Source organism: Schistocerca serialis, chromosome 3 (genome assembly GCF_023864345.2).
Source record: "Schistocerca serialis cubense isolate TAMUIC-IGC-003099 chromosome 3, iqSchSeri2.2, whole genome shotgun sequence".
Classification (NCBI taxonomy): Eukaryota; Metazoa; Arthropoda; class Insecta; order Orthoptera; family Acrididae; genus Schistocerca; species Schistocerca serialis.
This window is the reverse complement of record NC_064640.1, coordinates 222,841,754-223,130,111: the sequence shown is the minus strand read 5'-3', so window position 1 is coordinate 223,130,111 and position 288,358 is coordinate 222,841,754. Positions and strand designations below refer to the sequence as shown.

The window sequence follows — 288,358 nt, the reverse complement described above, 5'->3', positions numbered from 1 at the left end:
TTTATTTTCACCCCATTCAGCTGCTTCACAACCCCAGGGATGTCTATCACTATGTCCTCCATACGGGAATCTGTACGAGACTCAAACGGCGGTATGTTTGTACGATCCTCCTGCGTGATAGATTTCTCAAATGCTAAATTTAAAATTTCAGCTTTCGTTTTGCTGTCTTCCGTTGCCAGGCCAGACTGATCAGTGAGTGACTGGATGGAAACCTTCGACCCGCTTACCGATTTTACGTAAGACCAGAATTTCCTTGGGTTTTCAGCGAGATATTTTGCTAAGGTATGACGGTGGTAGTGGTTGAATGCTTCACGCATCGCTCTTTTTACAGCAGCACGAATCTCTACTAACTTTTGCCTGTCCCCATTCTCACGATCGTTCTTGTATCGCGAGTGCAACTGCCTTTGCTTCCTGAGCATTCTCCGAATTGCGCTGTTAAACCACGGTGGGTCTTTTCCCTCCGTAACCCACTTTTTCGGCACATACTTGTGATTTACAATGTGTTTAAAATTTGCCCATAATTCTTCCACGACCATAGTACCGGAAGTAAATGAAGTCGATTCATTTACTAAGTGGAATGCTAACAACTGCTTATCTGCTCTTTCTAGTAAGAATACCCTCCTAGCCTTCTTGACCTACTTTTTAACTTTCGTAACCATAGTCGTAATGACAACATCATGAGCACTAATCCCTGTCTCGACACTGACACCGTCGATGGGGTCTGGTCTGTTCGTGGCTACCAGATCTAAATTACTTCCATTACGCATTGGCTGTCGATTTAGCTGCTCAAGACAGTTTTCGGATAATGTGTTCAAAAGTAATTCACACGACGGCTTGTCTGTACCACCTGTAATGAATCCATAGACATCCCAGTCTATACTAGGTGGGTTGAAGTCGCCTCCGACTAATATAGCATGATTTGGGTACTTCTGCAATACAGAATGTAGACTCCCTTCGAATGATGCTAGAACTGTCACGGTGGAACCTGGTGGCCGGTAATAACACCCCACAATTAACTTTATTTCCCCTATCCCTGTTAAACGTGTCCAGATAACTTCACAATCACACTCTACTTTGACCTCAGTAGACACAATATTTTTTCCAACTGCAGTGGAGACACCACCTCCTACGGTGTCTAATCTGTCTTTCCGATACACGTTCCAACCCTCACTGAATATTTCAGAACTTCCTATCTCAGGGTTCAGCCAGGTCTCAGTCCCGAGAATAATTTGCGAGCCACACGCTTCCTGGAGGGCAGTAAATTCAGGAACTTTATTCCGAACACTCTGAAAATTTACTGCTAGTACCTTGATAGCTGAAGTGTCTTTACACTGAGCGGTCTTGATTTCCCTGCACGCACGTCGACTGGTGAGTGTTCATCATGACACCTCGCACTACTGCCTAGCCTAAAAAAACCCACGTGCACGCCACAAGTACTCTGCTACCCAAGTAGCCGCTTCCTTTGTGTAGTGCGCCCCTGACCTATCTAGGGGCGTCCTACAATTCCCCACCCAATAGCGCAAGTCTAGAAATCTGCAGCCAAGACCGTCACAGAATCGACGAAGCCTGTGGTTGAGAGCCTCCACTCGGCTCCAAACCAAAGGACCCCGATCCGCTTTGGGAACAATGCTGCAAATAGAGAGCTCTGCTTGCACCCCACGTGCGAGGCCAGGGGTCTTCACCATATCCGCCAGCCGCCTGTACGCACTGAGGATCGCCTCAGAACCCAAGCGACAGGCATAATTGGTGCCGACGTGAGCAACTATTTGTAGACGACTGCACCCCGTACGCTCGATAGCTGCCTCCACATCGTGGATGAGGCTCCCCGTCAGACAAACCGAGTACACGTTGGATTTCTTTCCAGCCCTGTACACTATTTCCCTAAGGGGCTCCTTCACCCGCCTAACGTTGGAGCTCCCAATAACCAGCAAGCCCTTGCCCCTGTGTGCCTGCTCGGACCCACTGGGAGGATGAACGGGCGAGGCCAGCCGGCCAGCCTCCACATTGGCCCTCCGCCTCGAGTGACGCGAACGCGTTGCAGCCCGCCACTCACCCTGAGGTGAGTATCATCCAACGCGCCGGGTACACCAGACGGTGCCTCGGCGGCTGAGTCAGCGGACGCAGCAAGCGACACCTGTGGTGTCTCAAGCGACGCGCCAGACCCTCCGCCATCGCTGCACCTCGAGGCAGCAGCCTGAAGGCGGCTGACCGTGGCCAACAGCACGCTCAGCTGCTCGCGAACCGCGGAAAGTTCCCCTGCGCCCGCACACAGCACGCAGACACCCTATCCATCCTACTGCTAATATCTAACGACTCCGCGAATTTGTACTCTACGGCTGTCAATAAGCAATATTACTCCTCTCAAATACGGGGATACGCAAGGATTTTATGTAATTAAATATGCAAGCGCACAAACACTCGGAAAGAAATTAAGAATCAAACTACAAAACAAATATCAAAGCTAAACATGCGACTCGCTACTGCACTGCTGCAGCGCTAATGCTTCACCAGCAGCTGCTCAAGGCTCACTAACCTATGTCAAAAGCGCACTGGCTGTCCAAAACAAACATCTGCCCGAATTTATACTCTACGGCTATCAATAAAGGCAACGGCCTTGCCGCAGTGGATACGCCGGTTCCCGTGAGATCACCGAACTTAAGCGCTGTCGGGCGTGGCCGGCAGTTGGATGGGTGACCATCCTGCCGCCATGCGCTGTTGCCATTTTTCGGGATGCACTCAACCTCGTGATGCTAAATGAGAAGCTACTCGACCGAATAGTAGCGGCTCCGGTCAAAGAAAACCATCATAACGACTGGGAGAGCGGTGTGCTGACCGCATCCTCAACCGAAGATGACACGGCGGTCGGATGGTCCCGATGAGCCACTTGTGGCCTGAAGACGGAGTGCTTGCTTTGCTATCAATAAGCAATATTACTCCTCACAAATACGAGAATACGCAAGGATTTTATGTATTTAAATATGCAAGCGCACAAACATTCGGAAAGAAATTAAGAATCAAATTACAAAACAAATATGAAAGCTAAATATGCGCTACTGCACTGCTGCTGCACTGATACTTCACCAGCGGCTGCTCAAGGCTCACATATGCCCTATTCCGAATGATTTTCGAGACAAAACACATTTAATGTACACCGTTATTTATTTGCTGTATCCCTCAATAAATTGCCAGCTTCACATATGTACGCATGTACAACAGTTAGTTAAAATAACAATATTCGTTTAGCAAAGTATCAGTTTAAAAATATGTTTTTTAGCACATTCATCTCCAAGTACTATCGTACACGTCACATCACAGCTGATGTACGGTGCACAATCAGTGTTCGTGTATTCCAGCGCCAACTTCAATGCATTTGTTCACTCTTGGAGAACATGTTGTGTTGCCTGTCGGACTGCCTCAGCACGTTCCCTAATGAGGGCAGCAGTGTCCATTATGCGCCCACGCAATTTATCTCACGTATTCATCTTTTGCTTGTACATCTCAGACTTCATTCAACCTCAAAATCAAAATGGCGTAAGGTCTGGCTATCTTAGTGGCCAGTTAATTGCACTACCACGACCAAACCAGCGACTAGGGAAGTGCGGCTGAGAAGTTTTCTCATACGTCTGGTAAAATGTAGAGGGTCTCCATAATGCTGGAAGTACATTGCAGTCCGTGAGGGCAAGAGAACGCTCTCAAGCTTTTAACATGAAAATCATTCTGTCTTGTTATTCGCTCTTCTAAAATGCGTGAACCTATCAGCATGTTACCGATCGTGTCACACCAAACAGTGATTGTAAAAAGAATTTGTAAATTCTTTTCCACTGTAGCGTGCAGATTTTCCTGCGGCCACCGATAATTATTGAGTGTGTCGTTGATTACGTTCCGTATAAACGCGTCTACACGAGTAAAAAGTGTTAACGAAAGCAAATGACGATTGTCATGTAACCAGTTACAAAATTTAATTACGATGCTATTGTCGCTATTATGAAGATTGTGAAAAGGTAGTACGTAGAATGGGTAAAAGTAACCAGCGAGGGAGAGGCCAGAGGCACTTGCGACAGCGGCGCTTCCCAGGGGAGTGAAATGCCAGAAGGAGACCTGGCTGCTCTTTGCTCAGCGGTTGTGCGTGGGTCTCAACCCATGCCCCTCAGGCAGGCGACATACGGCGGCTGACGGTTTGACGCCGAGTTCCTCCCTGGGTCTCATCATTTGCGGCAGCAGACAGGAACAGCAAGCCAACAGGGCTATGACGCCAAGTCTCACAAAGGACCCAGTGTGCCCGCAGACACAGCCTGGTCTCGAACCATAGGCTGCTGCTGGCACTGCCCAGTCGTCTGATGGACCAGTGGTGCTCCAGCACTGTAGTGCGGCTACTCAGCAATTACCAAGTCCCTGACTCGAATAACGTCCTATCCTCATTTATACTCCATTACTGCCCATTTGTTCCTCTAAAACCTGGTGCCTAGTCACACTGCCCATAAGAGAGAGACCTGCTTCAGTGCAGTGGCAACGACCCAATTGCTACTTCATTATGAATTACCTCGAAGAAAACTGTCTATTGACACACAGTCAACATGGGTTTAGAAAAGATCGCTCCTGTGAAACACAACTAGCTCTTTATTCAAATGATGTGCTTAGTGCTATTGACAAGGGATTTCAGATCGATTACATATTTCTGGTTTTCCGGAAAGCTTTAGACACTGTACCGCACAAGCGGTTTGTTGTGAAATTGCGTGCTTATGGAATATCGTCTCAGTTACGTGACTGGATTTGAGATTTCCTGTCAGAGAGGTAACAGTTGGTTGAAATTTACGGAAAGTCATCGAGTAAAACAGATGTGATTTCTCGTGTTCCCCGAGGTAGTGTTATAGGCCCTTTGCTGTTCCTTATCTATATAAACGATTTGGCAGACAACCTGAGCAGCCATCTTACGTTGTTTGCAGATGACACTGTCGTTTATGGACTAATAAAGTCATCAGAAGATCAAAACAAATTGCAAAACGATTTAGAAAAAATATCTGAATGGAGCGAAAATAGGGAGTTAACCCTAAATAACGAAGAGTGTGAGGTCATCCATATGAGTGGTAAAAGGAATTCGTTAAACTTTGGTTTACAATAAACCTGTCTAATCTAAAAGCCGGAAATTCAACTAAAAGCCTAGGTATTACGATCACGAACAACTTAAACTGGAAGGAACACATAGAAAATGTTGTGGGGAAGGGTACCCAAAGACGGCGTTTTATTGGCAGGACACTTAGAAAATGTGGCAGAACTACTACGAATGTCCGTCGTCTTTTAGAATACTGCTGCGCGGTGTGGGATCCTTACCAGAAAGGACTGACGGAGTACATCGAAAAAGATCAAAGAAAGGCAATACGTTTTGTATTATCGCAAAATATGGGACATGTTCCACATCCACGAGGATCTCCTCAGCACGGATCTATCAAACGAAAAAATTATCTAATCTAATGAAAAGAGTGTCACAGTAATGATACAGAATTTTGGCTGGACAAAATTAAAAGAAACGCGTTTTTCGTAGCGACGGAATCCTCTCACGAAATTACAATCACCAACTTTTTCCTCCGAATGCGAAAATATTTTGTTGACACCGACCTACATAGGGACAAACGAACACCCCGATAAAATAAGGTAAATCAGAGCTCGTACGGTAAAATTTAGGTGTTTGTTCTTACCGCACGCTATACGAGATTGGAATAATAGAGAATTGTGATGGTGGTTAGATTAGCCCTCTGCCAGGCACATCAATGTGATTTGCAGAGTATCCTCATAGATGTAGATGTAGATTCATTGCTGCGTGGGGCAATTTACCATTGCGCTAAGCTATACTTGCTTCACAACTCACTTACGCATCTATTATTCTGCCTTATTTGTCGACGTAGCATGGCTGATGGCCAGCGCTGTCACTATAATACTCCGTGGTGGCCTCCATGCTACTTTCAGCGCTTACAATAAAGATTTATTACTTTTACCAGATTTCTGGGTAGTGTCACAACGCATTGTAGTAGGAGTAATACCACCTACATTATGTATATATGGGTTTCTCATTCAGAAAGTTGTTTGCTTGTGAGATGATCGTGTTACGCCTCACATACGAACAGAGACGTGTACCAGCACATGTCAGAATTTGAGAGTGGCAGCATCGTGAACAATCGAAACAGTGGTTTATTGTTCAGCGATGTCACTACTTGCGTTGGTTGGCGTCCCACGATTGTCACGTGATATGGAATTAATGCGATCATTAGATTCCTATTCAGCGACATGAGCGATCGCAACAATCACATATGTCTGGAGCCCGTGGGACATGCATATTCATTCAGCTGTGCAGGATCACAAAGTAAAGTTACATGCCAAGAACCTGGAAATGGGTTTGCTTACTACACAACAAGTATCGACGCAGAGAGTGAGGTGACGTCAGTGCAGAAACCATTGCTGCTGCAACCCTTGACACTGCAGCAGAGGGAGGCAAGGTGACAACCCTGGACACAGGAGTGGCGCCATGACACTCTTTCTGCGTATACCATCATGGTTTTTCAGCTTTCCCATCGCTGTCATACATGCTCCAATACCTGGTATCATGCTATTCAGGGCCAATGCGTACAGGAAATGTCTACTTCTGGTTCTCATAGCCGGTAACTTGGACAGCAGCCGTTACATTTCCGACTCCATAAGGCCAGTGATATTGCCTTATATTTGAGGTCTCCAAAACGTTATGTTTCAGCAACACGATGCAAGACCGCATGTACCCACACTGTCCAAATCTACCTCTATACAGAGGGTGTACAACTGTAGTCCTCGCCTCGCCAACACGTTCTCCAGATCACTCGTCCATTGAATACGTTTGGTCACGGGACTACGATGCTTGCACTTGACACTTCGATTGGCATGTGACTGAAGCAGCATAGCGTGCTGCACCCATACCTCTCATACAAACTCAGTTCAACTCAATGCTCAGCCAAACTGGGGCCATTGTTGCTGCCAGAACTGGCAATTCTGTGTACTGCTTGGGCCACTCTTATTAATGAGACCACCCGACAAAAGTCTGAATGACCACCTTTTGCAATGTGAGATGTGCAGAAGTAGTCAGTAAGGTTCTAGGGGTTCAGAGAGGGATGTGGAGTCATGCCAACCCCACCACTATTGCCAGCTGATCTACGTTTCTCGGTTGAGGCTCCATGGTGGGATCGAGCTAGTCTCACAGATTCTCAACTAGGTTCAATCGAGGGAGGTTGACAGCCAGGGGAGAACAGTGTAGTCATCCTGGTGCTCCTCGAAACACGCAACACATACATTGCAACCTATGTGACATTATGCTTTGTCCTGCCGGTCGGTGGCATCATGTCAAGGAAAAACCAAATTCATGTAGGGGACAGATGGATGTAAGTGTTTTGTTGAAATATTGTGCCTCCAGAATGACGAGATTACCCAGGGAATGCCACTGAAAACATTGCCCAGATCATAACGCTCCCTCCTGGTTGCAAGGTGTTTCCTTTCAGACATTCCTATGGAACAAAATACGTAATTCACCTGAAAAGGACAGCTGTCGAGACACTCAGTGGCCGTCAGTTGAAGTATTGGCGTGCTAATTACAGCCTTTGCCTCCGATGAATAGCAGTCAGCATGGGTGCATGAACCAAACACCTACTCCAGGGCTCATACACAACGAAGTTCGCTGAACAGTAGTTGAGGAGACACTTTTGCTACCTCCTTGGGTCGTACTTTAACCACAGTTGCACATAAACACTCTAAAAAAATAGCCGTTTCGGAAATACATCCTCCCTTGGCCCAAATGCCAATGATCATACCCTTTTCGGCATCATATAAATCACTCCATTTCCACATTGCGATAATAACTGCACTGTTTTCCGCACCCCCCCCCCCCCCCCCCCCCCCCCCGCTGCTGGCGGTGTCACATATCACCTCACCTCAAATCTTTGAGTGGTTATTGCATGTTGACGTCGAACATAGGCGGTGGCCACATTAATGTTACTGGACCGTGCAAAATTCGGAACCTCTATGCTTCCAAATCACTTACAATTTTATTCACGTATTTTTTCTACTACACTGTATAAGCACTACAAGTAAAATGTTATTATGTTCTATTGTTCTATCCGTCCTGGGGAGCAGTTTCATGGCCAGCAATATATTTTAGATCGTTCTTACAATGTGCTACAAGGATGTCATCAACTATTACCACTGGCGGATTCTGATTTCTATTCCAAAACAATGTTTGCATTTATCTCCACAGCTGTCAGGTGTTGCAAGTATGAAGTTACTAATGTTTTCCCACTAATTAGCATTTCAGCACGTAACGTGTCATCTAGCACTGCAGCTGTTACCTAGCTAGTGGATCTGGAGCTTTCTGGTTTTGCTCAGATGTTAATTACACAACGAAACTAATTTTCGTAGAGAGTAGAGCAGTAGAAAGAAAGGAGGAAAGTTCAATAGCCCACCATGCTGTTTTGCACAGCGTGATCACCAAAGATATTAACTAAACAACGAAACTAGTCTTCGTACAAGGAAGACGATGGAGACAAAACGGAATGTTGGGGCTCAAATCTTCAACGACGATGGTATGACTATGTACCGAATACTTCCTCTGTGGGAGAAGGATAAGGAAGAAATTCGTCTGCATCTCATTCAAAGAATCGTCCTGGAAATTGCTTCAATCGATTCAAGTGAACCATAGACAACCTTAATCTCTGTGACTAGATCATTCACTCAAAATCTGTTTCCACTGGAAGCAAATCTACTATCTTAGCAGAAATAAATTATTATTCATTTAATGCATCAGACTGAAGAGGTCAAATCTATTTTGGCACTTTGCACACCTATTATCAACATTAATAATTGTACATCAGCCTACTGCAACGTTACCCCATTTTACCATACTCAGGGAAACTAGCAATGAAGTAATTCCACAGGCCAAGAACAAACGGTTTTCTTATATCTAGGAATTTAGAATTGATTTTAGCCAAAGTTGGAGAGTAGAATCAAAAAGTGAAATCAGTCTTCCTCTATCCACTCTTATTTTTTGATCGTGGTTGTTTAACATGCACTTCAAGATGAAATGTGCATTTGTAACTCTGTTTTGTGCACTTCTAAATCACTTGTACGAGGATCGGTTCCTATAGGTTTGCCCTATTGCCGGTCTGCTTTCCAATTAGTTCCAGGAATATCCACCAGATGGAGTTAGAGGTTACTGTTTGAGCTTTGGCCATACAGGGCTGAGCTAGAATGACGTCACATGATAAATCAGTCAGGAAACATCTATGCTGAAGTTTTTGCACTAGTGTAGTTGAACAGAAATAATATAAGTAAATCACGTAGATGGTTTTTGCTACTTATTCAGAGATTAAACGCTGAAAGGAAACCAAAATTAGAATAAATCAGTAAAACCTGTACAGAACATTTACGATTGTGGACTACTGGGAAACGAAAACGTCTGAAAGAAAAGCCATTCCGATACGTGTTGTTTGTGAGGACTGGTGTTGCCCCTCTGATACTAATGACGATGACAGTGATTATGTGGGTATGGCATTAATTCCTCAGCGTTTAAACTGGGATGAGTTAATAACTCACCACAGATCTCAAGCCGTCAATAGAAGCTTCTGAATTACTGGCTTCCAACAAAAATATACTGGATCCAGAAACCATAGTTCACTTTTACCATACAACGTAAAAAGTATGCTACCCTTCTTGCTCTTGAAATGGTACATCTGAGGCAAACTATCCCTGATGAGCCATTCCAATTGAAATAAATCTCTACTGTAACTACGTAATGGTTTTAGTTCAACAGAACGCCATGAGAAAATGACTCTTTCAAGATGTGATTAAACAATTTATAGAATAAAGGTAAATACTAACCTTGCTTCAATGAGAAGCGGCAGCATTCGCCTAATTTGGGTATGAATAGGTTCTCAGATTGTTAACTAGCTTGTGAAGATACTATTTCTTAATATTTCTACTTGATTTATTTCACAATTAGTTCGTCACCCACAGTAAAACATGATACACTGTTTTTTCTTAGTGTCAACTTTTTTACCAATCAACAAGGCAAAAAAACGTAGTCTCATCACCAAAACCTCTCTTTAGACAGAAGGAGCTCATTTTCACATGATTGCTGATAACAAAAACATTACATACGATGTGTCACATACAAAATCTTAAAAGTCAACTCAGCTAACAACTATGCCCAATCTGATTTCGGATGCATACAGTTCTATGTAACACAAAATTTCTGTCCAAAATGTTCTAGAATTTCCTTTGTCAAAATAATTATTATAACGACATCTGTTTTTAGAAACAGTGGCGATTTATGCAAAATTTATACCTTGTTATGGTTACAAAAATGCGATTTGCAAAAGAAATTTTTCTATATTCCTGCAATAAAATTTAGAAATATAAAAATCCATCACGTCCCAAGATTTGTTTACATATTGCAGTATTAAATTATTATGCCAAGCAGAAATTTTCTGGTGAAGTTAACTGCGGTTTTTGAATACACTGAAGACTATTGTCTGATAAACAATCAACTACGTTTTCCTACAGCTCATATGACAATTGCAATTTTGGTGAGTAACGGTCATATACGGGAAAAACTGTATATATGAAATGAAATCCAATAAAAAACTTTAAGGTTAACAATGATTTTTAAATATAGACTTCTGTAAAGTGAAATCTGTAGGATGACCAGTTTTCATAATTTTATGTCTTCATGGTTTAACTCGCACTAAAATGGTAAATTTGAAAAAGAATACTATTTCGTAAATACTTCAAAGTATCCTGTACCTATATAATAGTCGTAAATCTCATACTTTACGATCTAAATCGGAATAAATGTTAAACAAATGGATGTGGACTCGTATCTTTCGGTTGTGCCCAGGCTGGTGTCATAACGACCTGTTGATCCAGGAAGCCCTTCATTTTTATTTTTTATACTCTCAAGAAGACAATCTCGTGTTCTGCACGAAATTAGTGAACACCTGAGGAAATGGGTCTTCCTGAATGTTTTCTAGTTGAATTTTTCGGTTCTGTGCACAGCTCAGGGCAAGTTTGAAATTTGTTTTAATACACAATGGTACCAAAATTAGTTCAATATCAGCTGCTCCCTTAAGGGAAATGAAAGAAGAACATAAAACCGTAGTTTTGCTCTTTGAGAAGATTAAGTCTCATAAACATCGATGGATGGTTTGTCTAGACTTATGAACGGTAAACTTTCTCCTTGGTTTGCAAAGTGCTTCTTGTGACTCTGGAATAGCAGACACAAAACAAATGACAGTGTTGGAAAAGAACGGCCAAAGAGAGAAAACATGTACGGAGGGAGGAAGAATGTCATTAACGACCCCTTAGTTGAACGAGAGGAAATCATTTGTCGTCTACTGTATATCAAGTTGGGCCTTCTGAAGCAGTTTGTAAAGGCTTTTGATAAGAACGGGTCACGCTTTGCCATATAAAGGGAAAAATGTCTGAGCTGAGAACGGAAAAATTCAAGCAGGAATATTTGACTACCCGCAAATAAGGCAACTCTTCATATTAAAACTGTCGAGGAACGCTACCAAGGAAGATCGGATATGCACGTGATGGCAGTTTACTGCTCGAATTTAAAAATGGACCGCTTCATAATACATTCAAGAATGTCATGGAAAAGAAGCTTCCTAAATGTTCAGGGACTGGATGTTATCATCAATGACCTTTTTATTTAGTATAGAATAATAGTTATATAATACAATAGTAAAATTATTGTTTCATTTTTTATCCATGGACTTATATTAAAACAGTATGACATATATTTCACTAAAATCTTGTATTTTAGAATTTTGAGCTCCTTGGCAAATATTAATGAGTTGTTTGAATTCAGGGCATGAAATGTTTAGCAAATCAGCTCAAAACACTCCGGTGTTACGCAAATAAATAGCACTTTACACGAATCTTAATGCTCATTGTTACACTAATAATAATCTACGTTTTTGCTCGTGAGTATTATCTTTCGCTATGTGCTCTGTGGTAACGAAGGTTAGAATGTAACGTACCTTGAATCAGAATTATTACAAAGGGGCACTGTCTTACTTGAAAAGGCAGTTTAGAAAATTGGTTATAACCTTGTTCAAGGAGCCGTAATATCAGTTGCATGAAATGAGTTAGAGGAACATGAGAACGAGAGTCCAGTGTTTCCATGGCTGCACCACATCGTACATAAAATACAATGTGGACTGCTGATGTGCTGCAATTATTTTTTATTATCTGTTGTTGGATTTACTGAAAGAACAAGTTTTGAAGTATTCGAACATGTTGGGTTGGCTACACCAAAAATAGCTACCTCACGTGAACTGGCCAATGCGAAGGCTGTCGTGATAAAATAAAACGTTATAAACTACACAAAGGGCATCCATCGCATTCACCAAATTTCTTTAATAAAACCCAGTGGGGTGACGAAGTGGGATGACCCAGAAGTCACAGTTAGGAGATCAGTGGTTTGTATCTCTATCAGTCCATCCACATTTAGGTTTCCTGCAGTTTTCCAAGCATAAGCTAGGATAGGAGACTGCTGAGAAAGAAATCTAAATGTGAATGGCCTGACAGAGATTCGAACCACTGGCCTCCTGACTGTGAGTCCTGTGTCTTCCCACTTCGCCACCTCGCTGGGTTTGTGCTTTTGTCTAAGGAAAGGAGTATACTCCTACATAGAAATATGGAAGCGATTGCGCATGCGCATGCCCGCGCGTCTGTGTGTGTAGCGCGTGTGCGTGTGTATGTGTGTGTGTGTGTGTGTGTGTGTGTGTGTGTGTGTGACTGTGAGCTCATGTGCTCGGCGGAAGGCGGGCTGGGGCGACGGTAGCAGACACGCGAAGGGTTACCTCCAGAGTCGTTACGACGCTTTCTCGTGTGTCGGATAGCCAGATGACGGATTTACTACCGTTCCTGTTCTCTTGAACAATCTTATAGCACACAGCCATCTCTGCAGAAGCAGAGAAAGAAGGAGGAACTTCGTAACTTGGTCATTTCTAGCACTACTCTATATCTACATCTACAGGGCGTGGACACAAATATGGAACAACGTAAAGTACAACAGGAACCATGTCTCCTTGGAACACAGCATCTACATCTACATGATTACTCTGCTGTTCACAAGAAAGTATCTGGCTGAAGGTTGAATGAACCACCTTCAAGCTGTCTCTCTACCGTTCCTCTCACGAACGGTGCGCGGGAAAACGAGCACTTAAGTTTTTTCTGTGCGATCCCTGATTTCTCTTATTTTATCGTGATGATCATTCCTCCCTATGTAGGTGGGTTCCAAGAGAATGTTTTCGCAAGCTGGTGATTGAAATATCATGAGAAGATCCCTTCGCAACGAAAAACGCTTTTGTCTTAATGATTGCCACACCAATTCACTTATCATGTCTGCGGCACTGTCTCCCCAACTTCGCGGTAATACAAAACGAGTTGCCCTCCTTTGTACTTTTTCGGTGTCATCCGCCAGTTCTATCTGATGCGGATCCCACACCCCACAAATACACCCGAGAATAGGGCGGACAAGCGTGGTGTAAGCAGTCTCTTTAATAGACGTGTCGCACCCTCTAAGTGTTCTGCCATTGAATCTCAGTCTTTGGTTGGCTGTGCCCACAACATTATCTATGTGATCGTTGCAATTCAGGGTATTTGTAATTGCAATTCTTAATTATTTAGTTGAATTTACAGTCTTCAGATTTATGTGACTTACCTTGAATCGAAATTTAGCTGTTTTCTTTCAGTACACAGGTGAATAACTTCAACGTCAATTGCCACTTTTTACACCATACAGATACCTTATCTAAATTATTTTGCAGTTCGTTTTGGTCATATGATTACTTTACAAGACGGTAAATAACAGCATCATCTGCAAGCAATCTAAGACGGCTACTGAGATTGTCTCCTTCCTGCTGAACTTGTTTCTGGCTTTAGCCAGCTATTTGATATTCACTGCTGGCTATTGGGGCTTGGAGCTCTGGTTCCTTCCCAACACAGCTACAACAATTATCAAGTAGAATACTGACCGTTTTTACAACTAACTGACTGTGTTTTACCTACCCCCTTTTAGACAGACGCCCTTTCTGTGGTTCCCTGAGGCCCACTAACCTAAACAACCTCCCAGTCCCTTCCACACATTCCCCACTACCTGTGTAGCACCTTACTGACCTATTAAGCTGAACCCGGAAACCCAGCACCTGATGGCGCAAGTCAAGGAATCTGCAACCTACACCGTCACAGAACCGCCTGAGCCTCTGATTCAGTCCCTCCACTCGGCTCTGGACCAAAGGACCACAGTCTGTTCTATCGACGATGCTGCAGGTCACTATTGGAGAACAAATATTGTACCATGAAATGGATCTGATCAGACAAAATTGACACACAATCCTTGGAAGTAATATGACCTTGTAGAGTTACCATGGGGTCCAAGGCATACCAGGGTATGGCTGACCAAATCTTCACCAAACCCTCGTATTGTTTCGCTCTTTGCAGCAAGCAGTCTGCAACATGGGCTTGGGACATGCACATGACAGACATTAACACGGGCAGCAGTTGGAAACAGTGTAAAACAAGACTCACTCAACCAATTGACTTTCTTCCATTGCTCCATATTTAAGGTTTTAGGCCTTCAGTACCACAATTTCCTGTTACATCCATTGCAGTCGCTAATGCTTGGTTTTGAAATTCCACATCGGCCTGCAATTCTCTGCTTATGAAGACCGCTTCCTGTTGTTTTGGTGCTTACAGGGTTCTCGAGTGCGACATTGAATTCTGCAGTGACTACTATATCTGTTGTCCTCTTATTTTTCGTCACAGTCCTCTTCAATGATCATCTGCGGTGGTTACTGAACACACACATTCGTTCGCATTGTGACTCAGAGGATGCGTTTCCGCTCTCATTGTATTCGGTACAAATCTTTGATGCGGTGCCTCATGAATCACGAACCACTTGAGCTACTTGGTAACAGAAGCAAATACCATAAAAACACCAAAAACTTGGCAATATATGAATTCACTTACCCCTGACATAACACACTTACAGCTACACAAAACACTCTTCTGACCACGACTGACACTTGCAACGAATTGAGGGCATCGAACAGGTGCCATTAGTGATCAAATACAACAGCTAATCCAGCAGGTTTGGCTAGCATCTGCATTTATGTTCAAGAATGCTTTGTATTTCTTGAAGTGATTCCATGTTTGTGTCCAACACCTGTATATCTACAGCCATTGTCGAAACCCTGTATATCTACAAACCCTGTATATCTGAAAACCACTATGAAATGTATGGCAGAGGGTACTTCCAGCTGAACTAAATACCGTTTCTTCGCCTTCCATTCACGTACGGATTTCGTGAAAAATGACCGTTTATACATCTTTATACGCGCTGCAGTTAACCTAATCCTGTCCTCTCGATCCCTGTAGGGTCGTTGTAGTATATTCCAAAATTCGTCTACTAAAACTGGTTCCTGACACTTTGTATGTAGGTGTCTGCCAGTCCAGTTTCTCCAGAATTTCCGTGACACTATCCTGCAGATCTGACAAACTTGTGATCATAGCTGTGTCTCTTCTCTGTATACGTTCACTACTCTTGTTCGTCCTATTTGGAACGGATCACACACACTAGTGCAATATTCTAGGAAGTGTCGTATGAGTGTTTCGTAAGCAGTCTCCTTTGAAGACTGAGTACATCCTAGTATTCCACTTATGAAACGAATTCTGTGATCTGCTTTGCATACGGATGAGCAAATGATATGGAATTATTCAGTTTACAGGGTACGTATATATGACGACTGTTTACGTTAGTGAACCCATTATTTTTTGTCCTACTCAAATGGTTCAAATGGCTCTGAGCACTATGGGACTCAACTGCTGAGGTCATTAGTCCCCTAGAACTTAGAACTAGTTAAACCTAACTAACCTAAGGACATCACAAACATCCATGCCCGAGGCAGGATTCGAACCTGCGACCGTAGTGGTCTTGCGGTTCCAGACTGCAGCGCCTTTAACCGCACGGCCACTTCGGCCGGCTTGTCCTACTCACTCAACTACATTTAAAAATATTTTCTTTCTCAGGCTACCTGCTTTTAAGGAGAATTTCGCCCATGAAGTAGAACTGGGTTGTCCAGGGAAAATGATTCTAATTTATATTTAAATCTTGCTACGCTACCTGTCAGACTTAGTACATTATTGTGCAAATAATCAAAAACTTTTTTGCAGCGTATTGAACTCATTTGTGAGTCACTGAAAGCTTTCATAATGGGTAATAAAGTTCACTTTTTTCCTCTACCGTTGCAGGTGAGTAAATCCCTATACTTCTCAAATTGTGGTGGATTATTTATGACGAATTTGTGACATCACAGTTAAAGTGCACAGCTCCTTTATGGATTTAACTGCTTCCAGTTGCTGACCTGCTATTTTGTAGCTAAATGATAAGGGATTTATCTTTTTATGTATTAGCAGCACATTACACTTGTCTAAATTGAGATTCAATTGTCAATCCCTGCACCATGCGTCAATTCGCTGCAGATCCTCCTGCATTTCAGTACAATTTTCCATTGTTACAACCTCTCGATACACCACAGCATCATCTGCAAAAATCCTCATTAAACTTCCGATGTCATCCACAAGGTCATTAATGTATATTGTGAATAGCAACGGTCCTATAACACTCCCCTGCGGCACACCTGAAATCACTCTTACTTCGGAAGACTTCTCTCCATTGAGAATGACATGCTGCGTTCTGTTATCTAGGAACTCTTCAATCCAATCACACAATTGGTCTGATAGTCCATATCCTCTTACTGTGTTTATTAAACACTGTGGGGAACTGTATCGAACGCCTTGCGGAAGTCTACCTGTGAACCTGTCTCTATGGCTCTCTGAGTCTCGAGGACGAATAGCGCGAGCTGGGTTTCACACGACCGTCTTTTTCGAAACCCATGCTGATTCCTACAGAGTTGATTTCTAGTCTCCAGAAAAGTCATTATACTCGTACATAATACGTGTACCAAAATTCTACAACTGATCGACGTTAGAGATATAGGTCTATAGTTCTGCACATCTGTTCGACGTCCCTTCTTGAAAACGGGGATGACCTGTGCCCTTTTCCAATCCTTTGGAACGCTACGCTCTTCTAGAGACCTACGGTACACCGCTGCAAGAATGGGGGCATGTTCAAATGGCTCTGAGCACTATGCGACTTATCTTCTGAGGTCATCAGTCGCTCAGAACTTAGAACTAATTAAACCTAACTAACCTAAGGACATCACACACATCCATGCCCGAGGCAGGATTCGAACCTGCGACCGTAGCGGTCGCTCGGCTCCAGACTGTAGCGCCTAGAACCGCACGGCCACTCCGGCCGGCGGGGCAAGTTCCTTCGCGTACTCTGTGTAAAATCGGACTGATATCCCATCAGGTCCAGCGGCCTTTTCTCGTTTGAGCGATTTTAATTGTTTCTCTATCCCTCTGTCGTCTATTTCGATATCTACCATTTTGTCATCTGTGCGACAATCTTGAGAAGGAACTAAAGTGCAGTCTTCCTCTGTGAAACAGCTTTGGAAAAAGACATTTAGTATTTCGGCCTTTAGTCTGTCATCCTCTGTTTCAGTACCATTTTGGTCACAGAGTGTCTGGACATTTTGTTTTGATCCACCTACCGCTTTGACATAAGACCAAAATTTCTTAGGATTTTCTGCCAAGTCAGTAAATTGAACTTTACTTTCGAATTCATTGAACGCCTCTCGCATAGCCCTCCTCACACTACATTTCGCTTCGCGTAATTTTTGTTTGTCTACAAGGCTTTGGCTATGTTTATGTTTGCGGTGAAGTTCCCTTTGCTTCCGCAGCAGTTTTCTAACTCGGTTGTTGTACCACGGTGGCTCTTTTCCATCTCTTACGATCTTGCTTGGCACATACTCATCTAACGCATATTGTAACATGGTTTTGAACTTTGTCCACTGATCCTCAACACTATCTGTACTTGAGACAAAACTTTTGTGTTGAGCCGTCAGGTACTCTGTCACTTTTGCTAAACAGAAAAATCGTCCTACCTTTTTTAATATTTCTATTTACAGCTGAAATCATCGATGCGTTAACCGCTTTATGATCGCTGATTCCCTGTTCTGTGTTAACTGTTTCAAATAGTTCGGGTCTGTTTGTCACCAGAAGATCTAATATGTTTTTGCCACGAGTCGGTTCTCTGTTTAACTGCTCAAGGTAGTTTTCAGATAAAGCACTTAAAAAAATTTCACTGGATTCTTTGTCCCTGCCACCTGTTATGAACGTTTGAGCCTCCCAGTCTATATCCGGCAAATTAAAATCTCCACCCAGAACTATAACATGGTGGGGAAATCTACTCGAAATATTTTCCAAATTATCCTTCAGGTGCTCAGCCACAACAAATGCTGAGCTAGGGGGCCTATAGAGACATCCAATTACTATGTCTGAGCCTGCTTTAACCGTGACCTTCGCCCAAATTATATCACATTTTGGATCTCCGTCAATTTCCTTCGATACTATTGCACTTCTTATCGCTATAAACACGCCTTCCCCTTCACTGTCCAGCCTGTCTCTGCGGTATACATTCCAATCTGAGTTTAGGATTTCGTTACTGTTTACGTCTGGTTTCAGCCAACTTTCTGTCCCTAGTACCATATGGGCTTTGTGACCGTTTATTAATGAGAGCAGTTCTGGGACCTTTCTATAGACGCTCCTGCAATTTACTATTAGCAGATTAATATTGTTATTCCCTGTTGCATTTTGCCTACTCCTACCTTGCCGCGTCTCAGGAGGCGTCTTGACGGGCCTAGGGAGGGAATTGTCAAACCTAAAAAAAACCACATGTGCACTCCACACGTACTCCGCTACCCTTGTAGTCGCTTCCGGCGTGTAGTGCACGCCTGACCTATTCAGGGGGACCCTACATTTCTCCACCCGATAGCGGAGGTCCAGAAATTTGCACCCCAGATCTCCGCAGAATCAATCGTCTGAGCCTCTGGTTTAAGCCTTCCACTCGGCTCCAAACCAGAGGACCGCGATCGGTTCTGGGAACTATACTACAAATAGTTAGCTCTGATTCCACCCCGCGAGTGAGGCTTTCCGCCTTCACCAATTCCGCCAACCGCCTGTACGAACTGAGGATGACCTCTGAACCCAGACGGCAGGAGTCATTGGTGCCGACATGAGCAACAATTTGCAGTCGGGTGCACCCAGTGCTCTCTTTCGCCGCCGGCAGGGCCTCCTCCACATCTCGGAACAGACCCTCCGGCAAGCAGACAGAGTGAAACACCTTTCCGCTATTTCCCTAAGCAGCTCCATCACCCGCCTAACGTTGGAGCTCCCAATAACTAATAAACCCCTCCCTCCGTGTGCCTGCTCGGACTTTGCTGAAGGAGCGGCCACATGTCCACTAACAGGTAGAGCGGGCGATGCCACACGGCCAGCCTCCACATTGACCCTCCGCCTCGTGCGCCGTGAACGCCGCTGAACCCGCCACTCCCCTTGGGGAGAGGGTGACCCAACCGCGCCCGGTACCCGCGAAGATGTCTCGACAGCAGAGACAGTGGGTGAAGCATGTAACACTGGGGTGTACCATGCGACGCACCAGACTACCCACTGCCGCTACCCTCCGAGGCAGCAGCCTGAAGACGGCTGACCGCGGCCATCAACACGTTCAGCTGTTCGCGAACAGTGGTCAGCTCATCCAGCGTCCGTACACAGCAGTCACACATCCTATCCATCCTAAGAAATTAATTTACTGTAGAGAGTTAATCAACTTTTAACTAGACTGCTAATTCACTAAAAGCGGCTGAATGTTGACTAAACTGTGGTTGCTAGCCACTTCTTGTAGAAAACAATAAAAATAGCACTACCTGTCTCTGGACTGCTTTCAAAAACAGTTAATATTTTCTGCAGTGTCATTAATATCCAACATGAACAGCAAGGGCCCCAACACACCTTCCTATGGAACATGGTGTCCCAGGAAGAATGGTCAATATTAAGGGAAATCCAGGAACGATCGTTTGAAGCAAAAAACTTCATACAGGCATGTTGTGTCGGTATCTGGGCCGACACCGTGAAGTTGAGATGGCTGAAAAGGCAAGCTAGACTAACGCAGACGGGCGTGAAGTACTGGAACAGGATACGTAATTAATGTTAGGAAGAAAAGTACGGAGCAGGTTTAATACTTAACTTTACTCAATCATTGAGGTACATCGATCTTGACGATACACAGGAGACTTTAAGTACAATCACTGTATGGCTAATGGCGCCTTGCTAGTTCGTAGCCATTAACTTAGCTGATGGCTATTCTGTCTCTCGGCTAACGAGAGAGAAAGGCTTCGTACATCTGGTCGGTAGCTAGGTTCTCGTACAACTGGGGCGAGTGCTCTCTCGTATCACGAGACCTGCCTTGGTGGTGGCGCTAGGTCTGCGATTACCCAGTGACGACACGCGGGTCCGACATGTACTAAATGGACCGCGGCCGATTTAAGCTACCACCTAGCAAGTGTGGTGTCTGGCGGTGACACCACATTCCTCCCCCGCAAATCGGCGAACGGTCGTGTGATAAGGCTTCCGCCCGCCGTGGGGAGGACCACATGTTGACGTATGCGATGAGGTGGGGAGCCTAACAACAGGCGAGGCTGTGCCACCCGCACCCGGCCATTCGGTCCGAGGGGAGCTAGGAAACGCCTGAAAAACTAGTCCAGGGTGCACGTCAACATGCGGTGTATGCGCCCGTAAAGAGACAGGAGGGACCGAAGGATCAACCTCCATTGCGTCGGGGTAGCCGACGCGCGATGACGTCATGTGGTCCGGAGCGGGCGGGAGTTCCATGGCGGAGGACAGCTGGTCACGGGAAGCGATCGGCGGCGCGTGACCCTGGGAGGCGCTTGGCGGCTGCAACGAAGCGTCGAATGCGGGCGGCGCCGGCGGGAGAACAAGCGGCGGCGGCGGCGGCTGCTGCTACTGCGGCGGCGGCGGCGCGTCGCCATGGGGCAAAATGGAAGGCATCGTCGGTAACACCTGGGGATGAGGCGAGCCAGTAGATGGGTCCCCAGGGCGCTGACCGGACGGCACCGTCGCTGAAAGCAGACGGGGAGCGGCAGAACCCGAGCGACGACAGAGGCGCAGCTGATTGAGATGCCGACGCACCTCACCAGAGGCCCCCAAAACCAAATACATCGCGCGGCCGAGGCAGCGAAGAATGCGCCCTGCGAGCCAACGCCGTGAACCTCGATAGTTGCGATAAAATACAACGTCGCCTGGAGCAAAAGCAGGAGTCTGCCGCTGCACAGGAACCTGATGCGGCGGATGCAGCAAAGACATCAAGGTGCGATGAGGACGACCGTGGAGCAACTCAGCCGGCGAGCGACCATCTCGGGGCTGAGAGCGATACGAAGACAAAAAGAGCAACAATGCGTCCTCCCGAGAATGCGACTCTTTCAATTTCAACATCTGTGACGTGAAAGTCCGGACCAATCGTTCAGCGGCACCGTTGGACTGAGGCGAAAACGGCGCGGATGTCAGATGTTGAATACCATTGGCCTGGCAGAATGACTGAAATTCTGCGGACATGAATTGTGGGCCATTGTCGGAAACAATAGTCTGCGGAAGACCTTCAATGCAAAAGATAGCAGACAACGCTTGGATGGTGGCGAAGGACGTCGTGGAAGACATCCGGACAACAAAAGGAAAATTACTGAAGGCGTCGACCAGAACCAACCATCGAGCATTCCAGAATGGACCAGCAAAATCAATGTGCAAGCGTTGCCAAGGGGAAGTGGCTTTTGGCCACGCAAAGACTTTCCGCGGCGGTGCGGACTGTTGTTCGGCACACGCCGGGCACGAAGAACACATATTCGTAATCGCAGCATCGATTCCGAACCAAGTACAGTGCTGACGAGCAAGTTGTTTCGTTCGCACTATACCCCAATGTCCTTGGTGAAGAAGCCGTAAAACAGAGGACTGTAACGAACGTGGGACCACGACTCTGGACTGATCATTATCAGAACGCAACAACAAAACACCACGTCGAACAAAAAGTCTCTCCTTGTGAGCAAAAAATCGGCGAACCAACGGATCCTCGATCCGAGACTTTGACAAAGGCTATTGCGTAGCAACAAAACGTAAAACAGTAGCAAGGACAGGGTCAGCAGCTGTGGCTGTAGCGACACGACGAAAATCAATCGGAAACGATTCGACCACTTCATCGGTTTCCGAATCAATGAACATGCAAGCAAGTTCGGAAGAATCGAATGCTTTATCCTCAGCAACAGGCAAACGGGACAACGCATCGGCGTTTCCGTGCTTAGCAGTGGACCGATACAAGATATCGTAGCGGTACTGCGAGAGGAAAATAGACCAGCGAATGAATTTCTGCGCTGTACGTGGAGGTACAGGCTTGGTCGGATGAAAAAGCGATGTCAAAGGTTTGTGGTCTGTGATGATGGTAAAGTGACGACCATACAAGAAATCATGGAACTTAGTAACACCAAACACGAGAGCCAAATTTTCTTTCTCTATCTGTGAATAATTTCTTTGCGCAGACGAGAGCAATTTGGACGCAAAGGCAATAGGGCGATCATGGGAGCCAACTTTGTGCGCAAGCACAGCACCGATCCCGAAATCCGATGCATCTACCATCAACAAAAGGGGTTTCTGGGGATCGAATGGCGTAAGGCAAGTATTAGAAAGCAACGCCGATTTCAACTGGCGAAAGGCGCGTTCACATTCCGTCGTCCAGACGAACGGAACACCTTTACGGCGTAAGCGATGAAGCGGAGCTGAAATGGAAGAGGCATTGCGCACATATTTATTGTAATAATTAATTTTACCCAACACACTCTGTAGCTGTTTCACATTTTGAGGGGAAGGCAATTCTTGTATGGCACGGAGGTGCTCTGGACTCGGATGTATGCCTTGGGCATTAATGACATGTCCCAGGTATGGTAAGTCACGAGCAAAAAACACACATTTGTCCTTCCTCAAGCGAAGACCATTTTGCCGCAAGACCTGAAATAATGTTCGTAAGTTCGCAAGATGATCTTCTTCTGTCTGTCTGGAGAGCACTATATCGTCCAGATAGTTTGCTGCAGTAGGGACCGACGCACAAATAGTTTGTAAATATTGCTGAAACAAGGCAGGGGCGGATGCACACCCGAATGGCAGTCTTTTGAAGCGGTACAATCCAAGATGCGTGTTAACCACCAATACGCGCTGGGATTCGTCGTCCACCGGTATTTGCAAGTACGCATCGGCTAGGTCCAACTTTGAAAAATATTTTCCCGGGCACAGTTTAGCAAAAAGATCTCCCGGGCGGGGCCAAGGAAAAGTAGCAGTCACTAGCTGTGGATTCACTGTGGCCTTGAAGTCCACGCAAAGTCTCAATTTTCCGGAAGGTTTTGGCAAAATTACGAAGGGTGAGGCCCAGAGAGAAGCTTGCACACGTTCAATTACACCCTGTGATTCGAGATCGTGTAACGTTCTTGCGACCTCATCACGCAATGCGTGGGGAACATTGCGCGCCCTGAAAAATTTCGGTTGCGCGTTTACCTTCAGTTCTAAATGTGCTTCATAGTTTTTAGCGCAACCTAAGCCCGGTGCAAAAATGTCTGCAAATTCGTCACACAGCCGAGAAACACTGTCTGTAGGCACAGTCTGATTCACTGATAGGACCTGATTTACAATAGACATGTTAAACAACTGAAATAAATCTAGACCAAACAAGTTCACTGCAGAAGAAGAACGAAGAACGTAAAATGACACAAGTTTTGTTTGTCCCTTGTATGTTGCAAGGAGGCTGCACTGTCCTAACACAGGAATTTTCTGTCCGGAATATGTAGTTAGCTTAACATTTGCGGAACGCAACGGAGGTTTGCCCAGTTGTTTGTACGTGTCGTGATTGAGCAATGAAACTGCAGCTCCGGTATCGAGCTGGAATGGTATCACTTTGCCTTCAAAGTCTAAGTCCACAAAAAGTTTATTGTTCTGCTGACGACAAGAGCGACTGTTTTGTGCAATTGGAACAGACACTGGTACAGAATCACTTGCTAATTGACGTGATTTCCGGCGACGTCGACGCACAGTTTTTGTGGGACGAACACAGTTACTGTTAGAGAAAGTGTCACTGGACGAAGTGGAATTAACGACATGAATGTCCATAGGCGAAGGTCCACGAGCCTGAGTGTCCTTGGTTCGATTCCGGCGCGAAGCAAAGGGCCTGGAATGATTTTGATTGTCTAATCTGAGCTTTTTCTGGCAAACACTTTGAACATGTCCTTTCTTATTGCAGAAAAAGCAAATAGCTTGGCGTGACGGGCAATGTTCACGCGAATGTCTAGTAGCACACCGCGGGCACGATTTCACTACATTTGTGGGCTGGCGCGGCACACGTGGCTGAGCGCGCGGCGGCAGCTGTGCGGACGTGCGCGAGGCCCGGTTACCGGGCCGCGCAGCGCGTCCAGCGGGCCGGTTAATGTTACACACGGCTGGCGAAGTTTCAAAAGATTCCTGAGCACAGTCAAGTGTGTCCTGTCTATCCAATATGTCTATCACTTGTTGAAGGGAGGGATTAACTAGTTTCAAAATTTGCTCCCGTATGCGAACATCAGAAACGTTCTGTGCAATTACATCACGCACCATTGTATCTGAATAAGAAAGACCACAGTCACATTCAAAGGCACAGTCCCTAGTAAGTCCTTGCAATGTTGCTACCCACTCCCTATTAGTTTGACCGGCCGTACGTTTTGTACGAAAGAACATATACCGTTTTGCAACCACATTAACTGTTTCTTTGAAATAGGCATCTAACGCAGACAAAATTTCCTCGTAGGACAGAGTTGCTACGTCGCGTCGGGGAAACAATTTCACTATCACACGGTATGTGGACACACCGACACAAGAAAGCAAAAACGGCTGCCGCTCTTTACCTTGAATTCTGTAGGCTGCTAGATGAAAGTTGAACTGGCGAGACCACTCGTGCCAGGTCTCATCGGCTGCCACGTATGGTCGAAAGGGAGGTGCAACAGCGTTTAGTGGCAGCGGTAGCGAAGAAGCGGCCGCATCGGTTTGAATGGTACGTTGACCCTGGACGAGCTGTCCAAGGGCATCCAGTAACGCCTGCGTCTGCTGATTCTGCAAGCGATAAAATTCGGACAGTACATCTGGAGAATGTGGCGAAGCCATGACACAATTAAATGTAAGCAATCAGAAAGAACTCTTTTCCCTCGTCGCCAATGTTGTGTCGGTATCTGGGCCGACACCGTGAAGTTGAGATGGCTGAAAAGGCAAGCTAGACTAACGCAGACAGGCGTGAAGTACTGGAACAGGATACGTAATTAATGTTAGGAAGAAAAGTACGGAGCAGGTTTAATACTTAACTTTACTCAATCATTGAGGTACATCGATCTTGACGATACACAGGAGACTTTAAGTACAATCACTGTATGGCTAATGGCGCCTTGCTAGTTCGTAGCCATTAACTTAGCTGATGGCTATTCTGTCTCTCAGCTAATGAGAGAGAAAGGCTTCGTACATCTGGTCGGTAGCTAGGTTCTCGTACAACTGGGGCGAGTGCTCTCTCGTATCACGAGACCTGCCTTGGTGGTGGCGCTAGGTCTGCGATTACCCAGTGGCGACACGCGGGTCCGACATGTACTAAATGGACCGCGGCCGATTTAAGCTACCACCTAGCAAGTGTGGTGTCTGGCGGTGACACCACAAGGCATATGCCGTAATCCGAATGACTTTCGAGCCAGAACACATTTAATGTACATCGTTATTTATTTTCTGTATTCTTCAATAAATTGCCAGATCCACTCTTTTACAACAGTTAGTAAATATAACATTATTAGTTTAACAAAGTATCACCTCAAAAATATGTTTTATGGCACATTAATCTCCAAGTATTATCGTACACGTCACATCACAGCTGATGTACGGTGTACCATCAGTGTTCGAGTATCCCAGCGCCAACTTCATTGCATTTGTTCACTTTTGGAGAACATGTTGTGTTAACTGTCACTGCCTCAGCATGTTCCCTAATGAGGGTCGCACTGTCCATGATGCGACCATGCGGTTCATCTCTCGTACATATCTTTCGCTTGTACATCTGAGACTTCATCCAACTTCAAAGTCAAAAATCTAATGATGTAATACCTGATGATCCTATGGGCCAGTTAACTGGAGTACTGCGACCAAACCAGCGACTGGGGAAGAGCGGCGGAGAAATTTTCTGATACGTCTGGTAAAATGAAGAGGGTCTACATAATGCTGGATGTACATTGCAGTTCCTTAGGCCAAGAGAACGCTCTCAAGAATTCAACACGCAAATCATTCTGTCTTGTTATTCCCTGTTCTAAACTGATTGAACCTATCAGCATTTTACCGATCGTGTCACACCAGACAGTGATCGTAAAAAGAACTCGTAAATTTGGTTCCACTGTAGCGTGCACTGGTGTCTAGTCACACTGCCCATAACAGAGAGACCTGCTTCAGTGCAGTGGCAACGACCCAGTTGCCACTTCATTATGAATTACCTCGAAGAAAACTGTCTATTGACACACAGTCAACATGGGTTTAGAAAACAGCGTTCCTGTGAAACACAACTGGCTCTTTATTCACATGAAGTGCTTAGTGCTATTGATAAGGGATTTCAGATCAATTCCATATTTCTGGTTTTCCGGAAAGTTTAAGACACTGTACCGCACAAGCGGCTTGTAGTGAAATTGCGTGTTTACGGAATATAGTCTCAGTTATGTGACTGGATTTGTGATTTCCTGTCAGAGAGGTCACAGTTCGTAGTCATTGACGGAAAGTCATCGAGTAAAACAAATGTGATTTCGTGCGTTCCCCAACGTAGTGTTATAGGCCCTTTGATGTTCCTTATCTATATAAACGATTTGGAAGACAACCTGAGCAGCCGTCTTAACTTCTTTGCAGATGACGCTGTCGTTTATTGAATAATAAAGACATCAGAAGATAAAAACAAATTGAAAAACGATTTAGAAAAAATATCTGAATGTTGCGAAAATTGACAGTTGACCCTAAATAACGAAAAGTGTGAGGTCCTCCACATGAGTGCTCAAAGGAATTCGTTAAACTTCGGTTACACTATAAATCTGTCTAATCTAAAAGACGGAAATTCAACTAAAAGCCTAGGTATTACAATTACGAACAACTTAACCTGGAAGGAACACATAGAAAATATTGTGGGGAAGGCTACCAAGAGACTGCGCCTTATTAGCAGGACACTTCGAAAACGTAACATAACTACTAAGGAGACTGCCTATACTACGCTTGTCCGTCGTCTCTTACAATACTGCTGCGCGGTGTGGGATCCTTAACAGATAGGACTGACGGAGTACATCGAAAAAGTTCAAAGAAGGGCAATACGTTTTGTACTATCGCAAAATATGGGAGAGAATGTCACAGAAATGATACGGAATTTTGGCTGGACGAAATTAATCGAAAGGCGTTGTTCGTAGCGACGGAATCTTCTCACGAAATTACAATCACCAACTTTTTCCTCCGATTTCGAAAATATTTTGTTGACACCGACCTACATAGGGACAAACGAACACCCCGATAAAATAAGGGAAATCAGAGCTCGTACGGTAAAATATAGGTGTTCGTTCTTACCGCACGCTGTACGAGATTAGAATAATAGAGAATTGTGATGGTGGTTAGATTAGCCCTCTGCCAGGCACATCAATGTGATTTGCAGAGTATCCTCATAGATGTAGATGTAGATTCATTGCTGCGTGGGGCAATTTACCATTGCGCTAAGCTATACTTGCTTCACAACTCACTTACGCATCTATTATTCTGCCTTATTTGTCGACGTAGCATGTCTGATGGCCAGCGCTGTCACTATAATACTCCGTGGTGGCCTCCATGCTACTTTCAGCGCTTACAATAAAGATTTATTACTTTTACCAGATTTCTGGGTAGTGTCACAACGCATTGTAGTAGGAGTAATACAACCTACATTATGTATATATGGGTTTCCCATTCAGAATATTGTTTGCTTGTGACATGATCGTGTTACGCCTCGCGTACAAACAGAAACGTCTACCAGCCCATGTCAGAATTCGACAATGGCAGCATCATGAACATTCGAAACTGTGGTTTATCGTTACCCGATATCACTACTTGCGTTGGTTGGCATCCACGATTGTCACGTGATATGGAATTAATGTGTTCAGTAGATTTTTATTCAGCGACATGAGGGATCGCAACAATCACATATGAGTGGAGCCCGTGGGACATGCATATTCATTCAGCTGTGCAGGATCACAAAGTAAAGTTACATGTCAAGTACCAGGAAATGGGTTTGCTTACTACACGACAAGTATCCACGCAGAGTGAGAGGTTACGTCTCGAGCACTACGGACTATCAGTGTAGAAACCATTGCAGCTGCAACCCTTGACACATCAGCAGAGGTAGGTAAGGTGACAACCCTGAACACAGGAGTGGCGCCATGACACTCTTTCTGCGTATACCATAATAGTTTTTCAGCATTCCCATCGCTGTCATACATGCTCCAATACCTGGTATCATGCCATTCAGGGCCAATGCGTACAGGAAATGTCAACTTCTGGTTCTCATAGCCGGTAACTTGGACAGCAGCCGTTACATTTCCGACTCCTTACGGCCAGTGATATTGCCTTATATTTGAGGTCTCCAACAGCTGTCAGGTGTCAGGTGTCAGGTGTTGCAAGTATAAAGCAAGTAATGGTTTCCCATGAATTAGCATTTTAGCACATAACCTGTCATCTAGCACTGCAGCTGTTTCCTAGCTAGTGGAAGTGGAGCGTTCTGGTTTTGCACAGATATTAATTATACAACGAAACTAATTTCGTTGAGAGACGAGCAGTAGAAAGAAAGAAAGAAAGTTCAATAGCCAATCATTCTGTTTTGCACAGCGTGGTCACCAAAGATATTAACTAAACAACGAAACTAGTCTTCGTACAACGAAGACGATGGAAACAAAACGGAACGTTTGGGCTCAAATCCTCAATGACGACAGTATGATTATGTACCGAATACTTCCTCAGTGGGAGAAGGATGGGGAAGAAATTCGTCTGCGTCTCATTCAAAGAATCGACCTGGAAATTGCTTGCATCGTTTCAAGTGAACCATAGACAACCTTAACCTGAATGGACAGATGATTTACTCGAACTCTATTTCTATTGGAAGGAGATCTACTATCTTAGCAAAATAAATTATTATTCATTTAATGCATCAGACAGAGGGAGTCAAATCTATATTGGCGCTTTGCACATCTATTATCAACATTAACAACTGATACGCCATTTTAAGATACTCAGGGAAACTAGCAATGAAGTAATTACACAGGCCAAGAACAAACTGGTTTTTTTATATCTAAGATTTTAGAATTGATTTTAGCCACAGTTGGGGCATTGAATCAAAAAGTGAAAACAGGCATCCTCTATCCGCTCTTATTTTTTTTTATCATAGTTGTTTAACATGCACTTCTACGTGAAATATGCATTTGTAACTCTGGTTTGTGCACTTCTAAATCACATGTATGAGGATTGGTTCCTGTAGGTTTGCCCTATTGCCGGTCTGCTTTCTAATTAGTTCCAGGAATATCCACCAGATGGAGTTGGAGGTTATTTTGTGAGCTCTGACCGTACAGGTCTGAGCGAGATTGATGTCGCATGATAAGTTAGTTAGGAAACATCTATGCTGTGGTTTTTTGCACTAGTGTTGTTGAACAGAAATAATATAAGATGAACTTGAAGAAGTTACGTGAATCACCTTGATGGTTTTTGCTACATATGCAGAGAATAAACGCTGAAACGAAACCGATAACCTATTATTGACTTTGTAAAAACTTTAGCAATAAATCTGTAAAACTTGTACAGAACATTTACGATTGTGGACTACCGGGAAATGAAAACGTCTGAAACAAAAGCCACTGCAATACATGTTGTTTCTGAGGACTGTTGTTCTCCCACTGATACTAATAATGATGAGAGTGATTATGCAGGTATGGCATTAATTTCTCAGGGTTTAAACCGGGATTAATTAATAACTCACCAGAGATCTCAAGGGAAACTAGAAATGACTTAATTACACAGGCCAAGAACAAACTGTTTTTTTATATCTAGGAGTTTAGAATTGATTTTAGCCACAGTTAGGGCATTGAATCAAAAAGCGAAATTAGTCTTCCTCTATCCACTCTTATTTTTTTGATCATTGTTGTTTAACATGCACTTCTACATGAAATGTGCACTTGTAACTCTGGTTTGTGCACTTCTAAATCACACGTACGAGGATTGGTTCCTGTAGGTTTACCCTACTGACGGTCTGCTCTCTATTTAGTTCCGAGAATATCCACCAGATGGAGTTGGAGGTTATTGTGTGAGCTCTGGCCATACAGGGCTGACCGAGGATGATGTCACATGACAGTTCACTTAGGAAACAAGTATGCTGTGAGTTACACTTGTGTTGTTGAACAGAAATAATATAAGTTAAAGTAGAAGAAGTTGCGTAAATCATCTTGATGGTTTTTGCTACATATGCAGAGATGAAACGCCGAAAGGAAACCAAAAACTTATAATTGACTTTGTAAAGACTTTTGCAGTAAATCTGTAAAACTTGTACAGAACATTTACAATTGTGGACTATAGGGAAACAAAAACGTCTGAAACAAAGGCCCCTAGGATGCCTGTTGGTTGGGAGGACTGGTGTTGTCCCTCTGATACTAATGATGATGACAGTGATTATGCAGTTATGGCATTAATTCCGTTGGGTTTAAATTGGGATGACTTAATAACCCACTAGAGATTTCAACCCGTCAAAAGAAGCTTCTGAATTACTGGCTTCCAACAAAAATGTACTGGATCAAGGAACCAAAGTTACCTTTCAGCATACAATAGAAAAAGTATGCTATCCTTCTTGCTCTTGAAATGGTTCATTAGATGCAAAATATCCATGATGATATTGAAATAATTGAAATAAATCTCTACTGTAACTACGTAATAGCTTTAGTACAACAGAACGTCAAGAGAAAATGTCTCTTCCAAGATGTGATTAAACAATTTGTGGAATAAAGGTAAATACTCATCTTGTTTCAATGAGAAGTGGCAGCATTCGCATAATTTGGGCATGAATAGGTTCTCACTTTTTTTACTAGCCTGTGATGATACTATTTCTTAATATTTCTTCTTGATTTATTTCACAATTAGTTTCTCACCCATAGTAAACCATAATACACAGTTTTTTTTAGTGTCAACTTTTTACTAATCAACATGATAAAAAAATGTAGTCTCATCACCAATACCTCTTTTTACACAGAAGGAGCCTATTTTCACATGATTGCTGATAACAACAACGTTATGTACGATGTGTCACACACAAAATCTTAAAAGTCAACTCAGCTAACAACTATGTCCAATCTGATTTGGGATGCATACAGTTCTATATAACACAAATTGTTGTCCAAAATGTTCTAGAATTTCTTTGTCAAAATAATTATTACAACGACATCTGTTTTTACAAACAGTGGTGATTTATGCAAAAATTATACCTTTTTACGGTTACAAAAATGCGATTTGCAAAAGAAATTTTATATATTCCTGAAATAAAATTTAGAAATTTAAAAATACACCACGTGCAATGATTTGTTTACATATTGCAGTATTAAATTATTATGTCAAGCAGAAATGTTTCTGGTGAAGGTAACTGCGGTTTTTGAATACACTGATGACTATGGTCTGATGAACAATCAATTACGATTTTCTACAGCTCATATAACATTTGGAATTTTGGTGAATACATGTGATATACGAAAAAAACTGTATATATGAAATGAAATCTAATAAAAAGCTTTAAAGTTAACAATACCTTTTAAATATAGACTTCTGTAAAGTGAAATCTGTAGGATGACCAGTTTTCATAACTTTATGTCTTCTTGGTTTAACTCGCACTAAAGAGGTAAATTTGGAAAAGAATACTATTACATAAATACTTGAAAGTATCGCCTACCTATATAAGGGTCGTAAATCTCATACTATACGATATAAATCGGTATAAATGTTAAACAAATGGATGTGGAATCGTATCTTTCGGTTTTGCCCAGGCTGGTGTCGTAACGACCTGTTGATCCAGGAAGCCCTTCATTTTTATTTTTTATACTCTCAAGAAGACAGTCTCGTGTTCTGCATGAAATTAGTGAACACCTGAGGAAATGGGTCTTCCTGAATGTGTTCTAGATGTTTTTTTTGTGTTTGTGCACAGCTCAAGGCAAGTTTGAAATTTGTACTAATACACAATGGTAACAAATTCAGTTCTATGTCAGCTGCTCCCTCAAGGGAAGTTAAAGAAGAACATAAAATCATAGTTTTGATCTTTGAGAAGATTAAGTCTCATAAACATCAATGGATGGTTTGTCTAGACTTATGAATGGTAAACTTTCTGCTTGGTTTGCAAAGTGCTTCTGGTGTCTTTGGAATAGCAGAGACAAAACACATTACTGTGTTAGAGAAAATAATGGTCTAAGAGAGAAAACATGCACGAAGGGAGAAAGAATATTATTAACGACCCCTCAGTTGGACGAGAGAAAATCATCTTTCCTCCACTGCATATCAAGTTGGACCTTTTGATGCGATTTGTAAAGGCTTTTGATAAGAACGGGTCACGTTTTGCATACATAGGGAAAAATATTTGAGGAGTTGAGTACGGAAAAATTAAAGCGGGAATATTTAACGTTCCACAAATAAAGCAACTATGCATATGAAAACTGCGGAGGTCCGCTACCAAGGAAGATCGGATAAGCACGTGGTGGCAGTTTACTGCTGGAATTTAAAAATCGACCACTCTATAATACACTCAAGAATGTCATAGAAAAGAAGCTTCCTAAATGTTGAGGGACTAGACGTTTTCATCAGTGACTTTTTTATTTAGTATAGAATAATATTTATATAATACAATAGTAAAACTATTGTTTCATATTTATCCATGGACTCATATTAAAACAGTATAACAAATAAATCACTAAAATATTGTATTTTAGAATTTTGAGCTCCTTGGTAAATATTAATGAAATGTTTGAATTTAAGGGATCAAATTCTCAGAAAATCAGCTCAGAACACTCCGGTGTTATGCAAATAAATAGCACTTTATACGAATATTAATGCTATCTTTTCCACTCAATGTTAGTTAATGCAATTATTGTAAGCAACATAAAAGTTGGAGCATTTTAAACATTTCATAGGATTTTTAGCCAGCTCATTGTTACACTGATAATAATGTATGTCTTTCCTCGTGAGTATTAACTTTTGCTCTGTGGTCTGTGGTAATGAAGGTTAGAATGTAACGAACCTTGAATCAGAATTATTACAAAGGGTCACTGTCTTACTTGAAAGGGCAGGGTAGAAGGAAAATGGTACCGCCCTAGGTGGCCGAGCGGTTCCAGGCGCTACAGTCTCGAACCGCGCGACCGCTACGGTCGCAAGTTCGAATCCTGCCTCGGTCATGGATGTGTGTGTTGTCCTTGGGTTAGTAAGGTTCAAGAAGTTCTGAGTTCTAGCGGACTGATGACCTCAGAAGTTAAGTCCCATAGTGCTCAGACCCATTTGGCTTAGACCCATTTGAAGCAAAGAAATTGGTCATATCCTTGTTCGAGGAGCCATAACATCCTTTGCATGAAATGAGTTAGAGATACATCAGGAAATGTTAATCTTCCTGAACGAGAGTCCAGCGTTTCCGTGCCTGTGCCACGACGCACATAAAATACAATTTGGACTCCAGATGTGCTGCAGATATTGTTTATTATCTGTTGTTTGATTCTGCTGAAAGAACAAGTTATGGGAAGCACTCGAACATGTTGGGTTGCCTACACCAAAATTGGCTACCTCACGTGAACCAGTCAATGCGAAGGCCCTCGTGATAAAATAAAACGTTATAAACTACACAGAGGGCATCCACCGCATTCACCAAATTTCATCACTAAAACCCAGCGAGGTGACGAAGTGGGATGACCCACAAGTCACAGTTAAGAGAACAGTGGTTTGTATCTCAGTCAGTCCATCCACGTGTAGGTTTCCTGCAGTCTTCCAAGCATAAGCATAGACTGGATAATGACGAGAAAGAATCCTAAATGTAAATGCAATTACTGAGATTCGAACCACTGCCCTCCTGACTGTGAGTCCTGGGTCTTCCCACTTCGCCACCTCGCTGGGTTTGTGCTTTTGTCTAAAGATAGGAGTATTCTCGTACACAGAAATATGGTAGTGATTGCGCATGCGCATGCGCGCGTGTCTGTGTGTGTGTGTGTGTGTGCGTGTATGCGCGTGTGTGTGTGTGTGTGTGTGCCTAATGCGGCAAAGGAAAAAACAGCTTCCAGTCATCGCAGAACGGCGAAATACAGGTTCTGTGCCGTTTTCAGGGGAATCTTATACCATTCTTCCTGAAAAATATTGGGAACGTCAGGTAGTGATGATGGAAGTGAGTAGTGATCACGTACACTTCATTCCCAATTTGACGGTGAAGGCTGAATAATGCTGAGATCTGTCACTGTGGTGGCCAGGGGAGATGCGACAACTCAATCTCTTGGTCACAAACCAGTCCTGGACTATGTGAGCTGTGCGAACAGGAACCATGTCTTCTTGGAACACAGCATCTACATCTACATGATTACTCTGCTGTTCACAAGAAAGTGCCTGGCAGAGGGTTCAATGAACCACCTTCAAGCTGTCTCTTTACCGTTCTACTCTCGAAAGGAGCGCGGGAAAACGAGCACTTAAATTTTTCTGTGCGATTTCTCTTAATTTATCGTGATGATCATTTTTCCCTATGTAGGTGGGTGCGAAGAGCATGTTTTCACAATCTGGTGATTGAAACTTCTTGAGAAGATCCCATCGCAACGAAAAGCGCCTTTGATTTAACAATTGCCACCCCAATTCACGTAGCATGTCTGCGGCACTATCTCCCCAACTTCGCGGTAATACAAAACGAGCTGCCCTCCTTTATACTTTTTCGATGTCATCCGCCAGTCCCATCTGATGCGGATCCCACACCGCACAGAAACATTCCAGAATAGGGCGTACAAGCGTGGTGTAAGCAGTCTGTTTAGTTGGGTGGCTTGCGGAGTATAAATGTAGATGTAGATGAAGACCTGTCGCACCTTCTAAGTGTTCTGCCATTGAAACTCAGGCTTTGGTTGGCTCTACCCACAACATTATCTATGTGATCGCTCCAATTTTTGGATATTTATAATTGCAATCCTTTACTATTTAGTTGAATTTACACCCTTCAAATTTGTGTGACTTAACGCGAATCGAAATTTAGCGGATTTCTTTTAGTACTCATGTGAATAACTTCACACTATACTTTACTCAGGATCAATTGCCACTTTTTACGCCATACAGATACCTTATCTAAATCTTTTTGTCGTTCGTTTTGGTCATCTGATGACTTTACAAGACGGTAAATCAGAGCATCATCTGCAAACAATCTAAGACGGCTACTGAGATTGTCTCCTACGTCGTTACCATAGATCAGGAACAATAGAAGGTCTGTAACACTTCCTTGGGATCGCCGAATATTATTTCTGTTTTACTAGATGACTTTCCGTCTATTACTACGAACTGTGACCTTTCTGACAGGGAATCATGAATCCGGCCGCATAACTGAGGCGACATTCCATAGGCACACAGTTGGTTAGAAGATGCTTGTGAGGAACAGTGTCAAAATCCTCCTGGAAATCTAAAAATATGGAATCAGTTTGATATCCCATGTCGATAACACTCATTACTTCATTAGTATAAAGAGCTAGTTGTGTTTCGAAAGAATGATATTTTCTGAATTCGTGCTGACTACGTGTCAATAAATCGTTTTCCTCGAGGTACTTCATAAAGTCAGAATACGGTATATGTTCCAAAATCTTATTGCAAATCGACGGTAGTGATATGGGCCTGTAATTCAATGGATTACTCCTACATCCCGTTTTGGGTATTGGTGTCACTTGAGTAATTTTCCAGTCTTTAGGTACGGATCTTTCTGGGAACGACGGGTTGTTTCTAATTGCTAAATATTGAGCTATTGTATCAGCATACTCTGAGAGAAACCTGACTGGTATACAATGCGGACCGGAAGCCTTGCTTTTATTAAGTGATTCTAGCTACTTTGCGACACCAAGGATATCTATTTCTATATTTCTCATCTTGGCAGTTGTTCTTGATAGGAATTCAGGAATATTAACTTCGTCTTCTTTGTTGAAGAAGTTTCTGAAAATTATGTTTAATATCTGTTCTTTAGTGGCAGTGTCATTAGTGACTTCAGCGTTGTTATCGCGCTATGAAGGTAGGGGAACTAGGGGCAGAACGGGATAGCGGGGCACAATGGGAAATTGCTCTTTTCTAGACTGCACAGTGTTGCAACCTGCTGTATGGCCATGTAACTATTTCTCCGAATGTAAGGGAAGTGAGGCAGCCATTCTGATTTAGTTTGAAGTGCGAGATCTAAGTGAATTGTTGACCGTCACGTTACCGCTTGCGTTGTTCTAACGTTTGGTGAGTTTCAACGCCAGGTAAGTTGTTAATTGGATACCCTAAAATGACACATTCCTTTGAAGTGCATGGTATTTGTTATACTTTAGTTATTTAATGCATTTAAATACGTTAGTTACTACACTCCATAAAAGTTGTTATCCTCAAAAGTGCTCTTGGGCCAGAACGGGACAGGGCAGAATGGGATAGTGTCCCGTTGTGCTCCGTCATATTTTGATGCAAGTAGAAAGCAAACCCAGCCTGGATGTTCGTGGATGCCAGACTCTCCCAACTAGCTATGTTCGCCGAAAAACTCAGTTTTCCAGATATCGCCCGAGGCTGTCATTCCAATCCCACTAATCTGTCAATATACTCAGCGGAGTACAAGACGAAAAGGAAAAACTGTCGTATTAACAGATTCTCCTCATAAGAAGGAAATGCAGAATGCTGTCGCATGTAAACTAGGCCTACAGAAAGGAGGAGGGTGCACAAATATAAACAATGTCAGGACAGAGACGTCAGGTGCAGTGCAACTTACAGCAAAAATATCAGACTGTACACCCAAAATACTGAAACAGAGAACATCAAAGACCTTAAGAAAAATAAATGAAAGAAGTGATGGAGAAGAGAGATCAGAGAGAGAGGATGCTGAGTGTCTCTACTGTGGGGACTTCTACTCCGTTTCTAATGAGGGCTGGGTAGCATGCCAGAGTGGGCACACAATTCATGTGCTGGCATAGACAGTGAATATGAAGAGGAAATACTGATTTGTGACTATTGTGGAAAGGGCTAGTAGCTGGTGGTTTGGTGGTTATTAAGCATTGTACATTTTTCAGAATGACATTAAAATATTTTCTTATTTTGAAGAATGACTGTTTAATTATTTAAATTACACATTCCTTAGTCTGAATTGCCTGTTATACAACATTTTGTCATAGTTTAATACGATATTCGTAATTCAAATTCAACGTGTATGCAATAAATTAACAAAAGTACCCTTACCCATTCTGCCCGTGGGTGGGGCAAGACTTTCTTCGAAAAATTGTAAAAAATGCAAAATGTATTGTTTTAATTGATTTGAAAATAAGGTACATTAGGTTACATTACAAGGTGTTTTTTTATCACTTTAAGAAGTTTTTCCTTGTGTTCCCTTATTTTATAGAAATTCTTAAACGTTAAGTATCCCGTTCCGTCCCGAGTTCCCCTATTAATTGCGTCTTGCCACTAGTGTGCTTTATGTATCACCTGAATCTCGTTGGGTTTTCTGCCAGATTTAGTGACAGAGTTTCGTTGTGGAAATTATTGAAAGCATCTCGCATTGAACCACGCGCTATATTTCGAACTTCTGCAAAACTTTTCCAGAATTGGTTATTTTGCGTTCTTTTAAATTTGGCGTGCATTTTTCGCTGTTTCTTCAACGGTGATCTGATCCGTTTTGTGTACCATGTGGGATCAGTACCATCATTTATTAATTTATGTGGTATGTATCTCTCAATTGCTGTCGATATTATCTTTTGGAAATCATTCCACAACTGGTAGACTGATGACCATAGATGTTAAGTCCCAAAGTGCTCAGAGCCATTTGAACCATTTGAATCATTCCACAACTTTTCTACACATACATGATCAGATCGGTAGGAGTGTAGACTGTCTTTTAAAAAGGCGTTAAGAGCATTTTTATCAGTTTTTTTAAATAGATATACTCTGCGTTTCTTTTTGATGATTGTAGGAGTTGTGGTATTCAAACAAACAACTACTGCCTTGTGGTCGGTAATCCTTGTATTCGTCACGATACTCACTATTTGTCCAGGATTATTTGTTGCTAAGAGGTCAAGTACGCTTTCGCACCCGCTTACGCTTCGAGTTGACTTATGAACTAACTGTTCAAAATAATTTTCTGAGAAAGCATTCGGTACAATTTCGAATGATGTTCTATGTCAGCTGCCTGCTGTAAACGTATAATTTTTCGAGCAAATCGAGTGTAGATCAAAGTCACCACCGACTATAATTTTATGAGTGGGGTACCTATTTGAAATGAGAATCAAGTTTTCTTTGAACTGTTCAGCAACTACATCATCTGAGTCGGAGGGTCGGTAAAATGACCCAGTTAATAGTTTAATCCGATTGTCAAGTATAACCTCTACCCATACTATTTCGCGGGAACTATCTATTTCAATTTCACTACAGTCAACTACTTCTGACAGCAGTAAATACTCCACCACCAATTGTATTTAATCTACCCTATCTGAAAACTGTTAGACCTTTAGAAAAAATTTATGCTGAACTTGCTTCCGGCTTTAGCCAGCTTTCTGTACCTGTAACTATTTGATCTTCAGTGCTTTCTATTAGGACTCGTAGCTCTGGTTCTTTTTCAATACTGCTACGCCAATTTACAACTATAATACCGATCGTTTCTACAACTAACTTACTATGTTTTACCTACCCCCTTTTAGACATACGCCCTTTCTGTGGTTCCCTGAGGCCCATTAACCTAAAAAACCGCCCAGTCCCTTCCACACAGTCCCCGCTACCCGTGTAGCAGCTTCCTGTGTGTAGTGGACTCCTGACCAATTAAGCAAAACCCAGAAACCCACCACCCGATGGCTCAAGTCAAGGAATCTGCAGCCTACACCGTCACAGAACCGCCTGAGCCTCTGATTCACACTCTCCACTCGGCTCTGCACTAAACGACCACAGTCCATTCTATCGACGATACTGCAGATCACTATTGGAGAACAAATATTGTACCATGAAATGTATCTGATCAGACAAAATTGACACACAATGCTAGGCAGTAATATGACCTTGCAGAGTAACCATGGGGACCAAGGAATACCAGGGTATGGCTTACCGAATCATCACCGAACCCTCGCCATGTTTCGCTCTTGGCAGCATGCTGTCTGTATCGAAGGCTTGGGACATGCATATACCAGACATTAACTCGCGGAGCAATTGGAAACAGTGTAAAACAAGACTCAGCCAACCAAATGACTTTTTTCCATTGTTCCACATTTAAGTTTTTATGGCTTCAGCACCACGTTTTCCTGTTACACCCATTCCAGTCGCTAAAACTTGGTTTCGAAATCACACATCAGCCTGCAGTTCTCTGCTTATGAAGATCCCTTCCTGTAGTTTTGGTGCTGACAGTGTACTCGAGTGCGAAATTGAGTTCTGCAGTGATTATTATAGCTTTTATCCTCTTATTTTTCATCACTGTCCTCTTCAATGATAATCTGCGGTGGTTACTCAATACACACTTTCGTTCGCATTGTGACTGAGTGTACGCGTTTCTGCTCTCATTGTATTCGGTATAAATCTTTGATACGGCGCCTCATGAAACACGAACCACTTCAGCTACTCGGTAACAGAAGCAAATACCATAAAAATACTGCGAATCTGGCCATTTATCAATTCACTTACCACTGACATAACACACTTACAGCTACACAGATCACGCATTGAGGGCATTGCACAGGTGCCGTTCGTGATCAAATACAACAGCGCACCCAGCAGGTTTGTCTAGCATCTGCATTTATGTTCAAGCATCCTTTGTATTTCTCGCAGTGCTTCCATGTTTTTGTCCAACACCTATATATCTGCATCCAATGTCGAAAACCCTGTATATCCACATCCATACTCTGCAAACCACTATGAAATGTATGGTAGAGGGCACTTCCAAACGAAATAATTACTGTTTCTTCTCCTTGCATTCGCGTACGGTTTTCATGAAGAATGACGTTTGTACGCTTCTATACGCGCTGCAGTTAAGCTAATCCTATCCTCTCGATCCCTGTAGGGGCGTTGTAGTATATTCCAAAATTCGTCTACTAAAACCGGTTACTTACACTTTGTATGTAGATGTCTGCCAGTCCAGTTTCTCCAGAATTTCCGTGACACTGCCCTGCAGATCAGACAAACCTGTGATCATTGCTGTGTCATTTCTCTGTATACGTTCAGTACTCTTGTTCATCCTATTTGGAAAGGATTACTTACACTAGTGCAATATTCTAGGAAGTGTCATATGAGTGTTTCGTAAGCAGTCTCCTTTGAAGACTGAGTACATCCAAGTATTCTACCACTGAAACGAATTCTGCGATCTGCTTTACTACGACTAGCAAATGATATGGAATTATTCTGTTTACAGGGTACGTATATATGACGACTGTTTACGTTAATGAACCCATTATTTTTTTTCCTACTCACTCAACTACATTTAAAAATATTTTCGTTCTCAGGCTTCCGGCTTTTAAAGAGAAGTTCGCCCATGAAGTAGAACTGGGTTCTCCAGGCAAAGTGATTAAATTTTGCTGCGCTACCTGTCAGACATAGTACGTTATGGTGCAAATGATCAAAAAAAATCTTTGCTGCGTATTGAACTCCTTTGTGAGTCATTGAAAGCTTTAATAATGCGTAATAAAGTTCACTTTTTCCACTATTGTGCAAATGATCAAAAAATTCTTTGCAGCGTATTGAACTTCTTTGTGAGTCACTGAAAGCTTTAATAATGGGTACTAAAGTTCACTTTTTCCTCTAGTGTTGCAGGTGAGTAAGTCACTATCATTCTCAAATTGTGGTAGATTATTTATGAGGAATTTGTGACATCACAGTTAAACTGCACAGCACCTTGAAGAAGTAACTACATGTCGACCGCGTGTGAACATCACTTATTTTTACTTATTATTCTTACTGCACGCTTTGGGCAATCAGTACCCTATTTCTAATTGCTAATGTCCCAAGAAAATTACTAGATGAGTCATTTTTCAGAGTAAATACGCAAAATATGTTAGTATGTTGTTTCCAAGACTAGCAATTATACGAAGAACAAAAGTAGCTGAACTTCACTGTTTGAGAAACTCAGCAACACGCTTCTTCCAGTTCAAGTTTTCATCAGTATGTAGACACAAAAATCTGAAGCATTCTACCCTGTTTACTGACTCCTGTTCTTGTGCCACGTCTATTGCTGATATTACTCTGTTTATTGTACAGAACTGAATATAGAGTATTTTCCCAAAAATTAAGGGGGAGTCCAATATCCGAGAACCAGTTAATAACCCCTTGAAAAACATCATTAACTATGTCTTCTGATGATTTCCCTGTAATGGCATTTTTTAAAACACAAGCATCATCTGCAAAAACGTACCAGTTTTGCGCTCAACTTTGATTGCGCAAGGAACTGTTGTGCACAGGGACCGTAGACTACGAGGAAGGAGACAAACACAGTATTCAGTCGCATTTCCATTACTTTTCTTACTCTTGCATATGCGAAGAGCCGGCCGCGGTGACCGAGCGGTTCTAGGCGTTTTAATGCGGTACCGCGCGACTGCTACAGCCGCAGGTTCGAATCCTGCCTCGGGCTTGGATATGTGTGATGTCCTTAGATTAGTTAGGTTTAAGTAGTTCTACGTTCTAGGGCACTGATGACCTCAGATGTTAAGTCCATTTGCTCAGAGCCATTTGAACCATATGTGAAGACGGCTACTTAGAACCGAAATCTAGATATGCATTAGTAGTAAAACTAATGGGATCCCTAATGATTGCCGTGTGTCTCTTCTTCGTTAAATTCTGCGAGCATTCCATTTCATTCCTTCAAAACCTGTTACATCCAAGTATTTGTATGTGTTGACAGATTCCAATTAAGACTCGTTGATACTGTAGTTATAAAATACTGCATTGTTTTATTTTTGCGAAGTATGTAATTTTGCATTCTTAGGATTTGAAGCAAGTGTCCAGGTGTTGCATCACTCTGAAATTCTATCAAGATTAGGCTGAGTATGTGTGGACCGTATTTCAGGCACATCGTAATTGTAAATAAGTACACCATCTACAAAAACTCTGAGGTTACTGTTAATATTTTCTGCACTGTCATTAATTTTCAACATGAACAGCAAGGGCCCCAACACACCTTCCTGGGGAACATGGTGTCCCAGGAGAAATTGTCAATATTCAGGCATTTCACAGGAACGATCGTTTGAAGCAAAAAACTTCATACAGGCATATGCCCTATTCCGAACGATTTTCGAAACAGAACACATTTAATGTACATCGTTATTTTCTGTTTTCTTCAATAAATTGACAGCTTCACTCATTTACAACAGTTAGTAAATGAACATTATTAGTTTAACAAAATATCAGCTCAAAAATATAGCACATTCATCTCCAAGTATTATCGTACACGTCACATCACAGCAGATGAACGGTACACAATCAGTGTTCGAGTATCCCAGCGCCAACTTCATTGCGTTTGGTCACTCCTGGAGAACATGTTGTGTTACCTGTCAGTGCCTCAGCGTGTTCCCTAATGAGGGTAGCAGTGTCCATGATGCGACCATGCGGTTCATCTCTCGTACATATCTTTCACTTGTACATCTGAAACTTCATCCAACTTCAAAGTCAAAAATTTAGTGATGTAATACCTGGCGATCTTAGTGGCCTGTTAATTGGACCACTTCGACCAAACCAGCGACTAGGGAAGAACGGCTGAGAAGTTTTCTCGTACGTCTGGTAAAATGAACAGGGTCTCCATAATGATGGAAGTACATTGCAGTTCCTGAGGCCAAGAGAACGCTCTAAAGCTTTCAGCATGAAAATAATTCTGTCTTGTTATTCGCTCTTCTAAACTGATTGAACCAATGAGCATTTTACTGACCGTGTCACACCAGTGATCGTAAAAAGAACTTGTAAATTGGGTTCCACTGTAGCATGCAGATTTTCCTGGGGCCACCGATAATTATTGAGTGTGTTGTTGATTACGTTCCATATAAACGTGTCTATATGAGAAAAAAGTTTTAATGGAATCAACTGACGATTGTCATATAACCAGTGACAAAATGTAATTACGGTGCTATTGTCGCTATTATGAAGATTGTGAAAAGGTAGTATGTAGAATGGGTAAAAGTAACCAGCGAGGGCGAGGACACAGGTTGTTGCGACAGCGGCCCTTCCCAGGGGAGTGACACGCCAGAAGACGACCTGGCTGCTCTTTGCTCTGCGGTTGCAGAGGCGGTTTTACGTTGGTCTGAACCCATACCCCTCAGACAGGCGACAGACGGCGGCTGACGTTGTGACGTCGAGTCCCTCCCTGGGTCTCATCATTTGCGGCAGCAGACAGGAGCAGCAAGCCAGCAGGGCTATGACACCAAGTCTCACAAAGGACCCAGTGTGGCGGCAGACACAGCCTGGTCTCGAACCATAGGCTGCTGCTGGCGCTGCCCAGTCGTCTGATTGGCCAGACTTTGAGTGATTATTGCATGTTGACGTAGAACATGGGTGGTGGCCACATTAAAGTTACGGGACCGTGCAAAATTCGGAACCTGTATGCTTCCAAATCACCTACAGATTTATTCACGTATTCTTTCCACTACACTGTATAAGCACTATGAAAAATGTCATTATTTTCTATCCTTCCTGGGGAGCAGTTTCAATGGCCAGCAATGTATTTTCGATCGTTCTTACAATGTTCTACAAAGGTGTCATCAACTATTACCACTGGCGGATTCTGATATCTATTCCAAAAGAATGTTTGCATATATCTCCACGGTTGCCCGGTGTTGCAAGTATGAAGCAAGTAATGGTTTCCCATGATTTAGCATTACAGCACATAACGTGTCATCTAGCACTGGAGCTGTTTCCTAGCTAGTGGAAGTGGAGCGTACTGCTTTTGCACATAAATTAGTTATACAACGAATCTAATTTTCGTTGAGCGAAGAGCAGTAGAAAGTAAGAAGGAAAGTTCAATAGCCCATCTTCTGTTTTGAACAGCGTGCTCACCAAAGATATTAACTAACAACGAAACTAGTCTTCGTACAACGAAGACGATGAAGACATAACGGAACGTTGGGGCTCAAATCCTCAACGACGACGATATGATTGTGTACAGAATACGTCCTCAGAGGCAAAAGGATGGGGAAGAAATTCGTCTGCGTCTCATTCAAAGAATCGACCTGGAAATTGTTTGCATCGATTCAAGTGAACAATAGACATCCTTAATCCGAATGGACTGAGCATTTACTCGAACTCTGTTTCTACTGGAAGCAAATCTACTATCTTATTAGAAATAAATTATTGTTCATTTAATGCATCAGAATGAAGAAGTCAAATCTAAATTGGCGCTTTGCACACCTATTATCAACATTAATAACTGTTACGCCATTTTAAGACAATCAAGGAATCTAGCAGTGAAGTAATTACACAGGCCAAAAACCGACTGTTTTTTATATCTAGGATTTTAGAATTGATTTTAGCGACAGTTGGGGCGTTGAATCAAAAAGTGAATTCAGTCTTCCTCTATCCGCTCTTCTTTTTTTTATCATTGTTGTTTAACATGCACTTCTACGTGAAATGTGCATTGGTAACACTGGTTTGTGCACTTCTAAATCACATGTACGAGGATTGGTTCCTGTAGGTTTGCCCTATTGCCGGTCTGCTTTCTAATTAGTTTCAGGAATATCCACCAGATGGAGTTGGAGGTTACTGTGTGAGCTCTGGCCGTACAGGGCTGAGCAAGAATGACGTCGCTTGAGCTATGCTGTAGTTTTTTGCACTAGTGCAGTTGAACAGAAATAATATCGGTTACAATAGAAGAAGTTTCGTAAATCAATTTGATGGTTTTTGCTACATATGCAGAGAATAAACACTGAAAGGAAACCGAATACCTATTATTGACTTCGTAAGACTTTTGCAATAAATTTGTAAAACGTGTACAGAACATTTACAATTGTGGACTACCGGGAAACGAAAACGTCTGTAACTTAAGTCACTCCGATACCTGTTGTTTGTGCGAACTGGTGTTGTCCCTCTAATACTAATGATGATGACAGTGATTAAGCTGGTACAGCATTAACTACTCAGGGTTTAAACTGGGATGAGTTAATAACACACCAGAGATCTCAAGGGAAACTAGTAATAAGGTAATAACACAGGCCAAGAACAAACTGTTTTTTTTTTTTTTATATCTAGGATTTTAGAATTGATTTTAGCCACAGTTGGGGCGTTGAATCAAAAAGTGAAATCAGTCTTCCTCTATCCGCTCTTATTTTTTTGATCGTTGTTGTTTAATATGCACTTCTACATGAAATGTGCATTTGTAACTCTGGTTTGTGCACTTGTAATTCACATGTATGAGAATTGGCTCCTGTAGGTTTGCACTATTGCGGGTCTGCTTTCTAATTAGTTCCAGGAATATCCACCAGATGGAGTTAGAGGTTACTGTGTGAGCTAGGCCGTACAGGGCTGAGCGAGCATGACGTCGCTTGATAATTCAGTTAGGAAACATCTATGTTGTAGTTTTTTACACTTGTGTTGTTGAACAGAAATAATATAAATTAAACTAGAAGATGTTGCGTAAATCACCTTGATGGCTTTTGCTACATATGCAAAGAATAAAACGCTGAAAGGAAACCGAAAACCTATTATTGACTTTGTAAAGCAATAAATCTGTAAAACTTGTACAGAACATTTACGATTGTGGACTACAGGGAAATGAAAACATCTAAAAAAAAAGCCACTCCAAAACCTGTTGTTTGTGAGGACTAGTATTGTCCCTCTGATACTAATGACAATGACAGTGATTATGCAGGTATGGCATTAATTCCTCTGGGTTTAAACTGGGATGAGTTAATAACCCACCAGAGATCTCAAGCCGTCAAAAGAAGCTTCTGAATTACTGGCTTCCAACAAAAATGTACCGGATCAAGGTACCAAGGTTACCTTTTACCATACAACACAAAAAGGCTGGTACCCTTCTTGCTATTGAAATGGACCACCTGAGGCAAAATATATCTGATGAGCCATTCCAGTTATAATAAATCTCTGCTGTAACTATGTAATAGGTTTAGTTCAACGGAACGTCATGAGAAAATGACTCTTTCAAGATATGATTAAACAATTTGTAGAATAAAGGTAAATACTCATCTAGTTTCAATGAGAAGAGGCAGTATTCGCCTAATTTGGCTATGAATAGGTTCTCAGATGGTTTACTAGCTTGTGAAGATACTATTTCTTAATATTTCTACTTGATTTATTTCACAATTAGTTTGTCACCCATAGTAAAACATAATACACAGTTTTTTCTTAGTGTCAACTTTTTTACCAATCAACAAGACAAAAAATACGTAGTCTCATTACCAAAACCTCTTTTCACTCAGAAGGAGCTCATTTTTAGATGACTGCTGATAACAAAAACATTACACACGATTTGTCACATACAAAATCTTGAAAGTCAATTCAGCTAACAACTATGCCCAATCTGATTTGGGATGCATACAGTTCTATGTAACACAAAATTTTTTTCCAAAATGTTCTAGAATTTCCTTTGTCAAAATAATTATTAGTACGACAACTGTTTTTACAAACAGTGGCGATTTATGCAAAAATTATACCTTTTTGTGGTTATATATTCCTGTAGCAAATTTTAGAAATACAAAAATCCACCATGTCCCAAGATTTGTTTACATATTGCAGGTTTAAATAATTAAGTCAAGTGGAAATTTTCTGGTGAAGTTAATTACAGTTTTTGAATACACTCAAGACTATTGTCTGATAAACAATCAATTACTTTTTTCTACAGCTCATACGACATCTGGAATTTTGGTGAGTAACTGTCATATACGGGAAAAACTGTATATATGAAATGAAATCCAATAAAAACCTTTAAGGTTAACAATATTTTTTAAATATAGACTGCTGTAAAGTGAAATCTGTAGGATAACCAGTTTTCATAATTTTATGTCTTCATGGTTTAACTCGCACTAAAGAGGTAAAATGCAAAAGAACAGGCTATTATTTTGTAAATACTTCAAAGTATCGTGTACCTATATAAGAGTCGTAAATCTCATACTATACGATCTGAATCGGTATAAATGTTAAACAAATGGATGTGGAATCGTATCTTTCGGTTGTGCCCAGGCTGGTGTCGTAACGACCTGTTGATCCAGGAAGCTCTTCATTTTTATTTTTTATACTCTCAAGAAGACAATCTCGTGTTCTGCATGAAATTAGTGAACACCTGAGGAAATGGGTCTTCCTGAATGTGTTCTAGATGATTTTCTTGTGTTTGTGCACAGCTCAAGGCAAATTTGAAATTTGTACTAATCCACAATGGTAACAAATTTAGTTCAATGCCAGCTGATCCCTAAAGGGAAATGAAATAAGAACGTAAAACCATAGTTTTGATCTTTGAGAAGATTAAGTCTCATAAACATCAATGAATGGTAAACTTTCTCTTCTTGTGACTCTGGAATACCAGAGAAAAAACACATCATAGTGTTGTAAAAGAACGGCCAAAGAGAGAAAACATGTTCAGAGGGAGGAATAATGTCATTAACGACCCCTTCGTTGAATCATATCAAGTTGTGCCTTTTGAAGCAGTTTGTAAAGGCTTTTGATAAGAACGAGCCACGGTTTGAATATATAGGGAAAAACATCTGAGCTGAGAACGAAAAAATTCAGGCACGAATATTTGACGATCCACAAATAATGCAACTCTGTATATGAAAACTGCCGAGGAAGATCGGATATGCACGTGATGGCAGTTTACTGCTGGAATTTAATAATGGACCGCTTCATAATACATTCAAGAATGTCATGGAAAAGAAGTTTCCTAAATGTTCGGGGACTGGATGTTACCATCTATGACTTTTTTATTTAGTATAGAATAATATTTATATAATACAATAGTAAAACGATTGTTTCATTTTTTATCCACGGACTTATAAGAAAACAGTATAACATGTATTTCACTAAAATCTTGTATTTTAGAATTTTGAGCTCCTTGGCAAATATTAACTAATTGTTTGAATTGAGGGCATCAAATTCTTAGAAAATCAACTCAAAACACTCCAGTGTTATGCAAATAAATAACATTTTACACGAATCTTAATGCTATCATTTTCAGTCAAGACTATTTAATGCAATTATAGTAAGAAACTTCAAAGTTGTAGCATTTTAAACATTTCATAGGATTGTTTGCCAGGTAATTGTTACACTGATAATAATCTATGTTTTTACTCGAGAGTATTAACTTTTGCTCTGTGGTAATGAAGGTTAGAATGTAACGTAACTTGAATCAGAATTATTACAAAGGGGCACTATCTTACTTGAAAGGACAGTTTAGAAAATTGGTCATAACCTTGTTCAAGGAGCTGTAATATCATTTGCATGAAATGAGTTAGAGAAACATGAGGAATTGTTAATCTTCCTGAACGAGAGTCCAGTGTTTCCATGGCTGCACCACATCGTACATAAAATACAATGTGGAATGCTGATGTGCTGCAATTATTTTTTATTATCTGTTGTTGGATTCTGCTGAAAGAACAAGTTTTGAAGTACTCGAACATGTTGGGTTGGCTACACCAAAAATAGCTACCTCACGTGAACCGGCAAATGCGAAGGCCCTTGTGATAAGATAAAACGTTATAAACTACACAGAGGGCATTCACCGCATTCACCAAATTTCATTAATAAAACGCAGTGGGGTGATGCAGTGGGATGACCCAGAAGTCACAGTTAGGACATCAGTCGTTTGTATCTCTATCACTCCATCCACATTTAGGTTTCCTGCAGTTTTCCAAGCATAAGCTTGGATAGGAGACTGCTGAGAAAGAAATCTAAATGTGGATGGCCTGACAGAGATTCGAACCACTGCCCTCCTGACTGTGAGCCCTGTGTCTTCCCACTGCACCACCTCGCTGGGTTTGTACTTTCGTCTAAGGAAAGCAGTATTCTCTTACACAGATATGTGGACGTGATTGCGCATGCGCGCGTGTCTGTGTGTGCGCGCGCGCGCGTGTTTGTGTGTGTGTGTGTGTGTGTGTGTGTGTGACTGTGAGCTCGTGGTCATGTGCTCGGCGGGAGGCAGGCTGGGGCGATGGCAGCAGACACGTGAACGCGTACCTCCAGGAACGTTACGACGCTTTCTCGTGTGTCAGATAGCCAGATGACGGATTTACTATCGTTCCTGTTCCCTTGAACAATCTTATAGTACACAGCCATCTCTGCAGAAGCAGAGAAAGAAGGAGGAACTTCGTAACTTGGTTATTTCTAGCACTAGTCTATATCTACATCTACAGGGCGTGGACACAAATATGGAACAACGTGAAATACAACATCTTACCACGCCTAACGCGGCGAAGGAAAAAACAGCTTCTAGTCATCACAGAACGGCGAAATACAGGTTCTGTGCCGTTTTCAGGGGAATCTTATACCATTGTTCCTGAAAAATATTGGGAACGTCAGGTAGTGATGATGGAAGTGAGTAGTGATCAAGTACACTTCATTCCCAATTTGACGATGAAGGCTGAATAATGCTGAGATCTGTCACTGTGGTGGCCAGGGAAGATGCGACAACTCAATCTCTTGGTCACAAACCAGTCCTGGACGACGTGAGCTGTGCGAACACGAACCATGTCTTCTTGGAACACAGCATCATCATCTACATGATTACTCTGCTGTTCACAAGAAAGTGCCTGGCAGAGGGTTCAATGAACCATCTTCAAGCTGTCTCTCTACCGTTCCACTCTCAAACGGTGCGTGGGAAAAACGAGCACTTAAATTTTTCTGTGCGAGCCCTGATTTCTCTTATTTTATCGTGATGATCCTTTCTCCCTATGTAGATGGGTTTTCGCAATCGGAGTAGCAAACTGGTGATTGAAATATCATGAGAATATCCCATCGCAATAAAAACCGCCTTTGCTTTAATGATTGCCACTCTAATTCACGTATCATGTCTACGGCACTATCTCCCCAACTTCGCGGTAATACGAAACGAGCTGCCCTCCTTTATACTATTTCGATGTCATCCGCCAGTCCCACCTGATGCGGATCCCACACCGCACAGAAACATTGCAGAACAGGGCGGACAAGCGTGGTGTAAGCAGTCTCTTTAGAAGACCTGTCGCACCTTCTAAGTGTTCTGCCATTGAATCTCAGGCTTTGGTTGGTTCTACCCACAACATTATCTATGTGATCGTTCCAATTTAGGGTATTTGTAATTGCAATCCTTAGTTATTTAGTTGAATATACACCCTTCAGATTTGTGTGACTTCCGTGAAACGAAATTCAGCGTATTTCTTTTAGTACTCATGTGAATAACTTCACATTTTACTTTATTCAGGGTCAATTGCTACTTTTCGTTCCATACAGATTCCTTATCAAAATCATTTTGTAGTTTGTTTTGGTCATCTGATGACTTTACAACACGGTAAATAACAGCATCACCTGCAAACAATCTAAGACAGCTACTGAGATTGTCTTTTATGTCGTTAATACAGATCAGGAAAAATAGAGGGTCTATAACCCTGCCTTGGGGAACGCCGGATGTTATTTCTATTTTATTTGATGTCTTTCCATCTGTGACTACGAACTGCGACCTTTCTGACAGGAAATCACGAATCCAGTTGCACAACTGATGTGATATTCCATAGCCACGCAGTTAGGTTAGTGACGATTGTGAGGAACGGTGTCGAAAGCCTTCTGGAAACTTAACAATATGGAATCAATTTGAAATCCCCTGTCGATAGCTCTCACTACTTCATGACTATAAAGAGCTAGTGTGTTTCAAAAGAACGATATTTTCTGAATCCGTGCTGACTACGTGTCAAAAATGGTTCAAATGGCAGTGAGCACTATGGGACTTAACAACTGAGATCATCAGTCCCCTGGAACTTAGAACTTCGTAAAACCTAAGTAATCTAAGGACATCACACACATGCATGCCCGAGGCAGGAGTCGAACCTGCGACCGTAGCGGCCGCGCGGTTCCAGACTGAAGGGCCTACAACCGCTTGGCCACACTGGAAGGCGTCTACGTGTCAATAAACGGTTTTCTTCGCGGTACCTCATAATGTTCGAATACAGTATATGTTCCAAAACCCTACTGCAAATCGACGTTAGTGATATGGGCCTGTAACGAACGGATTACTCCTGCTTCCTGTTTTGGGTATTGGTGTCACTTGAGTAATTTTCCAGTCTTTAGGTACGGATCATTGTGTGAGCGAGCGTGTGTATATAGTTGCTAAATATGGAGATATTGTATCAGCATACTCTGAGACGAACCTGACTGGTATACCATCTGGACTGGAAGCCTTGCTTTTATTAAGTGATTCTAGCTGCTTTGCGACTGCGAGGATATCTATTTCTATGTTTCTCATCTTGGCAGTTGTTATTGATTGGATTTCAGGAATATTTACTTTGTCTTCTTTGTTGAAGGACTTTCGGAAAATCGTGTTAAATAACAGTGCTTTAGTGGCACTGTCATCAGTGACTTCACCGTTGTTATCGTGCAATGAAGGTATTGACTACTTATTGCCACTGGTATGCTTTATGTATGACCGAATTTCTTTGGGTTTTCTGCCTCATTATTTGTCCAGGAATATTTAATGCTAAGAGGTCAAGTATGCTTTCACAAGCATTTACGCGTCGAGTGGGCTTATGAACTAATTGTTCAAAATAATTTTCTGAGAATGCCCCAGTACAATTTCGGATTACGTTTTATGCCTGCCGCCAGTTTTAACGTACAATTTTTCCAGCATATCGAGGGTAGATTAAGGTCACCACCGACTATTACTGTATGAATGGGGTACCTATTTTAAATGAGACTCAAGTTTTCTTTGAACTGTTCAGCAACTGTATGTTCTGAGTCGGTGGGTCGGCAAAACGACCAAATTAATAAATGGTTCTAATGGCTCTGAGCACTATGGGACTTAACATCTATGGTCATCAGTCCCCTAGAACTTAGAACTACTTAAACCTAACTAACCTAAGGACATCACACAACACCCAGTCATCACGAGGTAGAGAAAATCCCTGACCCCGCCGGGAATCGAACCCGGGAACCCGGGCGCGGGAAGCGAGAAAGCTACCGCACCACCACGAGCTGCAGACTAGGGCTTGTAGCTCTGGTTTTTTCCCAACATAGCTACGACAATTTACAACCACAATACCGATCGTTTCAACATCTAACTTACTGTGTTTTACCTGCCCCCTTTTAGACGGACGCCCTTTCTGTGGTTCCCTGAGTCCCACTAATCTAAAAACACCGCCCAGTCCCTTCCGCACAGCTCCTGCTACCCGTGTAGCAGATTGCCGTGTGTAGTGGACTGCTGACCTATTAAGCGTAACCCGGAAATCCACCACCTGATGGCGCAAGTCAAGGAATCTGCAGCCTACACCGTCACAGTACCGCCTGAGCCTCTGATTCAGACCGTCCACTCGGCTCTGCACCAAAGGACCACAGTGCGGTACATCGGCGATGTAGCAGATCACTATTGGAGAACAAATATTGTACCATGAAATGGATCTGATTAGACAAAATTGACACACAATGCTTGGCAGTAATATGACCTTGCAGAGTAACCATGGGGACCAAGGAATACCAGGGTATGGCTTACCGAATCATCACCGAACCCTCGCCATGTTTCGCTCTTGACAGCAAGCTGTCTGTATTGTAGGCTTGGGACATGCATATGCCAGACATTAACTCGAGCAGAAATTGGAAACAGTGTAAAACAAGACTTAGCCAACCAAATGACTTTCTTCCATCGCTCCATATTTAAGGTTTCATGGCTTCAGTACCACATTTTCCTGTTACACCCACTGCAGTCGCTAATGCTTGGTTTTGAAATTCCACATCGGCCTGCAGTTCTCTGCTTATGAAGACCCCTTCCTGGCTTTTGGTGCTGACAGGGTACTCTAGTGCGATATTGTCCTATTATAGCTTTTGTCCTCTTATTTTTCGTCACGGTCCTCTTTAATGATGATCTGCGATGGTTACTCAACACAGTTTTGTTCGCATTGTGACTAAGAGGGCGCGTTTCCGCTCTATCGGTATTCGGTATAAATCTTAGATACGGTGCCTCATGAAACACCAACCACTTCAGCTACTTGGTAACGGAAGCAAATACATAAAATCACCAACAATCTGGCCATGTATGAATTCACTTACCTCTGACGTAACATACTTACAGCTACACAAAACACTCTTCTGGCCACGACTGACACTTGCAACGTATTGAGGGCATTGCACAGGTGCCGTTCGTGATCAAATACAACAGCGCACCCAGCACGTTTGACCACCATCTGCGTTTATGTTCAAGAATGCTTTGTATTTCTCTCAGTGGTTCCATGTTTTTGTCCAACACCTGTATATCTACATCCATTGTCGAACCCCTGTATATCTACATCCATACTCTGCAAACCACTATAAAATGTATGGTAGAGTGTACTTCCACCCGGCCTGTGTGGCCGAGCGGTTCTAGGCGCTACAGTCTGGAACCGCGCGACCGCTACGGCTGCAGGTCCGAATCCTGCATTGGGCATGGATGTGTGTGATGTCCTTAGGTTAGTTAGGTTTATGTAGTTCTATGTTCTAGAGGACTGATGACCTCAGAAGTTAAGACCCATAGTGCTCAGAGCCATTTAAACCATTTGGTAGTTCCAACTGAACTAATTAGGGTTTCTTCTCCTTCCATTCACGTACAGATTTCGAGAAAAACGACTGTTTATACGCCTTTAAACTCTCCGTAGTTAACTTAATCTTGTCCTCTCGATCCCTGTAGGGCCGTTGTAGTATATTCCAAAATTCGTCTACTAAAACTGGTTTCTGACACTTTGTATGTAGGTGTCTGCCAGTTCAGTTTCTCCAGAATTTCCGTGACACTGTCCTGCAGATCAAACAAACATGTGATCATTGCTGTTGTCTTTCTCCGTATATGTTCAGTACTCTTTTCGTCCTATTTGGAAAGGATTTACATCACCATCTACATGGTTACTCTGCAATTCACACTTAAGTGCCTGGCAGAGGTTTCATCGAACCATTTTCCTACTACTTCTCTACTATTCCACTCTCGAATAGCACGTGGGAAAAAGAAACACCTAAATCTTTCCGATCGAGCTCTAATTTCTCTTATTTTATTATAATGACCATTTCTCCCTGCGTAGGTGGGTGTCAAAAAAAGATTTTCGCGTTCGGAAGAGAAAGTTGGTGATTGAAATTTCGTAAATAGCTTTCACCGCAAAGAGAACCGCCTTTGTTTCAATGACTGCCACCCCAACTCGCGTATCGTATCAGTGACACTCTAATCCCTATTGCGCGATAACACGAAACGAGCTGCCCTTCTTTGCGCTTTTTCGATGTCCTCATTCAATCCCAGCTAGTAAGGATCTCACACCACTCAGCAATATTCCAGCAGAGGACGGGCAAGTGTAATGTAGGCTGTCTCTTTAGTGGGTTTGTCACATCTTCTAAGTGTTCTGCCAACAAATCGCAGTCTTTGTTTCGCCCTCCCTACAATATTATCTATGTTGTCTTTCCAATTTAAGTTGCTCGTAGTATTTAGTCGATTCGACAGCCCTACGATTTGTGCGATTTATCGTATACCCAAAATTTATTGGATTTCTTTTAGTACCCATGTGGATGACCTCGCACTTTTCTCTGTTTAGTGCCAATTGCCACTTTTCGCGCCATACAGAAATTCTCTCTAGATCATTTTGTAATTAGAATTGACCGTTTGATGATTTTACTAGACGGCAAATTACAGCGTCATCTGCAAACAATCTAAGGGGGCTCAGATTATTACCTTGATAATTTATGTAAATCAGGAACAGCAGATGGCCTATAACACTGCCTTGGGGAACGCCAGATATCACTTCTGTAGTTCTCCATGATTGAACGTCTATCACTACGAACTGTGACACTAGAGCAATACTCGAGGAAGGGTCGTATGAGTGTTGTATTAGCAGTCTCATTTCAAGACTGAGTACTTCCTAGTATTCTACCAATGAAACGAATTCTGCGATCTGCTTTGCCTACAGCGCAGCAAATGATATGGAATTATTCAGTTTACAGGGTATGTATATTGTAAGTAGGCTGTTTAGGTTTTTTATTGGTAACGCCACCTCTGTATAAAAATCTCTGGCTGTGCTGTGTGCAGTCTGTGTCTAGTTTGCATTGTTGTCTGCCATTGTAGTGTTGGGCAGCGGCAGCTGGATGGGAACAGCGCGTAGCGTTGCGCAGTTGGAGGTGAGCCGCCAGCAGTGGTGGATGTGGGGAGAGAGATGGCGGAGTTTTGTAATTTGTCATGAACTGCTAGATATATGATGATATTAAGGTAAATACATTGTTTGTTCTCTATTAATATCTTTCATTTGCTTAACTATCCTTATCAGTAGTTAGTGCCTTCTCTAGTTTGAATCTTTTATTTAGCTGGCAGTAGATTTTTGTGAGGTAAGTGATTTGTGAAACATATTGGTTAGTGTTAGTCAGGGCCATTCTTTTGTAAGGATTACTGAAAGTCAGATTGCGTTGCGCTAAAAAAATATTGTGTGTCAGTTTAAGCACAGTCTTGTATAAATAGTTCAAAGGGGACGTTTCATATGGCGACCCTGCCAGGATGCAAAAGAATGGCCCTGACTAACATTAACCAATATGTTTCACAAATCACTTACCTCACAAAAATCTACTGCCAGCTAAATAAAAGATTCAAACTACGGAAGGCACTAACTACTGATAGGGATAGTTAGCAAATGAAAGATATTAATAGAGAACAAACAATGTATTTACCTTAATATCATCATATATCTAGCAGTTCATGACAAATTACAAAACTCCACCATCTCTCTCCCCACATCCACCACTGCTGGCGGCTCACCGCCAACTGCGCAACGCTACGCGCTGTTCCCATCCAGCTGCCGCTGCCCAACACTACAATGGCAGACAACAATGCAAACTAGACACAGACTGCACACAGCACAGCCAGTGATTTTTATACAGAGGTGGCGTTACCAATAAAAAACCTAAACAGCCTACTTACAATATGTGATGACTGTTTACATTAATGAACACATTTATTTTGTCATACTTACGCAACTATATTTAAAAGTACTTCCTTTCTCAGGCTACTGGCTTTTAAAGAGACGTTCGCCCATGAAGTAGAACTGGGCTGTATAGGGAAGATGACTATAATTTTTATTTAAATCTTGCAGCGCTACCTGTCAGATATTTTACGTTATTGTGCAAATGATGAAAAATTGTTTGCAGCGCATTGAACTCCTTTGTAACGCACTGACTGCTTTAGTAATGGGTAATGAAGTACACTTTTTCCTATAGTTTTGTAGGTGTGTAAATCACTATTTTTCTCAAATTGTGGTAGATTATTTATGACGAATTTGTGACGTCCCAGTTAAAATGCACAGCTCCTTGAAGAAGTACCTACATGACGACCGTGTGTGAACATCACTTATTATTACTTATTATTCTTACTGCTCGCTTTTGGGCAATCAGTACCTTATTTCAAACTGGTAATGTCCCAAGAAAATTACTACATGAGTCATTATTCAGAGTAAATACGCAAAATATGTTAGTATATTGTTTCCAAGACTAGCAATTATACGAAGAACAAAAGGAGTTGAACTTAACTGTTTGAGAAACTCAGCAACACGCTTCTTCCAGTTCAAGTTTTCATCAGTATGTAGACCCAAAATTCAGAAGCATTCTACCCTGTTTACTGACTCCTGTTCTTGTGCCACGTCTATTGTTGATATTACTCTGTTTATTGTGCAGAACTGAATATAGTGTATTTTCCCAAAAATTTTGGGAGAGTCAAGTTTCCGAGAATCAGTTAATAACCCTTTGAAAAACATCATTAACAACATCTACAGATGCTTTCCCTTTAATGGCATATCTTAAAAAACAAGCATCATCTGCAAAAACGTACCAGTTTTGCGATCAGCATTGATTCCACAAGGAACTGTTGTGCTCAAGGACCGTAGACTACAAGGAAGGAGACAACCACAACATTCAGTCGCATTTCCATTTCTTTTCTTACTCTTGCATATGTGAAGAGCCGGCCGTCGTGGCCGAGCGCTTCTAGTCGCTTCAGTCCGGAACCGCGCGACTGCTACGTTCGCAGGTTCGAATCCTGCCTCGGGCATGGATGTGTGTGATGTCCTTAGGTTAGTTAGGTTTAAGTAGTTCTACGTTCTAGAGGACTGATGACCTCAGATGTTAAGTCCCATAGTGCTCAGGGCCATTTGAACCATATGTGAAGACGGCTACATAGAGCCGAAATCTAGATATACGACAGTAGTAAAACTAATGGGTCGCGAATGATTGCCGTGTGTCTCTTCTTCCTTAAATTCTGCGATCATCCCGTTTCATTCCTACAAAACCTGTTACATCCAAGTTTTTGTATGTGATGACAGATTCTGTTGTGGTTGGCAGGAGAGCCAACACCGTGTTACTAGAGGAGGCCGAAAGGCACGCGTTTTAGCTCACGCAGGCTGGCGTGAGGTCTGGAACAGGACGAGGAAATTAGACTTTAGAAAAACGGACGTAGCTGGTGGAATACTTAACTTTAATCTGTCGCTCTTGACGGTACATGATTCACAATATCAATAGTAACTGAATATGGCGCCTGTCTAGGTCGTAGCAAATGACGTAGCTGAAGGCTATGCTAAACTATCGTCTCGGCAAATGAGAGCGTGTTTTGTCAGTGAACCATCGCTAGCAAAGTCGGTTGTACAACTGGGCGAGTGCTAGAAAGTCTGTCTAGACCTGCCGTGTGGCGGCGCTCGATCTGCAATCATTGATAGTGGCGACACGGGCGTCCGACGTATACTAGCGGACCGCGGCCGATTTAAAGGCTACCAAAATGGTTCAAATGGCTCTGAGCACTATGGGACTTAACATCTCAGGTCATCAGTCCCCTATAACTTAGAACTACTTAAACCTAACTAACCTACGGGCATCACACACATCCATGCCCGAGGCAGGATTCGAACCTGCGACCGTAGCGGTCGCGCGGTTCCAGACTGAAGCGCCTAGAACCACTCGACCACACAGGCCGGCTAAAAGGCTACCACCTAGCAAGTGTGGTGTCTGGCGGTGACACCACAGATTCCAATTAAGACTCGTTGATATTTTAGTTATAAAATACTACAGTGTTTTCTTTTTGCGAAGTGCATAATTTTGCATTCTTAGCACTTGAAGAAAATGTCCAGGTGTTGCATCACTCTGAAATTATATCAAGATTAGACTAAATATCTGTGCACCGTATTTCAGGCAGCTCTTATTGTAAATAACTACACCATCTACAAAAAATCTGAGGTTACCGTTAATATTTTCTGCACTGTCATTAATATTCAACATGAACAGCAAGGGCCCCAACACACCTTCCAGGGGGAACATGGTGTCCCAGGAGGAATCGTCAGTATTAAGGGACATCACAGGAACGATCATTTGAAGCAAAAAACTTCATACAGGCATATGCCCTATTCCGAATGATTTTCGAGACAGAACACATTCAATGTACATCGTTATTTATTTTCTGTATTCTTCGATAAATTGCCAGCTTCACGCATTTACAACAGTTAGTAAATATAACATTATTAGTTTAACAAAGTATCAGCTCAAAAATACGATTTTTAGCACATTCATAACCAAGTATTATCGTACACGTCACATCACAGCTGATGTACGGTGTACAATCAGTGTTGGAGTATCCCAGCGCCAACTTCAATGCGCCGGCCGCGGTGGCCGAGCGGTTCTAGGCCTTTCAATCCGGAACCATGCGACTGCTACGGTCGCAGGTTCGAATCCTGCCTCGGGCATGGATGTGTGTCATGTCCTTAGGTTAGTTAGGTTTAAGTAGTTCTAAGATCTAGGGGACTGATGACCTCAGATGTTAAGTCCCATGGTGCTCAGAGGCAACTTCAATGCATTTGTTCACTCTTGGAGAACATGTTGTGTTACCTGTCACTGCCTCAGCATGTTCCATGATGCGACCATGCGGTTCATCTCTCGTACATATCTTTCGCTTGTACATCTGAGACTTCATCCAACTTCAAAGACAAAAATCTAATCATGTAATACCTGGCGATCTTATTGGCCAGTTAATTGGAGTACTGCGACCAAACCAGCGACTAGGGAAGAACGGCTGAGGAGTTTTCCCGTACGTCTGGTAAAATGAAGAGGGTCTCCATAATACTGGAAGTACATTGCAGTTCCTGAGGCCAAGAGAACGCTGTCAAGCTTTCAACATGCAAATCATTCAGTCTTGTTATTCGCTCTTCTAAACTGCATTTTACCGATCGTGTGACACCAATGATCGTAAAAAGAACTTGTAAATTGAGTTTCACTGTAGCGTGCAGATTTACCTGCGGCCACCGATAATTATTGAGTGTGATGTTGATTACGTTCCATATAAACGTGTGTAATGAGCAAAAAGTATTAATGGAATCAACTGACGATTGTCATATAACCAGTGACAAAATGTAATTACGGTGCTATTGTCGCTACTATGAAGATTGTGAAAAGGTAGTATGTAGAATGGGTAAAAGTAACCAGCGAGGGCGAGGACACAGGTTGTTGCGACAGCGGCGCTTCCCAGGGGAGTGACACGCCAGAAGACGACTTGGCTGCTCTTTGCTCTGCGGTTACAGAGGCGGTTTTACGTTGGTCTGAACCCATACCCCTCAGACAGGCGACAGACGGCGGCTGACGTTGTGACGTCGAGTCCCTCCCTGGGTCTCTCAGAGTGGCGGCAGAGACAACCTGGTCTCGGACCATAGGCTGCTGCTGACGCTGCCCAGTCGTCTGATTGGCCGCTGGTGCTCCAGCATTGTAGTGCGGCTACTCAGCAATTACCAAGTCTCTGGCTCGAATAACGTCCTATCCTCAAATTCAGCCTCATTTATACTCCATTACTGCCCATTTGTTGCTCTAAAACCTGGTGTCTAGTCACAATGCCCGTAACAGAGAGACCTGCTTCAGTGCACTAGCAACGACCCAATTGCTACTTCATTATGAATTACCTCGAACAAAACTGTCTATTGACACACAGTCAACATGGGTTTAGAAATCATCGTTCCTGTGAAATACAACTGGCTCTTTATTCACTTGAAGTGCTTAGTGCTACTGATAAGGGATTTTAGATCGATTCCATACTTCTGGTTTTACCGGAAAGTTTTAGACACTGTACCGCACAAGCGGCTTGTAGTGAAATTGCGTGTTTAAGGAATATCGTCTCAGTTATGTGACTGGATCTGTGATTTCCTGTCAGAGAGGTCACAGTTCGTAGAAATTGAAGGAAAGTCATCGAGTAAAACAAATGTGATTTCTCGCGTTCCCCAACGTAGTGTTATAGGCCCTTTGACGTTCCTTATCTATATAAACGATTTGGAAGACAACCTGAACAGCCGTCTTAAGTTGTTTTCAGATGACGCTGTCGTTTATCGACTAATAAAGTCATCAGAAGATCAAAACAAATTGCAAAACGATTTAGAAAAAATATCTGAATGGTGCGAAAATTGGCAGTTGACACTAAATATCGAAAAGTGTGAGGTCATCCACACGAGTGTTAAAAGGAATTCGTTAAACTTCTGTCTAATCTAAAAGACGTAAATTCAACTAAAAGCCTAGGCCTTACAATTACGAGCAACTTAAACAGGAAGGAACAGATAGAAAATATTGTGGGGAAGGCTACCAAAAGACTGCGCCTCATTGGCGGGACACTTCGTAAACGTAACAGAACTACTAAGGAGACTGCCTATACTACGCTTGTCCGTCGTCTCTTACAATACTGGTGCCCGGTGTGGGATCCTTACCAGATAGGACTGACGGAGTACATCGAAAAAGTTCAAAGAAGGGCAACACGTTTTGTACTATCGCAAAATATGGGAGAGAGTGTCACAGAAATTATACAGAATTTTGGCTGGACATAATTAAAACAGAGGCGTTTTTCGTAGCGACGGAATCTTCTCACGAAATTACAATCACCAACTTTATCCTCCGAATGCGAAAATATTTAGTTGACATCGTCCTACACAGGGAGAAACGATCATCACGATAAAATAAAAGAAATCAGAGCTCGTACGGAATGATATAGGTGTTTGTATTTTCTGCGCACTATAAGAGATTGAAATACTAGAGAATTGTGATGGTGGTAGGATTAGCCCTCTGCCAGGAACTTAAATGTGATTTGCAGAGTATCCTTGTAGATGTAGATGTAGATTCTTTGCTGCGTGGGGCAAATTAACATTGCGCTACGCAATACTTGTTTCACAGCTCACTTACGCATCTATTATTCTGCTTTATTTGTCGACGTAGCATGGCTGATAGCCAGCGCTGTCACTATAATACTCGGTGGAGGCCTCCATCCTACTTTCAGCGCTTACAATAAAGATTTATTACTTTTAGCAGAATTATGGGTAGTGACACTACGCAGTGTAGTAGGAGTAATACCTCCTATATTTTGGATATATCGGTTTCTCATTCAGAATGTTGTGTGCTTGTGATATGATCGTGTTACGCCTCACGTACGAACAGAAACGTCTACCAGCCCATGTCAGAATTCGACACTGGCAGCATCGTGAACATTCGAAATTGTGGTTTATCTTTCCCTGATATCACTACTTGCGTTGGTTGGCATCCCACGATTGTCACGCAGATATGGAATTAATGTGTTCAGTAAATTTTTATTCAGCGACATGAGGGATTACAACAATCACATATGTCTCGAGTCCGTGGGACATGCATATTCATTCAGCTGTGCAGGATCACAAAGTAAAGTTACATGCGAAGAACCAGGATATGGGTTTGCTTACTACACGACAAGTATCCACGCGGAGAGTGACGTACGTCTCGAGCACTACAGACTATCAGTGCAGAAACCATAGCTGCTGTAACCCTTGACACAGCAGCAGAGAGAGCATTACCGAACTATCAGTTTAATAAGTCACAGCTGCAAAATACTAACGCGAATTCTTTACAGACGAATGGAAAAACTAGTAGAAGTCGACCTCGGGGAAGATCAGTTTGGATTCCGTGGAAATGTTGGAACACATGAGGCAATACTGACCCTATGACTTATTTTAGAAGCTAGATTAAGAAAAGACAAACCTACGTTTCTAGCATTTGTAGACTTGGAGAAAGCTTTTGACAATGTTGACTGGAATACTCTCTTTCAAATTCTGAAGGTGGCAGGGGTAAAATACAGGGAGCGAATGGCTATTTACAATTTGTACAGAAACCATTTATGGCACTTATAAGAGTCGAGGGACATGAAAGGGAATCAGTGGTTGGGAAGGGAAAGATACAGGGCTGTAGCCTCTCCCCGATGTTATTCAATCTGTATATTGAGCAAGCAGTGAAGGAAACAAAAGAAAAATTCCGAGTAGGTATTAAAATCCATGGAGAAGAAATAAAAACTTTGAGGTTCGCCGATGACATTGTAATTCTGTCAGAGACAGCAAAGGACTTGGAAGAGCAGTTGAACGGAATGGATAGTGTCTTGAACGGAAAGGATAGTGTCTTGAAAGGAGGATATAAGATGAACATCAACAAAAGTAAAACGAGGATAATGGAATGTAGTCGAATTAAGTTGGGTGATGCTGAGGGAATTAGATTAGGAAATGAGACACTTAAAGTAGTAAAGGAATTTTGCTATTTGGGGAGCAAAAAACTGATGATGGTCGAAGTATAGAGGATATCAAATGTAGACTGGCAATGGCAAGGAAAGCGTTTCTGAAGACGAGAAACTTGGTAAAATCGAGTATAGATTTAAGTGTCAGGAAGTCGTTTCTGAAAGTATTTGTATACAGTGTAGCCATCTATGGAAGTGAAACATGGACGATAAATAGTTTGGACAAGAAGGGAAAAGAAACTTTTGAAATGTGGTGCTACAGAAGAATGCTGAAAATTAGATGGGTAGATCACATAACTAATGAGGAGGTATTGAATAGGATTGGGGAGAAGAGAAATTTGTGGCACAACTTGACTAGAAGAAGGGATCGGTTGGTAGGACATGTTCTGAGGCATCAAGGGATCTTCAATTTAGTATTGGAGGGCAGCGTGGAGGGTAAAAATCGTAGAGGGAGACCAAGAGATGAATACACTAAGCAGATTCAGAAGGATGTAGGTTGCGGTAGGTACTGGGAGATGAAGAAGCTTGCACAGGATAGAGTAGCATGGAGAGCTGCATCGAACCAGTCTCAGGACTGAAGACCACTACAATAACAACAGTGTTAAGCACGCCCAGGCGTTTCTGCCTACAGCAGACCTGGCGTTCACCGTGCCTTGTTGACGTGACATCACCAACAAGCGCCGAGGCCTTCCTTTGAGTCGGTGTTGATCAGGGGCGCCGCTATTGGCCGCTGGAACCACGTGGCGCCCTCACTCTAAATGCAGGCCATCAGACGCGCGCCAGCACACGTTACGGTGCGATGGTGCCATGGTGAACAAAAGTAAGGGAACTTAACTGTTTGAGAAACTCAGCAATTCGCTTCTTCCAGTTCAAGTTTTCATCAGTATGGAGATCCAAAAATTTGAAGCATTCTACCCTGTTTACTGACTCCTGTTCTTGTGCCACGTCTATTGTTGATATTACTCTGTTTATTGTACAGTACTAAATATAGTGTATTTCCCCAAAAATTTAACGTGAGTCCAATTTCAGAGAACCAGTTAATAAGCCTTATAGAAACATCATTAACAATGTCTTCTATTGCTTTCCCTTTAATGGCATTTCTTAAAACACAAGCATCATCTGCAAAAACATACCAGTTTTGCGACCAACTTCGATTCCACAAGGAACTGATGTGCACAGGAACCGTAGACTACAAGGAAGGAGAGAATCACAGCACTCAGTCGCATTTCCGTTACTTTTATAACTCTTGCATATGTGGAGACGGCTACTTAGAGCCGAAATCTAGATAGGCAAGAGTAGTAAAACTAATGGGTCGTGAATGATTGCCGTGTGTCTCTTCTACCTTAAATTCTGCGATCATCCCGTTTGATACCGACAAAAACTGTTACATCGAAGTATTTTTATGTGTTTACAGATTCCAATTAAGACGCGTTGATATTGTAGTTCTAAAATTCTACATTGTTTTCTTTTTGCGAAGTGCGTAATTTTGCATTCTTACCATTTCAAGCAAGTGTCCAGGTGTTGCATCACTCTGAAATTCAATCAAGATAACACTGAATATCTGTGAACCCTATGTCAGGCAGCTCCTAATTGTAAATAACTACACCATCTACAAAAAGTCTGAGTTTACCGTTAATATATTCTACACTGTCATTAATATTCAACATGAACAGCAAGGGCCCCAACAGACTTCCCTGGGGCACAGGGTGTCCCAGGAGGAATGGTCTATATTGATGAAGGTCACAGCAACGATCGTTTGAAGCAAAAAACTTCATACAGACATATGTCCTATTCCGAATTACTTTCGAGACGGAACACATTTAATGTACATCGTTATTTATTTTCTGTATTCTTCAATAAATTGCCAACTTAACTCATTTACAACAGTTAGTAAATATAACATTATTAGTTTAACAAAGTATCAGCTAAAAATTTGTTTCTTAGCACATTCATCTCCAAATATTATCGTACACGTCACATCACAGCTGATGTACGGTGTACAGTCACTGTTCGAGTATCCCAGCGCCATCTTCAATGCATTTGTTCACTCTTGGAGAACATGTGTTAACTGTCACTGTGTCAGCATGTTCCCTAATGAGGGTAGCAATGCCCATGATGCAACCATACGGTTCATCTCACGTACATATCATTCGCTTGTACATCTGAGACTTCATCCAACCTCAAAGTCAAAAATCTAACGACGTAATACCTGGCGATCTTAGTGGCCAGTTAATTAGACTGCTACAACCAAACCAGCGACTAGGGAAGTGCGGCTGAGACGTTTTCTCATACGTCTGGTAAAATGTAGATGGTCTCCATAATGCTGGAAGCACATTGCAGTTCCTGAGCCTAAGAGAACTTTCTCAAACTTTCAACATGCAAATCATTCTGTCTTGTTATTCGCTCTTCTAAACTGATTGAACCTATCAGCACTTTACCGATCATGTCACACCAGTGATCGTAAAAAGAACTTGTAAATTGGTTTCCACTGTAGCGTGCAGATTTTCCTGCGGCCACCGATAATTGAGTGTGTTGTCGATTACGTTCCATGTAAATGAGTGTAATGAGCAAAAAGTATTAATGGAAGCAAATGACGATTGTCATGTAACCAGTGACAAAATTTAATTACGGTGCTATTGTCGCTATTATGAAGATTGTGAAAAGGTAGTATGTAGAATGGGTAAAAGTAACCAGCGAGGGCGAGGACACAGGCAGCTGCGACAGCGGCGCTTCCCAGGGGAGTGACACGCCAGAAGGCGACCTGGCTACTCCTTGCTCTGCGGTTGTGGAGGCGGTTGTGCGTGGGTCTGAACCTATGTCCCTCAGACAGACGACAGACGGCGGCTGACGGTGTGATGTCGAGTACCTCCAGGGTCTCATCATTTGCAGCAGCAGACAGGAGCAGCAAGCCAGCAGGACTATGACGCCAAGTCTCACAAAGGACCGAGTGTGGCGGCAGACACAGCCTGGGCTCGAACCATTGGCTGCTCCTGGCGCTGCCCAGTCGTCTGATTGGCCAGTGGTGCTCCAGCATTGTAGTGCGGCTACTCAGCAATTACCAAGTCCCTGACTCGAATAACGTCCTATCCTCAAATTCAGCCTCATTTATACTCCATTACTGCCCATTTGTTCCTCTAAAACCTGGTGTCTAGTCACACTGCCCAAAACCGAGAGACCTGCTTCAGTGCAGTGGAAACGACCCAATTGCTACATCATTATGAATTACCTCGAAGAAAACTGTCTATTGACACACGTTCAACATCGGTTTAGAAAAGGTCGTTCCTGTGAAACACAACTAGCTCTTTATTCACATGAAGTGATTAGAGCTATTGACAAGGGATTTCAGATCGATCCCATCTTTCTGGATTTCCGCAATGTTTTAAACACGGTACCGCACAAGTAGCCTGCAGTGAAATGGACTGGATTTGTGATTTTCTGTCAGAGAGGTCACAGTTCGTAGTAATTGACGGAAAGTCATCGAGTAAAACAGAAATGATTTCTCGCGTTCCCCAACGTAGTGTTATAGGCCGTTTGCTGTTCCTTATCTATCTAAACGAATTGGGAGAAAACCTGAGCAGCCGTCTTAAGTTGTTTTCAGATGACGCTGTCGTTTATCGACTAATAAAGTCATCAGAAGATCAAAACAAATTGCAAAACGATTTAGAAAAAATATCTGAATGGTGAGAAAATTGGCAGTTGACATTAAATAACGAAAAGTGTGAGGTCATCCACATGAGTGCTAAAAGGAATTCGTTAAACTTCGGTTACACATAAATCTGTCTACTCCAAAATCCATAAATTCAACTAAAAGCCTAGGTATTACAATTACGAACAACTTAAACTGGAAGGAACACACAGAAAATGTTGTGGGGAAGGGTACCCAAAGACTGCATTTTATTGACAGGACACATAAAAAATATAACAGAACTACTAACAAGACTGCCTATACTACGCTTGTCCGTCGTCTCTTACAATACTGCTGCACGGTGTGGGATCCTACCAGATAGGACTGACAGAGTACATCGAAAAAGTTCAAAGAAGGGCAGCACGTTTTGTATTATCGCAGAATATGGGAGAGAGTGTCACAGAAATGATACAGAATTTTGTGTGGATAAAATTAAAAGAAAGGCGTTTTTCGTAGCGACGGAATCTGCTCACGAAATTCCAAACACCATCTTTTTCCTCCGAATGCGAAAATATTTTGTTGACACTGACCTACATAGGGAGAAACGATCACCACGATAAAATAAGGGATATCAGAGCTCGTACGGAAAGATATAGATGTTTGTTCTTTGTGCACGCCATACGAGATTGGAATAGTAGAGAATTGTGATGGTGGTTCGATTAGCTCTCTGTCGGGCACTTAAATGTGATTTGCAGAGTATCCTTGTAGGCTATACTTGCTTCACAATTCACTTACGCATCTATTATTCTCCCTTATTTGTCGACATAGCATGGCTGATGGCCAGCGCTGTCACTATAATACTCGGTGGAGGCCTCCATGCTACTTTCAGCGCTTACAATAAAGATTTATTAGTTTTTGCAGAATTCTGGGTAGTGCCATTACGCAGTGTAGTAGGAGTAATACCACCTACATTCTGCATATATGGGTTTCTCATTCAGTATATAGTTTGCTTGTGAGATGATCGTGTTACGCCTCACGTACGAACAGAAACGTCTACCAGCACATGTCAGAATTCGACAGTGCCAGCATCCTGAACATTCGAAACAGTGGTTTATCGTTCCGCGATATCACTACTTGCGTTGGTTGGCATCCCACGATTGTCACGTGATATGGAGTTAATGCGTTTAGTGGATTCCTATTCAGCGACATGAGGCATCGCAACAATCACATATGTCTGGAGCCCATGGGACATGCATATTCATTCAGCTGTGCAGGATCACAAAGTAAAGTTACATTCCAAGAACCAGGAAATGGGTTTGCTTACTACACGACAAGTATCCACGCGGAGAGTGAGGTGACGTCTCGAGCACTACGCACTATCAGTGCAGAAACCATTGCTGCTGCAACCCTTGACACTGCAGCAGAGGGAGATGTTGTGACAACCTTGGACACAGGAGTGGCGCTGTGACACTCTTTCCGCTTATACCATAATGGTTTTTCAGCTTTCCAATCATTATCATACATGCTCCAATACATGGCATCACGCTATTCAGGGCCAATGCGTACAGGAAATGTCTACTTCTGGTTCTAACAGCCGGTAAGTTGGTCAGCAGCCGTTACATTTCCGACTCCTTAAGCCCAAAGATGTTGCCTTATATTTGAGGTCTCCAAAACGTTATGCTTCACCAACACGAAGCAAGACCGCATGTAACCACACTGTGCAAACCAATCTCTATACAGAGGGTGTACAACTGTAGTCCTGGCCAACACGTTCTCCAGATCTTTCGCCCATTGAATACATTTGGTCACGGGTTGCCAAGAGGCTAGGTTGCTTGTACTTGACACCACGATTGTCATGTAACTGAAACAGCATAGTGTGCTGCACCCATACCTCTCATACAAGCTCAGTTCAACTCAATGCTCAGACAAATTGGAGGCATCGTTGCTGCCAGAACTAACCACCTGACAAAAGCCTCAATTACCACCTTTTGCAGTGTGAGATATGCAGGAGAGTCAGTGAGGTTCTAGGGGTACAGAGAGGGGTGTGGAGTCGAGCCGACTCCATGGCCATTGCCAGCTGTGCTAAGTTTCTCGGTTGAGGCTGCCTGGTGGGATCGAGCCAGTATCACAGATTCTCAACTACGTTCAATACAGGGAGTTTGGCAGCCAGGGGAGAACATTATACTCATCCTGGTGCTACTCGAAACACGCACATACACTTCAAGCTATTTGACACAGTGCTTTGTCCTGTCGGCAGGTGGCATCAAGTCAAGAAAAAGAAAATTCATGTAGGGGACAGATGGATAAAAGTACTTTGTTGAAATATTCTGCCACAAGAATGATGAGATTATCCAGGGAATGCCACTAAAAACATTGCCTAGATCATAACGCTCCCTCCTGGTTGCAGGGTGTTTCCCTTCAGACGTTACTATGGAACCTAATACGTCATTCATCTAAAAAGGACAGCTGTCGAGACACTCAGTGGCCGCCAGTTGAAGTATTGGCGTGCAAATTACAGCCTTTGTCGCCGACGAATAGCAGTCAGAGACCTGCTCCAGGGCTCATATACAGTGAAGTACCCTGACGGGTCGTAGAGGAGACACTGTTGATACCTCCTTGGGTCATCTAGGTGATCAATTGGTTAACAGTTGCACGTCTATTCCCCCATACACATCTCCGCAGCCGTCGTTCACCTCTGTTATCTATGGCCCGAGGTGCACCACAGTTGCCTCAGTACTGGTTTTCAGTGCACAGTATACTACAACCACAGTGGCACATGAACAGTTTACAGAAATAGCCATTTCGGAAATACTTCCACCATTGTTCCGAAAGTCAATGATCATGTCCTTTTGGGCATAATATAAACCACTCCATTTCCGCATAACGATAACGACTGCATTGATTTCCGCATCCCCCCGACACTGCTGGTGGTGTCACCTGTCACCTCAAATCTTTGAGTGGTTATTGCATGTTGACGTCGAACATAGTCGGTGGCCACATTAATGTTACTGGACTGTGCAAAATTTCGGAACCTGTATGCTTCCAAATCACCTACAGATTCATTCACGTTGTCTTTCTACTACACTTTATTAGCACTATGAGTAAAATGTCATTATTTTCTATCCTTCCTGGTGAGCAGTTTCAATGGCCAGCAACGTATTTTCGATCGCTCCTCCAGTGTGCTACAAGGGTGTCATCAACTATTACCACTGGCGGATTCTGATTTCTATTTCAAAACAATGTTTGCATACATCTCCACAGCTGTCAGGTATTGCAAGTATGGAGCAAGTAATGGTTTCCCATGAATTAGTATTTCAGCACGTAACATGTCATCTAGCACTGCAGCTGTTTCCTAGCTAGTGGAAGTGGAGCGTTCTGGTTTTGCAAAGATATAAATTATACAACGAAACTAATTTTCGTTGAGAGAAGAGCAGTAGAAAGAAAGAAGGAAAGTTCAATAGTCCATCATTCTGTTTTGCACAGCGTCGTCACCAAAAATATTAACCAAACAACGAAACTAGTCTTTGTACAACGAAGACGATGGAGACAAAACGGAACGTTGGGCTCAAATCTTCAACGACGACGGTATGATTATGTACAGAATACTTCCTCAGTGGGAGAAGGATGGGGAAGACATTCGTCTGCGTCTCATTCAAAGAATCGACCTGGAAATTGCTTGCATCGATTCAAGTGAACCATAGACAACCTTAATCTGAGTGGAAAGATCATTTACTCGAACTCTATTTCTACAGGAAGCAAATCTACTATCTTAGTAGAAATAAATTATTGTTCATTTAATGCATCAGAATGAAGAAGTGAAATCTATATTGGCGCTTTGCACACCTATTATCAACGTTAATAACTGTTCCCGCCATTTTAAGATATTCAGGAAAACTAGCAATGAAATAATTACATAGGTCAAAATCAAACCGTTTTTTATAGCTAGGGTTTTAGAATTGATTTTAGCCACAGTTGGGGCGTTGAATCAAAAAGTGAAATCAGTCTTCCTCTATCCGCTCTTCTTTTTTTGATCATAGTTGTTTAACATGCACTTCTACATTAAATGTGCATTTGCAACTCTGGTTTGTCCACTCCTAAATCACATGTACGAGGATTGGTTCCTGTAGGTTTGCCCTATTGCCGGTCTGCTTTCTAATTAGTTTCAGGAATATCCACCAGATGGAGTTGGAGGTTACTGTGTGAGCTCTGGCCGTACAGGGCTGAGCGAGAATGACATCGCTTGATCTATGCTGCAGTTTTTTGCACTTGTGCTGTTGAACAGAAATAATATAAGTTAAAGTAGAAGAAGTTGCATAAATCACTTTGATGGTTTTTGCTACATATGCAGATAATAAACGCTGAAAGAAAACCAAAAACGTATTGTTGAGTTTGTAAACACTTTTGCAATAAATCTGTAAAACTTGTACAGAAAATTTACGATTGTGGACTACCGGGAAACGAAAACATGTGAAGCAATGGCCACGCCAATACCTGTTGTTTGTGAGGACTGGTGTTATCCCTCTGATACTAATGTTGATGACAGTGATTATGTGGGTATGGCATTAATCCCTCAAGGTTTAACCTGGGATACGTTAATAACCTACCAGGGATCTCAAGCTGTCAAAAGAAGCTTCTGAATTACTGGCTTCCAACAAAAATTTACTGGATCAAGGAACCAAAGTTACCTTTTACCATACAACAGAAAAAGTGTGCTACCCTTCTTGCTCTAGAAATGGTTCATCTGAGGCAAAATACATCTACGTCTACATCTACATCTATACTCCGCGAGCCACCTTACGGTGTGTGGCGGAGGGTACTTATTGTACCACTATTTGATCCCCCCTTCCCTGTTCCATTCACGAATTGTGCGTGGAAAGAACGACTGCTTGTAAGTCTCCGTATTTGCTCTAATTTCTCGGATCTTTTCGTTGTGATCATTACGCGAGATATATGTGGGCGGTAGTAATATGTTGCCCGTCTCTTCCCGGAATGTGCTCTCTCGTAATTTCGATAATAAACCTCTCCGTATTGCGTAACGCCTTTCTTGAAGTGTCCGCCACTGGAGCTTGTTCAGCATCTCCGTAACGCTCTCGCGCTGACTAAATGTCCCCATGACGAATCGCGCTGCTTTTCGCTGGATCATGTCTATCTCTTCTATTAATCCAACCTGGTAAGGGTCCCATACTGATGAGCAATACTCAAGAATCGGACGAACAAGCGTTTTGTAAGCTACTTCTTTCGTCGATGAGTCACATTTTCTTAGAATTCTTCCTATGAATCTCAACCTGGCGCCTGCTTTTCCCACTATTTGTTTTATGTGATCATTCCACTTCAGATCGCTCCGGATAGTAACTCCTAAGTATTTTACGGTCGTTACCGCTTCCAATGATTTACCACCTATGGCATAATCGTACTGGAATGGATTTCTGCCCCTATGTATGCGCATTATATTACATTTATCTACGTTTAGGGAAAGCTGCCAGCTGTCGCACCATGCATTAATCCTCTGCAGGTCCTCCTGGAGTACGTACGAGTCTTCTGATGTTGCTACTTTCTTGTAGACAACCGTGTCATCTGCAAATAGCCTCACGGAGCTACCGATGTTGTCAACTAAGTCATTTATGTATATTGTAAACAATAAAGGTCCTATCACGCTTCCCTGCGGTACTCCCGAAATTACCTCTACATCTGCAGATTTTGAACCGTTAAGAATGACATGTTGTGTTCTTTCTTCTAGGAAATCCTGAATCCAATCACAAACCTGGTCCGATATTCCGTAAGCTCGTATTTTTTTCACTAAACGTAAGTGCGGAACCGTATCAAATGCCTTCCTGAAGTCCAGGAATACGGCATCAATCTGCTCGCCAGTGTCTACGGCACTGTGAATTTCTTGGGCAAATAGGGCGAGCTGAGTTTCACATGATCTCTGTTTGCGGAATCCATGTTGGTTATGATGAAGGAGATTTGTATTATCTAAGAACGTCATAATACGAGAACACAAAACATGTTCCATTATTCTACAACAGATTGACGTAAGCGAAATAGGCCTATAATTATTCGCATCTGATTTATGACCCTTCTTGAAAATGGGAACGACCTGCGCTTTCTTCCAGTCGCTAGGTACTTTACGTTCTTCCAGCGATCTACGATAAATTGCTGATAGAAAGGGGGCAAGTTCTTTAGCATAATCACTGTAGAATCTTAAGGGTATCTCGTCTGGTCCGGATGCTTTTCCGCTACTAAGTGATAGCAGTTGTTTTTCAATTCCGATATCGTTTATTTCAATATTTTCCATTTTGGCGTCCGTGCGACGGCTGAAATATCCCAAACGAGCCATTCCAATTGAAATAAATCTCTACCGTAATTATGTAATAGTTTTAGTTCAACAGAACGTCATGAGAAGATGACTCTTTCAAGATATGATTAAACAATTTGTAGAATAAAAGTAAACACTCATTTTGTCTCAATGAGAAGCGACGGCATTCACCTAATTTGGGTATGAATAGGTTCTCAGATTGTTTACTAGCTTGTGAAGATACTATTTCTTAATATTTCTTCTTGATTTATTTCACAATTAGTTTGTCACCCATAGTAAAACATAATACACAGTTTTTTCTTAGTGTCAACTTTTTTACCCATCAACAAGACAAAAAAACGTAGTCTCATCACCAAAACCTCTTTTTATACAGAAGGAGCTCATTTTCAGTTGATTGCTGGTAACAAAAACGTTACACACGTGTCTTACATAAAAAAGCTTAAAAGTCAACTCAGCTAACAACTATGCCCAATCTGATTTGGTTCTATTTAACACAAAATTGTTGTCCAAAATGTTCTAGAATTTCCTTTGTCAAAATAATTATTAGAACGATATCTGGTATTCACTGAAGACTATTGTCTGATAAACAACCAATTACGTTTTTCTACAGCTCATATGACACTTGGAATTTTGTTGAGTATATGTCATATACGGGGAAAACTGTATATATGAAATTAAATCCAGTAAAAATCTTTAAGGTTAACAATACCTTTTAAATATAGAGTGAAATCTGTAGGATGACCAGTTTTCATAATTTTATGTCTTCATGGTTTAACTCACACTAAAGAGTGAAAATTGGAAAAGAATACTATTTCATAAATACGTCAAAGTATCGTGTACCTGTATAAGAGTCCTAAATCTCATACTTTACGATCAAAATCGGAATAAATGTTAAGCAAATGGATGTGGAATCGTATCTTTCGGTTTTGCCCAGGCTGGTGTCGTAACGACATGTTGATCCAGGAAGCCAATAATTTTTATATTTTCTACTCTCAAGAAGACAATCTCGTGTTTTGCATGAAATGAGTGGACTCCTGAGGAAATGGGTCTTCCTTAATGTTTTCTAGTGGATTATCTCGTTTCTGTGCACAGCTAAAGTCAAGTCTGAAATTTGTACTAATACACAATGGTACCAAATTTAGTTCAATATCAGCTGCTCCCTCAAGGGAAATGAAAGAAGAACATAAAACCTTAGTTTTGATCTTTGAGAAGATTAAGTCTCATAAACATCAATGGATGGTTTGTCTATACTTATGAACGGTAAACTTTCTCCTTGGTTTGCAATGTGCTTCTTGTGACTCTGGAATAGCACAGACAAACCGCATCACAGTGTTGGAAAAGAATGGCCAAAGAGAGAAAACATGTACAGAGGGTGGAAGAATGTCATTAACGACCCCTTAGTTGGACGAGAGAAAATCATTTGTCGTCCACTGCATATCAAGTTGGGCCTTTTGAAGCAGTTTGTAAAGGCTTTTGATAAGAACGGGTCGCGCTTTGCCATATACAGGGAAAAATGTCTGAGCTGAGAACGGAAAAATTCGAGCAGGAATATTTGACTATCCACAAATAAGCCAACTCTGCATATGAAAACTGTCGAGGAATGCTACCAAGGAAGATCGGATACGCACGTGATGGCAGTTTACTGCTCCAATTTAAAAATGGACCGCTCCATAATACATTCAAGAACGTCACGGAAAAGAAGCTTCCTAAATGTTCAGGGACCAGATGTTTACATCAATGACTTTTTTATTTAGTATAGAATAATATTTATATAATACAATAGTAAAACTATTGTTTCATATTTATCCATGGACTCATATTAAACATTATAACGTATATTTCACTAAAATCTTGTATTTTAGAATTTTGAGCTCCTTAGCAAATATTAATGAATTGTTTGAATTCAGGGCATCAAATTCTTAGAAAATCAGCTCAAACCACTCCTGTGTTATGCAAATAAATAGCACTTTACACGAATCTTAATGCTATCGTTTTCAGTCAACACTAGATAATGCAATTATAGTAAGAAACTTCAAAGTTGTAGCATTTTAAACATTTCAAAGGATTTCTTGCCAGCTAATTGTTACACTGATAATAATCTATGTTTTTACTCGTGAGTATTAACTTTTACTCTGTGGTCTGTGGTAATGAAGGTAAGAATGTAACGTACCTTGAATCAGAATTATTACAAAGGGGCACTATCTTACTTGAAAGGACAGTTTAGAAAATTGGTCATAACTTTGTTCAAGGAGCTGTAATATCATTTGCATGAAATGAGTTAGAGAAACATGAGGAATTGTTAATCTTCCTGAACGAGAGTCCAGTGGAATGCTGATGTGCTGCAATTATTTTTTATTATCTGTTGTTGGATTCTGCTGACAGAACAAGTTTTGAAGTACTCGAACATGTTGGGTTGGCTACCTCACGTGAACTGGCCAATGCGAAGCCTGTCTTGATAAAATAAAACCTTATAAACTACACAGAGGGCATCCAATGCATTCACTAAATTTTATTAATAAAACCCAGCGGGGTGACGAAGTGGGATGACCCAGAAGTCACAGTTAGGAGATCAGTGGTTTGTATCTCTATCAGTCCATCCACATTTAGGTTTCCTGCAGTTTTCCAAGCATAAGCTTGGATGGGAGACTGCTGAGAAAGAAACCTAAACGTGGATGGCCTGACAGAGATTCGAACCACTGCCCTCCTGACTGTGAGTCCTGAGTCTTCCCACTTCGCCACCTCGCTGGGTTTGTGCTTTTGTCTAAGGAAAGGAGTATTCTCCTACACAGAAATGTGGACTTGATTGCGCATGCGCATGCGCGCGAGTCTGTGTGTGCGCGCGTGCGTGCGTGTGTGTGTGTGTGTGTGTGTGTGTGTGTGTGTGTGTTTGTGTGTGACTGTGAGCTCGTGGTCATGTGCTTGGTGGCGACGGTAGCAGACACGCGAAGGCGTACCTCCAGGAACGTTACGACGCTTTCTCGTGTGTCGGATAGCCAGATGACGGATTTACTACCGTTCCTGTTCCCTTGAACAATCTTATACTACACAGCCATTTCTGCAGAAGCAGAGAATGAAGGAGGAACTTCGTAACTTGGTTATTTCTAGAACTAGTCTATATCAACATCCACAGGGCGTGGACACAAATATGGAACAACGTAAAGTACAACATCGTGCCACGCCTAACGCGGCGACGGAAAAAACAGCTTCTAGTCATCACAGAACGGCGAAATACATGTACTGTGCTGTTTTCAGGGGAATCTTATACCATGGTCCCTGAAAAATATTGGAAACTTCAGGTAGTGATGATGGAAGTGAGTAGTATTCACGTACACTTCATTCCCAATTTGACGATGAAGGCTCAAAAATGCTGAGATCTGTCACTGTGGTGGTCAGGGGAGATGCGACAATTCATTCTCTTGGTCACAAACCAGTCCTGGACTATGTGAGCTGTGCGAACAGGAACCATGTCTTCTTGGAACACAGCATCTACATCTACATCTACATGATTACTCTGCTGTTCATAAGAAAGTGCCTGGCAGAGGGTTCAATGAACCATCTTCAAGCTGTCTCTCTACCGTTCCACTCTCAAACGGTGCGCGGGAAAACGAGCACTTAAATTTTTCTGTGCGAGCCCAGGTTTGTCATATTTTATCGTGATGATCATTTCTCCCTATGGAGGTGGGTTCTCGCGATCGGAGTAGCAAACTGGTGATTGAAATATCATGAGAAGATCCCATCGTAAGAAAAACCGCGTTTGTTTTAGTGATTGCCACAATTCACGTATCATGTCTGCGGCACTATCTCCCCAACTTCGTGGTAATACAAAACGAGCTGCCCTCCTTTATACTATTTCGATGTCATCCGCCAGTCCCATTTGATGCGGATCCCACACCGCACAGAAACATTCCAGAACAGGGCGGACAAGCGTGGTGTAAGCAGTCTCTTTAGAAGACCTGTCGCACCTTCTAAGTCTCAGGCTTTGGTTGGCTGTACCCACCACATTATCTATGTGATCGTTCCAATTTAGTGTATTTGTAATTGCAATCCTTAATTATTTAGTTGAATTTACATCCTTCAGATTTGTGTGACTTCCGCGAAACGAAATTCAGCGTATTTCTATTAGTACTCATGTGAATAACTTCACATTTTACTTTACTCAGGGTCAATTGCTACCGTTCGCACCATACAGATTCCTTATCTAAATCATTTTGTAATTTGTTTTGGTCATCTGATGACTTTACAACACGGTAAATGACAGCATCATCTGCAAACAATCTAAGACGGCTACTGAGATTGTCTTTTATGTCGTTAATACAGATCAGGAAAAATAGAGGGCCTATAACACTGCCTAGGGGAACGCCGGATATTATTTCTGTTTTACTTGATGTCTTTCCGTCTATTACTACGAACTGTGACCTTTCTGACAGGAAATCACGAATCCAATTGCACAACTGATGCGATATTTCATAGCCTTGCAGTTACGTTAGAAGAGGATTGTGAGGAACGGTGTCGAAAGCCTTCTGGAAACTTAACAATATGGAATCAATTTGAAATCCCCTGTCGATAGCTCTCATTACTTCATGACTATAAAGAGCTAGTGTGTTTCAAAAGAACGATATTTTCTGAATCCGTGCTGAATACGTGTCAAAAATGGTTCAAATGACACTGAGCACTATGGGACTTAACAACTGAGATCATCAGTCCCTTAGAACTTAGAACTTCGTAAAACCTAACTAATCTAAGGACATCACACACATCCATGCCCGAGGCAGGATTCGAACCGGCGACCGCAGCGGCCGCGCAGTTCCAGACTGTAGGGCCTAGAACTGCTTGGCCACAGTGGAAGGCAGCTACGTGTCAATAAACGGTTTTCTTCGCGGTACTTCATAATGTTCGAATACAGTATATGTTCCAAAACCCTACTGCAAATCGACGTTAGTTATATGGGCCTGTAATTGAACGGATTACTCCTGCTTCCTGTTTTGGGTATTGGTGTCACTGAGTAATTTTCCAGTCTTTAGGTACGGATCTTTCTGTGAGCGAGCGGGTGTATATAATTGCTAGATATGGAGCTATTGTATGAGCATACTCTGAGACGAACCTGACTGGTCTACTATCAGGACTGGAAGCCTTGCTTTTATTAAGTGATTCTACCTGCTTTGCGACTGCGAGAATATCTATATCTATGTTTCTCATCTTGGCAGTTGTTATTGATTGGATTTCAGGAATATTTACTTTGTCTTCTTTGTTGAAGGAGTTTCGGAAAATTGTGTTTAATAACAGTGCTTTAGTGGCACTGTCATCAGTGACTTCACCGTTGTTATCGCGTAGTGGAGGTATTGATTGCGTCTTGCCACTGGTGTGCTTTATGTATGATCAGAATTTCTTTGGGATTTCTGCCTTATTATTTGTCCAGGATTATTTAATGCTAAGAGGTCAAGTATGCTTTCACAAACATTTACGCTTCGAGTGGGCTTATGAACTAATTGTTCAAAATAATTTTCTGAGAAAGCCCAGTACAATTTCGGATGACGTTTTATGCCTGCCGCCAGTTTTAACGTATAATTTTTTGAGCATATCGAGGGTAGAATAATGTCACCACCGACTATAACTGTTTGAATAGGGTACCTATTTTAAATGAGACTCAAGTTTTCTTTGAACTGTTCAGCAACTGTATGTTCTGAGTCGGTGGGTCTACTATCAGGACTGGAAGCCTTGCTTTTATTAAGTGATTCTACCTGCTTTGCGACTGCGAGAATATCTATTTCTATGTTTCTCATCTTGGCAGTTGTTATTGATTGGATTTCAGGAATATTTACTTTGTCTTCTTTGTTGAAGGAGTTTCGGAAAATTGTGTTTAATAACAGTGCTTTAGTGGCACTGTCATCAGTGACTTCACCGTTGTTATCGCGTAGTGGAGGTATTGATTGCGTCTTGCCACTGGTGTGCTTTATGTATGATCAGAATTTCTTTGGGATTTCTGCCTTATTATTTGTCCAGGATTATTTAATGCTAAGAGGTCAAGTATGCTTTCACAAACATTTACGCTTCGAGTGGGCTTATGAACTAATTGTTCAAAATAATTTTCTGAGAAAGCCCAGTACAATTTCGGATGACGTTTTATGCCTGCCGCCAGTTTTAACGTATAATTTTTTGAGCATATCGAGGGTAGAATAATGTCACCACCGACTATAACTGTTTGAATAGGGTACCTATTTTAAATGAGACTCAAGTTTTCTTTGAACTGTTCAGCAACTGTATGTTCTGAGTCGGTGGGTCGGCAAAACGACCAAATTAATAAATGGTTCTAATGGCTCTGAGCACTATGGGACCTAACATCTGAGGTCATCAGTCACCTAGAACTTAGAACTACTTAAACCTAACTAACCTGAGGACAGCACACACATCCATCCCCGAGGGAGGATTCGAACCTGCGACCGTAGCGGTCGCGCGGCTCCAGACAGAAGCGCCTAGAACCGCTCGGACACTACGGCCGGTCCCAATTGATAGTTTAGTCAAGTTGTCAAGTCTAACCTCTACCCATACTATTTCGCAGCAACTATGTATTTCTATTTCACTACAAGGCAAACTACTTCTCACAGCAATAAATACTCCACCACCAATTGTATTTAACTTATCTTTTCTGGAAACTACTAGATCGTTAGAAAAAATTTCTGCTGAACTTGTTTCCGGCTTTAGCCAGCTTTCTGTACCTAAAACTATTTGAGCTTCAGTGCTTTGTATTAGGGCTTGGAGCTCTGGTTCTTTCCCAACATAGCTACGACAATTTACGACCACAATACCGATCGTTTCAACAATTGACTTACTGTGTTTTACCTGCCCCATTTTTGACAGACGTCCTTTCTGTGGTTCCCTGAGTCCCCCTAATCTCAAAAAACCGCCCAGTCCCTTCCGCACAGCCTCCGCTACCCGTGTAGCAGCTTGCTGCGTGTAGTGGTCTGCTGACCTATTAAGCGGAACCCGGAAACCCACCACCCGAAGGTGCAAGTCAAGGAATCTGCAGCCTACACCGTCACAGAACCCCCTGAGCCTCTGATTCAGTCCCTCCACTCGGCTCTGCACCAAAGGACCACAGAGCGGTACATCGACGATGCTGCAGATCACTATTTGAGAACAAATATTGTACCATGAAATGGATCTGATCAGACAAAATTGACACACAATGCTTCACAGTAATGTGACCTTGCAGAGTAACCATGGGGTCCGAGGAATACCAGTGTGTGGCTGACCGAATTATCACCGTATCCTCGCCATGTTTCGCTCTTGACAGCAAGCTGTCTGTATTGTAGGCTTGGCACATGCATATGCCAGACATTAGCTCAGGCAGAAATTGGAAACAGCGTAAAACAAGACTCAGCCAACCAAATGACTTTCTTCCATTGCTCCATATTTAAGGTTTTATGCCTACAGTACCACATTTTCGTGTTGCACCCACTACAGTCGCTAATGCTTGGTTTTGAAATTCCACATCGGCCTGCAGTTCTCTGCTTATGAAGACCCCTGCCTGACTTTTGGTGCTGACAGGGTACTCGAGTGCGATATTGAGTTCTGCAGTGACTATTATAGCTTTTGTCCTCTTATTTTCCGTCACAGTCCTCTTTAATGATGATCTGCGATGGTTACTCAACACACACTTTCGTTCGCATTGTGACTAAAAGGGCGCGTTTCCACTCTATCGGTATTCGGTATAAATCTTAGATACGGTGCCTCATGAAACACCAACCACTTCAGCTACTTGGTAACGGAAGCAAATACATAAAATCACCAACAATCTGGCCATGTATGAATTCACTTACCTCTGACATAACACACCTATAGCTATACAAAACACTCTTCTGGCCACGACTGACACGTGCAACGTATTGAGGGCATTGCACGGGTGCCGTTCGTGATCAAATACAACAGCTAATCCAGCAGGTTTGGCTAGCATCTGAATTTCTGTTCAAGAATGCTTTGCATTTCTCGCAGTGCTTCCATGTTTTTGTCCAACACCCGTATATCTACATCCACTGTCTAACCCCTGTATATCTACATCCATGCTCTGCAAACCACTATGAAGTGTATGGTAGAGTGTACTTCCACCCGGCCTGTGTGGCCGAGCGGTTCTAGACGCTACAGTCTGGAACCGCGCGACCGCTACCGCAGCAGGTTCGAATCCTGCATCGGGCGTGGATGTGTGTGATGTCCTAAGGTTAGTTATGTCTAAGTAGTTGTATGTTCTACGGGATTGATGACCTCAGAAGTTAAGACCCATAGTGCTCAGAGCCATTTGAACCATTTGGTAGTTCCAACTGAGCTAATTAGGGTTTCTTCTCCTTCCATTCACGTACAGATTTCGAGAAAAATGACTGTTAATACGCCTTTATACTCTCTGTAGTTAATCTTGTCCACTCGATCTCTATAGGGGCATTGTAGTATATTCCAAAATTCGTCTACTAAAACTGGTTCCTGACACTTTGTATGTAGGTGTCTGCCAGTCCAGTTTCTCCAGAACTTCCGTTACCTGTCCTACATGGTTACTCTGCAATTCACACTTAAGTGCCTGGCAGAGGTTTCATCGAACCATTTTCATACTACTTCTCTACCATTCCACTCTCGAATGGCGCGGAGAAAAAGGAAAACCTAAATCTTTCCGATTGAGCTCTAATTTCTCTTATTTTATTATAATGATCATTTCTCCCTACGTAGGTGGGTGTCAAAAAAAGATTTACGCGTTCGGAAGAGAAAGTTGGTGATTGAAATTTCGTAAATACACTCCTGGAAATGGAAAAAAGAACACATTGACACGGGTGTGTCAGACCCACCATACTTGCTCCGGACACTGCGAGAGGGCTGTACAAGCAATGATCACACGCACGGCACAGCGGACACACCAGGAACCGCGGTGTTGGCCGTCGAATGGCGCTAGCTGCGCAGCATTTGTGCACCGCCGCCGTCAGTGTCAGCCAGTTTGCCGTGGCATACGGAGCTCCATCGCAGTCTTTAACACTGGTAGCATGCCGCGACAGCGTGGACGTGAACCGTATGTGCAGTTGACGAACTTTGAGCGAGGGCGTATAGTGGGCATGCGGGAGGCCGGGTGGAGATACGGCCGAATTGCTCAACACGTGGGGCGTGAGGTCTCCACAGTACATCGATGTTGTCGCCAGTGGTCGGCGGAAGGTGCACGTGCCCGTCGACCTGGGACCGGACCGCAGCGACGCACGGATGCACACCAAGACCGTAGGATCCTACGCAGTGCCGTAGGGGACCGCACCGCCACTTCCCAGCAAATTAGGGACACTGTTGCTCCTGGGGTATCGGCGAGGACCATTCGCAATCGTCTCCATGAAGCTGGGCTACGGTCCCGCACACCGTTAGGCCGTCTTCCGCTCACGCCCCAACATCGTGCAGCCCGCCTCCAGTGGTGTCGCGACAGGCGTGAATGGAGGGACGAATGGAGACGTGTCGCCTTCAGCGATGAGAGTCGCTTCTGCCTTGGTGCCAATGATGGTCGTATGCGTGTTTGGCGCCGTGCAGGTGAGCGCCACAATCAGGACTGCATACGACCGAGGCACACAGGGCCAACACCCGGCATCATGGTGTGGGGAGCGATCTCCTACACTGGCCGTACACCACTGGTGATCGTCGAGGGGACACTGAATAGTGCACGGTACATCCAAACCGTCATCGAACCCATCGTTCTACCATTCCTAGACCGGCAAGGGAACTTGCTGTTCCAACAGGACAATGCACGTCCGCATGTATCCCGTGCCACCCAACGTGCTCTAGAAGGTGTAAGTCAACTACCCTGGCCAGCAAGATCTCCGGATCTGTCCCCCATTGAGCATGTTTGGCACTGGATGAAGCGTCGTCTCACGCGGTCTTCACGTCCAGCACGAACGCTGGTCCAACTGAGGCGCCAGGTGGAAATGGCATGGCAAGCCGTTCCACAGGACTACATCCAGCATCTCTACGATCGTCTCCATGGGAGAATAGCAGCCTGCATTGCTGCGAAAGGTGGATATACACTGTACTAGTGCCGACACTGTGCATGCTCTGTTGCCTGTGTCTATGTGCCTGTGGTTCTGTCAGTGTGATCATGTGATGTATCTGACCCCAGGAATGTGTCAATAAAGTTTCCCCTTCCTGGGACAATGAATTCACGGTGTTCTTATTTCAATTTCCAGGAGTGTATTTACGAAATTTCAGTCACCAACTTTCTCTTCCGAATGCGAAAATATTTTGTTCAGCCCAACCTACATAGGTAGGAATGATCATCAAAATAAAATAAGATAAATCAGAGCTCGAACAGAAAAGTTTAGGTGTTCGTCTTTCCCGCGCGCTGTTCGGGAGTGGAATGGTAGAGAGATAGTATGATTGTGGTTTGATGAACCCTCTGCCAAGCACTTAAATGTGAATTGCAGAGCAATCATGTAGATGTAAATGTAGATGTAAAATGCACAGCTCCTTGAAGAAGTACCTACATGACGACCGTGTGTGAACATCACTTATTATTACTTATTATTCTTAATGCTCGCTTTTGGACAATCAGTACCTTATTTCTAACTGGTAATGTCCCAAGAAAATTACTACATGAGCCATTATTCAGAGCAAATACGCAAAATATGTTAGTATGTTGTTTCCAAGACTAGCAATTATACGAAGAACGAAAGTAGCTTAATTTAACCGTTTGAGAAACTGAGCAACACGCTTTTCCAGTTCAAGTTTTCATCAGTATGTAGACCGAAAAATCTGAAGCATTCTACCCCGTTTTCCGACTCCTGTTCTTGTGCCACGCCTATTGTTGATATTACTCTGTTTATTGTACAGAACTGAATATAGTGTATTTTCACAAAAATTTAGGGAGAGTCCAATTTCCGAGAATCAGTTAATAACCCTATGAAAAACATCATTAACAATGTCTTCTGATGCTTTCCCTTTAATGGCATTTCTTAAAACACAAGCATCTTCTGCAACAACGTACAAGTTTTGCGATCAACTTTCATTCCACAAGGAACTGTTGTGCACAGGGACCGTAGACTACAAGGAAGGAGACAAACACAGCACTCAGTCGCATTTCCATTTCTTTTCTTACTCTTGCATATGCGAAGAGCCGGCCGTGGTGACAGAGCGGTTCTAGACGCTTCAATCCGGAACCGCGCGACTGCTATGGTCGCAGGTTCGAATCCTGCCTCGGGCATTGATGTGTGTGATGTCCTTAGGTTAGTTAGGTTTAAATAGTTCTACGTTCTAGAGGACTGATGACCTCAGATGTTAAGTCCCATAGTGCTCAGGGCCATAAAATAAATAAATAAATACCAAAATGCTCAGAAAATATTCCGAAAATACTCCAAAAACATTCCTAAAGAACTCTGAAATTTTATCCCATGAATTCAGGTTCCCCATATATGTGAAGTGATTCCATATCCTGTATTTTATATAAATTACAGAAATACTTTAATCCTGTCCTGTGTGGGGGTGGGGGGGGGGGGGGGGGGGGGAAGGATGGACTGAAAAATACGTCTGTATCTTTAGGTGTATAAAATTTTTTAGCTGCATCTGTTACTATTCTGTGTTTCTTTTTGTGATTCGTACTATACATTTGATGAATGTGGCCTTATTGTTAGGTGGCTGTAATTGTAATTGTAATAAATCTTACCTGATAATTGTTAAGTGTGTTTCCTTTCATGTTTTTCAGCTATCTTTGATTGTGTAATGTTATTTGATGGTGTAATAGTTCAGAAAGACAGACTAAGTGATACCCCCTACGCTGATTACTGTTAAAGATAAGGGAACAGGCTTATATGAATTACTTTTTATGCATGGAAATGACACTCTGTGGCCCATACATACATGAAACATTGATGTACATCACACAAAAACAGAGGTATTTATATTGAAAGCACTTACGATCAAAAAACTTAAAAGCTGTAGAATTAGGTGTGCATCGTTATGTATTTAGTGTAGATAATACTACTTATATTAATGTACTCTTATTGAAGGTAGACACACTGTTCATGGAAATATGTAAAATTTTAAGAAGTTGGTAATACAACTTCAATATTTTCTTTGAGAAGTCTTGCAACAGACTCATTATGGGTTACCAGATTTATAAACTTTTGTTTATGCTATGTGTTGTTAGTAATCATTTTAAGTTGTGCTCAAAGGTAGCTAACTTTTGTATTTGCAATTTTTAGTGAGGTGTGCGATATATGCAGCTGCGTTGTTATTTGTACTACTTTTTATCGATAGTGTAATATTTTTATTTATTTTCTTGGAGAAGGTAACTGTGAGATTTACTGCGGTGTACATTTTTTTGTTTCAACATTTTTATATTTGTTTCTTGCATATTTTACTTGGTAGCAGTTAATTTCTTTGAGTTCAGACTCTATGCAGACTGTTAAATTTTGTTATAAAAAGATTAACGATATTTATGATGCCATTGGTTTCATACTACACAGTGAATGTATTGTCTTTGTGTAGATTATTAAATTAAATTCACTTTCATTGTTTATTTGTCCTTAGATCTTATGATGCTTGTATGTCTGGGAGTAAACAATCTAACCATACTTGATATAATTAACAATTTCAACAAACTTCTTCCCACCTGTAGGTCAGTAATTAGCAATGATAGTGCTTTTATATTTTTTGTAGAGGCATATGACAATGACTTGCTATGTTTAATGGAGCAGGATATATTCTGTTATCAAATTAGACATTGATAATATCGGACAGAAGCTCACTAATAAAATTAACATTTGAGGGAAAAGAATAGGGAAAAATTCTGAACACAGTCTCTGTCAGGTTTCATTTTCTTAGTTCATTTACATATCAATTTTTATACTAATTACTATATCATCAAGGCATACTGTAGGTATACTCTCATTTTTTCACTTGAGTTTATTTGCATTAACCGATTTTTAAAAAAAATTAATAGCAACATCATAGCCATTGTTAGTATTTTCATTTTCAGAATCTTCTCTGAAGCTTAGTGTTCGTTTTTTTTTTTTTTTAAGGTGTTTGGAATATTCTCCACAGGTTCACATTTATTGTATTATATTGAATTAGCATGTTGTAGTCAGCTTTCTTGGGTAATTTCATGACTTTTTTTATAAATTAGGTGTTCTAGCACTATTTGAAATTTGAACAGTTTTAGTTTTGTGTTTGGCTCTTTCCTGTGAAATGCAGTGTAGGCAAATAGATCTTGGGAGGTCTATATGGAAATGTCAAATATTTTATCTACAGACTAATGTTTAAACCAATTATTCAATTTTTCTCTTTTTACAAAAATACAAACGAAATCAAAAATATTGTTGTAATTATACTGTCTGCATTCTGGAGTTAAGTTCGCTGATGACAGTTCAGACTGAGGCAATATTGTAGGTATAATAAGGAACATATTTTCCAACATACCTACATTAATTACATTCAGAGAGCAGTTAAATTTTCTCTTTTGTTGAGACTGCTGGTGGTATGAGAATATACTTGAGACCAACATTAGTAAATATAAAGTTTACATGTGATATTATTTTGGTGAAAAACATTATGCTTAAGTTCAGATTAAATGAGTGCATTAGGTATACAGACTATTTTTTCAAGTATCATAGATGTGTTGTCATGAAGGTTGCAACTGAAGTCTTAGGATATATGTTATAGGTCTAACAAATGTTACTGCTGAAGGAATTGCAACAACCAGTCACTATTTATGTGAAAAAATGTATTTTATTGACCTTTATCAGTTTTGGGTGTCTGCACACACATACATGGAAGGTGCACAGTAATAGGTATAATCTTTGTTCTTTACATTTGTCTTTTGTGCTGCACACTCATATTTAAAAGACATGAAGTCTGTGTTAACAGTCCATTGTGCCCATATTTCTGTTTTTACACTTAGAAAAGGAAGAAGAAAATGTGTGTGGTAATAACAAATATTAGACCTAGTATTTGATTTATGTTAGGTGGGTCTGAGAACACCCAAAACTGGTAAAGGATAATAAAATAAATTTGTTATGAGAAATAGTGATTGGGTGCTGCAATTCCTTCCACAGGAATACATGACAGTCCAGGTGTTCCTTCATCCATTACGGAAAAATGAATATATTACAAAGATGATGAAATAGAGTAGTTCAGCCCATAATAATTCTATGTATTCCTCTGTACAAAACATTTATACAAAATATGAGGAATTCCTTCAATATCTTTCATGTATATATAAGTTCCTCCATTTGCCTTTAGTTTCTGCTTGGAAACTGTTTGATTAATTTGAAATTTGGTATAACAAGGCATGACAGTTATGTTTCTTTTACCAGTGTTTATTCACTAATGTACCACATGTGATGAGGATATCATAGCTATGATCTGTATTTCATTCACCTTATTGTTGAAGAAATGAACATAATAACACTGAATTGTTAAATATTGCTATTTTATGCACTTAATGGTGGTGTTAATGGAGAAACACAAATTTCTACTTACCTTGGAATCTTCTTATTTTTGTAGCCTGGCTGTAAGAAATCATTATCATGAACACCAGATGTTTGTCCTGGAAGATTTCTTTTCTGTATTGTCCGATAATTTGTTAGGGCTGAAGGAGATTTGATGACAGATGTCTCCACTTCTTTTGTGATTGTTTTGGTCCTTTTTCAGTACCTTTCTGTCTTTCCTTCTTACTAAGAAAAGTATTCTAATTTACCACTCCATTGGAGCTAGTTGTGGCTAAATAAGGATTAGTTTTGGGAGCAGTTGAAACTGTAGTTACTTGTGTTGACATTAAACATTTGACGTTAAAACATTAGACAGTGTTATGTATAATGACTCTGTCTAAGGCAGCAGATAGCTATATAAAGTAATTGTGCTATAAAATAAAATGTTTCTCATCCAAGGTTATATAATGCTCTGAATAACAGGTGATTATGTATACAGAGGGCAAAAAACCCTGATACTGCGACTGGAAGATCAGAGTTTCAGGGGGCAGTGTTACCCTCAAGCAGCAAGCACTGTTTGACAGTGCTCTGCATGTACCTTCAAAAGAGGCAACACAACAAGCATGTTGTGCCTGAGAAAGAACAGCTGGATGGTGACTGGCCCCTACCATTCGACTAATTGAAACATCAATAGCAAAGCTATTTTAACTGAAATATAGTCTTGATGATTATGTGCCTAAAGTCCCTGTTAATGTGGCAAGTGTCATTTGTACATGCCTAAACTGCACCACAGTTACTGTTGCCAAAACTTTCAATTTTGATTTGTGTATGGCTGAAATCATCTTTAAAAGCCACTTTATAGGTTATTGATGTACTAGTGTTTGTATATGATGTTCATTTTCTGTGCATTGAGCCTATTATGACTGTCAGTGAAAGCATTCCTTTCTTTAATTTTAAATTCGTGAATATGTTGTAGGTTTTTGCATTCACAGGGCTCACTTACACTTATGAGCCAAATCGTTAATATTTTGGTTCATCAGTGTATTTATTTGTCAATGTGTGTCATACATTCATATTTTTTAAAGTGGACTATTTAATTTCACTAATGTATGTTCATTTATCAGAGTAACTGTTGTAGGGCACATGTAATTGACTTTAATTAACTTTCATTTATTTTAACATCAATTTGCTAATAACATCTTGTGTAATAATTATAGTATAAAAGTTCCAGTTTATCGATCATTTAATATTTTGACACCTGTGCAGCCCTGGTTATCAGATTTGCACAGTGCGCACATCAGTTGTACATATAGCATTTTATTTGTGGCAAATATACCAATTTGTGCTTTGTAACTATGAAAGACTTTTCCATTCAAATATTGGTAGATAAATTAAACTTATGAAGCAGAGCAACTTCTTTATTTTGGGATACTGATATATTAAATTTAATCTATTTGTCTGTAGATATTCTTCAGTGAATAGTTTCCCTTAAACTAAGATTGGGGTCAGTTTTTGATTAATTCTACAGCCTAGGGGCTCTCCGCTATGTGCTGTTGACATACATGTGGAACCTGCTGTTTGTATTTTAAATTGCAGGTACTGGATGATGGGAGCCATGTAGTCAGATTTTGTAGTGCCAACCAAAAAACTAAAAATTAAATAGTGACTGACACAGTTAATCATTTTTATTCATGTAAAGAAACTCTTGATTTCTGTAGGCTGAGAGGAACCTGGTAACGGCTGTGCGTCTTCCTTTTTGCTCAAATGCTGATCTTTCATGTTAAAGATGTTAGAAAACCAAGAAATATATCTGTATAATAAAAATCATAATATGTGATATGAGATACCAGTTGACAAGAAAGAAAAGAAGGAAGGGAAGGGGGGAGGGGGGGGAGAGGGAGGGGGGAGAGAGAGAGAGAGAGAGAGAGAGAGAGAGAGAGAGAGAGAGAGAGAGAGAGAGAGAGAGAGTGTTTTCATGGAGTACAGTTCATGCCTCAACCTGTAATTTAAAAAAAAAAAAAATCATTTCGGTGTATTTATTTAATCTTAACTGTAACACTTTACGGCAGACATATGACTGGTTTGTCAAATATTTTGTAAAAATTGCTCTGTGTTGACACATGTGATACACACAGTAGGAAACCATGAGTACAGGTTTAAATCTAGTACTTTTCACTGTTGTGAAATAATGATTGCCCATATTTTCCATAGCAATTACATCTTTTATACTCACATATAGCAACTACTATTGATCATTGAACATACTTTCAATAGGATCTTGCTGTGTGTGTAACATGTAAAATAAAAGAAAATGTTACACTAAAGTTGTTGTTGTAAAGCTTATTTTGTTACATTTCCTGCCGTGACATCTTTTTTGTATTTATAAAGATATTGAGAGAAAAGGAAGTTTTGTGTTTTTATTTTAGTCTCTTTCATAGAATAAAGAGGTTAAGCCCAAGAAATAAATCACCAGGAAGAAAAGAACACTGTAAAACTCCAAGGGGCATACACAGAACAAGAAACAAAATGTATTTAATGCACACTGTTCTGTCATTTTATTATAATTATAATAGCAATTACAGGGATTTTTTAAGCATAATTCTCATCAGACCACTGTACTGTTGACAGAATCTGTGTTTTCCATTTCAGTGTGTCTCGTGACATCAGCATTGTATGTGCTCGATGATGAGGACAGTGTGTATCGCGGTCTGATGCTTGTCTGTTGTGTGATTGTGCCATGATGCAATCTGCTGCTTCTGAAACTGCTGCTCCTGTGTCTGGACAAATTTCTTCTGCAGCCAAGAGTCTCAAACTGTCTTTTCAGTGAACGGCGGAAGTTTTTAGACATGAAAGAGTATATTACTGGATTAAAGCAAGCATGAATGACTGGCAGGATGTTGAACACAACCCTCATTGTGTACTCAGTTGGAGTAAAACTTTGTAGACCAATTTTAGTAAGCATGTTCATTATTATTCTAGGTCCCCAACATAGGAGGAAAAGTACTACTACCAAAATCAGCATTTTGATAACCTGGAAAAAAAGAAAATTAACATTTTAAATCCATACATCAGTGAAACTTTTCTTTACACTTGGAACTGGCTGTGGGAAAATACAATTCATTTTACCTGTCTATATTGTAAACTAGTTGTTATCAACATATATGTAATTCAAACTGGAAGTTATCAGGTTAGGGGAAAATGGAATAACATGCACACTACGATATTTAAATTTCACACACACACACACACACACACACACACACACACACACACACACACACACACACACACACACAAACTGATGAGAATGATACCACAAAATGACAAAGGCAAAGCGTATAACACCTACAGCTCAGCATAGAAAAAAATATGTAAAGAGTGAACTTCTACTATAGCCAACTGAAGGCCAGGACAGAAAGGAATGAAAGTCAAAACACACTCTTACAAATATGGAGAAGATTCGACAGAGGGAATAGGAAAATACTTGAAAGCAAAACAATAAAAAAAAATGCTGTGTAATTGAAAAGGCCATAGTATGTCAAGGTGCATAACTTGCACTGAATTCTGGTTGAAGGTTTTACTATATTGTTTGGACAATACTTTTATTATGAGCATTACTTTGTAGACCAAGAAAGACTGCTAGAATTGCCTTATAGTGTTGTTTAATGACATTTGTTCCATCTTTGCCCCTCTTATGTAATAAAGACCAACAAAAACATATAGAAACCATGACGTGTGTCAAAACTGTTGTCAAATTAACGTTAAACATCAGGTTCCATTTTCAGAAGTTTCTTTCCCATTTCCAGCAATTTCTTTTTTACTTGTGAAGGAAGAGGAAGAAATCACAAGTTGCAGAAAAGTTATTGGAGTTGACTATGAGAAAAGGATGTGAAGTTACAAGAGAACAACAATCTAAACAAAAATAGAGCACACTTGTTGAAAATAGAGGAGGAAAATGAAAAGCATAGGGTGAAATTATAAATAAAAAATAAGAAGCCTGACACAGGTGGAAAGAGAGGTACCTATCAAAGGTAAAGGTGAAGGAAAGGAGCAGGCAAAGAGGAAATTGACATTATGGGAACAAGATGCAAAATAACAAACATATGGTACTCTCAGAACAGCAGATCTCACAAAGTAAGAGATGGACATGGCAGAAACACACATTGTACAATGGAGACAGCAGGCAGAATGTAAAAGATCATCACAAGTTAAATCAAAACAGAGTATGAGAGACGAGTGTGTAATTTTTAATGAGTTTATGTCTGTCGGTTGTAAATACTTGCTGCAAGAGGGGAAGAGTCACCTTCACTATGTACAGGATAAAATTGTTATATTTTATGGCCAATTTCATTGTTACTTTTTGCCTGTTGGTATTATTTTCTGTCAGTGTTTTTTTTTTGCCTTCTTTGGCTTGCAGTATGTTCTTATTTTTGTCTTATTTCATTGTTTTCCAGTGTTATGTTGAAGATGTAAATATAATTAGCAATTACATTATATTTACTGACCTAATTTTTATTTAAAGAGAAATCATTTATATTAAACCCATTAAATCTAATCAGTTAAAGAAAAAAATAGTTTTGTAACCAGACACCACTAAAAATATTAAGAGAAAGCATTGCCGTAACTTGAAAGTTCTCTTCTGAGACATTATGCCAGCGATATGTGAGTACTTCACTGTAGTGTGAAACAGCCCCCCGCCCCCCCCCCCCCCCCCCCGAGTCTAAACTCGAACATAGAAGACAGAAACTGACTTCAGCATAACACCAGACATTTTGCGATGTCCACAAATCTTGCTGGCATAAAAATTTGCTTTTCCACTACATTGTGAAGGATATTGTATCCCTTTAGAATATCTTACACAGATGAGATCTGCCATTCTAGGTACACATAACAGACTCTTTGCAAAGTCAGCATTACTAGAGTTAACTATCTTCCCATAGTTGAAACAAGAACATAGAGCTGTGAACACAGACTTAATGAATGGATCTGTAGCCATAAAAGAAATTAGACTAATTCGAAAGTGCAATACAGGGCATTTCAGTATTTCCTTCACCTCTTTCTGAAGTATGCTTATTTCTTTCTGAATTATGCATATTTCTCAAAAGCTTACTAGTTTAATAGCAAAAAGTTATTTTTTGTACATTAATGAAGCAATCTTCGTGTTTAACTTATTAATACAGTTAATGTTTTATCCAGCTGCTATCAGCCAATCACAGAAAAAGATACAATTTCATTCAAACATTTTTATGGCAGTAAAACACAACACTGATTATTTATTTCAATATTTATACACTATTATTTTTACTGTTGATTGAATGAAGATTGTGGTAACAACATGATCCGTTGTGTAGGCTAGAACGTAAGTTAGGTTGAAAAGTATCAGATGCTATGTTGACTTAAGTGTTTGTAAAGCTATACTGCAGAATTCTGTGTTTTTCATGTTTATACTAGCGTACCATCAAACGGGGTGATTTTGGACACCGGGGCGAATTCAGACAGTATGGCTTATTTGCTCTTTGCCACTGCGTAGAAACAAAGAGTTACTTATTTTAACGTCTGTGCACCAGTTATTTTAAGCGCAAGATAGCATTTATCACTTCCCACAACTTTTCTTTTGTGTCAATTTTTTCCATAGGGGAATAATTGATGAACAGTCTCAGTGTTAAAAATTCATGCATTATCGTAAAGTGGAAACTTTCTATTGTTGCACCGAGCAGGAAGTTATTGTAACCATAATTCTTGATGCGCTCAGTAGCTAACAGCATTGAGACAATTTCTGTACAAGTTTGTCGAGTTTCTTGTGCAAGGTTATAAAATAATGATGGTTTTTGTAAAACTGTGTACTGTGTGGGGTGATTTTGGACAATGCCAAGAACGTATAAGAGCAGGAGAGGTGCTACAGTATGGTGTAATTATGATCCAGAACTTTTAGATAAAGATGTTCGTGATATTCAGAGTGGTAAATTATCATACAGAAAAGCTTCAGATTTGTATGGTATACCTAAATCAACACTAAAAAATTAAGTGCAAAAAGCACATCCGAAAAAAATGGGAGGACAGCCAATGCTAAATAAAGAAGAAGAAGAAGAAGAAAAGAAGAAGAAGAAATGTTGAAGCAAGGTATCTTGAGGGCTGCACATTGCCGATTTCCCTTCACTAAATAAGATATTAGATATTTAGTTAAAGGCTACCTTGATAAATCTGGCTGAAAAGAGAAGAAATTTCGTAATAATTTGCCAGGAGAAGAATGGGTGCATTTATTCCTCAAATGACAGTCAGAAGATCTTTCTGTTCACTTAAGCAAAAATATTAAACGAGCTGGTCCAGAACTTATCTGTAATACATAAAATTCATTATATCATTCTATATCACTTATTTGTAACAAAGGGCTACCTTAAAATGTGTAAAATGTCACCCAAATCAAATAAAATGCATGTAGAATTTTTAAAAAAGGCAGTAACTGTCCGAATTAGCCCTCTATATTCTGTAACTTCGGACAGAGATTTAAAAAACACGTGTCTGAAATCACCCCAATCCATGGGGTGACTACTTTATTTAGCTGCCTCAGGTAAATATACCTACACATACACTTTCTGGTTCTGGGATATTTTATTCGTTACACTTATACCCTACCACTTCCATAACAATCAATTTAATCTAACAATATATACAAAAGTTACAATCAAAATAACGACAAAACTGTCCGAAATCACCCTGTTTGGCGGTACTACCAAAGTATCTAGTTTGATTGATGCATCAAATTAAAGAACTCTCAAAATATCACCTCAGCAACTAAAACTGCTACAGGAATATAGTCTGCATGACAACATATCTAGAGCGATAGTTCTTTATTTGGGAAATCAACTGTTGTTTTAAAATTATATGCAATTTTCAAATTTGAGAAGAAAGATAAAATCCAATTTCACCATTCAGTAATTATCATTTACCAATGTTCGTGAACTCCCATCCTCAGATTTACAACATTTTTATGTAGGAACAGGAAAAATGTCAAATTTAGTGACAATTTATAAAAACCACCACTTTTGCATTGCATTGTTAAAATTCAAAAAGTTCACATTATTTTCTTCTGCTTTGTCATTTCTGCAGGATTTTCATATCCCTAGACTAATCAGATGAAATCAACATTCCTTGCAGATGTATCAGCAAAAGACATCATTTAACGGGATACTGTATGTCGTTGGTACAGATAGTTGTTCTGCAGCTATTCATTATAAATCAGCCTGCAGAGAGACCTCTTTGATATTTAATATAACCTGCAACTACATTTCCTTCAGTATTCTCAAACAGTATTATAAAATAACAGACAACAATCAGCAATGATGACACTAAAGCTGCAAGCATGACACCAAATTGATTGTTTACAAAGCTGGAAAAACTTACACTGTTTACCTTAACACTGCTGACTTGGACTAATTCTGACCGAGGATGACCAGTCAAAATAAAAGTGAACAAATAGTACTGAGTATATGTTGTAGCCTTATAGTCTGCTGTGATTAGGTGACAGATTTGTCTGCATTATGTTTTGTATGAGCTGAATAAGGGATACGAATGCAAAGGATGAAATGAAATTATCATGGAGCATTTACATATCAGTTTTCAGAGTCGTTTAAAGCACTTTTGTGCTTAATGAACTGTAGAACCTATGGCTTTTCTACTGCAACAATAGAGCATATCTTATTCTTAATAATTAGGTGTAAATAGAACCTCTCAGTAGAGACAGGTTCGAGAGTTTTTGTTAGAGGCTGAGCAGCAGTGGCATAAATCAACAGTGTAAGTTATATATCTGTCGACATCCACAAATTGTCACAACTGCTGTGATCACATTGCTGAGATTTCTCCAAAAATGTACAAATTTTGTATCATTGTTCAATATTTAATCCTCAGTGGCTGATGTTGGAAAAGATACGCTAAAAAATATAGATAAGTAATAGTTCTACGGGGTGTGAAAAGATAAATTTTCAGCAGACACTTTGTGTATGAAAAGGAAAGGTAACCACGTGCCCTGAAGAAGTAACTGAAAAACAATGCTGTACTTGAGTATTTCCACTCCCTTATTTTTTTCCCATACCTGAGTTGTCAAACTCAACACAATAACACCTGATATAGCAATCTTACTGTGATAAAGAACATGAAATTAATGCATGAGTTATATGTCAAAATATCATGAGGCTAAGAGTTTGCTGTACAAGAATTAAATATTCCAACAACAACAGCCTTCATTCACCTGCAAACGATTTTGGCAGAATATGTATGCTTTAAGATCAGCTTTGAAGCTTCTCCAAGAAGGAAAAAGAATGGAGCACAAGCTGGATCTATAAAATGCTGAAAAGATCAGCCTATAAATCCTCCCCCCCTTTTTTTTTTACTAGCTTTGTGGGTGCTCTGAAGAACAACACTAGTTTGTAAGCTGTCTACATTATACAGTGAGCTGTTATCTCTGTTCATTCCACTGTTTGTATTCCACTCAGTATTTTCCAAGAAATATCAATGTTGACATGAGATTACCAATGTGCAATGTGCTTTACCAGCCATGACAAACTGTGAAAGCTGGATGAAGAGTGATCTGTCCCAAACTGTGATGGCATTACATTAAGAGAGTGTGCTTTATTTCAAATTTCCTCACCATTTACAATAATTTGAAAAACTCAAGAATATCCCATTTATCCAATAAACAACAAATGTTGTTACAAGAAAATGGGCCTTTATCTTCTCTAAAGTTTCATATATTTTAAATATGTAGGCAAAAGTAATGGTTTGTGATGGAATATGGAAAATACATTTTAGATGAGGACATTAAACTTGTTGAACCCATTAGTATTTGAGATTAGTAGGTGCTGTGTTGGTGGCAGATTTCACCCTCTTTCTTCTCTTACCATCTTCCAACACATATGTGACACCACACTACACTTACACCCATTACAGTCACCTATTCTATTCTTAACAATTACACTTAACAAACACACACTGCATGCAATTCGTGAAGGAAAGGTGCCTATGGGTGCAAAGGATAGAATATACTTTTCCAGTTCAGGTGGCTGAACCTAACCTTTGGGATTTCACAGCTAGTTGTATCATACAACTTTACTTTTGTTGCACAATGGTTTGACAGTGATGTAGTAAACATAACACTTCTTGAAACTGACCATTCAACCAAAAAGTTAATCATGAATCATATTGCACCTGGTGTTGGTATTCAGCAGCTATTCTTAATTGTTAGTGAGACACTATGAGAGCAATGTGACAACTTTTTGGCCTGGCAGTGTAATACAGTAGTTGTTAGATAAAAAATGCACTTATGTTTCAACATCGTCCTCTTATGGCAGTGCACTTTACTTTTCCAATTAGGAGAGTCCACCCCTGAAGATTTATTTTGGAGGGTGTGTAAAATAGCCACTAATGGTTCTCATAGTCTCTTCATTTGACTTGAAACATTTTTTCAGCCACAAATTTCCTTAAATGTGAAAATACAAGGGCTATTCAGAAAGTAACTTGGTTTTTAGAATTAAAAAAAAAAGAAAAAAGAAATGAAACTTATTTTATTACTTACATTTGAAATGCACATTGTTCAGTTATTTCTCAACATAATTTCCGTACAAATTAATGCACTTATCATAATGATACACCAACTTGTTAATACCATCATTGTAGAATGTTGCCACCTGAGACTTCAACTCTGTTTGGACACCTTTGTACAGTTTCTTGTCATCATCGAAGCCCTGTGTCGCAGGCCAGGTCTTCATGTGTGGAAACAAGTGGAAATTGTTCACAGTAAGTTCCAGAATGTGCAGTGGACGACTAAAATGCTCCCAACCAAAGCCATTCGAGATCCTTTGAGTCTAAATCACTGTGTGAGGTCATGTATTGTCATGAATGAAAAAAAACCTTGGAATGTAACTTTCCTTGATGTTTTGATTTATATCACTCTCCTCGATTTCTTTAATGTTTCACATGTGCAAATATTATCACTGATTTTCTCCACCAGTTCAGCACTGACAATTCTGGGCCACTTCACACTTTCTCCTGAAGATTAGTATGGCTGGCCATTGTTAAATGTGATGCACTATTGTCTCACTTCAGCTTCACTCAGTTCATCATTTCCATACATTATACAAACTTCCTGACAAATCTCAATTGGCCTCAGTTTTTTGGAGAACAAAAACGCGTGTGTGCGCGCGCGCAGTTCATGGACTGGTCTTTGTAAATCATCTTCTGACTATGTTGTGATTACTTGGTCATCTACAGCAAATAAGTCCACCTTTGGTACTGCTCTGTATTAGATTTCAGAGCCAAGACTTTCTTTACAGTTACAAATAACAATTTATATGTAAAACTTAAACAACAGTGCAGATGATAAAAGACATGTTTATCTGAAGTATTGGTTTACAATTATTTGCTTTTTTCCCACATTACCTCCGCTTTACTGTTTCTCTTGGGCCAGAGATTTCTAACAGCATTTAACATATGGGCTGGAACTCCTTTCTCTTTCATAATTTCCAATAGTTTTTGTCTACTGACTCCAAGAAAAGTTTTAGCATGCCATAATTTTTGACTGTTAGCAATGTAGGTTTGTTGAATTCTTTTTGTTTTCCAGTTAACTAGATTATGTTATAGACTCAATATGTATAGGCTCTTCCTCGTAAAAACTATGTTGGTTGTTTAATAGCATAAGGGAGGCTGTTTGATAATACTTCATATATCATCATCATGATGGACAAAATGCTATAATGGTGCCTTAATTGATATAACATGGTGTCTCCTTAGTCTTTAAAAATGTGGGGCTAAAATCATACCACTTGGTGTAGAGTAAAAGTTGTTAAAATATCTAGGGTATAGATTGATGATTTTGACTAGGAGAACTTCATTTGTACTGAGGCACAGTATCATGTATCAGATATTAAATTGCCAATTACTCTACTCATACCATCCCCATCATGTGTAGGACTTCAACAATGCAGAATTGCCTTCCAACTGCATTTCTGCTCTGCCACAATTTATTATTAAACATAATTATCTTCTTTTAAAGAACAGATTCAGCTGAGATGGGATTTTTAATTCCATAACTGATATGTTTGGACTTACTGTAATGTTTATAATGCACACTTCACAATATCAGCAGTACATGTTACTGAGTATCCGTGTGAGATTACTCTCTCACTGTGTAAATGGACCTTAATTCTTGCTACATAGATTAACATTTATGAAGTATCTTAACTTGTAGCAAAGTGTTCTTCCTGATCTTTTATAAGATGTCTCATTTTAACTGTGGCTGAAAATTTGGTTAATACACTAGTGCATAGTCCTAGATCGCTGGGCTTATTCCATGGATTCCTGCATTTTTGGTCATGTAAAATACCTCATGCACATGGCTCACATTACAACACTGGAAAATTGGGAATGTTGCTTTGAAGGATAAACTGATGGAAAACACAGGAGAGCAACAGAAGATTCACAGATTATTGCAGAGACATGCTATATAATATATGGACACAAGAACAGCATTCTGAACACTTTTTTCTGTAACATTGTGTTGATGAATTGATTACAAGTTTCTATGGAACTCAGAAATAGGTGTCACTATTTCAAAATTGGATAATTTGTGGAACCATTGTTTGTTTATGTGTCTCCTTTTCACTTTCCTATAATTAACAATTATTTATGAAGCAAATGCATGAAAATAGATTAAGGAAAGGCAAACCTACATTTCTAGCATTTGTAGACTTAGAGAAAGCTTTTGACAATGTTGACTGGAATACTCTCTTTCAAATTCTGAAGGTGGCAGGGGTAAAATACAAAGAGTGAAAGGCTATTTACAATTTGTATAGAAACCAGATGGCAGTTATAAGAGTTAAGGGGCATGAAAGGGAAGTAGTGGTTGGGAAGGGAGTGAGACAGGGTTGTAGCCTATCCCCGATGTTATTCAGTCTGTATATCGAGCAAGCAGTAAGGGAAACAAAAGAAAAATTCAGAGTAGGAATTAAAATCCATGGAGAAGAAATAAAAACTTTGAGGTTCGCCGATGACATTGTAATTCTGTCAGAGACAGCAAAGGACCTGGAAGAGCAGCTGAACGGGGTGGACATGGTCTTGAAAGGAGGATATAAGATGAACATCAACAAAAGCAAAACAAGAATAATGGAATGTAGTCAAATTAAATTGGGTGATACTGTGGGAATTAGATTAGGAAATGAGACACTTAAAGGAGTAAATGAGTATTGCTATTTGGAGAGCAAAATAACTGATGATGGTCGAAGTAGAGAGGATATAAAAAGTAGACTGGCAATGGCAAGGAAAACGTTTCTGAAGAAGAGAAATTTGTTAACATCGAGTATAGATTTAAGTGTCAGGAAGTCGGTTCTGAAAGTATTTGTATGGAGTGTAACCATGTATGGAAGGGAAATGTGGACAATAAATAGTTTAGGCAAGAAGAGAATAGAAGTTTTCGAAATGTGGTGCTACAGGAGAATGCTGAAGATTAGATGGGTAGACCACATAACTAATGAAGAGGTATTGAATAGAATTGTAGAGAAGAGAAATTTCTGGCACAACTTGACTAGAAGAAGGGATCGGTTGGTAGGGCATATTCTGAGGCATCGAGGGATCACCAATTTAGTATTAGAGGGCAGCATGGAGGGCAAAAATCGTAGAGGGAGACCAAGAGATGAATAGACTAAACAGATTCTTAAAGATGTAGGTTGCAGTAGTTACTGGGAGATGAAGAAGCTTGCACAGGATAGGTGGCATGGAGAGCTGCATCAAACCAGTCTCTGCACTGAAGACCACAACAACAACATGCTATAAGAATTGTTCTAAGAAGTGTCCTGATAGAAGTTTGACTTCTGATGACAAGGGCCAGAAGTGTTCAAAAAAGCTTGAACTATAATATTAAACTAATCTGGCATCTCAGTGTTTTCTAGTTTTAGTGTTTTGTAGATGTCTGTAACAGAGAGTTTTTTCATATGAATATGTCTTCATATTTCTATAACTGAGCGTCACTTACTTAATGTATCTTATATAATACATATCTCTAAAATTGAATTAAATCACATATCATATTTTCCTTTAACAACAAAGAAGGAAGTTTGTATCATAAGTAATTTTTATAAGTATTTTTCTTCCATTCAAGTTGCTGAAATATTTATTTTGGGCACAAACAAGAAACAATTGTGCATTGATGTACACATGTTGGGACAACCGTCAATTGCAGCCAGACTCACTGCCATCAGCTATTTTAAACCAGCAAACCTAAAGTGGCTCTAAATGTTTACTAAGTCATTAAAAGAGGTTGCAAGAACCAGTTTGCAGTGACAGAAAGACTTGCCAGCATAATAACTGTAGAGAGGATCTCCTGACCAATTATGCCATATGATCATCTCAATGTAAAATGAAAACTATTTTGTGGCAAAAATTTCCCTTGTGCTCAATTTGTGTTTGGAAGAAGTGTGTCAATGTCGTATAATATGAGGATAACTATTCCTTATACTGAAATCAAACTGAAGATTTGACGAGTGTTTTGTTTCAGTGCCATAAGATAGACCAACCATTACTTGTGTTATGTCTTTTATTGAGCATCATAATAGATTTTACACGAGGAGAAAAACTTAGTGTTGATTGTTTCGAAGTCATAATATGTTTAAATTCTTCAGAATTCACAATACACCATACTTATTTTGGTACTTAATTACTGCATGTACGAGGGCAGTTCAATAAGTAATGCAACACATTTTTTTTCTGAAACAGGGGTTGTTTTATTCAGCATTGAAATACACCAGGTTATTCCCCAATCTTTTAGCTACACAACACTATTTTTCAACATAATCTCCATTCAATGCTACGGCCTTACGCCACCTTGAAATGAGGGCCTGTATGCCTGCACGGTACCATTCCACTGGTCGATGTCGGAGCCAACGTCGTACTGCATCAATAACTTCTTCATCATCCGCATAGTGCCTCCCACGGATTGCGTCCTTCATTGGGCCAAACATATGGAAATCCGATGGTGCGAGATCGGGGCTGTAGGGTGCATGAGGAAGAACAGTCCACTGAAGTTTTGTGAGCTCCTCTCGGGTGCGAAGACTTGTGTGAGGTCTTGCGTTGTCATGAAGAAGGAGAAGTTCGTTCAGATTTTTGTGCCTACGAACACGCTGAAGTCGTTTCTTCAATTTCTGAAGAGTAGCACAATACACTTCAGAGTTGATCGTTTGACCATGGGGAAGGACATAGAACAGAATAACCCCTTCAGCGTCCCAGAAGACTGTAACCATGACTTTACCGGCTGAGGGTATGGCTTTAAACATTTTCTTGGTAGGGGAGTGGGTGTGGCGCCACTCCATTGATTGCCGTTTTGTTTCAGGTTCGAAGTGATGAACCCATGTTTCATCACCTGTAACAATCTTTGACAAGAAATTGTCACCCTCAGCCACATGACGAGCAAGCAATTCCGCACAGATGGTTCTCCTTTGCTCTTTACGGTGTTCGGTTAGACAACGAGGGACTCAGCGGGAACAAACCTTTGAATATCCCAACTGGTGAACAATTGTGACAGCACTACCAACAGAGATGTCAAGTTGAGCACTGAGTTGTTTGATGGTGATCCGTCGATCATCTCGAACGAGTGTGTTCGCACGCTCCGCCATTGCAGGAGTCACAGCTGTGCACGGCCGGCCCGCACGCGGGAGATCAGACAGTCTTGCTTGACCTTGCGGCGATGATGACACACGCTTTGCCCAACGACTCACCATGCTTTTGTCCACTGCCAGATCACCGTAGACATTCTGCAAGCGCCTATGAATATCTGAGATGCCCTAGTTTTCCGCCAAAAGAAACTCGATCACTGCCCGTTGTTTGCAACGCACATCCGTTACAGACGCCATTTTAACAGCTCTGTACAGCGCTGCCACCTGCCGGAAGTCAATGAAACTATACGAGATGAAGCAGGAATGTTTGAAAATATTCCACAAGAAATTTCCGGTTTTTTCAACCAAAATTGGTCGAGAAAAAAAGTGTGTTGCATTACTTATTGAACTGCCCTCGTACATATAATTATGCAGAGAAATAAATTATCTCCACTTATAAAATTAAGTAAATGTTTATAAACTGACTGGACAAGTCTATACATCAGAATTAGAGATCAGTAACTAAAAAATCTGTGTTCACCTGAATTAAGTTTCAATGTCTTCTACTTTTTAATGATGTTTAATTGCATATGTTGAATTTTATGCAATGTATCTCTTGCCTCCAAGCCATGCACTAGAGAATTTTGTGAGTACTCAATCAGTGGTAGCATTTAGTTGACTGATGTACCTGCTTCCTTGTGGCGCGTGCTGTGTCAGCCCTGTTTCGTCTTCTAGTCACTGTGTGTCTGCTGCTTTGTGAGGCTGTCAATGTGTTCTCTTGACGGCTGGAAATTCTGTTTGTGCTGAAAAGTACAATCTTTTATTGAGTATGTTTATAATAGTTTTTTAAATAGATGACCTCTACATATCATGCTCACAGAGTATAGATGAAAATAATTTAGAATAAAAAATAAAGACACACTGTTTTAACCCTAAATACAAGAGTGACACTTTAACTTAACATACTTTCATACTTTTCCTAAAAAACTGAGCAGAATGGTCTCCTGATTAAAAAAATTGCACCTTTAAACAAAGTTAACTCAACATACGCATCTATGATTGAAATGTAATTCTATTTATATTATGTGCAATGTCTTTGTTTCTTGTGGATTAAATGTTTTCAGTCATTTTACACAAACAAGTCACGATGAGACTGAACGGCTAGCCAGCACTTTCCATCAGGAGTTTAAATTAACCATATGGCTGTGGAGCATCAGTGATTGCAAGTTATTACAAAACCATTTCATTTTCAGTCATAATCCCAAGCATGTTCAACAGCTATTACCAATTTTTATGGTAATGTCATCTTCAAATAATCAGCTGTACTGAGGGGCATATTATCACTGCTATATGTTGAAATACTAAATAAACAAAGACCTGTAAGACAAGCATAGTGAAATCTGTCTGGCTACATTGTCCTCAGTAATGTTGCACAGCTTAACATGCAGCTGTTGGTCAGCTTCTGGTATGGCGAAACTTGGTGTGTATCTCCTTCCATAAAACTACACAGAATAGCTGCAGTTTTCTAGTGTTATTTTTATTTATACAATTATTTGCTTAACAACTACTTTTTAATGATAACGACATGAAAGAACTACACCACAACAGTCAATATCAGCAGTTTGCAACAGATCAGTGTTGGCAATCCAGAATTGGCATTGCTTGTACGTTGTTGATGATTCTAGGCTTTCACATTTTGGATTACTCTCAATTTGCCATTTCGGATGTGTGTACATTTTTTCCCATCATCCACTTGGTCCTTTTGGCCACTTGCCAGAAACTGACTCGTGGCATTCCCTCACCTGGGTAGTGTGTTACTAAAGTGGTGAAGAGGCTGATTCTTGCATGTGCATAAATTCATAACAATGGATCAAAAGTTTCTGGAGCCTTTGGCAGCATAAAACAATGCTACAGGCACAACAGCAGGAACATATGAAACTGCAACAGCTGTCAACTACTACAGCAGGAGCAGATGCAAGAGCTGTCAAGCGAGATGTAGAGCTGGTCCAAAATGCCAGCATGCAGCCAGTGGGGCGAACATCTGCAAGCAGCCATCACCCCTGTCTCCGCAGTTTTCTATGTCTCACGGCACTGTAGAGAGGTGGAAAAACTACTTGTGTAGATTTATGCTGTATTCGAGGTAAGAAACATGTCAGATCCCGCAGTCCTGAGTGCTTTGTTACTTAGCAGTAGTAACAGTTTGCACAAGATTGTGCAAAAGTATGGACCCTCCCTTTCTGTATCTACAGCAGATCACAAGATGCTACCCCACCTCAACATTGGATTCACTCCCATAGCCATTTAAGTCTTGTCCAAACTGTTGGCTTCATCATGGGCATTGCCAGTGTCCACTTTTCTTGCATGTCTCAAGTGAGGGCTCTTAGCAGCACTGTGCCAGGACAGGACAACGGAGTGATGAGTCAACATGCTGGTGTTTGCCACTACATTCTGGGTGCAGTACCTGACCAAGCATCAGTGCTTGCTTTAACCCTTGTGTTGGCAGAACCCGGCCGAGCACCTAATAACCTCTTGTTTGAATTAAATACCAGTGGTGTTACAACACAGTTCTAAGTTCACACAGAGGAAGTAATTCCTTTGGTTAACTGGGAAACCTATCAGAGTTTGGGCTCCATCTGTCTGCAGATGCCGCAGTGGCAGGTTATTTGATATAGCCAGCAAAAGATTCCTTTGAGAGGACAAACTGCTGTGTGGGCAGAATACTAGGATATGGAATGGCACATCACCTTGTTGATCATAACTTCACTGCCAGCTGTAAACATTTTTGGTTTAGATGCATTCACTGCATTCAGTTTTTGAGTACTGGATGATGTGAAGCTGGCATCAAGCTCAATACAATTCTAGATTTTAGAACCATTATCACAAAATTATCAGCAGTTATTCCGATCAACGTTGGGTATGGCTGAAGAGTTTAACGTTCATATGTCACTCATGCAGTCCACTGTACCTATGCTGGAAGCCATAAAGGCCAAATTATCCACATTACAGGTGTGTGGAGCAATTACACCAGTCTTCGATAGTTCTTGGTGACACTCATGGCCATTATAAAGAAAGAGAACAGGTTCATCAGAATTTTCAGTGATTTTAAGACCATGATTAATGCACAAAGTTGGATCGACATTTCCCCAGTTCCTTGACCAGGACCTTGTTAGAAAGTTAGCAGGGGCACAATATTTTACGTAGACTGATTTGAAGGATGCATACTTGCAGCTACCTCTAGATGCAGATACATGAGAAGCCTTGGTAAAAAAAAGCATTTTAGAATGTTTCATTACAAGAGACAACGTTTTGGGGGTTGCCTCAGCAACAGTAAGTTTCCGAAGATACACACAGCAACTAACTCAAGGTATTCCAAAGTGCATAAACTATTTAAATGACATTTAGGTGACTGGTGCTACCATGAATGAACTCACGTAAAACTTGTAAACATTGTTTTAGCAGCTGTTAGAGAACAGACTGAATTGTAACCTGGAGTAATGCAAGATCCTGTGCAGTATTGGGGCATATGTTAAGCAGCAAAGGGATCATGCTGATGACAGAGCATATCAATGCTATTGAGAAACTGGTGGGTCAAAAATCTGGAAGAAATTGCAGTCTTTTCTGGTGAAAGTGATCTGCTACACAAAGTTCATTCCCCAGGCAACTCACCTTACACATCCAGTGACCTTGTAAGGGTAGAGATGTAAATGTGGCATTTGACGGATTGAATCTACCCCTATACTTTATGCTACAGCACAGTGTACCTCTTTGCTACAGTGCAGTGGCATCACTGATAGGGTGCCCCATAGTTCTGGAAGGTACAAGCTCGTTCTAGAGAATGGCTGGCGGTAGGCAGTCAGTTGCACTCGAGCCATACTTGTAGCCTTCATGTGAGCAGGATGTGAATATGTATGAGAGCACCATAATGAGAACTGTGTTAAAAATATTAATTCGTCAATTATGAAATATTTAATTTGGAAAAGAAGACTGCACAGAAAAAGAATGTCAATGACTAACACATTTGATATTATGAATGAGGAGGATATGCAAGTGTAGTGCAAGTGCAGTTAGAAACCATGTGAAATTGATTTGCAATCAAGAAACAAATAAAATCAAGTGCTTCATACCAGTGTGTTATCTAATTGACAACATCAATCACTTTCCTAACTTTTTTATGGGATTGTTTCGCATTAGTTTGAATGAAGTAGATAGGACATGTGTTGTAATTTACACAGTAGAGACTCTAAATACAGTTGCATGTACTTTGAGAGTATGTTTGCCACTCAAAAAACTAGTTGTATAGATGTTTGATAGCCTTGAAAATGTCAAGCAGCCGGAGTGAAACATTGAAAGCAAACTGAGATACATATAGGGGGCAGCTTACATGTAACAACACATGACAACACGGACTGCATGATTCTCAGATGTGCTCATAAGAAGAACAAAGGAAGGAACAATTTTCTAAACATTTAGGATATGACAGAAGAGCTGCTACAAGAAAGAAGAAGAAGCCAGGCTACCTGATGATTAGCAGATCAAGCAGATGCCACATCACAAAAATCAGCAGCTAGCAGTACAGTGGCCAACAGCAGCAGCAGAAGTACAAAACAAGTTGCAAGTTGCTGTAAGCCATTAAGCAAAAAATGATGCAGTAGAAATTGATAAATAGTGTGACAAAAAGTAATCAGTGACAGGTGCTGTATAGGCTATGAAGTATGTGTGTGACAAAACAGCGAAATTTTAGAACAGTGAATATTGGTAAATTTGGGATCAGATACAGAAAAGTAGCAGTAAATTTCAAATAATGTAAAATGAGCCAACATTGCATGTAGAGGAAATCAAACAGGAGAGTGTTTCAGAGGAGGCAAATATCAGTCAAATGTAGAGCAACAGGAAAACTGGTTACGAGGGAGTGAAATGAAACAAGAAAATGAATCCGATGGGGAGGAAAATCTGTTAATTAACTCAAAAAAATTATTCTTTGAAGATAGCATGGAGTGGGAAAGTGCAGGAATTCAGGCCACACCCCAAGCAGTTGGCACAAAAGCCATGATCACACCCAAAATGGAAAATTGAGAAGCTATGGAGGCAAGCAAAGATAGTTAGTACAACATTTTCGAAGAAACCCCAGAGCTAAGGGGAGGAACTGGATTTGATTTACAACTAATGATGAAGGCAGTCAAGGAATTAGATGAAAAAATAGATAAGTGAGTAAAAGAAATGTAATGGTCACTAAACAGAAAAATAATTAAGCAAATAGAAGAAATTAAAAGTCAAACAAGGAAATTAAATCATTAATATTAAGCAAACTCAAATCAGACATTAAAGCACTTGAAGAAGATCAGGGAAAACAATTTGTGATTCACAAGTTTTGAGGCAAGATTTAAAGCATGGGAGGAAAAGATGGATAATGAATTAAAATGAAAGGGAAGGAAGAACATGAAAAAGTAAACAATGAAATAAAATCACAATTCAGAAAACAGGCAATAGTAGTTAAACAAATAAAAGAACAACAAAAACAGATGCAGGATAACATAACACTAGAGATAAACACAATAGGGGTTTTGGCAAATATGATCGCACAAGGATGAGAAGAAACTAATAAATGAGTAGAAGAGGTTGAGAAGATGGTGAAGGTCACAGTGGAGATGATAGCGGAAATGTAGAAAGTACAAAAAAATATTGAGCAAAAGATCAAGCCGGTTGTAACTGAGAAACTAATTAGTGAAATAAAACATTAAGTGCCTAAACTGCAGTAGTGACCGTCAAGTGGAGTTCATAAACAATTGTAAGTTCAGTAAATTCCACCACAAAGGCAAGTTACACCCTACTGCATTTATAAGGAATTTCCAGAGATCATTACCAAAATTACTGGATAAAGAACTAAAATTGCTTACATCAGAAATCAGATAGAGGGTGAAGCATATGACTGTGGCATATGGTTAGATATGGAACATTTAACCTATGCAGAATTTAAGAAGCTGCTCCTAAAAAAGTATTGGCCCAAGAACAAACAGGATGACATATTAATCTTTATATGGAAATTTCCATATTAAGAGAATGAGCAAGAACTTACAGTGAGTTCTTTGAAAAGGAATTAGAGAGGAATCAGATGAGAAAAATGTGGTGCAATTGGGGTGATACAAAGGCTGCCACGTGAAGTATGTAGTCATTTAATAGTAACCATTACTGACTCCGTGGGCCAGGCCAGGGTTATATTTGAGCAATTAGAGTGTGCAGATAGGCTGCCACAAGTGAACACAGACCATTCCAGTAGTGCAGCCCCACATCATGGGACATGCTACTAACAGTAGTGGCAGACTGAACAGAGTGTTGTATTCTGCCAGCTCGTCTAATATAGGGTGCCTAGGAAAGCTGATTTCTAGGATCACTAGATAACAATTCAAGCAAATCATATTAATGGACTTTATTACAAAAGGAAATGATTAAAATGATTACAATAATTAACTTTGTGAGATACTGACATGTTTTAAGCAAGGGGCAATAGAAAAACACAAGCAAGCTCTTCAGCAAATACAATTCCAATACAAGCAAAACAATACATTTCATAAGTCACTGCTGTAGCATTAATAGGATGGCTTGTCTTCAACTCAAGCTACAGCCAGACAGAGCGGTACTTATATTCTCTTGGCCTAGATGCCGCTTATGTCTTGCTGATGTCCTAGAGAGGGGTCTGTCAGTGTGCTATTGGCTGATGTCGTCTCACAGCCCTCTCTGCTCTTCCTTTCTTGATTGTTGTGTTGGCACTTGACATTACGCCGGAACACAGAGAAATGGTAGAGGCCAAGAACATGGTAGTTATGCTTTCAGATCTCATGATGATCAAAGGACAGGTAGAAGAGAGGAAGAAAGGTGCAGCTTGCACAAAGATAGCTGCAGTGGATGGGGGCAGGGAAGTGGAGCAGAACCTTCTGAGAATGGAGGAACGGAAAACATGTAGGTGTTTCAGGAGTGGCCCGACCTGAAGTATACATGGCAGGGCCTGTAAACGCAGACAATGAAGAAATAAATATTTATGCCATAAAGGCTGAACATCTAAATGATGAACTAGAAGACCCACTAGAGGAAACAGTAAAAGATAAGGTGATAATTACTCCAATAATTGAAGTTAAAATACATGGGTGTGCAACTAGGTCTGTAGTCAATTTGGGAAACCAGCTGCATGATATAGCTAACAACATATATAATGAGCTACTGAAATCAGGAAACAACATATGGAGTTTACAATAAAAGAAGCTGTTGATGGATACGGGAAAGTGGTGAATTGTCAAGTAATGGTGGAGGTTGAGACTGAAGGAGACATATAGAGAATGGATGTGGTAGTCATGCCTAATTTGCAAGAAGTCATTATAGAGTCAGACTGGTTGATGGAGCACAAAGTAGAAATAAGTAGAGAAAATAAGGCGAGACTTTATGATGGAGAAAAAGAGAAGATAAGTTTCAATGACAAAATTACACTAGATAGAGTACTAGATTTTTCCCACGTTGCTAAGTAGCAACCTGTGAAGATGTAATGGAAGAGGAAAATTTAGTAATCCGCATCTGTCAGTACAAATGATGCAAGTGAGCTCACATGGGAAGAAGTCAGCAAAAAAATACATGGAATTAAGAATATTGATAAAAGAGCAGCTGAACGGCTATCCAAATTAATCAGAAGATACAGAAAAGTTTTTGGAAACAGATCCTGAATAATAAAAGGCTCAGCATATCATATAAAATTAAAGCTGCATAAGCCATATTTTAAGCCATCTTATCCAATACTACATGCAAGAAAAGAAGTAGTAGAGAGGAAACTGCAGTAGATCCTAACAAATGAAGTAATAGAGAGATCTGAAAGTCAATACAACAGCCTATTAGTTACTGTGGCTAAGAAGAGGGAGTGTAAGGCTTGTGTTGGGTGCATGACAAGCAAACAAGGTATCTGAACCAGAAAAGAAACAATCAAAGAACATAGACAAACTGTTGCAGAAATTTAAACGAGCAAAGATGTTTACAAATCTGGATTTGATGTCTGAATACCATCAAATACTGCTAGACCCAGAGTCAAGGCCATTTACAGCATTTTCGTACAAGGGAAGATATTATCAATATAGAGTGCTGCGTTTTGGACTGAACATATCCCTGTCTGATTTTATTACAATGCTAGACCAAATGCTAGGAGAAGATTTGCTGAAGAAAATTATGATATATTTAGATGACATGTTTGTAGCCAGTGAAATGTGGGAGGAAGACTTAAGGACTCTGGAGGAAATGTTAGAAAGTTGTGAATGTGCAGGTGCCATCCTTAATTTTCAGAAGTCAGAATTCAGAAGACTGGAAATACCTTTCATGGGACATATTATTGGGCCAGAAGGAATAAATCCACGACCCAGAGAAGCTGACAGCAATAAGAAATTTTCAGATACCGATAAACAGGAAGCAGGTGATAAGTTTTATTGGTCTCTGTGGATTCTACTGTTGATTCATTGGTGAGCAAACATTAAATAGCAAAGCACTGCATAGATGGCTGAAGAAAAGCAATGCATTGTCATGGACAGAGGAGGGTACTGCGGATTTTGCAAAAATAAAACAAAAACTTTGTAATGCTCCAAAATAGCTCATCCAGATATGTCAAAGGCATTTTACTTGGGGTGTGATGCTTTGGATTATGGACTAGGGGTCCATTTATATAAAAAAGATGAGAAAAAAGGAAAGGAATAATTAGAACCATTGCTTTTGGTAGTCAGGTGTTGAATGAAAAAGAACAGAAGTAGTCAATAATGGAGAAGGAAGCATCAGAAGTAGTGTATCATTTTGCTAAATTTAGACATTATTTGAGAAGACGAAAATTTATTGTAGTAACAGATCACAAGGCTTTGTCATCTATGTTAACATGCAGACTGTGGCATAACAGATCAATGTGATGGATGCTTGCTCCATGAGAATCTAATTTCGATATTCACTGCATACCAAGAACTTCACAGACAGTGCCAGATGCGCTATCTCAAATGCATGTAGGATTAGAAGAACATTTTGCACCTCCTTTGCCAACAAAAAGCAAGATTTATCTGATAAAAGGGGTTATACAGGAAGGGGCAGCGTGCAGAGTAGTAAGGAACATCTAAGAGAGCAAAACGAGGGTGAAAAGTTAGTGCTACTTAAAAGTAAGTAGAATAGCACTGGGGAAGACAAGATCACGGCATATTACCTTTTGCATGATGGAGTGTTATGCCATAGAAACAATGTAAATGAGGAGGAATGGAGGGTGTGCATTCTGGAACAAAGTATAACGTTCATAATATGGTATACCAATCTCAGCTGTGGACATTTTGGTCTCAGGAAATATATGGAAAAATCATGGCAAGATTGCTAGTTTTTTGACATGACAAGATGGATAAAGAAACTGTTGAAGAATTATGAGACATGTCAGAAAACGAAGACTGTTACAATACAGCACAAAGGGTTTGTGCATGTAGTACTGCCAAAGGAACCCAAGGAAGCAATTGCTGTAAATCTCCTGGGCCCACTCCCGAAATCTAGTGGTGCAATGACATATGTATTTGTGGCAATTGAGTTAGTCTTTCAATACTTTGAGGAAAGCAACAGGAGGTGAAGTTGGAAAAAAAGTTGGCCAAAGTCTATTTTCATAATTCATGCCTACCAAAGTACATAATAATAAGTGACAATGGGAGTCAGTTCACTAGAAAGGCATGGACCAATGTGTTGAAGCAATATAGAGTAGACCCAACAGATAGAGCGGGTTTCACAATTCGCATTACACACTTCTAGAGGTTTTAGAGGGAACTTATCAAGTTTTTCATAGGAACCCATGTCCAGAAACATTTGTTTCCATTTTACGAGGAAACAACACAATCAGATTTCACTCCTATTAATTGCAGTGTTACAACAGCTGTTTGATATGATGACCACCATGTTCAAATGGTTCGAATGGCTCTGAGCACTATGGGACTTAACATCTGAGGTCATTAGTCCCCTAGAACTTAGAAGTACTTAAACCTAACTAATCTAGCGACATCACACACAGCCATGCCCGAGGCAGGATTCAAACCTGTGACCGTAGTGGTCTCGCGGTTCCAGACTGAAGTGCCTAGAACCTCTCGGCCACGCCAGCCGGCCACCATGTTCAGTGCACACAGTTTATCTGCACAGCAAGTTTGCACAAACTCTGTCCAAAATGTGTGATGTATGGATAATGACATCTGCTGCACCCATGATCCATACAATTAGATCTTCCTCTGACTGGACAGGGGTCTCATAAACAAGAATCTTCATGTGGCCCCACAAGAAAATGTCCAAAGGATTAAATCGGGGAATCTCGGTGGCCAAGCTTGTGGTCTACCTCGACTGATCCACCTATCCCTGTAGATTTTATTCAAATGATTTTGGATGAGAACTGTAAAATATACTGCCACACCATCATGCTGGAACCACAACTTGTTCTGAATCTCCAATGGCACATCTTCCAAAAACTCCACCAGCACCTGCTGCAGGAACATCAAGAACCTGGCACCCATTAGGTGGGGTGGAAGGATGTATGGCCCAATCACATGACCATCATAGATACTTGCCCAGGCACTGATGCCAAAGGAGTGTTGAAATCTTTGTGTACATGTGGCTTTGGGGTTTTCTTGATCCCGAATGTGGCTATTTCAAGTATTCAAAACACAGTCTTTGTTGAAATGTACTTCATCGGTGAACAAAATTTACCTTGGAAACTGAGGAAAATCCGCACAACAGTCTAAAAAAACAAGTACAGAAATTGACCTGTGGCACAGAATCCGCCAGGTCCTGACAAGGACCTGACATGGGAAGAAAAAACTGAAAAGGCCAAGTAAATTGTTATTAGGGGAGCTGAAGTACTAGGACAAATTGACTAGCTTGTGCATCTAGTAGTGTACAGCATTGCCCGCTGTGAATGCAACCAATGGTCAGCACCTCTTGGCGTCACTGGGAAGACAGCACTGTAGTGCTAAGTAGTAAGCGTGGTGTTGGTTCCTTGGTTACTTCTCGCACTGACCATTAATAGTTCTACTTTTTAACTCTGATAGTTTTAAAACAACTACTCTTCGAATTAGTCAAGCTGAAAGCGCTTCACACTAATATGATTAAAAAATAGAATATGACTGTACAAATTATGAGAACGTTCACAGACAGTTTTGCAGTTCCACGTAGTTGCGTATGTTTATCGATTAAAATAATTATCAGGATATCATAAACACCATTTTCACCATAGTAATGTTTCGCATCAAATTGTTGTTTTTGTTGTTGTGGGCTTCAGTCCTGAGACTGGCTTGATGCAGCTCTCCATGCTACTCTATCCTGTGCAAGCTTCTTCATCTCCCAGCACGTACTGCAGCCTACATCCTTCTGAATCTGCTTAATGTATTCATCCCTTGGTCTCCCTCTAAGATTTTTACCCTCCACGCTGCCCTCAAATACTAAATTGGTGATCCCTTGGTGCCTCAAAACATGTCCTACCAACCGATCCCTTCTTCTAATCAAGTTGTGCCACAAACTCCTCTTCCCCACAATCCTATTCAGTACCTCCTCATTAGTTATGTGGTCTACCCATCTAATCTTCAGCATTCTTCTGTAGCACCACATTTCGAAAGCTTCTATTCTCTTCTTGTCTGAACTATTTATCATCCATGTTTCACTTCCATACATGGTTACACTCCATACAAATACTTTCAGAAACGACTTCCTGACACTTAAATCTATACTCAATGTTAACAAATTTCTCTTCTTCAGAAATGTTTTCCTTGCCATTGCCAGTCTACATTTTATACCCCCTCTACTTCGACCATCATCAGTTATTTTGCTCCCCAAATAGCAATACTCATTTACTACTTCAAGTGTCTCATTTCCTAATCTAATTCCCTCAGCATCACCCGACTTAATTCGACTACATTCCATTATCCTTGTTTTGCTTTTGTTGATGTTCATCTTATATCCTCCTTTCAAGACACTGTCCATTCCGTTCAACTGCTCTTCCAAGTCCTTTGCTGTCTCTGACAGAATTACAATGTCGTCGGCGAACCTCAAAGTTTTTATTTCTTCTCCATGGATTTTAATTCCTAATCCGAATTTTTCTTTTGTTTCCTTTACCGCTTGCTCAATATGCAGATTGAATAACATCGGGGATAGACCACAACCATGTCTCACTCCCTTCCCAACCACTGCTTCCCTTTCATGTCCCTTCACTCATATAACTGCCATCTGTTCTCTGTACAAATTGTAAATAGCCTTTCGCTCCCTATATTTTACCCCTGCCACCTTCAGCATTTCAAAGAGAGTATTCTAGTCAACATTCTCAAAAGCTTTCTGTAAGTCTACAAATGCTAGAAACGTAGGTTTGTCTTTTCTTAATCTAGCTTCTAAAATAAGTCATAGGGTCAGTATTGCCTCATGTGTTCCAACATTTCCACGGAATCCAAACTGATCTTCCCCAAGGTCTGCTTCTACCAGTATTTCCTTTCGTCTGTAAAGAATTCGCGTTAGTATTTTGCATCTGTGACTTATTAAACTGTTAGTTCGGTAATTTTCACATCTGTCAACGCCTACTTTCTTTGGGATTGGAATTATTATATTCTTCTTAAAGTCTGAGGGTGTTTCGCCTGTCTCATACATTTTGCTCACCAGATGGTAGAGTCTTGTCAGGACTGGATCTCCCAAGGCCGTCAGTAGCTCTAATGGAATGTTGTCTACTCCCGGGGCCTTGTTTCGACACAGGTCTTTCAGTGCTCTGTCAAACTCTTCACGAAGTATCATATCTCCCTTTTCGTCTTCGTCTACATCCTCTTCCATTTCCATAATATTGTCCTCAAGTACATCGCCCTTGTATAGACCCTCTATATACTCCTTCCACCTTTTTGCTTTCCCTTCTTTGCTTAGAACTGGGTTTCCATCTGAGCTCTTGGCATTCAAACAAGTGGTCCTCTTTTCTTTAATTTTCCTGTAGGCGGTATCTATCTTACCTCTAGTGATATAAGCCTCTACATCTTTACATTTGTCCTCCAAACATCCCTGCTTAGCCATTCTGCACTTCCTATCGATCTCGTTTTTGAGACGTTTGTATTCCTTTTTGCCTGCTTCATTTACTGCATTTTTATATTTTCTCCTTTCATCAATTAAATTCAATATTTCTTCTATCACCCAAGGATTTCTACTAGCCCTCGTCTTTTTACCTACTTGATGCTCTGCTGCCTTCACTACTTCATCCCTCAAAGCTGCCCATTCTTCTTCTAATGTATTTCTTTCCCCCGGGATGGTTCCTTTGAAAGGGCACGGCCGATTTTCCTTCCCATCCTTCCCTCACCCGAGCTTGCGCTCCGTCTCTAATGACCTCGTTGTCGATGGGACGTTAAACACTAATCTCCTCCTCCTCCTCCTCCTTTCCCCCATTCTTGTCAATTGTTCCCTTATGCTCTCCCTGAAACTCTGTACAACCTCTGGTTTAGTCAGTTTATCCAGGTCCCATCTCCTTAAATTCCCACCTTTTTGCAGTTTTAATCTACAGTTCATAACCAATAGATTGTTTTCAGAGTCCACATCTGCCCCTGGAAATGTCTTACAATTTAAAACCTGGTTCCTAAATCTCTGTCTTACCATTATATAATCTATCTGAAACCTGTCAGTTTCTCCAGGCTTCTTCCATGTATACAACCTTCTTTTATGATTCTTGAACCAAGTGTTAGCTATGATTAAGTTGTGCTCTGTGCAAAATTCCACCAGGCGGCTTCCTCTTTCATTTCTTACCCCCAATCCATATTCATCTACTATGTTTCCTTCTCTTCATTTTCCTACTATCGAATTCCAGTCACTCATGACTATTAAATTTTCGTCTCCCTTCACTATCTGAATAATTTCTTTTATCTCATCATACATTTCTTCAATTTCTTCGTCATATGCAGAGCTAGTTGGCATATAAACTTGTACTACTGTAGTAGGCGTGGGCTTCATGTCTATCTTGGCCACAATAATGCATTCACTATGCTGTTTGTGGTAGCTTACCTGCGTTCCTATTGTTTTATTCATTATTAAACCTACTCCTGCATTACCCCTATTTGATTTTGTTTTTATAACCCTGTATTCACCTGATCAAAAATCTTGTTCCTCCTGCCACCGATCTTCACTAATTCCCACTATATCTAACTTTAACCTATCCATTTCACTTTTTAAATTTTCTAACCTACCTGCCCGATTAAGGGATCTGACATTCCACGCTCCGATCCGTAGAACACCAGTTTTCTTTCTCCTGATAACGACATCCTCCCGAGTAGTCCCTGCCCGGAGGTCCAAAAGGGGGACTATTTTATCTCCGGAATATTTTACCCGAGAGGACGCCATCGTCATTTATCCATACAGTAAAGCTCCATGCCCTCGGGAAAAATTACGGCCGTAGTTTCCCTTTACTTTCAGCCATTCGCATTACCAGCAAGGCCGTTTTGGTTAGTGTTCCAAGGCCAGATTAGTCAATCATCCAGACTGTTGCCCCTGCAACTACTGAAAAGGCTGCTGCCCCTCTTCAGGAACCATACGTTTGTCTGGCCTCTCAGCAAATACCTCTCAGTTGTGGTTGCACCTACGGTACCGCTATCTGTATCACTGAGGCACACAAGCCTCCCCACGGCAAGGTCTATGGTTTAAGGTGGGGGGGGGGGGTCACATCAGATACACAACGAAAAAAATCGTTTGGTTTAAACGATGTTAGCGCAATAGGTTGAATCTGTGAATGCTAAAAGAGACTTAGCTCCGAGCAGGTTTCTTCTTGCTGCATTCTTCTTAATAGCCACCCATTTAGCATTCATGTTTAGACACCTGATCCCAATCAAAGTCCTCGGTTTCACATACAAGGAAATGGCTTTTGTTAATTTTGTCAAAGTGTGACTATATGAGTATTTCCATAACCTATTTGTACTTCAAAATCCTTTCTCTGTGGAAAGCTGCGAAAATATGCTGGAACTCGAGTAATGTACCCGGCCACTCAGGTGATGGATATGAGATCTCGTTTAGAAATCACAGTCGCCTAGTCTTGATCCGCGATTTGTTTTTTAGCAGATTTGGCCTCCCAGTGAACTGTCCATGATCTTGCATTTGAAGGCACGGCTAGGTACTGTGTGCTGTATCTTCAGTGAGACATACTGAACTGTTGTTGTCAATATTTAGTTAGGAACCATTCTCTGGGCTTCTATTTTGAAGTTGTTACCAATTAAACTGGCACCTAGTTTGTAGCACTGGCAAGAAAATTTTCATAATATCCGTAGGAGCTTGTGCTACGTTCTTAGGTATTTGCTGGGTATGAGTGAGTAAAATTGAGACACCTGCCATGGCTAATACAAGAAGCTATGGGCTGGCCAGGTGAAGTTACATCAGGGGCAACTTGCTGATATGATAAGTACTGCCCCTGAGTCACAGAGCAGTTACTTCATAACCCAGCATGGCAGAGGGACCACGGTCATGACACTGTCAATGCAGCGAAAAAGAGAAGCCACTGGATGAGTTAGACTGCTTTACATCCGAGCCACAGTCCTGTTATGACTTACGTGATAGAAACCGATGCTTTAGCTAAACAAGGATGGCCCAAGCCTGTATAAGTAATCGTCATTTGTAGTCAGAGGTATTTCAGTCTACCAGCCACTAGCTCTGAGGAGGTTCTATGACAGTTCGCGAGTCTACAAGGAGCAAGAGGTCATCTCCTCTGGACTCTGCCACTGCTAGCTGCGGGACTACTGTTCACGTTAAGTCCAGTGCTGTGGACTTAACGCCCTCCAACCATAGTGCCTCCTGGGGGCCTACCTTAACCGCTGCCGGACTCGTACCCAGCAGGCAGCCTACTGTTCAAGCCTGGGGCTGTGCAGGCACCATCGCCTGTACGGGAAAACTCCTTAAAGCCGTCGGCACACGGACCGTGCATCCGAACGTTGAGCGTTGAGCGTGCCGAGTTTCTGATGCCATAGCGTGGAATAGCACGTTCGGGAGTCTTTCCGAACGTGCAGAGCAATATCTGGCATGTCAGATATTCTGAGCGAGCGTCTGAGCGTTGACCAATGAGATGGCACAACGCTACCGACGTCACACGCACGCCGTCCCTCTTCATTACAGAGTTGTGAGGCGCCATATTGGCATTCATTTCGAGCCTATATCTACATATGCCGTTTCTGAGCACCAGCAAATTGAGAATCACTGGGAAACCCGTTGTTAACTCTGTGATTCGTTCCAACAAAATAATGAGAAACATCATATTCGTGGCAAAAGAATGATTGTAACTTGCGTATTATGAGAGTAGGCTATTTGAAGGCAGCGACACACTGAAGATCCACCCAAAACGCTTTGTCCTTGGTACAATTTGTTATACTTAAATTTCAATTAGTAACATATCTACGATTATGGTTTTCAGCAAGGGTAACATACTATGATTAGGTGGAGAGGCTGTGTTGTTGGCTTAGCGTAATGAGAAGAATCCTTGTCTTGAAGTGCGTTGTTTGTTGGGGCAGTGGTTTGCGTCTTGTCCCATCTAAATTTTTATCCTAACATTCGCGTTTTTATTAGGTTCTGATACTTTATTATTAGTTTAATATAAGTATATAACTATAATATTTGATGTTATGCAAATATAAGTTCACCGTTTTTTTTTAGGGGTAACTTTGTTCGATTGGCGTAATCTACTAGACAGCTTGCGCTACCTGTATAAAGACAGCTTGCTCCTTTTTCTTTTACGCTTCGTAATTCACATGTTGGAAAGCTTCTGCTACTGGGTAGTAAAAGTGATAAAGTAAGACTGACCTTGGGGTTTTACTAAAATGTGGTAATGATGAAATAATAAACATTATTTATTATTCTTATGCGGAGAAGTATTCCAGATTTGTACTGCACTGTTTGTAATGGAACTTATATAAGCCTATGTCCTTATTGATTCGACATGGTACTTTCCTTTTCGTGGACAATGGAGGAAATGTGCCTTTTTATAGAGCTAACGTGGGAATTTTACGCGGGCCCGTTGAGCAAACAGTGTGATTTACGAATTAGAAATATCCCTCAACTGCCCCTGGAGTGCGTTGCGATTGCGTATACCACGTTGGGGCCCACGTACCGTATGCACAAGTCGCATCGTTCCTGAGCGTTCAGCAGCACATTGAACCTGGCACGCTCAACGTTAATGTTCGACAGCACGGTCCGTGTGCCGACGGCTTAAGCTGTCGGCACACGGACTCGTGCATCCGAACGTTGAGTGTTGAGAGTGCTGAGTTTCTGACGTCATAGCGTGGAACAGCACGTTCGGGAGTCTTTCCGATCGTGCAGAGCAGTATCTGGCATGTCAGATATTCTGAGCGAGCGTCTGAGCGTTGACCAATGAGATGACACAACGCCACCTACGTCACACGCACGCCGTCTCCCTTCAGTACAGAGTTGTGAGGCGCCATATTGGCATTCATTTCAAGCCTATATGTATATATGCCGTTTCTGAGCACCAGTAAACTGAGAATCACTGGAAAACTCGTTAACTGTGTGATTCGTTGCAATAAAATAATGAGAAACATCATATTCGTGGCAAAAGAACGATTGTAACTTGCGTATTATGAGAGTAGGCTATTTAAAGGCAGCGACACACAGAAGATCCATCGAAAACACATTGTTCTTGGTACAATTTGTTATAATTAAATTTCAATTAGTAACATATCTACGATTAAGGTTTTCAGCACGCCGTAAGAGAATGTGATTAGATTTAACAGGTGTGTTGTTGGATTAGCATAATAAGTAGCGTCACTCTCTGGTGATGAATTGTTTAATAGGGCCCTGGTTCGCGTATGGACACTTCCGAACTTTTTTTCCAAACATTCGCGTTTTTATTAGGTTCTGATACTTTATTATTAGTTTAATATAAGTATATACTATAATATTTGATGTTATGTAAATATAAATTCACCTTAGTTTGAGGGGTGACTTTGTTCGATTGGCTTAATCAACAGGACAGCTTGAGCTACCTGTGTAGACATATTTTGCGCCTTTTTTCTTTTACGCTTCGTAATTCACATGTTGCAAAGATTCTGCTGCTGTGTAGGAATAGTGATCAAGTAAGACTGACCGTGGGGTTTCACGAAAATGTGGGAATGATGAAATAATGTTTATCTTATGCGGAGAAGTATTCCAAATTTGTACCACACTGTTTGTAATGGATCTTTTATAAGCCTGTGTGCTTATTGATTGGACATGGTACTTTCCTTTTCGTGGACGATAGAGGAAACGTGCGTTTTAATAGAGCTAACGTGGGAATTTTACGCGAGTCCGTTGAGTAAACAGTGTGATTTGCGAACTAGAAACAACCCTCAACTACCGCTGGAGTGCGTTGCGATCGCGTATACCACGTTGGGGCCCACGTACCTTATGCGCAAGTCGCATCGATCCTGAGCGTTCAGCAGCACGTCGAACTTGGTACGCTCAACGTTAACGTTCGACAGCATGGTCCGTGTGCCGACGGCTTTACTCTGCTCGTGTGGGCAGACACTGCTGCTGCCGTGAGCCATCGTATCCATTCTGGATCCACGGCGTAATTCCACGCGCCCTTCCTGTGCTGGAAGGAAGTCTCTTGTCTGCACTGCGAGCCGCCGCCCGCTGCCGCGGTCAGTTTCCTTGCAGAATCGCTGCCGTCATCACCACCGGTCGCACGATACTGCCAGCCTTCCCACTGACTGCCGTGCCCCCTCGCAGACTGTGTACAGCTTATGTACTTCTCTGAGTATCATCACGATTTTGAAGTTGATGAAGAATAAATGAATGTTTTACTAATGATGTTTTCATGACAACACTTATGACGGCTTCCAGGAATCCTCAGCACTCCACTTTACCTCGCCAAAGTAGAGGTCATACCAATGTCTCTGCAGCAGTGGTCGTCAAACGTTTTTGCTCATGAGCCAATACTGGTGCTGTGGGGCGGCACCTAGGACCGCATATGTGGGGATGTTATTGTCAATTGATAACTTACATAAATTAGTATGTTACGAGCTCACAGTACTATACACGCAGACTAAGTTGACTCTCGGCGCGGTGGCTGATGGGAGCGATCGTAAAGGCTTTTCTCATTCATTGTCGCTCCATCTGCCACCGCGCTGAATGTCAACTTATTTGGCACTATCTATAGTTAGGGCAAGGTAAGTTGGCCACCGGACCCGAAATAGCTGCTGGTCGTTAAAAGTTGCCACCATTCGGAACACTTCGTGTCTGTTCTCTGTTTCTCTGTTTCTCTCCATTTCTCTCCATACTACGTCCACTACTGTTTCTTGTGTATATTAATGACCTGCATCTGTTACATTACCAGATGCCAAGTTTGTCTTATTTGCAGATGATACAAACATTGCAATAAATAATAAATCAAATATAAATTTAGAAAGAGCAGCTAATCAAATTTTTACTGATGTTAATAAGTGGTTCATAACCAATTCACTGTCATTAAACTTTGAAAAGACCTACTATGTGCAATTCAGAACTTCCAAGAGATTTCCTTCTGGTGTGTGTATAAAATATGACGACATGGAAACAGGAGAAGTTGAGAATGTAAAATTCTTGGGATTACAACTTGATAATAAATTCAGTTGGGAGCAACGTACTAACGAACTGCTAAAGCGCCTAAAGAAGTCTGTGTATGCAATGCGAATGATGTCAGACATAGGCGATATAAATATAAAAAACTGGCATATTTTGCTTATTTTCACTCCATTATGTCATATGGTATCATATTTTGGGGTAACTCCACAAACAGAGAAAAAAATTTTAGAGTACAGAAGCGTATAATAAGAGTAATGAGTAGTGTAAATCCAAGAACATCATGTCGAAACCTATTCAAAGAATTGGGCATATTAACCACAGCTTCTCAGTATATTTATTCCTTAATGAAGTTTGTTGTAAATAATGCATCTCTTTTTCCAACTAATTGCTTTGTATGCAGTATCAATACTAGGAATAAGAACAATATACATAAAGATTTAAAATCACTTACTCTTGCCCAGAAAGGAGTCCAGTATTCAGCAACGCATATTTTCAATAAGTTACTAGCAACCATTAAGAGTTTAGTTTCAAACAAGGCACAATTTAAACATAATCTGAAAGAATTTTTGGTGGGCAACTCCTATTCCATCCATGAGTTTCTCAACAAGTGCAGTAGACCATTTTAATGAAATTTTACTATACTTTAATTTTTGACAATACTTGGTTGTAACAGCCAAGTAACTACCTACTGTGTGAATGATGGATGTATGGAAAGCAGATGTAAGTCTTAAGTCTGTAAATAGTGAAAGTTTAATTCTAAATCTTGTCCATAATCTGACTGTTCTTAACTGAGGATCACTGAAATGAATAATTTACTTTAATTTTTGACAATACTTGGTTGTAATAGCCAAGAAACTAGCAAATGTCTGAATGATGAATTTAATGAAAGCAGATGCATGTATTAAACCTGTAAATATTAGAAGTTGAAATTTAATTAATGTATATAATTTTACTGTTTATTGACTGAGGATCATTAAAATTAATGAAACTCAAGTTTTTCTAATTACATTTTTGTAATGTGTTTATCTGACATGTTTGGGTCTATGGAATGAATAATTAATCTAAGCTAATCTAATCTTCGGATTGTTGCTGCCCTCAGAAATCCTAAAACTGTAACACCGCAACTGCCTGACGAAGTGTTGTTGCAGTTGTCTGTGAGAGTGAATGATTAATTGATTCGTAACAGTAACTTTACTTATCTTCAAATGCATTACGTAGTAGGAGACATGTTCACAAACGTTTACTAAATGTTTGGATGTCATTGACTCACTGCATTGTATTACAACAGCCTTAAATTAATTTCATATTGCTTGCTACGATCTGGGTGGCTAAATCGTTCGCCCGCATTGTCCAGAATGTTCCTCAAACCAGTCGCGAACAGTCATAATCTGGTGACATGGCGCATTGTAACCCATAAAAATTCCATCGTTGTTTTGGAACATTTAGTCCATGAATGGCTGCAAATGCTCCCCAGGTAGCCGAACGGAACCATTTCTAGTCAGTGATCGGTTCGGAGCTCACTCCATTCTATGCAACACAGCCTATACCATTGTGGATCCACAAATAGCTTTCACAGTGCCTTGTTCACAATTTGGGTCAATAGCTTCGAGGGGTCTGCGCCACTCCCGAACCCTACCATCAGCTCTTACCAACTGAACTCGGGACACATCTGACCAGGTCATGGTTTTCTAATCTTCGAGTCCAAACGATATGGTCACCAGCCCAGGAGTCCGCCCCAATAGCTGAATGATCAGCGTGACAGACTGCCGTCCTAAGGGACCCGGGTTCGATTGACGGCTGCGTCGGGGATTTTCTCCGCTCCGGGACTGGGTGTTGTGTTATCTTCATCATCATTTCATCCCCATCTGGCTTGCAGGTCGCCCAATGTGGAGTCGAATGTAATGAGACCTGCACCAAGACGGCCGGACCTGCCCCAAAGGGGCCTCCCGGCCCATGACGCCAAACACTCATTCCATTACCAGCCCAGGAGACGGCTGCAGGCGATGTCGTGGTGTTAGCAGAGGCACTCGCGTCGGTCGTCTCCTGCAATAGCCAGTTAACGGCATATGTCGCCGCACTGAACTACAGGTACGTTTGTCGCACGTCCCAATTTGATTTTTGCGGTTATTTCACGCAGCGTTGCTTGTGTGTTACCACAGACAACTCTACGCAAACGCCGCTGTTCTACATCTACACCCATACTCCGCAAGCCACCTGACCGTGTGTGGCGGAGGGTACTTTGAGTACCACTATCGGTTCTCCCTTCTATTCCAGTCTCGTATTGTTCGTGGAAAGAAAGATTGTCGGTATGCCTCTGTGTGGGCTCTAATCTCTCTGATTTTATCCTCATGGTCTCTTCGCGAGATACACGTAGGAGGGAGCAATATACTGCTTCACTCCTCGGTGAAGGTATGTTCTCGAAACTTCAACAAAAGCCCGTACCGAGCTACTGAGCGTCTCTCCTGCAGAGTCTTCCACTGGAGTTTATCTATCATCTCCGTAACGCTTTCGCGATTACTAAATGATCCTGTAACGAAGCGCGCTGCTCTCCGTTGGATCTTCTCTATCTCTTCTATCAACCCTATCTGGTACGGATCCCACACTGGTGAGCAATATTGAAGCAGTGGGTGAACAAGTGTACTGTAACCGACTTCCTTTGTTTTCGGACTGCATTTCCTTAGTATTCTTCCAATGAATCTCAGTCTGGCATCTGCTTTACCGACGATCAACTTTATATGATCATTCCATTTTAAATCACTCCTAATGCCTACTCCCAGATAATTTATGGAATTAACTGCTTCCAGTTGCTGAACTGCTATATTGTAGCTAAATGATAAAGGATCTTTCTTTCTATGTATTCGCACCACATTACACTTGTCTACATTGAGATTCAATTGCCATTCCCTGCATCATGCACATCTGTTCGACGTCCCTTCTTGAAAACGGGGATGACCCGTGCCCTTTTCCAATCCTTTGGAAGCTACGCTCTTCTAGAGTCCTACGGTACACCGCTGCAAGAAGGGAGGCAAGTTTCTTCGCGTACTCTGTGTAAAATCGAACTGGTATCCCATCACGTCCAGCGGCCTTTCCTCTTTTGGGCGATTTTGTTTTTCTATCCCTCTGTCATCTATTTCGACATCTACCAGTTTGTCATCTGTGCGAAAATCTAGAGAAGGAACTACAGTGCAGTCTTCCTCTGTGAAACAGCTTTGGAAAGAGACATTTAGTATTTCGGCCTTTAGTCTGTCATCCTCTGTTTCAATACCATTTTGCTCACAGAGTGTCTGGACATTTTGTTTTGATCCACCTACCGCTTTGACGTAAGACCAAAATTTCTTAGGATTTTCTTCTCTCGGTCATTACGTGAAAGCCCTCGGTCATTGCGTTGTCCGTGCTGAGAATAACGCCTGAAATTTGGTATTTTCGGCACACTCTTGACACTGTGAATCTCGGAATACTGAATTACCTATCGATTTTCGAAATGGAATGTCCCGCGCGCGTAGGTCCAACAACCATTCCATGAGCAACTGACATTGGTTATTTCTTAATTGTCACTTTACTGCTAATTCCTCTCAACTTTTCTGACATTTTAAGAAGTAACCAACGATGGGGATTAAAATTCTGACGGCAAAGAAAAAGGCAAGGAGCGGAAATAAGTAATAGAAGTGCGTGTTGTGTAGCCGGACACACAAGAATTTCAGTAGATGCGTACCTGATGCTGTTGGTGAGGACCTGCATGCTGCGCGTGCTCTTCCAGAGTTCGACAATGACGCAGCTGTAGCAGAAGAGCATGAGCACGCCCGGCGCCCCGAACAGCAACACCAGCTGGTAAACGGCCAGGCTGAGACCACCCACCGTGTCGGCGCAGTGGTGTATCGTCACATTCACTATCATGTTGGTGTACAGCATCGCGTAAGTACCCTGCAACAGCACCATTAAATGAAACACCACACTGCAAATAATGAACACGCGCGGCAATCATGAGAACTCTGGTCCGTCTATTACATCCAAATATGTTTCAGCACCTTGGGGGCTATCCTCAGTAGGTGCTTTATTACGGTCTTGTTCTCCAGACTGTTAGGCACTGCGTGACCATCTTTCTGCAATTTTACAGCTTGCCACAGCTATTTTCGTGGCATTTGTCCTCTGTCCTCATGCGCACGCTCGTCTGTTACAGGAAAAAAAAGAGGTACTGAATTACACTTTCAAGCTCAGACATGGATGTGTCTTTGTGAACCTGCGGAGTTTGTATTTCGGAATGTGATTCAGTAAAATTATGTGCCGTCTCTCTGCGTGTGTTTCAGATGAGCAAGCAGGCGGGGATCGGTGGCATGAACATAACTACGGCATAGAAATCTATACTGGGTATAAACGATAACTGTTTGTAACGTACCTTGGTGGTGTAGAGGAGGGGTTCCCAAACTTTGAGAATCCTGGTACTTTGATGGAACACCTTATTTATTTTTAAAAACGAGAAAAACTTGTTTTATTCAGTGATTACTTCAATTTGAAATCATAACTACAGAAATCATAATAAAATTAAAAAAAAACGTAATTAGTATCGTCAAAATGGCGAGACAAAAATCCTCCAAGTTGTTAATAGTTTTTCGCGGCGCACTTCTGCACTTCCCGTGGAGCACTGCTGTTCCGCGGAACACAATTTGGGAAACCCTGGTGTAGGGCAAGTCGAGACGAAGAATTTGATATGGGACGCTTGTGGTCTGTCAGTTCGGGAAACTACATCAAATGGGTCTACAAAGATCACCTAAGCGACAATACATAGGCATCGCGTGAGATTTTCATTGTTCTCTTGCTCTCTTCGCGAAAACTGTTAGTCCTAGAGAAAAAATGTTATGACCTTTTTGTAGTAAATTTGATTTAGTTTAATTTTGCACTGGTGAACGTTTCCGCCGAAGGCCTTTACTTTCGAGTTAGTCTAGGACCACTGCACAAAAAATTTGACTACGCAAATTATTTGCCATATTCGACCTTTTGATTACGCCACGAGCTTAGACGCGCACTTACAAATTGCTAAACTGACGTTTGTGTAAATTTTATATCAGAATTTTGTGAATTTTAGCAGATTCAAATTAGCAATTAAATCGTTTTGTCTAACCTTTCTAAGAAAGCGTTATGCTTGTAAGGGTTTGATTAGATCGAATTCTAAACGAAATTAGGTTTTGCGTAACGTTTACAAACGTCTTTTTTCTTTCATTGCCCTTACTGGAAAGTTTAAATTAATAACGAAATAGCCCACTAAGCCGGTGGCGTAATAGCCCAATCAATGAACATCAAAAACGTCAACCATAGAAAATAATTCACATAGTCGCAAATCTTTGTACAGTGGTAGGATGGAGTACCGTGAACAATATTCCAAAAGGACTAACGGTGAGAGGGTGAGTTGGCGTTTGAAGGTCACTTTTTATGTTTTTCTTGATAAACTCGATAAGTACGGCAATAGCGAAAACGTATCTCAGTTTAAAATTAAATTAAAGCTCCTACAGGAAAGGTCCTATTAATTTTTTCTCTAGGACTAATACTTTGCGTGAAGAGAGCGAGAGAATATTGAGAATCTCTCACTATGTGCATGGGCTGTAGCTTAAATGATTTTTGCTCGCCAATTTGAGATATTTTTCCGACTTGATAGACCGGAAGTGTTCTGTATCAAATTGTTTGTCTCGACTCCCTCTACACTACTGTGGTACGTTTTAAACAATTATCGTTTACATCTTGTAAATAAAGAAAAGATGGTCTTACAATAACTAACAATGTGGAGTATAAGACCGTACCGGTAATAAGAATATCCACTGAGGATGGTGCAAAATTGCTGAAACACGTTTGAGCTCGTAACTGAATAACCGTTGTTTGCATAATGTGTATCTACATCCACACTCTGCAAACCACAGTGAAGGCGTGGTAGAGGGTGTAATAGGAAGACCTGAATTGCTATAATTTAATCTGCAAACACGACTGCTGTAAGAATGTCAAAACCAAATAAATGATGACATGTCAGAGTATTTATGACTCCTTTTATTAGCCCAGTTATAAGGGAAATGACACGCAATACAAGACTGAGACTTGTAGTTTCATCTCACCACACGTAATCCACCAACATTTACTAGCAAAGAAGGCTCACAATGTTTTTTTTTATAATACTTCTACTCGCGCTGTCGAAATGTTAAGAAATCCTTCAAATAAACATTTGCTGAGGAACTGGATAGCATAATATTAAATGACCGCAAAATTCTAGATGACTCGATAGCCATGTGCTACTTTGAAAAATGCTTTAGGTTAGGTTAGGTAGAGGGCACACCGGATGAATCATCTAAAACAAGACAGAGTAATTTCGAAACGATACCTACAATTGAAGTATTTTTTTCAAAAAAGTGAAGTACAGTAAGGGGCTCACAAAGTTAACTTACACAGTAATTCGAGAAACGATGGAAATACGTTTACGAACATCACTTGTACATTTATTAAATGCAGCAACGCACATTTTTGACGAAACTGATAGTAGAGGCGACTTTATTCGATGTAGAGCTTACTGCGGTACTCAATAGCAAACAGTTCATGAGTTATATTTAATTTTCGCTTGTTCCTACTTCGAACAACATGGGGAATAATTCCTCACAGAATCGATAAAGCTTAGGGTGCCGTTCCCTGCAAACATTCTTGGTCCTTTACTAAAGAATGGTAAAGCAGTTGTTAGATTTCAGATAAGATTAACTGCAGTTAGCAATTTTAACATCTGTCCACAGAGCTGCAGACCAGGCGTAATTACCATTTTTTATTGGTTAAAGTTAAAGAAATTACAACTCAGAGCTGTAATTGCTTTAATTTGTAAATGGTCGCTGACTACGCAGTCATGTTTAAAAAATTGTAGTGGTTAATTCAACGACATTGTTTGTGTCTCAAAGGATACTGATTGCACAAACCTGTTGTAAACATGTTTTGTAACGAAAAATTTGTTTATTATTTCTGCATTTAGAAAGTAAGAAGTCATTCCTTTTTTATTTCTGCTATACTGTAAAGAAATATTGTTCAGTTATTTTAAAATCACATGTTCATTTACATGTTCTGTGAAAACAATTTTTGTAATTGTTGGTGGCTAAGTAGTGTAATCGTCGAAGGCTAAATAGTATAATTATGGATGGCTAAATAGTGTATTCATCCTGAAGGCCAAATAAAAAAAAAAGAGCTATGATAATTACACTCAACGAGTGTTATCCCTGCCATTGGAACCACTACTAGCAAGATACTTGAACCTTAACCTCGAGAGTATCAAGTAGGCATGTTGATACTTATGTTTCCATGGTCGCCGGCCGCGGTGGTTGAACGGTTCTAGGCACTTCAGACCGGAACCGCGTGACTGCTATAGTCGCAGGTTCGAATCCTGCCTCGGGCATGGATGTTTGTGGTGTCCGTAGGTTAGTTAGGTTTAGGTAGTTCTAAGTTCTAGGGGACTGATGACCTCCGATGTTAAGTCCCATAGTGCTCAGAGCCATTTGAACCATTTTCTTGTGCGGCTGGTCCCGGCGGAGGTTCGAATCCTCCCTCAAGCATGGGTGTGTGTGTTTGTCCTTGGGATAATTTAGGTTAAGTAGTGTGTAAGCTTAGGGACTGATGACCTTAGCAGTTAAGTCCCATAAGATTTCACACACATTTGAACATTTGAACCATTTTCCATGGTCTTGTGCTAGTGCACCACTGAAGTCAATTGTACGGAGCAAGTTAGATTTTTTGGTGTTTAGAACGGCTGAGAAAGTCGAAATGATCCTTATGTATGGAGAATATTACCTGCATAGACAACAACCACCAGGACAACAATTTACCAAGCTCCTACATGATTTAAGTGTCACACGGTACAAATAAGTTCACGAACTTGTTCGAAATAAACTCGTGGCCGGAATAAATGGCGAAGTTAATTTTCTAGCAGCCATAGCTATTGATCGACACATTTCCTTCTCATCTGTTACGAGAGAAAGTGACATCATTAGATCTAATGAACACTATATTATTCACCGACAAATACTCCATCTGTATCATATCAAAAATGGTTCAAATAGCTCTAAGCACTGTGGGACTTAACATCTGTGGTCATCAGTCCCCTAGACTTAGAACTACTTAAACCTAACTAACCTAATAGTCCAGTGAAACTGTCAGAAAAAAAGCCTGTACTTTGCAAAAGGTGGGGTAGAAGATTTTATTTTTTAACTCGTTCATATTGTTGGAAAGGTTAGAAAACCAAGTTTTTCCAACAAAATTTCTTTTGGGAAAACTTTCTGCAGTCAAAAATATTCGAAAATTTCGGACTTTTTTCAGTTTTTTTCAAAATATCTCAGTTTCATTTGCTCCTATCGCTTTGGCGTCTAATTTCTTTTTTAAAGAGCACAAAATTCTCTACAAATTTCATTTTTACCTTTTTTTCTACTCCAAATATCTATGGAGCTATAGCGCATCAAAAAATACCAATTTTTCAAATTTCGAGCAAAGTGGCGAATTACCTAATTTTTGAACACTGTTATTTCAGTTTCTATTTGTGTCGTATAAACATATTACTCGTAATGTTATTCATTGGAATTTACCATCTCACTCTGCTGCAGGGCCAGGACAAACAGCATCATATTCAGTAACTACGAACACATTCACGTCGGATTGCGTGAAGTTTATTTGTGTTACAATATGTAATACGATTGCACGCACGTGCTGTAAATTTTCTACAGTTGATTGACGTTAATGATCAGTTATAAGAAAAAGTATGTAGGAATTGTTCTTTAGCGGACAAAAGCGTATTTATTCTTTGGCGGGCGGAAGGCGATTATCTCTGGTGATTGTTCACAGCGCACTGACAGCTATTAGCACACAACAATAAGGGTCCTACAGTTTGGAGTCGCTTCCATTCAGTATATGTTGTGGTGCTGAAAATGAGTATGTCTGACATGAATTTGTGTTTCATTTGAGAAAAAACTGTGGTGAGTGGTGGATGCAATGTGAAAAAGAAAGGACTGAGCACACTTAACGATTGTAGTGCTAAACGCAGGGTGTCTGCTCACGCCCGTTTTTTGGAAACGTTCAGTGAAGTGATGGTGCATGAAACATGCTACAAGAAGTACATTAATGAGAGAATGATAGCAGCTAACCTTTGACATCCTCAGGAACCAACAGGCGTGCTACGTCGGTCGCAGGAAAAAGGTCAGTTCAGTTTCAAAGAGAAATGCTTCTTATGTTGAAAAGGGAATTCTGATGACTTGTTAACCAAGCAATCAAGACTGCCATATGCCAAACGAAATTTTGATGGATGGTACCTTATCCACAAAGTGACTTGGACTCGAAATGTTTGCTTCAAGTCAATAGCCCAAAGCTATGTTTCTTACCTACAACGTCAATTTGGACCTCAATTTGCTATTGTATTTGATGGGTATCCATGTGAGGGAGACAAATGTAGCACAAAGAGTGCTGAGAGGATTCGTAGGTCCAAAAAACATTCTTCGGTTGAGGTTGTGGTTGAATCAGAGATGGTGAACCAAGTCCCTCAGGACAAGTTCTTGTACAACGAACGAAACAAGATGCGTTTGATCACACATCTTAAAAAGGAATTTCTGGAGTGTAGCGTTGAAGTGCACCAGGCACAAGAAGATGCTGACGTAATGATTGTAACATCTGTCACTTCAAGAACCAAAGATTTTGGAAGTGTTGTCATTGTCAGAGAAGATGTTGACCTGCTTGTGCTCATGACCGGTTTGGGGCAAGGCATTGAAAACTTATTTTTCTTAAGGCCAGGAAGAGGAAATGCAGAGGACAAGTGGTTTTCCACTGCATCTTACAAGTTTGACAGTGAATATATTCTGTTCACTCACGCCTTTAGCGGATGTGATACAACATCCGCTTTTTTTGGTCAAGGAAAAATTAAGTGCTGCAATATTGTTGCGAAAAATGAACACCTAACCTCAGCGCTTTGCACGTTCAATAAACCACATGCTTCCCGTGAAGAAATAATAACAGCAACAGAACAGGTTACTATTGCATTGTATAGTGGAGATGGCAGCAGTTTCCATACACTAGACCATTTGCGGTACCAGCTATTCGCCAAGTCTGCCACAAAAAGCAAACTGAATCTTGCACGGTTGCCACCTACACTAGATGCTGTACATCATTCGTTGCGGACTTACGAACAAGTCCAAAGTTGGATGGGAAACTGGAAGCCTCCTGAGAAATGGGGCTGGAATCACAGTGACCACGGTCCAATACCCGTTATAATGAGCCAAGATCCAGCACCTGAACCACTTCTTCACATTGTTTCATGCTCATGCAAGCTGAACTGTGGCGGATCGTGCTCCTGCAGAAAATCGGGTTTGAAATGTTCTTCAATTTGCAAGAAATGTATTGGGGTCAAATGTGAAAACGTGCCAAAATTTTTATATGAAGACAGTGAAGAAGATGTTATGGAGGATGTTGAGGAAACCGCTGACGAAATCAACGAACTTGCTGAGGCTGACTCGCTGTTGAAAGAAGAGGTCAATTTGGGATCAACTCTAGGTACAGACCATGAATCCGTAACTCAAGGTATTTCTGGTGACACTGAGGAACCTGGCCCATCAAAACGATGGAAGTGATGCTCATATCTGTCTCAAGTGCGCTAATGTGCGATATTACAAGTATTACATACCCAGAACTGTCAACATTTTTTAGTAACTGACAATGAATTTTAATTGTAATAAAGCTACTTATTTTTAATACCAACTGTGTGGCTTTTATACACAAGAATAATTACCTACCTAATTAGGTTGCCTATTGCAGCTAATAATAGTTCAGTTTCCTGAGACAATTTATTTTGTGTGCGTGTGTATATGTATGTGTGTGTGTGTGTGTGTGTGTGTGTGTGTGTGTGTGTGTGTGTGTGTGTATCTAAGTCTCTTAATGATGTATTTTTATATTTATAGTTTTACAAATATCAGGGCTGAGGTGGCCCATAGTGAACTTCAGGTAGTGATGTAAGAATCACAATAGTTGTGTGCCCAGCAATCCTCATGTTGCATACAGAGAAATTGAATACTTGAAAGTGAGGTGGTAAATTCCAACATATAACATGATGTATAATGTATTTATACTACACAAACAGAAACTGAAAAAATACTGTTAAAAAATAAGGTATCTTGCCACTACGCTCAAAATTTGAAAAATTGGTATTTTTTGAGGCGTTGTAGCGCCTTAGATATTGGGAGTAGAAAAAAATGGCAAGAATTAAATTTGTAGAGAACTGTGTGCTCTTTAAAAAAGAAAATAGACGTTAAAGCGATTGGAGCAAATGAAACTGAGATATTTTGAAAAAAACTGAAAAAAGGCCGAAATTTTCCAAGTTTTTTGACTGCAGAAAGTTTTCCCAAGCGAAATTTTGTTGGCAAAACTCGGTTTTCTAATCTTTCCAACCATATGAACGAGTTGAAAAAATAAACTTTTCTACCCCACCTTCTCAAGGTATATCTGCAATTTGACTGGACTATAAGGACATCGCACCGAGCGAGGTGGCGCAGTGGTTAGACATTGGACTCGCATTCGGGAGGACGACGGTTCAATCCCGCGTCCAGCCATCCTGATTTAGGTTTTCCGTGATTTCCCTAAATCGCTCCAGGCAAATGCCGGGATGGTTCCTTTGAAAGGGCACGGCCGACTTCCTTCCCTAATCCGATTAGACCGATGACCTCGCTGTCTGGTCTCCTTCCCCAAAACAACCCAACCTAACCTAAGGACATCACACACATCCATACCCGAGGCAGGATTCGAACCTGCGACCGTAGCAGTAGTGCGGTCCCGGACTGAAGCACCTAGAACAGCTTGGCCACATGTATCGTATCCCTTTTCATCAAGAGCTACATGAAAACGATTTTGTTCAAATGGTTCAAATGGCTCTGAGCACTATGAGACTTAACTTCTGAGGTCATCAGTCCCCTAGAACTTAGAACTACTTAAACCTGACTAACCTAAGGAAATTACACACATCCATGCCCAAGGCAGGATTCGAACCTGCGACCGTAGCGGTCACGCGGTTCCAAACTGAAGCGCTTAGAACCGCACGGCCACGCCGGCCGGCCAACGATTTTGTTACCTTCTTATCCGTTTGAACAATGTTTCATACGCGACCAGCTACTTGGCACTTTGTCAGGTTTCATTAATGCTGGAGATGTCGTGTACCTTCACTAACCATAGAAAAGTTATACTGGAGAATATTCATATAGGTAGGTAAACATCTACTTCCAAGTGCAACGTCGGTGCCGTCAGTGGAGTGTAAGTGTGTAGTAGAAATAATGAGGCAATCATCTTACATACAATTTTTTATACGCTATTCACTGAGTGCCAACAAGCATGTCAACCTTCCAACACATCGTCTTCCACCAACTTTTGAAGGATCTTCCGTTACAGAAACTTCTCTACTCAAAACGCGTGTGGTGTGTTATCCCATGTGCCACCTCACTATGTACGTCACGCACCAACCAGTTTTTTTGTATCGTCACATACATTATGCATTTATTGGTCAAATTAACTGTAAATAAACAAATTCCCATTAAATAAGAGAAGTAAAACAATTTTTTCTGAAAATTACATAAACTGTGAGTCAGAGAAGTTCGTGATATTGGTACTCTCACAACGAACGATCCACCAAGAAATAGAGCACCACATACACCTGTGGGAGGGATACAGAGGGGACTTATTTTAACCCTTGTTACATAAAAATGACAGCAACGGGCTACATAGGGAGAGCAGCACGTGTTCAGATGTCCATCAGCTAGCAGTATTCCGGGAGATTGTACTTGGGCCGACGATGCTTACACACGGCTGTCTTGTCGGCATATACGAAGTCAGGTGGTCGGTACATCGTACAGCTCAGTGTGAGTGCTGTGACTACAATGTGACTAATGTACAGGGTGATTCAAAAAGAATACCACAACTTTAGGAATTTAAAACTCTGCAACGACAAAAGGCAGAGCTGAGCACTATCTGTCGGCGAATTAAGGGAGCTATAAAGTTTCATTTAGTTGTACATTTGTTCGCTTGAGGCGCTGTTGACTAGGCGTCAGTGTCAGTTGATGCTAAGATGGCGACCGCTCAACAGAAAGCTTTTTGTGTTATTGAGTACGGCAGAAGTGAATCGACGACAGTTGTTCAGCGTGCATTACGAACGAAGTATGGTGTTAAACCTCCTGATAGGTGGTGTATTAAACGTTGGTATAAACAATTTACAGAGAATGGGTGTTTGTGCAACGGGAAAAGTTCTGGACGGCCGAGAACGAGTGATGAAAATGTAGCACGCATCCAGCAAGCATTTGTTCGCAGCCCAGGAAAATCGACTTGCAGAGCTATTCAATTACAATTACAATTCATATTTCAGCAGGATGGAGCGCCACCACATTGGCACTTATCTGTCTGTAACTACCTGAACGTCAACTACCCGAGGCGATGGATCGGCCGCCAGGCAGCCCGTGACAGAGCACTTCATCACTGGCCTCCAAGAAGCCCTGATCTTACCCCCTGCGATTCTTTCTTATGGGGGTATGTTAAGGATATGGTGTTTCGGCCACCTCTCCCAGCCACCATTGATGATTTGAAACGAGAAATAACACCAGCTATCCAAACTGTTACACCTGATATGCTATAGAGAGTGTGGAACGAGTTAGAGTATCGGGTTGATATTGCTCGAATGTCTGGAGGGGGCCATATTGAACATCTCTGAACTTGTTTTTGAGTGAAAAAAACCTTTTAAATACTCTTTGTAATGATGTATAACAGAAGGTTATATTATGTTTCTTTCATTAAATACACATTTTTAAAGTTGTGGTATTCTTTTTGAATCACCCTGTATATGTCTGGCATGGCCGGCCGTTGTTGCTGAGCGGTTCTAGGTGCTTCAGTCCGGAACCGCGCTGCTGCTGCGGTCGCAGGTTCGAATCCTGCCTCGGGCATGGATGTGTGTGATGTCCTTAGGTTAGTTAGGTTTAGGTAGTTCTAATTCTATGGGACTGATGACCTCAGATGTTAAGTCCCATAGTGCTTGGAGCCATTTTTTTGTCTGGCATGAGTGCATATGAAGTGAAATATTGTATTTATTTCACTAATGACAAAGAGAGAGGATGAAACGCGGTGCCAGCACATAACCTACTCCGCCCAAGGAATGTCAAAGAGATTCCACGTGCAGACGGATCACCGGTACAGCATCACATGCGCTCGCTCGATGAGATTCGTTGGACAGATTTGGAATTTAATGAAATACATTTACACAAAGTCTGATAATCAGAAAATGTAGTTTGCTATCTCTCCTAACCTTGCCCTCCAATTAGTAATGATCTCCCACAGCCGTGTGTCAGATTGGTTGTCTCGTCGTTGACTTTCACCGCACTAGTGTCCAATAGTGGCCTCGGCTATAGAGTCATATCTGTATCCGATGCTTGGTAAGAGTACTGCAACGTCTGTTATCGTTTATAGAAGATGTTTGTAATCATTTGTAACAAACATTGGGAGTTACTTCCTTGGATCAAGATAATAAACATGTCGCACCAAGTGTTGTTTCTGAATTGCACGCTAAGCGCTACAAAACTTACAGTAGCCACATCATAGGGGACGTTCTGACAGGCATATCGGATAGGCCAGTGCCATGAACTTCAACGTTAGATTTACCTTCTTGGGAAGCAGTCGTCCAAAAGATGGCGTACTCACTAACTGATATATGTTAGGCCCCCATATATGAATCACGGGGCTCGGCGTTCTGCTAGGAGCACATTTTCCATTAGTGTAACCAGCGTGATTTGCAAGAAGTTCTAGGACGCTGGGTCATTCAGTCACCGTTGTTGCATGGATAATATCGCGTCACACACTGAGTCTGAAAATCAGTGTTTATGTTAACTGACCAGCATCCGTTGGGGATTAACACCTGCCTACAGCAAGAGACTATTGTACGCTCTAAGACAAAGAAAAACGACGTACCGCGAAGGAACTATCTGCATGTGACGGAAATAGGTGGATGTGATGTAAATATACAGACAAATAAATGACTACAGTTTCAGAAAAAAATGGATGATTTATTCAAGAGAAAGAGCTTCACAAATTGATCAAGTCAATAATAGACTGGTCCACCTCTGGCACTTATCTAAGCAGTTATTCGGCTTGGCATTGATCGATAAAGTTGTTGAACGTCCTCCTGAAGGATATCGAGCCAAATTCTGTCCAATTGGCGCATTAGATCGTCGAAATCCCGAGCTGGATGGAGGGCCCCGCCCATAATGCTCAAAATTTTCTCATTTGGGGAGAGATCCGGCGACCTTGCTGGGCAAGGTAGGGTTTGACAAGCACGAAGACTATAACAAAAGTTCCTATAACATACGTCTGGAAACCAACAGCTGTTGAGATATGGCTCACTGTACCTGTGATGAGTATTGTGTAGTATTCGAAGGCTCACAAGAAATAACATAGTAAATTACCACAACACACACGTGTGGGCAGCCATGGAAGTGAGGAACCACGATCGCTTCAGTATCGATATATGGGCAGGAATTGTCAATGACAGACTCATGGGACCATACACTTTGCCAACAGATTAACAGGTACTATGTATCACCGATTTCTGCGCGATGAATTACCAGCATTATAGGAGAACGTTACCTTTGCAGGAAGAGAACGACAGTGATTACGCACGACGGAGCATCACACCCTTTTCTACGGATCGTACGAAAGTACGTACGTTTCACGGGCGAAAGGTTGGTTAAGAAGGTCCGGTAGCATGGTCCGTCTGTTCAGTGGTCCTGAATTAGTTAGATTTCTGGTTATGGGGACATTTAAGGGCATTGGTGTATACCCAATTCGAAGTAAATGTGCCGACGTTATAGGAGCCTTTGACCAACGCGTGTGACTTAATCTGAATGGAGCCAGGTGTGTTTGAAAAAGTGCGTGATTTATTACGAAGAAGGGCTGAAGGATGTGTCAGGATTTGTGGTAATCACATTCAGGATTGCCTATAGTGTTTACTTCTACAAAACAGGCAGATGGGAGTGACAGGACAGATTGCCTGATATCTCAATAGCTACTGGTGTCCGAACATGTCGTTATAGGAAGTTTTCTTCTGGTTTTGACCAATATTACCTCTTGTAAAAATATGTGATACTTTTTTAAACACCCTATATTTTTTGAAGTTAAAATACGTAACTTCTTTACGAGGTACCTACAAGATGACTGCGGGAGAATACCACAAATTATACTTCCTGCTTGCTTTTACGCAATCAGTGCTTGCTTTCTAAGTCACGAATGACCCCAGAAAATTAGTCCATAAGACATTATTTATTGTAAATATCGAAAATATGTTAGGAGATTGATCTTTTGTTTCGAAGGCTACCACTTAGAAGAACAGAATTAGCTGAACTTAACTGTTGAGAAGCTCAGTAATAAGTTTCTCCCAGTTCAAGGTTTCATTAATAGAGGCAGTCAATAATTTTTAGCATTCTACCTTGCCTATAAAGGCGTGCAGCTTCACGCCAAGCGCTTTTTCGTTGTACCACCATACCTGAACAACATGTCACATTCTTATCCGTTTGAACAATGTATAAATGTTTCATATGCGACCAGCTACTTGCCTTGTTTCGCCGTTCACTACTCGCTGTGCTTGAGGGTGTTTCAGCCTTTGGTATACGCACATCCAGTTACCGTGTACGATAACAGGTACCATCTGTGTATTTCAGGCCTAGACACGTTTGTTTAGTACTACATATGGATGGTATAAGCGCCTTTACAACAAATGTGTCACAATAGAATGTATCGGTAGAAGGACACGGAATAACGTTTTTTGTAGCGTCTGTATCTCACTACAAATGCGCTGTAGAACATAATTATGTTGATAAGAAAATTTTGCCTTTCCTGATCGCGAAGCATTAACTCATCTTTCTTCTTTCTTTTGGGAGCAGAGATTTACAGACGCATTCTCTCTTTCCTTGAGTTAATACAACTGTACAGGGCCCGCTGTTTTCATGATTTCGCAGATTTATTTTAGCTTCGTGGCCAAATGTTGTTGTAGAAACACGTCTACCAACTTTCGTTTATGTCGCACAACCCCTTCTTCGTGTTGCGATGTTTTTATGTCAATGGATAACAACCTTAAAAACCCAGAATGCGTTTTTTATTAAAAAAAGCAATAAAATATCACAGAAACTGTAAATGAAGTGGGTTTGAAAAGATGTGACACACAACGACTCACCTAAACTTCGGGTTTAGAAATGCAGCTACGAATTCCACTTAAAAACCACAGTTACAGTTTCAAGGTAACGGTCTCGTCTCACAACCCACTACTTTACAAACTGAGAGGATTACGGGGAGTGGGTCGGGGAGGGCTCTCTCACCTTAAAGCAGTAAGCACATCTGTCATAGTGCTACGCTGCTCAGTTGACCCATATGGTAAAAATCATTTCCAGCCAGAAAGACCAGTGTTACCCTAAAAGAAAGATACTCATAGATCTGAGACGAAAGTAGACACACAAACGTCATTCCGTTGCAAGTACAGCTCGATTTGTGCTGTGACGCAAGATTTCTCCAAGTACTGAGAGGCCATCATCGCCTTCATGAAAGTTATTCTTCGCCACTAACTGTGACGTCTGTTAACTGTTTCCTGTACCATAAAGACCTACTCAACATAGATATAATGAAAGCTGGTTTGAACTATAAAACTATAAATTTCCCAACTATCTGAAAAGTGTTGGCCGCAAAGAGAGCGCATCCCATGGCAATGAAGAAACCTGGTCTCATCGAAATCGCTCAACTAGTTTCAAACTGTCGTCCACAGAGCAAAGGACAAACTGAAGAAATGGAACATCCCGGGGAAAGGACATATACGCTCTAACACAAGCAGAAATATGATTTACATGTAGAGACAAACAACTGATTACAATTTAAGAAAAATTGGATGCATTCAAGAAGAAGAGCTTCGCAAATTGAGCAAGTCAGTAATAGACTTATCCACCTCTGGCCCTTATCCAAGCAGTTATTCTGCTTGGCATTGATTGATAGAGTTGTTGTACGAGGCGTGTTTTTTTTTTTTTTTTTTTTTTTTTTAGTAAGATCCGTTTTGTTGTAGACACTTGTAGTGCAACGAGCCCGTGCGTCGTGCGCCGACATGCCTCGGGAACAACTGCGCTCAGTTTAAGGTCTGAAGCTAACCTGTACGGTTCTGTTCTGTGCTGTCAAAGTGTTTAAGACTATCAACTCGCCCGCCGCGTGTGAGGGTCGCTCAGTGATATGGTTTTTGTCTGGAAGGAACCTGTCTGCTGCAGAAATTCATGGACAGATTTGTGAAGTGTACGGTGATACTGTTATGAGTGAAAGCAAAGTGCGTAAGTGGGTACGAGAGTTCAAAGATGGCCGTGACAACGTTCATGATGAGGACAGCTCCAGTCGCCCTTCTTTGATTACAGACGATTTGGTGGCTTCAGTTGAAGCGAGGATTCGTGAGAACAGGCGCTTCACAATAACAGGTCTCTCAAACGAATTTACTGAAGCGTCAAGATCAGTGCTTTACAACACTGTTTCTGATCACCTAAAGTTTAGGAAACTGTGCTCCCGCTGGATCCCGAAACTCCTAACAGAGGACCACAAAAACCAAAGATTTGAGTGTGCGATGAAGTTCTTGACTCGTAATCACGAAGAAGGCGACGGCTTCTTGAGTCAGATCGTAACTGGAGACAAGACATTGGATTCGCATATCATGCCCGAATCGAAGCAACCAGCATGGAATGGAGACACACACACTCGCCTGTAAAGGTGAAGGAAAACAGACTGTCCCAGCGCAAAATCATGGCATGGGTGTTTTGGTATAGGAATGGTGTTTTGTTGGTCAACTTCATGCAACGAGGAACCACTATCAATGCAGAAGCATACTGCCAAACCCTGAGAAAGGTACACAGAGCGATTCGAAACAAAAGACGCGGCATGCTGACAAAGGAAATTGTCCTTCTTCATGACAATGCAAGACCTCACACTGCAGGTCAGACCCGCGATTTATTGGACAGTTTTGGCTGGGAAGCTTTAGACCACCCACCCTACAGTCCTGATCTTGCGCCGAGCGATTACCATCTGTTCCTCCACCTCAAACAACATCTCAGTGGCAGCCGTTACAATGATGACGACGTGAAAACGGCAATGAACTCTTGGTTATCGGAGCAGGCGGAAAGTTTTTATGAAGAGGGTATTTTAAAATTGGTTGAGAGGTATGATACGTGTTTCAACAAACTTGGCAACTATGTCGAAAAATAGAGTGAAGTATGTACTTTCTGAAAATAAATTTACTTTTTTGAAATAACCTTTCGTTGTGTATTTATGTTCAAACGGACCTTACTTAAAAAACACACCTCGTATGTCTTCCTGAGGGATATCGGACCAAATTCTGTCCAGCCACGATCTTCAAAATTACGAGCTAGTTGGAAGGCTCTACTCACAAATGCTCCAAACGTTCTCAGCTGGCGAGGGGTCCGGCGACCTTGCTAGCCAAAATAGGGTTTGGGAAACACGAGGACAAGCAGTACAAGCACCAACCGTGTGTGTGGATGGCCATTATATTGCTCAAATGTTAACCCAGGACGGCTTTCCATAAAGAGCAAATAAACGGTGCGTAGAATATCGTTAACATACCGCTGCGATGTAACAGTGCCGTAGATGACAACCAAAGCGATCCTGCTATGAAATGAAATGGCAATCCTGGCCCTCACTCCTGGCTGTCGGACCGTATGGAAGGCGGCAGTCAGGTTGTGTCTCACAGTTGCCCAGACACATCTTCGCTGGTCATCGGGGCTCAGTTCGAAGCGGAACTCATCACTGAAGACAATTCTACTCCAGCCAGTATCTGGAGACGCCCAGGACAACGGTGGGGTACCTACCTGACTGTCGCTAGGGACTGATGACCATCGCAGTCTGGTCCCTTCAATCTCACACACCAACCAACCTAACTGTCGCCCTCCATACGGCCCAACAGCCAGAAGCGATGATATGGGCTGCCCTTTCTTTTCAGAGGAGGACCGCTTTGAATGTCATCAGCGGCACCCTTACAGCACAGCGGTATATCGCCTATATTCTACGCCCCGTTTTGTTGCCTTTCATGGCAGGGTGGCCTGGACTTACATTTCAGTAAGACAATGCCCGCCTGTACATGACGAGAGTTTATACTACTTGTCTTTGTGCTTACCAAACCTTACATTGGCCAGCAAGGTCACCGGATCTCTTCCCAAATGAGAACGTTTGGGGCATTATAAACAGCGCCCTCCAACCACTTCGGGATTTTGACGACCTAACGCGCCTATTGGACATAATTTAGCACGATATCCCTCAGGACGACATGCAGAAACTCTGTCAATCAATACCAAGCCGAACAGCTGCTTGCATAGTGGCCAGAGGTGCACCACTGTATTATTGGCCTCCTCAGCTTGTGAAGCTCTTTTTCTTGACCAAATCATCCAATTTCTCTGAAACTGTAATCATTTGTTTATCTCTACATATACATCGTATATGCCGATTTCCATCGGCATCGGATAATTTCTTCGTGGTTCGCAGTTTTCTTTGTCTTAGTATGTGTCATGGATGAGCGAGAATAAAACAACCTTTTACATGATGAAGCACTAGACAGTGCTGCACCTCAAAAATTTTGGCGCGCGAATTGTAAGTTTTTAAAGTTTGATTCCAGCCACGGCGAGGCAGTAGAGGCCATATTGGCTGGTGTGCTAATCAAATAAGCCACTGGACAGTACTGTTGACATTACGTCAAAACACTCCAGTCATACGGGGCTTGTGACACTGGTCACATCCGAGATGCATAGGACTGTGGACGCCACAACACAGTGTGACGAAGAGTGAGGTAATATTTTGTAACTCAGAGCAAGTGCGTGCTGCAGAGAAACTCACGCGTCGCTAATTTAACCGGGTCTAACAACTCGTGCTCGAGGCTGAGCGAGCGAAGGAAAAGCTGACAGGACAAGAGTATGGCAAACCTACCCACTCCCCTTCACGCGATAGGTCTATGTCACGAGCTTAGATACAAGGGTATAAATAATCGAGCTAAGGCATTCACTCATGTTGCCATTATGTCTGCATCACGAACAGGAGAGAATGAAGGGCTTTTGTGTTCTAGAGAAACCAAAGCTAGTCCTGGACGATGAAGATATGTTGGCTCCCTGCTCGCTGATTAACACGAATTCCAATACAAGGCTCGAAGTACTTGTGCCAGGGCGACTGCGGGATTTGGCAAATTCTACCGATGCGGAGAGCTTGTGTCAGGCCAACCTTTGCCCTCTGAGGGACTTTGGCTGACGAACTGCAAGCTGTCTATGGTATGACTGGGGGAGGAACGACCTTGCGGCCTCCTAGGCACTCCCTCGCGGCCTTCTATGAAACTTCCCCTTTTGAACAATTACAAATGACTGTGCTTAAACTGACACACAATATTTTGTTAGCGCAACGCAATCTGACTTTCAATAATCCCTACAAAAGAATGGGCCCTGACTAACAGTAAACTATACCTTTCACAAATCACTTACCTCACAAAAATCTTCGCTGCTCAAGCTACTGCAATACAGCGAGCGCCACTACTGCCAGCTAAATAAAAGATTCAAACTACTGAAGGCACTAACTACTGATAGGGATAGTTAGCAAATGAAAGATATTAATAGAGAACAAACAATGTATTTACCTTGATATCATCATATATAAATATAGCAGTTCATGACAAATTTCAAAACTCCGCCATCTCTCTCCCCACATCCACCACTGCTGGCGGCTCACCTCCAACTGCGCAACGCTACGCGTTGTTCACAGCCAGCTGCCTCTGCCCAACACTACAATGGCAGACAACAATGCAAACTAGCCACAGACTGCACACAGGTGGCGTTACCAATAAAAAACCTAAACAGCCTACTTACACTTCTAGCCACCTAGACGTCACCGGCACTGTCCTGGTCTACCCCTGGGGGTTCCGGGGCATTGCTGTTTGTCATCAGGACATCTAGTGTCGGCTATTGCACCCATGAGCGCGACATGTGGACAAGGAGTACTCGTGGGGGTGCATAGCTGGCCAAATTTCGGAGGGCCTGGGCAGACAGCGCTTGTTCTTCGCTGGCTGGTAGCAGCCGCCTGCGACCCAGGACAGTGGACGTCACCGGCATAATAGGAGTGGCAGCACATTCCGCAGTCAACTGTGTTTGCATACACACATTACGATCCTGAGGCCGGCCGGAGTGCTGTATAAGGCTGCGTGAATAAACCACCTGTCAATACTATCACTGTACGCCCAGGCGTGGTTCTACCCTTTCCTTAAACATTTCTCTCGCCCATTCTGACTTGTAGCGACCCGGAGTAGGCTGGATCATTGGACTAGCTAGTTACAAACAGCTACAAACAGCACTATCCGTGCCACTGTCACTAATGCGGCCAAATTTTAGAATAACTATTTGTTTCTAAAATGTATCTTTCTGGGGACAATTTCACAGGTGATAATTTAGCTCTTCTCTCTTTTCTACGTAGTTTGTTACATTCAAAGTGAATCATTAAGTTATATAAGACGTAATTACCAAAGAGCACTGTCTCACTCGTCAATATTTGTAGATATTTTGCAATTATTAGAGCCTACTACTTTTTTTCACAGTATTCGTATTTATTTGCTACAGTTTTATTATTGAGAGATGTATCTGGATACTGTGCTAGGATAGCATTTAATGGAAAGAGAATATGTCAAACAATGGCTTAATGACAATGATAGAGAAATTCACCTTTCAAAGGCAAAGGTTATGGGTTTGACTTATTTTCTGGTACACAGTTTTAATGAAGGAGGAAGTACCAAATCTGCATACACGCCGCTGCTGGGCGAAGATACATTTTGGGGTGAAAAGATTATGTGAAGAACGAATCTTTCACTCTGTTTAGGAGCATGTGCAGAAATCAAGCTTCCTGACACATCGAAATTGGGTGCTAGTCCATAAATGTATGCAAGAGAAATGGAAGGTACAACAGAGGCATAGAAGAAACGTATAAACCTACGAGTACACTATCAACGAGTGACAGTTGGAATCGTTCAACTGATACAAATATCTGGGTGTAATATTTTGCAAGGATATGAAATGGAATTTTTCACAGAGGCTCAGTCGTAGGTCAGGCAGATGGCAGGCTTCAGTTCATAGGTAGAATACTTGGGAAATGCAATCTGTCTACAAAGGGGATTGTTTGCAAATCATTTGTGCGACCTATCCTAGAATGTCGCCCAAGTGTGTGGGACTCGTACGAAATAGAACCAACAGGTGATACTGAACATATACAGAGAAGAGCAGCACAAATGGTCACTGTTTGTTTGACACGTGGTAGAGTGTCACAGGGTTGCTGGAGAAACTGTACTGACAGGTACCCGAAGATAGATGCAAATTATCCCGAGAGAGTCTACTTGCAAATTTTCAAGAATCAGCTTTAAATAGTGAATCCAGCAATATGCTACAACCCTCTTCGTATTGCTTCCATGAGGCTTGTGAGGATAATATTAGATTATATAAATGCGTGGTGTCTGTTCTTTCGGACGAAAGAAGACACACGACACATTCATACAACTGAGTCGCCTCGATGGGCTATGAATCCGCCGTCTTCAGTGCGAGATGCACAGTCACGTTCGATCTACAGCAGGAATCTCAAAGTAGCGAGCATGGAGGACATCGGCGGGGTCTGTGGAGAGATGGTGATAGGTGGGAATGTGGGTCGGCCGAGAGGCGTATCGAGTGAGTTCGCGGGTGGCGCAGCGGTTAACGCAGGTGCCTACTAAGCAAGATATCCCCGTTTAGAATCCCGGTCTGACACACATTTTCATTCGACGCCACTGACTCTGCATAATGTTCCGATGAAGCTGACATCGTGAATTCCTTCTCTTTCCTTTCCTTTCTCCCACAACCACCTTAAATTTATACAAAATTAGATTAATTACAGCCTGCACAGAGGCATTTAAATAATCATTCTCCCTGCGCTCCATGCGTGAGTGGATTGAGAAGAAGTCCCAATAACTGGTACAATGTGAAGTACCTTCCGCCATGCACTTCACGGTGGTTTGCAGAGTATGGATGTAGATGTAAGACTGAAGTTTGAGCTGGACCTATAGGTGTGCTCGGATAGCTCAGTTTGACAGGAAGCTTCATGTGCTACAAATCACTGCATCCATCCCCCTCAACAATATTCCACATTTATACGGATCGGTATTTCCATAGCCTTGGCTCACTTAGGTGTAAATCAGAAGTATAGGGTACGAATACTGAATAAATTTTCATCTTGTAGGATCGCTAAAATCATAATACTACAGATAGCCCCCACGCTGACGATTCCAGAAGTGGATACAGGGTTTTACAAAAAGGTACGGCCAAACTTTCAGGAAACATTCCTCACACACAAAGAAAGAAAATATGTTATGTGGACATGTGTCTGGAAACGTTTACTTTCCATGTTACAGCTAATTTTATTACTTCTCTTGTTGTTGAGAAGCGTACGAACACTTCGACTGAAATGTGCAGGAGCTCCATCGTGCATGAACCACATGTTGTGTCGTAATTGTAAAGGCACATGTTCTAGTAGCACAGGTAGAGTATCCCGAATGAAATCATGATAACTTGCTCCATTGAGCGTAGATGGGAGAACATGGGGCCCAATCAAGACATCACCAACAATGCTTGCCCAAACGTTCACAGAAAATCTGTGTTGATGACGTGATTGCACAATTGCGTGCTGATTCTTGTCAGCCCACACATGTTGATTGTGAAAATTTACAATTTGATCACGTTCGAATGAAGTCTCATCCGTAAAGAGAACATTTGCACTGAAATGAGGATTAACACATTGTTGGATGAACCATTCGCAGAAGTGTACCCGTGGAGGCCAATCAGCTGCTGATAGTGCCTGCACACGCTGTACATGGTACGGAAACAACTGGTTCTCCCGTAGCACTCTCCATACAGTGACGTGGTCAACGTTACATTGTACAGCAGCAACGTCTCTGACGCTGACATTAGGGTTATCATCAACTGCACGAAGAATTGCCTCGTCCATTGCAGATGTCCTCGTCGTTCTAGGTCTTCCCCAGTCGCGAGTCATAGGCTGGAATGTTCCGTGCTCTCAAAGACTCCGATCAATTGCTTCGAACGTCTTCCTGTCGGGACACCTTCGTTCTGGAAATCTGTCTCGATACAAACGTACCGCGCCACGGCTATTGCCCCATACATCAAATGGGCATCGGCCAACCCCGCATTTGTAAACATTGCACTGACTGCAAAACCACGTTCGTGATGAACACTAACCTGTTGATGCTACGTACTGATGTGCTTGATGCTAGTACTATAGGGCAATGAGTCGCATGTCAACACAAGCACCGAAGTCAACATTACCTTCCTTCAATTGGGCCAACTGGCGGTGAATCGAGGAAGTACAGTACATACTGACGAAACTAAAATGAGCTCTAACATGGAAATTAAGCGTTTCTGGACACATGTCCACATAACATTTTTCTTTATTTGTGTATGAGGAATGTTTCCTGTAAGTTTGGCCGTACCTTTTTGTAACACCCTGTATAATACAGGGTATTCTTGAAACTGGAACTGGTTGTGCGTTTAGGTCCCGTGAAGTAAAGAGGAAAATCAGTAATTGTATGTTTTACGTTATTAACAATATCATTCTTGTATTTAATGTAACACGATTTAAACAATTACCTGTGGAGATAACAGCATAGATAATGTAATGGCAAAAAGCACTCCCATTTGATACAAAGGCAGTGGTTACTAGGACCATTATGGATGTTAATTATCCGTCTCCGTTATTACAGCCTACCATAAAAAAAGTTTTGCGTCGGGATGAAAATTTGCAGTTGTTAATAACTGTTTGAACATCTTTTTTTCCAGCATCTTTTTGCATCTCATTTTCCATATGATTCAATTCACCCAGGAAAACTATTTTGCAGTTACAATAGAGGATGTATCACAAGGGCATTAAGCTTTGTGAACGGATTCCTTCAACCAACATAGGGTATAGATATAGGTCCGAAAGTCTTTCGTTTTTAAGTTATATATGGAAGAGCGTGACACAAATTTCTCAACTCAGGAAAGCGTAAAAAATGTTTAAAATATCCTCAGCTCGCTTCCACACAAACACATGCGTTCATCGGCTCATTGACTGTTTTAAACACAGTATCCGGTCCGAGACGGGGAGTATGCCGGCCTTGATGGAAACCGCCCGGCGGATTAAAAATGAGGTTTCGGTGTGGTAGCCAGCCTGGATGTGGATTTTAGGCGGTTTTCTCATCCCACTAGGTGAATACTAGGGTGGTTCCCAGGTTCCATCTCAGATACACGCTACGCAAACATTTAGAGCAGTTTCTCATACTTGCACACTGAATTGACTATGTACACAGACAGACTGTATACGCTGTTTCCGGCCTGGGGGTGAGGGGGGGGGGGTGAATTGGAGACAGATGACCTTCGCTGGGTGGTCTTCTTAAACACTTACTCAGTATCAAGCATTGCTTGACGGTGTTGAATGGTTTCGCAGGCTTCTATGAACTGACAACGAAGTGCCTCCTCATTTTGAACATCTGCTGCATAATTCAGCTGTTTTAAAGGATGTAGCTGATAATCTGAAGGATTGTTATAGGCCATGAAACTGATCCTCTCCTACTTATCCATTCGTTATGACAGATATCATCCAATTTTGTTGCTGTGGTATTCAGTCTGAAGACCGACTGGTTTGATGCAGGTCTCCACACTAGTCCATCCTGTGCAAGCCTCTTCATCTTTGCATAACTATTGCATCCTACATCCACTTCAGCCTGCTTACTTTAGTCAAGAGTGGGTCTCCCTCTACAATTTTTACCCCCTGCACTCCCCTCCATTACCAAATTAACTATTCCCTCTTGCCTCAGGATATGTCGTAGAAACTGATCGTTTAGTCAAGTTGTGACATAAATTCCTTCTCGATTATTACCTCTTCATTAACTTTCCAGTCTGACCATCTAATCTACAACATTCTTCTGTAGTACATTTCAGAAGCCTCTATTCTCTATTCGCCTGTACTGTTCGTCGCCCACGTTTCACTTCCGTATAAGGTTGCACTCCAGATTAATACTGTTAACAAAACTTCCTTACTCTTTAATTTGTATTGGATGCTAAGTACAGGGCGTATCAAAAAGAATCATTCGATTTTGCACGTCTATATTTCTGAAACTAATAAACATATACAATGAATTTTGTTTTTAGATGAACGGGAAACTCTAAAACTTTTTTTTTCATGCCTTTTCGTAGGTGTTCAATATGCCCACCTTGAGATGCATGGCATATGTCAAAGCGGAATTCAAATTGTACCCTCACTGCAGCGAGCATGGCGGTGTCCCATACTGTTGGCGAATGAAGTCGTTCGAATCAGTCTCCTACTGAAGGAAAAGGAAGTTCTGAGGCATATCGAGATATGTGCTTCCTGTAACAGTGTTCTCGGCGAAGAAAAATGGACTATACATCTTTTAAAATGAAACTGCACAAAACAAATTAAATTTTGGAGAGTCCCTCTCACGTTGTACAACTTTAAGTGGTTGTTCCGTACGCCATATACTCAGATTATGAAGGTTCACCTTTCCATTTAATGGAATGTTGCCTCGTTACTTAACATTAAGCGTGGAAGAAAACTGTCACCCTCCATCTTGCCAAGAACGACATTACAGAACACCACGTTGTTGTCTGACATCTTCACGAAGAGCTTGCAGTAGCTGAATTTTGTATGGTTTCATGTGTAAACGTCGACGGAACATACGCCAGACGGACACCGGGGGCATGTTGAGCTGTCGAGCTGCACGGTGAACGAAATTCTGCGGACTCCTTGTGAAACTATGGCGCATGCGTTCGACGTCTGTGTCAGACACTCTGCGACGGCCCGGCGATTTGCCTTTACACAAACAATTTGTTTTTCGGAGTTGTTGATCCCGTCGTCTAATGCTCTGTGCTGTAGGAGGATGCACATCATACCTAGCACGAAAGTCACGCTGAACAGTTATTAATGACCCGCACATCACAAATCGTAGAACACAAAACGCTTTCTGTTGTCCTGACACCATTTTTACTAGAACTGAAGTGGGCGCACACTGTCGCTACCTAGCGGGAACCATGTAAGACTCGAGAGTTTGCTCTTTCCAACATTACGTTGTTCACGCACATGTCTCAAGTAACATAATAGTAACGATTTTTTTCAATCGTATCATTATTTTTGAGACACCCTGTACTCTGCCTGACAAAAAAATTAAGCACTCATACAGGTAGGAGGAAATGAAATGACCTTCATGGGTTGACGGGATATGTGACGTTATTTCAATGATTTTAAAATCGAGCCAGATTTACAAACTACATAGCAGTACGAGCCGACTTATCAATATGACGTTACACCCACTCTGACCTGAATGTATGCACTAATTTTGTTGGGAAGGGTGTCTTAAAGGTGTTGTATCCTCTCTCGTAGCAAACTGGCCCGCACCTGTTTTAACTGGTCCACAATATCCTGGAAACTGAACTCGAATGGAGTTGACATCCGAGCTGGTCTCACACATTATTCTATCGATGACAGATCTAGGGATATTGCTGGCCAAATCACACAGGTAGTTCATAAAAAAAAATCGTCCTGAAGAATGGCATCGCGAAACTTTTGCATGAGAGGTAAAAAGTAAATGTCGCGTGACTAGGGTCTTCCGTCGGGTAGACCGTTCGCCGGGTGCAAGTCTTTCGATTTTAATCCACTTCGGTGACTTGCGCGTCGATGGGGATAAAATGATGATGATGACAACACAACACCCAGTGCCTGAGCGGAGAAAATCTCCGACCCAACCGGCAATCGAACCCGGTCCCTTAGGATTGACATTCTGTCGCGCTGACCACTCAGCTACCGGGGCCGGACTGCATGAGATGTAACACGTGAAGACGCAGGATGTCTGTGACGTGTCGTTCTGCCTTCAGAGCTCCCTCCTCAATCACTACCAGCCGTTACCCGACGTCACAGACGAGGACTCCGCACGTTATGAGCCCGGAATGACACCGCTGTGCCTCTCCAAAGCACTGGAAGAATGAGACCCTCCAGGTCGCCCCCATACTCGCCAGTGATGGTCATCCATGGTAGTGCAGAACCGCAGTTCATTACTGAACGCCGGCCACTGTGGCCGAGCGGTTCTAGGCGCTTCAGTCCGGAACCGCGCTGCTGCTACGGTCGCAGGTTCGAATCCTGCCTCGGGCATGGATGCGTGTGATGTCCTTAGGTTAGTTAGGTTTAAGTAGGTCTAAGTCCAGGGGACTGATGACCTCAGATGTTAAGTCCCATAGTGCTTAGAGCCATTCGAACAATTGCTGAACACAGTGTGACACCATTCATCACTAGTCCATTCTTTCCTGTCACGGTACCACTCCAAACGCGGCCGTTTATGTTGTGGTGGTGACAGCAACCTATTCATCGGACTGTAATTCCCTAGGCCTGCTGCTGATAGTCTCTGACGTATGTTGTGGGATGACACAGAATGTTGTAGGGAGTCCATTACTTGTTCTCAGGATGGAGGGACAGATGTGAAGAGGTTACGCTGTGCTTTCTGTTCAATACCGTGATCATCCCTTTTTCTGATCAGACGTGGTTGCCCAGAATATTAACGACGAGTATGCCTGCCCTCGCGTTCTCAAGCAGTCCAGCATCGGACCACTGACATCTGAATACCACACAAATCTGAATATTGCACGACTGAAACAATTGGAAAATGGATACCCATTATGAGTCCCTTTACAAACTCTATCAGGTGCTGATAACGCTGTCTCTCAAGAGTGGTCACCATCTTTTTATCCCACACAGTGATCAATCAACATTTGGTGATGTCCACGTCCATTATGTACCCTATCAGGCCTGCTAACAGCATTAAACACGAACAATGTTAATGCATTCTGATGGTCGTTCTGTCAGTCACACAGACTTGTAGCACTAATAATTTACATGTCGATGGTGTGTACGTGTATGAAGCTACACTGACATCCGACCATGTCTTCTGGGTGCTTCACTCATTATTGTCAAGCGTTGTATATCCCTGCGAAAGCCTTTTGTCGCTATCGCGAGTCCGCGTTTCATATCCACTCTACTTCAATCATCATCAGTTATTTTGCTGCCCAAATATCAGAACTTCTCCACTTCTTTTAATATCTCATTTCCTCATCTGATTCCCTCAGAATCATCTGATATAATTAAACTACAGTCCATACCGTTTTGTTTATGATAATCTTAAAATCTCTTTTCAATACACAATCCGTTCCGTACAACTGCACTTCAATATCCTGTGTCGTCTCTGACAGAATCAGAATGCCATCGACAAGCTTCAATATTTTGTTTCTTCTTCCTGAACTTTAATCCCTTTCCATATTTCTCCTTGGTTTCCCTTACTGCGTGTTCACTGTACAGGTTGAGTAGCATCGAGGATACGCTACAACTCTGTCTCACTACCTTCTCAACAACTGCTTCCCTTTCATGTCCTTAGGTTCTTGTAAGTGTAGTTTGGTTTCTGTAAAAGTTGTAGATAACATATTGCTCACTGTATTTTATCTCTTCTACATTCAAAATTTTGAAGACTGTATTCCAGTCTACATTGTCAAAGTGTTTCTCAAAATCTACGAGAGCTATAAATGCAGGTTTGCTTTTCTTCAGCCTTCTAAGATAAGCCGTCGGGTCATCATTGCCTCGCGTGTTCCTACATTTCTCCGCAATCCAAATCGATCATCCCAAAGGTCAGCTTCTGCCAGTCCTTCCCTTTTTCAATAAATAATTTGTGTTAATATTTTGCTACGAAGATTTATTAAACTCATGGTTAGAAAATATTCACACCTGTCAGCATTTGTCTTTTTTGAAATTGAGATTGCTACATTGCTTTTGATGGCAGGTGATATTTCGACTGTCTTCTATATCTTGATTAGCAGGTGGAACGGATTTTTCATGGTTGGTTTTCCCAAGAATCTTATTAATTCTGTGGGTATGTCGTCTACTCCAGATGGTTGTTCTGACTTGGGTTTAGCGGACCACTGTCAAATTCTTCTCGCAGTATCGTATCCCTAATATGTCTTCATCTATTTCTTTTCTCTTTCATAACATTGTCATCATGTTTGTTTCCTTTGTATAGCCCTTTCATATATTCCTTTCACGTTACTTGACAGTCAGCTACAGTTCCGATCCACGCGCTAAGCATAAACTAGTGGTGTTGCCTAGCCTGATTTACACCATGAGGATTTTCATTTGACCGCAAAATTGGCTGTCTAAAGTTACTATTTAATCTCTTCCAGCTATTAACTATAAGCAAGACTAAAGATTGCGACAACTGATTGGTTATTTGTATAAGAAATCATAAGCAAAAATAAAAGTTCTCTGTGGTCGTTTATCGGCGGGCGAATTACCTTCGCTGTGGAGCTAGGAGCTGAGTAACATTTTACTGCGACGTTGTATGTAACGTTGTTAATCGAAGTCTGCCACTTAGTACACGTGTGTAGTAGGATGCTTCTTAATTGACAGTGCACATCAGCTCACGAATTTATCATTGTTACGCGCGTCTGGCAAGAAAGAAAAAAAATTTAGTCGGAAAAAAATGGTTGAAATGGTTCTAAGCACTATGGGACTTAACATCTGAGGTCATCAGTCCCCTAGACTTAGAACTACTTAAACCTAACTAACCTAAGGACATCACACACATCCATGTCCGAGGCAGGATTCGAACCTGCGATCGTAGTAGCCGCGCGGTCCCGGACTGAAGCGCCTAGAACCACTCAGCCACAGCGGCCAGCTAAGTCAGAAATTCCAAAATGAAATTATAACCATTTCGCAAAAGATGGTATTTATTTACTAAGACCTCACAAAATAACACAGATTTTCTTTTCCCAAAATACCATGACGAAATTGAATGTGTTGCCCCTTGAAGCACCAGTTTGATATTTATCAAATTTTTAGGAGATGTTCATCATGTAACTGGTGAAACATACCTTGATGGTTGGGCCTGCTGTGAAATAAGTGTCTTTAAAGGACATTGTAAGTAAGGTAGCAGTATCACTGCTGAAACCATTTATTAATTATTACGACAGCTGCTTCGGTAGGTTTCCATTTTCAAGTACCTGGGTATACAAAGTTTGAGAATTACAATGTGCTATTTCTATAGGAATCTTAGACTTAATTTTTTTTAAAAAAATGTTCAAATGTGTGTGAAACCTTATGGGACTTAACTGCTAAGGTCATCACTCCCTAAGATTACACACTACTTAACCTAAATTATCCTAAGGACAAACCCACACACCCATGCCCGAGGGAGCACTCGAGCCTCCGCCGGGACCAGCCGCACAGTCCATGACTGCAGCGCTTTTGACCGCTCGGCTAATCCCGCGCGGATTATTATTATTATTATTATTATTATTATTTTTAGTGAAGAATTTCGTAAGCTAAGATACACTGAACACAACTTTGAACTATACAGAAAGCCTACCACTACCGATTGTATCATAAATACCGATTCATGTCATCCGACTTCACATAAATTTGCATATTTAAACTCCGTGATAAACAGATTAATAAATTTACCACTAAATAAAGAAGCAATCCGTAATGAACTTGAAATACTACAATATATAGCTTACAAAAATAACTTTGACCGTAAAATTGTCACCAAATTATATAACAAACGAATAAAACCAAAACAAGACACACTACACGAAGACATCCACCTAGTTACAGAAAACAGGACACACACTAAATTTAAATAAATATCCACAGTATATTTAGGTAACATTCACAACAAAATTAACGAACTTTTCAAAAATACCATAATTAATGTCGTTTTTTGCACTAACAACAATTTAAGAACGAAACTACACTTAGCAACCTCCAGAAGTACTTACTACTCAGAACCAGGAGCCGGCCGGGGAGGCCGAGCGGTTCTAGGCGCTACAGTCTAAACCGCGCGACCGCTACGGTCGCAGGTTCGAATCCTGCCTCGGGCATGGATGTGTGTGATGTCCTTAGGTTAGTTAAGTTTAAATAGTTCTAAGTTCTAGGAGACTGATGACCTCAGAAGTTAAGTCCCATATTGCTCAGAGTAATTTGAGAGCCAGAACCGGGAATTTACAAAATCAAATGTGGAACTGCAAACACTTCTACATCTGTCAGGCAGGACGTAATTTCATCGCACGACTCCGTGAACACGTAAGAGTCAGTGAAAACGACCAATCAATTTTCTATCTACATCTAAAAACCGAAAACCACTTAGCACAAAACTTCGAAACAGCTCTAACATTACATAAAGCACGAAAACGATTACAAGTGGTAGGATCATCCCCAATAGCTAGAGAGGATTTTGACTGCAGAGGACAGATCCTTCCTCACACTGAGAACACTGGGTGGGAAGTTGCACACCATGTGGCCATGCGTCTGCGGATGCACTATCAAAAACACTTCATATACTGCCCAACTATGGACGTGAATTTTCTCATTATAGTGAAGAGAATAGCATTCGAACGGAACTGAAGCTTCAGCTGTGGGTTTTCTGAAAGATAGTCTTCACAGGTGTACAAGTGTTCAGATGCACAACTGATACCATTTTGAAGTGTACTGTCAAGGAATCTGTGAACCTCAGTATTTAATTTAGTTTTATTAGTCATATTCTGTTCCACTACGTGAGCCAGAGTCCTAGATTGTGCATTGAGTTTCTACGTCTGCGGCTACATACGTACTCCACAAGCCACCCTTGTGAGGTAACGGGCGAGTTCTGGAGCCCTGAAAATATTCGAAGTTCGAAGTTGGCGTGGCCGCACGGGCCGCTCGGCAACCACATGGTGCCAAACATTAGCTGAGCAAGAGGGGTAGCCCCCGTGCGTGGTCCAGCTGACGCGTGGTTGGGAATTCCATGGTGATGCTGTGTTGATGAAGGAGACACGCCGGAAGTGCCAAAGATGGCGGACTTTGTGAAACCTTAATGACAGACATTTCACAGTTCGTATAGAAATTGATAGTAGCCAGATGAATCATGATACCTCAAGAAGAAACATGTACGTTACCATTATTTGCACGACGATTCTGATGGTGTAATCAGATTTTCAATATCTTTATTAGTATAAAGTTTTGTATCTGACTGTAAATTATACAGGTAACACCCAGCAACGAATTTCCAAAATCTAAACGGTTCATCCGATTTTGTCGATCAACGTGTCTTTAGAAAGCTATTAGTGTAAACCTAAATTGGTATAAATTACGGGCATCTAACTTGAATAGCACATGAGTTATTTGAGGTCAAAGTTGCCGATTACTATCGAACGCGTCATACCATAAGTACTCCACAGTTAAACGAAAAAACGGTAGCAGCATGCTTATAAATATATTTATTCATCTATGCATCTATGTCTTTGTTTATATCAGATATATACTATTCATGGAGAAATTGGTCAATTATTTACTGTGTTTTAGAAAGCACAGGGACATTAGGCTACTGGCTTACCTCTGTTCTATTCCTTTGATATATGTTTATTTAATTTGTTTATGCATTTCATAATGTGTGTTAGAGCATGTTTATGGTCCAGTCGTAGGAATATTTATTTAATTTCAATGTATTTAAATGTAAATCCAGTATTTCGAATGTGTTTCAAAATCTTTGTGAGTGTGCGTTGGCTTGGAGACATTATGGGTGCGCTATCGCCAGTCACCGCGCTCGTTACTAAGGGAGGCGACTACCGAAGTGATTGGGGGGGGGGGGGGGGGGTTCTAAACAGGGTGGCGGGAGGGACAGTCGTACGGGACACGGAGAGTTCTGGACAGTACGGGAGAGGACACGGGAGTGTCCTGGACAGTACGACGCGACGGACGCACGGTCGCAGGAGAGACTTGGAGAATGTGGAGCGGTTTGCGCGTGTTCACGGGAGATAGAAATATTTCGTAGTGCCGACTTGTGCACTTGTGAGACTTTCGTGGCTTCTGCAGTGAAGACGTAGTATTTGTTTAGAAGTGAATATCTCGTGAGCTATGTTGTTGTTCATAACTAATTAAGTGAAGTAGGAATCTATTGACATGTGGAATAATCGGGTCTACCGCCGGATGTTTGTGTCGCTCTGGCACAATATTTCGGCCACGTAACTCGTTGCCTTCTTCAGGTGCGACCTGAGACAGTCTCAGTTCGCACCTGAAGAAGGCAACGAGTTACGTGGCCGAAATATTGTGCCAGAGCGACACAAACATCCGGCGGTAGACCCGATTACTCCACATGTCAAGATCTCGCAGGGGAAGCCTGGAGAATTAGGAATCTATTGTTTCCCTGTTATTCAACTTATATTTTATTTAATTGCTAGACCATCGACACCAATAAGTGTTTGCAGTAATAAAGGAAGTTCTTAAAGCTACTTCTGCTATCGTACTCATCATTTAAAGTCGTTAAAATAGTACTTGCAGATTTTATTTAATTGCAATCTTTGATTTATAAATTTCTATATAACATTTATAATTCGCAATTGCCGAGTGATAGGAACCTTCGACCATTCGATTCATGTGTATATTCATATTGTATACTGTAGACTCAGCAGTATTTGGCTTGTAATGCGGCAACTACGTATCCCAGGCCCTAGACAACGAAACCAGCCAAAACTTAATATTTCAACTCTGAGTCAGAGGGTAAGTAGTTGAGGGCCACACTCCATTTCATCATTTATTTTTGAAAGCCCGCACCCCGTACCATTACTTGTCATTTCCTTTCCTGTTTAACTCGCATATACAGCAAGGGAAGAAAGACTGCCTATATGCCTCCGTTCGAGTCCTACTTTCTCTTATGTTATCTTCGTGGTTCTTACGCGAAATATACGTTGGAAGCAGCAGAATCGTTCTGCAGTCAGCTTCCGATGCCGGCTCTCTAAATTTTCTCAATAGCGTTCGTTGAAAAGAACGTCGTCTTCCTTCCTGGCATTCCCATTTGAGGTCCCGAAGCATATCCGTTACACCTGCGTGTTGTTCGAACATACCGGTAAAAAATCTAGTAGCCCGCGTCTGAAGTGTTTCGATGTCTTCCTTTAAACCGACCAGTAGCGTCCTATATGCGGTCTCCTTTACAGATGAACAACACTTTCCTAAAATTCTCGCAATGAATCGAAGTCGACCATTCGCCTTGCCTACAACAATCCTCACATGCTAGTTCCACTTCATATAGCTCTGGAACGTTACTCCTACATATTTCATCGCCGTGATTGTGTCAAGCAGCACACATTGTAACATTATGGATTTGTTTTTCCCTCTCATTTGCATTTCTTCATTTAGAGAAACCAAATAAGAAGTTTAAAAGGCAAAAGGAAGACTATAGGAATAAAAGAAACAGAAATGGTTTAGTATAGTATATGCAATCAATAATATGTTGCAGTGCAAGGCTCTAAGCCACTGCATCGAAATTAGGTACAGGATAAAAAGGAGCGTGATATAAGTAACCTTATTTTTGAGTATCTGGCGATTATCACTCATTTTTATAGTTTCGCTGGAAGCCCATTGAAAGTAGAATGGTGCACACACCTCTCTGTACAATAGTTAAAAAATGCATATCCTTACTCCGTCTAGTGTTCTCTCAGCGAATGTGGCAGTTGATTTTGACTAAACGTTTTGACTAATTATTTTGACTAACTATTTTCACCAGACCATTAACCATAAATCACATAGGCAGTATACGTATAGGGAGGGCAAAGTTAGAATTCCGAGTCACTTCAACAGTGGTCTGTTCTTAGTTCGACTACTCTTTTCCGGACTGAGATTATGTTTTGTGAACGCACAGTGTTGCCCCAAAATATGATAGTATAGGCTATAGTAGAGAGAAAGTATGCAAAGTAAACAAACTTTCGTGCTTCATTGTCAGAGACAGTAGCAATTATAGCAAACACAGTGGCATTTAGTTTCTGAAAGTGGTACTACCAAATATTACCTTGTTGTTGTTGTTGTTGTCTTCAGTCTTATGACTGGTTTGATGTTCTCCGTGCTAGTCTATCCTGTTGCAAGCTTCGTCATCTCCATGTGACTGTTGCAACCTACATCCATATGAACCTGCTTACTGTACTCAACTCTTGGTCTCACTCTGTATAATTTTTGCTCTCCTTACTTCCTTCCATTACCAAACTGACTGTTCCTTGATGCCTCAGGATGATTCCCATCAACCGATTCCTTCTTTTAGCCTAGAGGTGCCGCAAATTTCTTTTTTTCTCCATTTAGATTCAGTGCCTCCTCCTTAGTTATTCGATAGATCCAAGAAATGAAATACCTCCAGAAGAGACTTCGTAACATTTAAATTTGTGTTCGATATTAACAAATTTCTGTTTCAGAAACACATTTCTTGCTATTGCCAGTCTACATATCCTCTCTCCTTCGGCTGTGGTCAGTTATTTTGCTGTCCAAAGAGCTAAACTCGTCAACTACTTTTCGGGTCCTATTTCCTGATTTTGTTCCAGCAGTACCACGTGATTTATTTCAGCTGCATTAGATTTTTATAGTTTTACTTTTGTTGATCATCATCTTATAATCTCTTTCCAAGACATTACCCATTCCATTCAGTTGGTGTTCCAAGTCTTTTGCCATCTCTGACAGAAATACAGAGTCATCGGCAAACATCTAACTTTTCATTTCTTCACCCTGAAATTTATCTGTTTCCAAATTTCGCATTGATTTCCTGTATTGCTTGCTCACTGTAAAGGTAAATAAGGAGGCACAGAAACCTATCTCACCCTCTTCTCAACAAGTGCTTCCCTTGCATTCCCCTCTACTCGTACAACTGCAGTCTTGCTTTCCTCTGTATTTTTTGTGTGAAGTCTCCTAAAGCTTTTTAAATAAAACAAACGTTGTTAACATGCTACATCTTTAATTTTCACATCTACATATTTGCAGCCACTGCTATTCGAGGTCTCCGAATTGTAGTGTGTAACATGGCGGTGTGTAACGAAATTACGTCGGTGCGTGTGAAACAGCGTGCTCTAATCGAATTTCAAATTCGAAGAATTCGTCCACTCATGGAGCACCCTCTCCTTCAGCATGGCAATTCCAGACGATAAACGAGCGCTGCGACGTCTGCAGCAATCCGACGCCTTGGGTTCATTATCATCTACGAGGGCTATTCGGAAAGTAAAGAACGATAGGTCGCGAAATGGATACCAAAGTGAAAATCAAAACTGTTTTATTTGAAACAGTTAGCTACAACTTCCAGCTACTTTTCTCCATAGTCGCCGATCCGACTTAGACGTTTGTCGTAGCGTTGTACTAACTTTCCAATACCCTCGTTATAGAAGGCAGCCGCCAGTGCTTTCCGTCAATTCTCTACGCTAGTCTACAGCTCGTTGTCTGTGCCAAAATGTTGTTTTCATAGCCAGCGGTTCGTGTGAGCAGAGATGAAACTTAGAGGGAGACAATTGCAACCTGTTTTGTCGGCAATCAAACATTTCCAACTGAAAACGATGCAGGAGCATCTTCATTGCCCCTGCAGAATGCGGATGAGAATTGGCTTGAAGAAAAAAACGCACGAAGTTATGTAATGTTGGCTGCATAGCTTCAGGCGAAATTTCTCACCAGGCCCTCGTACTTATCGGGAGACACTATTGCTCTAGGTATCTTTATGTGCTCGCTGTGTGCTCAGAGCTAAAAAGAACGACGTAACACGATCGACGGGCACACTAGAGACACAGCCCAACAGAGCTGTACAAAACTTCATCGTATTTCACTGTGGTTTCCATTTCGCTACCGATCGTTCCTTAATTTCCGAATAACCCTCGTATTGTCCTCCACACAGTTCCAACTTGGCCCCAGACGATTTTCATCTGTTTTCAAAAGTTAAAAAACACCTTCAAGAACTTCACTTTGATAGTGATGGAACGATGCAAGCACAGGGGAGATTATGGCTCCATCAATGAAGTCAAAGGTTCCACAGTGACGGTGAGAGAAATGTGCTCGTCACCAGGGTGACTACGTTAAGAAATAAATACGCAGACATGGAGAATAAAGATGTAGAATGCTACAAACGTTTGAGATATTTCAAAAGTTTTAAGAGTTTTCACATAAAAAATTCGGAGGCATTATTTTTCAACACGCCCTTGAGGATTACTTTTCGCTCTCTGTATTTTATATCTGCTGCCTTCGTTATTTCTAAAAGAGTGTTCCTTTCAAAATTGTCAAAACTTTTTCTAAATCTACAAATATTATAAATATAAAGTTGCCTTTCTTGAAGTTATTTTCGAAGATACATCGTAAGGTCAGTATTGCGTCACAGGTTCCTACATTTCTCCGAAACCCAAACTGATCATTCTAGAGGCCGGTTTCAACTCAGTTTTTCCATTCTTCCGTTTATGATTCGTGTCAGTATTTTGAAACTTGGCTTCTCACCTGTCAGCACATGCATTCTTTGGAATAGGAACTACGCTTTCTGAGTTCTTGATATTTGTACAGACGCTTCTTTTTTCTCTAAAGACCTCTTCACTTTTCCTATAGGCCGCATCTTTCTTTCCTTTAGCTATGCACGCTCCTACAGCCTTTGATTTTTCGTCCAGCCATTTCTGCTTTGGCGTTTTGAACTTCCTGTCAATCTCATTTTAGACCATTATATTCTCTTTTTCTAGCTTAATTTGCTGCATTTTAAAATTCTCTCCGTTCCTCAATTAGAATCAATACATCCTGGGGTATCCAAGAATGTCTGTTGGACGATGTCCTTTTACCTATTCGATCCTCTGCTAGCTTCAGTACTCCATCTCTCAAAGGTGCTCATTCTTCGACAAATGAGTACCTTTTCTCTGTTTCAGTCAGTCATTGCCTAACGGTATCTTAGAAACTCTCAACAGCCTCTTCTTCTTCCAGCTTATTTAGATTACATCTCCTTAATTTTCTACGTTTATGAAATACAGCCTTCTTTCATAGCTCTGAAACAAGATTACAGTAATGATTAAATTTCTCTCTGTGCAAAATTTTAATAGGAGCTTACCCTTTCATTCTTTTCCACCAGTCTATCTTCTCCTACTACTTACCTTCCTCTTACTTTTCTTACCATAGAATTGCAGTCCCCCATCACAATTAAATTTTCATCTTCTTTAACTGTTTGAATAATTCACACATTCTTTCAGTTTCCTCATCCTATGCGGAGCTTATAAGCACGCAAACTTGTGCTCCTGTAGCGGACGTTGGCTTTGTATGTGTCTGGGCTACCATAATGGGTTCACTATGCTGCTCAGAGTAGTTTACCCACATTCCTATATTCTTATCCATTTTTAGACCTACTCCTGCATTACCCCTATTTGATTTTGTGTTGATAATCGTATATGACATGGTCGGAAGTACTGTTCTTGCTGCCATCACATTTCACTAATTCTCTTCATGTTTAACTTATACCTATAGATTTCCCTTTTTAAAATCTCTAACCTAAGGGATCTAACATTCCACGCCCCGACCCAAAGAATAGCAGTTTTGTTTCTTCTGATGACAGCATCCTCCCGAGTAGTCCCCATCCGGATATCAGAATGCGGGCTGTTTCAGCTCCGGAATATTTTACCCAACAGGATGCCACAGTTAAGGCAAACAGTAGAGCAATAAAACGGCCGTGATTTCCCCGTTAATTCTGCTGGTGGCAGTACGAACATAGCAAGACCATGTTACTGAATGTTAAAAGACTAGATCAGTCAATCACCTAGTCTGCTGTCCCTGTAACTACTGTAAAGGCTGCTGCCCCTTTCCAGTAACCAAGTGTCTATATGGCCTCTCACAGATACCCCCATGATGTTGTTGCACCTACAGTACAATTATCTATCGGGTAGATTGATCTACCTAGGCAAGGTCCATGGCTCGTGGGAGGTCGTTTACTTAAGGTCTAAGAATTTGCAATTTTCGACTTCACTGCGTACATCGTCACCTTGTGAAAATAAAATTGCATTTCCACAAGAGTTCCGTGTCGTGTTGTTGCCGGTGAACATCAATCTAATTTCCGCAACCCACGAGCTAATGTTATTCATTACTGTAGTTACTAAATCATTTACATTATAGCCCACGTTTTTCCCAATGACTCTTGTTTCATATGCAAATAGAAATATATGTGAATCGCCTGCCATGTTATGTGGCAGATCATTGTCACATGTTAAGAAAAAGCAAGGGCCTCAGAATAGAGCCCTGTGCTGCCACCCCACTACCTCTCCACTACTTTACAGTATTCCAGTCAGATTCAAACCTGTTCACTGTTCTGTGAGATTGGAGGACATCAATCTGTTTCTTATGTCAAAGATGTGAAACGAATACTTATATAGTTTTTCTATTAATTCCGCTATGTTACAGCTCATACATGGTCCACACAATCGAAAGCTTTTGTTAAATCAAAGAAAATATCTACTCCCTCATCCTATCATTTAGCCCCGCAAGCGCTTCGCCAGGAGTAGCTCTCAAGCGTATTGTATTGACGTCCTTTTTAATCCTTGCTGAGGCCTTCCTTAGCAGCTCGAGTACATTGGTCAATGACAGAACGATCCAGTGTTGGTCTGTGGCGCAATGAAAGTTGTTTTTGTGGAATATAAATCACTGGATATCATGCGACGTTCATGTGGACGTATACGAATCTGGTCCGTGGCTATTGCATGATAATTTCTCATTGTGTTCTCGTAAAACTGAAACTATGTGGACGTTATGCTCTGCAGCTAGTTATCAGGGATTGGGTTCAGAATGTTGTTTTTGGTGGATTGTAGAATCAAAGCAGGTATTTAGGAAAACATGTCAGATAGTAACTTGATTCCATCATGTGGCAACAGTGGAGTATCAGACTTTTTCTACATTAGGTACATAATATTTCTTTTAAGAAAGGAAGAAGCATTAAATGATGGTTTGAAGAATATCTGGGTAAATTTATGGACTGGGCTCCCCGAAGTCCTGATTTGAACCTCATTCGAATATCTTTGAAATGAACTAGAGCGACGATATAACAGAACTCAGCGGAAAGCATTTTCCTACGGCAAAACGGTGTAATAGTATCAAAGGTTAGTCCTATATGATAGTAATTGGGGTGCTGAGAACCAGAAGGGCCCAGAGCACGTCATCGTCGATTTTGAGAGTGTAGCATTAATGCATGTTTCTGAAATCTGTTGATCTTAAGGTGAGTAAGATTTATGTGTGCTCTAGTCCACATTGTATATATGAACATTCAGGAGAAGGTGTCTGATCGATTTCTCTGATATTCACTTCAATGCGGAATCGACGACGGAGTGCTTTAGGATCTTGCGGTTCTCAGCGCCTCATTTATGTTACTTACATAATCAGTGTCTTTGCAACAAACACGAACGGGTGTCCACAAGACTATGGCTTAATAACACGGCTGTGTGATAATTGATTAGTGTCTCCTTTGGACTGACACTTTCGATTTCCCTTAGTAGCACTGGAAATAGGTGATCGTACACCGTTCCAGTTATAATTTTCCTGAAGGCCAAAAAATGAAGATTTACTGCATGGTTAATCTGATACAATGTTTCGAAGTGTCACAGCTATCACTGACAATGAAGATGCAAAATGGAGCGCAAACGGAGGAGAAATGTGGACAAGAAGTTAAATTTCAGACAGCGCGTGTCTGCTTTATGTGCGTGACGTATGTATACAGCGCGCGGTGCGGCTTCCGCTTGTAAATCACGCTTACTGCCGCTAGGACCTTGGCGCCTGTCATGCCTCACTCTCTGCCTAACGCCTTGTCACTCAGTGTAGCCCAGTTTCTCTACCTAGCAGGAGAAAAAAATATATTTCGAACTTTGCGAAAAAGCAGGAACGTTTTATCTCAAAATTGTCCAACAATATTAGATTGTAGTCGACAAGAGCAACAAGTCTTGCCGATCTACGCGTGCTCATTACAGTGCCTATAAGTTAATGCATCTCTTCGACGGACTTTGTTGTCGATGAGACAATAAACAAAATAATGAGGTTGTGAATAATTATGCATTACGGCAACTGTAAGTGGTTCCATGACACCATTGTTTAAAGATAAGGAAAAATTAGATAAAGATAGACTACCTAACAAAAAAAGTGAAGCACCGAAAAGAGGAGGAGGAAACGAAATGAAACTTTACTGTTTGAGAGAGTCTCTGATGATATTTTAGTGATGACAAAATCGAGTCAAATTATCAAAAAACTTTGCAGTATGAGTCACTTCTCAGAATGGCGTTATACCCCCTTTGGTCTTCATACATGCACTGATTAGGTTGGGAATCATGCCATAAATTCGTTGTAGTCTCTTGTGAGGCAATCTGGCCCACAACTCTTCTAACTGATTTTAGGTATCCTGAATAGTGGCGTTGGTACAGGGTTAATGCCCGAGCTGGTCTCACATATGTTCTATGGGGGACAATTTTGGGATCTTGCTGGCCACGGGAGTACACAATATTACGCAGACATTTCACAGAGACACATGCTTTGTGTGGACGAGCATTTTCAAAAATGGTTCAAATGGCTCTAAGCACTATGGGACTTAACATCTGAGGTCATCAGTCCCCTAGACTTAGAACTACTTAAACCTAACTAACCTAAGGACATCACATGCATCCAAGCCCGAGGCAGGATTCGAACCTGCGACCACAACAGCCTCGTGGTTCCGGGCTGAAGCGCCTAGAAACGCTCGGCTACCGCGGCCGGCAAAAACATTGAAAGAATGGCACCTCTTTCTAGGTCGCTGCCTTACACCCCGTTGATGGTCATCCATTGTACGAGGGCAGTTCAATAAGTAATGCAACACATTTTTTTTCTCGGCCAATTTTGGTTGAAAAAACCGGAAATTTCTTGTGGAATATTTTCAAACATTCCCGCTTCGTCTCGTACAGTTTCATTGACTTCCGACAGGTGGCAGCGCTGTACGGAGCTGTTAAAATGGCGTCTGTAACGGATGTGCGTTGCAAACAATGGGCAGTGATCGAGTTTCTTTTGGCGGAAAACCAGGGCATGTCAGATATTCATAGGCGCTTGCAGAATGTCTACGGTGATCTGGCAGTGGACAAAAGCACGGTGAGTCGTTGGGCAAAGCGTGTGTCATCATCGCCGCAAGGTCAAGCAAGACTGTCTGATCTCCCACGTGCGGGCCGGCCGTGCACAACTGTGACTCCTGCAATGGCGGAGCGTGCGAACACACTCGTTCGAGATGATCGACGGATCACCATCAAACAACTCAGTGCTCAACTTGACATCTCTGTTGGTAGTGCTGTCACAATTGTTCACCAGTTGGGATATTCAAAGGTTTGTTCCCGCTGGGTCCCTCGTTGTCTAACCGAACACCATAAAGAGCAAAGGAGAACCATCTGTGCGGAATTGCTTGCTCGTCATGTGGCTGAGGGTGACAATTTCTTGTCAAAGATTGTTACAGGCGATGAAACATGGGTTCATCACTTCGAAACTGAAACAAAACGACAATTAATGGAGTGGCGCCACACCCACTCCCCTACCACGAAAAAGTTTAAAGCCATACCCTCAGCCGGTAAAGTCATAGTTACAGTCTTCTGGGACGCTGAAGGGGTTATTCTGTTCGATGTCCTTCCCCATGGTCAAACGATCAACTCTGAAGTGTATTGTGCTACTCTTCAGAAATTGAAGAAACGACTTCAGCGTGTTCGTAGGCACAAAAATCTGAACGAACTTCTTCTTCATGACAACGCAAGACCTCACACAAGTCTTCGCACCTGAGAGGAGCTCACAAAACTTCAGTGGACTGTTCTTCCTCATGCACCCTACAGCCCCGATCTCGCACCGTCGGATTTCCATATGTTTGGCCCAATGAAGGACGCAATCCGTGGGAGGCACTACGCGGATGATGAAGAAGTTATTGATGCAGTACGACGTTGGCTCCGACATCGACCAGTGGAATGGTACCGTGCAGGCATACAGGCCCTCATTTCAAGGCGGCGTAAGGCCGTAGCATTGAATGGAGATTACGTTGAAAAATAGTGTTGTGTAGCTAAAAGATTGGGGAATAACCTGGTGTATTTCAATGCTGAATAAAACAACCCCTGTTTCAGAAAAAAAAGTGTTGCATTACTTATTGAACTGCCCTCGTAGTACTGAACCGCAATTCATCACTGAACACAGTGTGACGCCATTCATCAACAGTCCATATTTCCGTGTCACGGCACCACTCCAAATGCAGTTGTTTGTACTGTGTTAACGGCACCCTACACGTGGGACGGTAAGTTCTTAGTCCAGCTGTTGCTACACCCTGACCAGTGGCCCGGAATCACAAAGAAAGTTGCAGTTGGTGCTTTACTTGTTCTTGGGTGGCAGGCGCAGATGTGAAGGATTTACAATGAGCTTGATGTGCAATGTATTGATCCTTCCTTCCTTTCAGTGGTCAGATGCGAACGTTGATGACGAGTATGCATGCCCTCATATCTCCACGCAGTCCAAGATCGGGCCACTGACAGCCGACTGCACGAAAAATCTGGATATTGCACGATTAGACCAGCAGGACAAATGGAGACCCACAATGCGGCCCTTTCCAAACTCTGTCAGGTGCTGATAACGCGGTCTCAGACGACCTTCGTGTCCTTCGCAGTAGTCACTCACCACCTGATGCAGTTCACGCTCTTTATACGCTTTAACAGGCCTGGTAACAACACTAAACAGGAAAAACACTAACACACTCCGCTGGCCATTCTACCTGTTACAGAGAATTGCAGTTCAAATTATTTACGTACCCGTCGATGGTGTTCAAAGTGTAAGTAGGCTGTTTAGGTTTTCTTATTGGTAACGCCACGTAGCGCTCTGTATGAAAAATCACTGGCTGTGCTGTGTGCAATCTGTGGCTAGTTTGCATTGTTGTCTGCCATTGTAGTGTTGGGCAGCGGCAGCTGGATGTGAACAGCGCGTAGCGTTGCGCAGTTGGAGGTGAGCCGCCAGCAGTGGTGGATGTGGGGAGAGAAATGGCGGAGTTTTGAAATTTGTAAGACTGGATGTCATGAACTGCTATGTATATTATGATTTTTCAACACTATTAAGGTAAATACATTGTTTGTCCTCTATTAAAATCTTTCAGTAGTTAGTGCCTTCAGTAGTTTGAATCTTTTATTTAGCTGGCAGTAGTGGTGCTCGCTGTATTGCAGTAGTTCGAATAACGAAGATTTTTGATGAGGTAAGTCATTTGTGAAAGGTATAGGTTAATGTTAGTCAGGGCCATTCTTTTGTAGAGATTTTTGAAAGTCAGATTGCGTTGCGCTACAAAAAAAAAAAAAATAAAAAAAACATATTGTGTGTCAGTTTAAGCACAGTCATGTATAATTGTTCAAAGGGGACGTTTCAAAAGTTATATTGACATCCGACCAAGTCTTCTGGGTGCTTAACATTTTTGTCTGTCAGTGCAGATATTCTTTCATCTGGCGTGGGAATTCCTTCAAACCGCAGACGCTTTTGACGCCATATAATACATTATCGTTAGCAGTGTCTTCATCATATGCCTATTCTCTGTGGACATCTGTTTATGCATTTGTTACGACCGCGTTGGCCAGCGCGGTGTGGCCGCGCGGTCAGAAGCGCCATGTCACGGATTGCGCGGCCCCTCCCGCCGGAGGTTCGACTCCTCCCTCGGGCATGTGTTGTTCTTAGCATAAGTTAGATTTAAGTAGTGTGTAAGTCTAGGGACCGATGACCCAGCAGTTTGGTCCATTAGGAATACACACACATTTGAACATTTCGACCGTTGTGATTATTCACAGGCTACACAGGATAGAAAAAATGTCTTATGTAAAGAGCAGCCTACTGCCAAGATGGAATTTAAAGAAGACTGACTGGGGTGCATTCCAAGCATACGTATGTTACGCATCAATATAAATGGCTCTGAGCACTATGGGACTTAACATCTATGGTCATCAGTCCCCTAGAACTTAGAACTACTTAAACCTAACTATCCTAAGGACATCACACAACACCCAGTCATCACGAGGCAGAGAAAATCCCTGACCCCGCCGGGAATCGAACCCGGGAACACGCATCAAGATAGTAAGGGACCAGGAAAGAGAAAATTTTTCTAAGTCCTTATAGTCCGTCATAGCTCAGGCACACGGAAGAATCAACACGGGCCCACTGCTAAGCGTAAACATGGTTAATAGGTCACCAATAGTGTGAAATTAACACTTCTGTGTGTGATTGCGAACGAACTCAGCGGAAAATTGTTCAGACCATCTTGCTTCCATTACTCTAGTAACATGTAAGAAGCACTAGATAGGATGCAACAACAGCTATAAGGGGTTTGACAAGGCAGTTATGATACTGAAACAAATTGATTAAGCCAATACAGCAAAAATGAAGACCGAATCTTTTTTTCTTTGGCTTACCTCATAGTGCCGCAGCGATCGCAGGGTCGGCGTGGTTACAACGGATTTGGCAATGTTAGTGTCAGGGATGGCCGGATGCCCTTCCTGCCGCCACCCCGTACCCTCCAGGACGGAATCAGAGTACCCCAACTGTCTGTGTCTAGTGTAAATCGTGAAATAGTACGAACGTGTGTCAAATGTCTGCGACACGTGTAACTGGGGCGGAACGTGGGGACCAGACCGGTATTCACCTAGCGGGATATGGAAAACAAAATTGAAGACCGATGATGACTAATAATGAGCGAGACGGATTTGGTCATTATAAATGACATCATATAGTGAAGCTGCTCCTCAACAACATAAATACTCCACCCTGCTAGCCTAGAGAGAGGCGATCAATAGAATCTATGTCGTTTATGTCGTTTGCATTCGATTCTGTGATTATTACACTGCAACATTTTGTGTGAGATTGTTCCAGTATTGCTGTCTGATGTGATGACAACCGATCTGTAGCCACGGATGATTATGAACCAGCATCCAGTACTGAATCCGCCACTGAGTGATTGTCCATGAGTCTATCAACAACGTTCCAGTTCAGGGTACCAGCTGCTCTGAACCTTCAGCATCGTTCGGTTCAGATGGCTTACCAAATCGGTGGGCCAGGATCAGCATTCAGCACGACACCACGGTATCCTTTATCGCGGTACATTTGGTGGGACAACATGGGCAGTGATCTGAGGGAGACAGAGTACTCTCAGGGTGGTGTGTGAGTGAAACACAAACTCGACGCAGTCATAACCTCTTCCGTAGCAGACCAGCTAACAGGAAGAGCTTTCCGAACCAACGGGCGAGCAACTCGCCGCACTCCAAATCTCCGGCCTGCACTCGGCGCTGATGCAGCAATCTTTCCTGAGACTGCCTCTTGTTCAGCGGATTCCACTCCGGTTTACGATACTACCAGCTGGCGCAGAGGACACGGTGACAAGATGTGTTCTGAAGAATAAAAAAATTATATTTAATCTTGTTGTATAGCGTCTGTCGACGCCACACAGGTTCCTCGGCCTTCATCCTGACGAAACAGTAGGGGTTTCCACCTTGGTGTGGGCAACTCCTACACAAGAGAAAGGGAATGTGAACTGGACACAGTAGTGGCAAAAAATTATCGGAGGTTCCTCAAGATACTACACAAAACTGCATGCGAGACTCACAGAGGTAATACAGTGCTTACTGGACTACAGAGTGTGAGGCACCCATGGAGGAACATGTCCAGAGTCACGATCCCGAGGTCGTGCGTCAAGTATCCATAGCTATGAATAACGAACGAAAATAATGACTGCATAAGACGATGGAAAAGTTCGACTTTGCTCACTCTAGTGGTAGTAGTTGGGGATGTGTAAACTGAGAGGAGCTACTAGGAAAATGTATCACCTAACCAAGGACAATGAACCTGAAGCAGACCTTGGAAGTCCTATTGAAGATAGAGGAGAAGAAAAGTGGTTTCCATCTAAGCGAACAGTGGCTGCAGGAAACCCCCACCGAGGAAGACATAACGTCTCCAGCAGGAACAGAAGAAGAAGTACCTTCAGCTTGAAATTTATGAAACCTTGGAAAGCTGCAAGCAGAGTAGCAAATTTTCAGAGTATTTCAAGAACCTAAGCAGTCGTGGGAAAATCTGTCTAGAATGACTATACGGAGCATATTAAAACAAACAAAATCTATAAGATCTGTAAGGAATCCAATGTAACAGAAACACTGAAACCAGTTACGATATGCGACAATCGAAGCTCTTTATGATACACTTCTTACAAACTGTTTGAAAATATCGTAGTAAATACACTGTGCAACAAAATTAAAGGCTCACATCTTCGTGCATGAGTTTGAAATTTGGCAAAACAAAGAAAAAAAGGCCACAGCATAGAAGTTCATGTGAATTGGAATGAGGGTAAATGATTTCATATTGACACCAAATTTCACCACAATTTTGCCCAGCGCCACCATGCTCGTGTCATATGATGGGAAGGTCACCACACCCGACTCATGCACATTTCACTTCTTCTTTTAATACCTCAGCGGTGGAGGTCAAAATAAGGTCAACCAGTCTTGATATCACGTGTTTTCTTGACGGATGGTTGAGAAAAACATTTCAGAGATACCGACGCTATGGATCGACACGAAAGCGTCTCACGGAGTGGCATAAAGGATGTCAATGATATCATGCCTTCGCTTGGGGTATTGATTCTCATGCTTTGAGCGGTCGAAAACAACCGTTCACAGTGCAGTGAGAAGTAGGACGACGCTCTTGACAACGTTTGACACTGCTGCCATCCCCTGGGCGTTTCAACCCTACTCTAAAGACATCGTGGGTCTGCAACCCCACTGGACTTGATCTGACCCTACGGAGTATAGTCCGGCTGCAGTTTTTGCTCTGTTGTACAGCTTGGAATCACTAGCGACTGTTTACAAGAATTCGACGAAATCTGAATGTGGACCGAAGCAGCAAGTGTTCACATGGTTTTTCATGCCTCCGTTTTCGCGTCATCCTATAGCGTGGTCACGGCGGTAGGAGGAGGAGGGGGAGCAATATTAGGATGTGCGTGAATAAAACATCAAAGGGTCTCTGTAAGATTCCCCAGTTTGGCAACAGCTTCAGTGCCAACCACGCACGTTAGTTGAGTAAATTACAAATGCACCTGTCGGAAACCTCGGCATACATTCAGTGTACAGATTGCGTTAGCCCCTGAGAGTTAGGCAACTCCTTGGACGTCCGTCAGGTGATGTTTGCATTCTGGCGCTAGAGTATTGCAGAACTGTGGTGGTGGGGGGGGGGGCGCTTAGAGAGACCCTTCGCCATTTTATTCACGCACATATTAATGTTGCACCCCCCGCCCCCCCAGATCACACAATAGGAGAGCGAGACAAAAGAGGGATGCAAAAACATATGAACACTTTGCTGCTTCGGATCATGTTCAGACTTCGTCGAACTGTCGAACTGTTTTTAACAGTCCTTAGTCATTCCAAGCTGTACAGCAGAACTAAAATTGCGGTTACGCTACATTCTAAAGGGGTGAGATCACGTTCGATGGGGCTGTAGCCCCACGATGTCCTTACAGTAGGTTTGAAACGCCCAGGGGCTGGCAGACATTCTAAAGGGGTGAGATCACGTTCGATGGGGCTGTAGCCCCAAGATGTCCTCACAGTAGGCTTGAAACGCCCAGGGGATGGCAGCAGTGTCGAACGTTGTCAAGAACGTTGTACTGTTGCTTATCGCACAGTGAAATGTCATTTCAATCGAGAAATGTGTGGAAATAAAATCCCCAAGAGAAGGGGTGGTTTCATTGATGCTCTTTATACCGTCCCTTGAGGCGTTTTTGTGTCGATTCTGAGTAGTGCCACACCTGAAATGTTTTTCTCAGTCTTCCATAAGAAAACCGCATGATTTCAATGCTGGGCGTCTCAGTTTTGACCTCCACCATTGAGGCGTCAAAAGAAGGTATCAAATTTGGGTAAGAGGGAGGGGGTGTGTGGCGGCTTTCCCATCGTGTGAGGAGAGCATGGTGGCGTTGGGCAGAACTGTGGTGAAATTTGGTCCTTTTTTTGCATTTATCGACACTTGCTGTTTGAAGAGTCGCCGATACCGAAGGTTAAGTTGCAGGTCGCCACGATTTTGCACGATTACAGAGAAGCTTGTAGACATCTTTGAGCCAAATTTTAACCATAGGTGTCGCAATGGGAGACAATTACGGGGTTTAGAAAGAGTGATCCTTTAATTTTGTTGCGCAATATAGATCGAATCCATACATCAAGCTTAATCTTCCCTATAAACTAAGCAGGCTTGGCGGCTGGCGGAAATAGTGTGCATGTCTTGGCACTTACAACATAAGCCGAAAAAGGATACCATAATAAAGGTAAGGTTGTATTTATTAACCATTCCTCAGCCTATGTTACAGTATGAGTTGCAGGATTGTAGATCATTCAATCAAGGATCATCAAATGCACAGACATTTATGTTACTTATAAATATACTCACTGGAAGAAAATCCCGAATTATACTTAATGTTAAGTCCAATAAAATCTAAGCGTTGTAAAATGTCTTACCATAGGATTCTGCGTCGTTCTATCTCGTAAATTTGTATACTACACTGATTACCTGGCCATAGTGTGGAAAAGCGAAACCTTATAAGAAGTTCAAGTCAATAAAGACGCTGGTATCTAATCTAAACAACAATACAGACTTATTCAGCTGCCCCTATTGTTTTTTTTTTTTTTTTACAAAGTCTTCTAGTAACGCCACCGCAAAATTTTTATATTCTCTCGCTCGCTAAGCGCAAACTATCAGTCCTACAGAAAACATGAACAAGACCTTTTCGTGGTAAATTTGATGCAGTTAAATTTTGTAGTGGGATACGTTTTCGATAGAGGGTACTGTTTCCAAGTTATTCAAGAAAAATGCGCTTGAAGGTCACGTTTGCACGTTTTTCTTGAATAATTAGAAAATTACGGCCTGTAGCGAAAAAGGATCTCAGTAAAAAATTTTATTACATTAAATTTGCTACAAAAAAAAATTCAGTTCATTTCTTCTGTAGGACTAATGGTTTACGTGTAATGAGCGACAGAATATGAAAATCTAACATGTGGTATTTGGAAGTGTTGCGGCTTGCATAAAACCCAGAGGCAGGCGTAGCTGAATCATCCTATATAAAGACAAATCGTTGTTTAACGTTGTTACCAAAAATCTCGGAAAGTTCTTGACCGATTTACTTCAAATACTCTAATAAACATTCAGACGGATGTAGGCTACATATTTTATAAACAACAGCGTGCAGGTTTTCTGTTAAAACATACTGTGGGAAGAAATTTCTGTGCTCTGAAAATGTGCGGTATCGTTTTCTTTCTCATAGTCAGTTTTAACTACAAAAGCAGGTCTTTTAAAACATTAGACAAGTTGTCGCTCCAATGTACACTATAAGACAAAAAGAAAGCGCAGCACCACGAAGGAATTATTCAGGAAAATTGGATGATTTATTCAAGAGAAAGAGCTTCACAAATTGAGTATGTTAATAGTGAGTTGGTCCACCTCTGGCCATTATGCAAACAGTTATTCGTCTAATGTGGTTATCCAAGGAAGGGAGACTATGAGAATAAACTTAGAAGCAGATAGCCCTACACATCTTACACACATCGAACCTCCTGAAGTACCAGACTATGAAGATCATGTTCCGTCTTCCCATAAACCAGATTCACATATTTACTAAAAGCCTCAAATACAGGTCCCTGATACGCAGAGATTTCAAGCACTGCTGAATTTTGACGTACGAGGTGCTATCCAAAATTTTCGGGACTGGTGCTGCCATCTGTTGAAAAACTTACCTTTGGACTAATGGTCACCATCACCCTCGAAGTAGTTCCCATCCGCACGTACACACTGGTACCAGCGCTTCTGAAAGTCCTGTTCTTTGAGGGTATTTATCACCGCCAGTGATGCTTCTTGAAACCTCTCTAGAGTGTCGAAGCAACGGCCTTTCAACCTGAGTTTCAGTTTTGGGAATAGCGCGAAGTCGCAAGGTGCCAAATCTGGCGAGAACGGTCAGTGGGGTACAACCGCCATGTTGTTTTTTGCCAAAAAGCAAGGACGTGTGGCAGGGCGGGTTGTCGTGATGCAGCAGCCAGTTCCCTTGACGCCAAATTTCGGGCCGTCGTCGTCGCACAATTTCACGGAGCCGTCGCAAAACGTCACAGTAGTGTGCGGAATTCACTGTTTGGCTAGGTGGGACGAATTCTTTGTGCACAATTCCCTTGGTATCAAAGAAAACGATGATCATGCTCTTCATTTTGCTCTTCAGCTGTCTCGCGTTTTTGGGTATTGGAGAGCCTGGGCTCTTCCACTGGGACGATTGTTGCTTTGTCTCTGGGTCATAACCGTAAATCCAGCTATCGTCGCCGGTAATAACCCGTGACAAGAAGGCTGGATCATCAGATGCGCTGTTCTGTTAGCGGATCCATCGTAAAATCGCCACACACCAGACACAGAGTATTACGGAAGTCACTGTGGACATGCAACTCGCCCTCCCAGACGAATGCCACTCCGCACACTTGACTCATCAGATTTGCAGCTCTCGCCAGCTAGCGGTGCAAAGATCTACTACTACTTTCCAGACGGCAGCACCAGTCCCGATAATTTTGGATTCCACCTCTATACAGGTATGTAGGGCGATTAGGGACCCAATAAAATCTAGGAATTTTATTCTTATGACTGACTTAACTTGTAAGATGGAAGGCTTAAGCCTCACTAGAAAACAATGTGTGACGTTAGATCGAGTGATTAAGGGAGTGCACAGATGCAGCAACATGCAAACAGTGTGCGTAGAGCCGACAAGATAAGCCCTCATGCGACACTGGAATCCGACTTGTATGGGCTCTACACAGACCATGCACACACTTTTGCCAAGTGCAGCAATGGAACGGCTAGAGGAAATTAGTGCTGTAGTTTAAATTGGAGGGTATTCCTTGTTATTATACCTTTCAAATTATGTATTTCCGGTGAATTATACAGGGTGAGGGACATGTCCGAAAGAACAGACACCACTCATTCATGTAATTAAGTAAGCGTAGCTGGACAAAGGATCCACCTTCTTCTGTGCGGATGCATAAATACGTCCGACCTCCTGTGGGAATCGTAGAGTAGCGAGCTTGGAGGAAATGGACAGGAACTGCGGGTAGATGGCGCTCGATGGGAATGTGGATCGGCCATGAGGCGTACTGAGACAGTTCGCGCAATTGCGAGAACGCTGTGTCCGGATGGCGCAGTGTTTGGCGCACTTGCTTAATAAGCAGGAGATCCCGAATTCGGTACACATTTTCACCTATCGCCGCTGATTTGCGCAATGTCCCGGTGCAGCTGACAGTAGTGATCCTCTCTCTTTCCTTTCTCCCTTTATCATCCCTCAATTTACGCATAACCAACTATTTTGTTTCGAGCGCCTGAGTATGTTACATAGAATTTGTCGCTTCAGAAATCTCCTTTGTTTTCCTATTGAATTTCACTCATTCCTAATATATTTATAGACTTGTCGTCTCCCATTTTATGTTCTCCAGTTTACCAGCAACTCCCAGTGAACTGCATTGTCACTTTTTAATGCAATTTCTTTGCTTTATCTTTATTATTTCTTGGTTACTGTTATTAATCGCCTCTGAGACTTTCCCCATTCGGAGATACGACTGGGGATCTGTTTTACTGCCGAAAAATATAGATACATGATAGATTCAAATGGTTTGCTGCAGTGAGATTATTTATGTGGTAGTTACTCCTTGCTTTCCATGTGGTAGCTTCTCCTTGCTTTCCACATCGCAGTACGGCAGCCGTATTGATGGTTGCCATCTTCGCCTGTATGTTTCTGTTCTCTAACTGTACCGCCTTTGCTCCTGTCATGAATATTCCTCTCTCTGTCCAAGCTGGCTTCACAACTGGAATAGTACTCCAGTCATGGGACTTAGAGCCTACGCCGACAGAGAATACAAGAACAAAGCTGAAGTAGTTATTTACTGACATCCCGTCAGCCTATAATACGGTATGAGTTGTGAGATTCCTGAACACGTCATCAAATGCAGGCAGCCATATATTCCACTGAGACATACGTCAAGTGGAAGAAAAACCCAAGTTACACGTAACTGGAAGTCCAGTAAGTTTATAGGATTGAAAACTGTGTTAACACAAGGTTGAGCTTTGTCCTCTCTCTTGTTTAACTTATATTGACGCTGCTGTTGACTGGACCATAACTAGCCAGAGTAAAACCTTCGGAGAAATTCGTTTCTAACTCTACAAGGATTTTGAGACACTACATAAATATTTCAGGAAATAACGCTCGTATTCCCATCCAAACGAGTACGGTGATGAACCACAATAAAAGTTACAACTATATATAATTGGTTAGTGTACAAGGCGTGACGACAAACCCAAATATCTGGGATTACCGCTGGATCTAATGTTATCCTATACAGTCCACCTAGAAGAAGTAAAGCTGAAACTCAAGATTCGCAATTCAGTTTTGGCTACACTCGCAGGTACATTATCAGGCTGTCATGAAGACATTTTAGGAACCTTTGCTTGGTACTACTCACAAGAATCATAAACGTCTGCATGATCAAGAGCTACTACCCCACAGCATGGAAAACGAGCAAAGTAGTCCCAATACCGAAAAAAGGAAAAGACACCAGTAAACCCGAAAATCATTGACCTATCAGTCTCATTCCCAATATGTGCAAAGTAATGGAGAGGGTACTGGTACCTAGAATACGCCAGCCGCTGCTAGGCGGCAACATAATAAGACGGGAACAATTCGCGTATCAATCAACATTATCGGCAGAACTGTAACTGCTGCGGATAACAGAACAAGTAACCAAAACCATGAACTTATCTCGATACATGGCGGCCGTCCTATAGGACATAGAGAAAGCGTACGACAGAGTATGGGTGGACAACCTAATCGTCAAGCTATACGAAAACACAGATCTACCCAAATGCTACCTACGCCTAGTGGACAGCTGTCTTACCAACAGACAAAGCTACGTACAAATTGACGGCCAACGATCAGAAACGAAAACCCTGGAGGAAGGAATCCCCCAAGGTTCAGTCATCTCCCCAACACTCTTCACGGTCTACGTTAACGATCTGCCCACCACGCCACACACAGTACTCGCACAGTTCGCTGACGACACAGCACTATTGGTCAGCAACAGAAGGCTAGACACAACCATCAGACGCCTGCAAGAAAAAGTTACCAACACCGAAAAGTGGGCAAGACTTAACCATATCAAAATAAACGCAACAAAAACCGAAGCCATCCTCTTCACCAGGAGAAGACCCATCCTAGAAGAAAGGATAGAAATCAACGGACAACATATTCCGTGGAAGACGTCAGTGAGATATCTGGGGGTCCAACTAGATAACAAAATGCTCTTCAAACAACACGTAGAAGACAAGAAAGCAAAAACAATAAGAGCAATACACGCATTGTACCCACTTCTATCCAGCAAGGAAATGCTCCCGGCCACAAAACTACAAATCTATAAATCAATAATAGTACCAGCAATGCTCTACGGCTGCTCCTCATGGGGCATAACAAGCAAAACCAACGCCCAAACACTGCAAGTTCTCCAAAACCGCTGACTAAAGCTCATCCTAAACGTGCCACCCTGGACCAGCACGGACGTCATACACGAAGAACTCGAGATCCCAAGAATTGAGCAAGAAATCAAAGACGCAGCAACGAGACTGGCTGAAAAGGTGGCCCGACTCAGGCCCAGACTTTAACAACTGAACGAAATCGCAGCCTATGAACCAGCACCATGGCACAAAGTTCGAGTGCCATTAGCAATAATTAGACAGTAGCATGTAGGCTAGATGGAAACATCAAGACCGACAGGCTAAACGATCGGAACAAACCAGATAGATTTCCGCACTTCGAATCTCCTGAAGTTAGAAGAACCTTACGGTGACTAAGAAGTAGAAGACTATCAAGAACATGTCTGGTATTCCATATACCAGGAATCCATAGGCAGTAAACGTTTCGAATACAGGTCCCTGATACGGCGGGCGTTCAAAGCTTTGCAGAACTCTCACAAATACAGGAATGGAGAGAATATCGGGGACGTACTCAAACCTACGAATCTTGGCTTCTGACAACATACCTTGTAAGATGGGAGGCTACAACCTTACCAGAAACCAGGTGGCGTTAAATCGACTGAATACGGGAGTGGGCCCTACTTGACGAGCCTTGATGCCACTGTGGAGACCTGCAATCTGTCGGACACTTGGTGGAATGTGATTTATATGGGGTGGACAGAAATTTGTTAAATTTGGACCAATACCGCTGGAATGTCTAGAAAAAAAACAGCACTGGTGTGTAGAATATTAGATCTTCCCTGTAACTCTACTTGTTAAATTACGCAGGGTGTAACGGACATAAATACAGATATTTTTATATGTGGTACCTTAATATGTACACACATCAGTCTATTAGTTGTTTCTTCTCTGCCTCGAACAACCTTCCCACAAACACGTCATAAACTATACTACCCAAATGTTTTTGCACCACTAAGTGGACCACGACTGTCAGTGTAGAGTAACCATTTTTCATCCACGTGTCCATACCTTAACACCTGACCTTCTGCCCAGAGGGAAATACGCATTAGTGGCTAGCTCTTGCCACATGCACTTGGAGGTACTAACCAACCTAAAAACATACAACACCAATAGAAATATTTTCACTTATACCCGTTACGCTTGTTATAAACTGATGAAGAAATAAATTATGACCGTCTGCTTAATAGTGTGTTGGTCCACCTATGGAGTGAAGTACTGCAGCGATTCTGCGTTGGTATGTTTGTGGAGGTATGTGGCCACACAGTTCCCGTAAATTACGGGCCGGTGGTTTGTAGTCTCGGAACTTGCGCCCTATGGCGTCCGCAGTGCGTCCCATATGGTCCAGATCAGCCGGATACGGTAGCCAACACGTCAACTTGAGTTCACTGCCATTCTCTTCAAACCGCTGTACCACGATTTTGGCCTTCACAGCTATCACGGTGCCCTTGATTACACAGGTGAATATCGCCTACACCATTAATACTGCCCACACAGGCCTGCAATTGTGGCGCGGTCCAGGTTTCAAGCAGCCGTTTGCCTAGATAACGGAGAATCCGATGTAACAAGAAGCGTGATTCATTCGATCAGTGGCACCTCCTGCCGGGGGTTCGAGTCCTTCCTCGGGCATGAGTGTGTGTATTGTTCTTAGCACAAGTTAGTTTAAGTAGTGCGTAAGTCTAGGGACCGATGGCCTAAGCAGTTTGGTCCCTTAGGAATTCACACAAATTTGAACATTCGATCAGGCGAGAAGTTTCCAATGATCCACGGTCCAGTCTCTATAACCTCGTGTTCAATGAAACCTTAAGTGCTGATGTCGTTGTGTTAACATGGGAACACTAGGAGACGTCCCCGAAGTTCAACAATGTGCTCTTAAAAATGTACTCCGAAACACTTGTGCCTGTACCAGTACTGGAGTGTGTCGTCAGACGTGCCACGTATCACCGTCCATCGGGCCTTACAGCATGGACAAGCCTCTGACCTCCACGTTGTCTGATGAGGTGTGACGTCTACTGACGTGGCGAGAAGTCAGAGAATGTTTCATACACCTACTCATCCACTTGTGATTTAACTGCCCTTCAATCACCTGCCATAGATGCTGTTTCAGAGATGTTCGTTCCCAGACACAGAACCATAACGACATGCCCTTTGTCAAAATCGCTTATGGCAGTGTGCGGTTCGTATCGTCGCTAGAGTGATTCTCCATTCGACTCTTTTCCACTTATATACTTTCCTTTCCGCATTACGTACCCGGATCACCACCGGGCGGCATTAAGTCTCGCGGATTTGGCTCATCATTGTACTTTATAACACGTGACTTAACACAGGGCGAGGAAACAGTTCCAAAATAGATTTTCCCATATTCGTACGCCACGAAATGACATTCCAACTGAATTTCATAAAACTGAGAAATATGAAGGGAGGTTTTGAGCGTGTTTTTGGGTGCGTAAGCCAGGAGGAAAGGGCGTCAAGACTGCACAACTTGCGCGCACTGTAATAATCTGTGCCATAATTATAAGGCAAGGGATATAGTATAATGGGACGGTCTACGTGACCGAATACTATCAAAGAGAGCGGCCAGTTCTCTCTCCTTCTTCTTCTTCTTCTTCTTCTTCTTCTTTTTCTTCTTCAACTGGTAGTGTGCATCGCGGCTAGTCGACACGCGGTAAGGAAGTTATATAGGAACAGTATATACGAGGCGTGTTTTCTAAGTAAGGTACGTTTTGTTGTAGATACTAGTAGTTCTCGCGCGTGCCACAACGAGCGCATGCGTCGTGTACCCGCATGCCTCGGGAACCAGTGTACTCAGTTTCAGCTCTGTAGCTAACCTGTACGGTTCTGTTCTGTGCTTTCAAAATATTTAAGGCTATGGACTGGCCCGCCGCGTGTGAGGTTCGCTCAGTGATACGGTTTTTGCCACCAAGGAACCTGTCTGCTGCAAAAATTCATCGACAGATTTGCGAAGTGTACGGTGATACTGTTGTGAGTGAAAGCAAAGTGCGTACGTGGGTACGAGATTCAAAGATGGCCGTGACAACGTCCATGATGAGGACCGCTCCGGTCGCCCTTCTTTGATTACAGACGATTTGGTGGCTTCAGCTGAAACGAGGATTCATGAGAACAGGCGCTTCACAATAACAGGTCTCTCAAACGAATTTCCTGGCGTGTCGAGATCAGTGCTTTACAACATTGTTCCTGAACACCTAAAGTTTAAGAGATTGTGTTCCCATTGGATCCAAAAGCTCCTAACAGAGGACCACAAAAACCAAAGATTTGAGTGTACGTCGTCATCACGAAGAAGATGACGGCTTCTTGAGTCAGATCGTAATTGGAGACAAAACATGGATTTCGCATATCACGCCTGAGTCGAAGCAACAGATCATGGAATGGAGACACACACACTCGCCTGTAAAGGTGAAGGCCAAACAGACTCTGTCCCAGCGCAAAATCATGGCGTCGGTGTTTTGGGATAGGCATGGTGTTCTGTTGGTCGACTTCATGCGACGAGGAACCACTATCAATGCAACAGCATACTGCCAAACCCTGAGAAAGCTACGCAGAGCGATTCGAAACAAAAGATACGGCATGCTGACAAAGGGAATTGTCCTTCTCCATGACAATCCAAGACCTCACACTGCAGGTCAGACCCGCGATTTTTTGGACAGTTTTGGCTGAGAAGTTTTAGACCACCCATCCTACAGTCCTTATCTTGCGCCGAGCGATTAACGTCTGTTCCTCCACCTCACACAACATCTCAGTGGCAACCGTTACAGTAATGACGACGATGTGAAAACGGCAGTGAACTCTTGGTTATCGGAGCAGGCGGCAAGTTTTTATCAAGAGTGTATTTTAAAATTGGTTGAGAGGTATGATACGTGTTTCAACAAACTTGGCAACTATGTCGAAAAATAGAGTGAAGTATATACTTTTTGAAAATAAATTTACTTTTTTGAAATAACCTTTCATTGTGTGCTTACGTTCAAATGGACCTTACTTAAAAAACACGCCACGTACTTAATGTGACCACCGCCTATACTCGTCATCAATGTGCAATAACCACTCACAAATGGTTCAAATGGCTCTGAGCACTATGGGACTTAACTTCTAAGGTCATCAGTCGCCTAGAACGTAGAACTACTTAAACCTAACTAACCTAAGGACATCACACACATCCATGCCCTAGGCAGGATTCGAACCTGCGACCTTAGCAGTCGTGCCGATCCAGACTGTAGCGCCTAGAACCGCTCGGCCCCCCCGCCAGCTAACCAATCACAGACGCCAGGTGGCAGCACTAGCAGTGGAGCTATGTACAGCAAATGGAAGAGGGTAGGGGGGACCGGGAAACAGTGCAGCTGTTGACATAAAGCAGAAACGGAGCAGTTTATCTGACTTACAAAAGGACGTGATCATTGGCTTTTGGGCCAAGGGTGGAAGCATTTCCGAAATAGGTAAGTTTGTAAACTGTTCACATGCTGCCGTGGTTATAACATACCGTGGGTGGCAAAATGGCGTGTCCGTAATTGGCGCCGAGGCAACTGTGGTGCACCAGAAGTGAACAACGGATGTGGAGATGTGTACAGGTGAATAGACGTACTACTATTGACCCACTGACCGCCTATATGAACCAAGGGACTACTGACTGTGTCTCCTCAGCGACCGTACAGCCAACGTTGGTGCGTGTGAATCTCTGTAGCAGGCGTCTGTTTGATACATCCATGTCGAATACCATTTATCGGCGACGAAGGCTGGAATTTGCACGTCAATACCGCAACTGGACATCCACTGAATGGCGACAGGGTGGCCTTCTCATATGAATCACGTTTTACACTCCGTCGGACTGAAAGAAAACAACTTTTAACCATTGTCGGAAGGGTCCAGGCCGGAAGAGGGAGCGTTATGATCTGGGGAATGTTTTCGTGGCATTCTCTGTGTGATGTCATTCTGGAAGGCACAATGGATCAATACAAGTATATCTATCCTTAGGAACCATGTCCATCCCTACATGCTGTTTGTTTTTCCTCAGCACGATGTCATTTACCAGCAATGTGTGAAACAGCTCGCAGTGTATATGCGTGGATCGAAGGGCATCAGTAAGAGTTTACCGTAGTCTGCTGGCCACCAAACTCCCCAGACTAAAACCCGGTCGAGAATCTGTGGGACGACCTCGATCGGGCTGTTCGCGCCATGGATTCTCAGTCGACAACCCTAGCGCAGCTGGCCATGGCACAGGAGTCGGTATGACTCCACATCTTTGTCGGTGCCTTCTAGAACCTCCCTGACCATCTACCTGCACATCTCGCAGCAGTCTTCGCTGCAAAAAGTGGTTATTTCAGGCTTCTGATAGATGGTTACCCATTAATGTGAATGGACACTGTAGGTGTACGCCAGTTTTAGAGTTCGTGCTAAATAATGTTGCCAAAAAATCACAATGAAAAATACAAATACTATGCTATGTTTCTGTTGAACCAAAGGAGTAAAATACAAGGGTAAATTCGAAAATAACACAGAAATACAAGACCCGAAGCTGCAATGGTATTTTATAAGTATCGTTCGAAATGACTGCCACAGTGTGCACGGCAAACATAGAATACTTGGAAAAAAGATTGGTGAACACAGTCCATCCCTTCGTGCAGTGTCGTGGCGTGTTGTACTCTCCGTCCCAGATTAAGGTGAGCAACCTCTCCTCCATTAATTAAGGATTTCTGCTGGCCTCATAAAAAAAAGTGGATTTAAGTCGGGCGATCTGACCAGTCGTGCTACAGAACCTCCACTGCCACTCTACTTAGAAAGAAAGGAATGGTTCAGGTGGTGTCGCAGTGTGACGCAAATTTTGGTGGAATCTTCGTCATGCACGAACCACGTTTTCATAAGGTAGCCCATACTAACGACTTCCAATAATTCCGGTAAAGAAACATCCATGAAACCCAAGTATCGTTATGCTGTCATCCGTGTTGTTTCCATACGTGGCTCTGTGAGTTAGTTGTCTATAATACCACACCCAATAGTGGCATTGTACTTTTGTTAGTTCCCTCATACTTGCGTGCTGTGGAGAAATTCTTCTACAAGTCGTATATATTATGAGAATTTACTATATCCTATCTCGTGCAGCAGGTTTAGTCGGTGGAAAGGATTGTCCTTCAAAAATACTAGTCTTGCATCTGATGACCTTTGGCGAACTTGCTGGCAATGTAGTAGCAGCAACACTTGCATCTACTGCATGCAAAACCGGGTGGAACAGATTTCTCTGCAGTACTCGTAAAACGGCACATAGCAACATTCGTAAGTCAGAGCTGAGACAACTGGCTTGGCTGCTTATTTATCGCTACAACACAACAATTTCTAAGAAACTCTCTTTGTCCTACTTTCTGTACGTAGACGGTCGGCCCCGGTCACTAAATGCTAGGTGTGCCAACAGTGCACTACAGTCCCTCAAAGGGCTGTAAGTGGAATATGAACTAGTGGTGCTGCCCCAACCGCCAGAATTTTTGTGATAGCTAACCTGAAAAAATACAATTTTATAGTAATTTCCATGTTTAAAGCCTATAATACAGCATTTAAGATTTATTATTTAACTATATGAAATTTTATTATACAATTTATGATTTAATAAACTGATGAGAATGAAAAATGAAATGTATTTAAATTATTAATATATTAATTATGGTATATGAACAAACATATTTTAAAGTACATTGAGTTACATGTTCTTCTAAAAATCGGTATTTCAATTTTAAAAATAATTTACTGTGACTAAAAGCAATCATATTTGTTAGGCAAATGCAAGATAAGGAAATGAATGTAACATTCAGGCAAATTTTGCCTAAATGTAATACAAATGCAAAATTTCCCGAACAAACAGCATTAAAATTAGAGTGTCAAATTGTCTTAATGGGCAATTAGTTTGAGGCTACTCTTCACACTGCCGAAATTACTTTTTCTTCATAACTTAGTTGCCTTGAAGTACCACTTTCAATAGTGAGTGAAGCCGAAATACTGAGTCTGTCTTCTAATACAGAGATTCGAAGCCTATTTTTTTTATCAACTTCAATTTAGAAAATGACCTTCCTCCATTGCTGTTTGTAACCATAAGTGATAGGTACATTCTTAGTAATGACCACAACATTAGTACAACAAACACTGACGACTTTTTACAAGGATTAGAATGCACACACACTTATTCTGACTAATGACCCTTTTATTTACATCATCATTAAATTACATTGTATTACATCAATAATTGTTCCATAGATCACGAATACGACATTTCGTAATGATGTAGAACGTGTCAGTTTAACATAAGTTTTCTTTACACGATTTTTTTTTACAATTACTTCTTCACATGCAAAAATTTATTTATTGAGTAGAAGGAGTTGTCATACAGAAATTCTTTTAATGTGTTTTAAATGCTGGTTTACTGCTTGTCAAGCTTTCAATGCTATTTGGTAAACTGCCAAAGATATTTGTGACAGCGTAATTTCATCCCTTTCAGTGCCAAAGTCAGATTTAATCCGGAATAGCGGAGATCATCCTTTCCTCGAGTGTTGTAGCTATGCACTTTGCTATTATTTTTGGACTGGGATGGGTTATTAATAACAGATTTCATAAGTGAATATATGTATTGCGAAGTTACTGTGAATGTCCAGGGTTCCTTAAATAAATATCTGCAAGATGATCTTGGGTGGGCTCCAGTTATTATTCTGATTAAACGCTTTTGTGCAATGAATACTTTTTCTCTTGATGATGACTTACCCCGAAATATGATGCCATATGAAAACAATGAATGAGAACAGGCATAGTAGGCTAATTTACTAGTCTGTTTATCACCAAAATTTGCAATAACCCTGACACCAAATGTAGCTGAACATAAACGTTTCAGCATGTCATCAATTCAATTTCTCATCAATGCATGCATCAAAAAATTTTGAATATTCTGCCTTAGCAATAGATTTCTGGTAAAAGTCTATGTTTATCAATGATGTTATGCAGTTTACTGTACGAAACTATGTATGCTGCGTTTTCTCGAAATTGAGTGAGAGTCAGTTTGCAGAGAACCACTTAATAATTGTCTGAAAGATATTATTTACAATTTCCTCAGATAGTTCTTGTTTGTTGTGTGTGATTACTATACTAGTATCATCAGCAAAAGAACTAGCTTTGCATCTTCATGAATATAGAGTGGAAAGTCACATTATTTATTTATTGTTGGCGAATTTTCCCTAAAAGGAAATCGTTAAGCTTATGACTTTGAAGGCTTGTTCTTCTTGTTCTTCCAGTACTCCTTCATTCTCTTGGAGAGGGCCTCTTTTCTCTCCTCAGACCATTCTTGTTTGGTCCGCTGTTTTAGCGCTTCTGACTTTACTTCCCAATTGTCTATGTGTTTTCGGAAGGTGCTTCTGTCTGTGGTGTTTGTGGTGCCAATTGCTTGTAGGTCTTTTCGGACTCCTTCCATCCAGGGTGTCGAGACTTTAAGTGTCTTGATGTGTTCTAGAATTTTCTTGGTGAGTCTTGTTTCAGGGAGTCTATCTAAATGTCCGTAGAATTTAAGGCGCCTTTTTCTCATATCGTTCTCAATGTTCGAATATGCTTCTACTGTTGAGTTCTTCTGTAGTCTGTAGCCATCTGGTGTGGGTCTTCCTCCTAAAATTTTCCTCATGATTTTGCGTTCTTCTTTTTTGATTTCTTCATTTTTGATTTTCCTGTTGAGTGCTAGTGTTTCGCTGGCATACAGTACGGCGGGTTTGATCACTGTGTTATGGTGTCTGATCTTGGTGTTTCTGGAAATGCATTGTTTGTTGTAGACGTTTCGTACCATGCCTAGTGATTTCCGTGTCTTCTGTTGTCTGTCTTCGTAAGCCAGTTTCTCTGTTCCGGTCGGTTCGATGATTTCGCCTAGGTATCTGAAGTGTGTGACCCCTTTAATTTTGCCGTACTTGGTTGTGATGTCGTCGCCTTCTCTTGTTAGGACTTGCGTTTTTTCAAAAGAGATTTGTAGGCCGACTTTCTCGGCGCATTCTTTCAGGATTTCGATCTGTGTTTTTGCTGATGTTGGGTCATAGGTCAGTATCGCTAGGTCGTCTGCGAATGCTAGGTAAGGGATTTCCAGTCTTTTCCTTCCTAATGTGACTGGTCTCCAGGTATTTTGTCTCCTGACTTCAGCTTCCCATTCGCTCATTACTTTGTCCAGGACGATGTTGAACAATAGCGGGGATAGTCCATCTCCTTGTCTTAGGCCAGTGTGGATTTCAAAGGGGTCCGAGATTTCGCCCATGAATTTGACTTTGGATTTTGTATTGGTTAGTGTCTGTTCGATTAGTCTTCGGGTCTTTTGGTCTAGGCCTTTTTCTCTGAGGATTTGGATGAGGGACTTACTGTCGATCGAGTCGTAAGCCTTTTTGAAGTCGACGAAAGTGCTGATGAGTTTTTTGGGGCTTGTCATGTGGGATTTTATCATTGATTTCAGGTTGAAGATTTGTTCGGGGCAGGCTCTATTGGGTCTGAAACCCGCTTGGTATTCCGAGATGGCGGGTTCCAGTTGTCCTTGCGTTCTGGTGAGAAGGCAGGTTGATAGAATTTTGTAGATGACCGGTAGCAGGGAAATTCCTCTATAATTGTTTGTGTCTGTCCTGTCACCTTTCTTGTGTAGCGGGTGAATGAGTGCGGTCTTCCAGTCGTCAGGTATGATTTCGGTTGTCCAGGTGTTCTGTATGATTTGTGTGATTTCGTTTAGCGAGTTTGGTCCTAGGTTCTTCAGCAGTTCTACCGTTATTCCGTCTTCACCGGCTGCCTTGTTGTTTTTCAGTTTCTTTATGCAGTGGAGGATTTCTTCTTTTGTTGGTGATGGTGAGTCTTCCGGTGCGTTGGCCGGTTCTCGGGGTTCGAAGGTTGAGTTAGGTTCCGGGCAATTTAGTAATTTTGAAAAGTACTTCGCGAGCTCTTCACAGTTTTCTTTGTTGGTAAGTGCCAGTTTTCCGTCTTCTTTTCTGAAGCAGAGGTTCTGTGGTGAGTATCCTTTGACTTGGTTGGCGAACGTCCTGTAGAAATCCCGTGTGTTGAAATTTCTGAAATCTTCTTCGATGGAGTTTAGCTGATCGTTTATGTATTTGCGTTTCTCTTGTCTTATTGTTTTCGATGTTTGTCTTCGAATTTCATAGAAGTTCTCCTGTGTTTCTTGTGTTTTGTTGCTGTTGTGGTTTGTGAAAGCTGTTCTTCGATTTTGTAGGGCGATTTCGCAGGTAGTGTTCCACCAAGGGTGCCTGGGTTTTCTAGTCAGCGGGATCAGTTCTTTGGCTGTGTTCACAATTTTTTATATATTAAGAACAATAAGAGACCCAAGACTGAGCCCTGTAGGATACCATTCTTGATACCTCCCAAATCAGAGGACTCTGCCGATTTTTGCAGTCTATTTATACTGTTAATTTCAACCTTCTGCATTCTTCCACTTAAATACGAATTAAAACATTTTTGCACTGTCCACTCATACCACAATAATTAAGCTTATCTAGTTGAATTTCATGATTCACACAGTCAAAAGCCTATGAGAGTTAAAAAAAATTCCAATCGGTGATATTCGGTTATTCAGATCATTTAATATTTGATCAGTGAAAGCATATATAGCATCTTCTATTGAAAAGCCTTTCTGAAAATTAGTTTGACATTATGTCAGTACTTCATTTTTGCAAATGTGTGAGTCTACTTTTGAATACATTACTTTTTCAAGAATTTTGGATAAAGCTGTCAGAAGTAAGATTGGGCGGTAGTTGTCAGCACCAGACCTATCCCCTTTTTATGCAATGGTTAACAATAGCTTATTTCAGTTTGTCGGGAAGAAGAGCTGTTTCAGTGAGCTACAACATATGTGGCTGAAAATCCTACTTATATGTTGGGAACAAGCTTTCAGTATTCTGTAGGAAGTTCTATTAATTCCATGCGAGCTTTCACCTTGACTGAACGTATAATTTTCCTAATTTCAGTGGGAGAGGTATCTCGAATTTCAGTTTTATCAAGTTGCGTAGGTATTACCTCTTCCATATACAGCCTTGAATTTTCTAATGAACAACCGGATCCTAAATTTCTCTACAACACTTAAAAATGATTATTAAAAATATTTTCTAGTTCTGACTTCTTGTTAACAAACTTTTCATTGACTTTGATAGAAATACAGTCCTCCTGTGCTCTCGGTTGCCCTGTTTCCCTTTTAAGAACATTCCAAATTGTTTTAAACAATGGTGCTAATCTCAGACATAATTCATATACTAATAACTTTTCTTAATACAGTGCAGTAGTTTTTATAATGTTATACTGTTTATGGATCATTACTCCTAGCTATGAGATACATTTCCCTTTTCTGTTTACACAATATTTTTATTCCTTTAGTAAGCCTAGCTTTTTCGATGGTTTCTTAAGATTGTGTCTCACTGTTTTCTTAGGGAATCTGTTTTGAAATATACTCATAAAGATACCATGAAATAGATTAAGTTTTAAATTAGCATAAGGTTCTCTGTACACCTCATCCTAGTCTAACTGTTGCAAGCTTTCTTCTTGAAACACGTAGTCAAAAGCCTTGAATTGAAACATGTAATTTAATTTCGTAGTTGACCATCTAAGCCACTGTTACACATCTCAACTAAATTGTGAGCTACATTAACTGCACTCTGGTGCATGTCCCTAGGCTACCTCGTAGATAGCCTATGTGTGTAAATAAGCCCCTGCTCCCTCAAGAGTCTGTCTACTGAGTAAAATGTTTCTGCTAACGTGAGAAACATGATGGTAAATACTTGAATTCTAGTACCAAGAAGGCTAGTAAATAATGACATTTTATTTATTTTGCGTATACAGTATAGTACAAATGAATCAATCTGTAGCTAATGATGGAACCTGAAGAAATGAATTAAAATTTGTGCCACGACCGGAACATGAATCAGGGACTCTTGTAGATGATTTTTGCTTATATAGGCAACAGTGGCTCTAACCCGATTTGGTTTTTGATAATATGCACACATCACAAATAGTTCTTCATCACCTCGGTTTCGAGAGTTCCGGAACCTGTACAGAAAATTGGATGGAGATCAACATAAACATCATTTCCGCCTTTTTTATTGCTCATGAAAACCACACATTGCATGTTGTACCACCATACAGCGAAACCTTCAGAGGCGATGGTTCAGATTGCTGTACACACCGGTACCTCTAATACCCAGTAGCACGTCGTCTTGCATTGATGCATGCCTGTATTCGTCATGACATACTATCCACTAGTTCATCAAGGCACCGTTGGTCCAGATTGTCCCACTCTCCAACGGCGATTCGGCGTAGATCCCTCAGAGTGATTGGTGAGTCACATCGTCCATAAACAGCCATTTTCAATCCATCCCAGTCATGTTTGATAGGGTTAGAGTCCGGAGAACATGCTGGCCATTCTAGACGAGCGATGTTGTTATCCAGAAGGAAGTCATTCACAAGTTTTGCACGATGGTGGCGCGAATTGTCGTCCATGAAGACGAATTCCTCGTTAATATGCTGCCGATATGGTTGCACTATCGGTCGGAGGATGGTATTCACGTACCATACAGCCGTTACGGCGTCTTCCATGACCACCAATGGCATACGTCGGCCACACGTAATGCAACCCCAAAGCAGCAGGGAGCCTCCACCTTGCTGCACTCGCTGAACAGTGTGTCTAAGGCGTTCAGCCTCACCGGGTTGCCTCCAAACACGTCTCCTACGACTGTCTGGTTGAAGGCATATGCGACACTCATCGGTGAAGAGAACGTGATGCCAATCTTGAGCGGTCCATTCGGCATGCTGTTGGGACCATCTGTACCGTGCTGCATGGTGTCGTGGCTGCAAAGATGGTCCACGCCATGGACGTCGGAAGTGAAGTTGCACATCATGCAGTCTATTGTGTACTGTTTGAGTCGTAACACGATGTCCTGTGGCTGCACGAAAAGCATTATTCAACATTGTGGGGTTGCTGTCAGGGTTCCTCCTAGCCATAATCTGTAGGTAGCGGTCATCCACTGCAGTAGTATCCCTTGGGCGGCCTGAGCGAGGCATGTCATCGACAGTTCCTGCCTCTCTGTATCTCCTCCATGTCCGAAAAACATCGCTTTGGTTCACTCCGAGACGCCTGGACACTTCCCTTTTTGAGAACCCTTCCTGGCACAAAGTAACAATGCGGAAGCTATCGAACCGCGATATTGACGCCTCGGCATGGTTGAACTACAGTTAACACGAGCTGTGTACCTCCTTCCTGGTGGAATGACTGGAACTGATCGGCTGTTGGACCCCCTCCGTCTAATAGGCTGTGGGGCGGCGGATAGAATTAATGTTGCTGTTTGAATGTTGAAACACTTCCCAGCCGATGCACCGTATGTGGGGCGGCGGATAGGATTATGTTAATTTTATAAATATAACACAGCATTTCCCGGCCGATTAACCATATGTGCGGCGGCGGGTGGAATTATTGTTGTTAAATGTGTTCCTATTAGTTTTGCTGTTGTTTGCCGTTCTCAACACTGGCTCTCTAACTATAATATTGGTTACCAGAAAGTGATTAGCAAAACGTGAAGCCTGTAATTAGAATTCCTAGTGCCCACTTCATCTGAGAATACACTTATAGTTACAGCTTATAGCTCTGAGGAATTAGGAGATTGTCTGGGATTTCTAATTAAAAACGGTCGTGAAAAAAAAAAAAACGTTCTGTATTCTGAAAGTCACAGATGAAAACAAAATAATCCACACAACCTAACTAACAGAGCAGTTCAGAGTCTAATGCGCTGATGCAACTATAATTGTCCAAATTGAATATTTAAATGAATGCTCGCCATAATTTGATGATTAGGTTCATCAAACGCCACGCTAAATAATGGTAGAATGTCTGTCCCGCGGCGGCACGTGAAATTACGACAATACGCAAACTGAAGATCGATAATTAAAGTCAACCCAGAATTAACACTTCACTCGAAAATGATTTCCTGGTTACGCGTATCCTGAGTAACTTAATACGGCATCCGAGACTGTTTGTAGCAATGATACCGACGCGACGCTACTTTCGACACAGGTGGTGTGCTATTCCACGTCTGGTGAGAACTGGGGCACTCCTTCCTCGCGCAGCGTTCTTATATATAAAGCCGCGGTGCGGACGGCTAAGGGAACGCCTGATCAAATCGGCTCTCCTGACTAGCCGCTGGGCTGGTAATGCACCACATTAAGATACCGAATAAATCATAGCTTATTTTGCTGATGGCCGATGAAGCTCTTAACTTAAATGTGCATTCAACACACAGGTAAATATTGATAATAAAATTTTGACGTGGCTAAATATTTTGGGCGAGAGAATTAATTTAATTACACTGCACGCAGTAGACTAGCTCTGAACTGGCCCTTTGGAGATACGCTATCGCTATAGTTTTATAGGTATTCAAATGAAACTTCTCACATCTTCATAATTATAGCGGATCTCGAACCTACTTAAATATAAATATCCTAGCCTTATTTATTAGCCTACTTAATCTATCTTGCTTCCTTAAGTTTTAAGACAAAAACCAGAAAATATTGAATTTCAACTAAAATCTTAATTTGTGAAACCCAAAGTACTGTTTTTATTCAATTATTATGAAAGATGAATCTAATTATAAAATTTTAACTTTCTAGCTCTTTTCTATTACGCCAATGATTTTTACAGAAAAACGTCAAAATTTCGAAAATGGCTAAAGTTATCGACCTGATATTCAACACACATTAATTTAGTATTATTCCTGACCTGCTAGAAACATTTTAGGTTATTTATTTGATTTTTAAAGTATTGCGCAACATTTATGACATCAGAGCTAGTTACAGCAGACTGGCTGACACACAATGGAAAGACTGTTGTGAATTTACTACAGCGTGAGTAGGCTGCTTCCCTACAAGGCGCTGCTGATTCATGGTTGCTTACATCTTTGGGCGGATTTAGTGACATCTCTGAAATGTCAAAAGGACTGTGTCTGTGATACAATATCCACAGTCAACGTCTATCTTCAGTACTTCTGGTAACCGTCATAATGCAAAACTTTTTTTGATATGTGTATATGGGCAGAATAATCCATGCTGTTTCAACTCTACGTCAAAGTTGATAAATCGAAATGGCAGTGTTTTGGTGATCAGTGACCATATGTTTCAAATGCGTGAAATCCTATTGTACTCGCCAGTGCAATAGTCGAACATCCCACATATTGAGGTAGGTCAGGACAGCACGGAAAAAAGACGTTCTTTGTTTATTATTTGATAGATAACGTCACGAAGACATTAAATAGGTATATTAAATATAGGGCACAGCCAGTAGCCTCAACAAGTCAGAACTGTAATACCTTCTGTGGTATAAATTACTGGCTATCCGAACCAGAAGTGATTATGTTTTGTTGTAAGGTGACCTTGTCTTCGGAAACCTTCGCTGTCACCTCATATTTTTATTCATTGAGAAATAATTAAAGCCTTTGTATAGGTAAATAAGTATTTAAATTTTCCTGAACTTATCCCCCTTTTCACAGTTTCCAGTCTCATTAATGTGACCACCTGCCGAAAGCCTGAATAAACCACCTTTTGCAGCGCGGACCGCTGCGAGATTTGCAGGAAGAGAGACGATGAGCTTTTGGCAGATACTGACTGCAGTGCCGTGACCAACTGCGCTAGGTTTCTCCATAGCGCGAACAGCCTGATCGAGGTGGTCCCACAGATTCTCCATTGGGTTTAAATCCAAGGAGTTTTGAGGTCAGGCGGCTCCGGTAAACTCATCCCGGTGCCCTTCGAACCGTGCACGTACACTGCAACCAGCGTGACACGTTGCATTGTACTGCTGGTAGATGCCATCGTACCGTGGAAAATCAAACTGCGTATAGTGGTGGACATGGTTCCAAAGGATGGATGCATGCTTGTGTTGATCCATTTTGGATTCCTGAATGACGAGATCACCCACGGAATACCACAAAAACCTGGACCCTTTCAACGACTGTTGCATGGCTGTACATGCCAATGGCCATCAATCCTATGGAGCATAAAACTTGATTCATATGAAAAGGCCATCTGTCGCTACTCAGTGGACCTCCAGTTGTGATACTGGCGAGCAAATTCCATACCGACGAACAGCAGTCAGTTTGAGTGCATGAAGCATGTGGCAGATGCAGAGGCCAATAAACATCACAGTTCAAAGAACAGCCGTTGAGGAGCCACTGTTGGTAGCCCCTTGGTTTATCTGGGCGGTCAGTTGTTCATCAGTTGCACGTCTGCTTGCCTGTACACATCTCCGCTGCCGTCGTTCACCCCCACCATGTATGGCCCGTGGTGCACCACAGCTGCCTCGGCGCCGGTTTTGGATAACGCCCTTTTGCCATACATGGTACACTTTAATCATGTCGGCACGCGAACAGTTTACAGACTTAGCCGTTTAGGAAATGCTTCCACCCTTGGCCCGCAAGCCAATGATCAGGCTCTTTTGTACGTCAGACAAATCGCCCCGTTTCCGCTTTATGACAACAACTGCATTGCTCGAACAGTCCACTGGTGTACTGCGGGTCCGTAGTGTCCAACGGGCACAATATTTCGGCAATCAGACATGTCGCCATCGTCAGGCGCACTGACGAACTGAGCTCCTGAGAGCGGGCGGCCGTATTAAATCCCCTCCCCTCGCGAGGAATGGCAGATCAGACGCGCTCTCCACCCCACCTTTACAGTACAGCGTGTGGAGACGGAAGAAGTCACGGTGAAAGAGAAAGCCACTGCCTATATACCGTATACTGGCGCACTATCGGGGAAAATAGGACGAATATTGAGATAACACCGGGTAGGAATTGTCGTTTTCCCACCAAATAAAATACGAGCATTATTGGAAAGTGTCAAAGACGATCTCGGTTTGCGGAAGGCCGGCGTATACTAGATTCCGTGTCAATGTGGGAAGACTTATATTGGACAGACAGTGCGCACAATCGAAGACCGTTGCCGAGAACATCAGAGGCACACTCGACTTGGGTACCCCAACAAGTCGGCGGTCGCAGAGCAATGTTTGTCCGAAAATCACGAAATGGACCACCAACATACCAGGGTCTTGGCACAGACATCTAAATACTGGGACAACGTCGTTAGAGAGGTTATCCAAAATCGTACCAGGGACGGACTCATCAACCGAGATTGCGGCTACAACCTCAGCAGGGCATGGGAACCAGCATCAAGTCTAATTAAAAAGACGCTCAGCAAAGGAAACGAATGGGCGACTAGGGCGGACGAGGCAATTACACCGACACCACCACAGACGCCGACGACACGGTCTCAGTGACCGCTGACGCGCGGGTGCGGACCGTGGACAGAACGCCACGCGAGGGGAGGGGATTTAATACGGCCGCCCGCCCACAGGAGCTGACACTGCGCTCTACTCACGAAGTATGAGCGCGGACACACTTCGCCAGAGGTTGCAGCACGCTGTCGACACCCTAGCCGATTGGGCCGTCAAGTGGAAACTGCAGTTCAACGGGGCCAAGGCGCAATTTTTCATTGCAACCCGTCGTGTCATCCCAGCCGCTCTGCCCCCACTTGTCGTTGGAGGCAGTCCTGTCAACTGGCGACCGACAGCGCAGTATCTTGGGGTCACCATAGATCGCCGCCTCACCTGGGGCCCACACGTGAAGGGCGTCGTAAACAAAGCAAGGGGTCGACTTCTCCAGCTCTACCCCCTGCTCAACCCGACGTCGACTCTTCCTCCGCGACTGGGCGTCACGTTGTACAGGGCGCTAATCCGCCCTGTCTTCGATTACGCGGCTGTCGTCTGGGGGAATGCGGCAGACGACCACCTGAAGAAACTACAATCTCTGCAGAACAGGGCTCTCCGCCTCGCGCTGCACCTGCCGCGGGACTTCCCATCTGGACCACTGCACGACCTTGCTGAGGTCCGCAAAGTCAAGGACCACGTCCGTACGGTTGCCCGCCGCTTCTACGAAAAGGCGCGGCAATCCGAGAACCGGTACATACGCTCTCTGGGGCAGAAGATACGGCGCAATGCCAACACACGCTGGCCCCAGCTCCTTACGGCATAGGCTGTCACTGAAGAAGTAAAAAGAGTGGAAACAACCAGAAGCCAATCACCTCTAGAAGACGCACCACCAGAATTAATAGGAGGCAAAACATGTATATGTTGTGAACTCCGCTTTACTCGAAGACTGAAGTTTCTTCGCGAAGAAGCCACGCAGCTGACAGGAGCTGAGTTCGTCAGCACACCTGACGATGGCGACATGTCTGATTGCCGAAATATTGTGCCCGTTGGACACGATGCACCGGCAGTACACCCGTGGACTGCTCGAACAAGAAATACGCTGGGAGAAACTGAAGAATCACAACAACTGCATTGTTCTCCGGTCCCTCCCCCCTCTCCGGCACGCTTGACCCGAGAGTCAATGATCATGCCCTTTTGTACGTGAGATAAATCGCTCCGTTTTCGCTTTATAACACCAAGTGCACTGTTTTCTGGTTCCCTCCCCACCTGCCATCTCCGACACGCTTTATATAGCTCTGCCGCCTTTGCTGCCACCTGGCCTCTGTGAGTGCTTATTGGGCGTTGATGTCGAGCATAGGCAGTGATACATTAGTACGAGTGGACTGTGTATGTAGCAGTTTGATGATAAAGAACACATATAAGAAGTGGTAATTGTTTGGAAGAGTATTGCAGTCATCGGCAATTCACGTGAAACAATGTGGTGCAGTCGGTGAAAAAGCATAACCTGCGATGTAGGGACGCTAAACCGCTGGAGCGGACGCCGAGGTAGCTTTACAATACTGCAGAGCGACCTACGACGTCGAGTAGAGGGCGCAAGCGTAAACGACGGATGGTACGGGAGTGCCGTAGGCATATTGAAATACTTAGCAATTTTTGAAAGAATACTCAGGACTCAAGATGTGTCGACTATTGAATAAGAAAATTATCGAACATGTTTTATTTTTAACAGTGTCGAACATAGTGAAAAAGTGATGCAGTCAATGGTAATATTATATTGCAACAGTTGGTGCCATAAAACAAAGTGGAAATATAACGCAAAAGGAATGAGTGTAGAAGTCTTACTTCATTTAACCATTTATCTACGAATCAACGACAAGAAAAGCAGAACTTACCATAATTTCTAAGTTCACACACAGCATATTATGCGCATTTGCAGTAGAATACTTATTCAGAGTAGAATATACATGAGAACACTATTTAAAGATAAAGAATTTCAGTGATCGCCATTAAAGTTTGCATGTCGCGGATTCTGTAACTAATATTTCATTACAGTCAACGACATCATACAGACAGATATAAAAATCCATTGCGCAAATAAGTATTTTAACACTAATACTTAAAAGTTCAAAACATGGAAAATTTCAGCAGACGGGACATTGTAGTATACTCAATGGCACCCCCATACCATAACGCCAGGTACTGAGCCGTTACGAAGATGACAAATGGAGTCTGGCAACGCTTGTTCTTTTCGGAGCCTTCCCACATGGATACAGTCATCACAATGCTGTACACAGAACTAGGAGTCGTCTGAACAGACAACGTGAAATCTCTCCTGCGTCCAGTGTTGTCGCTGGGAGCACCACTGACAGCGCGGCTCCTCTTCCTGCTGCCAGGTCAACGGAAGCTGCAACAATGGTCGCCGTGCTGGCAGTCTCTGCTGCTTCAGACGTATTCTCACTGCCCGTCTGGATACTTGTCTCGCTTTCTGACTCAATGCACGTCACTTGGTTGTACGATCATGCAATATGTCTATCCTTTCGGGCGCTAGTCGAGGACGAGCCGTTGATATACTGCATGGTGTTGAGTATGGCCGTTGTGAAGTCGTCAATTCCATATTCTCATGACCGCCTTGGAATCCCGACCAACGGGAGCAGCAGTATCGCTGAACCACGATCCGCATTCTCTATGGGCCACGATCTGCCGCTGTCGAATTGCGACACGTACTGGTACATATTTCACCTTCTTATAACAGGCGTAACACGATTTTTTCACAAATAACTAACACCCGTATGCGGTTTCTGAACGAGGACCCGCTGCATAGTGCTTCCTTACGTACAGAATGTAACAGCTGATGGTATTACTCCTGCCTATGTTGTGCGGTTATGCTGAAATCCTGATAATCTCCATATCGAAGCATGTCAGTTTGATATTTATTATATGCTTCATGGTGTTGCATTTTTAGTGGACAGCAACGCAAATTAGAATCTTAGTGCTTTTAGCATGTCACATTTGTTTAGTTTTCAGATAGTTTTATCTTCTTCTTGCACTGACACTACATCCCAGGATGGGACTTGGCCCCGCCGATAATTTTCCGCAATTCCTCTCTGGACTTCGCTGTAGATCTTTAGTTACGGCAACCAACTTGGGCAGTGTCTTCTCCAATCTCATCACTTCATCCAAAACTCGATCGTCCTCTTACTCTTCTTCCTCCTAGTTCACTGCAGCAGCCTTTCCTTCCAGGATCTGTCTTATCGACCCGTAACACAGTACATGTCTAAGACATCTCAACCTACACAACTTTATGAATTTGACCACTTCATCCTCATTATAGCAATCAAGAAGCTCGTCATTCCTTCGCCTTCTCCAAATCCCATTTTCATACACAGGTCCAAAGATTCTCCTCAATATAATTCTTTCGTGTGATCTCAGTCTACTTTCACCCTTCTTTACAATCGTCCATGTTTCTGAACAATATGTACGTACTGGGCGTATCAGCGTTTTATCAAGTCAGTACTTAGTCTCTCGAGATAGCAGCTTGGATTTAAAATGTCGCAGCATTCCGAAATAGCCTCGATTAGGAGCACTTATGCGGGCCATAATTTCAGTGTAAGTGCTGTCATTTGCTTCTATCTTTGGGCCCAGCTAAGTGAAACATTTCACTCACTCAAAAGTCGTTCCATCAAGGGCTACTGTGGGCTGTAAAGGCTGATTTGTACCGTTATACTTGGTCTTTCCGTCATTAATTTTCAGTACCATCTTCTTTGCCCTCAATTTCAGAGCTGAGAAAGCACTTTGTAGTCCTCTAAATGTTCTAGTCATTAGGTTCAAATCATCTGCATATTCCAACAATTGTACGGACTTGTAGTAGATAGTACCTCTTGTCTGGATACCCGATTCTCGCACCACTTTTTCGAGTGCCAAATTGAAGAGTAGGCAGGAGAGCCTATTCCCTTTTCTTAGCCCAGTTCGTATTGGAAACTGAGGTGATAGCCTCGACTGCACTCGCACAGTACACTGAGGGTGCCTTTGGGTAACCTCTATCAAATGCACCAACTTCTCAGGCACCCGAAATTCCCGCATTGCCTCATAAAGTTTAGCCCGATTTATTGTGTCATATGGAGATTTGAAATCAATGAAAAGATGGTGCATGAAATTCATTGGTCTTTTCTACTGTTTGCCGGAGAGAAAATGTCTGGTTCACAGTTGTCTTTCCTGGTCTGAATCCACACTGATAACTTCCAATAATGTTTTCTGCTATAGATGAAAGTCTACTATACAAGATTTTTGATAATACTTTATATGTAGTATTTAAGAGTGTTGTGCTTCTGTAGTTGCTGCATTTAAATATGTCTCCTTTCTTGTATATCAAATACACTATCCCTACATTCCATTCTTCTGGAAACTCTTCCTTTTCCCAGATAAGGCACAAAATCTTGTATACCCTGTGATTTAACTCAACTCCCTCGGCTTTCTATAGTTCTGATGTTACATTACAGTCGCTGGAGCTTTATTGTTCTTCAGTCGGACTATTCCTTTCTCTACTTCTCCTTCAGAGAGGGGAGGGGAGACTATGACCTCATCATCATCTTCTGGAAGGATTAGGATTTCTTCATTTTTCTACCCTACGTTGCAGTATCTCTTGGTCATAAGTTAATAATTCCCCATTTTTACTTTTACATATATTAGTACGCGGCTTAAATGTTCTACTTTCACTATTAACTTTCTGATTGAATTTTCTGGCATCATTTGTATTTCCATTTGTCTCCACTTCTTCAATCTGCTTTCTTTCAAATTCCCTTTTCTTCTTCCGATGCTGTTCCTTCTCTTCTTTCCTTTTATCTTGATAATTTCTTACATCTAAACGTGTATACAATGTCTCAAGCATTTTCCTATAAGCCACGTTTTTCTCATGACTCAGTGTCTTACAGTCTTCATCAAACCAGGAAATCCTTGGTTGTTTTCCTTCTTTCCCTAGCATTTCTTCTGCTGCCTTAATGACTGCATCCCTGCAAGCACTCCATTCCTAATACAGAGTATCACTTACACTAAGAGTGTATAGTGCAAGATTCTCAGTAGCTTTCTCAGAGTACGTTTTAGTGATCTCTTCATTTTTTAGCTTTGATACCATATACTTTCTTTAAGATGTTCTTTTTACGTTCCTTGAGATAGATGCTCGAGCTCTGAATTTCGAAATTACAAGGTGGTGGTCTGAATCGATATCAACTCCTATGTAGGTACGTACATCTAGTAAGTTTGAGAAATGCCTGCCGTCAACAATTACATGATAGTTTTTGTTGAAGGTATGCTGACCAGGGCTACACCATGTTGCTTTGTGGATTTTTTTGTGTAGGAACATAGTGCTACCTACAGCCATGTCATGTGACAGTGCGAACTGAACAACTATGTGTCCATTATCATTTGTGTATTCATGAAAGCTACGCTTTCCTATTGCTGGACGATAATGATCTTTTCCTAACTGTGCATTGAGGTCTCCAATAATTATTTTAACATCATGCCCAGGGCATCCGTCATAGGCTCCCTCGAGGTTCTCATAGAAGGCGTCATTTATCCTAGTCATCTACTACATCCGTAGATGCATGCGCATTGATCAATGAATGAATAGTTTGCGAATCGAGCCTTCAATATCATTTGTGAGATTATAGATGTTATTCCAGTAAACCCACCCTCTATATGTTTAAATTTTTGTCTTATTGCGAACCTTGTACCAAATTCATGGTTGTTCTCTGGACCATGGTAGAAAATTATCCAGATTCCCATATCAAGCATTCCGTGTCCATTCCATCGCATTTCCTGTAGTGTAACTAGCCTCCCTGGGTTTTATCGATTTGTTCTAGCAGTGACCTCAGGGCCCCCGCCTTGTATAATGATCTTTCATTCCAGATTCCAAAAGACACATCATTTTCCCTTTTTCATCTGCCTTTGCCTTCCCTTTAACACTGCTGTGTCATTGTCCATGTATCAGTCCGGTTTCTTTACGTTGAGGTTTCTGAACAGGGTTGGAGCCCCAAATTCGTTTCGGGCTTACTCGTTTAGGGAAGTTGGTTTCACTACGCCTCTAGAACCCTCCGAGCCCTATGTTATGGGACACACTTTGTCTGGCTCCTCCGTCAAGGCCACTCGGGCTTGGGTGACCCTGCTAGTAGGTACACTACCGCCGGTACAGCTCTTGACTTCGATGGAACACACAAGCCCTCCCACCCGGCAATCTTCATATCGAAGCATGTCAGTTTGATATTTTTTATACGGTGTCTTCATGGTGTTACAGTTTTGATAGCCAGCAGCGTAAATCAGAATCTTAGCACTTTTAGCATTTCACATTTTTTACTCGTAATTTTCAGATCGTTTAATGATTCCTCAATTCTTCATTCATACATTCAGGTTCCATTACTATTACTTCCATTTTTCCTTCTTCTTCTATTTCTTTTAATTATGCTGGCTCATGGCACAACTCTTTAGCGTGTTTTTATTTTCGTTTTCTGTAAATGTCTTTCATTTCTTGGAGCGGATCGATTTCGCTGTGTTGCTTGCATTTTGCAAACTGTTTCCTTATCTTGTTGTTGGCTTTTCTGTGATTCCTCTTGTACAGTTTTTATTAATTTCGTGACATTTTGCTTCTAGCCATTTTTCTATTGCTTTTTTCCTCTTCGTCAAGTGCTTGTTTTGTATTTTCTTCATTATGTTAATGAAATTATGTGCTCTTTACACACGGATCCCTCGGTTCATTTTTGAACGATCAATTGCGCCCGCTGCTGTAGTTACTGTTACCTATTTTAGATCTTCTCAGCGGTCGATTGTTCGACATTTGTTGTTTTTCAGCAACACTTTCACTGCATTTTTATAATTTATCTGCTACTCATTGTGTTTAATTCAGTTATAGCTCATCTCTCAGATCCCAGGTTGAATTTAAAACTTCTTTTGTATAGTTTGTACTGCATGAAGACTACGTTATGGTCACTGCATAACATATTATCTCCAGGATGGGTTTTACTTTGATTTGATTTCTACGTTTTTTTGCTGACCTTCAAATTTTCTGTCATACAACAGTCGAAGAGTCTTTACTCTCTTCAATTTCTAGCTCTGCTTTATTTTAATTTATTTATTTAACCATTTAACCTGATGTCTTATATTCTCTTCAATTTCTAGTTTCTATTTTATTGTACTTTGTTAAATTATATATTTAACCTGATCTCTTATATCGTACCAGGGTTTCACATAAACAGTACCTTTTTTACATAATAGTTACCTAAGAAATAACAATTTTAATACGACAAATAATATTAAAATACTCTGATTGTCTGTAAAGACAATGTGAGTAAGCCTTACTGACTATGAACTAATAATGTTAATAGCGGCAGTAATTCTACTGCTGCTGCTTCCACTAATAAAGATACGAGGCGTGTTTTTTAAAGTAAGTACCGCTTTGAAATTAAAAAAAGACGTGCTAACATATCTCAATAATTTTATTTTTACATGAAAGCCTGTACCTTAATCTACGCACTGGCGCCATTACAGTCTGATTCTTCCTTGTTTACGTTGTGTACTGAGTGTTTAAGATGCCTCCGATAATCGTGGGTCCCGCCGACTGTGAAGTACGGGCTGTTATAAGATTTCTTAGTGCTAAAGACCTAAAAGCGATCGATATTCATCGTGAGATCTGTGCAGTTTACGGAGAAAACATTATGAGTGATGGAATGGTAAGAAAGTGGGTGAGAGCATTTAAAGATGGCCGTACAAATGTGCATGATGAACAACGGAGTGGGCGTCCTTCGGTCGTAAATGAAAGTTTGGTGCAGGAAGTGGACAATAAGGTGAGAGAAAACAGACGCTTTACGATTTCCTCCTTGCGGAATGACTTTCCTAATGTTTCTCGTAGTGTTTTGCATGGATTGTGACCGAGCACTTGCATTACCGAAAATTGTGCGCACGATGGGTACCGAAAATGTTGACGGATGTGCACAAAACCAAACATTTAGACAATGCATTGACTTTCCTTGAGCGGTACCACAACGACGGTGATGATTTCTTAAGCCAAATTGTTACGGGCGATGAAACATGGGTGGCCTACGTCACACCAGAATCAAAGCAAAGTCCATGGAAATTGAGCAAGGGCATCGTTTTGCTGCAAGACAATGCCCGTCCGCATGTGGCGAATCGGATCAAAGATCTCATCACATCTTTTCGATGGGAAACTCTAGATCATCCTCCGTACAGCCCCGATCTTGCGCCCAGTGACTACCATCTGTTCCTGCACTTGAAGAAACACCTGGGCGGTCACCGTCTTTAAGACGATGACGAAGTCTAAACAGTGGTGATGCAGTGGTTAACAAGTCAGGCGGCAGACTTCTATGAGGAAGGTATTCAAAAACTGGTACAACGTTATGACAAGTGCCTCAATAATGACGGAAATTATGTAGAAAAGTAGATTAAGGTACAGGCTTTCATGCAAAAATAAAGTTATTGAGATATCTTAGCATGTCTTTTTTTAATTTAAAAACGGTACTTACTTAAAAACACGCCTCGTAATAATAATAACAATAATATTAATAACGATAATAATAACAATGACGATAGTGGGAGATCTTGTTCCTGCCCTTGAGAAGGACTTCTAGAAAGTTACTGAACGATGGACTAGTACAGAAAGGATTTTGCTCTGATGGGAACGTGTGTTTCTGCCATGTTGTTCGGACAAGAGCGTTATGATCAAAGAGGGATGTAGGGGACAGTGTACGTTGATAAGACAGTGGAGAGGACAGAGAGTATGCAAATCTGTGCGCTTGTCTGCACGCATCCAGGGTAGTTGTGCACATGATGGTGAAATATGGTCAAAAAGACGAACATCACAGATATGAGGAACACATGTACTCCAGGCGCTGTGAGCTCTCTTAAGGAAGGCCTTGCAGGATAATACCGCTGTAATCAATAATTGGAAGTATAAGGGTTTGTGCAAGTTTCTTTTTCAGCTCAAGATGGAAGAGCTTTTTATGTTTTTGGGCAGCATGGAAAGATGCTGAAGCCTTCTTGCACACTGCACATTCATTCTCAGTTCAATTTAGAATTTCAACTACACTCCTGGAAATGGAAAAAAGAACACATTGACACCGGTGTGTCAGACCCACCATACTTGCTCCGGACACTGCGAGAGGGCTGTACAAGCAATGATCACACGCACGGCACAGCGGACACACCAGGAACCGCGGTGTTGGCCGTCGAATGGCGCTAGCTACACAGCATTTGTGCACCGCCGCCGTCAGTGTCAGCCAGTTTGCCGTGGCATACGGAGCTCCATCGCAGTCTTTAACACTGGTAGCATGCCGCGACAGCGTGGACGTGAACCGTATGTGCAGTTGACGGACTTTGAGCGAGGGCGTATAGTGGGCATGCGGGAGGCTGGGTGGACGTACCGCCGAATTGCTCAACACGTGGGGCGTGAGGTCTCCACAGTACATCGATGTTGTCGCCAGTGGTCGGCGGAAGGTGCACGTGCCCGTCGACCTGGGACCGGACCGCAGCGACGCACGGATGCACGCCAAGACCGTAGGATCCTACGCAGTGCCGTAGGGGACCGCACCGCCACTTCCCAGCAAATTAGGGACACTGTTGCTCCTGGGGTATCGGCGAGGACCATTCGCAACCGTCTCCATGAAGCTGGGCTACGGTCCCGCACACCGTTAGGCCGTCTTCCGCTCATGCCCCAACATCGTGCAGCCCGCCTCCAGTGGTGTCGCGACAGGCGTGAATGGAGGGACGAATGGAGACGTGTCGTCTTCAGCGATGAGAGTCGCTTCTGCTTTGGTGCCAATGATGGTCGTATGCGTGTTTGGCGCCGTGCAGGTGAGCGCCACAATCAGGACTGCATACGGCCGAGGCACACAGGGCCAACACCCGGCATCATGGTGTGGGGAGCGATCTCCTACACTGGCCGTACACCACTGGTGATCGTCGAGGGGACACTGAATAGTGCACGGTACATCCAAACCGTCATCGAACCCATCGTTCTACCATTCCTAGACCGGCAAGGGAAGTTGCTGTTCCAACAGGACAATGCACGTCCGCATGTATCCCGTGCCACCCAACGTGCTCTAGAAGGTGTACGTCAACTACCCTGGCCAGCAAGATCTCCGGATCTGTCCCCCATTGAGCATGTTTGGGACTGGATGAAGCGTCGTCTCACGCGGTCTGCACGTCCAGCACGAACGCTGGTCCAACTGAGGCGCCAGGTGGAAATGGTATGGCAAGCCGTTCCACAGGACTACATCCAGCATCTCTACGATCGTCTCCATGGGAGAATAGCAGCCTGCATTGCTGTGAAAGGTGGATATACACTGTACTAGTGCCGACATTGTGCATGCTCTGTTGCCTGTGTCTATGTGCATGTGGTTCTGTCAGTGTGATCATGTGATGTATCTGACCCCAGGAATGTGTCAATAAAGTTTCCCCTTCCTGGGACAATGAATTCACGGTGTTCTTATTTCAATTTCCAGGAGTGTATTATCAGTTCTAGATTCTTTGCTGAAGGAGAGAAGTTGATATATGTTCCATTTACGGTTCAAGATGGTAAGGATTCCCGATAATTCGCGCTAATTAGCCTAGAATTACCAACCAGTACCGTTTTGGTTTTGGAGGGGTTGAACTTTAACACTCTATTCTGCGCCCATTTTGATAGTGCACACAGACGGGTATTGAGATTCTCAATAGCCGTCTTCAGGTTTATTGGCTTTGCACCTAGATACAAATGAAGGGCATCAGCGTACATTCGGTATTTGTAGTAGGACAACAAACCTACAACGAAAAGAGTATATAACATGAAAAGAATATAGAACCTAATACCAAACCATGGGGGACGCCTGATACACTACAGTGCTGGCGAGACATCATGATTGATCGAAACCATTACGCAGCACTTGGCGAGAAATTTAGGCTGTTGAGTTTAACAAGTGAAATGTCAAAGGCTTTGATGAAGTCTAAGAAGCACATGATAATCGCCTCTTGTGTATCCATGGCAAGTTTCAGGTCATCTGTTACCTTTATTAACGCAGATGTTGTGCTGCGATGTTTACGGAAACCTGATTGGTATTCGTATAGGAACTTTTGGTTGTTAGGTAGTTTGTTACCCTCGAGTCGAGTTTCCGCTGCTGCTCAACGGGGCTCATTTCGAAGCGGGACTCATCACGAAAGACAATTCTACACTAGTCAGTGAGATACCGGGCCGAAGACGTGTCTGAAGACGCCCCAAACCGCGTTGGGATATCAACCCGACTGTCGCCTCTCGGACGGCCGGAATACCAGGACTGATGGTCTGGGGTGTCATTTCTTTTCATAGGTCTGAGGCGCCTTGTCACGGTCCGTGCGGCTCCCTCCGTCGGAGGTTCGAGACCTCCCTCGGGCATGGGTGTGTGTGTTGTCCTTAGCGCAAGTTAGTTTAATTTAGATTAAGTAGAGTGTAAGTTTAGGGACCGGTGACCTCAGCAGTTTGGTTCAATACGATCTTACCACAAATTTCCAAAAAAATTTCTTTTCATAGCAGGACCCATTTTGTTGTCATCCCCGGCACCCTTACAGCGCAGTCATACATCGCCGATATTCTACGTCCCGTTTTGTTACCCTTCATGGTAAGTCATCCCGGTCTTACGTTTCAGCAAAATAAAACTCGCCCGCACAGGACGAGAGTTTCTACTGCTTGTCTTAGTGCTTTCCAAATCCTACCTTTACCAGCAAAGTCGCCATACCTCTTCCAAATTGAGAACGTTTGGAGCATTATGGGCGAAGCCTTCCAAACATCTTGGGAGTCTGACGACGTAAAGGGCCAGTTGGATAGAATTTGGCTCGATATCCCTCAGGAGGACATCTGACAATTCTGTCAGTCAATGTCAAGCGGAATGACAGCTTGCATATGGGCCAGAGGTGGACCAACGAGTTAATGAGTTGCTCAGTTTGTGAAGCTCTTCCTCTTCAATCACATCTACTGATTTCCGTCCCGTTCGGATAATTCGGCGTTTTCTTCCCTTTGTCTTAGAGTGTATAACATTCATCTGCATAGAAAGAAATTTATGTAGTTCATTGCAAGAACACATCTAAAACAAATCTTCAATGTTATCACCAAGGCGTCTAGATTTGGTGCATGGCGTTTCAACAACCACTAAACTCAGGTTTTCTTTTAATCATTTTTGTGTCAGAATAAACTTTTCAACCTCTGGATCACGGGGTCCCGGGTTCGATTCCCGGCCAGGTTGGGGATTTTCTCTGCCCGGGGGCTGGGTGTTTGTGTTGTCCTCATCATTTCATCATCATCATCATTTGTGACTGTGGCTAGATTGGATTGTGTAAAAAAATTGGACTGTGTAAAAACTGGGACTTTGTACGGGCGCTGATGACCGCGCAGTCGAGCGCCCCCCAAACCAAACATCATCAATAAATTTTTCCCAAAACTAAATGACGTTAAAATAATGATGATGCTAACTCCGATGCTGTTTCTTACGATGCGCACTATAACTGGCGAGCGGTCCGCAACAGTTAAGCGAATAGCACGGTAACAAAGGGGAACGAATCTGACGTCACTTCCGCTAAAGCTCATCAGCCTCGCAACGTTTACTGGAATGAGCGTCAGCATCACTGCTCACCCAACTGGCCGTGGAAAACTACAACGACCGTCGCCGCGTCATTTCTGAATCGTAGTGGTGTTGTGGATTGCGTTCACTGCCCAGATAAACATTTGTGCAGCTACGAAAGTAAAGTATTGCAGCGCCGTTGTCTGGGAAACCGCGCTGAATAGAGCACTCTCTGTAAATGGAATGCTTTCTCCTGAGGCGCTTTAAATTCCTCTGTTGCATGTTCATTGTTTTCGAATCAAAGCTGCTCATTATACATGGTTCCTCAAACCTTAGGCGATAATGGGCCCACAACCGATTACATTGAGGTACGGAACCAATAGTCGGAAGTTGATATTTATTGTGTTATAGTCATACAATGTGTACACCGCATAACAACAACGTAGCTCGTAGTAATTATTCAGAGTGACAAGAGCCAGTATCAGTGTATGCATGGCAGTGGTGCATGAATTTCTTCCACATTCTCTCAAAGATCCCTAATGTCGGTTGTACCAGGAGACAGGCAGCTTGGACCCTAGCAAGCAAGTCTTCATTCGTTTCTAATGGGATTTCATACACCAAAGTCTTGACGATCGCGGTGGCCATGGGATAGGACATCCCCTTCCAATGCAACGATGAGGTTCAGGTGCTCATGGATACTGACATGAAGTGGGCTGGCGCACTATCATGTTGAAATTACATCCTATCGCGGACAGCAAGGGGTACAATCTCCAAGAACTGCGTGCGCGATTGCAATACATGCATTGAAATTGATGGTCGTCGCGTTAAATAATTCCTATGAGCTACATTGTTGTTATACGGTGTACGCTGTGTAACACAGTAAATATGTATTTCCTGCCATTGGTTCACTATTACCTGGACCAGTTTGACGCATAAGGTTTCGGATTCCCTGAAAAAGAGTGAGATTAATACCTGCGAGTGTAATATTACATTTGTGTTGCCATGAAAGTATAAGAAACCTGATGACAACAAGTAAATTATGTTGTGTTGGCTGAAGAGCCAACACCGTTTTACGAGGGGAGGCCGAAATGCACGCGTTTTAGCTCACGCAGGCTGGCGTGAGGAGGGAAGAACTATACTGACGCGAGGTCTGGAACATGACAAGGAATGAGAATTCAGAAAGCGGACGTAATTAGTTTCACACTTAACTTTAATCCATTAATGATGATGTCGCTCTTGACGGTACATGATTCACAATATCATCTGTTCAGAATAGTAACTGAATATGGCGCTTTACTAGGTCGTAGCAAATGACGTAGCTGAAGGCTAGGCTAAACTGTCGTCTCTGCAAATGAGAGCGTATGTAGGCAGTGAACCATCGCTAGCAAAGTCAGCTGTACAACTGGGGCGAGTGCTAGTGAGTCTCGACTAGACCTGCCGTGTGGCGGCGCTCGGTCTGCAATCACTGATAGTGGCGACACGCGGGTTGGACCGCTGCCGATTTAAAGGCTACCACCTAGCAAGTGTGGTGTCTGGCAGTGACACCACAAATTGGGGTTTATGGGCGCTCAACATCGAGGTCATCAGCGTACACCACAAATTATCCCTTTATGAAAGCATTTAGGGCCACTAAGTGGTCTGGCAGACGCACTATAGTGTCACATGCCCTCACTTTATAAGCCACTGAGGAGATATCTGCATTTTAATGTGGTGCACAGGTGTACAGTATTTCGTTCCTGAAATGTACGCCGCTACCTCGCCACCTCTTGGCCGTCAAATTCCCCAGATGAACGTCCTTTAGAATGAGAGAAAAATGGTTCAAATGGCTCTGAGCACTATGGGACTTAACATCTATGGTCATCAGTCCCCTAGAACTTAGAACTACTTAAACCTAACTAACCTAAGGACAGCACACAACACCGAGCCGTCACGAGGCAGAGAAAATCCCTGACCCCGCCGGGAATCGAACCCGGGAACCCGGGTGTGGGAAGCAAGAACGCTACCGCACGACCACGAGATGCGGGCTTTAGAATGAGCATTTGATTTATCTATATCGGTATAAAACTTCTTGGTGCACTGATACCTGCAAATCAAGGAAAAGTGACAAAAATACCAGTGACCAATAATACAGAAATGCAAACTTCGAATGACGGTATTCATATCCTCGGCGATGTTGGTTTTATGGGTCTGAAACATATTTCTGTCCTAATGTTTCGTCTTCCACTGCGGGAAACATCCTCAGCAACTATAAAGACGTAGTTAATTAAATTACAAACGTAAACTTATTTAGATAGCCGGAACTTGCAACTCTTTATGGGTAACCGCGCAACTCTCGAGTTGTGACGTCAGCCGACCGCTCCAAATGTGGCGGAGTGGTGCCGACGTGAGCGATGGAGCTTGTACCGCAGAAGAGTTGGCACTGTTTGCTTTATTTAGCACTGAGACCCACAGTGTACCTAATTTCAATCCTTCTGTTCTGTTAAAGTTGAAGAAATTAAAAAAAACACATTAACAACTTAAAAAAGAAGCTGTAATCTTCTGTACCACTACTGACAAGGGAACCTCCCCATCGTGCCCCCTCAGATTTAGTTATAAGTTGGCACAGTGGATAGGCCTTGAAAAACTGAACACAGGTCAATCGAGAAAACAAGTAGAAGTTGTGTGGAACTATGAAAAAAATAAACAAAATATACAAACTGAGTAGTCCATGCGCAACATAGGCAACATCAAGGATAGGGAGAGCTTAGGAGCGCCGTGGTCCCGTGGTTCGCGTGAGCAGCAGGAACGTATCCATCGAGTGAAAAGTTTAATTTTTTATTTTCAGAAAATTATTATCTGTACGTCCGTCCGTCCGATGCGAGGTAAACTGCGCCGTAGTATCGGGCAAGGTAGAAGAATCTTTTTACCCATTCGCCAAGTGTATAAGTTAGGTGGGTCGACAACATATTACTGTCATGTGACGCACATGGCGTCACCAGTGTCGTATAGAATATATCAGACGTGTTTTCCTGTTGAGGAATCGGTTGACCTATGACCTTGCAATCAAATGTTTTCGGTTCCCATTGGAGAGGCACGTCCTTTCTTCTACTAACCGTACGGTTTTGCGGTGCGGTCGCATAACACAGACACAGATCATAAATTAGCGAAAATAAAGAAAGTAAATTTTTCACTCGAGGGAAGACTTTAACCAAGGACCTCTCGTTCCGCAGCTGCTCACGCTAACCTCGGGACCACGGCGCTCCTGAGCTCGTACTCTTCTTGATGTTGCCTATGTTGCACATGGTCTACTCAGTTTGTATATTTTGCTTATTTTTTCATAATTCCACAGAACTTCTTCCTGTTTTCTCGATTGATCTGTGTTCAGTTTTTCAAGGCCTATCCACTATGCCAACTTATAACTAAATCTGAGGGGGGTTCGATGGGGAGGTTCCCTTGTGAGCAACTACCATGCCAACTGTTGCATGGTCTTCAAAATTATCACTAATCTTCTGAATTTTTCCCAACTTACGGAAAACAGCAAATATAGACACTTAGAAGTAACAATCGGATTTGGCTTATAAAAAAGATGAGAGGTCGATGAAATATGAGGGTTGTCCATAAAGTAAGTTCCACTCAGTCGCTAAATGGAAATCACAGTGAAAATCAGAAACATTTTATTGGCAAGAGTTAGCTAAACTTTTCAGATACGTCTTTACAAAGTCACCACTCCGACGTAGACCTTTTTCGGAGCGTTATACCAAATTTCCAACACCATCGTCATAGAAGGCAGCCGCCTATGCTTTCCGATAATTCTCTACGCTGGTCTACAGAGGGTAGCCTGCTCCCAAGTGTTATCTTCGTATCCAACGTTTCATGTGAACAGAGATGATACTCAGGACGAGACAATTAGGGTGTGTTGTGGGTGATCGAACACTTCCCATTGAAAAGGCTGCAGGAGCATCTTCACTGCCCCTGCAGATTGCGGCTGAGAATTGCCGTGAAGAAGGAAGTGCGTGGCAGTTGTATTAGGTGGGCTGCATTCATTAAGGCGAAGCCTCTCAGCGGCCCCTCCTACTTGGCTGGAGACATCGTTGTTCTAGGCACCTTTACTCGCTCACAGTGCGCTCACAACTGAAAAGAGCGTCTTGATGTGATCGACGGTCATACTATAGACACTACGCAAGACATCTGTGCAAAGCTTCATCGGGTTTTCACTGTGGTGTCCATTTCGCGACCGATCGGAACTTACTTTCTGGAGAACCCTCGTATATAGGGTGTTTAAAAAAAGTGTCACATTTTCCTACAGGTGTTGGTCAAAACTAACAGTAAAGCTCCTGTAATGACATATCTGGAAACCAAAATCAGCTGAGATGTGGGCCAGTCTCTCTTGTCGTTCTCATCTGTCTGCTACGTAGAAGTAGACACTATAGGCAGTGCTGCATGTAGTTCTCACGCATCCTGATACAAGCTTCAGTCCTTCTTCGCAGTGAATCTCGCACTCTTCTGAAAAGACCTGGCTCCATTCGAATTCCGTTACATGCATTTTTCACACACTGCTGTAACGTCTGCACGTGGGGTGGGCATGCAACAGTGCCTTTAAATGTCCCCATAGCCAGAAATCCAACGGATTCAAGACTGGTGAACGAGGAGCCTACGCTACCGGGCCCACTTGACCAGTCCATCGTCCATGAAATCCCCTCGTGAATAAACCACAATCGTTGCCTTTTTACAAGGGTTACGTTCGCTAATAGTGGTGGTAATTTATCCCACAGGAGTCGGCGATACACAGTACCTGTTAATCTGTTCGATAAAGTTTATGCTCCTATGAGTCTCTCACCGACAACTCTTACTCATATACTGATACCGAATCGATCCTGATGTCTCACCTCCATGATTACTCGAGCGGTTGTATCTTTCCGCACGTGCGTATTGAGATAATTTACTGTGATGTGTTCACCCCCAAATACTACACATCACTCGTTACAAGTAAACTGCCCCAGATCTCAAGAAGTACAAAATTAGGCATTTACTTACGTAAATTTTTCTTCTAGGTTTGATCATTACTACCTCCTGTATGCACATGTGACATTTTTTAAACACCCTGTATGGACAACGTACACTAGTGAGCGAAAATATTATGACCACTGCCCACCGCATGGTTGAATGCCTCCTGGTGGTGTTGGAGGCACGTGCCGCAGTAAGGAAAAAATGTAAGCAGAAGAGAGACGAACAGGCAGTCATTATAGAGAAGAAACGGGCCGCAAATGCAGAAGTCCACTGAAATAAGCGGTTTTGACAAAGGGCACATGTTGTGGCAGTGCGGTTGGACACGAGAATTTCTGAAATTGTGAAGCTGGTCACCTGCTGGTGTACTACTGTCGTGAGCGCCTATGAAAAGTGGTTGAAGAACGGTGAAATAATGAATATGGCGTAGGGTATTGGACGACCACATCTCATCACAAAACGGAGATGTCGGTGAACCCCCCCCCCCCCACTACGTAATCCAGTATAGGCAGCGACCAGTGGCAGATCTGATGACAGAGTGCAATGCTGGTGCAGGCACAAGAGCTTCGGAGCTCACCGTTCAAAGGCCATTGTTGAACATGGAGCTCCACGTCACACGATCCCTACGTGTTTACCAAACGACATCATCAGTTATGACTGCAGTGAGCACAGCATCACTAAGTTTTCAACGTATCAATAGGAATAGGTCGTCTGTTGAACGAATCGCATTTCTTGTTACACCACGTAGATAGTCGATATGCAACAGGATTTTGGAACATATATTGTGTTCAAACATTATGAATTACCTCGAAGAAAGCTGTTTATTGACACACAGTCAAAATGGGTTTAGAAAACATCGTTCCTGTGAAACACAACTAGCTCTTTATTCACATGAAGTGTTGAGTGCTATTGACAAGGGATTTCAGATCGATTCCGTATTTCTGGATTTCCGGAAATCTTTTGACACTGTACCACACAAGCAGCTTGTAGTGAAATTGCGTGATTGTGGAATATCGTCTCAGTTATGTGACTGGATTTGTGATTTCCTGTCAGAGAGGTCACAGTTCGTAGTAATTGACGGAAAGTCATCGAGTAAAACAGAAGTGATTTCTGGCGTTCCCCAAGGTAGTGTTATAGGCCCTTTGCTGTTTCTTATCTATATAAACGATTTGGGAGACAATCTGAGCAGCCGTCTTCGGTTGTTTGCAGATGACGCTGTAGTTTAGCGACTAATAAAGTCATCAGAAGATCAAAACAAATTGCAAAATGATTTAGAAAAGATATCCGAATGGTGCGAAAATTGGCAGTTGACCCTAAATAACGAAAAGTGTGAAGTCATCGACATGATTGCTAAAAGGAATTCGTTAAACTTCAGTTACACGATAAATCAGTGTAATCGAAAAGCCGTAAATTCAACTAAATACCTAGGTATTACAATTACGAATAACTTAAATTGGAAGGAACACGTAGAAAATGTTGTGGGGGAAGGCTAACCATAGACTGTGTATTATTGGCAGAACACTTAGAAAATGTAACAGATCTACTAAAGAGACTGCCTACCCTACGCTTGTCCGTCCTCTTTTAGAATACTGCTGCGTGGTGTGGGATCGTTACCAGATAGGACTGACGGACTGCATCGAAAAAGTTCAAAGAAGGGCAGCACGTTTTGTATTATCGCGAAATATGGGAGAGAGTGTCACAGAAATGATACAGGATTTGGGCTGGACACAAGTAAAAGAAAGGCGTTTTTCGTTGATACGGAATATTCTCACGAAATTCCAATCACCAACTTTCTCCTCCGAATGCGAAAATATTTTGTTGACACTGACCTACATGGGGAGAAACAATCACCACGATAAAATAAGGGAAATCAGAGCTCGTAAAGAAAGATATAGATGTTCGCTCTTTCCGCGCGCTATACGAGATCGGAATAATAGAGCATTGTGAAGGTGGTTCCATGAACCGTATGCCAGGCACTTAAATGTGATTTGCAGAGTGACCATGTAGATGTAGATGATTGGGTCCTTACACGCCGTCATCCAGGTGAATGGCTGCACGAAACATGCACCACACCACAGATGCTGGCCGGCGAGGGCAGAATCATGCTATAGAGTACAGTGAGTTGGGCTTCCATGGTATCTGTGGTGGTAATCGAAGGCATCATGACAGCAGTGAACCACATGAGTATTACTGCGGACCACCTGCATCTCTTCATGCTTGAAGTCCGCCTTACAGCAATGACATCTTCCAGCAGGATAACTAGCCGTGTGGCGGTGCCAGAGTTTAGTATCTGATTCAGCGTATCGCAGAATCGATGCTGACTCCACAAAAAGTGTTGAGAGAAAGACCAACAGCCTCCTGAAAAGAAGTGGCTTGTCGCAGGACACTATCAAGAGTCTTAACACCTATAGTGCTTTCCCCCTAGGTTATATGGCCTTCCGAAGGTTCACAAGGAAGGGGGTCCCTTTCCGTCCTATAGTGAGTAATATCGGCGTTCCGACATGTCGTGCAGCCAAGCATCTTGCTTCTCTGTTGAGTCCACAAGTAGGTCGGTGTGAACATGATATCAGGAACTCAGACGATTTTTTTACGTCGTTTGGAGGGACTGCGGTTGAATGACTCTGATATTTTAGTGAGTTTTGATGTGGCCTCTCTCTTCACTCGTGTTCCTCTGTCTGATTCGTTGCGGTTAATTGAGGCTAGGTTTGGTGCTGAATTAACTAATCTCTTTCGCCATGTGTTGACTTCCACTTACTTTTTTTCAATGACCAGTATTACGAGCTGGCAGATGGAGTTGCGATGGGTAGTCCGTTGTCTTCTGTGATTGCCAATTTGTTTGTGGAAGACTTCGAGGAACGTGCATTGGAGTCGGCGCCTTTGAAACCCGCCTGTTTCTTTAGATATGTTGATGATACCTTTGTTGTTTGGCCTCATGGTAAGGAATGCCTTTCAAGGACATCTGAACTCGATCCTCCCGAACATTCGTTTTACTATGGAGGGGGAAGAGGATGGTTGCCTTCCCTTTCTTGACGTGTTGGCTAGGAGGAAGGATGATGGATCATTGGGACATGCAGTCCACAGGAAACGTACTCACACAGACTTGTACTTACAGGCTAATAGTTGTCACCATCCGGCTCAGCGTGAATGGATACTTTGTACCTTGGTACACAGGGCACATGTCGTTTCTGACGCTGAGACTTTTCCAGCTGAGCTGTCCCATCTTGAAGTTACAGTTCATCAAAATGGTTATAGTGATAGAGAGATTGGACGTGCGTTGCGCTATCGACCAACTGTACATCGGGTGACTGATGATAATTCTGAGTCGACACCTAAGTCTGCTGCCTTTTTGCCTTACGTAGGAAACACTTCCAACAAGATCGGTCGTATTTTGCGGAAATACGATGTGAAATGTGTTTTCCGACCTCCATCTAAAATTAGAGTGCTTTTGAGTTCTGTTAAGGATGAACTTGGTCTGCGTAAGGCGCGTGTATATCGAATTCCTTGTAGCTGCGGCATGGCATATATTGGTCAAACTATCAGGACCGTGGACGACCGATGTACTGAGCATAAACGACGCACACGGTTACAGCAGCCAAGTAGATCTACTATTGCCGAACATTGCTTGGATACTGATCACCCCATGTTATATAATAACACCGAGATATTGGCATGCACGTCCAGTTATTGGACAGTGTTATTAAGGAGGCAGTTGAGATTACATTAGCGAGCAACCTCGTTAGCAGGGATGGAGGTTTTTGTTTAATCTCTGTTTGGAATCCGGCTCTCTTCCTTGTCAAAAAACAGAGGGACAGAGTCAATGCTACCTCACCTGCGAGTTCGTAGTCTCACTATCGACATCTCTGACTTTGGTCATCTTTGGTGGCACTAGTGTTCAGTGTGTGCGTTATCTTTCCTGCATCAGTCCGAGAACCGAAGTTTAAAATTTGCATGTACGCCGCCTGTCCGTTGCAGTTTGCCTTGAAAATGGCGGGGTGTTATCCCGCCGAAATATCGGCGGTCGCTGAAAGTGTTACCTGGCTGATTTCCTGGAAGTTATTTGAACGCCAAAGTCGTTCTACAGTGTTTGAGGGGAATTATAATGAACTCACATTGATGTCTTTGCCAGCAGATGTGCCAGATCTGTACCCAACAGAAATCATGTCGGGTGCCAGCTGCGTGCCCGTGAATACCATCCCATAATTTGTGGGAATTGCTTGACCTGTGTATAGACATCTGGTGCTACACACTTCTGCCAAGCAGAATCTCTATTGTAATGTGTTTGAAACATGGAACAACACGTTATTAAACAGGTGGTCATAATCTTTTTGCTAGATTTCAGCTTGGCGGCTAATGGAAGATTAGTGTTTTACACCACTAAAGCCTTGCAATACGAATATCGTGATGTGACAGTAAGGTAGGCATGTGAGGTGCCAGAGTGGAGATGAGCTTACCTTGGTTAGCAGCACAGGAACGGTGAGCAGAGGCGCCAGCAGCCAAATGGCGAGCACTGCGCGTCGGCAGTTGTGCAGCGTGCAGTAGGAGCGCGACTTCATCGGGAACACGATCACCAGGAACCTGCGCACGCCCACGGTAGCGTTACACATCTGCACTTCTGAGAGTTGCCTGGGGCCCTCGTTTGGAACACGCATTGAAGAAGTACGACTAAGGATTAATAGGTCGTCGCTGGTGAGGAACAAAAACTCGGATTGGGAAAGGTCAGGGAGGAAAATCGGCCTTATCGTTTCCAAAGGAACTACTCCAGCATTTGCCTTCAGCAACTGAGGCAAACCACAAAAATACTCTGGAATAGTCTATCATAAAATTATACTCATGTTCAGAAAAAATAGAACACCTTGAACGACAAGAGCTGTGACGTTCATATTCACAGGACATGTACATTAGTATGTTCTGCAGAAATGATTAGCATTGCAGTCACCTCGGTTCAGCATGTGTCCTGCTGCTTAGTAGGCACAGGGTCCGCCATGGCCACTGATAACTTGTTCCATGCCTCTGCAGCTCGTGATCTAGTGGCTAGCGTTGCTGGCTTTGGATCACGAGGTCTGGGGTTCGATTCCCGGGCGGTTCGGGGGTTTTCTCCACCCTGGGACTGAGTGTTCGTGTTATCCTTATCATTTCATCATCATTCGGGGAAGTTGTGCGACAGAACAGTGAAAAGATTGGAAATTTGTACGGACACTGTTAACTACGCAGTTGAGCGCCCCACAAGCCAATCATCATCATCATCATTGTTCCATGCGCGATGGCATCGACGAGTGTAGGGTGCGAATGGCGACCCGTGGTATAGCCATCTATGCTGCATTCACCTGGTTCAGAAGTTCATCTGTGGTGGTTGGCATTGCGTCACAGCACTGCACCTGTCGTTTCACCATATCCCACACATTGGCGACAAGTGTGGTGATCTGGCGGGCCGAAGCAAAAGGTTGACATCTTGTGACACCAAGAAGGTATGTACTCGTACAGCAACGAGCAGTTGTGCATTGTCTTGCTTAAAAATGGCATCTGGGGTGGTGTGCAGAAAGGGTATGACTACGGTTCGCAGGGTGTCATTAACGTACGTCACACTGGTCACAGTGCCGTGGACACGCACGAACTGTGATTTGTGGTTGTACCCAAGAGCACCCCCCACCATAAGGCTCTGAGTTGGCGCTGTATGTCTTGTGCGAATGCAGTCACTATGATGCCGCTCTCCCGGTCTGTGGCGAGCCAAAATGCGGCCATCATTTTCAAACAAACAGAACGTGGATTCGTCCGAAAACAATACCTGATGCCATTCCTGTCCCCAGCGACGTCGTTCCATACACCATACGCCATTGCCGTCTAGCTTGTTTCTGCACATTCGTCACAGGTACACGGAGAAGTGGACGACATGCATGTAACCCGTGCTGTAATAAACGGCGACGGACTGACACCCATGAAGTGAACGATGTGTTCCACTGTTCCACTGTTACGCCAGATCTAGAATGGTTCAAATGACTCTAAGCACTATGGGACTTAACATCTGAGGTCATCAGTCCCCTAGACTTAGAACTGCTTAAACCTAACTAACCTAAGGGCATCACACACAACCATGCCCGAGGCAGGATTCGAACCTGCCGTCGTAGCAGCAGTGCGGTTCTACATCTACATCTACATCCATACTCCGCAAGCCACCTGACGGTGTGTGGCGGAGGGTACCTTGAGTACCTCTATCGGTTCTCCCTTCTATTCCAGTCTCGTATTGTTCGTGGAAAGAAGGATTGTCGGTATGCCTCTGTGTGGGCTTTAATCTCTCTGATTTTATCCTCATGGTCTCTTCGCGAGATATACGTAGGAGGGAGCAATATACTGCTTGACTCTTCGGTGAAGGTATGTTCTCGAAACTTTGACAAAAGCTCGTACCGAGCTACTGAGCGTCTCTCCTGCAGAGTCTTCCACTGGAGTTTATCTATCATCTCCGTAACGCTTTCGCGATTACTAAATGATCCTGTAACGAAGCGCGCTGCTCTCCGTTGGATCTTCTCTATATCTTCTATCAACCCTATCTGGTACGGATCCCACACTGCTGAGCAGTATTCAAGCAGTGGGCGAACAAGCGTACTGTAACCTACTTCCTTTGTTTTCGGATTGCATTTCCTTAGGATTCTTCCAATGAATCTCAGTCTGGCATCTGCTTTACCGACGATCAACATTATATGATCATTCCATTTTAAATCACTCCTAATGCGTACTCCCAGATAATTTATGGTATTAACTGCTTCCAGTTGCTGACCTGCTATTTTGTAGCTAAATGAGAAAGGATCTATCTTTCTGTGTATTCGCAGCACATTACACTTGTCTACATTGAGATTCAATTGCCATTCCCTGCACCATGTGTCAATTCGCTGCAGATCCTCCTGCATTTCAGTACAATTTTCCATTGTTACAACCTCTCGATACACCACAGCATCATCTGCAAAAAGCCTCAGTGAACTTCCGATGTCATCCACAAGGTCATTTATGTATATTGTGAATAGCAACGGTCCTATGACACTCCCCTGCGGCACACCTGAAATCACTCTTACTTCGGAAGACTTCTCTCCATTGAGAATGACATGCTGCGTCCTGTTATCTAGGAACTCCTCAATCCAATCGCACAATTGGTCTGATAGTCCATACGCTCTTACTTTGTTCATTAAACGACTGTGGGGAACTGTATCGAACGTCTTGCGGAAGTCAAGAAACACGGCGTCTACCTGTGAACCCGTGTCTATGGCCCTCTGAGTCTCGTGGACGAATAGCGCCTAGAGCCGCTCGGTCACAGTGGCCGGCGCGCCAGATCCGACGAGGACGCAGATCTGTCCTGCAATGCAATTCGGATGAGGTGTCGATCGTCTTGCGGGGGAGCGTGGGAGGGGGGGAGGGGGAGATGGTTTGGGTGGTGCGACATGACTCCTCTTGTTGTGTTCTATGGCCTTCCATGAACCATTCTGGACACACCCGTTGCACTGCCGAAACACTTCATCCCACACAAGCAGCAGTTTCCCGGATGGATCCATCACGTTCTCTCATGACAATAATGCGCCCTGTTTCAAACTCACTGATTTGACGGTACGATTCGCGCATGCATCTGCGAGGCACTCTGCGCATCTGCTCAAGTCACTCTGATCAATTAGGTTCCGTACTTTATAGCAACAACGAGAGCCGCAGGCACATTTTACCGGTAGGTTGTGTTGCGCCGCGATATAGATGTTGGCCTTGAACCCGCGGGCCGACGTGGCTCAAATGCTAATCTTTCTGCAGACCATACTAATGTAGATGTCCTGTGAATATGAACGTCCTCTCTTTAGTCTTTCAAGGTGTTCTGGTTTTTCTATCTGAAGGTGAGTGTACTTGCAGGAGGCGGTATGGTAATATTCTTAATGTGGCGTCAACAAAAATAACGTAAAAAACACCTTGTGTCACTGTTGTCAAACATAAAATGCTTTAATACTATTAAATAATCTTAGCACAATGTCTACACTCATGTTACATGCTGCTATATTTAGTGCACGCTGTACGCACTCCACATAGCAGCGTGGAACCTGAATACAGACAGTGAACTAAGATTATTTAACTGCTTTAATACATTTTACTTTTGACAACAGTGACATAAATTGGGTCTTTATTTTCTTTTTATTGATGGAATGGTAAAAATAATACCATAAAAGTTGCAGAAAATAATTTTGTGTTGTCTGATGATCATCTTTTCGATCCAGCCTTGTGGCGGTGACAGATTTATTTTATCAGTAGCGCTTGGTGGTTCATAACTATGCCTTTCTTCAAATATTCACAAGTTATGGAGAACTGATTGTACAAAATCTCGCAATTTAGCGCAATTCAGCAACTTAACATTACATAGGGGTTTCAAGTACGATGTTATTTTCATATTAAATACGAATTAGACATAGTAACACTGGACAAACACAATTGTCGTAAGGAGCTAGACATCATAACTCAAATAGTAGAAAATAATGGATACCAAGAATCTGTAGTTACAAAACTGAATAAGAAAATCTAGAAAGACATGAACACAAAAAAATCTGAACCAGAAGTAAAGCATAACACAACACAAATCCAGTGACACACAGCGCTCACCAAAACATGCACACCAACAGCACCGCTACTCACAACAAGGACACGACACAAGCTCGGAATACAAGCTGGTACACACCTACATATGAAAACAAACTGGTACACGAAGTTGGCAACATACTTAAGAAACAAATGAACAAAACTAACCTACCAAAGTAATAGCTCCATACAGACGTGTTTAAAGAAGAAAAATGACACTGCATATATAAAAAAATTCTGGTATTTACCAACTTCAGGATAAAGAGCTGTGATGTCACTTACTTATAAAATATTAGCAGAACATTTGAAATAATTTTTGAAGAACATAAAAGAGCATGGAAATACCACACCAGCTTTCAACATTTGCAGAACACCTCCGACAAGAAAACCACCACCCTTTCACAACAGAAAAATATATTAAAACAATAAGATTCTGTAACAAGAAACATCTCTTAACACTATAAGAAAGCTGTTAAATTCAAACTTCAGTCACAGAAAAGAAACACATAATAAACGACAAGACAAACATTAGCAACCAAACGTTATTTAATGTAATAAAACATTTAGTAGATAAACAGCAACCCCTCTTTTCAGTTGTGAGCGCACTGTGAGCGAGTAAAGGTGCCTAGAACAACGATGTCTCCCGCCAAGTAGGAGGGGCCGCTGAGAGGCTTCGCCTTAATGAATGCAGCCCACCTAACACGACTGCCACGCACTTCCTTCTTCACGGCAATTCTCAGCCGTACTCTGCAGGGGCAGTGAAGACGCTCCTGCAGTCTCTTCGATGGGAAGTGTTCGATCACCCACAACACAGCCCTAATTGGCTCGTCCTGAGTATCATCTCTGTTCACATGAAACGCTGGATACGAAGACAACACTTGAGCGCAAGCTACGCGCTATAGACCAGCATAGAGAATTATCAGAAAGCACAGGCGGCTGCCTTCTATGACGATGGTGTTGGAAATTTGGTATAACGCTACGACAAACGTCTAAGTCGGAGCGGCGACTGTGTAGAGAAGTATCTGGAAAGTGTAGCTAAGTCTTGCAAATAAAATGTTTCTGATTTTCACTGTGGTTTCCATTTAGCGACCGATCGGAACTTACTTTCTGGACAACCCTCGTATCGAGTTGCAATTTTAGTCGGCATCGCAGGTGCTTTAGATAAAATTTGGTGACCTGAGTTGTTCGCTTTGTTGAGGGAGATGCAACTACCAGCTGTCCTGTATAACAGCTTAATAGATGACTGCAAAAATAAGACAGCAGAGTGGGAAGTAGGACACCAGAAAGTAGTCAAGACAATGTCTACTGAGCCACACCCAAACAATTTGAATGCGGGTGACAGGGCAAACGGAGTAATCACTTACGTGAATGAGTTATTAGTCGTATCAGCGAACTTATGAGTACATTTAGAAAAAAAAACTACACAACTTCTCGTAAGCATAAGTAACTCACAATAACGGCAAACAGAACAGTATGTCTATTACTCAAAGGGCCATTAAAACGGAACACAATTATTGAACTGGATGACATTAACATCAAGAAGAAAAAAGCAACACGACATTTCGGAATACATATTGACTAACGACTTATTTTCAATGTAGATATCAGACTGACAATTGATAAAGCGACAAAAGTGATGCACGATCTTGCAAGGCTAAACACCACACATTACAGACTACATTCAGGACGCTACGAAAGTTTTACAAAACTGTCTTTGAAACGGTAGCATACTGTGCAGCAAATGCATGGGTGTACCGCCTGTGTCTAGTGACCTATAGAAACATAGTGAGTCGAGGACAGAGCAGCATACTGCTCAGAATGTCGAGCGATTTTGGCACCACACCAGCAGGAGCCTTGTGTGTGGTTCTGCGGACTTGGTCCAATGACGTCACTATCAGCCAGAGAGCAGCGGCATACTGGCTTACGACGGCCAGACGCGTAATGCCTAAAATACATAAATATGGTGATTATAAGAAATGCAGACATAGCACGTGATATGTCACGTTTCTAAACTGCGCTTTAAACATGATACCTAAACAGTGTAAAGGGTAATGACTAACGTAAACAATGAGGCAATCATTGCATATAAAGAATGCGCTATAAGGGGAGGCGAGGCTCGAATTTTAAGTTCCGAGGCTCCCCTGCCAACTATGGCATCGGTAGACCATGCTCACAAACATACAACATAACAGCACACATGCAACATGCAGATTTGAGTCTAGATACAGTAACACAAAACAGTGCAATGAATATGCCCTATATAATAACTTAAAATATGTAACAAGTAGTACTAATTCACAGAGAATAGAAACAAATACACACATAATCTCTCATGATGTATTTCATTTAGTAATACACTGCACAAAAAGGTACCACTTTTTCGAAGTCCTGTAACTGTCCGCCATTGTGACGGATGAATTTCATGTGGGGTGTAAGGTGGATTTGTGATATATTAGCACCAAATTTCACCACGATTCTGCCCAACACCACATGATGAGAAAATCGTCACACCACCTCTCATCCACATTTTACCTCTTCTTTTGACGCCTCTGCGAGGGACGTCAGAACCGCGACGCCCAGCGTTGACATCAGGGTTTTCTTATGGGAGTCTGGAACCGTCCTGCTGCTCGGTCGCAGGTTCGAATCCTGCCACGGGCATGGATGTGTGTAATGTCCTTAGGTTAGTTAAGTTTAAGTATTTCTAAGTGTAGGAGACTGATGACCTCAGCAGTTAAGTCCCATAGTGCTTAGAGCCATTTGAACCATTTTCTTATGGGTGGCTGAGGAAAACTTTTCAGACATACCGTCGCTGAGAATCGACACAAAAGCCCTCAGGAGATAGCATAAAAGGCATCAATAAAACCATCCCTTCCCTGGGGCGCTGATTCCCGGCGAAAACGACAGTTCGCAGTGCGACGAGTATCACGACGCCATTCTTGACAACAGTGGACACTGCTGACACTCCGCGGCCGATTCAGCGCTCGTCTAAGGTCATCGTGGGGCTGCAGCCGCACTGAACTTGATCTGAACCCTTTTGACTGTGGTATAACCGCACTTTTTGCTCTGATATACAGGGTGGAAACACTAGGAATCGATCAAAACCATTCGACGGAATTTGAAAGTGATCCGAAGCAGCAAAGGGTGTTTATGCTTTTCCAGCACTCCTGTTTCGCGCCCTCCTGTGGCGATATCAGGGAGGGGTGCAACATTGACGTGTGCGTGAGTAAAATGGCAAAGGGTTCCTCTAACACCCGCCAGTTCGGCGACATTCTCTGTGCCACGGAAGCACTTTTGTTGAGAACGTTAAAAATGTACCTGTCACAGACATTGACACCCGTTCAGCTAAATGGCGCTGTCTGCTGTTCTCCCACCTGATGGTAGGCAACCCCTCTGACACCCCTTAGGTGTCCCTAGTAGTTCCAACCTGTATGTCAGAGCAAAAACTGCGGTCGCACTACACCCCAAAGGGGTCAGAAAACGTTCAAAGGGGTTGCAGCCCCACTGTATCCTTAGAGTTGGGTCGAGTCGTACGCAGTGGGGGGGGGGGGGGGGGGGGAGGAGGATGTGTCAGCATGGTCGAGCGTTGTTAAGAACGTCGTTCTGTTGCTAATTGCACTGACTCACTTAAGAAACGCAAGGTTTCCGGTCCAGATGGTATACCAGTCAGGTTCCTTTCAGAGTATGCAGACACAATAGCGCCTTTCTTAGCAATCACATACAACCGCTCACTTGACGAAAGGTCTCTTCCTAAAGACTGGCAAGTAGCACACGTCACACCAATATTCAAGAAAGAAAATAGGAGTAACCCACTGAATTACAGACCCATATCACTGACCTCAATTTGCAGTAGGCAGTAGGATTTTGGAGCATATACTGTATTCGAACATTATGACTCACCTTTAACAAAATGACTTACTGATACATAACCAACGCGGATTCAGAAAATATCGTTCTTGTGCATCACAGCCAGCTCTTTATTCCCATGAAGTAATGAGTGTTGTCGACAAGGGATCTCAAATCGATTCCATATTCCTAGATTTCCAGAAGGCTTTTGATACCGTTCCTCACAAGCGACTATCAATCAAATTGCGTGCATATGGAGTATCGTCTCAGTTGTGTGACTGGATTCGTGATTTCCTCTCAGAGAGGTCACAGTTCGTAGTGATGGACGGTAAATCATCGAGCAGAACAGAAGTGATTCCTGGCGTTCCGCAAGGTAGTGGCATAGGCCCTCTGCTGTTCATGATTTGCATAAATGATCTAGGTGATAATCTGAGCAGCCCCTTTAGATTGTTTGCAGATGACGCTGTAATTTACCGTCTAGTAAAATCATCGGACGATCAATTCCAATTACAAAATGATCTACAGAGAATTTCTGTACAGTGCGAAAAGTAGCAATTGGCAATAAACAAAGAAAAGTGCAAGGTCATCCACATGGGTACTAAAAGAAATCCGATAAATTTTGGGTATACGATAAATCGCACAAATCTAAGGGCTGTCAATTCGACTAAATAGCTAGGGATTACAATTACGAGCAACTTAAATTGGAAAGACCAAATAGATAATATTGTGGGGAAGGCGAAACAAAGATTGCGCTTTATTGGCAGAACACTTAGAAGATGCGACAAACCCGTTAAAGAGACAGCCTACATTACACTTGTCCGTCCTCTGCTGGAATATTGCTGCGCGGTGTGGGCTGGTTACTAGGTAGGATTGACGGAGGACATCGAAAAAGTGCAAAGAAGGGCAGCTCGTTACGTGTTATCGCGCAATAGGGGTGAGAGTGTCACTGGTATGATACGCGATTTGCGGGTGGCAGTCACTGAAACAAAGGCGGTTTTCTTTGCGGCGAGATCTATTTACGAAATTTAAATCACCAACTTTCTCTTATGAATGCGAAAATATTTTGTTGACACCCACCTACGTAGGGAGAAGTGATCATCACAATGAAATAAGGGAAATCAGAGCTCGAACGGAAAGATGTAGGTGTTCCTTTTTCCCACGCGCCATTCGAGAGTGGAATGGTAGAGAAGTAGTATGAAAATGGTTCGATGAACCCTCTACCAGGCACTTAAGTGTGAATTGCAGAGTAACCATGTAGCTGTAGATGTACATGTAGATGTGAACTGTTGTTTTCGACCGCGGGAAACTACTCTCCAAGGAGTGGTTTCATTGACACCGTTTATGTGACCTCCTGAGGGCTTCTTTTAGTCTCGAGTCTGTGCGGCGGCGTGTCCTAAACGTATTCCTTAGCCACTAATAAGAAAATCGCGTAATTTCAACGCTGGGCGCCGAGGTTCTGATCTCCATCGCGGAGGCGTCAAAAGAAGGGGTATGACGACCTTCCAATCGTGCGACACGTCCACGATGGCGTCGGGCAACATTGTGGTGAAATTTGATCACTAACATACCTTACACTTCACCTGAACTTCAGAGCTGTGGCCTTTTCTTCGCAAGTGTCGACCCTTGTTGTTTGAACCGTCGCCGAGCCCGAGAGTGACGTCACAGATAGCCCACGCTTTTGCTCCATTACAGAGGAAGGTTGTAGGCACCTTTCAGACAAATTTCAAACTTGCGTGGCAATGGGAGACAATTACGGAATTTCAAAAAAGTGATACTTTTCAGCGCAGTGCATAAGAGTATATAATTTTATGCAGTACTTCAGGTGAGATAGGCTCGATATTTCTATCGAGGCCCTCTCAGCTGCACCGGTCGGGGTGGCCGAGCGGTTCTAGGTGCTACAGTCTGCAACCGCGCGACCGCTACGGTCGCAGGTTCGAATCCTACCTCGGGCATGGGTGTGTGTGATGTCCTTAGGTTAGTTAGGTTTAAGTAGGTCTAAGTTCTAGGGGACTAATGAAATGGCTCTGAGCACTATGCGACTGAACTTCTGAGGTCATCAGTCGCCTAGAACGTAGAACTAATTAAACCTAACCTAACCTAAGGACATCACACACATCCATGCCCGAGGCAGGATACGAACCTGCGACCGCAGCGGTCGCTCGGTTCCAGACTGTAGCGCCTAGAACCGCACGGCCACTCCGGCCGGCTAGGGGACTAATGACCTCAGAAGTTAAATTCCATAGTGCTCAGAGCCATTTGAAACATTTGAACCTCTTATCTGCAAATCAACAACAGGAACCATAATTTATATGATATATTTTGTTTTAACAGTAAAAGAAAGTTTCCAGATCGTCCCTTTCCTGTCTTTCTATTATTTTCTTCCAAATTACTACTATTTATTATCTTATTGCTTAAACTAATTTAATTTTCTTTGCAAGTCATTGTTATTACCCTCATTTTTATTGGTCTACACAATTATTGCAAGTAATGTATAACAATGTATTATTGCATGTAAAACTGTAAAATGTACGGCCTGCTTTTAAAATATTAGGTAGCAGGCTTTTTAATGTGCAATAAATAAAATGAATTTGAAACGATGCTTTCGCTCAATTTCTTGATGGCAGAGGCGCTAGTAGCAAGTGCCCTGATTTACGTGCGAAAGTGGGAGCACTCTAGCCATTGCAGGTGTTTTCTGATGGCATCAATTAAATCCGTCTAGCAGAAACTTGAAAAAGTGGAATTCTAACCGCGGTAGCGGGAACCCTCGTTTCCGTAATCCGTGTGCTATTAACTGACAGACCACAACTCTCTGCGATGACCATACTTCTAAGGCCAAAACAAATCGTAGGAACTTGATGTTTAGGGGAACTTTTAGTGATATTGAATAAACGAATGTTAATCAACTTTTATGACATTTCTCCCCTCTATGAATTATCTCCTTTGGCTAATTTTTCGTAAAGTATGGGCAAAGTAAAACTAGCCCGAAAAATCTTTCGTGCACCTTAAGGTAGGCAACCCAGCTTACAAGATCTGATATAAGTTCGGATGCCTATCTTAAGGTATATGAAATACTTTCCAGTTTTGTTTTGCCGATGTTGAATTAGGGACGCGACCGGCGTTAACGATCTCCTGCCGGTGTCTGGTAGGCAGCAGCAGCAGCCCAGTTCACTTGCCTGTTCGGTAAGTTTTTAACTGGCTGCTCTTTCTCACATATTTACGCCTTCGATTTACGGAATACGAAACCTAACATCTAACTTTCTCATAACGGAACAATGCAGTTCCTGATACTCAAGAGCAAATATAAATTATGTATAGGCGATTTACACCCGAAGATGATCGTACGGGGTACGGAATGCATCGTTCAACTTAATACAACACGAAAAACTTTGTAACTGAAGGCGTTTTTATTCAAATTGTCTCTGTGAAAGTCTTCTTCACAACTTACATTGAATGATAAAACTTTCATTCTATACGGAATTGATGTCCATTATCAAAATTGATATGATGTGTGGAGCATACGAGCACGAAGACACTCTTGTGTTCATCATTTTAGTTAGAACTGACAATGTCGGAACACTGTCTCAGATTGTAAGATCCTACTCCCGAATAGTCGGATCTTGTCCCTACTAAGGTTGCACAACATTGCCTCCTATGATTTCATCACTAATGCTAATTGTTAAATGTACATGTAGCCTGGCTGCTACTGAGCATTCTCGATCGCATAAATGTGCGTAATACTTGGCTTAAACACGTGAAGGGAATGCATATATGTCTTACAGGCTTACAGTGCATAGCGCAGTGGACAGATAGTTACGAACGTAGAATTCGACCTGTTACAACAATGGCTTGGAAAAAAATGTGTCACATTACAAAAAAAAAAAAAAATGGCTCTGAGCACTATGGGACTTAACTTCTGAGGTCATCAGTCCCCTAGAACTTAGAACTACTTAAACCTAACCAACCTAAGGACATCACACACATCCATGCCCGAGACAGGATTCGAACCTGCGAACGTAGCGGTCACGCGGTTCCAGACTGTAGCGCCTAGAACCGTCCGGCCACCCCGGCCGGCCATTACAAAAATGCTTAGAAACACAGAGTGACAGTGTAGAAAACTAACAGAAGCATTATAAATTGTCAATAAAATTATTTCAACATGGTAAATTGTGTATAACGCTTTTTTGTATGAAATATGGAAACTTACTTATTGGATGTCCCTCGTATTAACGCACTAGACATAACGCCTTGGGAAATCAGAGTGTGCGCCTTATTGTTATTATTTTATAATTTCGAGTAACCCTTTTGAGGGTACGACAAATCAGCATTGTTTCTGCTTCTTTATTTTTAACTGTCGTCTTTTTAGACCACACTTCTTTCATACTTCCCTAATGTTTCTCCTTCTCTTTTTGTGTCCACTTTCGTCCAGTTCTTACTTTTTTTCCTGCCTCGAAAGCCTACCTTTTTTACTGCTTCTTTACAGTGTTCTGTTTTTTATTGCGTCCATGTCGACTGCCCCATTTGCGGTATCTCTTTCAACTTCTCTCAGCCACATGGTTTTGGATTTGTAATTATTTAGTAAGTCGAAGATTTGTTTACTTCTTCCGTTATTATTCATCCCGTATATTCCCTTAGTATTTATGGCCTTCCTCTATTTTCTAACCACTTTTTCTAATGCACACTTAAAAAACAGGGGCGACAAGCCGTCTCCTTAGCTCTCTCTTGCTTTTATTTCAAAATTTTGTAACGGTTCTCTCTTAATTTTTGCTTTTGATATCTTTCGTTAAAGTTTTCTTTAATTACTACTGTTGTTTGTCATCTAGTCCCAACTCTTTTAATAAGTTGAATAACATATTTCTATCAAGAGAACCGAAAAACTGTTTTTTTGCATCGTGTTAACCGATTCTTCTGTCCCTTCTTCTGTGAACAACCTCATAATTAGAAATTAAAAGCACAGAATTGTCAATTTTCTGCAGTATGCCACTCTCTTAAACTTCACTTAAGCCTCACATTTCTCCAGTTCTTCCCACGCTATCTGTTCCATTCTATGCCTCCATTATCCGTGAGTATATTTATTTTATTGAGATTATCTGTTTACTCCGCATATTCTGTTGTTTAATTCTACGTTTGTCTTGCTTTCAGTAACACAAAATCTCCAAAGCACTGCAATATAATTTAGTTTATGTTTTTCCTCTTAAAATTGTATTACGCACATTTATGCGATCGAGAATGCTCAGTAGCAGCCAGGCTACATGTACATTTAACAATTAAGCGTCAGCAAGAGCATTAGTGACAAAATCATAGGAGGCAATGTTGTGCAACCTTAGTAGGGACAAGATCCGACTATTCGGGAGTAGGATCTTACAATCTGAGACAGTGTTCCGACACAAACTTCCGTCACAATGTCCGCAAACGTGCGTCAGATACGCCTAGCAACAGCGATCTGAACGGCCATTGGCTGAAGGTTTGGAGATATATATATATATATATATATATATATATATATATATATACTCCTGGAAATGGGAAAAAGAACACAATGACACCGGTGTGTCAGACCCACCATACTTGCTCCGGACACTGCGAGAGGGCTGTACAAGCAATGATCACACGCACGGCACAGCGGACACACCAGGAACCGCGGTGTTGGCCGTCGAATGGCGCTAGCTGCGCAGCATTTGTGCACCGCCGCCGTCAGTGTCAGCCAGTTTGCCGTGGCATACGGAGCTCCATCGCAGTCTTTAACACTGGTAGCATGCCGCGACAGCGTGGACGTGAACCGTATGTGCAGTTGACGGACCTTGAGCGAGGGCGTATAGTGGGCATGCGGGAGGCCGGGTGGACGTACCGCCGAATTGCTCTACACGTGGGGCGTGAGGTCTCCACAGTACATCGATGTTGTCGCCAGTGGTCGGCGGAAGGTGCACGTGCCCGTCGACCTGGGACCGGACCGCAGCGACGCACGGATGCACGCCAAGACCGTAGGATCCTACGCAGTGCCGTAGGGGACCGCACCGCCACTTCCCAGCAAATTAGGGACACTGTTGCTCCTGGGGTATCGGCGAGGACCATTCGCAACCGTCTCCATGAAGCTGGGCTACGGTCCCGCACACCGTTAGGCCGTCTTCCGCTCACGCCCCAACATCGTGCAGCCCGCCTCCAGTGGTGTCGCGACAGGCGTGAATGGAGGGACGAATGGAGACGTGTCGTCTTCAGCGATGAGAGTCGCTTCTGCCTTGGTGCCAATGATGGTCGTATGCGTGTTTGGCGCCGTGCAGGTGAGCGCCACAATCAGGACTGCATACGACCGAGGCACACAGGGCCAACACCCGGCATCATGGTGTGGGGAGCGATCTCCTACACTGGCCGTACACCACTGGTGATCGTCGAGGGGACACTGAATAGTGCACGGTACATCCAAACCGTCATCGAACCCATCGTTCTACCATTCCTAGACCGGCAAGGGAACTTGCTGTTCCAACAGGACAATGCACGTCCGCATGTATCCCGTGCCACCCAACGTGCTCTAGAAGGTGTAAGTCAACTACCCTGGCCAGCAAGATCTCCGGATCTGTCCCCCATTGAGCATGTTTGGGACTGGATGAAGCGTCGTCTCACGCGGTCTGCACGTCCAGCACGAACGCTGGTCCAACTGAGGCGCCAGGTGGAAATGGCATGGCAAGCCGTTCCACAGGACTACATCCAGCATCTCTACGATCGTCTCCATGGGAGAATAGCAGCCTGCATTGCTGCGAGAGGTGGATATACACTGTACTAGTGCCGACATTGTGCATGCTCTGTTGCCTGTGTCTATGTGCCTGTGGTTCTGTCAGTGTGATCATGTGATGTATCTGACCCCAGGAATGTGTCTATAAAGTTTCCCCTTCCTGGGACAATGAATTCACGGTGTTCTTATTTCAATTTCCAGGAGTATATATATATATATATATATATATATATATATATATATATATATATATATATATATAAAACGAGAGAAGTGTCCTCATTGGCTGAGAGAGAAAGGTGGGGTGGTCTCTCTTGTCCTTCGGGAAGACAGGGTGAGTTAGTCGCGATAAGCCACGCAAAACGGAAGGTCGAGTAACCGGGGTGGCTCTAAAAGAACGGTCGCGAGTACATATTTCAGATGTTAAACAAGATATAAAGTGAAGTTATTAGTTATCAGAACGCCACGTGTCGTGGGCAGTGTCTATCATTATGTAAAGTCAGAAAACGGTGCTAATGTGTGTAAAGGGTCGAATATAAAGGCGTAGTCCAGAGCCGCCATATTGCAAATTCTGACTCTGTGATGTGTGTGACAAAGCAATTTATGTATTAAAACAAGTATAATACCAACGTTGTTGACAAATAACAAAAAAAAATGGTTCAAATGGCTCTGAGCACTATGGGACTTAACATCTGTGGTCATCAGTCCCCTAGAACTTAGAACTACTTAAACCTAACTAACCTAAGGACATCACACAAAGCCATGCCCGAGGCAGGATTCGAACCTGCGACCGTAGCAGTCGCGCGGTTCCGGACTGCGCGCCTAGAACCGCTAGACCACCGCGGCCGGCGACAAATAACAACTGGCATCCCTAAACACTCCACTTCAGCAGGATTACCACCTACACGGAGGCTTTCCGGCAGTCGTTCTTCCCGCGAACCATACGAGACTAGAACAGAAATGGGACGTAATGACAGTGGCACGTTAAGTGCCCTCTACCACACACCGTTGGGTGGCTTGCGGAGTATAAATGTAGATGCAGATGTAGATGTAGACATATAAGAAGGGTATAAGGACGGATCCTCAAAACTACAGACCAATATCCTTAACGTCGGTTTGTTGCAGGATTCTCGAACATATTCTCAGTTTGAATATAATGAATTTCCTTGAGACAGAGAAATAGCTGTCCATGCACCAGCACGGCTTTAGAAAAGCATCGCTCCTGCGAAACGCAACTCGCTCTTTTTTCACATGATACATTGCGAACCATGGATGAAGCGTATCAGACGGATGCCGTATTCTTTGACTTCCGGAAAGCGTTTCACTTGGTGCCCCACTGAAGACTCCTAACTAAGGTACGAGCATATGGGATTGGTTCCCAAATATGTGAGTGTCTCGAAGACTTCTTAAGTAATAGAACCCAGTACGTTGTCCTCGGTGGTGAGTGTTCATCGGAGGTGAGGGTATCATCTGGAGTGCCCCAGGGAAGTGTGGTAGGTCCGCTGTTGTTTTCTATCTACATAAATGATCTTTTGGATAGGGTGGATAGCAATGTGGTTGCTGGTGATGCTGTGGTGTTCGGGAAGGTGTCGTCGTTGAGTGACTGTAGGAGAATACGAGATGACTTGGACAGGATTTGTGACTGGTGTAAAGAATGGCAGCTAACTCTAAATATAGATAAACGTAAATTAATGCAGATGAATAGGAAAAAGAATCCTGTAATGTTTGAATACTCCATTAGTAGTGTAGCGCTTGTCAGAGTCAAGTCGATTAAATATTTGGGTGTAACATTGCAGACCGATATGAAGTGGGACAAGCATGTAATAGCAGTTGTGGGGAAGGCGGATAGTCGTCTTCGGTTCATTGGTAGAATTTTGGGAAGATGTGGTCCATCTGTAAAGAAGACCGATTATAAAACACTAATACGACCTATTCTTGAGCATTTGGGATCCCTATCAGGTCGGATTGAGGGAGGACATCGAAGTAATTCAGAGGCGGGCTGCTAGATTTGTTACTGGTAGGTTTTATCATCACGCGAGTATTACGGAAATGCTTCAGGAACTCGGGTGGGAGTCTCTGGAGGAAAGGAGGCGTTCTTTTCGTGAATCGCTACTGAGGAAATTTAGAGAACCAGCATTTGAGGCTGACTGCAGTACAATTTTACTTCCGCCAACTTATATTTCGCGGAAAGACCACAAAGATAAGATAAGAGAGATTAGGGCTCGTACAGATGCATATAGGCAGTCATTTTTCCCTAGTTCTGTTTGGGAGTGGAGCAGGCAGAGAAGATGCTAGTTGTGGTACGATGTAACCTCCGCCACGCACCGTATGGTGGATTGCGGAGTATGTATGTATGTAGATGTAGATGTACAAGGAACCTGGTTCAAAAATGGTTCAAATGGCTCTGAGCGCTATGGGACTTAACTCCTGAGGTCATCAGTCCCCTAGAATTTAGAACTACTTAAACCAAACTAACCTAAGGACATCACACACATCGATGCCCGAGGCAGAATTCGAACCTGCGACCGTAGCGTTCGCGCGGTTCCAGACCGTAGCGCCTAGAACCGCTCGTCCACTCCGGCTGGCGGAACCTGGCGACTGAGTGCTACTTCTGTGCTACGAGGGACTTACCGAAGCAGCAAGACACCAGGTTTGTGATACCGTCCAGAGAAGCACTTCCTTCTCGCTTCAATGCCACTGAGGGTGTCGTAAGCCGATGTGAGCGTTGTCAACACCGACTCAAAGGAAGGCCTCGGCGCATGTTGGTGACGTCACGTCAGCTAGGCACGGCGAACGTCAGGTCTGTTGCAGGCATAGTCATAACGGTGGTGTCTCCCTCTCTGACACAGGAAAATGTGAAACTATTGGCGGGAGGTGACCAACACACATTGTTCTGAGAGATTTCTGCAATCAATTAATTGTGCAGTTCATTACACTTCTTAACAAATAGTGTACTCCTGAACTTAAATTTCCACCTGGTTTGAGGATTGACATACAAAAACAACTTCATGGTCCAGCACCAACAGAATTCGTGCTTCTTTACCTTATTTGTAAATCTGAGGAAGTTACGTTTGTACTGGGTTGGTTTTACAAGAAACTGTGAATATATTGGTGCTCTTCTTTAGGTATCTTGGTTGACTATGGGGTGAGGAGCACTGAATGTTAATAAAATACCTTGCGATTGTACACGTTGGGAGAGGGGGTGGGGGACAGAAGAAGATGCAAAAGAGAGATACTTGTTTTATCAAATAATTTTTTTTTTTATCTTATAAAGTTTCTCCTTGCAGTTGCAAGAGGGTAATATTTATATTTTCTAATGTACATTTTTAAAAAAGTTTACGCTCAGCAGTATTTTCGATGTATGAAGCTATTTTGTTTCCTGTTCAGAATTCCTTTCGTTAAAAACGAGTGTAATCTAATGACTGGCAACAGTTGGATATTTGCACATGTAAATCAGTTCACATTTCCAGTGACGAGGTCAAATGAAAATAAATAAATAGATAAATAAATAAAAGAAACGAGTTCATTGTAAGGGGGTTGGGGTAAGTTTCGATAACAAAATGGATCAAGTAAATATAGTTATTTGAATGTAAAATTTCTGAAGCTTGCAACGGGGCAAAGCATCTTCTCATATTGATCTACGTTTATTTCGACAGGATTCAGTAATACAGAACTATGGACTTCATTTGTAGCTTTACGATAGTAAGAAAATCTTTCATGTAGATAAAAGTGCAGAATCCAAACAAAACCAAACATTTTGTCCAAAAATAAGAGATTTATAGTGATAAGCACGCCCAGGCGTTTCTGCCTGCAACAGACCTGGCGTTCGCCGTGCCCAGGTGACGTGACGTCACCAACAAACGCCGAGGCCTTCCTCTGAGTCGGTGTTGGCGTTGTCGACCGATACCAGTCGAAATCGGCGACCCTCACACGTTACGGGCACAGTTTATTTTGCAGATAAATTTAGTTATTGGACGACCCGGTAGTTTTTATTCTCGTGTAGCGGGCAGACAACAGCGTTTGAGCGTCGAACAGAAATTGTGCGGAGCGAGGTGCAGGGACTGGCCTTTCGATGGTGACGGCGGCGAGGTTGAGCACGGAGGCGGCGGCGGACAGCGAGGCGGCGTACTCGGCGGCGCGGCAGACGGCGCCCGCCGCGTCCCAGCTGGCCACGAAGTACTGCAGCAGGTCGAGCGGCGCGTGCAGCAGCAGCAGCAGCAGGTCGGCCGCCGCCAGCGACGCCAGGAACAGCGACGTGGCGCTGCGCCGCGACGCCGCCAGCACGAGCGCGTTGCCCGCCACGCCGCACACCAGCGCCGCCGCGTGCCAGCCCACGATGTGGAAGAACAGCGAGTTCAGCTTCCACGGCTTGAGCATCTCGGCTGGGTCCGCCATGCACACGGTGGCCGCCGGCTTGCCGGGGCAGGACGCGTTCCACGCGCCCATCTGCCCCGCTCACGGCTGCGCCGCTCTGCACACATCCGCACCCGCACCACATTACTCACATCTAGCGACTTTCCGATGTTACTCGTATGACCGACTATCGACACTAAAGTTTCGATACAAGTAGTGTCGGTACCGATACCTCGTATTCCTTGATTTCGTAGTATGGAAAGAAATACACTGACAGAAAAAAATTGCAACACCAATATATATTTAAAGTAAAGTAACGAAATTTCGGGAATGCATTTGTCTAGGTAACATTAAGTGATTAACATTGCAACATCACAGTTTGACAAGCTATTACAAATACGAAATGCTGGTACATTAATAATCGGTGTAATCGCCAGAATATTGAATGCAAGCATGCAAACCTAAATCTACATCTACATCTACATGGATACTCTGCAAAACACATTTAAGTGCCTGGCAGAGGGTTCATCGAACCACCTCCACAGTTCTCTATTATTCCAATCTCGTATAGCGCGCGCAAAGAACGAATATCTATATCTTTCCGTACGAGCTCTGCGTGCATTTTGCATGCATTTTGTTGTACAGGTGCCGGATGTCAGTTTGTGGGGTGGAGTTTCATGCCTGTTACACTTTGTCGGTCAATACAGGGACGGTTAACGCGGTTGTGGATGACAATGGAGTTGGCGCCCGATGATGTCTCACATGTGCTCGATTGGAGACAGATCTCGTGATCCAGCAGGCCAATGCAACATTTCGACTAGAGCTCTGCATTACGATGAAAACAACCGCTCGAGCATTTCCCATTTCGTGCCGCTGCTCGACGGCTGGGAAAGGCCCACGGTGCGATACGGCTGTGGCCGTCTAATGCACCATGTGGTCGGTTGTTCTCCACCTCTCGGTTTTCGGTTGGACCGTCGAGCACTGCCGGGCGCTCGAGGGTACTCACAATCTCGGCCGGTGACAGTACAACCGCCGCGCGCTCTACAGTGCCGAATCGCATTAGAAACCGTGTGTAAACGCAGTTGACGACCTGGCTTTAAGCAGAGTAGACAGCGTTATGGATAAACCAAGTATAGGTCGTAAACGTTCCATTCATGAAACGAAGAGAAGTATTATGGAGAGAATTAGGAGCGGCTCATTACTCCTGAAGAAGAAAGACATGTCGGAAGAGGAGGCGCAAAGTGAAGCTTGGAAATCGTTTGCACTTGTAGTGGATCCTGTCACGCAGGCTTCTGCTGGTTTCGTGCAATGTACCACATGTTCGTACCAGTCAAGCACAACAGGTATGCTTCGGCACTGCAAAAGTAAATGCGGAGCAGAAGTCCACCGGCCACTTGCAGCACCAAGTAGCATAAGGAAAGTTGTTGTTGATAGGTTGGTCGATACGAGTGGAATAGATTTGCTACCGTTAAATACTTGTAGTAAGATTGGCTTCAAGAATTATTCGCAGGAGCTCATCAATGTTGGCGCCCTTACGGCAAAGTCAGTATAGAAGATGTTCTTCCGCACCCTACCACTGTATCGCGGCATTTTAAAGAAAAGGCAGACAAAATAGAGTGACAATGGTGCCCAAGCTAATATGTGCCTTAAAGAACAAAATGTGCGCTTTAGACGCTGATCTGTGGTCTGATAACTACAAGAAGAGAAATTTTTTGACTGTGACGTCGCATTATGTGAATGATGAGTGGCGGCTAGAAACGCTTGTTTTGATAACAACAGAGTTTCCGGACGTACCTAAGACAGGAGAGAACATACGGCATGAAATCGAAGAGCGGATACTTGAGTTAGGAATTAACAAGAATGATCTTACGAAATGTTACTTTGTCACCGACCAAGGAGCTAATATGAAGAAGGCACTTGAATCATACGACCGTTTGTCTTGCTTTGATAACTGCTTGATGGCTGCGCTTCGTCACACTTTTCAAGAGACGTTTTTAGAAGACGAAGCCCCTGAAATCCTGTCGTGTCTACTATCAGCAAGAGCTATAGTAGGCTATTTGAAGAGATCGGATCACTCTGGGCGTCTGCGGAACTCTGAAGCAAGAAGCTGTAACTCGGTGGAACAGTATACTGTTAATGCTCAATTCCGTCATAAGTCGATTCGACGATATTCGAGATCTACTAGAATCCTGGGGGCAATCGACACTCTTAGAAACCTTCCAAGAAGGGTGCGTACGAGACGTTGTCGCTTTTCTAACCCCCTTTAAAGAAGTGAGTTTGAATTTGGAAACTGCAAACATAACAACGCTGGAACGTGTGCTGCCGTGGAACAAGAGTCTGTTACATCATCGTGAACCAATAGACAGTGACAACGAGGTAAGAACACTTTATATAGGTTACGATCCTTTATACAACTGTTGAATTATCAGAGTGCAGTTATGTATATTGGAATTCCTTTTCAGTTCATGGTAAAAATAAAAAGGAGAGCAGCATACTTCATCACAGAGAAGTGCAAAATTGAAGCTATCCATTACGTTGCCACGGCTCTATGGCCATCACGGCGTCATTTGAAGAAACTCACAGCAGACGGAAAGCAAGTCGCGTATGCTGAAGTTCGACGATTGTACTCGGAACTGCCCGTAAATGGTAAGGTTCATTCACTGAAACCAATTAGTAAACGAATGGTTGTCTAATCTGCCATCTTTCGTTAGATCAACATTTATTACGTCTACAATGTGATATTTGGGAAAGGTTTCGCAGCTTAAACATCACACAATGCGTTTTGATGTAATTTGTGCGATATATATAAAATGTCACCGTAAATATAGTCGTTTAGTAACCAGTAATTCTAACTACGGTGTATACAAATTTGAAGCTGACAGGAATATCTTACGGATGTTTTCATTCATGTTTAGAGTCCATTCAAGCAAACAGTGACGAAGTTCTTCCCATGAAAAAGGCCAGTATGGACTGGAGTTCGGATGAGGACGACGAAGATGGACACACAGTTACTACCAATGAACTCGACAGGTACCTTTCGCTCTCCAAATTCGACTGTAGCTGTGCCGAAGGACAAATTTTGTAGTGGTGGAAAACGCACGCGCGGTTATTTCCAAGGCTGTCGGGAGTAGCCAGAAGAGTTCTCTGTATTCCTGCCACTAGTGCTGCCAGCGAGAGAAATTTTTGCCAGGCCGGTCACCTGCTGTCCAGCAAAAGATCTTGCTTGGAATCAGACAAGGTGGATGATCTCTTATTGGTCCATCACAATTACGTAAGTATTCACAACATACCACGTAATCACAAGGAAGGAAACATTCCTCAAACTCTATAAATGAATGATTCCACTTTCATTGACTTCACAGGAAGAAGTTCAAACCGCCAGCTGTAGTAATAGCTCCAGGAACACAAATGACGCCTGTGTATCAGGGAGCACCAATGACGAAAAACGAATTGTATAGTCACGATTCACCTGTAACGTTATTTACAGGTCATAATTTGTTCAGAAATTAACATTTGTGCAACAAAATTTCGTGAGTATTACTTTTAACTCCGTCATTCCTTCCCAATCCTGCATTCAATATTAGTACAACATATACGTGGCCGAGTTTGGAGATAGGCTACACATACTCCATGAGTAGACTACTGTGTTCCCGTTTGTCTACCGAACGGAACAAAATACTAAATACAGAAATTACAGTTTTAACGTTACAATTACTGGAATACATGATAACCTCAAAGGCGAAACTCCAGCACTCTGCAACATATTAACAAACATCAAATGTAACATATACAAGTGTATTATTTAGGCCATAGAACTGGTAGTAAACAACGAAAGACATTTGTAAAAGAAAAAAGTGAGTGGTTAATGTGAAGCGGTGGCCTCTGATCAGAAGGACTGTGACGACTCGGGCATGGGCGTGTGTGATGTTCTTAGGTTAGTTAGGTCTAAGTAGTTCTAAGTTCTAGGGGACTGATGACCTCAGAAGTTAAGTCCCATAGTACTCAGAGAGAGAGAGAGAGAGAGAGAGAGACGAATCGCCGCTCGCTGGCACTGAGTCCACCGATTACCGGCCGAGCGTTTGGCGCACTCGGCCGAGCGCTGGCGATCGGCTGCCCACAGCCGGCGAAAGAGGACGCTCGGCCGCATACTCCCGTGAGCCAGAGGGGGGAGCGGGACTCGCCGGTAAAATTCGGAGATAATGCAGGCCTCTAATTTCGACACTCTGTGCAGCATGTTGGATTACAACAGCGGTATGTGGACAACAGTTATCCTCTTGGAAAACACCCCCTTGAATGTTGTTGCCGACTGCTGTGGCCGAGCGGTTCTAGGTGCTTCAGTCTGCAACCGCGTGACCGCTACGGTCGCAGGTTCGAATCCTGCTTGGGGCATGGATGTGTGTGATGTCCTTAGGTTAGTTAGGTTTAAGTAGTTCTAAGTTCTAGGCAACTGATGACCTCAGAAGTTAAGTCCCATAGTGCTCAGAGCCATTTGAGCCAACTACTGGCCATTAAAATTGCTACACCACGAAGATGACGTGATAGAGACGCTAAATTTAACCGACAGGAAGAAGATGCTGTGATATGCAAATGATTAGCTTTTCAGAGCATTCACACGAGGTTGGCGCCGGTGGCGACACCTACAACGTGCTGACATGAGGAAAGTTTCCAACCGATTTTTCATACACAAACAGCAGTTGACCGGCATTTCTGGTGAAACGTTGTTGTGATGGCTCGTGTAAGGAGGAGAAATGCGTACCATCACGTTTCCGACTCTGATAAACGTCGGATTGTAGCCTATCGCGATTGCGATTTATCGTATCGCGACATTGCTGCTCGCGTTGGTCGAGATCCAATGACTGTTAGCAGAATATTGAATCACTGGGTACAGGAGGGTAATACGGAACGCCGTGCTGGATCCCAACGGCCTCGTGTATCATTAGCAGTCGAGACGCCAGGCATCTTATCTGCATGGCTGTAACGGATCGTGCAGCCACGTCTTGATCCCTGAGTCAGCAGATGGGGACGTTTGCAAGACAACAACCATCTGCACGAACAGTTCGACGACGTTTGCAGCAGCACGGACTATCAGCTCGGAGACCATGGCTGTGGTTACCCTTGACGCTGCATCACAGACAGGAGCGCTTGCGATGGTGTACTCAACGACGAACCTGGGTGCACGAATGGCAAAACGTCATTCTTTCGGATGAATACAGGTTCTGTTTACAACATCATGATGGTCGCATCCATGTTTGGCGAAATCGCGGTGAACGCACATTGGGAGCGTGTATTCCTCATCGCCATACTGGCGTATCACCCGGCGTGATGGGATGGGGTGCCGTTGGTTACACGTCTCGGTCACCTCTTGTTCGCATTGACGGCACTTTGAACAGTCGACGTTACATTTCAGATGTGTTACGACCCGTGGCTCTATCCTTCATTCGATCCCTGCGAAACCCTACATTTCAGCAGGATAATGCACGACCGCATGTTGCAGGTCCTGTATGGGCCTTTCTGGGTACAGAAAATGTTCGACTGCTGCCCTGGCCAGCACATTCTCCAGATTTCTCACCAACTGAAAACGTCTGGTCAATGGTGGCCGAGCAACTGGTTCGTCGCAATACGCCAGTCACTACTCTTGATGAACTGTGGTATCGTGTTGAGCTGCATGGGCAGCTGTACCTGTACACGCCATCCAAGCTCTGTTTGACTCAATGCCCAGGCGTATCAAGGCCTGATTTCTGAGGATCGATGCACCCAAATTGCGTGAAAATGTAATCACATGTCAGTTCTAGTATAATATATTTGGCCAATGAATACCCGTTTATCATCTGCATTTCTTCTTGGTGTAGCAATTTTAATGGCCAGTAGTGTAAGTCCCATAGCGCTCACAGCCATTTGATCCATTTTGAATGTTGTTCATGAAGGGCAGCAAAAAATGTCGAATCACCAGATTGACGAACAAATTTGCAATCAGACTGCATAATATAAATACAAGAATGCTTCTGCTGTTATACGAAATCGCACCCTGCACCACAACTCCCGGTGTAGGCTCGGTGTGTCCATTACGCAGACAGGCGTGTTGCAGGCCCTCAACTGGCCTCCTCCTAACCAACACACGGCCATCACTGGCACCGAGGCAGAACCAGCTTTCACCAGAACACACAACAGACCTCCTTCCTGCCCTCCAATGAGATCTCGCTTGACACCACTGAAGTCGCCATGGCAGTGGTCCGGGGTAAGTGGTTCAAATGGCTCTGAGCACAATGGCACTTATCATCTGAGGTCATCAGTCCCCTAGAACTTAGAACTACTTAAACCTAACTAACCTAAGGACATCACACACATCCATGCCCGAGGCAGAATTCGAACCTGCGACCGTAGCGGTCGCACGGTTCCAGACTGAAGCGCCTAGAACCGCTCGGTCACACCTGCCGGCCCGGGGTCAGTGAATGGGACGTACAAGTCATCTGGCTAAGGGCTGTCCTTGAAGTAACCGATTTGTAATGTCAATGTGGAGTCAACTGCTGCTCAAATTGTAGCTGCACATGCAGTGCGATGTACCAAAGTGATACGTCGAAGAATGGTCTTCCCTCTCGGTAGTGCCACGTGGCCGCCCAGAATTCTGTCTTCTTGCGACCCTGACATATACAGTGGCTACATCCCTGCGAAGTCTTTCTGCAATATCGCAGAAGGTACACACAGCTTCTCGTAGCTCTGTTACACGACCTCGTTCAAAGTCAGTGAGGTGCTGATAATGGCGTCTTTGTCGTCTTAAAGGCATTCTTGACTAACATCAACTCATCACGTCCAGTCTCAAAGTTAACTGACGCTCACGATTGTTACAACATGTATTTAATGTAAACCTGACTGGCGTCCTCATAGTGGCGCTACTACCGCCGCCCTAATGGAACTGGCGCGAAATTTGAATAGACGGCGTCTTTTAGATGTAGAAACACGCCTGCCAACTTTCGTTCACATCGCACAACTCCTTCTTGGTGTTGCAATTTTTTTGCGGCGATGTATTAGAATATGTCTGAAGTATCGAATAGAGCGGAGGGAATATAGTAACCTTAATTACTACATCAACTAGAATTACAGTGTGTGCAGTATTTATGAAGTTTACAGGAAGAACAATTGCAGTATTAACAGTGTCTGAAGAAACAGACACTGGTGACGATCTTTCAGCTGTACTAAGTTTATGAAATTTGTTCGCAGGTGCGGAATCTTTCTGATATTAGCTGCGTTAGGTATGAAGTTATTACCTGTTGGTGATGCACGAAAATTAGTGCCAGAGTGTCGTAGACAGTATGACATATGGAAGTTTGAGTTGGTATTGGAATCGTGCTTGGGTAGCTGAAGTGCTTATGTCGACCGCTCGTGACATGTAGGAAATCCGAGTTCGACTCCCAGTCTGCCACAAATATTCATGTGTCATTAATAGGTAATATCTTCATACTAATGCAGCTAATGTCAGACAGAATTCGAAGTTGCGAATAAATTTCATAAATTTACTACAGCTGCTAGATCATCTGCAATGTCTGTTTCTTCAGACACTATTAAAAATAGGTATTACAAGCCTCGACAGTCCGATATTGCAGTGCCTGTGTCGTTCACAAATACGATGCAAAGTTCCTTCGGACATACGACTACAGCCGTTATAAAATACATGACATATATTCGCAGTTGCGAATTTGGACGACCATCAGCTGTGTAATGGAATGACGAGAATGATAATTTGTGCCAGACCGAGCCTCGAACACGGACGTCCAGCTTATTGCGGGCGGTCGCCGTTTCTGGTGCACAAAGGGAGGGTTGGGGGCAACGAAGGCAGGGGTCGCAAACCGATTCCTGGCCACCATGTCCCGTTCTCTCCCCCAGAAACCAAGCAAAGTTCAGGGAACCTGGAATAGAAGTATATAGAACATCAACGATTTATTTATTTATTTAGTAATTTCCTTTGTTTTTTTTTTAAATTAATGTATGTTTCTTTTTTCTTTTTTGTGAAAATTCCGATGATCCGAGAATAAGTTCCAAGAGTGGGCCGCGCGGGATTAGCCGAGCGGTCTTAGGCGCTGCAGTCATGGACTGCGCGGCTGGTCCCGGCGGAGGTTCGAGTCCTCCATCTGGCATGGGTGTGTGTGTTTGTCCTTAGGATAACTTAGGTTAAGTAATGTGTAAGCTTAGGGACTGATGACCTTAGCAGTTAAGTCCCATAAGATTTCACACACATTTGAACATTTTTTCTAAGAGTGGGAATGGTGTCTATCAACTCCTCATTGCAGTAACACCCCAAATGTGTAATGGGTTAAGAAAGACGTTACAAAGGAAATTCGAGAAAATTGTCTGTATTTGGGATTACGGACAACAGCACAATGGCGATCATTAAGGAAGTGCCGAAATTCAAGGATATTTTTATCGCCGTCAGCAAACAAGTAGTAAATTGCGTGTCCACATATCCAATTCATAGAATTCGTTTTAGTTTGCGGGAAGTATCCTGAGTCTGGAAAGAGGAGCAGGCGAGGATTTATCTGATGAAGAGTAGTACGGGTAATGAGGACCAGCATCTGTCGTACTAAAAACCACACACCTGTCGTCAGTCCATACACCAGACACTGCTTGTCCGTGTTCAGAACATCACAGGCGACACACAACGGGGCGTCTGGAAGGTGAATCCCACGGAGGCGTGACCGGGATATTTGCCTCCCAATTACCGCAATGTACCATGCAGACTAAGGAGAACACACCGATCGCCAGGCCGCACGCCAGTCGACGTGAGGATGCTTTCCCCTCAACCACACTCGGTGAACTGCGCTGCTGAAGAAAGCCATAGATAGCCTTCGTGGGTGTCAAGCGCGTTGGCAGTATCGCAGTACGAACGTAGCTCAGTTCGAGGAAAAATTGGTTGAAGTAAAAGAATGGCGGCGGGTCATCCGAAACCTGAGCAAGTGCTGAGAGAGAGTGTGGTGCAAAGGCCACCAGCAACAGCCTGGTAAGTCTCGTACGACAAAGGCGTCACAGCGCCATATGAGAGCCAACGAAAAGGGCTATCGCCCTGCCAGGGACATGGTACAGGCCTAAACCGCCCCTGCACTGCGGGAGGGTGAGGGTCTCGTACCGAATCTTGAACAGCAAGCCATGGCAACACACGAACCCATTGCGGCTAGCATGCGGCGGGCCATGAACGGAGGAACGTGGGGGTTACATGACGCCAAATATACATTTAAAAATTGTGACCGCTGTAGAAGATCGAGGGCCCGTAAACGATGACATAGAAGCCCAACTCGTAGTTGGGACAGTAGGCGCCCACAGATGACGGCAATTGTGCGCAGCATATCACTTGCGATATCGACTCCTAAGTATCGGATAGTAGCACCTACACGCGATGGAACAGCGCTGTCTGCAGGAAGCCCCGGACCTATAGCCACGGAGCTCGGTTTTCTGACGTTAAGGCAGCTACCAGAAACTTGGCCGTAGGTGGTAACCCATGCCAGTGACTCTCTGACCTCACCACCGCTAGGAAGAACGATGACGAGAACGTCCGCATAAGCAGTCCAGCTATATTCATGGCGACCGAGATACATCACAGACGGGCATTGACGGAGGCCGCAGAGCATTGGTTCCATGGCGAAAGCGTACAACAGTGCAGAGATTGGGCAGCCTTGACTTTTTCTTTTCTCTTTTTTTTTCGTGATACGGTACACTACAGCATCACCAGCCTTCCGCGGTCTAACTGTGTTGGTGAGCCAGTAAATATAAACCATAGGGCAGTGACACTGCGTTACTGAAATACACTTGGAGGTGTGGCGGTGGGACTTGGAGCCCCGTACCACCCTCCAACGGTGACAGTACTCTTCTGTCCGGCATAAAAACGTAGTCCGACATGGGCAGGTAGGATTGGAAAGTCGTGGACGTGGAATGGAAGGCTAGTCATGGCAAAGGAGGCAGCCGTGGTGGGCGTGCCAGGCCCAGCGCTAGTCCTATTCGGAAGTCGATTCCTCTAGGACGGTCAGCGGAACCGGATGGCGATGTCAGCGACGTGGATGTGTAGCCCCAACGTGGCGTAGCCCATGGACAGTGTCCCGTAGGGCAGTCACTTTCTCATAGTGCCGCCGCGCGTTGTTGCGTATGGTCTCCTTGAGGGGAACGATAACTGCTTCCTCATGGAGAGTCACAATCCGCGCGAGTGGCGGGGCGTGCAGGCTCCACCTGAGAACCTTGTTATGCAGGCGCTGCAACGTCCGCATCCTGGTGACACTAATCGTGGCCCATGCAGTGGAGCCAACCGTGAGGGCAGGCAGGATAACGGCCCGGTAGATGCGGTGCTTGGTAGGCAGGTTAAGTTCCCTACTGCGGAAGAGGGGGCACAAGGCCCTCGTCAGCTTTTGCCCCTTGTTGGCGACATACTCTGCATGACAGTGGAACAGCAGCTTGTGGTCCATCCGGACCCAGCCTTGACGTACCGAATGCCGGATGATAATGGGACGAGTGACACGGCCATTGCAGAGAACACTGTACGTAGCTCCACGAAGGAGACGCATTAAGACGTCGACGATAGTATCAGGGTATCCCATATCGCGGAACACCCCTTACATATAGTCGTAATCTACCCGATCGAATGTCTGACTGAAGTCAAGAGCTGCCAAAAGTCCATGCACACGACGAGCGTGAGCAAGAGCGATTATGTCCCGATAGTAAGAGAGGGCAGTGTGGATGTTATTGGCACCTCCCAGAGAAGTTTGATCAGGGGAAACCACGTACTTGGCCGTCCGTTTTAGCCATGCAGCCAACAGGTGGTTAAAGATCTTTGTGTCGCTGTTGAACAACGTCAAGGGACGATAATTGCGTACCCGTGAGGTACCCAAGGTTTATGGATGGGAATGATGAGACCATCGAGGAAACCGTCTAGGATTTGTACGAGAGACGACATAAGGTTCCAACAAATTTCCGGCCACACCGACGCCATTAGGTGACGTCCGATGAAACTCCAGTGGGAGGCCATCATGGCCAGGCGACTTGTTGGTAAAATCCGCCTGGACAGCATCATGGGCTTCATCCTCCATGACGCTGGCAAGCAGATCCATCGTAGCATCCCTAGAAAACGAGCCAAAGCAGAATCGGGAGACCGCAGTAATGTTGGCAGGATAGCGACGTTGCGCAGGGTACAGCATAACATAATGTGCATGGAGGGCAGACCCTATATCGCGACTGATGACCTCAGAAGTTAAGTCCCATAATGCTCAGAGCCCTATATCGCGTAGGGTATCTATGTGCCGCCCATCAACAGTCGTAAGAAGATTAATCAAAGTCTTCCAACGCTGTCACTTGATACATAGATGGACGCTCCTGTGCTAACCTGTTGTGTGTGCGCACCCTGACCATAGCTCCTTCGAGGTGATAGCGGCAGAGGGATGTGAGCTGTGCCTTGGCACGATTCACGATTGTCTGGCGCTCTAGCGATTAAGGCATCGTAGTACATTCCCTGTACCCCATAGACAATATCGTGGGAGATATAAGCGTGGTGTCGAACGTTAGCCAGAGCAAGAGGGGTAGCCCTAGCGCGTGGTCCAGGTCGACCGTGTGGCTGGGAATTCCATGTTGATGCTGTGTCGAGGACTGTGCTTTGTGTCGATGAAGGAGATTTGTATGCCGGGAGTGCCAAAGATGGTGGAATTTGTGAAACCATAATGGCAGACATTTCTCTGTTCATGTAGAACTTAATAATAGCCAGAGGAATCGTGATACCTTAAAAAGAAACATGTACATTACCATTATTTGCACGAAGATTCTGAAGGTGTAATCAGATTTTCAATATCTTTATTAGTTTAAAGTTTAGCATCTGACTGTAAATTATATAAGTAACACCCAGCAACGAATTTCCAAAATCTAAACGGTTCATCCGATTTTGTCGACCGACATGTCTTTAGAAAGCTATTAGTGTAAACCGAAATTGGTATGAATTACAGGCATGTAACTTGAATAGTACATGAGTTATTGGAGGTCAAAATGGTCAATTACTATCGATCGCGTCAGGCCGTAAGTACTCCACAGTTACACGAAAAAACGGTAGCAGAATGCTCATAAATACACTGCTGGCCACCGTAAATGCAACACCAAGAAAGACAAGAGGTAGCACAAGAAAATTTATTTTGTAGATAACATGTTGACCAAGTATCAAATGATTACGTTTACAGACATCTGTGACATGTGGTTCCTGCCAGAATCAGTAGCCAGAGTAGCCGCCATTGTTGGAGATCACCGCTGCCACACGTCTCGGCATTGAGTCAAAGAGACGTTGGATGTGTTCCTGGGGTACAGCAGCCCAAGCAGCTTCCACACGTTGCCAAAGATCATCTGGTGTGGCAGCTGGGGATGTAATCTGGGTCACTCGCTAAGCAACCATGGACCACATGTTTTCTATCGGCGAAAGATCCGGAGAGCGAGCCGGCCAGGGAAGCAATTCAATCTGGTTATTCACGAAGAACCTTTGGACAATGCGTACCACGTGTGGTCGCGCATTATCCTGTTGAAATATGGCTGTGGCCGAGCCCTGAACGTAAGGAAGGACAACTGGCTCCAGCACCTCGGATATGTAGCGCCGGGTATTTAAAGTACCGGCAATGCGTACTAAAGGCGTGCGAGAGTAATATCCAATACCGCCCCATACCATAATACCCGGTGCAAGACCAGTGTGGCGGTGCATAATGCAGCTGTCCAGCATCCTCTCTCCACGGTGACTCCACACTCGAATCCGACCATCGTGGTGCTGCAGACAGAAGCGTGCCTCGTCAGTAAAGACAACCTCATTCCATTCTGCCGTCCACATCCGTCTGTCATCACACCATTGGCGCCGGAGACGTCTATGATTCTGCGTCAATGGTAGACGAAGCAATGGACGTCTTGCGGACAGACCACTCTGCTGTAAACGGCGTCGAATGGTACGCGCAGACACTGGATGATGCGTTACAGACGCAATGTGCTGTGCTATAGTTCGGGATGTCACTGAGCGATCCGTCACTGCCATGCGCACAATTTGCCTATCAGCACGTGCAGTGGTGCACCGAGGTGAATGCGATCGACCACGTCGGTCCGTCGTACCCTCCTGCATCCAACGGTCACATATCCGCATTACAGTTGTTTGGTTTCGTCCAATACGACTAGCGATTTCTCTGTATGATAATCCACAATATCGGTAAGCCTCCATCCTTCCTCTGTCGAACTCGGATACTTGATCAAACGATGTTCGCTGTTGTCTACGAGGCATAACTGATCGTCTTGTGAAACAACCACAAGGTAAACACACGTGCCGAACGTACACTCGTCGAAATCGCCAAGCCTTAAATGGCGCTATGAGGTGGCGCCACAGGCGCGCGTGATGTGCGTCTGCGCTGAAATTCTAATCAGTTGCATATCTCATCGCTGCAAACCCATGGTGTAAATTTCACTTGATTCGGATGCTTCCTTCAGGGTGTTGCATTTACGGTGGCCAGCAGTGTACATTTATTCGTCTATGTCTTTGTTTATATCCGATATATACTATTCATGAGGAAATTGGTCAAATATTTACTGTGTTTTAGAAAGAACAGAGACATTAGGCTACTGGTATGCTTTTGTTTCTGTTCCTTTGATATATGTTTATTTGATTTGTTTATGTATTTAATAATGTATGTTAGAGCGTGTTTATGGTCCACAGTAGGAATATTTATTTAATTGCAAGTTATTTAAATGTAAATCCAGTGTTTAGTATGTGTTACAATATGTTAGTGAGTGTGCATTGGCTTGGAGACATGGCGGGAGCCGGCCGCGGTGACCGAGCGGTTCTAGGCGCTTCAGTCCGGAACCGCGCGACTGCTACGGTCGCAGGTTCGAATCCTGCCTCGGGCATGGATGTGTGTGATGTCCTTAGGTTAGTTAGGTTTAAGTAGCTCTAAGTTCTAGAGGACTGATGACCTCAGATGTTAAGTCCCATAGTGCTCAGAGCCATTTGAACCATTTGAACATGGCGGGAGCACTCTAGCCAATCACAGCGCTCGTTACTACGGTAGGCGACTTCCGAAGTGAATGGAGAGAGTGTATTGGAGTGGGGGGGGGGAGGGGAACATCGGGTGGCACTGGACACAGATGGGTGCTGGAAGGGAAGGCGCAACGGACGGTAGCAGGAAATACTTGGAGAGTATTGCGCAGTTTGCGCGTGGTCGCCGGAAATAGAAATATTTCGTAGTGCCGACTTGTGCACTTGTGAGTTTTCCGTGGCTTCTGCAGTGAAGATTTAGTAAGTAATAAACGTTATTCTTAAAGGTTCTTCTGCTATCCTACTCATCATTTAAAGTCATTAAGTATAGTACCTGCAGATTTTATTTAATTGCAATCTTTCATTTATAAATTTCTATGTTACATTCAAAGTTCGCAACTGCTACGTGGTAGGAACCTTCAACCATTCGATTCATGTGTATATTCATATTGTATACTGTAGACTCAGCAGTATTTGGCTTGTAATGTGGCAACTACGTATCCCAGCCAAAACTGTTAATGTTTCAACTCTGAGTCTGAGTGTACGTAGTTGAGGGCCACCATTAATTTTTTTGAAAGCGCGCAAGGTGCTGGAGAACTGCCAATAGCATCGCGTACGGAGAGTGATGCGGCAGTTGGTCTTTGGGCACCTGGGTGGAGTAGAAATCGCCTCCCATGATCGATGCACCCTGCTGACCCGGGAAAGAGACGTGACTGCCCCGGAGAAGAAAGTGGAAGGTTCGCGGCGACGACCTGAACCAGACGGCACACAGACGTTGATGATCCTAACACCATTAAACATGAGACACATACCTCTGGCATCAGGCAGATATGCAACTGTATCACCGAGGGTACCATCACACAGGAGAATCGCCACCCCGCTACCAATGGGGAAGCATGGGAGACAGGTGCTGTAAAACCATGGGTAGCACAAAAGATTGCAACATATACCTCCTGAAGGAGGACAACGTCAATGTCCGCAGCATACAGCATTTCATGGAATAAAGCCAGTTTGTAGCGTATGCAAATGGTACTGACATTGACTGTGGCTATGCAAGAAGTCTGAAAAGCTGCCATCGCCAAGAGGAAAGGTTATTCGAAGAAGGGGGAAGCACAGGGAGCTCCCTGCTAGGCCCTGTGGAAAGGTACATCACTGTGACGGGGAGGGAGCCAATTCCACCAAGGGGGTCCATCGCTGTACACCTCCAGAACACCCATCCTCAGCATCGACGTCGCCTGCCCGGAGACAGATCTCTCACTGGGCTGGTTCAGTGAAAAACTATCAGAGGTGCGCCCACAGGTAGCGTCAGACACAGAAAGTGAAGGAACCGGATCAGATGCAGGTGGGAGAAATTCGGTGTCCATAAGTGGATGCTGACTGGAGACTGAGGCGGGGAAAGACGTCGCGTCGTCAGGTGCCAGGGCGTCAGACGATAGCGCATAATTAGTTGGAGGGTAGTTATCCCGTGCACAAATCCGATGGAGGCAGTCATAAGAAGGGGTACAGCGTTGTCTCTTCCGTTTCCTCTGCGACCGTTACTTTCAAACGTGATGATGCGTACCTGATGGTCAAACGGCAGGAAAGTAGAGGTCGGTATAGCTCCATGATCAACAACTATGGGGCCGGGACAGACGGCTTGCGTCTGCTGACAGCCAACGGCGGTTGTTACGGCCTCCGTTTGCATTGTAGGAGAGATAGGCAAAACCTCCATCCCGTCGTGTATAAGAGTCGATGCCGGTGCCGACTGATTCAGAGTGGGCGCAGCAGGCAGCCACGCCGCAGATGCATAAGACGGAGGTAACACAGTGGGCGCCGCAGGGAGAACGACATCTCCGATCGGCGTCTGAACCGCTCTATGTTGGAGACATTCAGAACGCACATGGTGTTCCTGGCCAAAACCTGAACAAGTGCGCGGCTGGCCATCGTACAAGACGACTGCCCTGCAGCCGGCAGTTACCAAATAGAAAGGCACGTGTTTCTTCAGTTCAATTTTTATCTTACAGACACCATTCAGGGCACGGAGTGTTTCGAATGTCTTCCACGTTTCAGCAACGTGACTGACGACGTTGCCGTAAGGTTTAAAGGCGGCCACCACAACGTCCATCGGTGCCTCAAACAGGAGATAGAAAACCCGCAACGTCGGAGGCCGAAACCATTGTGGTCAGCCCCAATATGTCCGTCGGAGTATCGGAACTTGAAGTTGTTAGCATGGCGCCGCACAACGTCTGCGCACAGCTCTTCGTTTGGCAGCCTTAGGTACACAGTGGTACTACGGATCGAAAAATGAATTCCGAAAACTTCTTGCGGTGAGAGACGCGTTTCGACCCTTATAAACTGTTCATCTTCGTACCCTTTCGCAAGTTCGTGATCCAAAGGAAACTTAAATTTAATCGTTACTTGGCGATAGGAAAACGCCCTGACGGTAGGTGGTTTCTGACACGAAGACAAGCCGCTATGGCCGGCCGCGGTGGCCGAGCGGTTCTAGGCGCTTCACTTCGGAACCGCGCGACTGCTACGGTCGCAGGTTCGAATCCTGCCTCGGGTATGGATGTGTTTGATGTCCTTAGGTTAGTTAGGTTTAAGTAGTTCTAAGTTCTAGGGGACTGATGACCTCTGATGTTAAGTCCCATAGTGCTCAGAGCCATTTGAACCAAGCCGCTATGCGGAAGTAAACAAACGCGCGCTTGCTCGCAAGCAGCACAACAGGCGAGAAGCGAAAAAGGCGTGCTCGCCTCACCCCTGCGAAAGCAGACTAACCATTAGGTTATCTGAGCACGCTTCACGATCAAACCCCAACTTCCAAATGTCGTTAACCGAGTGTCAACAACCTGCACTCGTCCATTTTTTACGTGCATTTCCGTACAAGGAAGATATTTAAACTGAAAGTATCTTGCCAGGTGTAGTCGGATAAATACGAATTTGTTGTCATTTCATTACACAGTTCTTGGTTGTTCATATTTGCAACTGCAAATACATTTTATGTATTCCATAAGGGCTGTAGTCATCGCAGTGCCTGTTCCTTCAAAAATGTTCAAATGTGTATGAAATCTTATGGGACTTAGCTGCTAAGGTCATCAGTCCCTAAGCTTACACACTACTTAACCTAAATTATCCTAACGACACACACACACACACACACACACACACACACACACACCCATGCACCCATGCCCGAGGGAGGACTCGAACCCCCGCACAGTCCACGACTGCAGCGCCCTAGACCGCTCGTCTAATCCCGCGCGGCCCTGTTCCTTCGAACAAGCACGCATGTCTGAAGGAACTTTGTATCGTATTTCTACAAATACAAGCACGGCAATATAGTATTTACACCCGACACCGGGCAAGTGACTTTCAGTTACAATGTCTTCCCTGTGCGGGGATATATACACATATCAAAAAAAGTTTTGCATCACCCAGGTGCCCAGAACTCCTGAAGATAGACGTTGACTGTGGATATTGTATCATAGACACAGTCTCTTTGACTGTTAAGAAAAGTCACTAAACCCACCCTAAGATATAAAAAACGATGCATGAACAGCGCCTATTAGACGGAAGGGGTCCGACAGCCGATCAGTTCCAGTCATTCTACCAGGAAGGAGATACACGGCTAGTGTTGTCTGTAGTTCAACCATCCCTAGACGGTCAATACCGGGGTTCGATCGCGTCCACATTGTGACTATGTGTCAGGAAGGGCTCGCAATAAGGGAAGTGTCCAGGCGTCTCCGATTGAACCAAAGCGATGTTGTTCGGACATGGAGGAGATACAGAGAGACAGGAACTGTCGATGAAATGCCTCGCTCTGGCCGCCCAAGGGCTACCACTGCAGTGGACGACCGTTACCTAGGGTACCTAGGGATTATGGCTCGCAGGAACCCTGGCAGCAACTCCACCATGTTGAATAATGCTTTTCGTGAAACCACAGGACGTCGTGTTACGGCTCAAACTGTGCGAAATAAGCTGTATGATGCGAAACTTCATTCCCGACGTCAATGGCGAGGTCTATCTTTGCAACCACGACACCATGCAGCGCGGTACAGATGGCCCAACAACATGCCGAATGGACCGCTCAGGACTGGCATCACGTTCTCTTCTCCAATGGGTGTCGCATATGTCTTCAACCAGACAGTCGTCGGAGACGTGTTTGGAGGGAACCCGGTCAAGCTGAACGCCTTAGACACACTGTCCAGAGAATGCAGCAAGGTGGAGGTTCCCAGCTGTTTTGGGGTGGCATTATGGGGGGCCGACGTACGCCGCTGGTGGTCATGGAAGGCGATGTAACGGCTGTACGATACATGAATGTCATCCTCCGACCGATAGTGCAACCATATCGGCAGCAAATTGATGAGACATTCGTCTTCATGGACGACGATTCGCGCTCCCACAGTGCCTTGTGAAAGACTTCCTTCAGGATAACCACATCGCTCGACTAGAGTGGCCAACATGTTCTCCGGACATGAAACCTATCGAACATGCCTGGTATAGACTGAAAAGGGCTGTTTATGGACGACGTGACCCACCAACCAGTCTGAGGGATCTACGCCGAATCGCCGTTGAGGAGTGGGACAACCTGGACCAACAGCGCCTTGATGAACTTGTGGTTAGTATGCTAGTATGCTACGACGAATACAGGCATGCGTCAATGCAAGAGGACGTGCTACTGGGTATTTGGGGTACCGATGTGTACAGCAACCTGACTACCACCTCTGAAGGTTAGATTAGGTTAGTGTTGTTTTAACGTCCCGTCGACAACGAGGTCATTAGAGACGGAGCGCAAGCTCGGGTTAGTGAAGGATGGGGAAGGAAATCGGCCGTGCCTTTCAAAGGAACCATCCCGGCATTTGCCTGAAACGATTTAGGGAAATCACGGAAAACCTAAATGAGGATGGCTGGAGACAGGATTGAACCGTCGTCCTCCCGAATGCGAGTCCAGTGTGCTAACCACTGCGCCACCTCGCTCGGTGACTACCACCTCTGAAGGTCTCGCTGTATGGTGGTACAACGAGCAATGTGTGGTTTTCACGAGCAATAAAAAGGGCGGAAATGATGTTTATGTTGATTTCTGTCCAATTTTCTGTATAGGTTCCGGTCCTCTCGGAACCGAGGTGATGCAAAACTTTTTTTGGTGTGTATATAATGGATGTACGGGTGCAGATTGTAGACAAGTGGCTGACGAGATACGAAAGTTTGTGTCTGGTCGTGCCATGGTAGCTCAGCGTGTTCAGTCAAAGGGCTGGTTGCTTTCTGTAATAATAATAAAAAAACGAGTTCAAAGATCGACGATGAAATTGAACGGATGTCAGGTGACGTCCGCCACGATCAAATGATACGAACAACGACGAAGAAAAAAAATGATAAGGCGACTGCTCCTGATAGTCGGAAATCCGTGTTCGAGTTCCGGTCTGACACATTATCCATTATATAGCTGATTGTTGTCCATATTCGGAACTGCGAATACATTTTACCTAAAAGACGTTCGTGATACTAACATTGAATACGTTTGTCTTCTTGAAACCTTGTGGCGGGAATCCAAGTGAAGTTGCGAACTATGGAGTCGTACACAGCATGACATAGCTAGCCGAAGTGGTTAAGGTGGCCACTCGCGACAAGTGGGAAACCCGCCTTCGAGTCCCGATCCAGCACAAAGTACCGTGTGCTACCAATACGTAATATCTTCATTCCTGACATGGATAATGTCAGCAAATTCCACAATTGCAAATAAATTTCATAAAATCTACACTCCTGGAAATTGAAATAAGAACACCGTGAATTCATTGTCCCAGGAAGGGGAAACTTTATTGACACATTCCTGGGGTCAGATACATCACATGATCACACTGACAGAACCACAGGCACATAGACACAGGCAACAGAGCATGCACAATGTCGGCACTAGTACAGTGTATATCCACCTTTCGCAGCAATGCAGGCTGCTATTCTCCCATGGAGACGATCGTAGAGATGCTGGATGTAGTCCTGTGGAACGGCTTGCCATGCCATTTCCACCTGGCGCCTCAGTTGGACCAGCGTTCGTGCTGGACGTGCAGACCGCGTGAGACGACGCTTCATCCAGTCCCAAACATGCTCAATGGGGGACAGATCCGGAGATCTTGCTGGCCAGGGTAGTTGACTTACACCTTCTAGAGCACGTTGGGTGGCACGGGATACATGCGGACGTGCATTGTCCTGTTGGAACAGCAAGTTCCCTTGCCGGTCTAGGAAAGGTAGAACGATGGGTTCGATGACGGTTTGGATGTACCGTGCACTATTCAGTGTCCCCTCGACGATCACCAGTGGTGTACGGCTAGTGTAGGAGATCGATCCCCACACCATGATGCCGGGTGTTGGCCCTGTGTGCCTCGGTCGTATGCAGTCCTGATTGTGGCGCTCACCTGCACGGTGCCAAACACGCATACGACCATCATTGGCACGAAGGCAGAAGCGACTCTCATCGCTGAAGACGACACGTCTCCATTCGTCCCTCCATTCACGCCTGTCGCGACACCACTGGAGGCGGGCTGCACGATGTTGGGGCGTGAGCGGAAGACGGCCTAACGGTGTGCGGGACCGTAGCCCAGCTTCATGGAGACGGTTGCGAATGGTCCTCGCCGATACCCCAGGAGCAACAGTGTCCCTAATTTGCTGGGAAGTGGCGGTGCGGTCCCCTACGGCACTGCGTAGGATCCTACGGTCTTGGCGTGCATCCGTGCGTCGCTGCGGTCCGGTCCCAGGTCGACGGGCACGTGCACCTTCCGCTGACCACTGGCGACAACATCGATGTACTGTGGAGACCTCACGCCCCACGTGTTGAGCAATTCAGCGGTACGTCCACCCGTCCTCCCGCATGCCCACTATACGCCCTCGCTCAAAGTCCGTCAACTGCACATACGGTTCACGTCCACGCTGTCGCGGCATGCTACCAGTGTTAAAGACTGCGATGGAGCTCCGTATGCCACGGCAAACTGGCTGACACTGACGGCGGCGGTGCACAAATGCTGCGCAGCTAGCGCCATTCGACGGCCAACACCGCGGTTCCTGGTGTGTCCGCTGTGCCGTGCGTGTGATCATTGCTTGTACAGCCCTCTCGCAGTGTCCGGAGCAAGTATGGTGGGTCTGACACACCGGTGTCAATGTGTCCTTTTTCCATTTCCAGGAGTGTATTTACCTTCCGCAGTCTGTAATAAATGGTTCAAATGGCTCTGAGCACTATGGGACTTATCATTTTAGGTCATCAGTCCCCTAGAACTTAGAACTACTTAAACCTAACTAACCTAAGGACATCACACACATCCATAAGAAGAATGTAAGAAGATTTCGTATTTCAGCAACATGTACTACGTGTAACGTAACAGCGCTACATTTAACTATTTGTTGCATGTTTTCCCATCATATTTTAATACTGATTATGTTTTGTATACATTGTCTGAGAAAGCACTGATTAACTGTTGATACTTCCGTAATATGTGCTTAATAATTTTCTTTATCTAAAAGTAAAGTTCGCATAGTAAATGGTGGTACCCCAAAGGGATCTGTTTTGGCCACACTTCTTTTTAGTCTGAATACATGGGACCATCTAGTAACAAAGACAAGGAAATTTATTTATACTGAAGATATTTCTTTGATCGTTCAGGGTCAAAGCTGAAGAAACACTAATATTAGACCTGAAGATACTGAATCAATACCGCAAACACAATTCTATCCGACCGAATCCTCAGAAGACTGTTTTATCAACTTTACAACTACAGAATAAACAAGAAAACTACGAACCTATCACCGCCTTAAGAAATCGGTCTTTGCGGTATCGCAAAACTCCAAAATACCAAGCATGATCTAGACAGATCAATAACAATATCCACCTCGGGAATATGGCAGCAAAAATCAATACCTAGATCAATATGTTTCAGAACTGAACAGGTACAACCTGGGTTCCATTGTGAGAGTCCTCAGATTATCAGTTTTAGCTTTTTGGTACTCAGGCGCAGAATACTGCTATCCTGCCTGGCTAAACAGTACTCACATTAAAATAATTGATACACAGCTCAGTTCGGTAATGCCCCTTATTACGGGGTGTATTCGTCCAATAAATAGGCACTGGCTAAGGATTCTTAGTAATTTTTCACCACCATCCATAAGAAATCGCAGTACTTGCTGAACTGTGGACAAGAATAAAAAAAATCCAGAATTACGCATTCATTCAGAAATTTCATTATCTAGACCCCAGCAATTGAGATATAGAAAACTATCGTGGCACGCGGCTGTTAGTGTGCAGAACAGCTATTTCAACATGAAAGATACCTGGAACAGTCACCGGCAGTAACAAACTTCCTTGGTGCATCACCAACTAATCAAAACTCCTTGGGAACGACCAGCAGGTTTTCACCTACTCCGTCGACTCGGGTGCATATATGTAGATTCGGATCAGAACTGATCGGGCAGATGTGGAGTATTGCTGCACCAATGGGAAGGGAAGTCCTCACCTCAGTGTGGCTATGGCGAAGAGCAGCAAACAGTACATCACATAACATTTGAATGTAGATCAGAACTTCGAAGGGAAAACGGAAGTCCTCCATAGTATGTTGAAAGGAGCTTCTGACGGGATTTCAAACCTGAACACAGGGCTATGAACCCATTATGAAGTTGAGATCGTGCATATTTATGTATAAATGTATATATTTGTTTTAAAAAGTTGTCTAGTATTTTCCCCTGACATACGATAAATAAGTAAATCGGAGCAATATTGTAAATCAAATTGCTTACGTTATTAATATTTGAGAATATGTCTGTAAGTAACTGATACCTCCCTGAGGGAATGATATACCAAATTTCTGAACGTGGTCTTCAGCCACAAAAGTAAGAATGTACTACATCTCTTAGTTTGGTGCCTTTTCCTCGTGTTGAAGCGCAACGCCCGAAGAGACTTGCAATCAGTCATAGCCAGACAGCAGTGCAGTGCAGTCGACGGCTGGTGTGCATAACGAGCACTAATTTTGGTGCAGTAAACGTTATTTCACCATGATGGATGGAGACGTTGGTTTGGTATATTTGCTGTAATAAGTCTCTTAGTTATATAATCGTTTCGGATGCAAGATTTTTTTTTGAGGCTAAATAAATGCTGAAGTTGCCCGCATCACAAGTCCAGCAAGCGCTGTGGTCAAGAAATGCTGTATGGCGAATAGTAGCTACACCACTAATACGAGACGTGAAGATACTAAAATGCACTAAATGCTCACTGCTTACACGTTTTTGCTTCAGTCCAACGTTTTCTTTACTTCATTAGCAATGTAACAGGATTATCAATTTTATTGATGAAAGTTGTCACTATTTGTTTATGAACAATACACGAGCATGTTTAATAATAATTAATTCTAAAATCGTATTGTTAAGTGGAGAATAATCATGTGCAGTTCAGACATTTGTGCAGTAACGTTTATGTTAAATAACAGACATCTTAATCCAGTGGCTTCACCATGTAGTAAAGACGGTTAGTTAATTCCATATTGCAAATGGTTGTTACTGTTACTACTAGTGTAACAGAAAAAGTCGCAGTTTAGAGTCAAGTAAAAGTTTTAGTTTTTCTTCTTCTTCTTGTAAATTAGTCGTGCTTCGTAGTAGGGTCGGCATGGTTATTTATTACGGATTTGTTATGGTTATTTACAGATTATTTGGCATGGTTCATTTAACGCGTCGCCAGATGGCCTTCCTGTCCCCACCCTGTTACCCCCGTAACTTTCTGCGTGTAGTGTTATTCATGAGCGGAAGATTTTCTAAATGTTTGCGAATCGTGTAACTGAGGCGGGACTAGGGTACCAGCGCGGTGTTCACCTAGCAAGATTTGGAAAACCGCATGAAACCAACATCCAGTATGGCCGTCACACCGACCCTCGTCGTTAATCTGCTGATTCTATGCGGGGCCGGCGCATCTCTCCGTCCCGGAAGCGGCGCTTTAACACGCACATATACCCGGGCGGGTCGCAAGTAGAAGTTTTATTTATGGCTTGAGTGGTCGCTTTGCTAAAGTTGGTGGTTAATTCACTATTAGGGTTTTGAAAGATTAACATAAAACAATCAAATTTACTATAGCTCACATTCCTCTTTGAATAATGTAGTCATATACGTTGAAAACATGATTAAAAAAATTGGGCGTGACTCATTTTTTTCACAAAGTCAAGTAGCAGAACTTCATGATGGATTCTGTTAATGAACTTAAGTAAAAATGCAAAGATAAGTCTCAATTTTCTCTCTTCACGATTGGCGGCCGAATTCTTTAGCAAATGGAAAAAGCACAAAGTAAGGTTGTATTGATTTTCGTCCCAGTATTGAATACAAGTAGTGTGGTCACTGTGGTTTAGTGTATGAATTAGTATAATCTGAATAATGACTAATAAGGAAAACTCCCCATCGCAACCCCCTCAGATTTAGTGGTAAGGTGGCCCAGCAGATAACCCGTCAGAAACTGAATGTAGATCAAGCATGAAAATAGAAAGAAGAAGCAAAATAGAAACAATGATCGGTCCAGGCTCAAGATATGCGTCACGAGCGACGGAAAAGAACTACGCCGTCGTGGTTGTGTGATCACGTCAGTGCACAACGAAATGGGATCCCCATGTTAAAATCTCTCGCGTGCCCCATTACTTTTCTGTTTCACAAAATTGTGAACTTCTCGTCCGGTCATTGACGTGTCTGTTGTCCTTCTGCAGTCTTGGCAGTTGCCATACTCTACATTGGTTATAGAATATGAGTCATGTGGTAAGAATATAATATCGTCGCAAGTAAATGTGATGAATAGTGAGACCAGGCGAAATACTGTATAGACCTCTCACAGAAACGAAAACAACAAGTAAACTGTGAATTATGTGACAACATAGGAATTCAAGAGACAAAACTTCCAAAAATGGAACGCAACCGTCAGACTTGTGTACTTGTGTAGAATAAATAGGTATTTACGTCCGGAGGTCCATTCCTTACGCCTTGCTGTTGCAAACGAACGTTACATCACGACACAGGCATATGTTTTAATACAGGGAACAGACACGTCAATGACCATAGGGACAGTTCATAATTTTGTGAAAAAAAAAAAAAGGATGAGGCATGTGGGGGGTTTGACACAGGGATCTCCCCACTCGCCGTCCAACACCGTGACCACAGAACCATGATGTCGAGACTATTGGAGTTGGCTCGATGTTGCACATCGTAACCTACGACCGTTCACTGTGCCTATTTTCTTCTTTTTCCACAGTTCAGTACACCTTCTTAATGTTTACATGCTTGGTCTGTGTCCAGTGTTTGACAGACCATCTTACCACTAAATCTGAGGCGTGTGCGATGAGGAGTTTCCCTTGTAAGGTAACGAGTGCGTTGTTTATTCTTAAACATAACCCATTTTTTAAAGAGCTAACACGTGGTGTGGGGTTACGTGAGTGAAGCTAGATCACGCTGGTGCAAAGACCGGACGCGACACTCGGCTGTTATGGTTTCGGTCTACAACCAGTACAATTAATAAACGTAAAGCTGAAACTAAATTAATATAAATTAAAATGGGTCGCATCACATATTCCCCCCTTAACAGAGCACACTGGTTGCTTTGGTTTGCTGTAGATAATGTGGAGCTCGTACCAGTCAGTCATGTCACATTTCACCGCTTACGTAAGTCAGATGATGACCTTGTGCTAAGCGGTTGTATGGAAACAACGCACTAAAATGGGTCGACGTGGAGAGGTGAAGGAGAAAAAGCTATTGGTTTTGGACGTGAAAATCACACCATGAATGAAGTTGCCCGATTTGTTGGTATATCAACATGGACCCTCCAATGTGTTTACAACAAATGGTGTGCGACTCACAGCCATGTAACAATGCGTAAGAACAGTGGCCGTAAAAAAATCGTAAACGTCAGGGATGGGAGACAGCTACTGCTGCTAAAAGTGAATGCAGATTCATCTCAACCAGTTTCCGAGCGAAATTTGCGAAAAGAACTGCATTCAATGAACATTTCGAGTTGGTTACTTCGTGAAAGCCCTTTGTTCATAGCGAGAAGTAAAGTTTCGGTTCTTCACTACGCCAAACGACACAGAAACTGACAGCAATATGTAGTGTGGTCCGAAGAGTCACGATTTTGCTGCTTTTCAAATGATGCAATGCGTCGAGTGCATCGGCGGCCCATTGAGGCGTTTAACCTGCAGTATGAGGAGGGTGTTCACAGGGCAGAATGCATGGTTCGTGGTTTGACTAATACTCACGCAGTCTATTGCACCTCGACTGGCTCCCTAAATTATCCGATCTTAACTCCATGGAAAATGTCTGGGACTATTTGTAACAGGGGGTGAAACGTAGTAATCAACATCCCCGAAATTTGGTAATTATACGGAGTCTAATTACCAATGTGTGGTTTCAGCTGCATTTGACATACACGAAGAAAATTGTGGACTCTCTTCCTCGCCGAATTCAAGCATTTGTCAAGGCCTGAGGCTCTATTACACAGTATTAACGTGATTCAGCTGGGGGTAACTAATTTCTTGTACTGAATATAATGTTCTCGGGTTTCCAACCGCGTCAATTGCTTAAAACTACACAGGCGGCTTATCTTGCCCGACACAGAGCCACAGAATGGCAGCAAAGCAAGTTTCTTTTCCTGCTCTTCGTCGGTGGGCTTGTAAAGACACAAGATCAAATCAATCTTCAGGCCTCCAACGAAAATCCGTCAATTACTGAGACCAGTTAAAGACGTAGTAGGTCTCAGAACACCTGGAGTCTACGAAATACCTGGTGAGTGTGGCCAGAAGTACATTGGACAAACAGTGCGCACTGTGGAACATCGCAGGAAAGAACATGAGAGGTATTATCGCCTACGCTATCCAGAGAAATCTGCGTTAGCTGAGCATGCGTTAGAAAACGACCACCACATAAAATTTTACGATACCTCTGTCGTGGCTCGCACTAACGGCTTCTGGAACAGTTTAATAAAGGAAGCTATTGAAATACAAATTACGGCACGCACCCTGAATAGAGACGGTGGCTTGCAGCTCAGCGCTGAGTGGGATCCAGCGATCGCGCGGTTGAAGAGGACACATCCAACGCCGACTCAAAACATGCCCATATATGGCAACGTCACGGGCACCAGCGACGTCACAGCCGGCAGCTAGCGTATATAATGGCGCACCAACAGCCCACTGGCAGTCATACCACTTGACAATGGCCAAGGAGTGCTTGGCCGAAAGCTCGTGTAGTTTTAAGCAATTGACAGGGTTGGAAACCTGAGAACATTTTATTGAATGTTATCGCCGCGAGACTCTGCATTCATAAATTTCTTGTACTGTTTGCTTAAGCCCTTTCTACTTTGGAAAAGCAGTTCGAGTATCGAAATATTTTCTGATGAGCCAAATCATTACGACCACCTGCTTCATGGCGTGTTGGTCCAACTTTTGAACGCAGTACGCCAGCGATTCTGCGAGACATGGATTGAAGAAGTCCTTGGTGGGTTTTCGGAGGTATGTGGCGCCAGAAGTCTACGTACAGTTCATGCAATTCTCATAAAGTGTTGGCTGTTGGCTTGTGGCGCGGAGTTGGCGTTTAATAGCGTCCCTGATACGTTCCATCGGGATCAGATCAGGAGAGTTTTGTGGCCAAGAAATCAGTGTGAATAGTTCACTATCCTGCTCGTCAATTCACTGTGACACGCTTATGACCCAGTGACACGGACAGTTATCCTGCTGGAAGATGTCATCAAGCATGAAGAGATGTATATGGTCTACAATAATGTATACGTAGTCCACAGCTGTCGTGATATCTTAGATTCATTCGACAGGTCCCAAGAAAGCCCAGATGAATGTCCACCATAGCACAATACTGCCGCAACGGCCTGCCTCCGTGACACAGTGCATGTTTTAAGCAGCCATTCGCCTGGATGACGGCTATTTGGACACAACCATCGGCCTGCTGTAACAACAAACGTGATTCTTCCAACCAGGCGATATGTTTCCACTGCTTCACGGCCCAATCGCGATTATCTCGTACATCGTAACTGACAGTGTCGTTTGGTTTACATGGGAACACGTAGAAAACGTCTGCTGAATAGTGTGCTCCGAAATACTTACGCCTGCCTCACCATTGCACTGTATCGTCAGATCTACCACAGAACGCCACCTGTCATGATTTACAGAGTGGGCAAGCCTGCAACCTCTACATTCAGTTAAGACACGTGGACGTCGAGCACCTTGTCACCTACTCCTAGTTTCATTGTCCATCAACCACTTTCCATAGCATTTCACGAGAGTAGCACGCGAACAACCAATCAGCCTCATCGCTTCCGAATTGCTCTTTCCCAGGCTCTGGGCAATAGCAATCTTACAATCTTAACCTTTTCAATGTCGCATATGTCAGTGGGTTTCCCATTCACAATCTATATCATTCATCTCTGATCTGTAATGCACTCTCCTTACCAAAACGCCACCAGCTGGCATTCAATATTGCGGTGAGTTGTGGTGATAACGTTTTGGTTCATCAGTGTATATGAAACAGCCGGCGGCTAGTGGCCGAGCGGATCTAGGCGCTTCAGTCTGGAACCGCGCGACCGCTGCGGTCGCAGGTTCGAATCCTGCCTCGGGCATGGATGTGTGTGATGTCCTTAGGTTAGTTAGGTTTAAGTCGTTCTAAGTTCTAGGGGACTGATGACCTCAGATGTTAAGTCCCATAGTGCTCAGAGCCATTTTTTATATGAAATAATCGTAGGTTGAGGAAGACGTTAATAATTCAATAGAACTATATTTTTCAAGAACTGATTCTTAGTGTTCATTACTAAAGGACTGGGAATCTAAGACCCCGCCTTTTACGTACAAAAGCTGTAGGGAATATCATCACTACAGGTGTCACGGACCACTCAGCTCGAACGAAGTCCTAATACTTGACATTTCTCACGAGCTGTGGACGGAGTACACGGTCTAAGCTGAGCACAAGTGAATTCGTTTTTGTTCAGTGCATATAATGAGTGTTTATTTCAGTGTGTATCCCACAAGCTATTGTTTACTTCTCCAGTATTTGTGGGCTTCAGGGTAATATCAAGTGTTAACTTATAATTTGTCTCAATATGTAGTTGGAATTTTTTTGTTAATGACAAGGTTAAAATACGTAAACTTCTTGCGGTACTGTAAGAATCGATACTTTTGTTCAGGTATTATGATGGCATCGATTAAATTTTTTATATTGTTTTCGATAGCAAATATCGCACTGAATCTGGTACTGGAATATCCCCTAGGTCCAGGCATACTCGTCGTAAAGTGTAGGGCATGCTTCTACATCTACATCTACATACATACTCCGCAATCCACCATACGATGCGTGGCGGAGGGTACCTCGTACCACAACTAGCATCTTCTCTCCCTGTTCCACTCCCAAACAGAACGAGGGAAAAATGACTGCCTATATGCCTCTGAACGAGCCCTAATCTCTCTTATCTTATCTTTGTAGTCTTTCCGCGAAATATAAGTTGGCGGCAGTAAAATTGTACTGCAGTGAGCCTCAAATGCAGGTTCTCTAAATTTCCTCAGTAGCGATTCACGAAAAGAACGCCTCCTTTCCTCCAGAGACTACCACCCGAGTTCCTGAAGCATTTCCGTAACACTCACGTGATGATAAAACCTACCAGTAACAAATCTAGCAGCCCGCCTCTGAATTACTTCGATGTCCTCCCTCAATCCGACCTGATAGGAATCCCAAATGCTCGAGCAGTACTCAAGAATAGGTTGTATTAGTGTTTTATAAGCGGTCTCCTTTACAGATGGACCACATCTTCCCAAAATTCTACCAATGAACCGAAGACGACTATCCGCCTTCCCCACAACTACTATTACATGCTTGTCCCACTTCATATCGCTCTGCAATGTTACGCCCAAATATTTAATCGACTTGACTCTGACAAGCGCTACACTGCTAATGGAGTATTCAAACATTACAGGATTCTTTTTCTTATTCATCTGCATTAATTTACATTTATCTATATTTAGAGTTAGCTGCCATTCTTTACACCAATCACAAATCCTGTCCAAGTCATCTTGTATCCTCCTACAGTCACTCAACGACGACACCTTCCCGTACACCACAGCATCACCAGCAACCACATTGCTATCCACCCTATCCAAAACATCATTTATGTTGATAGAAAACAACAACGGACCTACCACACTTCCCTGGGGCACTCCAGATGATACCCTCACCTCCGATGAACACTCACCATCGAGGACAACGTACTGAGTTCTATTACTTAAGAAGTCTTCGAGCCACTCACATATTTGGGAACCAATCCCAAATGCTCGCACCTTAGTTAGGAGTCTGCAGTGGGGCACAGAGTCAAACGCTTTCCGGAAGTCAAGGAATATGGCATCCGTCTGATACCCTTCATCCATGGTTCGCAAGATGTCATGTGAAAAAAAGGCGATTTGCGTTTCGCAGGAGCGATGCTTTCTAAAGCCGTGCTGATGCATGGACAGCAACTTCTCTGTCTCAAGGAAATTCATTGTATTCGAGCTGAGAATATGTTCGAGAATCCTGCAACAAACCGATGTTAAGGATATTGGTCTATCATTTTAAGGATCAGTCCTTCTACCCTTCTTATATACAGGCGTCACCTGCGCTTTTTTCCAGTCGATCGGGACTTTACGTTGGGCAAGAGATTCGCGATAAATGCAAGCTAAGTAAGGAGTCAATGCAGTAGAGTACTCTCTGTAAAACCGAATTGAAATCCCATCAGGACCTGGTGATGCATGAATGCAGACTTTGTCAATGAACAACGAGCAGGGGTTCAGTAATGCTGGACGATTGTTTTTACGTATGCTGCAATGGTGTCTGATATCATGGTGACAATGAAGCGTAAATACCTTTTGCATCCGTTGGTCATTATCAGAGGATCTAGAATTTGTTACAAATAAGGTTCAAAAATGGTTCAAATGGCTCTGAGCACTATGGGACTTAACATCTATGGTCATCAGTCCCCTAGAACTTAGAACTACTTAAACCTAACTAACCTAAGGACATCACACAACGCCCAGTCATCGCGAGGCAGAGAAAATCCCTGACCCCGCCGGGAATCGAACCCGGGAACCCGGGTGCGGGAAGCGAGAACGCTACCGCACGACCACGAGCTTTTATTATACTTATTATCATTATTTAGTTGTAAACATTTTATGTGGTTGTACACTGTGCAAACCGTGTGTTACTTCAAAATGGCTCTGAGCACTATGGGACTTAACATCTGAGGTCATCAGCCCCTAGACTTAACTAACCTAAGGACATCACACACATCAATGCCCGAGGCAGGATTCGAACCTGCATCTGTAGTAGTAGCGCGGTTCCGGACTGAAGCGCCTAGAGCCGGCCGAAGTGGCCGTGCGGTTAAAGGCGCTGCAGCCTGGAACCGCAAGACCGCTACGGTCGCAGGTTCGAATCCTGCCTCGGGCATGGATGTTTGTGATGACCTTAGGTTAGTTAGGTTTAACTAGTTCTAAGTTCTAGGGGACTAATGACCTCAGCAGTTGAGTCCCATAGTGCTCAGAGCCATTTTTTTGAAGCGCCTAGAACCGCTCAGCCACAGCGGCAAACTCCATGTGTTACTGTTTTATTAATTACACTGTCTGATTAAAATTATCCGGACACTTATCAGTGGACAACTGTATGGGGTGTGTCCACCCTTCGCCTTTATAGCGACTTGAACTTTGCTGGGGACAATTTCAACGAGGTGTCTGAATGTCTATGGGGGAGTGGCAGCACTTTGTTCATCAACAACCGAAATGGGGTGTGGAATGAGGGCGACGTTCTAACTTACCCCAGACGTGTTCCACTGAGTTCAGCCATTTCAGGTATGTTATTGTCCACAACCACTGCCTCACGGATGCCACTTTATGGATGGTTGCATTGTCATGCTGATACAAACAGTCGTTTCCGAAACTTTCCTCTGCTGTACGCAGTACATAATGCTGTAACATGTGTTTATAGTCATCAGCAAATGGTTCAAATGGCTCTGAGCACTATGGGACTCAACTGCTGTGGTCATAAGTCCCCTAGAACTTAGAACTACTTAAACCTAACTAACCTAAGGACAGCACACAACACCCAGCCATCACGAGGCAGAGAAAATCCCTGACCCCGCCGGGAATCGAACCCGGGAACCCGGGCGTGGGAAGCGAGAACGCTACCGCACGACCACGAGATGCGGGCAGTCATCAGCATATAACTTTATAAGTGCACCACACCCTAGCAACAAAACGCTCTCATGTCATAGCACCACCTTATCTGTACTTCACTGTTGGTACTACACATGTTACAGATAATGTTCTCGAAGCATTCGCCAGTGTATAGCGATGATGATGATGTTTTGTTTGTAGGGCGCTCAGCTGCGCGTTCGTCAGTGACCGTACAAAGTCCCAATTTTTACACAGTCCAATTTTTTTACACTGTCCAATCTAGCGACAGTTACGGATGATGATGATGATGAAACGATGAGGACAACACAAACACGCAGTCAGTGTATAGCGAGATGCATCACTCTAAATCATCCATTTCGAGCCATCCACTGCCCAGCAGCGTCGCCCCCTACATCACCTCAACCGCCGCTTACCATTGATTAGATAAATGTGTGGCTTATGAGGAGCTGCTCGACCACTGTACCCAGTCTTAACTCCGTACACAGATTACCTTGTGGAACGTTGGAACTCACGAGTGATACTTTCTGCTGATTTCATGCAATTTTTTGCAATCACCCTTCGCAGTGTTCGACAGTCCCTTGCCGTCAGTACATGAGGTCTACATGGACCTGGTTCAGATGTGGTCCTTCCTTCGCGTTTCCACTTCATAATCACCTCATCAGCAGTCGACCTGTCAGCTTTAGATGGGTTGAAATGTCGCTGAGGAACTTATTACTCAGGTGACATCCAATGACTAGTCCACATTCGAAGTCACTGAGCATTCCTGACCGACCCATTTTGCTGTTACTGCTTCTATGCTGACAACATAATAATCCCCGCCTCCTTTTACTGGCTGGTACGCCTCTCGTGGCATCTTGCGGTCATTCTACGTTGCAGAGGGGTATCCGGATACTTTTGATCATACTGTATACATTTGAATGGGCTGTATCTATACTGTAAAAGAATTAGTGTGAAAGTTGAAACTTGAAACTTCCTGGCAGATTAAAACTGTGTGCCCGACCGAGACTCGAACTCGGGACCTTTGCCTTTCGCGGGAAGTGCTCTACCATCTTTTTTTTTTTTTTCTTTTCATTTTGTTCGTTATTGATCGTTGTGTTTGGTCGTTGCGGACGTCGAAAGACATCCTGTTCAAGTTCGGTGGTTGATCCTTCCACTCAGTTTTTTATTGCAGAGGCCAACCGGCTCTCTGACCGAACACGCTGAGCTACCGTGCCGGCATAAGATATCCTCAACAGCACCATTACGTTGATAAAATTTAAGGAACGACTGGGAATCGAACCCCGGACCTTAACATTAGTAATCCTGCACTTATACACTACGCCACGATGCTACACCAAAATTTAGGCAGTGGCGGGGATCGAAGCTATCTGAGCTACCGAAGCACGACTCACGCCCGGTCCTCACGGCTTTACTTCTGCCAGTATCTCATTCTGGAAACAGTGTGAAAGTTGTTATGAAAGTGTACCTTAACTATGTAATTATTATAATTCTTTAGAAACTGAAATGCAGGATCGTTTACCGTTCCTTTTCGTTTTGTAAAAGTATAGCTATCTTTTTCGTTCGCTCCTCATATTCGAAAAATGCATTACATGTATGTGAAACTTCCTAGCAGATTAAAGCTGTATGTTGAACCAGGACTCTGACCTGTGACCTATCCCTTTCGTTAGCACGTATTGTACAGACTGAGCTATCCAGGAATGCCTCAGGAACCAACCTCACAGTTTCACTTCCGCCAGTACCTCTCTCCTGCTTTTCAAACTTCACAGAGGTTCTTCTGCGTACCTTGCGTGACTAGTACTCCCGTAAGAAACGATATAGTTATATGGATAGGATTTAAAATTTGCCTGCCTTTGACTGATCAGGTGAAACCATTATCTTCAGCTAGTGTAATTAGTAACTGCGCTCTTTAGCACACACGTATTAACTAGGGAAGATTAGTATAAATGTACACATTTTCTTCCGTCCGTCTCTGATTGGCTGCCATTTATGGTTGTAGCTTCGCAACGGTCCATTTCTGATCTATGATTATTTGCAAAATTTTCTCAATTCAACGATACGTACTCAATTCCGATTGCATTATCAGGTTGTTTTTACCTACTCCCTAGAAACTGAGGGATTCCGTCTTCCGGATCTAGGAATTTCTCGTTAGTTTCATTGGGGAGGCCATCTTGCTATGCGGGAACATTTTAGAGATATCAGTTATATATTTATCATTTATAAACAGTCGTTTTTCTTTTCCTGTCTCCAGTGACATCGACTACAAGGGCTCTTAAGAAGCAGTACTAATATTCGCGATAGCGTCTTATAGGCTCTCCTTTGGCCAAGGGGTGTAGGAAGAACCGTCGCCAATAGAACGCATGTGACGGGTATCAACTTTCAGCCTGAGACGACAGTTTAAAAATTTCTTCGAATCTTTTACTTGGTGTTTACAGAAGTTTCTTTCTGTCTAAGATATGGCTCTTGTAACAATACACTTAAGCATCAAAGAAACTGGTATAGGCATGCGTATTCAAATACAGAGTTATGTAAACAGGCAGAATACGACGCTAGGGTCGGCAACTCCTATATAAGGGCCGGCCGAAGTGGCCGTGCGGTTAAAGGCGCTGCAGTCTGGAACCGCGAGACAGCTACGGTCGCAGGTTCGAATCCTGCCTCGGGCATGGATGTTTGTGATGTCCTTAGGTTAGTTAAGTTTAACTAGTTCTAAGTTCTAGGGGACTAATGACCTCAGCAGTTGAGTCCCATAGTGCTCAGAACCATTTGAACCATCCTATATAAGGCAAAAAGTGTCTGGCGCAGTTTTTAGATCGGTTGCTGCTCCTAGAATGGCAGGTTATCAAGATTTAAGTGATTTATTATAGTCGACGCACGAGCGATGGGACACAACATCTCCGAGGTAGAGATGAAATGGGGAATTTCCCGTACAATCATTTCACGAGTGTACCGCGAATGTCAGAAATCCGGTAAAACATCAGATCTCCGACATCACTGCGGCCGGAAAAAAATCCTGCAAGAACGGGTTCAACGACGACTGAAAAGAATCGTTCAGCGTGACAGAAGTGCCTTCCGCAGATTGCTGCATATTTCAATGCCGGGCCATTAACAAGTGTCAGCGGGCGAACCATTCAACGAAACATAATGGATACGGGCTTTCGGAGCCGAAGGCCCACTAGTGTACCCTTGATGACTGCACGACACAAAGCTTTTTCGCCTCGCCTGGGCCCGCCAACACCGACATTGGACTGTTCATGACTGCATATATGTTGCCTGGTTGGACGAGTCTCGTTTCAAATTGTATCGAGCGGATGGATGTGTACGGGTATGGACGCAACTCATGAATCCATGGGCACAGCATGTCAGCAGGGGAATGTTCAAGTTGGTGGAGGCTCTGTAATGGTGTGGGGCGTGTGCAGTTTGAGTGATACGGGACCGCTTATACATCTAGATACGACTCTGACAAATGACACGTACGTAAGCATCCTGTCTGATCACCTGGATCCATCCATGTCCCTAGGCGCTCAGTCCGGAACTGCGCGACTGCTACGGTCGCAGGTTCGAATCCTGCCTCGGGCATGGATGTGTGTGATGTCCTTAGGTTAGTTAGGTTTAAGTAGTTCTAAGTTCTAGGGGACTGATGACCACAGATGTTAAGTCCCATAGTGCTCAGAGCCATTTGAACCATCCATGTCCTGCGTGCATTCCCACGGACTTGGGCAATTCCAGCAGGACAATGTGACACCCCACACGTCCAGAATTGCTACAGCTTATGCCCGATACATCTCAACTGCGAATATTTTCGGATTGGTTGCATCTACTACGAGGGGCAGTCAAATGAAAAACGAACACCCTTCACAATATATCTATGGAATGTTTCTATTCAGAAGTAAGCCGGCCAGGGTGACCCGAGGGGTTCTAGGCGCTACAGTCTGGAACCGCGCGACCGCTACGGTCGCAGGTTCGAATCCTGTCTCGGGCATGGATGTGTGTGATGTTTTTAGATTAGTTAGGTTTAAGTAGTTCTAGGGGACTGATGACCTCAGAAGTTAAGTCCCATAGTGCTCAGAGCCATTTGAACCATTTATTCAGAAGTAAACACCATACGTGGTAAGACATTCATCCCACTGGGAGACGACACGATCAATTCCTGATTCGTAGAAGGATCTGGGATGTACGGAGGATGTTGCAGTGTTTCTCAAACAAGTCACTGTATCGCAGTCTTCGACCGATTGACAATGTGGGGCGAGCGTTGTCGCGCAACAGGATGATTCGTCCGACAGAATTCTTTTGACATTATGGCACGTCACAGTTTCTGCAAAGTGCCTTCGTAGCGCTGTACGTTGATTGTAATTCCATGTTCGAGGAACTTGACGAGTAGAGAGCCCTGAAGTCGAAGAAGAGGGTCACCATGACCTTATCGGAACTTGTGTGAAGAGTTTTGGATTTCTTTAGCGGGGAAGATGTGGGATGTTTCCGCTGTTGGCACTGCCGTTTGCTCTCGGACTATCGGAATACGGTCAAACTGAATTATTCTGTTGCATGATAACGACCGTCCTCACACTGCCAATCGGACGAAGGCTACGGTTGAGTCATTTGGTTGGAAAATACTGCAACATCCTCTGTATAATCTGTATCTTTCACCGTGTGATTTTCACAACTTTGGCGACCTGCCAATCGGACGAAGGCTACGGTTGAGTCATTTGGTTGGGAAATACTGCAACATCCTCTGTATAATCTGTATCTTTCACCGTGTGATTTTCACAACTTTGGCGACCTGAAGAAAGACATGCGTGTACGTCGGTTTCAGTTGAACGAGGAAGTGCAAAAGTGGGTGCGATTGTGGATCCGTTAGTGACCGGCCGTCTTCAGGAGAACAGGAATTGATCGTCTCGTCTCGCAGTGGGATAAATGTCTTAACGCGTGTGGTGATTACTTTTGAATGGAACCATTCCACGGTCGTGCCGTCCGGGGTGACCGAGCGGTTCTAGGCGCTACAGTCTGGAACCACGAGACCGCTACGGTCGCAGGTTCGAATCCTGCCTCGGGCGTGGATGTGTGTGATGCCCTTAGGTTAGTTAGGTTTAAGTAGTTCTAAGTTCTAGGGGACTGATGACCTCAGAAGTTAAGTCCCATAGTGCTCAGAGCCATTTGAACCATTCCATGTCCCGTTGTGGCGGCTGTTCCATTTTCATTTGACTGCCCATTATATTGTCTTAGGCAAATGAATGGGAACAGGAGGAAGATGAAGGACTAACGTTCAGTCAACAACGTGTCATTGCTGAGTGAGCAGAAGCTTGTATTGGTTAATGATGGGGAACTAAATCGGATGTGGCGCTTTTAAAGGAACCATTCCGGCATTCACCTTAACTGTTTGAGGGAAGGCATAGAAAACCTGAGTCTGGGGGGCTAGACTGGGATTTTGTCTTCGCTCCCCCGCGATACAAGTCCAGTATGCTAATATTTTCCGTCAGTTAGAGGGGTGGATAGCGTATCCCGCTAAGCATACATCTTGTCATCTGGTTGAGTGCCCAGAGATAATGTATCGATACTCAGAATATTAGAACGAGTGAATTATCAACACGAGTAGAATTGTAACGACATGCACGTACCCAGGTCTGGCAGTGATCTTGTTCTCGTCCTACAGTAAACGTAGTCGCTCAACTCTCTTCTTTATGATTCTGCCACAGACTCTGGAAAAGAAACGAAACAAAGCATTAGTTTATATGTCACAATCATTTTGAACGAAATTTTAAGTTGAATGTTAGATGACTTGTTACATGCTTATTTACAGACTGCTGTCACTCCTACTGACCTTCTCATTTATGTATTTAATTTGAAAAGGGTACCCTTTATGACGTGACAACAAATGACACCTTCTGTTGATTCTAGGACAGTACACACATATCATTTACTTCAATATTTGTGTACTCCTAACTTTCTGTCGAGTACACAAACTTTCTGGATGGTGGAAGAAGCGCAAGCATGATGCTTTACATGTAAGTCTCATTTCTATGGATTGAAATAACGACCAATCGTGTCATCTCCTATAATTGGGTTGAACAACTTTAACTGCTACGCTATCAAATGATACGTGTGACTGGAATATGTGATACAGTGAGTGTTTGTCATAGAGTGGACATGGATATGTGACTGTGAAAAGCAAAGTTAATAAAAAAAGAATTTGGAATGACTGCAGACTCAACATAGTCCATCATTTTAGTATCGTAATTTGACATCAGAGACAGCGAGAATACATTGTAGTTTTGCTTAAAGTAAGCTCAAGTTTTCAGTTCCACAATCCTAGAGCAGGGGGTATTCAAGTAGATAACTCCAGCTACTTAAATCCGACTGCTTCGGTGCTACCAAGGGAGGGAATAACTCTAGAAAAATAGCAAGTGACGAGAGAATTTTGCTGGCGATTTCAAGCCGGATCCATCAGAATACAGCTGTGGAGAAGGAAGTAGAACCTTCTGTATAGCTTCAAACCGGATCACTGAAACAATGGAAGTAGTAAGTCTCATACACAAACACGGAACTATTTTTGAGTTGAGGTATTACTATGGATCCGACTCACCAAGGACTGCCTATTTGGGCACATAAAATAGTAATTTATGTAGGTTACCAATTACTAACAGCCTCACAACAATTAATAGTCATATCGGTACATACGCGGTCCGAGATGCCGCCACACAATGTCAGTATTGCCTCTTGAGCAAAAACGTTTAACGACTGTTTGATTAGAGGGTCTCAGAAAAGTACAAACTGAGGTTCAGTCTCAACGGGTGCAGGTCAAACGCGGGACGAGGGTAGACAACAGCGGAATTATAGTTGTAAATTGTCGCAGCTATGTTGAGAGAAGCAGAGCTCAAAGCGCTCATAGAAGGCACTGAATCAGAAATCGTTATAGATACTGAAAGCTAACTAAAGCCGGAAACAAGTTCACCCGAAGTATTCAACAAGAACCTAATAGTGATCAGAAAGAATAGAATAATTACATTTGGTGGTTGCATGTTTGTTGCTGTTAGAAGTAGTTTATCTAATAGTAAAATTGATATAGATATTTCCTTTGAGTATGGGTAGAGGTTATACTCGACAACCTGAATAAATTAATAACTGATTCCTCTTACTGACCCCAGACTCAGCTGATAAAATTGCTGAAACGTTGAAGAAAAATTTAATCTTCATTTCGAACAGGTACGTGGCTCATATATTTATAGTTGGTGGTGACTTCAGTCAAACCTCGACATGTTGGTGAAAATGCAGATGTAACGGGTATAAGTGCAGATATTTCTATTGGTGACAGAGCGGTGTACTGAACAGCATTACATTAGTATTTACTTCATTTGCAAACTAATAACGATTAGTACCTCCAAGAGCAAGCCGTTAATGCTTATTTTTCCCTGGGCAGCAGGTCCGGTGTTGAAGTGTGGACGGCTGGACGCAAAACGGGTAGTCTATACTGACAGGCGTAATCCACTTCGTGGTGCAATTAAAGCCATTCAGAAAACATCAGGTAGTAAAGTTTGTGAGGTGTTTGTGAGAAAACTGTTTGCTGCAGAGCAAAAACAACCAACATACTGATGTGTGTACATATTAAGGTACCACACAAAAAATATCTGCACTTTTACCTGTTAAAATCTGTATATGTATAAAGTCATTGGTAGGCATAAAACATCGTCCGAAATGGTACAAAACGCTTTCCTCAAAAATTATTTTGATAAATTATTACAGGAACCTACATGAAGTGTAAATGGTTGTGATAAAATACTAAACTTCTGGGCAACAACTAACCGCTAAGAAATATGGGGTGTTATGATGGATACAGGGATTAGTGACAAGGTTTTCGTATCGAAACTGAATACTGTAACATCCTTCACCCACCAAAAATAAAGGAAAAAATGGGTATGTAAAGAAAATCAGATAAAAATTTGCTTCGTGCCTTCCTAAGATAAAGTCTCCATTCCTTCAAAAATAACTATGTAAGTGTAAATCAGGTGTGGCCTAAATTCAAAGATTGATGGTAATGGAGAGTTTCATACCAGGTAAGTTAACAAGATACGGAACAGGTCCTCCTTTGTGCACAAAATAGGTCAGAACGCTGTTGTAGAAGCAAGGAAAAAAGCATGCCAGCGGCTGTGGCATCCGACGATGGAACATAGCCATACGCAGAAGAGTGCCGGGCTGCCTAGCACTCAGCTGCAACTGAATTACAGCTAGCCCCCAGCAGAGGGTGCACAAGACACCATTTATTTGATGCTTCCACCTTACGTCACACAAATAATTCCCAGGAGGACACACATCTACCAAACGCGAACACTGCTCTACTCGGCCAATAACAACAATACCTCAAGACGAGATCAGGGCAGGCTCTACAGTCACAGTCAAGAAGAATAAAAATGTACATTCTGCAAGTGATCGTAGTTCACGTTTATAGGATTCGGAACCGGACTACAGTTACAGGTAGGTCAGTGCAAGTTAACACTGAACCACTGCCACCTACGTTTTCGTGTTATAGTTAAGTATTTGCGAACTGTCCGCCTGCTTAGCTGAGTCGTAACGTGGTTGCCTCCTATGCAGTGTGCCCGTATTCGATTCCCGGCCGGGTTGGAGATTTTCTCCGCTCCTGGAGTGGGTGTTGTGTTATCAAAAATGGTTCAAATGGCTCTGAGCACTATGGGACTTAACATCTGCGGTCATCAGTCCCCTAGAACTTAGAACTACTTAAACCTAACTAACCTAAGGACATCACACACATCCATGCCCGAGGCAGGATTCGAACCTGCGACCGCAGCAGTCGCGCGGTTCCGGACTGAGCACCTAGAACCGCTAGACCACCGCGGCCGGCCGTTGTGTTATCCTCATCATCATTTCATCCTTATCACCGGTACGCAAGTCACTCAATGTGGCGTCGACTGAAATAAGAGTCGCACTCGGAGGCCGAACTTCCCCGGATGGGTCCTCCCGGCCAACAATGCCACACGATCATTTCATTTCATTTGCAAAGTTTATGTTAGTAAAAGTGGTTCAAATGGTTCTGAGCACTATGGGACTTAACATCTCAGGTCATCAGTCCCCTAGAACTTAGAACTACTTAAACCTAACTAACCTAAGGACATCACACACATCCATGCCCGAGGCAGGATTCGAACCTGCGACCGTAGCGATCGCGCGGTTCCAGAGTGAAGCGCCTAGAAACGCTCGCCCACACCGGCCGGCTTCTGTTAGTAAATTATTGTAAATACGTGTTGCCATCCTTCTGCTTTTAAGTTGCCTAACCCTGTTTTGCCGTGTGACGAGGCTGAGTAGTTGCTGCGTGCGAGCTGCCAACTCGTAACAGTAACTACTTTCGGTGGTAGGGGATCATCTTCCTGTCACATTTGTATGCTAACACCAAGAGCATTTGGTGAATACAACCTAAAACCAGATTTAAAGAAACACTAAATCTCCAATACTGGCGAAGTTATACAAAAGCTTGAATTTTAACGTGGTCTTCAATGCGAGATGCTTTTAATAGTTTCCACAACGAAACTCTCTCTCTAAATCTGGCAGGAAATGCAACGATATTAAACGTATACCGGTATATAAAGTATACCAGTGGCAAGACTCAACAATCCATGCCTTCACTGTGCGATAGCAATGGTAATGTTACCCATGACAGGGCGTTTACAGCGGAGTCACCAAACACGGTCTTCTGAAATTCCTTAATGAAAGATTCGGTAAATATTCCGGGATTAGAATCAAGAACAGCTGTCAACACGTGCAGCTGAGAGGTAGTGAGGCAACTTAAGTCACTCGATCGAGGTAAATTTTTTTCTGGTCCAAACCGTATACCAATTATCTTCCTTTCTGAGTATGCTGATGAAATAGCTCCACTTTTAACAGACATATACAACCCCAGCTCGACAAAAGATTCGTACCAAATTACCGGAAAATAGCAAAGGTTACGCCAATACTAAAAAAAAGAAAAAAAGTATCCGCTGAAATGTAGACTGATATCACTAATATCGATTTGTAATAGGATTTTGGAACATATACTGTGTCCGAGCACCAGACTCCCCGGATTAAAACCCAATCGAGAATCTGTGGACCCACCGCGAAAAGGCTGTTCAAAAATTTCTCAGATGGCTCTGAGCACTATGGGACTTAAAATCTGAGGTCATCAGTCCCCTAGATTAGAACTACTTAAATCTAACTAACCTAAGGACATCACACACATCCATGCCCGAGGCAGGATTCGAACCTCCGACCGTAGCAGCAGCGCGGTTCCGGACTGAAGCGCCTAGAAACGCTCGGCCACAACGGCCGGCAGGGCTGTTCGTGCCATGGGCCCTTAACCGAGAAACCTAGCGCATCTGGCCCCGGTACCTTCCAGAACCTCACTGACTCCGTTCCTGCACATCTCGCAGCAGTCCCGCTGCAAAAGGTGGTTGTTAAGGCTTGTGACAGGAGGACACATTAATATGACTTGGCAGTGTAAAAGGGATCCGTTCAATTTGGTTCCACAACGAGTCACACAATTTTAAAGTTGTAGATTCAAATAAATGCTTAGGGATTACAATCATGAAAGACTTAAAATGGAACCATCACACAAAAAATCGAAAATTTATTTGAGTGCTTAACTGCATTCATTATCAGGCTGTGCACGGCGATAGGTTGACGTGAAGAGACTCATCATACACGTCTGAGTCGATAGACAGCGTTTCTGGGCTGTGGCAGCTGTGTGTGTGGCAACGTGAGCGAGCAATGACTTTGCTTGATGCTCATCACTTATGCCTGTGAACAAAGTCTTGAACATTAGGGCTATTAGTATAGTGTCACCCAGTAAGGATATCACACTCCTTCACTATTTTGCAAAATTTTCTCTGTGTGAATCCTTACGCGTGATTTGCGAGCAACGAGTTTTCATTTCACCCATCGAATTACTTGTTAGCAACTTTCACTACTGTTGCGCAATGTCAACCTTTCACATGCTAAAAGAAATATTAATGTTTAGTTGTGTGGTATCTGTCTCAGAATATGCAAACTCCATTTTCCATGAAATACTAAACCTTATAAATCTTATAAGATCCTCAAACCAACATCTGCACTGTTCAGATATCACTGACCCTACAGGCAAACAACATGGTGTTCATTGGGAATACAATGTTGCGTATGGGGACTTGCAGCAGATGGCATTGTCAGTGAGTCCCAACACACTGTTTGTGTCTTGGGGTGATTTGGTGTCGCCTGATACAGACAAAACTAAAACGCCTTAAACGTTTTTCACTGCTCCATAGATCAGGGGTGAAATTATTTGCTACACTCTCAATGATGTTGAGCCATATTTGTTGTGATCTGTGGCTTATGTGCAGCAGTATGGCCGAGAAAATCGGTTCTGACCGACTCTGCCATTAATCTGTCTACATGAACTGCGACAGAGGTTCCTCATCAGGGTCGGCCGCTGGTGGCCGAGCGGTTCTAGGCGCTTCAGTCTGGAACCGTGCGACCGCTACGGTCGCAAGTTCGAATCCTGCCTCGGGCATGGATGTGTGTGATGTCCTTAGGTTAGTTAGGCTTAAGTAGTTCTAAGTTCTAGGGAACTGATGACCTGAGATGTTAAGTCCCATAGTGCTCAGAGCCATTTGAACCATTTCCTCATCAGGTCGTGTGACTAGGGCCTGCCGTCGGGGAGACCGTTCGCCGGGTGCAAGTCTTTCGATTTGACGCCACTTCGGCTACTTGCACGTCGATGGGGATGAAATGATGATGATTAGGACAACACAACACCCAGTCACTGAGCGGAGCAAATCTCCGTCCCAGCCGGGAATCGAACCCGGGTCCTTTGGATTGACATTCTGTCGCGCTGACCACTCAGCTACCGGGGGTGGTCGACAGAGATCCCAATAGCTAACAATGGTGTCTGGCGTCTGATTTGTACCAATTATTTAGATTTTATGGTGGTACATAGCAGGCTTACAGAGAGATGATTAAGTGCAGGAGGTTCCATAGTATTTTTATTCTAAAATAACATCTCTGTAGAGAGAATTAGACCACGTGTACACTGAAACCATCAGTCATCCTTCTGAACAGTTCAGAGCTTAAGTTGTTGCTATAAGGTGCAAGTTGTTTATGTTGTAAAAAATAAAGTCATTAATTTTTCATGATTATGTCTTTATTAAAAGTATTCAGTTTAGTATCCTAGGCCATCTGTATAATTTAGAACACGCCGTATTTACCCTCGACGGATAATATAACATCACGTGGTACATGCGTGATTTCGGGTGCAATCAAGCGACATTCATTGTAAAATTTCCGTTACACGTGTTACGAATGCAATTAAACTACGTGGTCTCGACACAGACTACGAGAAACTGTTGGTTATACTCACCGACTGCAAAAGTATCCGTGAAATCTTCTCGGGTGATCAGCCGAGTAAAGGCGTCGTCTTCGCTTGAAGATGATGGGTACGAAACCCTTCGAAACGTTGCGAGAAGACGACGCCTTTACTCGGCTGATCACCCGAGAAGATTTCACGAATGGAATACGCCGAGAAAGTCTCAAATCACATTTACAAAAGTATCATTTGAGTTTGTACGTTAGATGGAACTTTTGCAGCACTTATCAACATCCAGAAAATGGCAGGATACTGTTCAGCAGTGAGCCAGAAGCTATTCAGTTCGTGAAGAGCTATGTAACACTTGACCGGAAAAACAAGCAGATAGTAACGTAAGTGACGGCTATTTCAGAGATATACACACACCAACGGAAGCAAAACACCTCATGAGCGATTGTCGCCTGTTACCTCATCTCATCACTGCTGAATAAGATACAACTACAGCGGCGCTTGTTAGACACTTTCAAGGGAGTTGCTAACATGATACGAGTCTTACAAAGAGGGCGAACATCTGACATTTCGAGGGCACTACGAGATGCAGCGCTGGTTCATTAAAGGTGGCTCGCACATGTACACAACATGCAGTAGAAGTAAGAGTCTAAACTGTAGCGAATCTGGCTTGCGTGAATCACTTGAAGACGTCTTTACAACTGTTGTCGTACGCTTGGCGTTTCGATCGTCAACGAGCCCATAAAACGCCACTTTGCGACGAGTTATGTAAAACACGTGTCCCTTCGGCGTAGCAGACGAGTTGTAGAACACAGGCTTCATATTTCTGGCGCAATGCACAATAAGTATCCGCAAGTGAAGGCCATGTCTTGGGATTGTAAATATGCTCGCGACCGCCATAATTTTCGTGGAGGAAAAGAGAGGGGGTACGAACTTCCAGTGTGCAAGCAAACGATGTTGTGTTGAGCCGCCAGTGTGGCATAATAGTGAGAAGAAATGATTTCTATGTAACACGTGATATTGGTCAATTTCAAATGGCTATATTTTAGCCAACATAAATACAAATCTGATTTCTATCTCGAAGATAGAAATATGTAGTTTCGCTCTTGGCATTTGAATGCGTAAGCCACGTGCTATGTTCTCAAGGAGAGAAGTTCTCATCTTGCCTCAAAGATGGGGTTGGTATCAACGAAATTCCTTTCTTTTTGTATTCATGTACGTAGCGCAATAATGTAAGTCAAGCGCCAAATTTATATGCGGAACTGTTTGGTTTTAATGGATTTTGAAAGTGATCGATCAGCTTGCATGTTTCGCTCTAACTGGAAAACTATAAGACCATGCAAATGTAGTTTTGATTTGATTTTGTTTTGCACGGCTTTTTGCCAACGGAATTCATTCGAAGCTGGTGAAGGTTTGTAAGGAGCAGTCTCTGACGTATTTTAAAACTGACAGATCACTGGCTGAGTAGGAACGTGCTGTACTTCCATTACAGATGACCTACGTAAAAGTCGTCGTGAACCTGTAACCGCCATGACAACATTGACAATGTGCACAATACGACGCTGAACGATCAACGACTGAAAGTGTATGAAATAACTAAAGTCAGAGGAATATCAGAGGAATGAGAGCAGTACATGGAGAAGTAACTGTGAGAAGGATTTATGCAAATGGATGCCGCATTCGTTGAATGCTGACGAATAGAAAATGCGAAAAGAATTTATCAGCACTATTTAGATATTTCAAAAAAAGATACAGGTGCTCTTACTCACTAATTTGCTACTGTGAATAGGAAATGGGTCCACAACTTCGCACCACAAACGAAGCAGCACTCAAAGCAGAGGAAACCGGTGCCCATGAACAAAAAAGGCGAAGTCGATTTCATCTGCTGAACAGCTTCCTACTGTGTACGTAGCAAACGCTAAAATGATTAATAATCAACACAACGCTAGGAGAAAAGAAATGAGAAGAGCTATGGATGTCGAAAGAAATTGAATCGTCTTACTTGATTTCAGTACACGTGCTCTCAAATGTTCTTTGTAACCGCCGAAACAAACGCGTTTGAAGACCCACTGGTTTCAATGTATGCCATCATATTTACCAGCCTGGACACGCTGTAATCGGCGTCAATTTTTACATGCAAAGAAATTAGTTTCTTGAATACGTTTACATTATAATAAGATTAGTCGTAGGTGGCTACTTTTCAGAATTTTCAGAATTATACGTTTGAGATGAAAATCAGTGGCAATGACAAGGATTCGTGTGAGATTGCTCTGAACACCTTTTCCGAAAATTACTGAGAGCATTTAGATGAACAACTTACTCGAGAGGGCAACATCTAGATCTCATAGTAAGCAAAGATCCGAACTTTTAGAAATCAGTTAACGTAGCTATGAGAAATGAAATAGGAAAGGCAGAACATGATCACACAGTATCACACTGGATAGCACATGGGATATAAATTTTAACTGACGTAAGGAGAAAATATAAAAATGCAGCAAATGAAGCAGGCGAAAGAGAATATAGACATCTAAAAATGAGATTGTCAGAGAGTGCAAAATGGCTAAGCAGGAGTGGCTAGAGCACAAATGCAAGGCTGTAGAAGCGTGCATAACTAGGGGAAAGACAGATGCCGCATATAGGTGAATTAAAGAACCCTTTGGAGAAAAGAAAAGTTACTGTATATGATGGGTCCAGATGGCAAGCCAATACTATGCAAAGAAAGGAAACCTGAAAGGTCCATACAAGGGCAACAAGTTTGAGGACAATATTATAGAAAGAGAAGAAGAAATAGATGAAGGTGGGACTGGAAATGGGATACTGCGAAAAGAATTATACAGAGAGCAGAAAGATCTAAGAGGAAACAAGAGCCCTGGAATAGGTAATATTCCCTCTGAATTATTAAGATTCTTGGGAGAGCCAGCCACGGAAAAATCATCCCTCCTGGTGTACAATGTATATGAAACAGTCGAAATACCCTCAGATTTTAGGAAGAATGTAATAATTCCAATTCCAGAAAAAAAATGGCTCTGAGCACTATGGGACTCAACATCTGAGGTCATCAGTCCTCTAGAACTTAGAACTACTTAAACCTAACTAACCAAAGGACTTCACACACATCCATGCCCGAGACAGGATTCGAACCTGCGACCGTAGCTGTCACGCGGTTCCAAACTGAAGGGCCTAGAACCGCACGGCCACACCGACTGGCTCCAATTCCAGAGACGGTTTATTTACACAAGACTGCAAAGACTGGTACAAGCCGACGTTGGGGAAGATCAGTTTGGCTTCCACAGAATTGTAGGAACACGCGAGCCAGTACTGACCCTAGGACTTACCCTTTGAGACATATTGAAGAAAGGCAAACACGTTTACAGCATTTGTAAATTTAGTGAAAGCTCTTAACAATCATGAATGGACTACACTATTTGAAATTCTGAAGGTAGCCGGGTTATAACACAGGGAGTGGAAAGTTACTTTCAACTCGTATAGAAACCAGACTGCAATTATAAGAATCGAAGGTAGACATGAAAGGGAAGCCAGAGTTGAGAATGGAATGAGACAGGGTTGTCGCGTATCCCCGATGTTATTCAGTCTGTACATTGAGCAAACAGTAAAGGAAGCCATGGAAAAATTGAGAAATGGAAATTAAGTCCATGGAGAAGAAATAAAAGCTTTAAGGTTTGCTGATGGCATTGTAAAATCTGTCACACACAGCAAAGGATTTGGAAGAATAGTTGAACGTAATGGAAAGCATATTGAAAAGAGATTATAAGATGAACATCAGCAAAGGTAAAACAATGGAAATGGAGTATAATCGAACTAAATGAGGAGATACTAACGGAATCAGATTAGGAAAACTGATGATGGCTGAGGTGGAAAGGGCATAAATGCAGACTGCCATCAGCAATAAAGCGTTTCTGAAAAAGAGGTATTTGTTAATAATATCATTTTGACTGTTAAAGATTTTTTCTGACGGTATTAAGGTATTTGTCTAGAATGTAGCCTTGCACAGAAGTGAAACGCGGACGATAAGCAGTTCAAACAAGAAGAGAACAGAAGCTTCTCAAATGTGATGTTATACAAGAAGGCTGAAATTAGATGCGTAGATCGAGGTACTAATGATGAGGTACTGAATCTATTTAGGGAGAGAAGATACTTATGGCACGATGTGATTAAAAGAGGGGATCAGTTTATAGGACACTCTCTAAGGTATTAGATTATTGTCAGTTTGATATTGGGGGGAAGTGTGGTGGGAATTGTAAAAGGAGACCAAGGACTGAATACAGTTAGTAAGTTCAAATAGATGTAGGCTGTGGTAATTATGTTACCTACGAGAGGCCACTACCGTTCTCGAGATTGGTTACTGGGCCGATGTACAGAGTTATAAAGGACGTTCCAAAACTATTCGTTCAAATTAATACAGGAGGTAGAGAACATCCAAACAAATATATTTCGGTAAGGAACATAAGGTCTCTGAAGTCAACGTGTAATGTTGGGGAACATTTTGTTAGTGGTGCTGACGTAAACTTTTGTGTCGGTTTCGCTGAGTGGCAATGTGTGCCGACATTCGAAACTGCTCTGTGTACGGATGGTTGGCTCTGAGATCTGTTTGGAACTCTCCGATTCATTTGCAAGCACCACCGCCTTGTGGTAACAACGAAGACTTCATTGTCAACACACCGATTCAGTCGCAATCACCATCGCCTTGTGAGAACAACAGTGGACATGGAACACTTTACATATGCTGAAATGGCTGACAGGCATCTGGTATACGGAAATGGACAAGCTGCAGTGAGAAATTATCGACAGTGCTTTCTCAACCGACGGTTTCCACAACATCAAAGAGTCGGACGTCTGCACCGTCTGCTACGTGAAAGGCACTTTCCTTACTGGTATGCGTGATACTGGTCCCGAAATAGAAGACGACATTCTGCGACATGTTGACGACACACCATCTCCAAATACACGACGTATTGGACACATACTTGGGGTCAGACATAGCTCTGTGTTGAATGTGTTACATGACCAGCAGCTTCATTCTTTCCATCTTCAACGTGTGCCGGCACTAGCACCTGCAGTCTGGAACCGCGCGACCGCTACGGTCGCAGGTTCGAATCCTGCCTCGGGCATGGATGTGTGTGATGTCCTTAGGTTAGTTAGGTTTAAGTAGTTCTAAGTTCTAGGGGACTCATGACCTCAGAAGTTAAGTCCCATAGTGGTCAGAGCCATTTTTTTGAACTAGCACCTGAAGATTTTCCCCAGTGCGTGCAGTTCGCACAATGGTTTTTACAACAGACTGCCCTGCACCTCTTATTTCTGGCCGAGGTAATGTACATCGAGATGTTTGTTAATGTGTGGGCCGGAATTCTCGGTAATACGTTGATTGGACCATGCGTTCCTTCATTCCGCGTCAACAGACGGACATATCGCATCTTCGGCGGACATGTTTTGCTATAACTGCGGAGGATGTACCTCTGAATGTTAGACAAAGGATGTACTTCCAGCACTATGGGATGCCAGTCAATTTCAGCATTGCTGAGAGGAATCATCTGAGAGCTACCTTCGGGAATTGATGGGTTGGCTGATATGGTCAGGCCACTCGGGTCACCTGACCTCTCGTCTTGATTTCTTCCTCTGGGGTCATATGAAGCAGCTGCTGTATGAAGCAGTTGTGGAAACAGAAGAAGGCCTCGTCGCTTGGATTGCTGCTGCTGCTGGTACTAGTGAGAACATGCGAGCAATCTTCGAACAGACACGACAGCCAATGGTCTGACGATGTAGTGCGTGCATATAGACCAATGGTCGCGCATTCGAGCAGTTACTGCGAATGCCACTGCTGTAATTAGCATACTAAACTACCTCACATGTAAATCGTAGCTAACATCAGACCGTATCTACCATAACTAAATATATTTGTTTTGAGGTTCTCTATCTCCTATGTTAATCTGAACAAATAGTTTTTGAACACGCTGTAGATCTATAATTCCTGTTCAATTATTATGACCTTTTTGGAGAACGGAAATCTCCTCTGTACTAATGGAGATTACATCCCAACACATAGACCTCGTCAGACTAAACTGGATAAGTTCACCCATGAGATTCAGAGGACGTTAAATAATCGCGCAGTGGTTGATGCTGCATTCCTGGATTTCCTGAAGCTAATCAATACAGGTCTACAGAGTCGCTTAGTGAACGAAATAGGAGCAAAAGAAATAATGGACCAGCTTTGTGACTGGATTTTGGACTAGAATTCAACACGAAATTCTTAACTGGGTGAAATCCTTTTCTAAGTAACCAACTTTTTTAGTTACCAATTTCTGAAAACCTGAATGGAGATGTCCCGCTTCTCCCTAAAGGAGAGTTCAGTGCCTCAACCGCTGAGCCAAGTCGGTCGGAAACTCGCACAGGAGGAACAGAGATTAATTTCTCAACAAGAGGAGATCCAGCCATATTGGGGTATTAATGTCCTGAAATCTGCCAGGTGGATGTTAAGCTCGCGCATATCCTTGGCTAGAATGGAACTATGGCCTAGGAATTTGTCTTATCACATATGAGCCTAACACTGATGGTGTCAGGGGCTGCATCTACATACATACTTCTTAAGTCACTGTACAGTGAATGGCGGAGGGTACATCGTACTAGTGTTAGCGATTTTCATTCCTGTTGCATTCACGTGTTGACAGAGGGAAAGGTGACTGTCTACTTGCCTCTGTCAAGCCATAATCTCTCTAAGCTTAGTCTTATGACTTCAAAGCGAGATATACGTTGGCAGCAGCATAATGATTGCCCATTATTCTTCGAATACAGGTTCTCTAAATTTACCCGAGAGGGTTTCGCAAGAACTACGTCGTTTTTCTTCCAAGGATTCCCATTTAAGTTACCTGGGTACTTCTGCTACAATTTCGTATGATCTATACCCACCTGTTACGATCCTAGCAACACTTTTCTGAATTCGTTCGTCATTTTCTGTCATGACTCCTTCATAAGGAGGACTTAAGTCCTTCATAAGGACTGCGAACACTGGAACATTGCCCTAGGATTGGGCACATAGTGTCTCGAATGCGATTTAATTTGCAGATGCATTGCATTTCCCGCACAATCTGACCAACAAATCTGATCTTCTATTCGTCTTCCCTACCACTGATTTCATTCAGTAGTCGCATTTCACGATGTAACATGTTCAATATGTTCACCACTAATTTTATAATCAGATACTACCAGTAGGAATTCAACAGGGGTAGGAGAAAACGCATGACGTCACCATGCCTCGTCCTTCTCTTCCTCCACCCTCCTCTCCTTAGCCACGCCCCTTTCTTAGGAATAGGCCAGTCAGATAGTTTCTAAGCCTACACACAAATATTTAGATCTTCCAATCACAGCTCAATAATTGTCCAATAAAATTTTCAACTCCTTCCTGAGATATGCTCCTTTCTTGGAAATAGGCCAGTCGGGAGTTTCTAAGACAATACATGCATATTTGGCTCTCCCATTCGCAGCCCAATATTTTACCCGCCATTAGAACGAAACAACCAATCATTTAGTACCACAGAGTCACCGT

At 42.9% G+C, this 288,358-nt stretch overlaps 1 protein-coding gene across 1 annotated transcript; it reads right to left on the bottom strand.

Annotated features, from left to right (window-relative positions):
* Positions 1-89,934: 89,934 nt before the first annotated feature.
* On the bottom strand, positions 89,935-274,146 carry LOC126470756 (galanin receptor 2a-like). Its single transcript, XM_050098763.1, has 6 exons — positions 274,088-274,146; positions 236,005-236,409; positions 217,234-217,357; positions 125,235-125,443; positions 102,651-102,765; positions 89,935-90,360 (listed from the first exon to the last, which is right to left on the bottom strand). Exons 2-6 carry the CDS (start codon positions 236,382-236,384, stop codon positions 89,935-89,937), a joined length of 1,254 nt encoding a protein of 417 aa, XP_049954720.1. The 5' UTR covers positions 236,385-236,409; positions 274,088-274,146.
* Positions 274,147-288,358: the final 14,212 nt, after the last annotated feature.

What these genes read in the sequence shown, in the direction of transcription:
- LOC126470756 (XM_050098763.1), bottom strand. Translation starts at nt 236,384, where the DNA reads ATGGGCGCGTGGAACGCGTCCTGCCCCGGCAAGCCGGCGGCCACCGTG. An exon ending in GCCGCCGTCACCATCGAAAG is followed by an intron (nt 217,358 to 236,004) that starts GCCAGTCCCTGC and finishes GGGCGTGCGCAG; the next exon opens with GTTCCTGGTGATCGTGTTCC. An exon ending in GTCCTCACCAACAGCATCAG is followed by an intron (nt 102,766 to 125,234) that starts GTACGCATCTAC and finishes TGTACTTTTCAG; the next exon opens with CACAAACAGAATTTCCAGCC.